Below are 242,409 nucleotides of genomic sequence, written 5' to 3'. Positions count from 1 at the left end.
CTTTTCACTAGCCTATGGCTCGGAAGCAATCGTCCTTGTAGCAATCGACCTATCTACCAATCGAGTAAGTTCATATGACGAGCAAAACAATGAGGAGCTGCTAACTCCAAACCTCAACCTCCTAGATAAAATCAGAGAATTGGCTCGGCTTCGGACAGTCGTCTATCAACAATTGGTGTCTCGGTCTTACAACGCCTGATTCAAAGTTAGGCGATTCCGAGTGTAGTCCTTCGAAGAACGTTTTAAAACACCAAAGAAAGTGAAGCAGGAACATTGGGCCCCAATTGGGAAGGCCCCTATGTAATCGCCAATGCTATCCGACCAGGTACTTATCGATTGAAAGACCTAACGGGACAACTCTTACCTCACCTGTGGAATACCAAGCATCTCAAGATATACTATCATTAGCTCAGCAAAGAAGTGATCCGTACTCAGCTTAATTAATTAAACACTTGCAAAAAAAAGAAAGAAAAATGTATAGAATGCTGAATAAGTAAAAAACATATATTCATTGATCAGTAAAGTGTTACATTGGTCAGTTCATTAATTACAATTGTGTTGGAATGATACAGTGATAGGTACTCAACATTCGGATATTAGTAAAAAGTAGCATTTGACATTGTTGACTCGCTCGACCTCGAAGCTCGGTGTGCTTGAAGTGCTTGAAGCAGATGTGGGGAGAAAAAATGAATTGTTCTCCACCACACTAACTTCAAGGCTCGGCCTCGGCTCACTTAGTGAAATTATCGGTAGCACACTTACTTCAAGTGTATGCCTCAGGGTCAACTGCTGCCTCACCACCAGACCTCGACTCGCCCTCGTTAAAGCTGGACAGATCCAGATGGGGGAAAGCGCCCATCATTTCGATACAATTGGCGTAACTCTCTCGGTAAACGAGGGTCCACTCTTCCTCAAAAGCCGAAGATGAAAGGAACTCTTCCACCGCCTCCTTTCTCGCAGTCGCGAGCTCCTAAAGCTTCTTCTGAACCACAACACGTTGTGGCCACCTGTTCAAAGGCCAACCTGGCCTCTTCCAATTGCGAGGCCATGCGATCTCTTTCCATCATGGCTAACACAAGAGCAGCCTTTGCCTCCTCAAGCTGGCCCTCCGCAAAGAGAGCCCAAGACTCGGCAAAGGATAGCCAAGACTTTGCTTCTAACCGACGAATCTCAACATCTGACAGCCTAGCCTCTGCTTCCACAGCACGACGAGCCAAAGTAGATACTTCGGCACGGACCTTCAGCATACAAGGGGCGAACTACACAAAGGAAAAAAAAGCTCTTTTAAAAAAGAGAAAATCCGAAAGAAAATAACTGCGAAGGGTAGTGACATTACCTCGAGCAATAACGTCTCGATCCTGCCGAGCGTGTTGTCCATGGAAGTCGCCTCCAGAAGGCCGAAGAACTCCCTCACGAACATCTGCCAACTCGCTCAAGGAAGGATCTCTTCAACCTTCTGACGGAAGGTTATCCTCTCTTCCTCAGTTGCTCTCATCCTCCATGACTCCCTCTCCTCAGCTCTGGGAGCAGTGGAGGCTTCAGCCGGCTCAGCCTCGGGAGCTTCCCGAGGCTCCTCAAATGGCGCCACCACCGCCTCAGCCGCCCCTGCCTCTGGGGCGACCATTTCCGTCGCTTCTGCCACCTCCATGCCTTCATCGACCTCGATAATAGTCAAGGAAGCAGGAGGGGCGGTCCTAGCCAGGCCCTTTGAGACCGCTCTATGTCTCTTCGAGGCCCTAGAACCCGAGCGAGGTGGGGCTCGAATTTGAGATGGGGGATGAAGAGAAGGCCAAGCTTCAGACATCTCTGCAGTTGAAGGAGAATGAGTGTCAGTACAATTAGATAGGCGAAAATAAAAAATAAGAAGAACTTCTCACTTGTTACTGCGGAGTCAAAGCCCCACTCGAAAAGAAGTTCTGACCAGAGAAGCCTCTTACAAGATCTCCTCTCCGGGTCAAGAGCTCGAAAACTCTGAATCCAAGTCAAAGAGTCCGAGTCAAGGTTCGGTGGGTGCTTTGGTATAGCTGAAAAAGAAAGAAGTCACACCCCTGATTCTACGAAGATGCGATAAATAAAAAATGGAGAATCGCATCGACTTTACCTGCCGCATAAAAAGCTCGAGGGACAAAGGGACGGATAGGCCCGGTCTCAGCCAACTCCCATCTGCCGAAGGCCCAAAACCACCTATCCCTCTAGTGCTTGTTCGATAAAGGAGAATCAGTTATATAGGGCCCACCGGTGTTCTGCCAGGAGCAGAAGAAGAACCAATTGGGGTGCTAAGTGTGTGCCCGCACTTGATATAAGTGAAGAAATTCATTCACACTTATTCGGGCTATCGCATCTCGGCCCAGAGTACCGCATAGCCGAACAAGTCCCTCCACCCGTTTGGCACGACCTGTACCAGGGCTATACCCAGACTACCCAGTAGTTCCCAAGCAATTTTTTGGAGTGGTAACCGAAGATCGCATTGCAGCACAACAAGAAAAATTGTAACTACCCCAAGTGGAGGTTGGTTGGGCAGTTCTCTAGGCTAAAAGAGAGTCAAAATAACCGAGTCCGGAATATGATATCTGAATCGGATCTTAGACAACTCTTCTGTGGTCATCACCGAGGGCACGGTTCCTTTAACCCATTTTTCGGTCTCAATCTCCTCCTCTCCACCTTCCTTAGGATTAGAATGACCAAAGGAGCCCTCAATAGTCATACGTTCAGGAAGCGGATCCACTGCCTCCACTGACGCCACCCGCCTCTCTGCCGAAGGGTCTACAACCCTTTGCGAATGGTGAAACAGGAGGTCCACTTCTCCAGCAACCTCCGCCAACAGTGAGGGTGATTCTAAAGCCACCCAAAAGCCGCTCGCTTCACCCTCATCGCTTTATTCTCCCTCCCTAGGGCTTGTGGGGCCTGACATTGTTAAAAAGAAAAAAAAGGGAGGAAGAAGGAGCTCACCAGGAGAAATCCAAAAATGCCGAAAGCAGGTGGTGGTGTAAAGGATTATAGGACCGGAATTCGCAAAGGGAGGGAGGAGGCGAAAGCACAGGAGAAAATTGAAAGAAGGCGCGAACTGACAAAAATTCATCTAGGGCGACCCTCTTTTATAGAGCTACTACATGGCTCCAACATTAAATGAGGAGCCAAAGCAACGCCTCCTCGGGTGCCTTAACTTTACATGTGGTGACTCCCCGTGCGCTGTCGCTGATTATGTGGCCACATGTCCGACCTTCATCCACCCTGACGCTACAACGACGACCGCTCCACTCGTGCGGTCTTGATAAACGAGTCGACGCATGGTCGAATGAAGCGACGTATCTTGAAAGTCGTGTAAACCGCCCTATACTCAATAAATGCTTCATCATTACTCGGCTCTAATACAGTCCAACTCAATTCCGAAATACTCCGCAACCGCCTTAAGGCGATGCACGGAGTAGGGGAGCTTACTGTTGGGGAAAAAATATGACAAGTCCTTGAGTCAGCCAGAAAAGTGGAAGAGTAGTAAAGCAATGGCTCGGGCTCGTTGGATGCCGAGTCCGGATAAAGTCCAAAATCCATAAGAACGCTGGATAGAGAGACGTAGCTTGGACCGTGAGGTCCCTGACCCGGCCGTAGCCTTAGCGTCCTAAGCCGTAAAGCAAAACCTCAAAAGGAGGAAGTGCACCTCAAGGCCCAATTGAAGCCTCACAGAGAAAAGCCTAAATCAACAGGTTAAGATCAGTCGGCCCTAGAGCTGCCCAACTTTAGTCCGACTCAAGGATTAAGTCAGCCAATAAAGTAGGCAGAGAATCAGCCTTAAAATTTATCTCAGCACGACAGTGTTGGAGAGATAAGCGTCGGCTGAGCTATAAAAGCTCCATATCCGGAAGTTGGCTAGTAAAACTTTGGATCTCTACCCGAGATCTTTGGAAGATAAGATAATGAACTCCGAGAATCTAGAGGTAGCAAGGATTACGAATCCTCAAAGATTGAGATCTGCTCATATGGGATTTACCTTAAAAAATAGGAAAGCCCTAAGGGGTACGAGGCCGTTATAAATACAGAGACCTTCATGGTAAAAGGTATGCATAAACCCTTACCCCAAAAACCTTTCAAAGAGAGCCAGATTCTGACTTAAGCATCAGAGGGTCCCCTGGTAAGACTAGAGCTACCTTTTCCCTTCTACCTGTGCAGGTTTCAGGGTTATTAAGGGGGCGAGCCGAAATCAGCTTCAACAATAATCATCCATGCATTTAAATAAGATGCATTAGTTGTAAATTGTGACTATTTTGATTTGTCATTTGAGTAATCTTGGAGGAATTTCTACTGAGTTGGCCACTCACGATTCGAAATCGATAGCCGTAAAGTGATGCAGGTAGTTGTGAGAGAGTTGGAGTGGAGGATGTCGCATTAGAGCCTAGCGGTAGATCGTGGCTCAAGTGTAGCAGCATTAACTCCACTAGGCTGCATGAGCTTGAGCCGTTTGATTTTCCTTTCCTTTAGGAGTATCCCTTAATAATGGATAACTTAATATTGGGCCCTTTGATTTTCCTTCCCATAGTAAGGGCCACATCGCCTAATCCACTTCCCGAGTTGTCATGATTGTGATTTTGGTTGGTAACCCATCTCATACTTTTAAGAGCTAACCGGAAGCCCCGCTGATTGATTGAACTGTCCAAGTGGCTCAATAGATGGTTCTAACATGTGGAGGCCATGGTTGGCTACTTCATACCGTTGATTTGTTAAGTCATGTTATGGTTGGACAATGATCCAAATTCTGCAATTCTTAACCATGAATATAAACATTTTTTGAACCATCTAAACCATTGGCTTGCAATCGAAGAGTTGGGAATATCCGATTGCAATTTTTTCTTTTCTTTTCTTTTAAAAAAAAACTACATGGTCAATGTAATGTAGACCCCATCAGACCAATAGTCCGGCAAAAGCAAATTGCAAATTGAGTAAACTCTGTGGAGCCCATTGTGATTTATGTATTTTATCCACTCTGCACATCCATTTTAATGGATAAATTTAGGGATTGAGCCCAAAAGTGAAGCATATCCAAAGCTCAAGTAGACCACACCACAGGAAACAGTTTGAATTGAATGTCTACCGTTGAAAAATTCTTAGGGGGCGTTTGGCACAGGATATTAGATGGGATTAGGAGGGATAGAATTGCATTTAGTCCCATACAATTCCATCCAGCACTTGGAGAGGATGGGAAACGTTAGAATTAGGTGGGATGGAATTGCGTTTAGTCCCATGGAATTGCATTTGGTCCCATGCTGGATTTCCGTAGATTTTGAAATCCATTACACATGTGGGCCCCACATTGATGCATGTGTTTATCCATGTTGTTCATCTATATACACCATTTGCACATGACATTCTGGTTATATATGTGTGCAAGTGAATGACATCCATTGTGAATTTGGTCTATTGATTACAATTCCATGGTCCACCAAACATGATTTTGCTTAATCCAGTGTTTTCTTATGGCAAAAATTGTATCCCAAACACGGATTGTATGGCTACATTACCATGGTATTTCAATAATGATGTTAATTCCATGGTCCTCATTCCTTACATTTTATAACCTTTGTCCGGCCACTCTCCCATGGGAGTGTGCATCATGAAATGTTCATGATTATCATGTAATTGGGATATTTGGAGACTCCAATCGATCAATCTAAACCATTGTAAGATTTGTAACATAATTTTTTAAGGGTAACTAGGGCTATACACGAATCGGGCTAGCCCGGTTAACTCGCTTGACTCGGCCCCTAAAAAGCTTGACTTGGCCCGACCCGGAACGGAGTTCGGTCCGGGACGGGCCATTTTCTTCAGCTCGAAACTGAGTTCGGGCCGAGTTCGAACAGGTCCCAGTTTGGCTTGACTCGATCTGAAACCCGACTTGACCTGTCTCGACTCGGCCGTTTACACACACACACACACACACACACATATATATTCCTAAATCCTTACCCTAACCATTTGAGACAGAGAAGTGAGAATGTCGTCCGACCCTAAACTCTAAAACTCTCTATCTCTCTCAATCTCTCTCTCTCTCTCATCCCTCCATCTCTCTCTCTCTCTCTCGTCCCTCTCATCTCTCTCTCTCTCTCAATCTCTCTCTTGACTTTGGGATATTCACCACTCATCTTTGAAGTGACAGTGACTCATCCACCTCACAGGTGTCATAGATTTACAGCAATCTAGGCCGTCCAAATCGTGGGTCCCTTTGTAGATAGAGCAGAGTCCAAAAATCAAGTAAATTGAAAGGTCGTAACCATTTAAGTTTGATGATTGAAACATTTTAACCATTCATTTGATAGCCGCTGACTGGATAGCCTGGATAGTTTGACATGTTTTAAGTTATGCACCGTCCACAATGAAACGTATAACTTGAATGGCCTAGATTCACCCAAATACAAAAAGGAATTATAATGTCCTGACTAGTTAGATTTTTTATGGAGTCTATAGTTCAACTATATAAACCACCATTGATCGAGGGCCATGTAATAGGACACGGATTACCTACCAAAGCCCTTCTCATGAACTTGCTGTAAGGTCCGAAACTGGCCCGAACTTGCCCGATTGTTAACCGGGCCGAGTTCGGGCTAGACATGTTGGCCTGGTGACCGGGCCGGGCTGGGTTCGGGCTAGGTTTGGCCGGTGACCGAGCCAGGCCGGGTTGAGCCCAGTTCGACTCGGTTCGGCCTGATGTACACCCCTAAGGGTAACTATTAAAATTGACACTGAGTAGATGAATGAAACATTCCATAAGTTTTATTTCTCTTATCTAGCCTTTTTTTTTTTCTTTATTTTGTTAAAGCCATCGACGGAATGGATGGGATTGCCTGATAAAAGTACTTTAAAACAGATACATGATATCAAATGGGATGGCTTAGATTTTATATTGGACTTATTTCTGTGCTAACCATTTGAAATTTTCTGATTTTTGTATTTCAGAAATAACCCAAATCCCTGGCTGATCGATTGTATTGTACAAATAACCTGACCGTTGGTTCAACATGTGGGGCCCATGGTTTGCCACTGCAGATCGTTGGATTCTTTTGATTATTCGGTTCAAAATAACTCTAGATTGAATGCTGTAATCACTTGTTTAATCTCACAGAGACTTGTGCCCAGGGAATACCCACTTTTGTGGGGCCCTCCTTGATGTATATGTTTTATCCATAACGTCCATCTGTTTTTTCATATCATTTTTGAACATGAACCCAAAAATAAAGTGATCCAAAGCTCAAGTGGACCACACCATAGAAAACAGGGGAGATTAAACGGCTATTGCTGAAAACTTCTTTAAGGGCCACAGAAGTTTTGGACCAAGCACAGATTATTGTTTTCCATCCACTTGCGTTTTTGTTACCTTAGGAGCAAATAAACAACACGGAGGACTCGGGAAGGCATCAATGGTGTGTCGAGGGATGGACCGTACTTTCAGGGGCTCTGTGGGGCCCAACATTATGTATGTATTCTATCCATGCCGTGCATCCATTTTGAAAGATCATTTTAGGGCATAAACCCAAATGGGAGGCAGATATAAGGCTCAATTGGACCACACTACAGGAACATTTTGGATTGAAAGCTTAATTACCGTTGCAAAATTCTTGGGTGCCACAGAAGCTTTGGATCGGTGATATTTATATTTTCCCTTTCCCTTTCTCCATGTCTATTTGACCTTGTGAACAAATTGAAGGGAAAATAAATATCATGGTGGGCCTTAGAAAGTTTTCAACAGTAGAGGCTTTATATGGTATAATTCAGTCGGGCTTTCGATCTCTCTTTTTTGGTAATCATGCCTGAAAATGAACTAATAAAATAAATGAATGCCACAAAGCCCCTGTCGTCTCTAGCTACGTCCTGATGCAGGGAGTACTCAATCCGTGTGGGTCCCACGGGGTGCGTCCGTGTCCTGACCCAGCTTCTTCGCAGGCAATCTGCGTCCCTCTGTAACATCATATACGCATTGGGAGCAAACCGTAATCCCTGTCGCATGGGAGTGTACTCATCGGAATCAAATTATACAGAGATTCCAATCATTCAATCTGAACCATTAACTAGGTCTGGAATATAGTTCTTTAGGGCCACTATTAAAATTGACACTAGGTAGATGGTTGAAGCACCCTATGGTTTTCCTCCTCTTATACAGCTGTTTGTTTTCTAAGCAGTAGATGTAATGGATTGGATGTCCTGATAAAAGGAGTGCTTTACAAGCTTGGATTTAGAACCCCGTGGACTTGAAATCCTCCTATTCTGTTTGGCACCTTGACTTGGGAATCAAACTTTAATCCAAAAGTAGTTATGCATGCATGGTATATTTACACTGAGTTTGAATTTAATTACTAAATCAACTTAATATCTTTAATTAATAAATGTATGTAATGTTTGACACAATGGTTGTAATAAGCCCGCTGAAATATTTATTTTACCTGATAACGATGAAATTCCAAGTCTCAGATGGGCCACAAGTATAAGATCATGTCCAAGTGACTAACCAATTATTTTAAACCATTGATTTAAATGGATAATGTTTGGTCGAAGCTGATCATCATATTAAAGGAATTATAGTGATGCAATTGATAATCTAATTATTTTGGGACATCATTAGTGGGTCATGTGACCAATAGTTTAATAGTCTAGCGACAAACAAATTACGCATGCAACCCCTGTTGGACATTAGATGTAATCCAAGCTCTTACCACTCATTTGAAACCCCTCTTTGGGGGGATTTGAAACCCCCTGTTACTTAATGGTGCCAAACAACCATGGAAATTGAAATCCCGCCAAATCCATGGTGCCAAACGAGCAATCCATGAGGGTCTACCAAATAGATGGCTCTGATTTTTGACTAAAATTATTTCTCTGCGAACAATCTAGACCGCCCATTTTATAATGTACTGATTGGATGCCTGGAACTGTCTGATCTTTCCTTTGGTATCCCATAGCATGCCTTCCAGACCTAACCCAAACGCCGGGCTGATCGATTGAATTGTACAAAGAGGCCCAACCGTTGATTCTAATTCTAACATGTGGGGCCCATTATTTGCTAACACAGAAGAGGTTGGTCTGTTGAGTCATCATCACCCAAACTATTTCATATTTTTCAAATGTAACCAACACTTCTTACCCATTGCTATGCTCCTCTTCTATTCATATCCCACCATTCTCTCCTCTCTCTCTCTCTCTCTCTCTCTCTCTGATTCATGAAAGTCCTTACCATTGCATATTTCTAAGCTATCCGGAGTTCCCTCACACATCAAATTCCTCCCTTCTTCCCAATTCCATCCATCCATCCATACCAGAAGGAGAAAGAAAGAGAGAAAAAACATGGCTTATTCACTGATTTCGACTGCAGTAGATAAGTTGAACATCATCCTCCAAGATGAGATAGCTTTGTTGATGGGTGTCACTGACGATATCAAAAAGCTTTCCCGTACGTTCACCTTTATCCAAGCTGTGCTTAAAGACGCTGAAACTCGGCGAGTGAAAGATGAAGCCGTGAAGATCTGGTTAGAGAATGTCAAAGACCTGGCCTATGATGTGGATGACATAATAGATGAGTGGATGACAGATGCTCATAGATCACAAGCACCTGATGAAAGTGATGGGTCCTGTTTCAGCAAGAAGAAGGTAATTAGCTTCCTTTTGCCTGTTACCTGCTTCAATCATGTCCTGTTACGCCACAAAATTGGGAGTCGGATAAAGGAGGTGAGGGGTAGATTAGATGATATTGAAAAAGAGAAGAGCCAATTGGGTCTTAGAGTAGATAGTGGAGAGAGGGAGAGGGTGGATAGTGAAGTAAGGCGGGCTGAGATCAGAGAGCGAGAGACTGGCTCCCTACTCGACCAACCGTCAGTTGTCGGCAGAGAAGATGACAAAAATAGAGTCGTAGACTTGTTACTAGGGGAGAGTAGCGATGGGGTAAATCAGGTGCCTTTTGTCATTTCTGTCGTTGGAATGGGGGGTGTGGGTAAGACCACCATTGCTCAGCTCACCTACAATGATGAGAGGGTCCAGAGGCATTTCCACATGAAAATGTGGGTGTGTGTTTCAGAAAATTTTGATGTGAAACAGATTACAGAATCAATTATAAAATCTGCAGACCCTGAGTTTAAGGGTGAAAACTTAAACTTGGATCAATTGCAACTTCGCCTCCGTGAAATGTTGCATGGAAAAAGATTCTTGATTGTGCTTGATGACATTTGGAGTGAAGATAGTGAGAAGTGGGACAAACTGAAACTTCCCTTCCAAGCTGGTGCATCAGGGAGTCGAATCGTCATAACTACTGGTAATGAAAAGGTTGCATTAGCGATGGGAAGGGCTCACATATGTAAACTGGCAGTCTTATCTCATGACGATTGCTGGCTAGTATTCTGGCACAGAGCGCTTGAGCATCGGAGTGCAGAAGAGCATTCGGAGTTGGAAGATATTGGAAGGGAAATCGTAAAGAAGTGTGGAGGGCTGCCTCTCGCTGCGAAGACAATAGGGAGTGCCATGTGCTCGAGAAGGACCAGAAGGGAGTGGGAGCTTGTCTTGGAAAGCGACATATGGAATTCACATGATGTCTTACAAGGCATTTTACCAGCTTTGTTACTCAGCTACCATGACTTGCCTCCTGCTTTGAAGCAATGCTTTGCTTATTTGTCCATCTTCCCGAAAGATTGGCGTATAAAGAAGGATGTGGCAGTGACGTTTTGGGTGGCACAAGGTTTCATCCGCTCTGACAGAAGTAGAGATATGGAAGAAATTGGCAGTCTATATTTTGATGATTTACTAAGACGCTCGTTGCTTCAAGATGCAGAACTGGACGATTACAGGTACATAGTCAAGTGCAAGATGCATGATTTAGTTCATGATCTTGCGCAATCTGTTGCAGGTAGTGACTGTTCACTGTTAGATATCAGAAAGCAAGCCTCGCTGAACCTAAGCAATCTCCGCCATTCTCTTTTAATTGACAGTGATAAAGATGGTGATGAAGTGGCTTCCACTGGGGCAACCTTGTATAAGGCTAACAAGTTGCGGACGTTGCTATGTGTCTCAACAATCTTCAGGGCTAGGGTGCCAAACAATTTATTTCATCATTTCAGACGCCTAAGGGCATTGGACTTGAAATGCACTGGCATTAAGAAATTGCCCCAAACAGTAGGAAAATTGAAGCTGTTGAGATATCTTAATTTATCTCACACAGGTATAGAGGAGTTGCCGGAGGGGTTGAGTAATTGTGGAAATTTACAGACCTTGATACTCAATGGGTGTGTGCAGCTAAAAAAACTGCCTAGAGGGCTGACAAAAATGATTAACCTGCGACATCTAGATTTAGAATACACTGACGAGCTGAAGTACATACCGCAGGGCATAGGGAGCCTAAGTAGCCTTCAGACGTTAACAAAGTTGATTGTGGAGGGTGGCATTGAAGGATGTAAATGGGGAGAAGTGAAACAACTGATAAATCATCTTCATCTTCATCTTCAAGGAAGACTACAAATCACTGGGTTGGAAAAATTGAGCAGGGACGAAGCAAGGGAGGCAGAAGTGTATAAGAAGCAGAAGCTTTATGCTCTATCCTATGAATACAGAGGTGATGAAGCGTTGGATGATGATGAGGTGAAGAGAATGGAGGACGTGCTTGAAATCCTTCAGCCACACACAAACCTGAAAGAGTTGACAATAAAGGTATACAGAGGTTGGAAGCTTCCCAAGTGGATAGAGGATCCAGTGTTCTCCAATCTAGTGAAGGTGGAACTCTGGTTTTGTGACAAACGTAAACAATTGCCGGGTCTTGGGAAACTACCTTCCCTTAAATACCTTCGTATTTTGGGAATGGAAGAGGTGGGAAAGGTGGGTGGTGAGTTTAGTGGGGATGATAATAATGATGGAAGTGGTGGTGTCGTGTCATTCCCAAAGCTCGAGACTCTCATCTTTGGAAACATGTCAAACTGGGAGGAGTGGGAATTGATTGGAGATGGAGAGGTTATGCCATCTCTCCTTGAATTAAAAATATATTATTGTCCAAAGCTGAAGGAGTTTCCCAGTAATCTTCAACACCTTATCATGCTTCAACATTTAATGATATGGATCTGTCCACTCTTAAAAGAGCGCTACGGAGGAGGAGGAGAAGATCGGGACAAGATTGCCCACATCCCCAATATCATAATTGTATGAAAGGCATTACGGTGATATGGGTCCAAGAAGATGAAATCGACGAACAGCTTTTCACTTGCTTGTTTCAAGGAATTTTGTTGATGTTCTGTGTAACTACTCTACTTTTTTCTTTTCTTTTTTTCCTTTTTCTTTAATGTTTTCTTTCTTTTCCTTTTTTTTTTTTCCTGTTTCTTTTCTTCTTCTTTTTTCTTTCTTTCTTTCTTGTTTTTTTTTTTTTTTTTTGTTAAATGGATTTAGTTGTAATAATATGTAAATCAAAAGACGTTTTTCCGATGTTGATTGCCTTTTTATTTCTTCCACGAAGAAGCAACTGATGCAGCGTACGTTGTGGGTGAGACCCAGACCTTGGGGCCCACCTTAATCTATATATTGTGTCATCTGTTAGGCCAAATCATTTTATAGCATGGGCCAAAGATGAGCCGTATACAAATTTCAGGTAGATCACACCACAATAAACAGTGGTGGAAGGTCATTATAAATATTTTTTTATGGGCCACAAAAGTTTCCGAACAACCTTATCAGAAAAGGTTAGATGGCAACTAGACTTTAAGAAGTTTTTAACGGTGGGAGTTTAATGACCACAGCTTCTAATGGTGTAGTCCATTTGAGATTTGTATCTACTTCATTTTTGGGTCCATAACATAAAATGATCTGGCAAAATGGATCCATATACATCCATTTATTTCGTACACATACAACAACTTACAGCTTGGTTCAAGAGGTCATATACAGATGCAGGGGTCATTGAAAGCTTGGATTACATCAAAATCCTTTCAATAGTTGCATGTGTGTCATGTGTATCACTAGGCTATTACTCTATTGGCCACATAACCCACTAATGATATCCCAAAATAATTAGATTATCAATTGCATCACTATAATTACTTTAATACGATGATCAGCGCCATCCAAACATTGTCCATGTAAATCAACGGTTAAAAATCGTTGGTTAGTTACTCGGACATGATCTTGTACTTGTCGCCCATCCGAGACTTTGAATTTCATCATTTTCAGGCAAAGAATATATTTCAGCGGGCTTATTACAACCATTGTGTCAAATATTACATAGGTTCACTAATTAGAAATATTAAAGTTGATTTAGTAATTAAATTCAAACCCCTGTAAATACACTGTGGATAACTACTTTTGGATTAAAGTTGATTTTGAATCCAGGGTGTCAAACACAACAAGAGGATTTCAAATCCAGGGTTCCAAATCCACGCCTGGCCCATTTGATGATCAGGCCTGAATTTCGTGATTAAGCCTAGACCGTAACTACAAATTGGCCTTTCCTTAAGCATTCACAGTCCTATGCTGTGGTCCACCTGAGATTTCCATCCGCCTTATTTTTTTGCTCATATCTTAAAATGAGCTGTTGTGCTCATACCTAAAATGAGCTGCCAAAATAGATGAACAACATAAACAAGACACATCATGGTGGGGCCCACAGAGCACCAGCCAGTACCGACCTCTATACTGAAAGGGTCACTACTGAATCTGAGCCCACCTGCTTATACCTGTGTGGAGCCCATCAAACCCGCACATTAAATAGATCCCACCATAATGATGGAATGCTCATGCCTATCTAATTGTTAGGTTATCCATAATAGAAAGCAATTGGCAACCATCCAAATGCCTCCAACTTCAAACGGTAGCCACCTGAAGGTTAGATCAGACTGAATTCTTCATGGTGGGCTACCCTTCTACATAGGTTGATAGCATACATACCAAAGTAGGCCCATATGCAACCCTGGTAGACTGAGTTTGTTCTACAAGCACTGTTGGACGAATAGACCTTACAAAAAAAAAAACAAAACAAAAGCCTCAATATTAAAAGATACTCGGAAGTGCGAGGGGAAGGAAGTATAGGTCTCAAAAGGATGTGGGTGGAGTTGGTAAAAAAGAATGAGGACTCCTAGTTTATCTAAAGGCAGATCCATAATGAGATGAAAATAGCAAAAGAGAATTGGTTTAGCTGACTCCACTTTTTTCTACTTTTTTTTTCCTTTTTCTTTTTAATGGATGAAGATTTAATTGAAAAACTGTGCCAAAAGAACAACAAAAAATACAAAAAGGAAAATAAAATTACAAGTCCAAGCGAGCCATCAAGACACGAGCCAAAAGCCCTTTCAATCACCCAAAACATTGCCTTGAGATGGACCCAGCCTTCCAATTCTGATTCGTTTTCGAAGCAACGCCTATTTCTATCTCCCCAATTAGTTGTGATAGTGCTTAAGATAATGGCGATGATAATTATTTAATTCATTAATTCCAGTTTTCATAATGAAGATATACAACCAATTGATTCCACAATGCACTCTCATTATAATATTCCCATGCCTCTTGGATTAACAAGGAATTAAAAATAAAATAACTATCTGTGTTTCTTTTAAAACTGGCCAAATGTGAGGAGTAGAGGATGAGATGGCCAAGCATTGTCACTACTGCAATGAGACTATCAATGAATTCAGACCAACCATCCATCCATGGTCCTGCAATGAATGGCTCACAACATAAAAACCAACTTAAATGGACCTTTTACCTTTTGACCATTATAACTTCCCTATTGCCACCATCTATTGAGAGGGCCACAAATTGGACAGTTAGGTGTCATTTGAGATGGAAAGCATAGGGAAAGAGGGAAGCATATCCAAGATTGAGGTAGCCCTAGGAGTTGTCATAAATGGAAGGCATCGCCAAGATTGAGATAGAAGGCATCAGTCCATTGACAACGTGACCTGGCAGTCTGTCATAACCTATTACAGTAGCCGATGCCAGGATTCATGGACCACTCAAGACCAATTGAGAGCAACTGAGCTGTGGGCTGTACAAAGAAATGTTGACAGTTAAGCTCCTATGTAGTAAACCATGGAACAGAAAAACAGTATTGCATTCTTTATGGAATAATGTTAGCATATACAATCCCCATTTCCTTTTCCCCAAAACTCAATATTCAATCACTTCATTCACAACAGAAGGTTACAGATAAGAAGTAAACATGGGCAGTTTCAATTTCAAACTTTCTCACCCAAGTGACGACATTCAACTACAGAAACCAAGTTTCTAAAATGATGCAATGCTGTGCTTTCATCCATGTGCATTAACTGTCTTTTACTGGCTTCTCTTTTCCCCCCTTTTCCAGCCCAAGGCAACTTTTCCCTTCACTTCTTCAGCATAAGCTCACAAGTCTTGCCTCGCCTTCACCCTCTACACTCTACACTCTCCTCATCTTCAAAAAAAAAAAAAAAAAAAAACACCTCTCCACCCGACCAATATTTGGCCATGGGTTGCACCTGATCAATGCCATCCATTGCAGGAGAAAGCAAATGAAAATCAATAGTAAAAACACTGAGATGACAGATCCATTGAGTATCCAATATAAAATAATGGAATGTAAAGAACAAAAGAGAAATGCAGTACTGATTCGTGAGGAGAGAGCTGTGAAGTGGTGAATCAAGGGGACAAATGCCAACTGGGCACACTTGTGTGAGAACTGTGCTAATCATCAAACCGTGAACATGCCCTGGCCCATAAATCAGGCCAATGAACTCATCCGATGGGAGATTAAAAAGCAAATAAAACAGCCCATACTCCACTTACACTTGGGCAACTGATGAGGGGGGATCAGAAGGCTCCTAGCAGATCCCACACTAGTGTGCCAGTTGGCAAGTGTGTCATAATTGATCCCTTCAATCTCTCCTGCAAATATCTTCAACATTTTTATTTTTTTTTAAAGAAAGGCTTAAAATCAAGTTAGCATTCTTGTCAACCATCATAATATTAAAATTGGCAAATTAAAGAATCAAGACGATAGAAGTTAACGAGAGAGGCAAGCCAGAAATACCATATATGCGTATACAAAACTTATAATGGAGTTAACCTGAGATATCTATGCAAGTAGGACAACATTTGGGTGTGATTCACATATTTAGAGATGAATCTTCACTTGAAACATAAGAATACCATTCTATTTGGGTCAAAAAGAATATACAAAGCCGCTTCCTTACCATGACTGCAAGAGGCCAGGAGCACGGCAGGAGTGGAAATAGTGGAATAATGGTATTGTACCAAAACTGACAGAGGCTAGAGCTGCAAACAGATTGGATTGAACAAATGACTGAGTAGATGGGACCTGATCCAAGTCAGAACCAGGTTTGGTCCACATTTTAGCCACCAATGGCAGGATTTTGATTCAGGCAGTTGGACTCAAAAAACGGCCATTTTAGTTTTAAGAGGGAAAAACCTTTCTTCTAAGGAAAGTTGGTGGAATGATGAGGTTCACAAGCCCATCAGTGAGAAACAATCATGTTTCAAGGACTGAAAATGACTAAGAATATAGAAATGCCAAAAAGAAAAACTAAGAGTAGAAAGTGATTAAGCTAAACTCAAGGCATATGAGGATCTTTACAAGAGAAAGTATCTTCAAGCTAGCAAAAATGAATAGGGTAGTAGGGACCTAGATAATAAGGATGATGAGATCAACAAAAGGTGGAGAAGAAATTTCCATAACTTATTAAATGATGACTCTCTTATAAAAGAGTAGAAAGGGAAGCATGTGATGCTTGATGAACTGGCACTCAAAAATTATACACAGCATTTATATTTACTCAAGCTAAACTAATTAACTTGTGGAACCACTACCAAAAAACAAGGCAACGCTGACCGCTAGCCGTCAGCGATGACCTTCGCTGATGGCTAAAAGCCGTCGGAGGGTCCATCCAAAAAGGGTGCGTCCGCCTTCGACGGCTAAAACCGTCGGCCATCGGAAGACGGTTTTGGCCATCGGTGTTTCCGACGGCCAAAACCATCGGTTTTCAATGGTTTTAGCCGTCGGCGTTTCCGACGGTCAAGTACGACAGCCATTCATTGACGGCGTTTGTCACAAATTTTAAAAAATAATAATGATAATTAATTGGTTAGTATAAAATCAAACATATATGAACTGATTATTCGATCCCAAAATACAAAAGGCGCGCACACCCCAAAGAAAGAAAGAGAAGAAAAAAGTACTAAAAAAAAAAATCAAACCATAAAGAAAGAAAACTATTGTGAAGCAGAATCCAGCCATCTCAAAAAATATAAATAAATAAAAATCCAAAAGAAACACAAATCCAATCCACAACATGAAAAACAGAGATGCATATTCAGAGGCACAGATGAGTTTGGATGGTGCATTAGAATATAAAAAAACAAGATCCACATTAATACTAAGCTGTACAGGCCATTAGACAGATAAACACAGGATTTCAAAGTAACTTTAAAGAACTTTTTTCATTGACAGGTGTAAAACTAATAGTGAAAGGCCTATATAAAGGGATAACTATATAAGACTGTAAGATGAAGCGGGGGAAAGAGATACCGCTGGAGCCATCAAATAAGGACTTCCGTTCAGCAAACGTATAACATCTTGCCTTTTAGGTTGAATGCGAACACAAATCAACATAGCAAAAAATGTCATATGAAAAAATAGAATGCTTTGGCTAGAACAATTAAGAAATTCTATGAAGCACAACTAGTTTTGAAATAATGGGGATATGCACACTGTAGCTATCGTCACATCATTTCTGCGCTTTATATTTCCCGCAAATCTGAACAAGCATATAATATATAATTTATTATTAAACCTGTGTCAAGACGATCCTAGCAAACAGTTAATGTGTGAAGGGAGCTAGAAAAAAATAAATAAATAAGCGAACCCAAGTGACCTTCAAAGTTTATGACAGAAGAAGGTTTTCATTGGAGCTTTCCATTCATACCAAAACCAAAGTTCGTTCCCAAAACAGTAAATATCTCCTTTCCATCCTTTCTTCCACTCTCAAAATCTCTAACCCTCTTCACACTGTCAAACATGATATACCAAAACCAACATAACCCAAAAGCCAATAATTACCACATGAAATTCAACATGAAAACCAACACAAACACATAAGTAAAAGTTGAATGAGAAACAATTTCAACACAACAAGAAAACCTCCCACTTAAAATTCTCATACTAGAACCACCATTTTCATGAGAAATAAAGAAAAAAAGAAAAGCTTTTCAGCTTCCACATCAACTTGTAAAAGGACCATAGTCCACAAAATAAGTGAACAGTGAATTAACTAAACAAATTTATGAATCTGTTACCATTATAAAATCATAACCGCATGATGTCAAGAACCATGAATTTCACCTGTCCAGCAAGTTTAAAACTGTGTGTCTGCACGTATTCCATTCTAATATATAAATTTGGTAAATGGCACCTGGAACAAGAAAATGTCAAGATTCAATCAGTAAAGAGACCACACTCTCAAGAGATAAGAAAATTTCAGTTGCTGATAATATGTGCCCCAATAATAGATGAATCCATGATACCACACTCTAAACATGGTGAGAAATAAAAGAACTAAGCCTTGTCTGATGATGATCACAAAGAAATAGAGGTGTCTGGAACTCACCCATTCAGTTTGGGTCGAGTCGGATCGGACCGAGTCAAACGAGTCGAGTTAGCCTAAAACGAAGCTTGTACACTAAGCTTAGCTTAACGTACAAGGCGATGTGTGTGGGACTCACCATGAGGTGTGCATGACATCTAATCAGTCCATCATGTTCTCTTGGACACTAGAAATTATGATGATAGAGAACTTGGGTGGGCCACACACAAGTAACATTGGGATGGAAATTCCACCATCAAAGAGCTTCCAGATTGCTTGTGGGGCCCAAAATATTTCACAAATGCCATCCAATGCATTCATAAAATGAATCTCGCCAGTATGAATGAACACCCCAAAGTTCATGTGGGCCACGCCGGGTGACTTTATGATTTTACATGGTTTGGGCTACATGAGGTTTTGATCAGTAGGACGAGGGTTCCGTACCCTCCAGTACCGGAGTTAGTGTTGGTCGGTGCTCAAAAATTTCTGCGGGCACACCATGATGTATGTGTTTTATCCACGCTGTCCATCCATTTTTCCAGATCATTTTAGGGCTTGAACCCAAAAATAAGACAGATCCAAATCTCAGTTAGAACACACAACATGAAATAGTGATGATTGAACGCCCACCATTTAAAACATATTGGGGCCAGTGGGCATTAGGTAGTTTTTAACGGTAGAGTAGACGTTCAATCACCCTATTTGGATGGTTCCTGAACCGCATTAAGCTCAGACAGTAATGGGCCGAGCCATGAGTTGAATGGGTCAGGTCAGTCGGCCTTCGATGGGCCTAGCTCAAAAAGCCCGGCTACGCTCACATAGACCAAAATGAGAGACGGACATGATACGGAAGGGCCATCTCTGTGCATGACATGTAGCAGGATTATGTCCAAACCAAATCTGCCAATATGCAGATCCCAAGCATGGATTTCAACGGCAATTTTATCACATGTCATGCATGATGATGGAGCCCACCTAATGAACAGCCAAATCTTGCAGGAAAGTGGGTGGATGGGCTCCAGGTCAGAGCGGATTGAGGCCTGTTTGTTTTGGCATGTCACAGGCCCGGTCTGGCGTGGACCCAGGTTTTACTGTATGGGCCAGGCTTTGAAAGACATCAGCCAGGCCCTACCCAGGCCAGTAACAGCCCTTTGGCCATGATGGGCCACCTTGTTTTGTAGATAAAACCAAGTCCATTGTGAAGTGGAGCAGCCATCATGACCATCAGTTTATTGGGCCCAGTTTGTGGCCCTGATTTCTAACGCACAACTGAACTGTCCACATTGCAGTAGCACATGTGATTAGGACCACTTATTTGGTGGGCCACTGTGGCAAGGAAGGTATGTATATGAAAAATATATCATTTTTCTCTTGATTTTGATGTTGCCTACAAGGTATTTGATGAAATACATATAAACAGCTGATGCTGTTTTACATACAGTAGGAAATTGAAAGCGCATTCCATGTATCTGTGAAAATGTTGCACATGTTCGATCTTGACTTGAACTCAGCTCGAACTGGCCCGAGCTGCTTGCCGAAGGGAGCGAAGTTGGCCAGTTAGCCTCGAGGACCGAGCTGAGTTTAAGCTGAGGTCAGCTAGTGGCCGAGCCAAGTAGCTCAACTTGGTTCGACTCATGTACACCTCTGATCATGAATGAATTAATGACTCGCCAATGATTTTTAACTGTCTATTTAAATGACTAACATTTAGATGGCTCAAATCATTTTATTAGTGTGATTTTCGTAATGTAACTGATAAATAAATTATTTTGGAATATCTCAATATGCAATATGCCATATGTACCGTGAATTAGTAGCAACGACGATACATGCTAAAATGTAACTTTTCATTTAGCATTATTAGTTCCATTGACCTTCATTTATAGTTGGGACCGCATAGAGAAAAAGGTGCATTTACATCCAATTGTCTCCGATGCTCTCGAATATAATGTGCCAAACGATACCCTTATTAGGATACGTATTTTATCTCTGTGGTGATTCAAGAGGCTGCATGAGTTGTAGCCAATTGAGGCGGCCCACACACTAGCATGAGTTGTAGCCCATTAAGCCCTACACGCTAAGTGATCTGAAGATCGGGACCGTCTGATGAACTCTATGTTATGCAAGCCATAGAATAATCAAAGCAGATTTTAAATGACTTTTGTTTAGTTCCAGATATCAACGGTTAGGATTGTTGTTGAATATGACCATGTGTGAATGACTTATTTATGATAATAAACGGTTCAGGTAATCGGACCATAGTAGCCCAAGTCGAACACAAATAGTTTCTTGGTAGTGATTGGGGGAAAATGATCTCATGATAAATAGCTAGCCAACCGCGAGTCCTTATGGCCCATTGTGATGGTTATCTGATATCCAACCGCGAGGCCTTTGGAAGGTTTCAACAGTGATCATCATTAGCACAGCAGCTTCCTGTGGTGTGGCCCACTTGAGTCTTGGATCTGCCTTATTTTTGGGCTCATATATTAAAATAGTTTGAACAAATGAATGAACGGTTTGAAGAAAACCCATATGTCATGTCAGGCCCATGGAGCCCCTGCCTGGGCCAATTTCTATTCACAAAGGGACAAAATGCAATCAGACTTTCAGGAACCCAGTTGGTTTTGATGTTAGATCCACCCAGAGCATCCTGCCTATGGCATCAAATATCAACCGTACATGTGTTTTAATTAGATCACACAATTGGAAATAGTATGCTGGGCATGCTTACCCTCTAAATTGTTTTCCTTCATGTGGCCCACTTGATTAACCAACGGGCCTGATGATTGGACCCCAAGCTTAAGTGTCTAATGGTTGGAAGACAGGCCTGTAAATAGTAATGGTTGTTGTATCTCTCCTAATTTTTCCATTGGTATGGCTCACTTGAATTACTGGTCAGTCAGATTTTATTTTATTTTTGTTTTGGGCCTAAAACAACATTACACACTAGTCTAGAACAGGTATGGGTAGGGGTGCCAACAAGCTGGGTTAGTGCCAGGCCTAGTGTTGTCCAAGCTCGGCCCAAATTGTACAGCCAAAGCACAAACCAAGCCCAAGCCCAAGCCCAAGCCCAGATGGGCCAAAATAGTCCAGCTTGAGCTCAGCCTGAAATGTTTAATATAGAGCCTGGACAAGAATGTTTATACAGAGCCCGACCCAGGCCTGAGCCCAAATGAAATTTTATAAATATACGTTTTGGTGGGCCCCCAAATATACCTCTGATACATTTCCTTTTGACATCTAATACACACATTTAGTGGGCCTCACTTTCAAGGGAGAAAGAGAGAGGGGTGAACCGGCTCCAATCATCGACAATGCTACTGGACGAAGACCTCGCTGCTGCAAGCTGATCAAGACTTGGTCAGTCGAGTTGCAGAAAGAGAGATGAGAGGAATTGGTTGAAGGTGAGAGAGAGATGGGAAAGAAAGGACCGGAGGTGAGAGGGAAATGGGAGCATTGGGCGACATGTGGGAGAAAGACCAAGATTGTTTCTTTTTCTTTTAACCAGAAACACCAACTAGTTGAGGTTGCCGGGTCATGTAGGCCTCACCATAGTTTTATGTAAAATTCACCTCGACCACTAGGTATAACACCTCATATTAGGCCCCGAGTGTAAAAAAACACCTCTGCTAGTGTTTCAAGTGGACCATACAATTGGAGACGGGGCAATGCTCACCTTCCAAACTATTTCCCTTTCCTTGGTACACGTGAATAATGGATGGGCTTGATATTTAAGTTCCGGGCCTATGTTTTGGTGTGATATCTAATGGTTGGAGTTGATTAAATAAAATCATCATAGTAGGCCTTGTAAATATCAAGTGTGGGCGTCTCTCTCCCAACTATTTTCATTTACAATCATCCATGCATTTAAATAAGATGCATTGTAAATCGTGACTATTTTGATTTGTCATTTGAGTAATCTTGGAGGAATTTCTACTCATTTGGCCACTCACGATTCGAAATCTATAACCGTAAAGTAATGTAGGTAGTTGTGAGAAAGTTGGAGCATAGGATGTCACATTGGAGCCTAGTGGTAGATCGTGGCTCAAGTGTAGCAGCATTAGCTCGGCTAGGCTGCAGGAGCTTGAGCCGTTTGATCTATGTCCAGCATATCCTCATGGGACCATGCAAAAAAATTGGCAAACCATCGGAGGAGGGATACTAACTTATCCCGTAATTGTGGCGTCAGTGATGACCCAATCTGCATCGCTTTGGAGGGTTCAGACTCGTCTAGAAGGATCGGGACAACGTCTTCCATAGGTCAGCCATGTGTTTGGGGTTTCTCTCGTGGGTCCAACAACTCGATCATCATTATTTTGTGGGGAATCCTCAAAGCCGTGGCATAACACTGTCGAGCATCCCATTGGTCGCCCTTGACAATCCCACATTGTGTTCAGTAAGAAATTTCATAGCGAGGTGGTAGGTCGATACCGCCACTCGAAGAAGGTACAAATATGGTCGACCAAGGATAATGTGTAGACGGATGATCGGTCAACTACCAAGAAGTCGACCATCACGGTAGTCTGATTTTTGTCATTCCCAGCTGTAAGTTGTTGAGGGTCAAATATTGCATATCAGACCCAGTTGCTGCATAGTTTTATAAGCATGATACCGTTTAATGGCCTGATTTAATTATGTTTGTGATGCAGAGTGTATTTACAAGCATGGACTGAAAAAGGGTGGTAAATGCATGGATTTGACGCTCCAGGAGCACCAAGGCAAGGAACGGACTCTAGAAGACCAAGAGCAACGGAATTATACACCAGGGGTCCGCAGAAATCGAGGAATTGAAGCTCAAGTGGCCTGAAAAGTGTCCAGAATGCAAGATCATAGGGTTCCCACCATCCGATCAGTTCAAAACTCCATACGTGGCCTGAGGACATAAATGAACCGTACACGTAAAATTTCAGCTCCTGGATCACTGTGGAAGTGGCCCAACGGACAGATCAGCCCCTTTAATTATTATGTGGGGCCCGCCTGATATCCGGATATGCTTCAAAATTGTTATAGACTGTTTAAATGAGCTGACAAAATGGATGGACGGAGCGGATCTCTCAAAAGCATCATAATGGACCCCACTGGAGTATGCGTGTGCATAGTGCATAGGTGCACTGGCCGTGCACAGGAACGAGAAGTCGGTCAATCCGACTTTTAACCGACTCCTTCTTCCAATTCTCACCAAAACGCAACAGCGTTTTATGCCGTGCTTCGCGGTTTCGATTGTGGGCCCCACACATCATCCAAATGGATGATCAGTGCCATCCATTGTGGCCATAAGGGGGCGAAAACCCTCTCCTAGGCGTCCGTTTGTTCTCATGCAAGCTACGGGAAGATCGTAACTATAAATCGCAGGTTGGACGGCAGCGAGCAAAGTTCAGTGGACCACACCAACTACACTCCAAAACCGTCCATTCCTGACTGGTTTTTCGTCAGTAACTCAGTGGACGTGGTGGATTTTATCAAAAACATCACTGTGGGGTCCACCAATCATCGGATATTCGGACGCGGAAGCTCTGTTTCGCGTCTGTGGCTGCGGAGAAAGCTTGTGGGCCACTGACGTGACTTATCAGTCGAATCTGGACCGTTCATCAGACGCCCATGCTCCCTAAAAACAGCGCCTAGGTGGTGGAATTGCAAAGGACAGTTTTAATTGGATTTCGACCGTCCAATCGGAAGACCGACGGTAAATTAAACTAACTCGTTGTTCACCTCGAAGCGGATCCAAAACCAATCAGATTTCATTGGTTTTTCGAGGGGAAACTTATGGATGGGTCGGATTTCTCGTCCAACATCAATCCTGGGCCCACCAGTCATCACAGATGCAAGGCCGTGGTTCTTTTCGCGTTAACAGGGAGTCCGTCTCCGTTGCAAAGAGGATGCGAAGGAGAAGTCAGTGCTCGACTCAGCCACCACTGCCGGAATCTTATAAAGAGAGGGGGAGAAGTTGGCTGCTGAAGGGGTGGAGTTCTGTTTGAGCAGGGTTGCTGGACCGTGGGACTGGCAGCAAGATGAGAGAGAAAAGATAAGAAATTTTTCTTTATTTTTCTTCTCTTTTTCATTTTCTTTTTCTTTCTATTTGTTTTGGGTTTAGGCCAATCATGAGTGGCTAAACCTCTTAGCTAGGGCTAAGAGGTGAAGCTTGTAGTGAGATGGGGGATTTTATTCATTGCCTTTAATTTGATTTCAATTCATGAACTAAATTTGATTTTCGTTTAATTCAAGGAATACTTTCAGTTTTTAATGGTGTGTTGTGACTGAAATTACAATAGATCTGCAAGGGCTTTGAGTATTTCCTCCCTTTTTTTTTATGTTCATGAAGTCAGGAAGCCCTGTTGTTCACCATTGTCTCCTGAGCATGGTTGGATGATCGTACCCTTCCTAACTTTTATGTACTTTTGATTGGTTAGTAATTAGTTTAATCCTATTATTTGCTTTGTCTCATGGGCATGGTTAGATGATGAAATCCATTCTAATTCATATACCTTTCATCTCTTGAAAACCAGATCAAGTAAGTTCAGTTTGATTTCCATGATTCCTGATGCAAGCAAAAGATCTCCCTGATCTCTACAAGTGGATCCTCTGAATCCCTAATTTCCTTCCTCTGAGTTACTTAAGTTTTAGATAATCATTCCGCAATTATTTCCTAAATTCTATTTGTTTTAGATCGCATCTTCGACTAGTTCTAGTTCTACTTGGTTTCAGATAACGTACAGGTATCAGTCCCTATGGATTCGACCTCGGTCTTACCGAGTTTATTACTACATCACAACCCTGCACTTGGGGTGTGAACAAGTTTTTGGTGCACCTATGCACTATGCACACGCATACTCCAGTGGGGTCCATTATGATGCTTTTGAGAGATCCGCTCCGTCCATCCATTTTGTCAGCTCATTTAAACAGTCTATAACAATTTTGAAGCATATCCGGATATCAGGCGGGCCCCACATAATGATTAAAGGGGCTGATCTGTCCGTTGGGCCACTTCCACAGTGATCCAGGAGCTGAAATTTTACGTGTACGGTTCATTTATGGTCCTCAAGCCACGTATGGAGTTTTGAACTGATCGGATGGTGGGAACCCTATGATCTTGCATTCTGGACACTTTTCAAGCCACTTGAGCTTCAATTCCTCGATTTCCGCAGACCCCTGGGGTATAATTACGTCGCTCTTGGTCTTCTAGAGTCCGTTCCTTGCCTTGGTACTCCTGGAGCGTCAAATCCATGCATTTACCACCCTTTTTCAGTCCATGCTTGTAAATACACTCTGCATCACAAACACAATTAAATCAGGCCATTAAACGGTATCATGCTTGTAAAACTATGCAGCAACTGGGTCTGATATGCAATATTTGACCCTCAACACAACCCCCAACCAGCATTTTGCTAGTCCCGAGCAAAGTATGCGAAAAATAAGTTGAGAAATACAGGACAATTTTTATGAACTCAAGCGATTTTTTTATTTTTTATTTTTTTAAAAAAAACAGTCTAGATTTGAAAATTCTAAGATGCATGAATGTCGGATATTACTTCCTCCTGGAATCAAGTGCACAATAAATTTCATAATCAACTTTAAAGTATTTATGCATTAATTAGAACAATTCTAAACAATGAGTATCATGAGTGTATAATAAAATCTCGGCTTATCATCATTAAGAAATCCAATGGATAATTTTTATGATAACATTGACAATCAAAACAGTATTTAGGACACTCAAAACTTAAACCAGAATTTGCCTTTCAGTTCTTTTTTTTTTTTCTTTTTTTTATCGAGGGAGAGGAGAATTGAATCCACACCTATAGGGAGCAAACCTATGGTAAAAATTATTTGCCTAACCTTTTCCAAAGGTATCTCTTTCTCCTTTTTTTTTTTTTTTTTTTTTTTAATGAATCATTTTTCTTCATGACGGGCAATTTTCCAAGCTGGTTCCTTACATGCTTAGTGATTACCCAGTTAACCCTTTAATATCAAACTGAAATCTTAATGTGAAAGCGAGATGTGACATGTGAACTCATAACTCAATCAATGTTTAAAACTTCCAATTATAGATTAATACTTTAAACTTAAGTGTGAAATCTAATATAATAGATAACTGAATCTAAGAGTCATAAATTACCAACTTCACTTATCTTGTAATTTTAAATCCAAGATGGTTATCAAAATCACTTTAAATTCAACAAAATGTCAGAAAATTTTTAAAATTTTCACAACTTTTGTACAAGACCAAGAAAATGCTGATTAGGTGACCTAATCTCCCACCCCAACCTAAAATCTACATTGTCCTCAATGTAAAAGAAATAAGCATGCGATGCACATGGGACAAAAAGTAAATGAGAAGTGATGGAAAGATAATACCTGGATGAAAGAATCAGGAGGCTTTTCAAAGATTTCTACGTAAGAGCGGTCAGCACAAGAGAGAAACCAACAGAAGTAAAATCAAATAACAAAAATACAATCCTACCTATACCACTTTCGTAGGTGCTCTCGATTGCATTTAGCGTATGCAACAAGCCTTTAAACCCCTAGGTTTCCCCTAGTGGACGAGTTGTAGTCTCGTGAGGGTTTGCAGTAATGTTACCCACAAACATTGAACTGACTATACCTCCATCAGACTAGGAGATTAATCCTGGTAAACAGGATCAATCAAATTTCTCGACAAATGGTTTCAATCGATGTCCATTGACTTTAAACTCCTTGCCATTGTCGGGATCTCTTATCTCAACGGCCCCATGAGGAAAAACAGTAACAACAATGTAAGGGCCGGTCCAACGAGATCGAAGCTTACCCAGGAAGAGATGTAATCGGGAATTGTACAAAAGGACCTTCTGACCAGGCGTAAATGATTTTCGTAAAATGTGTTGGTCATGAAATGCTTTCATCTTGTCCTTGTAAATTCTCGAATTATCGTACGCATCATTCCGGATTTCTTCAAGTTCATTCAATTGAAGTTTGCGTAGCGAGCCAGCGTTGTCCAGATTGAAATTAAGATTTTTGATCACCCAGTACGCTTTATGTTCCAGCTCCACAGGCAAGTGACAAGCTTTCCCATAGACAAGTCTAAAGGGAGACATTCCAATAGGGGTTTTAAAGGCAGTACGGTATGCCCATAAGGCATCGGTCAATCGAATTGACCAATCCTTAAGATCTGGGTTAACCGTTTTCTCCAAAATGTGTTTGATCTCCCTATTCGAAATCTCAGCTTGTCCACTTGTTTGTGGATGGTATGGGCTGCTCACCTTATGAGAGATACCGTATTTCTTCATTAAGCTTTCGAATGGTCTATTACAAAAGTGTGAGCCCCCATCACTAATGATGGCTCGAGGCGTTCCGAATCGAGAAAGGATATTTTCTTTTAGAAATTTAATGACCGTGCGATGGTCATTCTTTCGACACGGAATCGCTTCGACCCATTTAGTGACATAATCCACGGCGAGCAAAATATACAAATTTCCAAACGATTGGGGGAATGGTCCCATGAAATCGATGCCCCAGCAATCAAATGCTTCAATGATAAGGATGGGATTCAAAGGCATCATATTTCGACGGGACAATGCTCCCAATTTCTGACAACGCTCACAAGCTTTGCAAAACTCATGAGTGTCCCTAAACATAGTGGGCCAGTAAAAGCCACACTGCAGAATCTTGGCCGTGGTCTTTTAGCGTAAAAGTGACCACCACAGCCTCGAGTGACAAGGAGATGACGCCCGATGCTCATCGTCCTGGTACACATCTCCTTAAGATTTGGTCCGGACAATATTTAAATAAATAAGGATCATCCTAAAAAGTTGCGCACCTCGGTGAAGAATTTCTTCTTATCTTACGCAATCCAATGTCCGGTATAGCACCCGTAGCAAGATAATTAGCAATATCAACCAAGGTGAATGGGAAACTCGGAAAAGTTGTTAATAAGGGAACATGTCGTTGATATGAGTCGCCTCAAGGGAATCAGAGGTATTAAGGCGAGACAGGTGATCGGCCACGACGTTCTCTACTCCCTTTTTATCTTTAATTTCCAAATCAAATTCTTGGAGTAGAAGGATCCATCGTATCAAACGGGGCTTAGAATCATTCTTAGAAAGAAGATACTTAAGTGCTGCATGATCGGTGTAGATAATAATCTTGGATCCGATCAAGTAGGACCTAAATTTGTCCAAGGCGAACACTACGGCTAAGAGTTCCTTTTCCGTAGTCGAGTAGTTCACCCGGGCGGGATTTAAAGTTCTACTTGCGTAATGAATGACGTAGGGCCACTTATCTTTTCTCTGCCTAAGACCGCCCCAAGAGCATAATCAAACGTGCCGCACATAAGCTCAAAAGGAAGGTCCTCGGGTGGCCGCATGATAGGTGCGGTGGTTAACGTGCCTTTAAGCTTGGTGAAAGCTTCCTCGCATTGCTCACTCAGTCCACTCGTACGGAGCATCCTTTTGAAGAAGATTACATAAAGGACGAGAGAGAAGACTAAAGTCCTTTATGAATCGCCTGTAAAATCCTGCGTGTCCTAAGAAGGATCGCACGTCTCTGATGTTCTTGGGTGGAGGTAGGTTAGAGATAAGATCGATTTTTGCCTTATCTACCTCGATTCCTTTGGACGAGATGATATGCCCAAGGACAATTCCCTTCTGAACCATGAAATGACACTTCTCCCAATTAAGTACCAAGTTCTTCTCTTCACATCTTTTCAGCACACATTTAAGACTTTCCAAGCACTTGCTGAAAGATGGACCGTAAACAGAGAAATCGTCCATGAAGACCTTTAGATATTGCCCTACCATATCAGAAAATATGCTAAGCATACATCGCTGAAAGGTGGCAGGGGCATTACATAGTCCGAATGGCATCCTTAGGTAAGCAAAGGTGCCGTAGGGACATGTAAATGTGGTCTTTTCCTGGTCTTCAGGGGCTATCTCTATCTGGTTGTAGCCCGAATACCCGTCAAGAAAACTATAATAGGAATGACCAGCTAACCTTTCAAGGATCTGATCAATGAATGGTAAAGGAAAGTGGTCTTTCCTCGTGACGGTATTCAACTTCCTGTAGTCAATGCACATTCTCCAACCAGTAGTGACTCTAGTTGGCACGAGTTCATTATTAGCATTGGCTACGATGGTGATTCCAGACTTCTTAGGGACCACTTGAGTTGGACTCACCCATTGACTATCAGATATAGGGTATATAATACCCACGTCCAGTAGTTTAAGAACCTCGGCTTTAACCACTTCCTTCATGTTTGGATTTAGTCTACGTTGTGGTTGCCGAGCGGTTTTTGCATTATCCTTAAGATATATGTGGTGAGTACAAATCAAGGGATCGATTCCTTTGAGGTCCGCTATCGTCCATCCCAGGGCTCCTTTATGCTCAATGAGAGTAGATATAAGCATACTCTCCTGTTCTTTCTCCAGGTGGGCAGAGATCACCACCGGGTATGTCTCATCTTGACCCAAATATGCATATTTCAAATCAGAGGGCAAAGGTTTTAGGTCAAGCTTCGGCGGCTTGAGGTTAGACGGTAGAGGCACTACATCGGTTTGTGGCAATTCTTCAAATTATGGCCTCCACCGGTTAACTTCAAGTACCGGTGCAGTATCAAGCAAGGCGCACGTCTCCCTAATCATGTCATCATCAAAATCATGGGAGTGGGCCAGGCACGTCTCTAGATGGTCGGAGGATAAGGTCAGAGGTGTCGTATCTTCCACGAAAGAGTCAATCATGTTAATGTCGTGGAAATCGTCATCATCCTCTTACTGCCGTTATTGAAAAAAATGTTTGACTCCAATGTCAAATTTCCAAAAGACATAGTCATGATACCATTCCTGCAATTGATAATTGCATTTGACGTGGCAAGGAATGGGCGACCAAGAATGACGGGAATCTGAGTGCTCATGTTATTGATGGGTTCGGTGTCCAGGATGATAAAGTCTACAGGGTAGTAAAATCTATCAACTTGGACCAACACATCCTCAATTATCCCTCTTGGTACACGAACAGAGCGATCAGCAAGTTGTAGTGTGGTTAGGATGGGTTTTAATTCACCCAAACCTAACTGTTTGTATACCGAGTAGGGAATCAGATTGACACTCGCTCCTAAGTCAAGAAGTGCGTGATCAATTCGATGGTTCCCGATTACACATGATATAGTTGGGCTACCGGGATCCTTGAATTTCTGCGGCACGTCTTGCTTCAGGATGGCACTCACTTTCTCAGTCAAGAAGATTTTCTTTTGAATAATTTTTCGTCGCTTGGTCGTGCATAAGTCTTTTGGGAATTTGGCATATGAAGGTATCTGTTTAACGACATCAAGTAGAGGAATGTTGACTTTCACCTGTTTCAACACCTCTAGGATATCCTGAGAGTTAGAGAGAGGTTTTGGTGAAACCAACCGTTGGGGGAATGGAGCAACTGGCTTCTCTAGAAGTTCCGGTTCTACTTTTTGTGGGGCATCACTGGATCCATCATTGTTGTCCTCTTTTGGTTCTTGAGGCTTTTCGGGCCTAACCGGAAGAGTTTTATCAATGATCTTCCCACTCCTAAGAGTGGTGATGGATTTAGCATGCCCCATCTGATTTGAAGAGCTGGGATCATTATTCTCGTACTGCGGTTTAGGATTGGGGAGAGGTTGTGCAGGAAGCATCCCCTTTTCTATAACCGTCATACGAGAATCTATCTTTTGCATAAAATCTGTGATTCCTCGCATTGCCTGAGCCAGCTCTTGTATGGGATTTTGAATCGGTTCCTCTTGAGGTTTTACTTGATTTGGATTTTGATTGAAGAAACCTGGAGGAGTCGCCGTTTGTCCATTTCTCCAACTGAAGTTTGGATGATTTTTCCAGCCAGGATTGTATGTGTTGGAGTTAGGTCCAGTAAAAGGTCTTTGATAATTATTTACGGCATTGGCTTGTTCATTCAACACTCCTCGAAAGGCAGGTATTGTAGGACAGTTTTCAGTTGTGTGAATGTTGCAATCACAGATGCCGCAAACAATTTCATTGACCTTATCCTTCTTTCCTTCCATGGCCTCAACTTTCCTTATGAGCGTAGTCACTTTACACTTGAGATCATCCTCTTCTTTCAAGAGATATAATCCACCTTTCTCCTTTAATTGAGTCGGCCTAGACGTGGTGTTCGCCATTGGGTAAGTCCCATGATTGTGTTTTTTCAGCGAGACTATCGAGGTAATCCCATACCTCGTCAACATCTTTATTAATGAATTCTCCATTACACATTGTCTCGACCATTTGGCGCATGGAAGATGTCAGTCCATCATAGAAAAAATTTGTAATGCGCCACGTTTCAAATCCGTGTTGTGGGCATGAACTGACCAAGTCTTTGAACCTTTCCCAACATTGGAAGAATGTTTCATCTTCCTTTTGGGCAAAGTTTATGATTGCTTTTCTGAGAGTAATCGTTTTATGATGTGGGAAGAATTTTTTTATGAATTCTCTCTGCATGTCGTTCCATGTGCCAATGGATCTAGGACGCAGTGAATGTAACCACGTCTTAGCTTTCTCTTTTAAGGAAAAAGGAAAGAGTTTCAGCCTAATTGTATCCTCAGATACATTAGGAAAACATAATGTAGCTATAATCTCATCGAACTCTTTCAAATGTAAATATGGACTCTCTGATTCAAGTCCATGGAATTTGGGAAGGAGTTGGATAACTCCTGGCTTGATGTCCATTTGTCCTGTGTTTTCAGGAAAAATCATGCATGAGAGCATACTCACTCCCGCCGGTTGCAGATAATCTCGTAAAGTACGAGGCGGGGGTGCCTGTTGCACCTCATTCTCCTCTTGGATCTCCTCCACCCTGGGTGGAAGTGGAGGAGGTTGGTCTTCAGCCATAACTTCAGTTAACTCAGGGAATTTCGAGCGGTGTCTAGTCCTGCGATGGATAGTCAACCCCTCAACCAATCCTCCTTCAGTCAAGAGACGTCGAGTGTCGTCACGGGCCCACTTGGGCATGAAAACACTTGCAGCCCTTAATTAAAAACCTAACCCTAAGAAAGGAAAAGAAAATCTCACAAGAAAGAGAGAGTTAGAAAGAAATTACCAAATTGGAGTCCTGAGTTAAAAACCTGCAAAATAAAATAAAATAAGTTAGATTCTAAAAAGAGAAGAACAATTCTTTAAAAGAAAGATAGAAGTGAACTAGCTTCTAAAAGAAAGAATTCCTAAAAGAAAGTGAAAATTTCTAAAATAAATTAAGAGAGTCCTAAACTAGAAAGTGGATTACTAAAAGAGAATTTGAAAAATAGAAAGTAGGGAAGGAGCTTACCGAATTAGAAATTTCTATCTTAAAGGCCTACAAAATAGGAAGGTTAGTTTCTAAACAAAAATTCTAAAAATAATTTAGGAACCAAATTAGATTTTAAAAGAGTTAAAATTAGAAAGTTACTAAAAAACAGAAAGTTAATTTCTAAAAAAAAGGAAAAAAAATAACCTAATTCCTAAAAATAAACTATTTCCTACAGAAGGGAGGATACTAGAATTAGAAAATTTCTAAAATCTAAACCTTAATTCTAAAAAAAAAATAGGAAAAAGTAGAGAGATTAGGAAGGAATTACCAATTGAGAAACTTATGTCAAGATCCTATGAAACAGGAAAACAGGTTAGTATCTAAAAATAAAATAATAGTTTCTAAAAATAAAATAAAATAAAAACATTTAATCTAAAGTTAGTAAAATCCTCATCCTAACCTAATTCTAAAACTAATTAATTTCAGAAAAACGTAACCGTCAGTCCCCGGCAACGGCGCCAAAAACTTGTTCACACCCCAAGTGCAGGGTTGTGATGTAGTAATAAACTCGGTAAGACCGAGGTCGAATCCATAGGGACTGATACTTGTACGTTATCTGAAACCAAGTAGAACTAGAACTAGTCGAAGATGCGATCTAAAACAAATAGAATTTAGAAAATAATTGCGGAATGATTATCTAAAACTTAAGTAACTCAGAGGAAGGAAACTAGGGATTTAGAGGATCCACTTGTAGAGATCAGGGAGATCTTTTGCCTACATCAGGAATCATGGAAATCAAACTGAACTTACTTGATCTGGTTTTCAAGAGATGAAAGGTATATGAATTAGAATGGATTCCATCATCTAACCATGCCCATGAGACAAAGCAAATAATAGGATTAAACTAATTACCAACCAATCAAAAGTACATAAAAGTTAGGAAGGGTACGATCATCCAACCATGCCCAGGAGACAATGGTGAACAACAGGGCTTCCTGACTTCATGAACATAAAAAAAAAAAGGGAGGAAATACTCAAAGCCATTGCAGATCTATTGTAATTTCAGTCACAACACACCATTAAAAACTGAAAGTATTCCTTGAATTAAACGAAAATCAAATTTAGTTCATGAATTGAAATCAAATTAAAGGCAATGAATAAAATCCCCCATCTCACTACAAGCTTCACCTCTTAGCCCTAGCTAAGAGGTTTAGCCACTCATGATTGGCCTAAACCCAAAACAAATAGAAAGAAAAAGAAAATGAAAAAGAGAAGAAAAATAAAGAAAAATTTCTTATCTTTTCTCTCTCATCTTGCTGCCAGTCCCACAGTCCAGCAACCCTGCTCAAACAGAACTCCACCCCTTCAGCAGCCAACTTCTCCCCCTCTCTTTATAAGATTCCGGCAGTGGTGGCTGAGTCGAGCACTGACTTCTCCTTCGCATCCTCTTTGCAACGGAGACGGACTCCCTGTTAACGCGAAAAGAACCACGGCCTTGCATCTGTGATGACTGGTGGGCCCAGGATTGATGTTGGACGAGAAATCCGACCCATCCATAAGTTTCCCCTCGAAAAACCAATGAAATCTGATTGGTTTTGGATCCGCTTCGAGGTGAACAACGAGTTAGTTTAATTTACCGTCGGTCTTCCGATTGGACGGTCGAAATCCAATTAAAACTGTCCTTTGCAATTCCACCACCTAGGCGCTGTTTTTAGGGAGCATGGGCGTCTGATGAACGGTCCAGATTCGACTGATAAGTCACGTCAGTGGCCCACAAGCTTTCTCCGCAGCCACAGACGCGAAACAGAGCTTCCGCGTCGGAATATCCGATGATTGGTGGACCCCACAGTGATGTTTTTGATAAAATCCACCACGTCCACTGAGTTACTGACGAAAAACCAGTCAGGAATGGACGGTTTTGGAGTGTAGTTGGTGTGGTCCACTGAACTTTGCTCGCTGCCGTCCAACCTGCGATTTATAGTTACGATCTTCCCATAGCTTGCATGAGAACAAACGGACGCCTAGGAGAGGGTTTTCGCCCCCTTATGGCCGCAATGGATGGCACTGATCATCCATTTGGATGATGTGTGAGGCCCACAATCGAAACCGCGAAGCACGGCATAAAACGCTGTTGCGTTTTGGTGAGAATTGGAAGAAGGAGTCGGTCAAAAGTCGGATTGACCGACTTCTTGTTCCTGTGCACGGCCAGTGCACCTATGCACTATGCACACGCATACTCCAGTGGGGTCCATTATGATGCTTTTGAGAGATCCGCTCTGTCCATCCGTTTTGTCAGCTCATTTAAACAGTCTATAACAATTTTAAAGCATATCCGGATATCAGGCGGGCCCCACATAATGATTAAAGGGGCTGATCTGTCCGTTGGGCCACTTCCACAGTGATCCAGGAGCTGAAATTTTACATGTACGGTTCATTTATGGTCCTCAGGCCACGTATGGAGTTTTGAACTGATCGGATGGTGGGAACCCTATGATCTTGCATTCTGGACACTTTTCAGGCCACTTGAGCTTCAATTCCTCGATTTCCGCGGACCCCTGGTGTATAATTCCGTCGCTCTTGGTCTTCTAGAGTCCGTTCCTTGCCTTGGTGCTCCTGGAGCCTCAAATCCATGCATTTACCACCCTTTTTCAGTCCATGCTTGTAAATACACTCTGCATCACAAACACAATTAAATCAGGCCATTAAACGGTATCATGCTTGTAAAACTATGCAACAACTGGGTCTGATATGCAATATTTGACCCTCAACATAAGTGAAAGCTAAATAGCCCCTTCAGGCATGACCTGACCTCCAGAGAATCCGATTAGGGGAGTTTTCACAGCTCGAAGTGAAGCTCGTCCAATACCCATCTTATTGAAGGCCTGTAGAAAAAGTACGTTCGTCGATGACCTTATGTCAATGAGGATTCGGAAGACCTTCCAATTACCTATAGTAACGATGATCACCAATGCATCGTTGTAAGGGTGGTGAACGCCTCGTGCATCTTCATCGATGAAAGTCACACTGTACCTTTCCAATTTTCTCTCTTTTAATGGTCGGGCAAGGACCATGACTTCTGCTTCTGGGCATCCGATGCTCCTTCCATGGTTCTTTCAGGCGTTGTTTGAATCGCCCCCGCCCTTATGGCCTCTAAATATGGTTCGAATCTCCCCGGTCAGTTGGTTATCGATCGGTTGCTCCTCGGCGGCAGCGATTCGGCTTCCCCTTTGTTCTATGTGTTCGCTGAGATGACCTTCTCGGATAAGCCTCTCGATTTTCTGTTTGAGATGGTAACAGTCGCTCGTATTGTGTCCGTGATCCCAATGAAAATGGCAGTACTTGTTCTTTCTTCTTCAGCTGGGATTACCTCTTAGCTTATTTGGCTATTGAACGAAGCGTTCGTCTTTAATCTCCATCAGGACTTACCCCTGAGGTTTGTTTAGCGGGGTATAATTACTGAACTTGTTATCAGGCCGCTTGCTCAACCTACAGTCATCATGAGAGCGATCATCCTTTTGCTTCTTGCTTGTGTTGGTCGAGTCGGGTTCTTTTTTCGCTTTCTCCTTGGCCGCGGAGCCTTTGTTTTGGACGATATCTCGTAAGATCCGGGACTCTTCAGCATTAGCATGCTTCTGCAATTAGTTTAGGAACTCTGCCAATGTGGTTGGAGGATTCTTATCCAAAGAGGATGAACAGTTTATTTCTCAGCCTGGTCATGATGGCGTTCAACGCAGTTTCATCCAAGTGTTTCCACACTTGTAGCACTTCTAGATTGAAGCACTTGATATAATTTTTTAGTAGTTCGCCATCTTTCTGAACTATGTTGATCAGATGGGGCGGTGCTTTTAGTCTCTTCTTCCCTCCAATGAAATTAGTGATGAAGGCCTCACTAAGTTCGAAAAATGTTTTAATGGACCTTGGTTTTAACTGTTTAAACTAAAGTCTAGCAGCGTCGACTAGAGTTAATGAGAAAGCTTGGCACATGACCAAGTCGGATGCATTATGGAGTTCAATGTAGGTCTTGAAAGACTCCATATGCTCTATTGGATTGGTATTACTAGTATAGCGAGCGATTTGAGGTAGCCAAAACTAGTCCGATAACCATGCCTGCATGATGCCGACCGTGAAAGGGGATTCCATCTCCTCCGGGGCAGTCGTGTTGCCTCGATAGGTCTACTTCATATCGTCGATCTGTCGCCACAGGCTTTGCGTTTCGGTCTTCCAAGGCTCTCCGTTGTCGGCGATGGCCTTAACTGGGGCCTTGCTGTGTCTTCGTTAATCTATCTCGTGCCGCAGGTTAGAGGCAGGTAGCAGTACTGTCCCCGACATGTGAGACGAAATCGGCTCGGCAGGGGTAGGCTGAGGGTTTTATTGAGAGGCAACGTATATGACCGAGGGCTAAGGATGGTTAGTGCAAGGTCGAATGTAGCTCGAATGTCCCTCCCCTTGGTGATCGGGCTCATGGACATGATGCGGCTATATATTTTCCATCATTTGCTTTACATAGCCTAGGTTGGCTCTGATTTCTCTAACCTCTCTTTCGAGAGCATCTCGTTGTCCGCCCTTGCCATGCCTTTGCTGGTCACGTTGGCTCGATCCTGAAGTGGCCTAACGTTGTGGGGAGACATGGCGGCTCTCTCGTCGCTCAGGGCATTCGACGGGCTGCATGGCCTGGACCGGCATAGGTATGGCAGTGATCGGGATTGCTATTGGGGGGGGGGGGCTTTCTTCTTTCCTTTCGCCATTAATAAAAGTTGTACATTTGCTTGTATAACTGGAATGGCTTGACTGTATCGATTCCCACAGACAACGCCAAACTGTTGATGCGATTTCCTGACAGACCCTTTGTGGCGTTTCTTCTTGAACCTGCACAGACAAAGGTAAGAGACAAAGGAGGCCCTAGTTTGTTCAGGGGACTCTTTGATGCCTAAGTCAGGTCTTAGAAAGAGATTAATCGGGTGTTTTCTTGGTTCTTGAGAACGTACCTTAAGATGGGAGGAACCCCCTATTTATAGGGTAGAGGGGATCCCGTTATGGAGGGGGATCTTGCCATATATCTTGGAAATCTATTACAATCTAGGATCTTCCCGAGATTGCAGGTTCTCTTGATTATAGGGATTTGATTTTTATCTTCCGAAGATACTAAGAGAGATCTTCGAAGACCCTTCAGAGCTTGTAGCTTGGCTCTAGGTCGTATCTCGAAGCGAATATCGAGTTCGAAATGATAAATATTGTTCTGTTTGATAGGTCGGCATTCACCATTTTCGATCATCAGCTGAGCCAGATGGATAGTATTTCTCTCGTTCTGAAGCTGAACCTTCTCGACTTTGCTAGGAACGTTTGTTGAGTTTGCGGCGATCTATGACCGGGCTATGGCCGATCTGTGACCGTCCTTCAACTGATCTTCGATCGATCTATGCCCGATTTATAACCGAACTATGCTAAATTTGTGATCGTCCTGTGACCGATTTATAGTCGACCTATGACTGATCTATAACTGAGATATGGTCAATTTGTAATTGATCTGTGGCCGATTTATGGTCGATTCGTAATCGACATGTGGCTAGTCTGTAGGCGATCCATAACCGTCTTTTAGCCAACCTACAAATTAGGTTGGCTTTTCAACCAATTGCGTGAGCTGAGAAGCCTTTCGGGCGTCTTTGCATTTGCATTTTCCTTCTTGAAGGTCAGCCTACTTTTCGATGTAGGATCATTATCGGGCTCAGGTTTCACTGAGCTTGTATTGGTTCAGTAGAGTTGGTCCATTCCATAAGCCGACTTTCGGACTTACAAAATTTTCCCCAACATCATCCATGATTTTTTCTAACAAATGGGATGACTTAGATTGTAGATTGGACTTATTTATGTGCTAACAATATGAAATTTTCTGATTTTTGTACACCTTTCAGAACTAACCCAAACCCCCGGCTGATCAATTGTATTGTACAAGTAACCTGACCGTTGGTTCTAACTAACATGTGGGGCCATGGTTTGGTATTGCAGACTGGTGGATTCTTTTGATTACTCTGTTCAAAACAACTCTAGATTGAATGCTGTAATCACTCGTTTATAAAAGGTTATCTCATAGGACGAGCGGATTTCCTCAAGACCTGTGCCAGGGAGGACCAGTGGGGCCCGCCCTGATGTACATGTTTTATCCACAACGTCTATCTATTTTTTGGGTCATTTTAGGACATGAACCCGAAAAAAAAGGTGGATCCAAAGCTCAAGTGGACCACACCACAGACAACAGGGGAAATTAAAAGCCTATTGCCGAAAGCTTGTTAGGGGCTACCGAAGTTTTTGATCAAACATATATTACTGTTTTCATTACCTTAGGAGCAAATAAACACCACAGAGGACCCAAGGAGGTTTCAACGGTGGGTCGATTGGACGAATGGTACTTTTAGGGGCTTTGTGGGGTCCACAATTATGTCTTTAGTTTATCCATGCCGTTCATCCATTTTGAAAGATCATTTTAGAGCATGAATCCAAAAGTGATGCAGATATAAGACTAAATTGCACCACGCCACAGGAACACTTTGGATTGAAAGTTTACTGTTGCAAAATTTTTAGAGACTACATAAATTTTGGATCAATCTGATATTTATATTTCCCTTTCTCTAGGTTTATTTGACCTTATGAACAAGTTGGATGGAAAATAAACATCATGGTGGGCCCTGGAAAATTTTCATTGGTAGGAGTTTAATCCCAACTGCTTCCTACAGTGTGGTTAACTTGAGCTTCGATTTTCCTCCTCTTTGGTATCATGACGTAAAATAGATGTATGGTGTGGGTAAAATATACGCATTACAATGGGCTCCATAAAGGCCCAACAGGACCGTCCGTCTCTGGCTACGTCCTGGTGGCAAGCAGTACTCAATCAGCGTGTAGGGTCGAAGGCTGCAGGCAATCCACGTCCCGACTTAACTTCGTCGCCGTCAATCCGCGTCCCACTGCCGAGTGGGTCCCACCAGGTGCATCCACGTCCCACACCACGTGGCCTCAACCGAGTGCATCTGCGTCCCTGACCCAGCTTCTTCGCAGGCAATCTGTGTGTCAGCTCACTTTACATTAAATGCCTCCTCCGTAACATCATATACGCAGGATCCTTGCTCTTACTCCTCTGGTGGTGGTACACTCTCAGGAGTTTCAACACCCAGTCAAGGGTTCGAGTATCTATAAGTGGTGAAATCCCGTTACGGCGTGAGTGTGGGGGTGTGTGAAAAAAAAAAGGAAAAAAGAAAAAAAAAAAAAAAACATAAACGCATTGGGAGCGTACCCTGACCCGAAACGGATTGGCTACTCACCCCGCCACCAGCCAATGGCCTACCATGATGTATGTGTTTCATCTATTTTGTCTATCTATTTTTCCATATCGTTTTATCGTATGTGACCAAAAATAAGTTACATCCTAATCTCAAGTGGACCATAGTACAGGAAACAATGTTAAATGAATGTTGACCGTCAAAACTTTTTGAGGGCCATAAAAGTTTTAGATCAAGTTGATCTTTGTTTTTTTCCATTCATCTGGATTTGTATGACCTAATCAACAGATTGGATGTCAAATAAACAGTACAGTAGGCCTTAGGAGGATTTTAATGGTGGATATACAATCACTATTGTTTTCATGTGGTGTGGTCCTGAGATTTATATCCCTCTCATATTTTAGATAGAGCCCTAAAATGGTCAGTAAAAATGGATGAAACACATATATCGTGGTGGGGTCCACAGAGCACTGACCACCAGCCACCGGGCTGGTGGCAGGGGGAGTAGCCAATCCATCTCCACCGTGACCTAGCTTTGTGGGTCCCTCTCGCATGGGAGTGTACCATGATATTGTTCATGATCATCAAAATTAAAATATATGGTAATTCTAATCATTCAATTTGAACCATTAACAAGGTCTGGAATATAGTTCGTGAGGGTTACTAATAAAATTGACACCGGGTGAAGAGCCCTATAGTTTTCCCTTCTTACACAGCCATTTGTTTTCTAAGCCGTAGATGTAATGGATATGCTTTCCTCATAAAAGGATTACTTTAAAATAGTAACCAATCCACTAACAAATAGATGGCTCGGATTGTTGACTAGACTTATTTCTCTACAAACTATTTGGACCGCCCATTTTATAATGTACTAATTGGATGCCTGGAATTGTTTGATCTTTCTCTGGTATACCATACTGAGGACATGGATTGCATCTTACCCCGCTCGTCTCTAGCCACAAATGTACAAATTTGTGTGGGGCCACCATGCTTTATCTGTCTAAGCCGTCCATACCTTTTCTTTGATCATTTTAAGGAAAGACCCTAAAAATGAGGCACATCAAAGACTCACGAGGATACTAAATAGTAAGCTTGTATTACATTAAATACAAGAGTCGTGTATGGTGTGACCTACTTGAGCATTGGATCTACCTTATTTTTAGGGTCATGCTTTAAAACGATCAGAGAAAATGGATGAAAGGCGTTGCTAAATAGATACATGTGCAAATCTATTTAGAGAACTTATATATGGACTTCGTGCTCGGTTTCCTATAAATACAACACGATATGGATTCAGTATTCGTGGTGGTAGATCATTTCTTAAAGATAGTGCATTTTATTCCAACTATCAATGCAACACCCGTGGCAAACTAATTCCGAGGTTCCTAAAATCATTACTTTTGACCGTGACACAAAGTTCATTAGCCGCTTCTGGTGAACTTTGTGAAGCCGGTTCGGTACACAACTTCAATTCAGCAGTGTCTATCACTCACAGATCGATGGGCAGACCAAAGTTGTGAATCGTATATTGAGAAACCTCCTTCAATATATTTCGGGTGACAAACTGATACAGTGAGATTTAGTCTTATCTCAAGTGGAATTTGTATTCAATAACATAGTGAATCACTCGATGGGGAATTCCTTATTCCATATATATTGTTGTGGTCGAGTTTCTTGCCATACACTTAACTTGGTCCCTTTGTCCAAACTTACGGGCATGAGTATTCCAACATAACATATGGCAGATTGAATTGTGGGCATTCATGCATATGTGCAAGCCAAGTTGCATGCTTCGAACGACAGGTACATGGAGCAAGCCAACAAGCATTGGCGACAAAAGGTGTTCGAGGTGGGCAACCATATTATGGTCCACTACCTAAGGAGAGATTTCCGACCGAAACCTACAACAAGTTAAAAAATAAGAAGATTAGACTAGTACTAATGCTCCAAAAGATCAATGACAATACTTATGTTGTTAATCTTCCAGATGACATGGAGATTTCACATGCTTTCAACGTTGTAAACCTGATCGTGTATTATAAACTGAAGCAGGACAAGTTCTTTTGAAGTGGAGGGGACTGATGTAGAGCAGGTTGCGGACACTTTCATGTCCGAGATAGACCAGAGAAGGCCCGATCGGATGCAAAAGTGATCAGGACCGTCAAAACCCTAAAATAAGTGTATCTTGCTAATCAGAATGAGTTATTCGATGTACCATATATGATTTTTGAGGTAGGAAAAGCTACTTTAGCCACCTAACCCTGTTATGGCGGGTTTCCCATACGGAATTTACAAGATTCCATAAGATCAACCGTCGAAAGTTGACTTTAATTTCATTTTTAGTATTTATAGTAAGTTTTAGTTCGATCATTACTCTTGACCGAAATCTCAACTGACCCATACTTATAAGAAATAGTGTTGATCAAACTCCTATCATTAAAAGAAAAAAAAAAATGGGGGCATGATGAAGTTTTGAAGCAGGCTGATATTTGTGTTTTCCGATCATCCAGATCAATCTAATCAATAGATTAGATGGCAAATAAATTAACATTAATAAAGGTCCTAAGAAGTTTTTAATGGTGGGTCACTCCTTGTTTCCCATGGTGTTGTTAACCTGAGATTTGGATATACTGCCCTAAAATGAGCTGAAAAATGAATGGCCGCCCTGAATAAAACAAGTACATCATGGCCACGGAGCTTTTCTAATACTGACCCGGGGCATTGGAGGGGTCACTACCGAAGTCAGATTCCCGTTTGGACGGACGGGGATTGCGTACTACCCCAGGCAGGGGCTCTAAGGGGCCACTGTGATGTAGATATTTTATCCACACCGTCCATCCATTTTTAATGTCATTTTAGGTTATGATGCAAAAATTAAAAAAATAAAAAATGGCAGATGTGGACCACACAGTGGGTATTAAATTCTTACCGTTGAAAACTTCATGGGGCATAGAAGTTTTAGATCAGGCTGATATTGGTGTTTTCCCTTCATACAGTTCTCATTTTTGAGCTCATGACCTAAAATCTTATGAAAAAATGGATTAACGGTGTGGATAGAATTTGATCATGTAAAAACATTTAAAAAACAATTAGATCTATGGGCAAGGTATCTCTTTTTCTTGGTGAACGAGTCATGGGTGTTCTTATAATATTAAGATGTTGGATTAAATTATTGTGTGTTGAATTAACAATTGTTACTTCTCGCATATGTTTGGAAGAGATTGAAATAGCACGTTACTTACCCCTCCAGCTCCAAAATCCTAATTAAAATAGACCGGATTGTGTCCCATTCAATTTTATTTTTTTTAAGGTCTGACGGTGATGTATTTATCTTATCTACACTGTCCATCTATTTTATGTATCTGATCTACACCGTCCATTCATTTTACTAGCTCAATTAAGGGTATAATCCTAAAAATACAACCGATTCTAAGCTCCACTTGACCACACCATATATCATGGGGGGGCCCACAGAACACCGACCATCAGCCACCGGGCTGGTGGCAGGGGGAATAGCCAATCTGTTTCCCTCGGGAATACGCACAAAATGTAATGCTAGCATGATTCATGGCATGTTGGGTGGATCTGATCTCATATAAACATTTAAAAAACAATTAGGTCGATGAGCAACGTATCTTTTTTTCTTGGTGAACGAGTCATGGGTCTTCTTATAATATTAACATGTTTGGATTAGATTATTGTGTGTTGAATTAACAACTGTTACTGCTCACATGCGTTCGGAAGGGACTGAAATAGCACGTTACTTACCCCTCTAACTCCAAAAACCTAATTAAAATAGACGGGATTGTGTACCATTCAATTTTTTGGGTCTGAAATGATGTACGTATCTGATCTATACCGTCCATCTGTTTTACTAGATCAATTAAGATCATGACCCTAAAAAAGAAGCTGACTATAAGCTTCACTTGACCACACCACGAAAAAGAAGGTAAACAATAATATTCACCGTTGGGAGCTAAAACAAGGCTTCCAGCTCATTGGGAATCTTAGTGCTGTCAACAGGCCGGGCCCGGGGTAGGTGATCTGGCTCAGATTTGTTAAATTTGCAGGCAGAGCTGTCTGGTTGCCACTACTCAAAATTCTAACTTTCGGGTCCGAACTCAACCCGTTGACACCCCAAATTGGGAAGTGTATTTGTCATCTAACTTCTTCAAAAAGCCTTATGGACACAAATACCAGCTTCAACCAAAACTTACCTGCCTTTGATGAGTTTTCAACACTGTGTTCAATTACTCCTGTTTTTTGTGGTGTGGTCCACTTACACTCTTGATCTACCGTTGTTTTTTTGTTTTCGTTTTTGTTTTTTTTTTTTTTTTGTTTTTTTTTTTTTTTTTTTTTTCTTTTTTTTAACCAAAGCCATGTATGTTCTTAGAATATTAGCCTGTTTGGATTAGATTATTATGTGTTAAATTAACAATTATTATTTGTCACATGCGTTTAGAAGAGATTGAAACAGCACCATACTTACCCCTCCACCTCCAAAAACCTAACTAAAATAAACAGGATTGTGACCCATTCAATTTTTTGGGTCCGAACGTGATGTATGTATCTGATCTATACTGTCCATCCATTTTATGTATCTGATCTACACAGTCCATCCATTTTACTAGCTCAATTAAGGACATGATTCTAAAAAAGAAGCAAGTATAAGCTCTACTTGACCACACCACTAAAAACAAGGTAAATAATAATAGTCACCGTTGAAAGCTAAAACTAGGCTTCCATCTCATGGTAATCTTAGGGCTATCAACGGGCCGGGCTCGGATCATAACGCATTTGGGTATATTCAAATTTAATATAACTTTGACAAGCCTGACACATATACTCACAAACCCACAATTACAATCAGGTCATTCACTACATACGTTCATGTGTTTGAACAAAAGCACAACAACCTAATTACCATGACTTCATGGTGCTCTTATCTTAATGGGAGGCATCTTGTGAAGGGGATGGATAAGCACATAGTCACCGGGAAGCGCCCATACACAATATGACGTCTTCTATAAAGGAGACGTAGGGCATCTAAGTTCTTTTTTGCCCTTATCTTGGGGTTGGAAGCCAATCACTGAGTAGGTGTGGATAGAATGGGCTTCCGATACATATCATGGGTGGGCCCAACATGGCCATCCACGTTGAAGTTGGGTGTAATTGGAGGTGAAACCTGATTTGATTTGATAACATGAGTCACTAACAACTCAGGCTAAACAAGTCGATGTAAGTCATCGAGTATTTTAACGATTTGTGGACATTCATCTATCCATTTTAGTTCCAAGCGACTGTTTTCAGGGTTTGGTGGGCCAACCTGATCACTCATCAGGTGTAAACCCTCTATACAGAGCACATCTAGGTGGGCCACTAGCGTGAATGCATCAAGTTGAATTTTTAAATGTTCCATGAGTCACGAGATTCCATTTGTCCGGTATCTTTTTTAAAAATAATAATAAATAAATAGCCGCCCATGTTTCATGGATACCATCTTTATATGCTCATCTTTCTCCTGTGGTGTGTCGTTTGCATTTTATCACCTTTACTGGCGGTTCTCCCATGAGGATGTACCGTGATATGTTTATGATTGTCAGATTCGGGAAATTGGGACATTCCAATCGATTAATCTAAACGGTTCACAAGATCTGGAACATATTCTTTAAGGGAAATAGCAGAATAATGGTATTGTACCAAAACTGACAGAGGCTAGAGTTGCAAACAGATTGGATTGACCGAATGACCGAGTAGATGGGACCTGATCCAAGTCAGAACCAGGTTTGGTCCACATTTCAGGATCTTGATCATTCAGGTACTGCGACTCAAAAAACAGCCATTTTTAGTTTTAAGAGGCAAAAACCATTCTTATAAGGAAAGTTGCATTGGTGGAATGATGAGGTCCACAAGGCCATTAGTGAGAAACAATCATGTTTCAAGGATTGGAAGAGACTAAGAATATAAAAATGCCAAAAAGAAAAACTAAGAAGGAAAGTTGCATTGGTGGAATGATGAGGTCCACAAGGCCATCAGTGAGAAACAATCATGTTTCAAGGATTGGAAGAGACTAAGAATATAAAAATGCCAAAAAGAAAAACTAAGAAAGTAGAAGTGAAGCTAAACTCAAGGCGAAAAACTACGAAAGTAGAAAGTGAAGCTAAACTCAAGGCATATGGGGATATCCCCTAATCAAGGTGGGCGCTGCACCTTTTGGATGGTTTGGATACCATGAGCATACCATGTGGTCCTATTACATGAATTTGGTATTAGAAAGACGTTGTACATTCTATCTCTGATGACCTAAGGTTAGGGTTGTCTTTCAAATTAGTGACCTAAATATAAAGCACTCTGCTTTTATGATAAGAAAATAAGAATTATAAACTTAGGAACCACTTGCATTTATTGACATCAAATATGATTTTATTTAGAACAAACTTTGAAGTAACAACTCAAATCTGGACCCTAATGAATTTTTAAGAAGTTTTAGCCTAGCAGAAAACACTTAACTTTCAAAAATCACAACTAATTAATTACAATTCCATGTAATGCGATTCAAAATCCTAGTCATAGATTAACAAGTGCAGTTTTAACACAAAAAAAAAATAAAAATAAAATTTAAAATTTAAAAAAAATCAAAAATATAAATCTAGGTTTGTCCTATACCAATTTTAAGTTATGTGTATACTAGTCGGAAATCGTTTGTTTCTGGGCAGAACTAATTATCCAAAATTTAGGATTTTCTCTAGACTTTGTATTAGGCTGAAATTTTATAAAATTATAGTAGACTCATATATGTATTCTCGAAAAAAGTGTTAGATCAATCTGACACCTGTAAGCACCAGAGACATTAGCGGGAATAATATCCTCATAATCTGACTATTCTACACTACAACCTTGATACATATCACTATTGAAATTCTCTTGACCTTCATGTGTAAGTCTTTTAAACCATCTAATCTTTCTTGCAATCTAATAAATTTTTCGTGCTCTTAGAGACCTTAAATAGCATGTACTCCCTTAATGATATTTAGAATTCGATTTTAGTTACTACAATCTACCTGGGTTGTCACACACTAAAGCTTACATGTTTAATCAATCGTATATTATGACAGATCACAATATTGATGTTGGAGCCTCATCAGGAGCTCTTGGTCTCGATGCCACCGAAAACGGGTCACTTATAGGTGAAATTATTAGAGTCATATGAGATCTTACGGCTTTTATGGGCTATCAGATAAAACAAACTCAAGCGCAAGGTCAAATATAACACCCCGGTTTTCAGAACCCGAGTACATGACTCAAATTCCAAGAACCCAGGAGTTAGCTAAAGGTAATGGTAAATCAACGAGTAAATTAAAGTGTAGATAATGGGAAAAGGAACATAATATATATCTGAATCAACATACGAATAATATTTTGGTCCACTCAGTTGGGGGCCAATTACAAAACTTCAAGTTTCTATAACTCCAAATGTACTAAAATAAAGAAAAGGGTTGATCAACTGATTTAGCCCAAAATAGGCGACCACCTCTTGTTGCGGCTCCTCATCATAAAGTTCCTCCTCGAGCACCACATCTTCCAAGCCTACCAAATACTCGTCAGTTCCTGTACCTACGTCCTTTGTCGGTTGAATATTGATGAATAAGTGGCAAGTTTAGTATGATCTCCCCTCAATATTACACACCGCCGCCCAAAACAAGGAATATTATGAAAACATATACATATTCCAAAACACAGTAGATGCAGTCTTGTTAAATGCGGAAATGTATGAATGTAATTATCGTCCCGGGTAAAACATCCAGACGGACATTGGGGTCGTCACCCATGCAATCATTAACCCGAGTAAAACATCCAGATGGTCTATGCCGCAAGTAAAACATCCAAACAGGCAACATATACGATAACATTAGATGATGGTTTGTGCTCCGGGCAAAACATTTAGTCGGGCAAATTTGTGTGTTACGTACGACAGCAATAGATGTTGGTTTGTGCTATGCATGCATGATTTGACAACCCATTATTGGTCCAATTGCATCCAACCAATTTAGATAAGCTTACGGTCACTATGGGGAGCAGATGGCCCAGCGTAAGCCGACGACTCGGGCATAGTGTCCCATGACCACTATCCCTTGCCCATGAGGTTACCATCTTAAGGTGTGTATAGTACCCAACAACATGGGGTCAATCAACTTAACACCAAAACTTACATATCAGGGGCCTACTCTCATTACAACTAGTCTGATTTCACCCTAAGCATGGACTCCCTTTTGCTAAGACTTCCCATGGAGAGATTCAGCGGAATGTGTGTTATAGCAACATAGACTATAATATGAAAAAAGAATGAGGAACAATACTTATGTTTAATCAATACACACTAATTGAAATAACGTAGGGTGCGTAACATGAATGACTTAGATTATTTACTTAGACAGTCCAGAGAAATCAATAATCTATATAATAGCAAGCATGATCATCATCATTAATGCAGTCTGCTTCACACAATTTACCATTAGTCTAACTAGTCATTTATGCTGATAAAACTACTATTTCTGGTCTAGTTAGGGATGGAAAGCTTAAGGGGAAGGAAATCATCATCAGACAAGACGTAGAATGCTCTTAAAGGCAAGTTTCCTTGAGAAGATGGTGTATTTACACCACTTACGTAACTCCTTGTACAAAATTTATTTACATTAGTCAATGTGCCACGAGTTTAAATGCATGAGGGTTGGAAGGCCCAAGTTGTTTGGGCTACAACCAAGGGCGATTAAGCCCATCAACCACGTGTCCCCATCTTACTATAAACTAGGCTCAATCAAAGTCCACACCTACTACGCCTAATCATACCAAAACTGGGCATGGTGAGCTTTGTTTGGTCTGAGCATGTCAGCCCATGTTGTATACACGGATCATAGGGGCTAGTGTGGTGCCTGCTATGCATCAGCCCACTAGGAAATGAGGCCCACAGTGATGTGGTGTCTACCCTTTGGAATGGGTGCAGCCATGAGATCTGCTGATGTTGCATGTGGTATAACCCACATGACTTTGAATATGGTGCAGTCCACAGAGGATTTCCTCAAGTGCGGCCCACCAGCATGTGTATGGTGGGCCCACCCGAGTTTGGACAGGGCCTACCAACCTGTTTTACATGGTGCGACCCGCCAACTATTTTCAGACAGAGTGCGGTCTGCTGTACGTAATGGGAGGACCACAGCTACGTGTGACGTGATCCACCAGTGCACAGAGTCCCCAGATGTGAGACCCCACAGCAATGTTCCGCTGTGAGGGACCCACCTGACGCTGAAGTGGAGCCCACAACAGGGTCGCGGACAGTTACATGGCCAAGATGGATCAGAAGAGGCCCGATCGACGACAGAAGTGATCCAGACCATCGAACCTTAAATCGGGTGTATCTTGCAATCCGGAATGAGTTACCTGACGTAAAATATATGATTTTGGGGTAGAACGAGCTACTGAAGCCAACCAACCCCGCTACGCCAGGTTATGCAACCTGGAATTACAAAAAACCACTGGATCGACGGTCGTTTCCCTATTTTAATTTCGTTTTTACTATAAATAGTAAGTTTTAGTTTGATTATAACTCTTCATCCGTCGGGCTTTAGGAGTTGCGCCCAACATGAAAAGAGCTTAGAATAATTAGGAGAATGGTTTGGTGAAACCAAATAGGACACTTACTATTTTTGGCCGAAAACCTCGCGCACTAGTAGACATCACGACCGTCTATAAATAGTAAGTTTACTATTTATAGTAAGTCGCAGATTCTAGGAGTTTGAGTTGTAGTTTGATTCTGATTTCTTTCCCATTGCTTGGTACCCCTATTTAAAGGGTTGTGAACTCGTTTTTATTCATCAATTAATCAATTTCAAATTTATTAGAATTTATTTCTATTTTCTGCTTTCTTTCCTCGTGGATTCGAGAAGTCTCTGTGAGGAGTCCAGAGAAGCTCCGTGGATTCGGAGTAGTTATCCTCATCACGTTCATCCCTGCGTCAATTAGTATCAAAGCGAGGATTCCCCTCGGGCTGATGGCAAACAACGAAGGTATGAATCAAAATCCTGTGGACAGTAATCCACGGATTCGTTATCTTTCAGAAAGAATGGAAGCTTTCCACCGGGAGAGTCAGTTGACCATGCAAGGGCTGCAGGCAACTCTCGACCGTCTTACGGATGCGCTACTTCCGCCCCGAGCCCTAGGCGGTACTCCACCACCCATGGTTGCTGTATGACACAATCCCGATTTTCGTAGAGCACTACCAGTGGCAAACCGTAGGGCTACACTAGATGATTCAAGTTCTAGCGACGAGGAGCTTAATGAGGGTTTTGCTCGATGACCAATCCATGGAGGTGATCATCTAGATCGTGTTGAAAGAGACTATCGAGGTAAGGCTGAACTTCCTAGTTTTAACAGTTTATTACGTATAGAAGATTTTCTCAATTGGCTAGCCAAAGTAGAGAGATATTTTGATTACATGGACGTGCCAGATCATAAAAGGATAAAATTGGTAGCATTTAAATTAAAATCTGGTGCTTCTACATGGTGGGAACAATTACAACTCTGACGAGCCCGCCAGAACAAGGCGCCCATCTCATCATGGTTACGGATGAGATGTCTTCTTCGATCTTGATTTCTCCTCAGTGATTATGAGCAGATATTATTCCAGCAATATCAAAATTGCAGATAAGGAAATCGAACAGTCACAGATTACACTGAAGAATTTCAAAGGCTGGCTACACGAAACGATCTGTCTGAATCTGAGTCACAGAAAGTGGCACGATTTATAGGTGGGTTGCGACCGATAATTCAGGACCGAGTTCAGATGTACCCAGTCGGGACTGTGGATGAAGCAGTTCAATTGGCGGGCAGGGCAGAAACACAACTTGCAAGAGCTCCTGCTCGTCCATATCCTTCAACTCGACCCCCCATGATAGGTCCCACGCAGGATCCAGTGCTGCCACGAGGAAAAGACCCAGTACCTCAACTTCCTACAACCGTAAACCGTGATAAGGGGAGCGGCTCATCCAGACCTCAACGTGCAGCACCCATAACAACGGGTCTGAGTAGGATTCCAAATCCTTATGCCCGGCCAAGGTCGAACAATTGTTATCGCTGTGGCCAACCAGGCCACTTATCAAATACTTGTCCTCAACGTCCCACAGCACACTTGACTATAAACGAAGGGGGCACTGAAGATGAGGCCGTAGAAGAAGACCATCGCTTTGATGAACATGAACAAATCACTGAAGAAATAGCAGGTGGCGATGAAATGATGGGCGAAGATCGTTGCGAATTTCTAGTTGTGAGGCGATTACTGTATGCCCCACGAAAGGAATTACATCCACAACGACACAATATATTTCGTACTCGGTGCACCGTCAACAGAAAGATCTGTGATGTGATCATAGACGGTGGTAGTAGCGAGAATATCGTCTCGAGAGTGATAGTGGACAAGTTACGGCTACCAACGATGAAACATCCTTCTCCGTACTCAATCGGCTGGATAAAAAAGGTGAATGAGACCAAGGTAACTGAACAATACACTATCTCTTTTCAATTGGCAAAAATTATAAGGATCAAATACTTTGTGACGTGGTCGATATAGAAGCTTGTCATATGTTACTCGGTCGACCCTGGCAGTCGAACCGTGATGCGACCCATAGGGGACGAGATAATGTTTACGTATTCGTCAAGGATAGTCGAAAAATAATCCTTTCCCCTATGGCACCAGAGAACCACCCTGAAGCCTCTAAAGTGGAGGGGAGTTCCCTCTTGACCGTTCAGGATTTTATGGAGGAATCCAAGGAAACCGGCGAGGTATACGCCGTATTAGTGAAGGGCGAGGAAGAGGAACCCTTAAACATACCTCCAAGTTTAAGACTATGGCTAAACAAATTCAAAGAAGTCTGGTCTGAGGATTTACTTGATGGATTGCCCCCCATGAGGGACATCCAACATCACATAGACCTCGTCCCTGGGGCTAGCCTGCCCAATCGCCCTCATTATCGGATGAGTCCGAAAGAGTGTGAGATACTTCAGGGGCAAGTGGAGGAATTGATCCGTAAGGGTCTCTTGAGAGAGAGCATAGCCTATGTGCCGTACCAGCATTATTAACGTCAAAAAAAGATGGAAGCTGGCGCATGTGTGTCGACAGCCGAGCAATCAACAAAATTACTATCAAATATCGGTTCCCAATACCACGGTTGGATGACATGCTCGATATGTTAGAAGGGGCCAAGGTGTTCTCTAAACTAGATCTAAGGAGCGAGTACCATCAGATTCGTATTCGACCCGGTGATGAGTGGAAGACGGCATTCAAGACCAAGGAAGGGTTGTATGAGTGGTTAGTCATGCCCTTCGGCCTATCAAACGCACCAAGTACTTTTATGCGTTTGATGAATCAAGTTCTAAAACCGTTCACTGGCCGATTTGTGGTAGTATATTTTGATGACATATTGATATATAGCCAGGATGAGGCAAAGCACAAGAAACATCTCAGGCAGGTGCTACAGGTCCTACGAATTAACAAGTTGTATCTCAACTTGAAGAAGTGTAGTTTTTTAACTGACAACCTTTTGTTTCTAAGATTTGTTGTAACGTCCACAGGCATTCGTGTGGACGATGAAAAGGTACGAGTTATTAGGGAATGGCCGATCCCAACAAACATTAATGAGGTGAGAAGTTTTCATGGGTTAGTGACTTTCTATCGTCGATTTGTGTGAGATTTTAGCACCATAGTCGCGCCTATAACTGATTGCATGAAAAAAGGACCGTTTCAGTGGACCGATAAAGCTGATAAGAGCTTTCATGAGATCAAGCATCGTTTGTTTACAACACCGGTCTTGGTGCTTCCTAATTTCGACAAATTGTTTGAGGTTGAGTGTGACACTTCATACGTCGGAATTGGAGGAGTATTATCACAGGAAGGCAGGCCGGTAGCCTTCTACAGCGAGAAGCTGAGCGAAGTCCGAAAGAAGTGGTCGACTTATGAGCTTGAGTTGTACGCAGTTGTTTAGGCGCTGCGACATTGGCGTCATTATCTGATTCAAAGAGGGTTTGTTTTGTATACTAACCATCAAGCATTAAAGTTTCTTAATAGTAAGACTAACGTGAATCATGTGCATACTAGATGGGTTGCGTTTTTACAGGATTTCACGTTCGTTCTAAAGCACAAGTCAGGGTAGCAAAACAAGGTGGCTGATGCACTTAGCCGTCGTGCATCACTACTAGTTACAATGAGCAACGAGGTAGTCGACTTCGACTATCTCAAGGAGCTATATGCCGAGGATGAGGACTTCAAAGATTCTTGGATGAAGTGTCAAGAAGGTCACCCTAGTGACCTTCATATACAGGATGATTTTCTCTTTAAAGGGAATCGATTGTGCATCCCTCAAAGTTATCTGAGGGAGTAGATTATTCAGGAGCTACATAGAGGTGGCCTTGGTGGACACCTGGGGCGAGACAAGACGCGAGCTCTTGTGGAAGAGCGGTATCACTGGCCACAGTTAGTACGCGATATGGGAAAAGCCATACAACGTTGTCATGTTTGTCAGATCTCCAAGGGGCAATCTCAGAATACGGGCCTCTACACCCCGTTACCTGTTCCTGACGGTCCTTGGGAGGATTTATCAATGGACTTTGTGCTTGGTCTCCCACGAACACAACGTGGCATGGATTCGGTGTTCGTGGTGGTAGATTGTTTCTCCAAGATGGCGCACTTTATCCCATGCAAGAAGACCCTTGATGCAACACACGTGGCGAATTTATTTTTCAGGGAAGTCATACGGCTACACGGGGTCCCCAAGACCATTACTTCTGATTGTGACACGAAGTTCATTAGCCACTTTTGGCGGACTTTATGGAATCGATTCGATACACGACTTCAATTCAGCAATGCTTACCACCCACAGACTGATGGGCAGACCGAAGTTGTGAATCGCACATTGGGAAACCTCCTTCACTGTATTTTAGGAGAAAAATCGAAGCAATGAGATTTGGCCTTATCTCAAGTAGAGTTTACATTCAACAACATGGTGAACCGCTCGGCAGGGAGATCACCATTCCAGATTATCTATGGACGAGTGCCTCGCCACACACTTGACTTAGTCCCTCTGCCCAAGCACATAGGTATGAGCATTACAGCAGAACATATGGCAGCCAAGATCATGGGCATCTATGCAGAAGTGCAGACCAAGCTACATGCCTCAAACGAGAAGTACAAGGAATAAGCGGAGAAGCATCGGCGACAGCAAAGGAAGATTTCCAACCGGGATGTACAAAAAGTTGAAAAATAAGAAGATTGGACCAGTACCAATCATCTGAAAAATCAATAACAACGCTTATGTTGTTGATCTTCCAGATGACATGGCAATCTCACGGACTTTCAATGTCGCGGACCTGACCGAGTATCATGAACCAAAGCATGACGAGAACTCGAGGACGAGTTCTTTTGAAGTGGAGGACACTAATGTAGAGCGGGTCGCGGACAGTTACATGGCCACTTTAGACTGAAGTGGAGGAGACTGATGTAGAGCGCGTTATGGTCTGGATCACTTCTGTCGTCGACCGGGCCTTTTCTGATCCATCTTGGCCATGTAACTGTCCGCAACCAAATCTACATCAGTCTCCTCCACTTCAAAAAAACTCATCCTCGAGTTCTCGTCATGCTTTGGTTCATGATACTCGATCAAGTCCGCGACATTGAAAGTCCGTGAGATTGCCATGTTATCTGGAAGATCAACAACATAAGCGTTGTTATTGATCTTTCGAATGATTGGTACCGGTCCAATCTTCTTATTTTTCAACTTATTATACGTCCTGGTCGAAAATCTCTCTTTACACACATGGACCATAACGCGGTCGCCCACCTCGAACGCTTTTTGTCACCGATGTTTGTCCGCTTGTTCCTTGTACTTCTCATTCGAGGCATGTACCTTGGTCTACACTTCTGTATGGATGCCCATGATTTTGTCTGTCATATGTTCTGCTGCAATGCTCGTGCCTGGGTGCTTGGGCAGAGGGACCAAGTCAAGTGTGTGGCGAGTCACTCGTCCGTATATAATATGGAACGGTGATCTCCCTGTTGAGCGATTCACCATGTTGTTGAATGTAAACTCTGCTTGAGACAAGACCAAATCTCACTGCTTCGATTTTTCTCCTGAAATACAGCGAAGAAGGTTTCTCAACGTGCGATTCATAACTTCAGTTTGCCCATCAATCTGTGGGTGGTAAGCACTACTAAATTGAAGTCGTGTATCGAATCGATTCCATAAAGTCCGCCAAAAGTGGCTAATGAACTTCGTGTCATGATCGGAAGTAATGGTTTTGGGGACCCCGTGTAGCCATATGACCTCCCTGAAAAATAGATTCGCCACGTGTGTTACAACGAGGGTCTTCTTACATGGGATAAAGTGCGTCATCTTGGAGAAATGATCTACTACCACGAACACCGAATCCATGCCGCGTTGTGTTTGTGGGAGACCAAGCACGAAGTCCATTAAGAAATCCTCCCAAGGACCGTTAGGCACAGGTAACAGGGTGTAGAGGCCCGTATTCTGATTTTGCCCCTTGGAGGTCTGATAAACATGGCAACGTTGTACGGCTTTTCCCACACGGCGTACTAATTGTGGCCAGTAATATCGCTCTTCCACAAGAGCTCGCGTCTTGTCTCGCCCCAGGTGTCCACCGAGGCCACCTCCATGTAGCTCCTGAATAATCTACTCCCTCAAAGAACTTTGGGGGATGCACAATCGATTTCCTTTAAAGAGAAAATCGTCATGCATATGAAGGTCACTGGGGTGACCTTCTTAGCACTTCATCCAAGAATCTTTGAAGTCTTCATCCTCGGCATACAACTCCTTGAGACAATCGAAGCCGACCACCTCGTTGCTCATCGTAACAAGTGGTGATGCATGACGGATAAGTGCATCTGCCACCTTGTTCTACCACATTGTTCTGCCACCCTGACTTATGCTTCAAAACGAATGTGAATTTCTGTAAAAATGCAATCCATCTAATATGCACACGATTCACGTTAGTCTGACTATTAATAAACATTAATGCTTGATAGTCAGTGCACAGAACAAACTCTCTTTGAATCACATAATTTCTCCAATGTTACAACGCTTGAACAATTGTGTACAACTCAAGCTCATAAGTCGACCACTTCTTTCGGGCTTCGCTGAGCTTCTCGCTGTAGAAGGCTATCGGCCTGCCTTTCTGTGATAATACTTCTCCAATTTCGACGTATGAAGCATCACACTCAACCTCAAATAATTTGTCAAAATTACGAAGCACCAATACTAGTTTTGTAGATAAACAATACTTAATCTCATGAAAGCTCTTGTCAGCTTTATCGGTCCATTGGAACGGTCCCTTTTTTATCCAATTTATTATAGGAGCGACTATGGTGCTAAAATCTCGCACAAATCAATGATAAAAAGTCCTCAACTCTTAAAAATTCTTCACCTCATAAATGTTTGTTGGGATCGGTCATTCCCTAATGGCTCGCAACTTTTCATCGTCTACATGAATGCCTGTGGACATTACAACAAATTCTAGAAATAGCAGGCTATCAGTTAAAAAACTACACTTCTTCAAGTTGAGGTACAACTTGTTAATTTATAGGACCTGCAGCACCTGCCTGAGATGTTTTCTGTGCTCCGTCTCATCTTGACTATATATCAATATGTTATCAAAATATACTACCACAAATCGGCCAGTGAATGGTTTTAGAACTTGACTCATTAAATGCATAAAAGTACTTGGTACGTTTGATAGGACAAAGGGCATGACCAGCCACTCATACAACCCTTCCTTGCTTTTGAATGCCGTTTTCTACTCATCACTGGGTCGGATATGAATCTGATGGTACCCGCTTATTAGATCTAGTTTAGAGAATACTTTGGCCCCTTCTAACATATCGAGCATGTCGTCTAACTGTGGTATTGGAAACCGATATTTGATGGTAATTTTGTTGATTGCTCGACTATTGACACACATGCGCCAACTTTCATCTTTTTTTGGCATTAATAATGCTGGTACGGCACATGGGCTCATGTTCTCTCTCAAGAGACCCTTACGGATCAATTCCTCCACTTGTCCCTGAAGTATCTCACACTCCTTCGGACTCATCCGATAATGAGGTTGGTTGGGTAGGCTAGCCCTAGGAACGAGGTCTATGTGATATTGGATGTCCCTCATTGGGAAAAATCCATCAGGTAAATCCTCAGGCCAGACTTCTTTGAATTCGTTTAGCAACAGTCTTAAACTTAGAGGGATGTTTGAGGGTTCCTCCTCCTCACCCTTCACCACTACAGCGTATACCTCGCCGGTTTCCTTAGATTCCTCCATAAAATCTCAAATGGTCAAGAGGGAACTCCCCTCCACTTTAGAGGCTTCAAGGTGGTTCTCTGGTGCCATAGGGGCAAGTATTATTTTTCGACTATCCTTGACGAATACGTAAACATTATCTCGTTCCCGATAGGTCGCATCACGGTCCGAATGCCAGGGTCGACCGAGTAACATATGACAGGCTTCCATATCGACCACGTCACAAAGTATTTGATCCTTATAATTTTTGCCAATTGAAAACGAGATAGTGCATTGTTCAGTTACCTTGGTCTCACCCCTCAAAAAGGTTGAAAGGAGTAGAGTGCTTGTGAGCCCTTGTATGATGCATTCAAACTTCAAAATGCATGAGTGGTGATATAGGTCTTGTTTGGCACTTTGGATTGTTGAAATCCAAGCACTAGAAAAACTGTACTCTTTATTGGCTAACCCTAAATTAGACGGTCTTAACTATGGAAACGTTGTCATAGGTCTGTAGTCTAAAATTAGATTTGCTTAATAATCTTAGACTCTTATTATGGACACTTAGTTTGCTGAATTAGGGCTATTGCCTATCACAGAATTGATGATATCGATTTAGACCATCAAATCATTGTTTGTTTGATTATTTGAGTTACTTATAATGCCATATGTGTGATTTCTTGGTGAATGTGTATTAACTATACTATAAAATGCCATAGTATCAATGTTTTTGTCTCAAGGGTTTTGTGGGATTGGGTCTTGGGATTTATTATAGAATAAGATTCTATTAAAGATAGTGTCTTCATTTAGACATGTTGGCATTTGAATGGCACATCCGGACCATCCATCAAGTACAGTCCACTCTCCTTTATATTCTGCCTCGGAGAAGCAATACAGATGGGTTGATCGAAACCATCCAATCAGTAGCATAATCGTTAGTAGAAGATAAATCATGGATGTTTGGGATCATTGGATTTCTGTCATTCCTGCAGGAGTGCTGAAGTGGACTAAGACGGTCCAGACACGTAAGGTGAATTAATGCCAATGAGTTCTGATGCAACTGTGGATGGCACTCGCAGTTTGAATGGTCTAGATAGCCCTACTTGAGTGTCTGATGGGGAACGCTCCCCTGGTGATTAGCGGCTGTTGTGGGCCCCACTTGGTGTTTGGTTGTATGCAACCTGCATCATAACGGCAGCCCATTAAAATCAGTCTGATCCAACCATCACGTGGGCCACACCATAGAAAAAAAAAATGAAAAAGAGCTCATAAACTTCCAAGTGGTTGGGTCCTCTTGACGATTTGATTGGCCCAATTTTTTGGGATATCCCATCATCAAGGTGGGCTGCACCTTTTGGACGGTTTGGATACCATAAGCATACCATGTGGTCACATTAGGTGAATTTGGGATTTGTTTGCTGTTGTACATTATTTTTAGTGTCGTGGTCGACCTGATTATTGGATTAGCCTGATTTTTCTACTAGGCAGACAATAAGATGGGTCGAACCTTTTATGCAGGTTGGATGTCATCCACACACCACGTGAGGTCTGTAGCAGGCCGTTACTACTTGAGCACTCCGCACCTGAAAAGATATTCAAAATTAGGATTGTGGGCAGGCCTGGGGTTGGTCTCAGCCCGGATTTTGAACTGTTTTTGCTGTGCCTTTCAAAATTCTGATTGTTTTCAGGTCCTAGCCCAGTCCCATTAACAACTCAGGGAGTATTTCCCCAATCAGATGGGAATGTCCACATCAATCACAACCTACCACAGATTATTATCCAGCAACCGCAAACAACATGCAACATCTGAGCCGTTAAAAATGGTAGACCCCACAGAATCCATACTGTTGCATTCATCACTACCTCAACTATACCCACCTGGCTAGTGGATATGATTTCATTGAGCTCCTGGCTCACCAAAGTTGGGCCCCACGGCCTTGATGTCTGTAAGAAATCCACCTCAACCAACAGTTTTGCCCAGATCAGTTTGGGGTATGGGCCCGGGCATTTTCAAATTTAGGTGGGTCCACTGCAGGTGTGGCAGTGAAGATGATGCCACTGCTGAAATATTGTTAGGGCCCTTTGTATTGTTTAGGGCGTGTTTGGGCGGTGGGATTAGAAGGGATTAGGTGGGATGGGATTCATTCCACTCCATGTTTGGGAAGAATGGAAAAGCTTGGAATTAGATGAGATGGAATTGCATTGGGTCCTGTGCCAATTTCACTCAATGTTACCAAGTTGTGTAGGTCCCACCATGATGTGTGGGCTATATCCACACCGTCCACCCATTTTTCGAGATTATTTTAAAGCATGGCCAAAAAATCAAGAAAATCTAAAGCTCAAAGTGGACCCTACCATAGAAAGCAATGGGGATTGAATACTTACCATTAAAAACTTCTTTAAAGCCACATAAATTTTGGATCTACCTCATTTTTAGGCCCATGCCATAAAATGAGGTTTCAAAACCAAACAAATGAAAGGTTTAGATATAACACGTGTTATTCTAAATAATTTCAAATGATGGTAGGTATATCCATTCAATGTACCAATATATTACCAACAAAGCATGGCATTAATCTTATCGCATGGCAACAGGGAGAATCCCTGCCACGGGTAATAATTACGTTTTTTGAATCCCATCCCACCCATTCTCTTCTAGTCCCACTGCCCAAACACGCCCTTAGTTTCCACCCAACGTAATGCAGGGCTTGCTGTGATGTTTATATGCCATCCACACCGTTCATCAGGCCATTTCTAGTGGGGGATCTGAAACGACAAATATCAGCTCGATCCAATACTTTTCTCTGGCCAACACATACTCAATTAAAATTGAACCATTCACTATATATGTGTGTGTGTGTCTACGTGTTCAAATTGAAGCCCAACAACTTGATCAACATTATGTAATGGGTGATAGGATGCACCTTGTGAAAGGGTTGGATGAGCAGATAGTTACCACGGTGCTCCCAGGGGATAACTACTCTGAATGTACAGAGTTTATCTGGATTTGCCAAGGAGATACCTCAAATTCATGTGGAAAAATAAGAAAATAAAAAATCCATTTGGGAAAATAAGAAAATAAAAATAAATTCTAGAAATGTAAAATTTTAACATACTTTGAATAGTGATATCAAACCTTGGAAGAAGTTTTAGAATCAAACTCTAACTAAAACTCTCTAATATTCAGGACTTACTAAAAATTGTAAACTTAAAACTCTCTAATACTCAGGACTTGCTATAAATTGTAAACTTAACTATTTTTAGACTGTCATGATTCCTATTAGATTTTATTGTTTTTGGCTAAAATTTCCTAACTATAAATGTACACTCCAATCACTTGTAATAATTATACGTAGTTTTTCTTAATTTAAAAATAAAATCTATTTTTTATATCATTTTTTATGAAAAAATAATAATTTTTTAAAAAAAAGCCACCAACCCCAGCAATTGCTTATGCAATTATGCAATGGCATAAGTGGTTAGCCCAAGCTAATGGCTTGTGCAATTTAACTATCTAAAGTAACACATACAACAATCTAGTGGATCGACCATCCATCTTAGTTGGAAGCATCCGTTTTCAGGCTTTGGTGGCCAAACTGATCCCTCATCAGGTATAAACTCTCTTGACCGTCTACATCTACCTGGGGCCCACTAGCTTGACTGGATGAAGTTGATTTTTGAGTGCTAGGTGCGTCACGAGATTCCATGTGTCTGATATCTTTGGAAAAAAAAGAGCATTGGATGCCCATTCTATCACATCATATGGGAATCTTTCTCCTCTGGTGGGTCTTGTTATAATTTATTACCTTTACCAGCTGCGCTCTTATGAGAGTGTCCCACGGTATGTTTAGGATCCCCAGAATTGGGATATCTAGAGATTCCAATCGATTAATCTGAACCATTCCCAAGATCCAGAACAGTTTTTTAAGGGCCACTCTTGAAATTGACATTGGACGCTACGGTTATACTCACACCTTTTATCCATCTCCCAGCCCACTCGTGGGGCAAATCCTTAGCTCATGTGAGCCCCACCACAGATACCAGTAGAGATTAAATACTTACAGTTAAAACCTTTCTAGGGTCCACCCTCAGCAAAAATAGTGAGAATGGAACATCTACCATTGAAAGCTTCCTAGGCCCACTTTGATGTATGTGTTTCATACCCACACCATCCACCATTGCCAAGCATGTACCCGAGGTTGTGACGGATCCAAATCCCAGCTTCAAAATATAGAGCATGGTTAATTAATCACTTTTATCTTATAGTCCAAGCCATACATTCCACTGGTTAGGATCCTGGCCGAACCGTTTTTAAGGGCCGGACATAACATGGGTACCATCTCACATGAGCCACCCGCTTCACACAAGGAGGACCACCTCATACGGGCCACTTGCTCTAGCCTGATCCACAATGATGTTAGTAAGAAATTCACCCCATTCATCCATTATGGCCAAATCAATTTTAGGACATGGGCCCAAAAATGAGAGATTCAAATTTATGTGGGTCAACTGCAGGTGTGGCAGTGAAGATGATGCCAAGCTTGGAACTTTGTTATGCCCTTTGTAATATTTATTTTTTGCCCAACTTACTGCAAGGCCTGTTATGATGTTTATATGCCATCCACACCATTCATCGGGTCATTCTTTTTCTTTTTCTTTTTTCTTTTTTTTAACACACGCACACACACTCCACACACTCGCACCGTAGTGGGATTTCACCACCTATGGGCAGTGGGGATCCCAACCAATAAATATCAACTCAATTCAATACTTTTGTGGCCGATACATACATATTTGTACACATAATTAAAATAGAGTCATTTACTATATGTGTGTCCGTGTGCCCCATCTTATGCTCAACAACCTGATTAGCATGATTTTATGGGTGCCCTCGTGTTAATAAAATGCATCTTGTGAAGGGGATGTGATGTAGGTATGCACGTGATAAGGTTGATCACCATCTTCCTCTTCCTCGAGGGAAAATAAGAAAAATAGAAATAAATTCTAAAAATTTGAAATTTGAAATTTGATTCATAATAAACAATGAATTAACAATCCTATGAAGAAATTTCATAATCACACTCCCGCTCAAACTCCCTAAAATTTATGACTTACTATAAATAGTAAAGTTATTATTTATAGGTGGTCATGATTTCACTAGACTTAAAAATAGTGTCCTATTTAAGCTAACCACATTGATTTCCACTTGAGTTCAAGCTCAAAGGATGAGGAGTTATGACCAAACTAAAATTGACTATAAACAATAAAAATGAAAATAAAATTGATTTTCAACCATTTATTTGATGGAATCTCATAAATTTGGCGTGGGCAACACAACTTAGTGGGGTTGGGTGGCTGAAGTAGCTTCTCCTACCTAAAATTATACATGGTACGGCAAATAACTCATTCTAATTGAATATGCCTATTTTAATGTCCCCACGATCTTGATCACTTTCACCTTCAACTGGGCTTTTTCTGATCCATCCCAGACATGTAAGTATCCGCGACCTGATCTGCATCAGGTTGTATGAGCACATAGTCCCCAAGGTATGAACTCTCTTGACAGTGCACATCTACATGGGGCCCACTAGTGTTACAACCCCGTCACTTTGTCTAGTGAACGCCGTCACTTTGTGCTGCAACCCCGTCGCTTTGTCTACTGAACCCCTTCACTTTGTACTGCAACCCCATTACTTTGTCTACTGAACTCCGTCACTTTGTACTGCAACATCATCACTTTGTCTACTGTACCCCGTCACTTTGTACGCAACATCGTCACTTTGTCTACTGTACTCCGTCACTTTGTGCTACAACCTCATCACTTTGTCTACTGCTCCCCGTCACTTTGTGCTGTAACCTCGTCACTTTGTCCAGTGAACCTCATCACTTTATACTGCAACCCCGCTACTTTGTCTACTGAACCCCGTCACTTTGTACTGCAACCCCGTCACTTTGTCTACTGCACCTAGGGGTGTACACAAGTCGATCCGAGTCGAACTGGGCTCAACTCGGCCCTGCCCGGTCACCAGTCACACCCAGCCCGAACCTGGCCCGGCCTGGTCACCGGGCCAACATGTCCGGTTAGCAATCGGGCGAGTTCAGGCCAGTTTCGGGATGAGTCGGGCCAAGTCGGAAAAACCTACAAAATCGAAAATAGCTGAAAACCTACAACAATAACATAAGAGTAAGAAAAAAATTTTAATCCCTCTTTAAAACGTCCACAATTTAAAGCTAAAAATGGGATTGTACATCCAAGATCGGATCCAACGCCATCACCAATCAGTTTGAAAATCAGAAAAAACAGCTTAAGATGTCATCCATGGCTAGATCTGATTCAGAAGTAGCAAAAAGAAATAACCAAAACCCCTTAAAATAGTAGGTCCGCTCGAACCACAAAAATAACTGAAAATCAGATCGTAAAGTCAGAATCAGCAGATTGCATATCTCTACACAGATCTAACCTCAACAAAAACTGCTTGAAATTCAATCGTAGATACAAGATTCAATACAATAACATGAAAAAAACCACAAACTTCGCTGTAAGTCCAATCATAGATTCAAATCAAATACAATAAAATAAAACCTTGTCGTAGATTAAAGATCCACAACAATAACATAAGAAAAACAACAAAATTCACAATAAATAAATAAACAACTCAAAAGACTACATATAACAGCTGAAATCCCGATCGTAAGTTCAAGATCATATTCAATAACGCCACCACATAACATGAAAATCAGAAACAGATAACGGAAATCTCATCCACAGTAAGATCTACACCGTAAATAAAAGATAAAAATACCTAAAATCCCCTTAAAATAGTAGATCTATTGATGTAACAACATCTATCTAGATCTAGGCCGTGAAAAGAAAATGAAGAAAAATAAAATTTCTAAATCTGAAATTACAGAAAGGAAAGAAAGAAAACGGACATACCTTGAGAGAGAAGGGTTTCAGAAGCTTTTTCTTTTTCTTTTTCCTTAAAACAAGGTATATATACCCTAAAGGGCTAGTCGGGACAAGTCGAGTCGGGTTTCGGGCTGAGTCGGGCCGAACTGGGACCCATCTAAGCTCGACCCGAACTCAGTTTCGGGCCGAAGAAAATGGCCCGTCCCAACCCGAACTCAGTTCCGGGTCGAGCCGAGTCGAGTGAGTTAACCGTGCTAGCCCGGTTCGTGTACACCTCTAATTGTACCCCGTCACTTTGTACTGCAACCCCGTTACTTTGTCTACTATATCCCGTCACTTTGTACTGCAACCCCGTCACTTTGTACTGCAACCCCGTCACTTTGTCTATTGTACGCCGTCACTTTGTACCGCAACCCTGTTACTTTGTCTATTGAACCCCGTCACTTTGTACTGCAACCCTATCACTTTGTACTACAACCCCGTCACTTTGTCTACTGAATCCCGTCACTTTGTACTGCAAAAGAGAGGGCGAAGAACCTGCCATGACTAAAGAAAGTGAGGAGGAACTTGAAAATGGTTCTACTGTCGAAGAAGCATGTGAGAGCATTGCAGCAAAGATACTGCTAAGTTTTGCACCGTGCAGATCGCAGTGCGATGCAAAGTGGCAGTGCTTTGAGACTCAGATAGAGATGGAGTCAAGCCAATCTAGTAGAGAGTGCACAGGCCGCAGCAACAAACAGAACCGACGTGTGAGAAGGGGCCTGAATTACAGCAATGGGGTTGGGGTACAGTAGACAAAATAACAATGTTGCAGTACAAAGTAATAGAGTTCAGTAGACAAAGTAACGGGGTTGCAGTACAAAGTGACGGGGTTCAGTAGACAAAGTGACGGGGTTCACTAGACAAAGTAATGAGGTTACAACACTAAGTGATATGGTTCAGTAGATAAAGTGATGGGGTTACAGTATAAAGTGATCGGGGTTCAGTAGACAAAGTGACGAGGTTTGGATTGGATTTAGTCGTAATAAATGGTGGGCGTGACTAGATCTCTCTACTATTTTCTGTGGTGGGGTCCACTTGAGTTTTGGATCTGATTCATTCTTTGGCTCATGCCCTAAAATGATCTCTCCAAATGGATGGACGGAATGGATACAAAACATACATCATAGTGGGACCCATATAAATAGGTAACATCACTTCAGTAGCGAGTCTCACTAGTCAATGTTTCACTGAATCCCAAATGGAAACGAAAGCAGATTGGCTACTCCCCCCACCACCAGCCCGATGGTGGTGGTGGTCGGTACTCTGTGGGCCCCACCATGATGTATATGTTTCATCTATTCCGTTAATCTATTTTTACATATAATTTTAGGGGTTAACCCAAAAATGAGATGGATATAAATCTCATATGGACCACACCACAGGAAAACAATGGTGATTGGATATCCATCATTAAAGTCCTCTTAGGGCCCACCATACTGTTTATTTGACATCCAATCTGTTGGTTTGGTCATAAAGACCCAGATGAAGGGAAAAGCTTGATCCAAAACTTTTATGGCCCCCAAAAAGTTGTTAATGGTCAACGTTCATTCCACATTATTTCATGTAATGTGGTCCACTTGAGATTGGGTTATACCTCATTTTTGGTCTTAGACCATAAAATGATCTAGAAAAATAAATGGACGGCATGGATGAAACACATACATCATGGTGGGCTCACATAGTACCGAGTGGCAGGGGAGTAGCTAGTCCATTTCCAATGGAAACCGTGGACGCGAATTCACCGGAAAAAGCCTCTTGCATGAAGTTCCAGCACCGAGATGTATAGTGGGGTCCACCATGATGTTTGTAAGAATTTCAATCCATTTATCCATTTTTAGAGCTCATTTTAAGACATGTAACCAAAAAATAGGATGATCAAAAACTCAACTACGCCAAACAAGATGAAACAGTGGAGAAAGAAATTCCTACAATTGAAACCTTCTTAGGCGTCTTGATGTTTATATGCCATCCAGACTGTTTATAAGGACATTTTTACTAAGATGAAGTGAAAATACCAAAATATTAGACTGATGCAAAACTTTTGTGGCCATATAAATATTTCAATAGTGGACATTAAATCCCCATTGTTTCCTCTTATGTGGCCCATTTGAGTTTTGTATACACCTTAGTTTTGGTATTATGTCCTAAAATGATATCTAAAAATGGATGAACGGATTGGATTTATCACGAACATCACAGTGGGCCCATCCGGAATCCTTGCGCAGGATCTTACTGCAAAAGGCTTTGGCTGGAAATCCGCATCCCCCCGTTAAACACGTGAAATTGGATTGCGTACGAGTCTTATCGCATTGGGTAAACTCTATTGGGCCCACTATGAATTCAGTGGTTTATCCACGCCGTCCAAACGTTTTTTCAAATCGTTCTAGGGGTTGAGCCCAAAACTGAAGTATATCAAAAGCTCAAGTAGACCATACCAAAGGAAACAGTGGAAGTATTGATTTTCACCATTGAAATGTTTCTAAGTCCCCAGTGATATTTATTTTTCATCTAAACTGTTCGTGAGATCACAAAGACATGGATGAATGGAAAAAAACAAATATCATCATGATATAAAACTTCTGTGGGCCCCAACAACTTTTCAATGGTAGAATTCAATTCACACTGTTTCAGGTGGTGTGGTCCACTTGATCTTTGGATATGATTAATTTTTGTTGTAAAACCCTAAAATTAGATGATAAAAGAGATGGATGAAGTTGATGCAATGCACAAATGACGACGGTGGGCTCCACAAACTTTACTCAGCACGCTTACCCTGCTGAGTTACTCAGCACGCAAACCGCTTCCGTTTAATCGTCCGTTATACTTCTTATTAAATGTATTTTTTTAATATATTTAAAAAATTTGATGACGTGGCACTTATAGTGACGTTGACCAATGAAAACGCTGGAGGCAGGGAGTTGCTGCCTCCGGAAGGCAGAGGATCCGCACTCTACATCATACCTCATCTTTCGCATCATACGCGCATCTTTCTTCTATGGTGGGTCTTTATGTTTTATCAGCTTTATTGGCAGCTATCCCATGGGAATCAACTGTCATATGTTCATGATTGTCAGTATTGAGATATTTGGAGATTTCAATCCATTAATCTGAACCGTTCACAAGATCTAGAACATAGTTTTTAAGAACTACTATTAAAATTGACACTAAGTGGATGATTGAAGCATTCCATAAGTTTTTCTTCTCTTACATAACCGTTTGTTTTTTTTTAAACTCGTGCATATAATCGATAGGATTTAATGATAAAAGGAGTCCTCCAAACAATAAGCGATCCATGATGGTCTCTAACAAATGGATGACTTAGATTATTGATTGGATTTATTTCCCTGCGAAAAATCCTGACCACCCTTTTTCGAGGTACTGGTTTCATGCGTAGCGGATTAGGTGAAACCCTGGACTCACCCATAATGGTGTGGCCCGTACTGTGGGGTCCACCTTGTGTATTTATTCTCTATCCATACAGTCCATCCATTGTTTTAGATTATTTTAATGCTAATCCAAAAAATGAAGCAGACCCAAAATTTCAAGTGGACCATACCATAGGAAAGGTGGTGATTGACCATTAATAGGCTACCAAAGTTTTTGAAACAAGCTGATATTTGTTTCTTCCCTTCATTCAGGTTTATCAACGGATTAGATGGCATATAAAGGCTACAACACATTAAGTTACGTTTTAAAAAGTTTTTAATGGTACGACATTAAATAACCACTGTTTCTTATGATATTGTCCACCTGACATTTTTAGGATAATGTCTTAAAATGACCTGAAAAAAATGGATGGTTGGTGTGGATAGAAAATAACTATATCAAGATGGACCCCACGGTAAGAGCCACAGCATCTCGAGTGAGGCTGGGGTCTCACTTAATCCGCTCCACGAATTGTCACGTATGTGATTTTTGGTTGGTATCCTATGGCATGGGAGCTAACAGGAAGCCTGGCTGATCCATTGAACCGTCCAAGTGGCTCAATAGATGGTTCTAACATGTGAGGCTCATGGTTGGCTACTTCATACCGTTGGTTTGTTGAGTCATGTTATGATAGGACCATGATCCAAAATCTGCCATTCTTAACCATCCATATATACATTTTCTTAACCATCTGAACCATTGGCTAGTAATCGATGTTTGAGAATATTCAATTGGAGTTTTTTTTTTTTCTTTTTTTACATGGTCAATGTTATGCGGACCCATCAGACCAATAGTCCGACGGAAGCTGACTGTGTACTGAGTAACTCCGTAAGATTAGTGTACTGAGGAAACTCTGTGGAGTCCACTGTGATTTATGTATTTTATCCAATCGGCACATCCATTTTAACATATAATTTTAAGTCTTTAGCCTAAAAATGAAGCATATTCAAAGCTCAAGTGGACCACACCACATGAAACAGTCTCAATTGAATTTCTACCGTTGAAAACTTCTTGGGAGCTACAGAAGTTTTGGATCAATCCTATATTTTTGGTTTCCCTTCATCCAACTCTGTGTGATCTTATGAACAGGTTGGAGGACAAATTAACATCAATGTGGACCCTACAAAGGTTTCAACGGTATAAATCATTAGTCTCACTGTTTCCTGTAGTGTGGCATATATACTTAGCTTTGGATATGATTCCATTTTGGGCTCAACCCCTAAAATGAGGTGGAGAAATGGATGGACGGTGTGGATAAACCACACACATTCAGGTGGGCCAACAGCGTTTACTCAGTACAATAAAAAGCGTAGCTGAGTAACTGAGTAGGCAATTCGATTTCTAGTCCGTCTTCTACTCAGATTAGATGATCCGAGTCACCCAATCATTATACTTATTTTGTAAGGACCATTTCCATTTTTCTTTTACCATCTCATGCCTTCCAAAACCAGAGGTTCGGAAAATCTCTCTCTCTCTCTCTCTCTCTGTCTCTCTCTTCCATATCTTCAAACTCCTTCCCATTTCCTATTTCTAAACCAATTTGAGTTCAAATTCCTCCCTTCTCTCTCTGTTCCATATCTTATTTCTAAACCAATTTGAATTCAAATTCCTCCCTTCTCTCTCTGTTCCATATCTTATTTCTAAACCAATTTGAATTCAATTTCCTCCCTTCTCTCTCTGTTCCATATCTTCAAACTCCTTCCCATTTCCTATATTTACACCTCTTTGAACTCAAATTCCTCTCTTCTTTCCATCACTACCAAAAACAGAAAACATGGTTGATTCACTGGTCTCGCTTGCCAAAGAAAAATTGACCAAAGTTCTTGAAGATGAGGCGGTTTTGTTGGTGGGTGTCACCAACGAAATCGAAAACCTTTCCATTACGTTCAACTTGCTCCAAGCTGTGCTTAAAGATGCTGAAACTCAGCAAGTGAAGAACGAAGCTGTGAAGAAGTGGTTGGAGAATCTCAAAGACGTGGCCTACGATGTGGATGACATACTGGATGAGTGGACGACAGATGCTCTCAGACCACAGGCTCCAGATGAAGGTGATGGCTCCTGTTTCAGCTTCCTTGTTACTTGCTACCTCTCCTGTGTTACTTTCTTCAATCATGTCGCGTTACGCCACAAAATTGGGAGTAGGATAAAGGAGGTGAAGGGTAGATTAGATGTTATCGAAAAAGCTAAGAACCAATTGGGTCTTAAAGTAGATAGTGAGAAGATGGAAAGGGTGAATGGTGAAGTGAGGCCGGCCGAGATCAGTGAGCGAGAGACAGCATCCCTACTCGACCGACCGTCAGTTTTTGGCAGAGAAGATGATAAAAATAGAGTCGTAGACTTGTTACTGGGGGAGAGTAGTGGAGAGGTGAATGAGGTGCCCTTCGTCGTCATTTCTATCGTTGGAATGGGGGGGTTGGGGAAGACCACCCTTGCTCAGCTCGCCTACAACGATGAGAAAGTCATGGGGCATTTCCAGATGAGAATGTGGGTATGTGTTTCTGAAGATTTCGATGTGAAACGAATTACGAAATCAATCATCCAGTCTGCAACGAAGACTGGTTGCGAGTCATTAGACTTGGATCAGTTGCAATGCCGCCTTCGTGAAATGTTGCATGCAAAGCGATTCTTGCTTGTGCTTGATGACATTTGGAGTGAAGAACCTGACAAGTGGGACAGACTGAAACCTCCCTTCCAAGCTGGTGCACCAGGGAGCAGAATCATTGTAACAACTCGCAGTGAAAATGTTGCATTCGCGATGGGAAGGGGTCTCATGCACAAACTGGCAGTCTTATCTGATGATGATTGCTGGTTAGTATTCTGGCACAGAGCGCTTGAGCATCGGAGTGCCGAAGAGCGTTCAAAGTTGGAAGATATTGGAAGGGAAATCGTAAACAAGTGTGGAGGGCTCCCTCTCGCTGCGAAGACAATAGGGAGTGCCATGGGGTCGAGAAGGACGATACTTGACTGGAAGCTTGTCTTGGAAAGCGACATATGGAATTCACATGATGTCTTAAAAGACGTTTTACCAGCTTTGTTACTCAGCTACCATGACTTGCCTCCTGCTTTGAAGCAATGCTTTGCTTATTTCTCCATCTTCCCGAAAGATTGGGAGATAAAGAAGGATATGACAGTGAAGTTATGGGTGGCACAAGGTTTCATCCCCTCCAACGGCAGTAGAGATATGGAAGAAACTGGGAGTAAGTATTTTGATGATTTACTAGGACGCTCGTTGCTTCAAGATGCAGAGTTGGACGATGACAAGAAAATAGTCAAGTGCAAGATGCATGATTTAGTTCATGATCTTGCAAAATCCGTTGCAGGAAGTGAATGTTCACTGGTGGATATCAGAGAACTAGCCTCGCTGAACCCAAGCAATCTCCGCCATTCTTTTTTATATGGCAGTTTTGTAGTTTGGCCCACCTTGTATAAGGCTAACAAGTTGCGGACGTTGCTATGCGACTCAAGAATCTACATGCCTAGGGTGCCGAACAATTTATTTAATCATTTCAGACACCTTAGGGCATTGGACTTGAGTCACACTAGCATTCAGAAATTGCCTGGAACAGTAGGGAAATTGAAGCAGTTGAGATATCTTGATTTATCTTGGACAGCGATAGAGGAGTTGCCTGAGGAGGTGAGTAATTGTGTAAATTTACAGACCTTGATACTCAATTGGTGTCGTGAGCTAAAAAAACTGCCAAGAGGGCTGAGAAAAATGATTAGCCTAAGACACTTAGATTTAGAAGGCACTGGGCAGCTGAAGTACTTACCGCAGGGCATAGGGAGGCTAAGTAGCCTTCGGACGATAACAAAGTTGATAGTGGAGGGTGGCATCGAAGGATGTAAATGGGGAGAAGTGAAACAACTGATCAATCATCTTCATCTTCAAGGAAGACTCCAAATTATTGGGTTGGAAAAAGTCAAGAGCAGGGACGAAGCTAGGGAGGCAGAACTGTATAAGCAGCAGGATATTTATGATATATCCTATGAATACAGAGGTTATGAAGCGTTGGATGATGATGAGGTGAAGAGAATGGAGGACGTGCTTGAAATCCTGAAGCCCCATACAAACTTGAAAGAGCTGGCAATAAGGAGTTACAAAGGTTGGAAGCTTCCCAAGTGGATAGAGGATCCAGTGTTCTCCAATCTAGTGAAGGTGATCCTCTCGTCTTGTAAACAATTGCCGGGTCTTGGTAAACTACCTTCCCTTAAATACCTTTATATTAGGGCAATGGAAGAGCTGAGAAAGGTGGGTGGTGAGTTTAGTGGGGATGATAATAATGATGGAAGTGGTGGTGTCGTGTCATTCCCAAAGCTCGAGACCCTCTCCTTCGGAAACATGTCAAACTGGGAGGAGTGGGAATTGATAGGAGATGGAGAGGTTATGCCATCACTCCTCCTATTAGAAATAAAAGATTGTCCAAAGCTGAAGGAGTTGCCCGGTAATCTTCCACCCCGCCTCCGGAAGCTGATTTTAACGATAGGTAATGATGGGTTGGAATCGGGTGGGCCCTTACCCATCCTCCCCAACCTTAAACATTTGGTGATTTGGGGAAGTGATGAGATGACATCGTTCCCTTGTGGTTGGTTGGGGCAACTCAAAGCCCTCCAAAATCTGGAGATCGTGTTTTGTTTAAATTTAAGGTCTCTACCAGAGGAGTTGCAACACCTCAGCATGCTTCAACAATTGAAGATACAGTTCTGTCCACTCTTAAAAGAGCGCTGTCGAGAAGGAGGAGAAGATCGGTACAAGATTGCCCACATCCCCAATATCATAATTACTTGAAAGGCATTACGGTGATGTGGCTCCAAGAAGATGAAATCGACGAACAGCTTTTCACTCGCTTGTTTCAAGGAATTTTGTTGATGTTCTGCCTAACTACTCTTTTTTTATTCTTTTTCTTTTATGTTTTCTTTCTTTTCCTTTTTTCTTTTTTCTGTTTCTTTTCTTTTTAAAATTTTTTTTTTATGGATTTAGTTGTAATAATATGTAAATCAAAAGTTGTTTGTCAGATGTTGATTGCCTTTTTATTTCTTCCACATATACGCTGCTGATCCAGCGTACGTTGTGGGTGAGACCCTGGACCTCGGGGCCCACCTTAATCTTTATATTGTGTCATCTGTTACGCCAAATCATTTTATAGCATGGGCCAAAGATGAACCATATACAAATTTCAGTTAGATCACACCACAATAAACAGTGGTGGAACATCATTATAAATATTTTTTTATGGGCCACAAAAGTTTCGGAACAGGCAACTAGACTTTAAGAAGTTTTTAACGGTGGGAGTTCAATGACCACTGCTTCTTATGGTGTAGTCCATTTGAGACTTGTATCTACTTCATTTTTGAGTCCATGCCATAAAATGATCTGGCAAAACGGATGGACGGAATAGATACACAACGTATACATATACATCCATTTATTTTGTACACATACAACAGCTTACAGCTTACAGATGCAGGGGTCATTGAAAGCTTGGATTACATCAAAATCCTTCCGATAGTTGCATACGTAACATGTGAGTACTATTACCCTATTGGATACATAGCCCACTAATGATGTCCCAAAATAATTAGATTATCAATTGCATCACTATAATTAATTTAATATGATCCGGCCAATATTGTCCATGTAAATCAACAGTTAAAAATCATTGGTTAGTCACTCAGATGTGATCTTGTGCTTGTGACCCATCCGATACACTTGGAATTTCATCATTTTTAAGCAAAGTATATATTTCAGTGGGCTTATTACAACCATTTTGTCAAAACATTACATATGTTCATTAATTAGACATATTAAAGTTGATTTATTAATTAAATTCAAACCCCTGTAAATTCACCATGAATAGCTACTTTTGGATTGAAGTTAGATTTTGAATCCAGGTGCCAAACACAGCAAGAGGATTTCAAACCAAGGGGGTTTCAAATACAGGGATTCCGAATCCACGCTCCCAAACAGGCCCTAAATATATTACAAGTGTGACATATTCTCCACAACGTGTGGTCTCCTGGCCCATTTGATAATCAGGCCTCAATTTCGTGATTGAGCCTAGACCGTAACTACAAATTGGCCTTTCCTTAGGCATTCACAGTCCTATGCTGTGGTCCACCTGAGATTTCCATCTGCCTTATTTTTTCGCTCATACCTTATAATGAGTTGTCGTGCTCATACCTAAAATGAGCTGCCAAAATAGATGAACAACATAAATAAGACACATCATGGTGGGGCCCACAGAGCACCAACCAGTACCGACCTCTATTCTGAAAGGGTCACTGCTGAATCTGAGCCCACCTGCTTATACCTGTGTGGAGCCCATCAAACCCACACATTAAATAGATCCCACCATAATGATGGGATGCTCATGCCTATCTAATTGTTAGGTTAGCCAAAATAGAAAGCAATTGGCAACCATCCAAATGCCTCCAACTTCATACGGTACCCACATGAATGTTGGATGAAACTGAATTTTTCATGGTGGGCAACCCTTCTACATAGGTTGATAGCATACACAAAGTAGGCCCATACGCAACCCTTGTAGACTGAGTTTGTTCTACGAGCACTTGTGGACGAATAGACCTTAAATTTTTATTTTAAAAAAAAAAAAAAAAGCCACAATTTTAAAAGATACTCAGAAATTCCATGCCAAGAAATGGAAGTGATTTAATATAATAACTTGGGTGCGAGGGGGAGGAAGTATAGGTCGGTGGAGTTAATAAAAAAGACTGAGGACTAGTAGTTTATCTAAAGATGGGGATCCATAATGAGATGAAAATGGCAAAAGAGAATTGGTGTAGCTAACCCCACTTTTTTTCTTCTTTTTTTTCTTTTTTCTTTTTAATGGGTAAAGATTTTATTGAAAAACTGTGCCAAAAGAACAACAAAAAATACAAAAGAAAAATAAAATTACAAGTCCAAGCGGGCCATCAAGACACGAGCCAAAAGCCATTTCAATCACCCAAAACACTGCCTTGCAATGGACCCAGCCTTCCCATTCTGATTCATTTTCAAAGCAACGCCTATCTCTCTCCCCAGTTAGTTGTGATAGTGCTTAAGATAATGGCGACGATAATTATTTAATTCATTAATTCCAGTTTTCATAATGAAGATACACAACCGATTGATTCCACAATGCACTCTCATTATAATATTCCCATGCCACTTGGATTAACAAGGAATTAAAAATAAAATAACTATATGTGTTTGTTTTAAAATTGGCCAAATGTGAGGAGTAGAGGATGAGACAGCCAACCATTGTCACAACTGCAATGAGACTATCAATGAATTCAGACAAACCATCCACCCATGGTCCTGCAATGAATGGCTCACAACATAAAAACCAACTTAAATGGACCTTTTTCCTTTTGACCATTATAACTTCCCTATTGCACCATCTATTGAGAGGGCCGCAAATTGGACAGTCAGGTGTCATTTGAGATGGAAAGCATAGGGAGGGAGGGAAGCATATCCAAGATTGAGATAGCCCGAGGAGTTGTCACAAATGGAAGGCATCGCCAAGATTGAGATAGCCCGGTGAGTAATCACAGATAGAAAGCATCAGTCCATTGACAACGTGATCTGGCAGTCTGTCATAACCTATTACAGTAGCCAATGCCAGGATTCATGGGCCACTCAAGACCAATTGAGAGCAAGTGAGCTGTGGGCTGTACAAAGCAATGTTGACAGTTAAGCTCCTATGTAGTAAACCATGGAACAAAAAAACAGTATTGCATTCTTCATGGAATAATGTTAGCATATACAATCCCCATTTCCTTTTCCCCAAAACTCAATATTCAATCACTTCATTCACAACGGAAGGTTACAGATAAGAAGTAAACATGGGCAGATTCAGTTTTCAAATTTTCTCACCCAAGTGACGACATTCAACTACAGAAACCAACTAAGTTTCTAAAATGATGCAACGCTGTGCTTTCATCCACGTGCAATTACTCTCTTTTACTGGCTTCTCTTTTTCCCCCCTTTTCCAGCCCAAGGCAACTTTTCCCTTCACTTCTTTAGCATAAGCTCACAAGTCTTGGCTCGTCTTCAGCCTCTACACTCTACACTCTCCTCATCTTCCAAAAAAAAAAAAAAAAACCTCTCCACTCCAACAATATTTGGCCACGGGCTGCACCTGATCAATGCCATACATTGCAGGAGAAAGCAAATGAAAATCAATAGTAAAAACACTGAGATGACAGATCCATTGAGTATCCAATACAAAATAATAGAATGTAAAGAACAAAAGAGAAATGCAGCATTGATTCGTGAGGAGAGAGCTGTGAAGTGGTGAATCATGGGGACACATGCCAACTGGGCAAACTTGTGTGAGAACTGTGCTAATCATCAAACCGTGAACATGCCCTCGCCCATAAATCAGGCCAATCAACTCATCGGATGGGAGATTAAAAAGCAAATAAACAGCCAATACTCCACCCACACTTGTGCAACTGATGAGGGGGGATCAGAAGGCTCCTAGATCCCACACTAGTGTTCAGCAAGGTCCTTATAAGTATATTTTGTAAGTGCACCAGAGATCCCTGGCACATAGCATGCCTCCATTCCCTCTCATGGCTTCCAAGGACAAAAACATGCTTTAGCAACCAAAGTTTATTTCATCTCAAGCCTTTTCGCCACTTCAACAGTGTCACTCACTAGGACCTTATGATCCACATACTAGGACAACTGACAGAATTCCTTGGATAAGTTATTTTATTAATATTAATAAAAGTAAGATCACTTAGTAAGAGGAGAAAAAGGAAAGCAATTTATCAAAGTAATGGATACATCTCTCTCCAATACCTACAAACACACACTTTGTGTCCATCTTCCACAATTTCCTCTTGCATGCAATGCAGGCAATCAGTACCCATGCACTGACATCACTTTTACTAGCTAAATGTCACTGAGATAAAATGTTGTTGAAGTTACCTGGTGACTCACAACCCACCCACCAAGGATGACTTCATTACTTTTTGGAATGGAAAGGTGGGTTATTCATTCAGAAAAGGAAGCATTGATCGATCCCCAAAAAAAAAAATTGTTTTAATCAGATGGCACCAAACTGTCTTTTCTAATCAGATTATGAAGTTGGCATGATGAATTAGTTCACCAAAATTCAAATTTGTCATTATGCATGATGGATCAGTTCACCATTATTAAATTTTTCATTCCTGATGCTTACCATTTTTCACGAATTCATATTTTGGTAATCATTTTCTAAATAATCACCAGCCACAAACGTCAGAAATAATTCATTTAGTACCCAAAAGCATTCAGGAGCTCAAGTCACCACCATTTAGCAATGGTCTTAATATTAATCCAAAGTTTTCACTGACTAGGCCAAGTCATTCGCTAAAGCAAGTCAAAAACCTAGAATTTTATATTGCAATTTCCAAGTTGTCTCTGATTGTAAATGATACAGTGAGTAAAAGGTATACTTGGATAGGAATATGTGTCCTTTCCAAGAATTGGAGAAAATTATAGACAGACGAGATTATATTTAGCATAAAATTTTGAAGAATTATCAACTACATAAATCAGTCTCCACTGCATCTCTGCATATACCTGGCATTACGAAAATGCTATTTAGTTGCATATATGAAACATACGGCAGTATCTCATGACAGAGAACTTACTCAACGTATACTGGATCTGGGTGTACTAAATTCATTTTTCAGAAGATCTCTGCTGCACAACAAGATCATCAGCAGAGTAATAGTCCGCAATGAGCCGATACATATACGATGGGTTATGCCCTCCCCTGGAAAATACAACAGATGATAGTTAAAAGAAATGTCCAATAATTTATAGAAATATCACCAAACCAAAAACTACGATAACACTTAAGAAATTTTTTTAGAGAAAAGAAACAGGAAATTGTCAAGAGATGACAAAAAAAGTAGGCAACCAACTTCTTAAGGACAGTCAAAACATCCCCATCAACTAAGATTTTTGTTTCTCTTTGGATGCTTTTTTTATTATTATTTTTTATGAAAGGAAACAAAAATTTTATTAAAGAGATTGCCAAAGGGAAGGCGAAATAAAACAACTAAAGGACTCATCACTATGGTTGAAGGCTTTAATACAATAAACCCAATCTATTAGATCTAACTTCAGCCTCTTAAGGACATCAACTACCGTCCCGCTTCTATTTCCGAAACACCAATTATTCCTCTTGTTGCAAAGAGAGCCCGAATTACAACCAACAAAACTAACGTCAGCACCACTCTTTCTTTTTTCCCCAACCCCTCCCCCATGCCAAGCAAGGAAGAGGCCGTTAAAGGATCCCAACATCACCCATGACCTTTTAAAGAAGGCAGGAAATCTCTTTGACACTTGAGCAAACACACAATGGATGTACAAATGCACTAACTCCGCGTCTGGGAATCGTCATTGACCTTTTTGCAGATTGTCAATTGTAAGCACCATATTCCTTACCACTAGCCAAGCAAAAGCCGCAACCTTGGGAGGAGCCCCATAGAACCAGACATGGGACGTATGACCACTACTCTCACCCAAAGGTAGGTTGCAAATTGGTTTGGTTCTCTATCCGATCCTGTAGAAGGATCGGACAAAGAACCAACCCGACTTAACCTTAGTCTGCACCATCGAATCCCTCTTGCCCAACCCAAAAAGCCTCTTTCTAAGAGCCAAATGAATTCCTCCACATTCTCATCCATTAAATTCCTTCGATAAGGAGGGGACCAAACAACTACATTGTCGGAGAAAGAGAAGCACCGATCTATGGAAACCTCCCTATCTGGAGCTAGCCTAGCTAATCTCGGAAACTCTAACTAGAGTGTGCTCTAACCAATCCATAAGTGCTCCCAAAACCGAATCCTCTTCCTGTCATCACAAGAAAAGTGAACCTCCTCCTAAAACTTATTCGCCAATTTGTAAACCACCTTCACATCCAAGAGACCGTATATAAAGACAAATCCTTCACTCATCAACACCCTTTTGGAATTCCATATTTACCAGCAAGCACCTCTCTCCACAGCCTCCTTCTTCTACCCCCAAACCTCTGCAGACATTTTCCTAACAACACAAGATTCATCTGCTCAAATTTCCTTATTCATACTCCCCCTTCTCGCTACAGCTTGCACACCTCTTCACATCTTAAAAGATGAAACTTTTACTTCACTTATGCTCATTGCTACAGAAAATCTCATCTCAACCTTTCCAACCTATCTAGCATGGACGACGAACGCCTGAAAAGAGACATAAAATAGAGAGTCAGGTTCGACATGGCTGCTTCAATCAACGTAAGCCTGACATCCAAAGAGGTGTCAAATCTTCCACCTAGACAATTTCCTTTCAAACCTTACAATTACCTTATCCCATTTAGTGGGCTTGTCGATGCACAAGAGGGAGCCCTAGATACGACAAAGAAAGCCATCTTGCTCAACACCCAAACACCACCACCAACCTTACTGCCACTTCTTTGGATGTGCAAATAGCCAACAATTCAAGCTTGAGAACATTAACCTTTAATCCGAACAAGAACAACACTTCGAAGTATTTCGATATTTTCCTCAAGTCGTCCACAATTTCATGTCTGCATCACAAACAAGAATTGTGTCGTCGACAAACTAAAGATGAGAGATCTAGAAATCAGTGTTCTCCACCCTAAAGCCATTGATCAACTCAGCAGATTGACCTCTATCCAACATCTTACGATTTCAACAACCACCATGAACGGGAATGGACAGAGCACGCCTTGACTAAGACCTCTAAACGCCTGGGGGAAAAAAAAAAAAAAAAAAAACCTCTTTAGGAGAACCATCGATTGGTACTAAGAACTTAGCCAATCAAACACATTCTTGGATCAACTCCATTTTTTGCTCGCAACCCAATCTCTCCAGCAGATAATAAAGAAAGTCCCATTTCACATGATCGTACGCTTTCCCAACATCCAACTTACAAATGATAACCGTTTTCCTTTTCTTGTTTTGGAGTTGAGATATTTGTGAGTAATTAGTGCACTATTCGAGATTTGCCTCCCACCAAAAACACACACACACACACACACACCCCTACGGATTCTGATATGACATTCTCTAACACCACACAAAATCTTTAAGCCAAGAGTTTTGCTAAGATCTTGTAGGATCCCCCGATCAGACTCATAGCCCCGAAGTCCCACAAGCACTCAACACCTTCAACTCTCAGATATTATAGCTATCAATGAAGCACCCAACTCCAACGACATCCAACCTCTCTCATAAAATTCAGCTAAAAAGTTTATCATATCAAGGAACAAACTTGCAAAAGAATCCTAATTTTTTTTCATGGCAACTGAGGTAAGGGGTAATTAGGAGGAAGGAGGCGACTACATCGAGGATGACATAAAAGTCAAAGGTGGCAATCAAGGCGAGAACAAGGAGGAAGATGAGAGTATCCTTGGTGATCAAGGAAGAGAGGCAAGTAGAAAAGACCTCAAGGTAGTTGGAAGGAATGATCTTGAGGTGGGCAAATCCAATCCGAGAGAGAGGTTGGGAGGCTGGACTCACATCGAAAGATGGCAACGACTACACCTATATGCAATGAAGGTCGTGTGAATGGTTTCTCACTAGAGTTAACGATGTTGTTCGTGGAAAATTTCTCTAAGGCGTGCTCAAAGGTGCAGTTCTCTAAGGTTTTTGGAAAAATAGGGATGGTGAAGGAGGTGGTGACTAAGCGGATCAGGAAGTCCCTGATCATTTGGGATCTATGTTCATTAGGATGGGTTCCATCCAGGTGAGGCAACCAAAAGTGTGTCTGCACTGAATAGCAAAAGCTTCGGGGGGGAGGACTCTCAATTTAGAGTACTCGTTATGGCGTTGCGGTGGTGTATAGCACAAATCATAGGAAAGAGGCAACAAGTAAAGACGGGGGCATAGAGCCACTAAGGTGAGGGGTTCTGAAAGTTACAGAAAGTCCAGTAGCAATGAGGTTAATGGTGAGGGAGGTTTTCGATCCTACCGGGATGTGGTGGTGGAGAGACCTTGCAAGGGATAGGGGAAGAGACACCATCAACAAAGGGTAGATGGGGATGGAAGGAGATGTTGGGTGATGGGCCAGTGGTGAAAGTTCATTCAAGAGTGGTGAAGCACGCTTGGAAGGCTCTACAATATGGTTTGGTGGTGTCCCTATGGGAAGGAAATTTGATTACAAACTTAAAGAGATTGGCTTTCTTCTTGTTGCAGATTATAGGAGGAAGATAGAATCATCATCTTTCTTAGTATGAGCAAGTAATGAATCTAATGCAAGGGCATTTTCACATCGGGCTTGAGTGGGGTAGCCTGTGGAATACGGGGACACACTCGAGGTGGGCGGCCCGTGTGAGGCAGTGGCTCATGTGAGGCGGGCCCCATCCGTGTGAAGCAAGTGGCTGGTGTGAAGCGGAACCCATGTGAAGTGGGGCCCACGAGGGGGGTTCAGCCGAGGTCATAACCCATGCAATGTGGGGCCTGGGCTATGAGATAGAGGGATTAATTCGCCATACTCTATTACTTCAAGCTTTTAGAGCAGGTGGTTAATTGTCTTGTATCAAAGTGGCATCAGAGCGAGAGGTCTCGTGTTTGAGACTCCTCACTGGGGGTGATTAATGCAGGGTCATTTTCACACCGGACTCAAGTGGGATAACCTATGAGATGCAGGGACACATTCGAGGTGGGTTGCCCGTGTGATGCATGGGCATTTTCACATCAAGCTACTTATTTTGTTCGTTCTTCTACGGGCATTAGCTATCCCATTAAAAGAAGCAGCAGAATATCTTTATATTCTTATCATTTTCCATCTTATCTCTCCCATTTATATTCTTTAATATTAATCAATTGGACGACCTCAAGGATCCTTGCTTCTAAGGTCTCCACCAACCCAAAACTTCTATTTTCCACCCTTTCATCAAACTCTTTAGTTTTTTAACTTCAGCATTAGCATAAGTTGAAACAAATCCTCTCTCTCTCTCTCTCTCTCTCTCTCTCTCTCTCTCTCTCTCTCTCTCTCTCATACAGCAACCCTCTTTGCTTCTTGGGAATTGATTGTCGCCCATTTATGGGCATCTTTAATCTCCCTGTTGCTCAGGAAATTCAAACAAATCCATAAAATCTCCTAGTGCTTCCAAATGATACAACAACCACCTTCCCCACCCTTCCTAGTGCATCACCAATCCAACCTTTCCCCCCTCTAGTGCTTGACTATTCTACATCAACCATCCAATCAAGCCATCTCTTTCCACTCAAATTCTCCTAAAGAGGAATTATTGCATGATGATATTGTTCATGGCAACATTGACATCCCTATTGCAAAGCTTGATGTCTACACCAATGTACCAAATTACCAACGCCCTTCTGTTTTTCATCCTGAATCACATGATCCAAATTATCGTACATTTAAGACCTAGATCGGTATTTTTCCTAACCCAAAACCATGGTTGAATACACTTAGTGTTTTTTTTCCAAAGGCAACGAAAAGAGAATTCATTAAATTTATACTCATAGAGATTTATACTTGCATTCATGCAATGGCATGCATAAAATGTATTACTAAGCTTGATCTATAATTATAACAGTCATCATTTCATATATAGCATGCATTATCAATGCATGAATAAAACCATACTAAATATACTTAGTGTTTGTGCCAGAGCGACCCACATGATCCTACCCCTAGTGTACCACTTTCCAACTTGCATTATCAATGCAAAGATAAAACCCATCTCGGCTTTGCTTGACGAAGTTGACCTCCTAAAGTTACAATATTGCTCCCAATGCCATCATTTGCCTCGGTAATAAGTCGATAGAAGGACATGAGTTGACTTTCTTCTACTCCAATTGCCCTACCCACCTACCCTCACTAACTCCAATTTATATATGTGTGTGTGTGTGTGTGTGTGTGTGAACCCATCATAACCCCATTGTGACTCACTCACACCACATCATCGCATCGTCATCTAACCCCTAACAAAGCGACTCTTTCCTTCATGTTGCACCCATCCAGGACTTCCCTTCCTTGTACATCATCACCTCTTACCTCCCATAGTTGCCCGACTGACCTTCTTGTTCCGCCCTTCAACACTACACTAGCTCCTCCCCTGGAATTTCCCCAAGAAGATCGTCCTCCTATCAAATTAGAGATACAAAATCTCTCCTTGCCTATTCTTAGCTCTGTTGACTCTGAAGGCAAATAAATCTCTTTCACCACAACAAAAGCCTCACAAACTCCCACCTTTTTGAGCACATTGTTTGAATTATCTCCGATATTATCGAAATATCTCTGATATTATCGTTATCTCCAACTTGGCGATACCGATAACACTGGTGGCGATGCCGATAACACTGGTAGCGATACCGATAACACCGCTAGTATTGGAAATTCCAAGCATCACCAATATATCGCTAAGTATCGCCAATGTATCGATATCGCCAATATTTTCAATTGTGTAAATTCTAGGCATCGCTTGTATTGTCAATGTATCGATATTGCCAATGTATCGCCAATATTTTTTACTGTGTAAATTCTAGGTGACACTTGTATCACAAGTGTATCGGCGATATTTCAATAATATCACCAACGTAGAGATATCACAGAAAGTTTGTTTATTTAAATTTAAAAAAAAAAAAAAAAAAATCTATTTCAATTTTTTCATGAGTACATTGTTCTATGTAGTTTTCAATTTGTAATTGCTAATATTGATAATATCTCCATATTATCGTTATCGCAACATGCGCAATATCAAGACCACAATTTTTCGTTTCCTTTCCAGTTGCTGACGATTTCTTGGCAAAATATCATGAGTTGTCGATATTTTGCAATATCAATAGATGTTTGGATGGAACCAGTGTTCAAATTATCTCCGATATTATCTTTATCTCTAGCTCAGCGATACCAATAACGCTAGTAGTATCAGAAATTCCATGTATTAGCAATGTATCACCAAGTATCGCCAACGTATTGATATCGCTAATGTAATCGCCAATATTTTCAACTATGTAAATTCTAGTTGTCGCTTGTATTGCCAATGTATCGCAAATATTTTGACTATGAAAATTCTAGGTAATGCTTGTATCATAAGTGTATTGACGGTATTTCAATAGTAAATTTTTATTTCAATTTTTTTTTCATGGGCACATGGTTGTAAGTAGTGTTCAATTTGTCATTGATAATATTGATAATATCTCGATATTATCGATATCGCAACATGCACGATATTGAGACAACAATCTTTCGTTTTCTTTCCAATTGTTTGATGATTTTTTGGTGAAATATTATGTGTTGTTGATATTTTGCAATATCAATGGATGTTTGGATGGAAGGTTAGATGGTTAAATATGTCGGATGGGATGGTTGGACTGATTTCTTACAACAGCACATGCTTTTAAGGCCCCATTAAATGGAAACTTGTTACGTATGCATTCTTTTTACAATTTTTTTATTTCTAAATATGCAAATATGTCTATTTTAACATCTCCTGAAGTTTCGCTAAAAATTCCACCGTTTTCCCCATGTTTCCCCACATTTTCGGTTATCAGCGATATTATCGGCGATATCGATATTGTTTCCGTATCCCTGGTCAGCGAAACTTGTAGCGATACCGATACTTTGAACACTGGATGGAACGTTGGATGGATAATTTGATGGTTAGATGGGATGGATGGGATGGTTAGATTGTTTCTTACGACGACACATGCGTTTAAGCCCCCATTAAATAGAAACTTATTGTGTATACATTCTTTTTGCAAATTTTTTATTCTTAAATGTGCAAATATGTGTATTTTAGCATCTCCTGAAGTTTCACTAAAAAATCTATTGTTTTCCCCATTTTTTCCCGCATTTCCGGTTATCAGGGATATTATCAACGATATCGATATTGTTTCTGTATCCCCGTCTAGCGAAACTTGTAACGACGCCAATACTTTGAACGCTGTTTGAGCATATATCTTCCATCTATAGCCAACACATACCCAAAAAAGAGCACAGCACTCATCAAAACTCTTCGCACCACACATGTAGAGGGATGTAATACATCCCCGCCCACTTTGGTCTGGAATCCAGACTAGTACCTCAAGCTATTAGAGAAGATTCTACCCCCTTGTCAGGACTTAGAAACCTCATCCATTGACCCCCTCTCGATGCATACTTCCAACTCATTTAATCTCTTAATTGAGGCACCGAGGTTATGGCCTTCCCATATACACTCCACCACATAGAGATCTCTTTGATCAAGAGCCCTTTCCCCACCTTACCAATTAGACTTTCTCCAACTTGTTGAGTTCCCAAGTTAACTGGACTTCACCACCCTCGTCAACTTTTTTCCTTCTAGGTCCTATATCCAAATGAGCATGCCGAGCCACGGAGCCCAATGACCCCTTGACTCAGGTAATCATTGTTTCTACCACCAAGTCTCTATCACTCAACATTTTTTGTGAATGATCTCCCCACCTGTTGATTCAAGTTCAATTTTTTTCCTTGTCTCTGAGCTCCACCTGTTCCCTCAAGAACCTATCATCTTTGTCCCACCATCCGAGCAATTGCCCTCCCTAGTTCCTCTACTGTGACAAATTTGAAGAATGCAAATCATCTTATCACCCTCTCTCTCTCTCTAGCAATGTGCCAATCTCTTACCACCCTCATTCTCATAAATAAGCTAAGCAGCTCCAACACAAATATTTCATCAAGAAGATTGAAGACATGGGGAGATCCACCCCTTTTTATCATAGCTGATCATACTTCCAACCAGAATCTATTCTTCTCCATTTCAAAAGAACCAAATATAGTATAAGGGTACCACTAAATGGCAACTAACCCATGGTGACCCACTGGTCACACACACAGACAACAAGATGCTAGTTGGAATTATTTACTAAATCATACTATTAAATCGATCTAACAGACCAGGCTCATTAATAGTTAAGAGGGAACCTAATGTTTCTTCTAGATACTGTCACTAAAAAACAGATTAACTTGTGCCTCAAATTACGTTATTCAAAGTAAGGGTAAATGTAAATTTTATCAAAGATTGAGGCCATTGTCAATTAAGCGAGCTTCATGATAAAAACAGAAGTACTACCTCTTTCAACTTCATTACCGCAATTTCAAATGATTTCAATTAATATTTAAATTCAAGAAAAAGCAAAAAGGCTTAGAAAGTTTGGTCAGTCACCATAACTGCATGCGACATTAGAAAGAAGAGTGAGCTTACGTGTCAGTGATGAAGAGGCTAACAAGCTTTGGTGGCACATAATCAAATGAAGGATTGACAACATGAAGAAGAGGAGCACCACTGCCACATCCAAAATCCATGCAATCCGAGAACTCCCCAAAATCCAGCAGTTCAGATGGGGATTTAAGATCATTTAGCAAAACCTCTGGATTGTGTGGATACAAGGGGCACAACTGCCATATAGACAACAGAATTAAAAACAAGGGTGCAAATGGTGTCATCATAAATCAACCAACACACTATATCATAAATTGGAATTAAGCATTAACGCTCCAGAAAAGAATATGGATGAAAATGGTACTTGTCAATGGAAAAGGACACAATAAAAAACTGAAACTAACAGTTGCATGCTGTCAACCTTGTCTTTTCAATTTTGTCCATCTAAAGTTTTACATCAGAATTCCCATTTCTTGCAGTTTTTGCGTAACTTGGATGTGAAAACTTTTTGAAAAGAAACTAGAATACAATCATTTCAAAATTTGACGGCAATTGTCGGTCCACGTCACGTCAACAAAGTGATTGCAATGTACATTAATTTTCTCTTACAGTAATTCTTGTAGTGTGCATGAATCAACACATCCTATAACAATCACACTATGAAAGTGCATCCATAAAGAGAAGTTTATAATTTTTATTTGACAGGCAAAGAAAACACATCAAAGGAAATATATAATGCATATCTAGGGGATTCGCTGGCAGCTATCTTAAAGCAAGAACAATTTCCAAATTCAAAAATCTACCTTCATTGACAAATGAATGTCATGAAATAAGACCAGTGTTGGGAAACCCATTACTCATAGGTGGAACAAAATAAAACTAAAACTGAAGAGAAAACAGCCGAGTTACAAAAAAGTATGCAGTTTCTCTACCTGACTATGTTAAAAAACTAGTCTAGGTGATAAGGTGATAATGTTTACTATTCAAATTGAAACCGTTAATGTCCAGCTACATCCAACAACTGCAATGCGCAATCATGTGGCTGCAATGACAGAGACATCCCAAATCAAACCGACATGGATATGCACAATGCAACAATTTCTGAATCCTCTTGCAAAGCAGTCTGCCACACTCAACCTCCAACCCATAAATAATGTCAACATGACTAAATCTGGGATATCATCAAAAGATCCATAAAACCAAACCGTATGTCGAAGATGGATAGGAGATAACCAAAATTCATTGAACGATCAACGAAGAGATAGGGAAAGAATTCCCAATAGATATAGCCGAACAGCTAGCCCCCTCTTTCAAGAGAAATGAAAAACTTATTAGCTTCCCTGACAATACATGTAAACAAAATGTTTGAAATTGAGGCAATGTTCTGAATCTTTTTCTTTTCTTTTCTTTTTTTGAAGGATTACTACTCAATGTTCTTTCTGAATTTCATTGAAAAAAAAGAAGGATAATTTCCAAAGAAGCAGCCCAAGCAATAACATTAGAGTAATCCCCTTCCAAAATCAAAGACCTAGAAAAATCTTTAGCAAAGAGGCACAATCTCCTCCCATCACCATCCCAAACCTCACAACTCCCACTATCATTTACCTCCTCCCATGCTTAGCTAAAACACAGACATGTTCATCCATCCCTCATCAATTTTGACTCCACAGCAGCATTGAAGCTCATGCTCATTAGCATTCCTCCACCACCATCTCCTTCGTCTATTGATTACCCACAACACTACCCCCCTTAATTTAGGCTTTAAGATCTCCTTTCTAAGAAAAAGTCAATCATGGAAAGGTACTGCTCATGCCCAACAGAACTTCTCTACAATATACTCAGTCTTTCAGCTACATCAGATAATGCATCCTGTAAAGATAGATACATAATAAATCCAAAAAATCGAATAGTTATCTTGACCACGGTCGCCCCACAATAAAGCAATATATTCCCCCTATCAAAGTATCAAGTAATAAATTGCCTCAAGCGTCTATCACTAGATCCCAATCCTGATCACCGGCACCTCCATCCTTCAGAGGTGTAATAGGTTTTTCATTAACCAAGGCCAGACCTTACAAGAACTCAACCCAGAAACATATTTTCAAGTTATGGATATTCACCCCATACTACATTTTCTATCATTTAATTATTGATTTGGCATAAGTCCAATTGCTACAGTAAAGGTAGAGAAGCATGACCAGTTGGCATTCAAGACCCTTCGCATAGAGTGTTCAATAAGCTTCCAACAATCTGAAGATGATCAAGGAAAATTACAAATGAGGACTCCTTGTATAAACCTAGGAACATTCCCAACTCCTTACATCAATGGCTAGGATGGCACCATGTAGCGATCATCCAAAGGCTAAAAATGCTCTATAAAAGAATCCTTCTAGAATACTCTACACCACTCTCTCTACAAGACTCCACTAAAGAACTCTAGAACATTGTAGATATCTCACACTATTCTACACAACTCTACATGACTCTAGAACTCTCTACAATTCTCCACTATGTACAACCACTAGTGTACAAGATAACCACAAATTGGCTAAATCCTGAATTTAGGTCCTTGTGAATGATCGGTCTATGACAACTAGCTTCTGCTTCATTCAACTTTTGTCTTCCAAAACCCCGAAGAAACACCAACTTTATCACCTCTTTTGTCATGCACAACTCCAAAAATACCAGTTGGCCCAGCTTCCATAAAGAACTGTCATTAGAATTTAGAAATCCCTCCAGTGGTTCAACTCATTTAACATTCAAGCCATGAGACAAGAAGTGATCATTAGCATGCAAAGTCCAATTTCGATTGATATGTAAAATCACAAGAAACTTTTCTAAGAAGACCCCAAGTAAAGATCCACTTTGGCTCTTTCCATCATCTTGAAAATTAAGACCAATTCATCAACAGACATCCTATTTTCCTTCCAAACCTCCCATACAAGAGTAAATGGAAGCACTCTCGAAAGAAGGTGGCCCCATCCTTCAAATATTCTTTTTTTTTCGAAAGGCCCTATCCTTCAAAATATGCCAACTGGAAAAGAGGCAATTAAGTCTCAATAAGCAGTTATAGCCTCAATGAGCTAGTAGAGACTGTCATGTGTGTGAGTGATCCAGGATTCTGTCCCTGGTAGTGTTAACTTTCGAAAAAAGAAAAAGTTAACACACCAAAATAGCAAAAACTTCCTGCTGGCATCGCAATGACCATGGTAGACTTCCCAACGTTGTAGCTCAAAATCCATCTTTCCCAGGATATGACAAGACGTCTAAAAATTTGCATCCTTAAGGTCCAACTATGGAACCACCCACTTCAGGGCCGAGCCAGCCCATCAAGCTTCAAGCCTAGTCTGTCATGGTTCATAATGGGACCCTACAAGCCTAGGGCCATCAATTCAAGTTCTAAAAAGGTAGGGCAAAATTAATAATTGGGATAACTCCGATCAAGCTCATTGGTCTTTCAAATCAGGTCAAGTAAGATTAACCATGGGTCATGAGAATGATAATAATCATTTATCCAACACATGGACGCGCTTGCACTCATCCTCCAATGGGGTAGCCTCGAAGCATTGCTCCAGTTGCCAAAGGAAATTTCCAACTCCATAGTGTCCCTCGATCAATTGAAGGTCCTAGTAATGCAGGGGCATTTTCGCACTGGGCTCGAGTGGGGTCGCCTGTGAGATGCAGGGGCACACTTGGGGTGGGTGACCCATGTGATTTGGGGCCCACGGGGGAGGTCTCGTGTTTGAGACTCCTCACCAAAGGTGATTAATGCGCATTTCACACCAGGCTCGAGTGAGGTAGCCCGTGAGATGCGGGGACACACTCAGGGTGGGCGGCTCATGTGATTTGGGGCCCACGAAGGGGGGTTCCGCCGAGGTCCTAAACCCATGAGATGTGGGGCCTGGGCTATGAGATAAAGGGATTAATTCGCCATACTCTAACAGTTCGAGCTTTTAGAGCAAGTAGTTAATTGTCCTGCATCACCTAGATTCCAGTGTTTACACCTTCATTGTTCCATAATGGCCATACCCCAATTGGACATGGCCCTTTTCCATAAGGCCCAATGCCCTCTAATCTAATCAAAATGTTGCTTTAGCATGGTGAGAGACTCCATCGCCATCACTTGGAATGCCTCCCTCTCTCAAAGCTAAGTTCCCATAGTCAAGGTCCTTAACAATGTGGCCTATCGATTCAAGCTGCTCCTGCCCGTTGCCCATGGCAAGCTCCACCTATGCACGCTATGCCTCCAACATTGCCATCACGTAATGGGACCTCTTCCTCTTTGGCCTGTCGACACCAACCCCCTCATTCTCATGCATGTGCTTGTTGTTGATCACCTCAGGTGCCATTGAAGAATGTCTATATCAGACTAGCACTCCAAAGATTACCAAGGATGGTCACAAATGAATTGAGAACCCATCCTCCATATACATACCTAGGAACTTTCTAGACTCTCTCCATTTGGCGATCATCCAACAGTCACAAACACTCTAAAAGCCTTTTAAAATACTTTCCACTAATCTTTCCAAGGGATCTTCTAGAATAACTCTAGAACACACATGTAGATATTTCTGAATGGGTTGGGCACAGACTTAACAAACTACTCATCAAGTCAGGTTCAGGCCTAAAACGTCTCACATGCAAGGTTCAAGTCAGCTCAAGCTTTAGGCCATGTATTTGTGGGTTAGGCTCAAGCTAATGCAAACCCCACCTAGATCCAACCCATAGGTGGTGAAATCCCATCAAGGCGTGAGTGTGTGGTGGTGTGTGTGCGTGCGTGTTAAAAAAAAAAAAAAAACCCATTGACACCCTTACAACCACCCTACCCAAGGCCAAAAGGACATGTTCCAAAGGTCATCAAACTAATCACCACGACCACTTCAAAAACCTTTCTTATTTTGGTAATTTTAATGTCCCCGAGTAATACATTTATATTATACTTCTAAGACACAACTCGGGTGGGTTGGACATGGATCATATTGAGGGTCAACCCGAGCCCAATCCGACCTCAAGAAGACCAACCCACAACCCGATTTGACCTGAATTCCAACCCAAACCAAACAGGTCCTCTATACTCAATCCAACCCAATCCAAATACATGTGATTATTCTTGACCCAACCTAACCGGAATATGCACAACCCAAACCCAACTCAAGGGTTCGGGTCAACCCAACCCAAGTTGCAACACTAATTACTACATAATAGATCGTACACCACCCCACCCTTCCTTTTTACATGGGCTCTTGGATATCAGCCATGGCAAAGGCTCGCATTGACAACACTAACAAGACGGCATGGCCAATTAGAACCATCACAAGGATGCCCCAAGGGGCAAGCAAGGAAGGTAGATTGAGGAGCATTTCCCAGGCTGTTGTTGAGCATGAGTGACACATGGTGCCAACATCATAGATATGTCACATTAATTGGAGGTCTTGACAATTACTAAAAAAACAAAGACCAAAAAACTTAAAAGAGGCCTTAACATCAGTTCCAAACTTATGACCCATTCGCAATTCAGATACACTATGATGCAATCCTGTGCCTTCTGCTCTCTTCTTACACGTCACTTTCACCTTATCATACCACATTTTTACCAGTTACACAAGAAAAGACTCACAAGAAATAGCACACAATCAAAAGCAACAATCTAGAAGAGGCCGCACATAGGACTCTAGAAGACATGAAACTAGTTTATTACTAACATCACATCAGCCTTCATCTCATAACTAGTAGCAGTGATGCATGAGCCAAACAGGAAATCTCATTGCAGAAGCACAAAGAATTAGCTCAGTCCCAACTGTAAAGACACCCTGCAGTATTCTCATTAGCAAACTGTGATAAACTGACACCCAGTGTCAAACAGGCCACACAATCAACCCTACTAGGCATGTGAAACAGTTGTCAGAGTATACCACCATACCTTATGACTACCAGCAACCACAACAAATGGGACAGCATGCCTTTGAGCTGCAAGCGCAACCATATTCAACCCAACAGGTGCTATCACCCCACCATTAGCCATAATTGCATGAGCTCCAACAATCACCTTTGTAAATAAAGATTTCGAGTTTTAAAAAAAGAAAAGAAAGAAGAATCGCAAAAAAGGGAAAATTGCCATTACAACTTACCATGTTTACTCGAGAAATCATCGCAAAAACTGCTGAATCAGTAATAACCGTGGTTTGTAAACCTTTTGTGACCAACTCTTTAGCAAGTACGTGCCCCTGGTACCTAATAGATAATACCAAGAGAAGATCAAAACAATCCAACCTCACGGATATCTTCTCACAGTTCTGTCTCTCCGCATGTGCATGTGAGAGTGAGAGTGAGAGAGAGAGAGAGAGAGAGAGAGAGAGAGAGCACTATGTGCAGACCTTGGAGCACCCTCAGCAACGAATACCCGAAAAGATCGTTTTTTCTCCTTTGCTGCACAAAGGAACTCCATCACTGTTCTTGAACGGCCCAATGTTAATATTACCTCACTGATAAAACACAAGGAAATGATGATGATGGTCTTGGAGGCAGTACTAATTGCAGCTGAAATGAAAAGTTAGCAGCAAAAACATCTACAATGGTATTCAAATGGTTATGCATTGGCCTAAATATCTCTCCTGAAAATATCAGAGAACCACTCCCGCATTTTCTAAACATGTTAAAAGCACTTCAAGAATGGCTAAAGCTGCATTTGGCTCATGGATATTTCAGCAGCAAAGATACATAATTTGTGATTTTGGAAATTTCTCATTTTAGTAGAATATACCAAAAATCATGAAATGGGTGTCTTTTGTGTTGTATTCAAAATAAAACTCTTCAATGTCCAGGCAAGTAGCATTACATGATTTTTGGAAATTATACAAAGCATAGAGATCTCAAGGAGTGAATTATTTCTACTCACACCCTAAGCTAAACATAGCCTGAGACAGCGTTCACCAATTAAGTTTTGCAATATGCTTTTTATGATTTTACAATAGATGGGAGCATTCTAAATTGTTAGCTACTTTAGCCACTTGAAATTACAAATACAGCATAGAAATATTTCTTACCAAAATAATAAATTCTTAAATGAATCATTTCCAAACTTCGTGTTAGAAAAGACAAAACAAGTATAGCTAAAAATTAAGGCAGGGCACATGCTACACAATAAGAACAATTTGTCCGCAAAAGATGGAATAAAGCAAAAAAGGCATGTCTCTTGAAGGTGGAATAGAGATGAGAAAGCTTACCCCTGGTTAGGAGTGCAGACACGCTATGTTCCATGCACGTGCATCCCATGTGTAGCCGTCCATGTTACACAATAAGCACAATTTGTCCCCAAAAGATGGAATAAAGCAAGGAGGCATGTCTCTTGAAGGTGGAATAGAGATGAGAAAGCTCACCCCTAGTTAGGAGTGCAGAAACGCGATGTTCCATGCACATGCATCCCATGTGTAGCTGTCCATGTTCAACCCCCCCCCCCCCCCTTTTATCAATCTTCAAGTGCCCTACATGTGCCACCATCCAGTGTTTGAATTATCTCCGATATTATCGAAATATCTCCGATATTATCTTTATCTCAAACTCAGCGATACCGATAACAATGTTAGTATCAGAAATTCCGGGTATTAGTAATGTATCGCTAAGTGATACCGATAACGCTGGTAGTATTAGAAATTCCGGGTATTAGTAATGTATAGCTAAGTATTTGCCAACTTATCAATATCACTAATGTAATCTAATTGCCAATATTTTCAACTATGTCAATTCTAAGTGTCGCTTGTATTGCCAATGCGTCAATATCGCCAATATTTTTGACTATGTAAAATCTAGGTGGCGCTTGTATCATAAGTGTATCGGATGATATTTCAATAATAAATTTTTTTTTCAAATTTTTTTCATGGGCACATGGTTGTATGTAGCGTTCAATTTGTCATTGATAATATTGATAATATCTCGATATTATCGATATTGCAACATGCGCGATACTGAGACCACAATCTTTCGTTTCCTTTCCAATTGTTGATGATTTCTTGGTGAAAGATCATGTGTTGTTGATAATTTGCAGTATCAATGGATGTTTGGATGGTTAAATAGGCCAAATGGGATGGTTGGACTGATTTCTTACAACAGCACATGCTTTTAAGGCCTCGTTAAATAGAAACTTGTTGTGTATGCATTCTTTTTGCAATTTTTTTCATTTCCAAATATGCAAATATATCTATTTTAACATCTCCCGAAGTTTTGATGAAAATTCCACCGTTTTTCCCATGTTTCCCCACATTTTCGGTTATCAGCGATATTATCGACAACATCGATATTGGTTCCATATCCCTGTCCAGCGAAACTTGTAGCGATACTGATACTTCAAATACTACCAACATCCATCTTAAGCTCCCCACAGCCCACATGTGCCACACCACATTTCTACTCCTGTTCCAAGGTGTTTGACAAATAGTTCACTAGTACAAGACAGTCTATCCAAGATAGCATGAGTCTAACAATCATCCAGAACACAACTTTGCTTGCATCTAAATGCCCCCCATCTCATTCAAATGTCACACAACACAAGTAATCAACACTTTAATTTTCCCACACTTACATTGCGATTTTAAAGAGTGGTAAAGAAATAAATTCAGATTTTCCCAATTTCTTCCATTTTCACCTTCAAAATCGATATTTTTTGGCTTGATGTCCATATAAGTGCATCAAACTCATGCATAATATGGACTGATTTTGTAGAATATCGCAATATACCACTGATGTGTACATCAATACTTGCAAAATATTGCTACTATAGAAAAACACAAGCACAAAAAAAAAAGTTCTATATCGATAAAATATGACACCAATTGTGTTGGTCGATACTATTGGGGTATTGAATACTACATGCTATCAATACTCCATTTTGGAAAGAGAAAGGGTTAATGTTGTTGTTACCCTAAAGAATCTCTCCGCCTCATCTTCCAATGGAAAATTGCACAAAATGGAGTTCCACTCTATCTTTTGAATGCTTGTTGGGATCAAAGATCACCATTCATCCCTATACTATTTCTTACAATTGGACAAAGAGACACTGTTGAGATAAGCCATCCCCAATAAACAAGCATGAAGACTACAGGTCCCCTTTAGGGTTTTATCTTCTTTGATGACAATACGAGTCCTTCCCTCAAACACTTCCCTACAGAGTTTGGGTGAAAAAACATAAAGCAACGGAACCGACTTAGGAACACTGCCTAGAGGTCCCTTCTCTCCAATTGATACTTTTGAAAATCTTGGTAGGGATTATGCCTCTAACCTTCATCCATGCAAAAATTTTTAAGATATCATATCATCCATTATATTTCTCAGAAAGAAGAAGAAGAAGAAAGAAAGGTATCATTCATCCTTGTTCCTCGAGCTAAGTGTATAGATTGTTGCGTACCTCTTTCCTTCAAGGCATCGGCCAAGAAATCCAATCCCTAGACTTGATCAACTTTAGCTAAAGTTACAATCAGCTTCCAACCAGCAACTTTCTTCCCATGAAGAATGTTGTTTGCTTTCCGGGCTTCGTTCATATATTGGAATCGCATAAAAGCAATCATCCAAAGTGCGTTGGTTACCATATTTCGGGGGAACCCCTTCATCTCACAATTTTTATTTTTGGAAATATGGAGCTCCTTTAAAGGTTGCCTCAGTCACTCACTCACTTGGTTGTTGGGGAGAAATAGATACTAACAGTGGACAATCTTCGTAAAAAAGGAATGGAGCATGCGGGATGTGGAGTCAAGGGATCATCTCTTCATCCACTACCCATGTGCTACTAGGTAGGGGTGCACACAGGTTAGTTCGGTCCGGTTCTGGGGTGAAACCGGAACCGAACCGTTCCTAATGGTTCTAGGATTTTCGGAACTGGAACCGGACCGTTAGCACCCTAGAACCGATCCGGAACCAGACTATTGTAAAATCCAGCCCAATTGGTAAAACCCACCATATAATCTACTAACACAAAACAAATGAGCACCACTGTGAAGGGTTAAGAATGATAAATATTTATTCAAAACTTTTCCACAAATGGAGTCACGCCCTGCAGTGTGTTTAAAAGTTGTTTCAGAAATATCCCCAGCTTGACCTCTTCCTGCATTTTTTAGATGATCGTCATGCTTTCCATGTCCATACATTTAGTTCCTTTTTTGCAGGAGACATTTGACATAGGGAGAAAACTATAGTTTTAAGGCTTATCTACCATACATGTGGCACGCATGAACATCAAGTCAGATTGTCTAAATTCTGGAGCCCATTATGGATCATTCTAACAGTCCAACTGTGGCCATTAAAATGATGGTTGAAAGAAATGATCAGCAGTCAAATTGAAGGTCAATATCGAATAATTAGTATATGTTGATCAGTGTAGTTTTTAGATAGGCTTCATCCCAAAAGAGGCACCACATCAAACATCCAACTCAATGTACATGTACATGTACACTGCTTTTGGGGCTTGGGCAACTACACACAGACGGCGAGAGAGAGGGAGACGGCGAGAGACGAGATTGGGTAGGGGCTAGGTAGCCGCACGCAGATAAGGTGAGAGACGACGTGAGAGAGGGAGACGGCGGGAGAGAGAGATAGGGTTTTTTGTTCTTTTTTTAATCTTAAGTTCGGATCCAAGGTTTGGATCCATGGTTCGGGTCAACGGTTTGGATCAACGGTTCGGTTCACGGTTTGGTTCAGTTCTACATGCCCCTAAACCGAAACCGAACTGTATCCAACGGTTTTTAAAATTTTGGAACCGGAACCGAAACTAGCGCAGTCTAGAACCGGACCAAACCGGACCGTTGGATCAGTTCTGGTCCGGTTCCACGGTTCTACCGGTTCGATGTGCACCCCTACTACTACGGTATGGGAGCTCTTTCTCAAAACTCTTAACATCTCTTGGGTCATGTCGGAATTAATGCCTTCCTTGCTAGCGACATGGCATGAAAGTGGAGTTGGGAAAGAAGGAAAAGTGGTTTCGCAGTTAGGGGCAATGGTGTGCCTATGGGCCATTTGGGGATAAAGGAACAGCAGGTGCTTTGAAAACAAAGCGGCTGCAGCGAAGGCAGTCTTTCGCAAGGCAACTCGCTGGGTGCTAGAATAAGCAGCGGAATTTAAGGAGCTAGATATTTGTATCCTCCTCACCCTTTTGGGGCGATAATTTGATATTGAGTGCTTAGTTTTTTTCTTTTACTGTATTCTTTTCCAGTTGTGGCAGCTTCTCAATAAAATAGTTACCTTTAAAAATATAAAAATAAAAATAAAAATAAAAAAATTTATCTCCACAATCTCTCCATATTCCTCGAAGGATGTATCCTTTGTTCTCCATGTCAGATCACATTTGCATGCAAAAACTAAAAAGGGGCCTTTGAATTTCTTTTCCTTGCACCTTTCACTCCCCTTCGCCGTCCTCTTCTTCAACCATAATGTTCACTTGAATTATAGAAACTCTTCTCTGCTTGGCCATATCTCTAGTACACTTAAACCATGTGTAAATTTCCTAATGAGGAGCCATCAACACTAAGCTTCCAAACCCCTGAAGGCAAACATTTCCATCAGGCCCTAATATATTGATTTAAAGAAGCATTACGAACCACCCCCAATTTCTAATAACATCGACAGCTGAAATTCTATTGAAATTTTTCCTTGATAATGACTATTTGACAATGGTACTTTCTAACCTCTGGATGATCTTCAACGCAGAAAAACTAACACCCGTCAATACAATTGTCCATTTCCCTACAACATCCTAGCAGAGCAAAAGGAAGCAAGTGCCTGAGGTTCACCCTCCTTTAGGGGCTCAAACACCCAACTTCATAAACTTCTTTGAGATTCTCTTGAAACACTCAGAGCTATAAAAAATGATTAGGAAAGCACCTTAGATTTCTCATGCCACTTCAAAATGAATGAAAGGGCAAGGGAAAGGCCCAAAGGGGCGTGGGTGGAGGTAGTAAGAAAAGACTTGATAAACTATGGTCTAACTGAAGGTATAGCCTTTGATAAGGTGGAATCGCGGAACAGGATTCATGTAGCCAACCCCAATTAGTTGGGTTAAGGCTGAGATGATGATGGTGACAATGATGATTATGTGACTTCAAAATTAATGAAAAGTGCTTAGTGGTCTATTTTACCTGTTCTTTAAATGATCTAGGTTGAGGATTTTGGTAGTCATAGCTGGCTAAGCAAAATCCCCCACCTTAGGAGGGATTAGAGAGCCCCAAATCAAAGCACGCAAGCAAAACACCTTTAATCATAAGGGCTTTGAAGAATAAACTAGCAAAGAAATCACCAATGGAGTTTCATCTCCCACACTAAGTGTTCTCCCCATGCGACACCACAAAGCATCCTCAAATGTTCACATAGTACCATGAAGTCTTCAATTTCAGAAAAAGTAGGCAGCTTGTTTAGCGAAGGGACTCACTTCATTGTTGGGTATGGTAACAGGGTCTAGTTCTGGGAAGGATGTTTGGATTGGAGACACCCAGTTGGCCAATTTTTCCCATCTTTATTCTCATAAGAAATTGCTAATGAGGCTAATGTTGCAGGCTATCATGACGACATGGGGGGTTCCATAATGTGAGGTGTCGTTCTTCAAAGGAATTTCAATAATGGGGAAATGAGGAGTTTATCATTCTTAATTCTTCACGATGCACTAGTTTGTCTAAGCTCTCTCTCTCTCTCTCTCTCTCTCTCTCTCTCTCTCTCTCTCTCTCTTCTTTTTTTTTAGGAAACCAATAACCGTTGCTATCCACGCACCAATATGTGGAAAGCCCCAGTTCTTCCCAAGGTTCAAGCCTTCGTGTGGATTGTGACAACTTATAAAATCCTAACTGTTGACAATCTTAAGAAGAGGAATATGGTGATGCTTAATGTGTGCTTTGTGTGGGAAAGATGAAGAAGTCAATTGATTACGTCTTCCCTCATTGTCAGTCCACGCAAATCATTTGGGACTGTTTCTTTGAGATGCTCGAAGTTCAGTTGTCTGCTTATAGGTCCTTTTTATGCTATTGTTGGCCCATCCATTTGTCCATTTTCAAAGTGTGGAAAACTTGTTTGGAACCTATTACCTTTCGCAATTCTTTAGGGAATTTGGAGAGAGGGAATTGCTAGAATATTCCATGGCAAAGACTCCTCTCTTGTATCTCTTAGGAGCTCCACTGTGTCTTTGGTTTTTGGGTGGGTTCTTGTATTACCCGGATTTTCAGGGACCTCTTTTGAACTTTAAAAATCCTACCCTACAGATGCATTATACATCCATGCATGAAAGCATACCCAGAGAAACAAATGCTCTATGGAGAGTGACAATATGATGAAGCATGGAAAGACTAACAAAAAACAATAATTAGAAAAAAAAAAATTTTAAATGCACGCTTCACTTGACATTGATGTCTCAGGTTCAAGCTAAGCTTACCTACCAAAATCAAACTACATGCACAAACGGAGATGATTGAGTGAGACTGAGACTGACACAATTTGTGGAATGATGACTATGCCAACTGGCACGTTTGACATTTACTCCAAACCAAACCAAGACATTTAGAGACTATATGCACCTCACATACAGAAAAGGAATTCAAGGGGATCGATCAATGTTATCTATGAAGTATAGGCTATAGAGGGAGAATACTTCTGATGAATGTGCTCCACTGCTTGTTCAGCAATCTGTTCATGGCAAGTATCAATGTCTTGTATCAGTTCATTGATAGCTTCAATAACATCATGCTTTAGTTTCCGGGTCCTTGAGTTCCTGTCACCCGCTGCAAAAGGAGAGGGTATCATGCAACATCAAGGTCCTGTAAACCATTTCAAGTATCTAAGGGTTGAAAGCCATGACAATTAATACGGTGGAATTTCTACAATTTCAACGTTCACATAATCACTTTAATTACCAAAAGAAAGTGAATAGTCAACACTGAAGGAACTGAATTCCTGAGGCAATAATAAGCTATCCATCTTTGGATATTCACTATGAAATTAGATTACCTCCAATAAGCCCAACAAAGAAAAGCAAGAGGTGAATGCCTGGATGGCTTTTACATTATATTTTACAAGGAATAAAATACTGGATAGCTTACATTTGCTTTTTCCTTCAGAGTCGCCACCTGAAGAAGAAGTGTGAGGATCAGCTGCCGAGTCAGGTATATCCTCAAGAAGGGTCTGCAACGATGGTGCACGCAAAGTGCTTCTGGAAGCAGCAGCTACAGCTGCTGCAGATAGCACTGGCTGGTCATCTCTATCAGCATCATCTTCATCATCACTTCCAGCAGATAAATTTAAGCCCCCAATAGCAGTTGTTGCTAAAGAAAGATCTTCCTCTCTAATTATATGCAAGACACGCCTCACAATGTTCCCAACAGCGAGTTCTGCAATCACATTACCCAAAGGCAACACAGTTATAGAATATAACCCAAGGACACAAACCCATGTATTTGGACTACAATATTGTGCATCAGTGCCAGACATGGCAACCACAAATCATGGTTTAAAATATCATCCAACACAAGTAGGTTTGGTCGAAGTCTTATCAGTTTCGGTACAGAAAAAATGGATCAGCAGATTGAAATGGGACCAAAACAAACTGATAAGGGGAGAGTCAAAACGGTTTCACTCCCCCGGTGCGTCACATGCCAAAACTGCTATTTAAATACATGCCCCATGTAAACTCAATTACAAATGCATTCATGCAACTGCAGGTTAGATTGTTAAAAAGTACCCTTTTTTAATACCACATATACAGCAGCCTACACAACGAAGTTGAAAGGTCGAGTTTTGCAGATTATGCCACATTGATCATCTTTGTGCTCATATATTAATAACAACAATAATACATCTTTTTCATTAGTTGATAGCAAAACAATATTTGCCAGTCTCTGTCAACATAATTTCATGACGAGAAATTGTCATCTATTATAAAATGATTCCTTAATTCGGTAAGGAAAAAACATACCAACAGGGTTCGCAGCAATTAGCTGCTCTCCTACTGCCTTTACAGCCTCTATCAGAGCCGAAGCCTGGTTTGTATGCGGAACTCTCTGCTGAGAGATCACCGATCGAAGCAGAACGGCCGTGTGTCTAGCTGTCGCATGTGATCCCTCGATCTTGCTGCAATTCAAAACATAAACAAGATTACATGGTGTTATATGATGTTTGATAAAAAGATGTGTTTTATTGTTCGACCCCAGGAACAGTGCAGGCAGGGTGCATCTTTAGTAAACTAAGTATGCCATTCATCCAGTGGGCCTCATCATGGGATAGCCCATGCCACAGTATCTCCCCAATCAGATTATCCTAGCCATCCAATTACTCTCTGCAAATGGTCAGTTACAGCGAATGGTCTGCATTCAATTGGAAATTATCAGAAATATTGGATAGTCCAATGTGGACGAATATTGGGGTATCTCCCATCGACAATGTGCCCCACCGTATGGACTGTTTGGATAACTAGAAGGTGAGCCACGTCTCATGCATACAGTTTCTTTGATAAGAAAATTGCTCAATCGAACAATGCATATTTCCTCTTACAGCTCTAACACAAACTCAGAAAGCGATATCTGGACCCACACTGATTGACACATAAACCCTCTATTTTCTACTTTTGGTAATGCATATGTGATGCAGGACAATTAACCACTTGCTCTAAAAGCTCAAACTGTTAGAGCATGGCGAATTAATCCCTCTATCTCATAGCCCAGGCCCCACATCTCATGGGTTAGGACCTCGCCGAACCACCCTCGTGGGCCCCAAATCACATGGGTACTGCCTCCCACAGGTGGGGCCTGCCTCACATGGGCTGCCCACCCCAAGTGTGTCCCCGCATCCCACAGGCTACCCCACTCGAGCCCGGTGTGAAAATGCCCCTGCATTAATATGTAAACTTTGTACTATTGTACAAGAAAAATTACATCGGATTGTGTATCTATCAATATGGGTGGGTGTAAATATTAACTCCCAATAAAATTTCAGGTGGAAAAAAATGATATTTACACCCCTGTTTTTGATACCTACACCCCAAACATCCATACGCATTGTAATGGTTATAAGCAAAATATTATAAGAAAATAGAGATGGGAAATCTCAGAAGAATGAGGAAACCGAGTTACCGTTTCTTGAGCTTGGCGACGAACTCATTAACGAGAGCATGCGTGTCTGGCATCGTTGAGAGACCAAATCGATGGCTGAGATTCCGCTCCGCAGAGTAGAATTAATTGTTGTGTGATCGGTTGTAAGATCAAAGGATTCTGGAAAACGTAAAACCCTAGTTTTGGGTTTGTGAGAAAGAAGAACGGGGAATTCCCAGAGAGAGAGAGAGATTTGGTTCGGCAAGCAGGGATTTTGGGGATGGGGTTTTGAGGTTAGCAAGCCCCACACGCACCTTGACGCACAGAACACGTGTCAAACAGGCAAGCGTGTGAGAAATCTGGGCACTAGGTTAGGTGGACCACACTAGTAATACGAAATCAGGTGCCTCCGACCGATTTTTAATCCCTCCCCACCATGGATGCAAGTCAGCGACTAGGCGTTTGCGAGAAATTTACGGCTGTGGACCCCACCTTTTATCCGGTGGTTTTTATGATGCAATGCAGACTTAACATACGCACTTAGACCTCCTCGTACGGTCACCGAATTTGAGGACGAAAATACCCCTGCCTTCCTCTGGCTGGCGTGCATAGACGAGCGCTGACGTACGGTCCGGCGATGGGACCTCAGGTGGGGCCCACTGTGATGTTTGTGAGAAATCCTCCCCGTCCAAGTTCATTCATAGGGTCACAAAGACCTGGATGAAGAGGAAAAACAAATTTCATAATGATCCAAAACTTCTATGGCCACTAAAAGGGTTTCAATGGTAGACATTCAATTACCCACTGCCATTTACAGTGTGGTCCACTTGATAGCTAGATCTGTCTTATTTTTCATCTCAAGCCTTAATACAAGTTCGCCAAATAGATAGACAGTTTGGATATAACACATACCTCATAATAGGACCCACAAAAATCGGTGAGGATTACAACCAAGAATAAAGAAAAAAAATAAAGAACCAGCGGATTGGGGTCGACCAGGTTGGGGCATGGTCGATTGGGTCAGAGCTGGGCCTATGGCTATGGATTATAACCGTGGCCATAATTGGAATGCTATACAATTTTTTCTCTTTTTTTAATTTTTTTTAATTTTATTTTTTACATGGAGAACTTTTTCCCCTTTACATTTTTCTCTAATACATAACTATGTAAATATGTATATATAAGTATATAAAAATATTTTTCTATCTTTTAATTCATTTCCTTGTCTATTTATTTAACAAGCATATTTCCTAAACTATAACGATTTACTTAACTTACCACATATGATTTTGAGGTAGGAGAAGCTAATTTAGCCAACCAACCTAGTTATTTTCCAATATCATATTGGATTGGAAAACCTCTTTTGACTCTTCTTTTCAACTATAAATGATAGAATTCTCCATTGCGATATATTAAAAACGATCGCTTTGAGAAAACATTGAGTGGGGCAAATTAGAAAATTGATCAAGGGAAACATGAAATTGAGCAGGGTAAACATGAAATTAGGTCTGAAAGTCGGGCGGGTTGGTTCGGGTTGGTGCTCAACCCTAACCCAACCCAAGGTTCCCATACCTAAACCTTGACCCAACCCAACCTAATCTTGGGTTGGAAATTCTCAACCCAAGCCCAATCCAAGAGGGCTCAACGGGTTAATTGGGTTGGTCGGGTGTATACGTGCTAATATTTTCGTTATTACAATAATTTATTATATTTCAATATATGACTTACTTTTTGTATGTATGATTTTATTAACTATACACGTGATCATTCATCATAATGAACTTCATCTTTGTCTTTAAAAAACCAAGCTAAAATATAGGACTACTCCCTTAAAAAGCCATGTAGCATAACACACAATCTATTTAGGAGAGAGAAATTCGGCATGTCTTGTTAGCTTGAGTCACTGGAAATGATGTGGACAAATGCGACCCGACATCACTAGTGTACCTTTTACACAAACAATCCACACTCAATTATAATTTATGAGTAACTAATATATTGATTGGGTTCGGGTTGAGTCGAGCAACATGAGACCTCAACCCAAGCCCAACCTAAGTTTTATTGGGTTGGTGTTTGTATAGCCCAAGCTTGAGATCGGACCCGATATATCCTGCCCAAGCCCAACCCAATCTCGGGTCAGTTGGGTTGAACTTGCCCAACTTTCAGCTGTACATGAAATTGAGCGGGGCAAACTAGAAATTCCACGGGACAAACATGAAATTAAGCGGGGCAAACATGAAAATCAGCTAAGCAAACATGAAATTGAGCAGGGGAAACTAGAAAATCAGCGGGGCAAACATGAAATTGAGCGGGTGAAATTAGAAAATTAGCGAGACAAACTAGGAAATCAGTGGGGTAAACTAGAAAATCAGCGGGGCAAACCAGGAAATCAGTAGGGCAGACATGAAATTGAGCGGGGGAAACTAGAAAATCAGCGGGACAAACATAAAAATCAGCGGGGCAAACATGAAAATCAACAGGGGAAACTAGAAAATCAGCGGGGCAAACTAAGAAATTAGCGGGGCAAACATGAAATTGAACGGGGCAAATATGAAATTGAGCAAGGGCAAACTAAACAATCAACTGGGCAAACTTAACAGATAATTTCATGGCTTGAGCCGATAAATCTAAACGTATCCAATGTTCAAATGGACCACACCAAATGAAATTTTGAATTGAACTTCTAATGTTGATCATTTCTTAGGGGCTACAGAAGTTTTGGATCAAGCTTATAATTGTTTTTTCTATTAATCCATGTCTGTATAATCTTATGAATAGGTTTGATAACAAACAAACATCACTGTTGGGCCCACTATGGTTTCAACGGTGGAAATCATTATGCCCACTAAATCCCGTGGTATGATCCACTTGATCTTTTGATATACTTCAATTTAGGGCCAAACTACTAAAATTAGATGGAAAAATGTATGGACGGCGTGGATATACTACATACATTCAATGTGGGGCCAACCGAGTTTACTTAGTACAATGGGAGCGTACTGACTAACTCAGTACGCAATCCGATTACGCTTGCTACACTACACAATGATGTTTTATTTGTAATACATCATGTTCAATACTCCTCCATTTTCATCAGAATATGTATACACCAAAATCCCATATGTAGGAGGAAACCTAGACATTACGCTCATTCAACACTGTTTCCTGTAATGTGGTAAACTTGAGATTTGAATATACCTCATTTTTTGTCTCATACAATAAAATGATCCAGAAAAATATATGGACAGCATGGATGAAAAGCATACATCATGGTGGGGTCCACAGACCACCGACGATCCACCGTTGGCGGGTGGCAGGCGGAGTAGTCAATCCGTTTATGTGAAAAGGAGGGGTATTTTTGTCCTCGAATTTGTCGCCCCTACGAGGAGGTTTAAGTGCATATGTTAAGTTTGTATTGCTTCAAGAATATCTAATGGATAAAGGGTGGGGTCCACAGTCGTAAATTTCTCCGGCGTTTGCATCTGAAAACTGGGCGAGGACTACCCCACCAGGTCTTGGTCTGTGGGGCCCACCATGATGTTTTTATGTTATCCACGCCGTTCATCCAATTTGAAATTTCATTGTATGGTATGAATCCCTAAAATGAGGCAGATCAAAGGACTAAGTGAACCACGCGACAGGAAGAGTGGTAACATAAGTACCCACGGTTGAAAGCTTTCCTAGGCCACGGCCATGTTTATTTGCCATCCAAACCTGTTCACAAGGTCAGACAGCCGATGAAGATAAAACATAAATATAAGCTGGATCCAAAACTTCCATGCTCCATCAGGTCATTTAAATATCAGCTGGATCCAAAACTTCCATGCTCCATCAGGTCATTTTAGAGTAGGTGATCCATCTTACTTTTTCATGCGGTGGTGTGGTGTGGTCGCACCTAGGCTTAGTTTTGGCCATGCCATAATATGATTTTGGAAAGACGGTCCGGATAAAACACATACATCAAGGACTCACATAGCTCTTCTTAGGACTGTCTGTCTCTAATTAGGTGGCAGTGGGCTAGTACCAAATTGGTTCCCTCACAATGGAAGTGAATTGCCTCTGACCAAGCATGATGCCCAAAGCTATGTGGGGCCAAAGAATGTCTTGTCAAATCCACTTCATCCATTTGATTTGAAAGACTAATATAACAAGGTTATAAAAATTGGCCATCCAAGACTCAATTGTAACATAGAATTAAATAGCGAGAACATAAGCATACGTTGTTGACACTTTCCTATACTTATATGCCATCGAACACTTAATGGAGGTTATTAACGCTTATAAACTGCATGATATAGTTGTGCGTAAATCAAGTCAACTTGATTAAGTCACCTGACTTGGTTCGATAAAGCTTGATTCGACTCAGCTCTCGAAGATGGGTTTGGACTGAGTTGAGCAAATTTTTTGGAGCTCGAAAAAATTTGAGCTAAGTACGAGTTGGATTGAACTTGACTCGACTTGGCCCGGTCTTTGGCCTGAACCCAACTTAGATCAAGTTCAATTTGTTTGATCTTATATAAATACCAGTCAATCGTCCAGAACCTTAATTTCAAAAAACAAAAACCCCTCTTAGCCATTTCTCCTCTCTGTCCAGCGCACGTCCATGACCCATCACCCTTTTCTCCTCTCTCTCTAGTGCCCATCCGACAGCTAGACCCTAACCTACCATTCCACCTATTTCTCTCTTCCTCTCAATCCAAAGCCCCGACCAAGCCCTATGATCTGGTGAGCACCAAGTCGAGCCCCTCCTCCAGTACTCTTTCACTCACTCTCCCTCCTCGTCTCTCTCTACTTGCCACTTCCCCTTGCCCCGCTGGCCACTGTCCATGATTGGCAACCCGATCTCAAAAGTCAGCTCGAAAGCATAAACTTGAACTTGACTTGAGCTGGCCCGAGCTATGGACCAAATTGAGGCAAGTTGGACAGTCAGACTCAATGACCAAGTTGAGCCAACTTCAAGCTGGGATTAGCCGTTGGTCAATTCGAGTTGAGCACTCAACTCACTCGTTTCGACTCATATACAACTCTACTACATAAGCAAATATCATCCTCATACAAAAACTTCTACCACCCCAGGGCATTTGATCCCCACAATCTAGTAGGGTATGGCCCACGTGAGTTTTGAAATTGCCTGAATTTTAAATTCCTATCTTATTATGGTATTTCATAATAGATGGATGGAGTAAGATTTGTCACGGGCATCTTTGTGACCTTGTAGAGGCCAGGCAAAGGTATATATATGAACTCGGGGTGGGGAAATCAGCACATAAGATGTGGATTTGGTACCCCTCCCACCAATAACTAGCTAGATAGAAGGTCCGCCCATTGTGATATATGTGTTTTCTCCAAGCCATGTATTCATTTTGAAAGATTATTTTAGAACATAAACCCAAATTTGTTCATTTTGAAATATTATTTTAGGGCCCTGGATGAGTGGATTGGAAGGGATTGACTGGTATAGGGTGGATGGCTAGGATTTCAAGGCAATGATGGTTTTGTCAGTGGATTGTCCTAAGATCCATGGGATTGTTATATCCCGGGATTGCTATATCAAATCTATTTGGCACGCCCCACCAATCCTGGGATTAAACCTCTTCATCCCTTCCAATCCCTCCAACCGAACACATCCCTGGCAAATTCGAACGGATTAGGGTGGATTGGATGGGATTTAAAGGGAATGATGGTGTTGTCAGTGGATTGTCTTAAGATCCATGGGATTGCTAAATCCGGGGATCAGATCGCCCGGTCTGTTTAGCACGCCTGGCCAATCCTGAGATTTAACTTCCAATCCCTTCCAATACCATCTAATCCCTTCCAGTCCGCCAGGCCAAACGGCCCCTTAGGACATAAGCCCAAAAAGGTGGATTGAAGGCTAGAGTTGACCACACCATGGGACCTCACCATTGAAACCTTCCTAAGGTTCATTATAATGTTTATTTGTCATACAACCTGCTCATAAGATCACATAAACTTAAGTGAAATCATAAATATCAACTTGACCCATAACTTCTGTTACCGAAAGATTTTAGAGAGAGGCATTTAATCGTTACTGTTTTTTTATGAACGGTTTACTTAAGCTTAATGGTGGAAGGGAAGAAAACGACAACCGTCCATGACGTGTGGCCCACTTTTGATTGCTCGACCCTCTCGAAAGTTGCGTTGATGGGATGATCCTAGCCATTCGATCAATGATTATGAAGGCAGAGAATATTTATTATATTAAAAAAAATAAATTTTGCCTCATTGATGTGGATCCTCCATCACGCGAGGACACACCTTTTACTGCTTTCATTCTAATTTGAATCTCATCCGTCCAATCAACATTTTATGAAATGGTGATATAGATTACCCGCCTTCAATTACGGATCCAACCTTTAAAAAAATAGATTTGATAAGATACTCTGAAGATCCAAACCGAAATTGGGCCAAATTTATTATACCGGAAATTGTTTGATCATAATGGCCTACGTTTTAATTGTCCATCCCTCTCAAAAATTAACTAGGCTATCCATCCCAACAATGGCTTGGAAAATGGACGGCCCTTATTAATTACGTGAAAAAACATAGTTCATTTGAACCTTGCACCCATGTGAGATCTACCTTTGATTTCCTTGACATTCCTCTCAGCCGTCACTTTGTGTGGATGATCATGACTATCGAATCAATGCTAGGAAGAAAGAAAAAAAAACAATAAAGTGCAAAGGGATGGACAGGAAGCCATTCTCCAACTTTTGGTGGAGAATCATTCCCCGCATAAAAACTAGACCGCCTACATTGAGTCAAACCATCAGATGTTCCTAATGGGGCATCTGCCTGATGAGGGGACCATCTTGATTTTTGAGTATATCCCCCTTCTTTTTTATTTTATGCGAGCGGATTAGGTGCTGTCCTGGCCTTGATGTATGTATTACATATCTATGCCGTTCAGCTGTTTTTCTAAATCATTGTAGGTTATGACCCCAAAAATGAAATAGATCCACGCCAAAGGAAACAGTGATCATTGACCATTAAAAACTTCTCGTGGGTCACAGAGATTTTGGATCAAGCTTATATTTATATTTATTTTTTATTTTTTTATTCATCCTGGTTTGTGGGACCTTATCAACAGATTGGATAGCAAATAAACACTACGGAAACATTAAGATGAGGCTTGGGAAGTTTTTAGTGGTGACACATTCAATCACCACTGTTTCCTACAAAATGATCCACTTGAGATTTGCACCTACTTCTTTTTTTTTTGGCTCATGACATAAAATGATATGGCAAAATGGATGGACAACATGGATGTAGATTACATATATCGTGGTGGCCCATGATGGGGCTATAGGTACTCCGCTCCCACCTTTTACATGAATGTTCTATGCATACTTGAGGTCACAAAGGTTTTGCATCAAGCTGATATTCATTTTTTTTCCCTTTAGATTTGTGGGACCTTATCAACAGGTTGGATGGCAAATAAACATTAATATGGGCCCTGGGAAGTTTGTCCGGCTTTAAGGACATTTTTTTAAAACTCATCGTAACATAATATATTTGTTCAGCTTTTAGTTTATATATGTGGAGTACTCCAATGTTCAATTATCCAAAATGTAAATAGAATGGGACCCATTATTAATAATTGATGCACCTAAAATCCCCATGATCAGTAAATCTTAGCTCTAAGATATGTGGTCTTTTAATTGCATAGGAACTATTAGTTTCTGTTTTTTTTTTTTTAAATTTTTAGTCAGCTACAAGTAGGGGGAATTTTTGTTGCAGAAACCTTTAGTAGTAGGGCCCATAATACCAATGGTTTGAATATCATAACAATAGCATCCACTATTATAAATAATCAAACCAGTATTATTGCAGTCTCTCCACCTAGCAATACATGGTACCTTTTTCTTTGCATCGAGTTTTCATGGCCTAGCACTCGCCCATCTCTATGTACATACACATGGTAGGAAAAGTAATCTCATTAAAGGATGTTACAAGTATAGTGTTTCAATGGATAACCACAAAATGGAAAGTCTTGCTTAATGTTCATTTTAAGTGAGAAAAAACATTTAATGTCTTTGTTTTCCTTAGATCGTTTGATCATTTAATATCATGTGTGCTCATATTTTATCCTGTCTGTAATAATACATTTGTTTGATTTTATGGTGCTAATAACTTAAGCAATGGTTTTGAAAATAGATGGTTCCTATTTATGTTTTTTGAAAATGGCCATCATTTAGACCCTATATCATGTAGTGTTACGTCCCAAAATCCAGATGCATGACTAGAGTTACTCAAAACCCGAATCTAAAGTCCATAAGTTTACTTAATTAGTACTCGTTAGGTTTCATGTAATTCCAACAATTTCAATTGATATTTAGAGTCATATAAAAGAAAGTACTACAAAAATAATTCTCATTGATGTAACATTCACCAATTCCGTTCTCAATTATTAATTACCCTCTTTGTTACATTGAATTTCATATATAAACTAGGCTTAATGGACAAAAATGAAAACTAGTAATAGAGTCCAGCTTACTTGTAATATTCCAACTGGGCATTTGAAAACTTATTAAATTAAAGTAAGCATAGCATCCCAATAAGATCACATCATACCCATTGGATTAAATATGGGTCAATGAGATAACATAATATTACAAATCTTCAATATAATTAACCATATGAAAGACTAAATGGTGGTAGAATATAATAACTAGTGACTCCTTGAAACCCTAGTTCTCTCTTGTGTCATAGAGGAAGAAAAGCCTAGATAGAAAAACATAAGCTTGGACGTTCTCACCCTTGGTATCACTTATATAAAGAGAGATCATATTCTCATCTCTACTTCCTCCACACATCACACGTTTCAGGTGTGGAAGCTCCATTGCGGGGACAACTCATGCGTCTCACTAGCCATATTCTAGAGGTTGACACTGGGCACTCATTCTCTCTTATACATAAGATGGATAGAGAAGAGACTTCATAGTTGAAGACACATCATAGACAAAAGGCAATTTCTCAATGCCACCGATAAGGTAAATACTAATTATGTGATTGTGGTTTTGCTTTGCTAAAAACTCAATAATATATTAATATGAATTCTTAAGTCTATAAAACTAAAATATTGATATTACCTTTCGCAATGTTTCAAAAATCTTAATAAAGCTAAAGAGTTCCAAATCTAGTCCAATGATGGGTTGAGCTTGTCGGGTGGGTCAAATGGCCCATTGTCTTCCTTAAATACATTTGCATATACAATATAACCACTTCCAACTTTGAAGAATGTGGTTCGTAATAGGATGATTTGAACCATTGTTCTTATGTCCACAACTTTGGATAGTTCATAAAAATCACCTTTATTAGGTCAGTGTCAACCTCGTAATTTTGATCTACAAGGCAATGATCCTGATACGGATGAAGTGGTCTATGAAGTGACGGAGAGCACAAATTTTATTTATTTATTTTTTAAAAAAAGAACTAGTAGAGAGATACATGTTATTTTGGATTAAAGGTAAAGTAGTGGAATGCAAGGACAAGTAAAAAAAATAACAATAGTGCAAAGTAAATAGACTTCTATGTTAGGAAATGTAAACCCTTTTGTACTTATTTATTTTAGTAAAGCATCAACCAAAAAAGTAATCTTGTTTCTCCATTTGACTTTTGGAAAAAATAGTATACACCTTCCATAACGGAGGAGGTAAGCAAAATGCAAACACTTTGCCATAGCATCCATTGCTTTGTAAACACGTATAAACATCCTATGTTGCATTCCCATTGCGCATTGTATATAAACAATTATAATTGAAAATATAGAGAAGAGATGGTTTTTGCTGATTAGCACAACCATTAACATTTAAGTCATCCACATTGGGAAAAAGCCAGCCAAACAGTCTCCATTGGCACATTACTTTGCAATGTGTAATAAAGGGTTGTTTGGCACCATGAAAAACAATGTTAATTGGCGACAATAGGTCGTAAAAGCAAAAGGCAAGTGCAATAGACTTACGATGGTGGTAAACGGAATCTCATTATCACTGCTTTGCATGTTTTCCTATTACATGTATTACATTATCATGACTTCAACAATTGGCAGTTATCACTGGGATGTTTAAAGTGAAATCCACGCCAAAGGAAACAATTGGGAAAAGGATGTCCACCCTTATTTTTAGGGCTCACTGTGATGGTTATATAAAATCTCCCTTAACCATTAGATGTAAAGTTAAAAGGTAGGTCTTAGGACAAAAGGTCAAGCCCGTCATTGATTAAGGTGGGGAGCACGAAATGAAACAATTCGAAGCATGCACATTACTATTTCCCTTTGTATGGCCCACCTGAATCATAGATCCATCGAAATGATTTTTGAGCCCTATAGCTAAAGTAGGTGATGCACCTTATAATTTGGCATGTATTTTATATAAACATCACAGTGAGCCATGCTTGCGAAATTTTCAAGCTTGTTCTGGTTTACATCCAAGACTTGCATGAAATGCCTAAATTAAACTTTGTGAATTAGTGGGTCCCATTGTGATGTTCAAATGAAATCTACTTCAATCACCTAGTGTGTCGACCCATCTTAGCCGTAGGGCTCAAAAATCAAATCAGTTTGTGACACAGGTGGAACATACAAAGGGAAACAATCGAGAGAGAAGGATGTCCCATATACTGTTTTCAATTGAATGGTCCACCTAAACCACAAACCAAGTTGATTTTTTATTTCTAAGTCCTTTGTCTAAAATAGAGCAACGCACCTAGTGATCGGAGTGGATTTCAATTTAAACATTATAGTGGGCCACACTTATGAATTGCTGGAATTGGAGTGATGCATCCCACAGGGTATCGTGAGAAGGTTTTGGATTCAATGCCAGACAAGACTTACGATTTTCATTCACATAAATTTCATGTTGATTAATATAATACGTGAGTTAGATGATCTCTCCATGGCAAGTTGTCCTTGTGATGAATGTCTGATGAATCTATACCTTTTGCTTGCCACAATTACAGAAATCTTAGTGGAGACGTTACAAGTTTTACTGCATTGAATGCAACATGACGATGTAGCCAGTTAAATTGCAACAGGTTGGATTTTCGTGGCAAGTAGGCGATCCAGATTTCCCCTTTTATATTTTTTACCCATTTTTCTTTAGCTAAATGGCAAATGGGCCGCAATGTCAGTGGGCCATCGGTGAAAAACCTCCTCTCGGCAACGATCCTAACCCCATGAGTAGCATCTCACAAATAGACAGTCCGGAAGAAAGACAAGAGCGATCCACGTCAAACTTAAAAATACGCCAAGGATCCGATGAGTATATTCTTCCAAAACCGAAAACACCTAGAACAACCATCATCCAGTGTGGGGCCTATCAAATCAACGGTCTTGATCTCTGAACCGTGGCCCCTCTTACATAAAACTAATACCGAAGTGCCATGCAAATCGTCCGGCCAAGATATTCGTAATAATTCCGTTGGCATTTCGTAAGCAAGAGTCACATGGTACTCAGCTATCAAACGACGCTTGATACGCAGGTACTCAGATATGTTAAACGTTGCATATATTACCAAAATAAAACCGTCTAAATTGTGGAAGCCATTGTTTATAACCTAAATCACCAAAATCAGATAGGTTGAAGAATTCTGAACTCTGATTCGTGGACACTTGTATCTTGAAATAGGACCGTTGGATTTATTTCATCCTTAGCCGTTCAAACAATGTCCACCTATCAGACAATCAGCTAACAACTAATACAAGCTTTTAGTTCACGATAAACCTACACTAAGAACCATAATCTGAACCGTTTAACTTGACGTAAGTAATGCATGAGTGCCTGCATATCATCTATCACACTCGGCCAGAGTATATTAAAAAGCCAGCAAAGCAGCTACCCATGAAAACCGTGACTCACAGCCAGCCAGAGCGCGTGTAATTAACACCTGACAGCATTTCCGGTCTTCTGTCAGTCGCACTCTTCCGTTGGCTTGGCGCCTCCCCCTTCAATTTTTCTTTAGAAATACCGATTCCACTCGCTCGTGTGCATCTTGAAAGTTCACTTGCTTCAAATATTTAAACTAAGAAAACATTCGAAGGATCTGATCTGTTCATAAGTCCATACATGATTATTTAATTATATAACATGAAATTCAGAAAGATATAATTCTTATTTGATCGAATGTTTAGAAAAATAAATAACGGTTTATATTAATTGATTAATGGTCCAAAATCATTGTAATTTTTCTCTATATATGAGAATTATATCAGCCTGATATTTTTTATATGAAATATCAATGTAAGGGACAATCTGAAACAAGGATACGATTTTCCACACGTACTTTTTATTTACACGTGTGATGCGAAGGATTTAATATTTTCTCGAATTTCTCTCATTTTCGTCACGACCGTACGTTTTCAGTCCCTCGATTTGAAACTTCAAGGAATCGGCGGGAGAACCTCTTTCGTCTTTTCCCGAGGCCACGCTCCCCTCTCTTCACTGTCTCTTTCTTTCTACTCTCTCAATTCTCAGACAAACCAACAGCCCATAACCGTACACGTGGCAAGGTATGAGTAGATCAAGACCGTACATATAATAAAATGTACCATGGTGGTCTATGTTTGAAACAAACAAAAAAGCATTCTCGATGATCCGGGCACATTGGTGGCCTGAAAATGAACGGTGACAAGGATTTTAATGGTTCACATTACGTGAGTTTTTCCTTGTATTTCCCTAGTTTTCCTTCAATCCAAACAGTTCCTTGGGCCATCATCTCCAGATCTAACTATTTAGACGGTTCTGATCTATATTTTTCATGCCACGTGTACGGGGATGGGGAGTGAGTTTTTCTCCGTCATGTCCCTTTGGGCATGACTTCTCTGATAGTTTAAATGGTGCTGACTCTTTCATCGTGTACCCATCCGGACCGTCCAAATATCTGACCCAACTGTGGACAAAGCACCACCTAAATTACACCGTTGAGATTAAAATAAACTTTTGATTTTGCCCTTTAAATTCGGACCATTCACTATTTTACTGTTAACCGTCCATATATTAACCATCAATCGGATTGTTTTAACCGATTGATCTGTCTGATTTTAAAGATATACTCCATCTACAATGCGTCCAGAAATCCGGGTGGTCCGGATACCCTTACACGAGTGCAACATGTGAGGAGCATGAATCATCTCCGTTTCCATGGGAGGTCGGATCTATCACAGGGCTTGGTAGATTAAACTTAACAAACAACTCGATGTGTGAGCCCAACCGTGATCTGTGGATGACATCCAATCCGTCCATCATGTGGACCAACTCATGTTATACATGATGTCCCAATGTCAGGCCGATCCAAAACTCTCACGTGACACACCCATTAAGGACGCGATTGCGTGGTGACTCCACACCCCATAGATGGGTGGTATCAGGACTCTGTGGGTGCTCACCGTGATGTGTGTATTCTATCCACTCCGTCCATCCGTTTTTCCAGCTCATCTCAGTATATGAAACCGAAACTGAAGCACAAACAAAGCTCCAATGCATCACAACACAGGAAAAAGAGGGGATTGAATGCCAACCATTGAAAAACTTCATGGGTTCCACAGAAGGTTTAGATCAAGCTAACATTTTTGTTTTCCTTCTTTCAGGTCCATGCGACCTTAGGTACAGGTTGGATGACAATTAAAAGTCACTGTGGGCCCCAGGAAGACGTCATCGTGATTTGAGTGGATGGGATATACAAAACACTGTTGATACACACGCAATCCGAGAGGTTTTTACTGGTGGATGTCCTCGTCCCGACCGTTACCTGTAATGGCCTACCAGAGGGTTGGACATACCTGATTTTCGTATAACAAAGAAAAAATAAAGGAGCAAAAAAGATGGACGGTTTGGATTTCCTTCAAACATTACGTTCGGGCGTGTATAGAGGACGCAGATTCGGTGGATCTCTGAATGTGGGGCCCACCTTGATGTATGTGTCGTATATCCACACCCTCCATCATTATATCCGGATCATGTTAGGTTAATATCATAAAAATAACATAGATCTAAATCTCAAGTGGACCACATCACGAGAAGAACGCCTACCATTAAAACATTCTCAGGCGCCAAAAGAATGTTTATTTACCATCCAACCTGTTGATAAGGTAAAAAAGACGTGTATGAAAGGATCAAACGAATATCAGATTGATCTAAAACTTTTATGGGCCTCGGGAAGTTTTTAATCGTCAATTACCACGGTTTCCTGTGGTGTGGTCCACCTGAGATTTGGGTCTTATTATGTTTTTTGAGAATACCCTAAAATGATATGGGGAAACTGATTTACGGCGTGGATATAAGACAAAAACAGCAAGGTGGCCCACACAAACGGTGATCTGCCGACCTCGTATCCACCGAAATCGCGTATACGGACAGTAACTTCAAAATGGTGGTGAACTAGCACACAAATCAACGCCACCTTTAATTCGAATTCCACCTCCCTCTCTCTCCGTCTCTCTGCTTCTCCCTCAGTCAGCTGTTACTGCATATATATAAGCAGACGGTTGCAGAATCTCTTCTCAGGTCTTTTTGGAATTTTTTCTTCTTGATGCTCTCCATCAAAGGTACTTTTTTTTATTAAAAAAAATACAAAAAAATAATAATAATTTCAGATTCATGTAAAAATCCATTTTGATCTGTTTCTATTTCTGTCATCTTCTTGATTTTTTTAGATGTTCGAATCTCCGTTTTAGGGTTTGGTTTTTGATATTCTGAGAGCTGTTTTCCTTTCTTGTATGCATGAAGAAACAAGATTGGCTTCTCACGTGCCAACGTGATGCGCGTGTGGAATCCTGGCTGTCCATCTGGTTGGCCCCAGCACGTATGCTCCATAGCCCAAAAGTTGGGATTGTTCGTTCATCATGTGGCTCTGTGAAGAGAATTGACTGATGGTTTGCATTTGATGCCTGCCTGTGGTCCCAGATGATGAACGGATGAGCCTGATCTTCGGGCTCTAGCACACAAATGGTCAGGCGCACCTGATGAATGGTCTGGATTTACTCTTCCTACACATAAAGAAGTGGTCTTTACTCTAATTATCTTTATTAATCTTTCTTTCCATTTTTCCTGTTATTTGTTAATTTCTTTTTATTTTTTAATTAGCTGATGATGATTTGGAACTACTGTTTGAACTTCCATCCCAGTTAGGAGCGAAGCTGTTGTGTTAATTTTGCTGTTTTTAATGGAAATGGGTAATGCAAGCCACCAAGGTCATATGTATGCGGCTATTCGCCTCTTATCTTGCTGATAGCTGTATTCTCATCCTCGATCATCTATCTGCTGGCCACCAGTTGAAGGATCAGGTTATCCTTATCTTGAGGATTTTTGGTTCATGGGCCACCATCCATATAGTGATGTCGTTTGTATCATTGAACCAAGGGCCCCACTCAACAACCTGAAAAACTAAGCAAATTGTATTTCTCTTGGGATAAGGTGTGGCTTGACCAAACTTGCCAAGTGTCAGATTGGTTTTATGTTTGCATTGTGCTGCTGATTCATGTTGAGGTCCAGTTTAGTACACTACCAAGTACCTTGCTTGGTAATGTGTGAGTTCCCATTCGAGGAGATGGTGAGTTCCCAGCTGTGCCATTGTATTTTCAGGAGTATCTATAACAGCTTTTGATTGGCATCTTCAATTTTCCACAAGCAACATTCATAACGAAACAATAATCAAGGGTAGTCAGCGTGATGGTGGATTGTTGTGTTCAAAAGGACAGTCATTAGGTTTTGAAATGTCTTTATTGAGAACTGCCATGGTGTATATGGAGTATCAGTGTATCACAATGAAGAGGATTCTTGTTCATCGATAAACACATAGTTTGCTTAATGCTAACCCACAGGATTCTATAAATTTGGATTCATATTCTTCAGTCATCTAAACTAATGATCAAATAGGGCTCCTTATGGATAAAGGATGTCTTTGACATCTCCTAGATTGGAAGAACTCAATCATTTGATACGGTTGCTATAAATGGACGGTTCAAGATAAAATGCCGCAACGGTCCACATTCATGGAAAAAAATCCATATATCTGTGGAGGATCAAATCCAGGGATTTCAGTAGCATCCATTGAATTGATGGTTTGTATTGTTTTTCCATAGGCATGACATGTACAAAACATTGTGTTTTGGCAAAGTATGCATTCATTGATGAACAGAACCTTGTAATTCCCCCTAAACAAAGCTAATCAATGTGAAATGAACTCCAAAAAGTTTTTCTAGCATCGTGTGGTGTAGGAAGTTACAGAACTTTGTGTTCATTTGTGGCGATGTATTTAAATTTGAAATGGGCATATTGTGTTGAGGTAATTGCTAGTATTTTCATCTTCAGATAGAGACGTGACGTTGATGAAATTGCCAACCCTAAATGATTGATACCAGACTATGATGATTGATACTGTGGGAGATGTAGTCAACCCAAAAGAGCTGAGAGCATGCTGTGATTATGATGGTGAAAGACACATGATACTGTTACTCAAGAATATTGTAGACTATCGAATTGTGATGTGGCAGAAACTATTGCGAGCAATTTTATTATGCTTGCAATCCTTCTTGAGGATTCACATGCTCATGCGGCACACATGCAGGGTCCATATTGACCACCAGGTTTACCCATTGAGTATGTGCCTTGGCCGAAAAGTAAGGACAATCTGCTCATCAGGTTGCCTTCAAGTGTAAAAAGATGGGTTGCTCAAGAAATAACTAGCATTTCACATTTAATGTATACATGGTCCATTTGATGGGTGGATGACTAGCTTGATTTTGGGGCAAGGGCACAGGCTCAGCCGACTGCCAAATGAGTGATCCTGATCTTGCTCACAGGTATAGCTTTGGCACACATGGATGGGAAGTTGGGTCAATTGGAGGATGGTAGAAAAGATGGGGCTATGTGGGTTTTTGTGCAAAGAGATGGAACTGATGGAGGGCTGGTAGGGCCCTGATGGATTAATAGTAATGTATGTTTGAGTAGATTACATAGGAAAAATTAAGTTGCATAATTACTTATTAGGAGATTTCAAGAAAAATAATGTTCTTAGCTTGCATGATTGTTTTATGTTGAAGGAGAACTATTGGAGTTATTTTACTATTTTAAATGTATGGGTGCATAAATTTTCCGGGTAATTTGAATTATTTAAAAATTCTATAAATCCATGTTTTTTTAATAGTTTTGCATTTTAACCTTCTCTCTCTCTCTCTCTCTCTCTCTCAAATATTGATTCACATGGTAACATTGACCCTTTGGTTTTGTTTCCTTATGTTTCAAGTTATCAATTTAATAGTACAAGAAGTTTCAGTCAAATAACCTATTCAAAAGCCACCTTTTTGTTTTGTTTCCTGATGTTTCAAGTTATCAATTTAATAGTACTAGAAGTTTCAGTCAAATAGGCTATTCAAACGGCATTATGAGAAATTTCAAAGTGGAATATTCTTTAAGCCCCTTTTCTTGGTAACTACCATATATAAAGTGGAATATGTTGGACTCAGTACCATGGTTTTGAATATCGTTCGGTACGACTTGGTATCAGCCAATCGACTAAGTTTCAGTTCTAGTTGGACCACTTATACGTTAAAATCAGGTGATTCAGTCTGGGACCAGTATGCTGCGAGAAACAAAAGTCTAAATCCTCTTTGCACTGCTGTCTATGCATTTCTCAATTGTGTGTGTGTGTGTGTGTGTGTATTTGTTATTTCTCCCTTTTCTTATCTTTCAACCGCATTTAAAATCATGGCTTACACACTTATCATGCATCAGCATTGATTTGTTCCTTCTTTTTATTAGTCTTCTTTTATACTTAAAAAAGCATATCATTTCTGAATGATGAATGAATTGTTGCAGAAAATTCTTGTAAATTTTGTTTCCTTTTCATTGTCTCTGTGTTCCTAAATTTTTAAAAGAATATCTTCTTTTCCAAAATGTTTTATCATCTGCCAACCGTTGGGACTGTGACACGTGTGCAAAGGTGCGCACGTGCGTAGCGTGCATAGGTGAGCATGCCTAATATATATATATATATATATATGTGTAATTTCATGTCGTCTAGGCGACTCATCTTGCATCTGATGAGTCATATTGGTATCGGCAACATGACTTGGTCCTATACCAAGATGAGTGCACACTGAAACCGGGTATTTAAACCTTGCTTGGTATTTTGAAAATTTGAACTTACTATTATTTGTTTATTAATTTAGTTTTTTGGTTCTAAGATAAATATAATTAAAAAAAAAAAAACCTTTTATGAAGACTTCACAAATTGGATGCAAGGGTTTGAGTGAATGATGACACAAGAAGAAACAATCATTTTGCATTGACACAGCAAAGGAGCTATATGTTGTAGTTGCGATTATGATTTAAAGATTATTTCTTTCATTGTTTGCTTCCTCGGAAGTTCTTGTTTACCATTTACGTTCTTTGCCCAATTACTAAAAGACCCTTTTTCTTGTTAAAAATTCCATTTGTGGTTTATGGGAAATGCTATAGAACGTGCATGCACCATTAAAAGAAAAAAGAAACCATAGAATATGGAATGTGAGCTGACTTTGTTTTATTTTATTTATTTATTTAATTTAGTTTAATTTAATTTTTTTTTGGTGTTTTGGATAATCAGTGTGAGCAGGTGGCTCCACTATCTTGTAATGGCTTCTGGAAATACTTATTTTGATGACATGCGGTGCAACCTTGAAGTTATTGATCCTCCGCAAAATGTAGACTTGGTGGAAGTCGGTGAACATGTCGACGATACATCTCAACCTGCAGCTAAATCTAATGCAGTTGCTAGTAGTGTTCGTGAATTATTGGAGTGTCCCGTATGCTTAAATGCTATGTACCCTCCTATCCATCAGGTCTGCTTATTATTTTCCTTAAAAGTACATATGACCATCTGCAACTGAATATGGACACATTTATTCTATATGTTCTCACATTTTCTTATCTTTTCTCGTCCTCCTCTTCTTGTTCTTCTTTGGGTGGAATCATGTTCTGTAAATGTCTGATTGTCACTTGGAGTCTCATTTCAAAATTGATCTTGTTCATATGCTATAAAACTTGTTAGTAGTCAGTGTAGCATGCCTTTGAGGTTTGTTGATTTTGTACTTGAAGAGTTGAAGCAGGTGTATTTTATTTGTTATTTAAGTTCAATTGTTTATATCATGCTACTGAATTACTCAATGATTTTATATAGTTTTATCTTTGTGTTTTTCATATGGGCCATGAATTTTACTCCAGGGTGGATGAGGAAGAACAGAACAGGAGAAAAGTGGATTTTTGCACACACTACAATCCTGAAAATTGATCTTTTGGGGTCAATATCCTGTGGTCACGATGTATCTCCTAATGTGCTTGAGGCTTTTAGAAGCATGTATGGTCAGCTTGCAAGGTGTTTTCTATTGGCCTTTGCTTTTAGTCACTTTCCAAAACTAGGTGTCTTCCATTAGCCATTTTGTTTTCGGCCATTCTCTGATTATATGGATAGGATAATTTGATCTATGTAGATCGTTAATTATCTTCCACCCATGTTCATCGGGGCCCACTACATGGAAGGTCCTGATTGATACACCCAACCTGCAAGGTGTACTGGCTACACCATATTCCGGTGCAGCATTAGTGTTTCAATTTGGGAGGAGGTAATCACTAACTTTTGATGAGGACAGTGCACTTGATTCATGTGTTTGGGGCACCTGCATCTCACACATGTGAGAAATCCAAGATGAGGAACCAACTCAAATATGATCCAACCAAGGTGAGGATCCTATGAGCCGATGGGTACTTGATAGGTACACAGACTAGATTGGATTCGGGTCTTGTGCCCTGAAAGCAGTACCTGGACCTAAAACCTGCACCCTTAGGCAGGTTTGGGGGTGTGAGCACACTGGGCCCTGATAGACTTAAATTTATGTAGAACTTACCTAAGTATTAATCCTCATGGAAACAAAGTGAAGCAATCTCCCTTTTTTCCCCCATTGTGAAGCTCTGAGCATGACCAAGAAACTAGTCAATTAAAGGAGTCTTTAACTAAGCTAGTTTGCTAATCAAGCTGACTTAAACCAACTTCGATTATTCTTGAAATACTCCAGATTCAGAAACTTGTAGAACTTTTTGGGGACTTCATGCCAAAATCTACATGTGGAAATCTTTCTAGAACCACATGACTTGCACAATTGGGCTCCATGATGGATCCATGTGATGAGATTGCCAACATAATACTTGATTTTGGACTAACCCTTGCCTAATTAGTAATCTGATCCTAATTTGCTGAATGCTTGCTTGAATTATGTAACCATGTCCTTGTTGGAAAGTTAACTTGACAGGCTAAAACTGTTTTTTTTTTTTTTTTTTTTTTTGGGTCGCTTGAGTGATCTTTAACATTTGAGCTAGAGCCATACTCTTTGTTTACAAAAATGGACAGCCACCTTGATTACTGTCACTAACATGCGCGCCTTTTGAGGCAAATATCTATAGAATGATAAGACCATGAAGTCATCAACTTGGGTTCCGTTGTTGACCCCTGACATTGTTTTATTGGAACCCTTGACATCAAAGTCACTTAAAATATGCTTCTAGGAGCAGATTCACATAGAGAAAGCTCCATTAAGTTGGTTTTATAGGTTTTAGGTTTTGCAGAAGAGGAAGAAATTTGTCTCTACTCCTATGTTATTTCCATTGTAACAAACGGCATGTTCTTTGCCAATCTGTTGCAATCAATTAAGAACCACTTTATCATTTTTATCATTATGTGAATTGTGGGTATATTTTCAGTTTTATGCGTGTCAATGAAAAAAGGAGTTCTTTAATGCTATTCTTTGAAATCATGTGTTTGTCTGTCTGATGGCCTCTACAGCTTGGTATTAATGTCTGGATATTATCTCTGATTCTAATGCACCAACTGATCTCCTCTGTTAATTGTTCTTCTCTGTTTTTCATGTCGTCATGCCTTATCCACCATACATGTGGCATATATTTACAAAAGTCTAATTGTGGGCCCCATTTTGGTTGGACCATACCTGGAATTCACACTGATTGAACTATCTTAATCATCTAATTTCAATTGTTGAATGTGGACTGCAGACTAGTTTTTTTCTTACTGTTATACCTGCCAGTTCGCTGGTTTGGATCATCTAATCTGTGTCGTTTGGGCACATTCCATCCACGATGGCCCTACCATTTGGACAGTCTGGATTAACATGAATTAACATGAATTCATGTCATGTGTACAATAGATGAGATACTATAACTTAAAAGCAGCAATACCATAATGGCAGCATACCACAACTTAGCAGCATAGTATAGCTCTTGACCTTTTGATGAAACCTGTTTTCAGGCTGCATACCTGGCATCTCCCCTTTCAATCTTTACATGCTGATGAGAAATAGCCTCTTTTTAATAATTCTTGACCTATGAAAGTTCCCTTGGATTTAGTTTCAAGTTCCTTTTGATATTTTACTGATGTGGTCCATAGACCTATGTAGTCCAATTTCTGTTCTGTCCATTGCAAATGATCCTCTAGTGATCCTTTACCTGCATGAAAGAGTAATTCTTTTTCATGGTTGCAGTGTTCAAATGGCCACACATTGTGCTCTGGATGCAAGCCGAGAGTGCACAACCGGTGTCCCACTTGCAGGCATGAGCTTGGCAATATAAGATGTCTTGCCCTGGAGAAGGTGGCAGCTTCTCTTGAGCTGCCATGCAAATATCAAAGTTTTGGGTGTGTGGGTATCTATCCTTACTACAGCAAGCTGAAACATGAGTCCCAATGCGTGTTCAGACCCTACAACTGTCCCTATGCTGGTTCTGAGTGCACTGTAGTTGGTGATATTCCTTATCTAGTGGCCCACCTCAAAGATGATCACAAAGTCGACATGCACAATGGCAGCACGTTCAACCATCGTTATGTGAAGTCAAATCCACATGAGGTTGAGAATGCGACATGGATGTTAACGGTACTGTGTTTGTACTAACTGGTTTGTTTATTTGAATTGTTGTTATAGGTTCTGATTGCCTTCTCATATAATTTCTCATCCTTTCCTCATCCTTCGCTTAATGCTGTTATTTTGTTGGTCATCTACATGGGTTCTATTCCTACTGCTAGAATGCTTTAGCATGTTCTTATCTGAAATATGTCATGTAATATGTTGGAAAAATTTAGATTCTTTGGCTTATTTTATTTTTGGGCAAGATCCATTGCTAAATACTTGTATTCTCACACTCTAGACATGTGGCATACTTGCACACTCAGTTGGACCTTTCATTTTTGGTTGGCCCTACCATAAAAGAGCTGTCCGTACTTTGAAATTACGACTTTTGGGCAATGCATAACCCAAAACTCAAATTGCTGCTGATTGAAGGATGTTTTCTTGTTAAAGTTGGTCCATTGGTTGGACGTTTTTAACCATCTGTTTGTAATTGCTGAAAGTCTTCCAGTGGCTAGGTTCACATAACGCTGTGGTTTTCCAAGGTATGGCTAGGAGAATGGTCCAGATCTCATGAATGGCATCACATGTTTGGAGAACTATTGCTTGACGATGCAAGTGTCAAAATTGGATCCTTTCTCAACTTGTTCAATGTTTCTATTTTCAAATTATTAGTGCTTTTATGACTTCAATGCAAAAGGTTGCTTAAAAAACTGGTTGTCTCTGGAGAAAATCTTTGCTTGTAGTTTCTGTGTATACTTTCTTTGGGCACTACTCTTTGTACCACATCTTAGCCTAAGTTTCCGATAACAGTTTCATTTTATGGTTTCTGTTTTTAAAGTTGACACAAAAAGTGGATGTGCTAAATTGGCTTCTAGCAAAATTTTCATATTATTTAAGATTCTTGCAACATTATATATATGTATGTATGTTTGCATACTGATTCTGTATATTCTTTCCTTTCATAATCTACTTTCTCAGTCTTTTCGGGTTGTTGTTATTACTTATTTAATTTGTGGCAATTCGTTTGTTGCGAACTTGTGGTGACAACCTCAACTGTCGTAGTCATTGGTCCTATTGTGGGCAGAGCATAGTTGAAAATCATACTGTCTATACGATTTGAATTGTCTGATTTCCACTCAACTATTGAATTTGGGACAGACCACTTTCTCTTCAACTTTCTGTTTGATGATCACCAATGGGATGGTGAGGATCGTCTGGCCAGTCAGACTTTTGGGTTATGAAATGGCCACACAATGTGGATGGCTTGATTTGCATGCATGTATGCAATGTTTTGGGTTGCCATAATGTTGCAAGTTGGGGGGAAAGCATATTGTAGAACTATTTTGTTCTATTTATGTACATTATGATCACTTGAGTTTTCAGTTTGTACAACTGGGCCTGTTGTTCAATGTTCCAAACCATCAAAATGATGGGCCATGCCCCATCTTGGTTGCCCATATACCAATAGCCATTCAGTTTGGAAGAGCCTAGCCATGGATTCTTGGCCTTCGTTTGTTTGTGGAACACTGCTGTATTAGAACCGGAAGTTCAAGAAAATGAAAATTAGACAAAGGCCTTGTCCCAGTTTTAATTCTTTTGATTGTCCTGTCTATATGCTGGCCACCAGTTGAAGGGTCAGAACTTCCTGATCTGGTCTGGGAGACTTTGAATGCATGGGCCATGCATAGGCACTTGTAGAAATGGTTTGGATCCCTGAACCGTGGGTCATTCACAAGCGAACTGTATAGTTACTCTCGGGTCAGGCATTGTATCCTACCTGTTTTGGTTATGCTTTTCCGGGGGATCCTGTGCTCTATTTTTTGATTTTGTTTGTTTCTTGAAATGACTATGTTTTGCTGCATTCATCATTAATACTGTCACACCATCTTCTCCTTTCATACCTTCTGCTTTGGTTTATGTAGCAGATTGTAAGAATCCTTATGCTGTCTCTAGGTTTTCAGTTGCTTTGGACAGTATTTCTGTCTGCATTTTGAAGCCTTTCAGATTGGAATGGCCCCTGTCTACATTGCATTCCTGCGCTTCATGGGTGATGACAGCGAAGCTAAGAACTACAGCTACAGCCTTGAGGTGGGCGGAAATGGACGGAAGATGGTTTGGCAAGGGGTGCCCCGCAGCATAAGGGACAGCCATCGGAAGGTCAGGGACAGCTATGATGGTCTCATCATCCAGCGGAACATGGCCCTCTTCTTCTCGGGGGGCGACAGGAAGGAGTTGAAGCTGAGGGTGACTGGGAGGATTTGGAAAGAACAGTGAGGTCTGTGCTCTTTCCCTCCCACTCTGTTGGTTGTTCTTTTCGTGGTGTTTGTGTCTCTCCTGGTCATGTATTTTTGGATTGTGGAAGGCAAACTCTCTTTGCTTGTAATGCATTAATACATGAATGGAAAGACATGGTTACATATAGAATGTCTTGGCTATGATATTAGTTCATTCTCAGTTCATGGTGTGGCTGTGTGCATGAATGCATGGGTCATGGCTCGTGGACATGCATGTGGAGGAAGATAGATGCGTAGTTTTTATTTTTTCCTTAACAACTTGATCACTGGGAATGAAAGAGAGTTTGTTTTGTAGGCATTGCGGTCCCATTCATCTGCATTTTTCATGCGGATATACCTTTTGTCATGCATATCTGTTTGCATGTTTACACATGCATACCAGCACATGCTTTCAGTAGTTCTTATTTTGATGATTTTACAGGGTTTAAGATACGATGTGTATGTCCAACCATTTAGTAGGTGGCATGAACTGTACCAACCATTGATTGGTGCGTGATGATTGATTTGAACTGTCCAATCAGTGGCCACCTCTTGGAGGAGTCAGTGGTCACCGTCCACTGCCAATCTTGGGCCGTCAAGAGAAAAGTTTAGAGCAGCAGTAGATAGAATGGTTGAAGGGGAAAAGATGACATTGTAATCTGTTCAGCTCTGGAAACTGAAATTACCTGTTTTTCAAACGATGATAAAATATTATTAAGAAAAAAGGCCAAAGCCAGACAAAACAAACAAAAGAAAAGAATACAACAACCCAGACGCCCCTACAGGACTGACTAGCTTTCTGGGAAACGGACCACAGCATTCAAGGCCACTCCTTTTCGCTACCTGAAAGACTTCCTCTACTTGTCCCAAATGATTCCTGAAACATCTATTGTTCCTCTCCTTCCAAAGGAACCTAAGGCCAGCCAACATTGCAAGCCGCCAAGCAATTTGACCTGCCTTCGTGTGCATTTCTTCGTGCCACAAGAGAAAATTGGCCGATGGAGCTTGGTGAGACACACAACACCAAGAAGGTTGAAGAACTCATTCCCAACTATGTTGCAAACGCACAATGGATGAAAAGGTGATCTACCATCTCCTCATCTTAAAAGCCATCTTGTATCTCAACAAGTCTTGGATGGCAAGAAATGTTTAGAGCAATTTTCCAGGAAGAAGATTACAGATTGATTGGCTGAGCAACAATTTGCTGCAATTTTGAAGTGGCCCATCCGTGAGATGCCCCATCAGTATCAGTCAATCTGTTCAGATTGATTCAAATATTTTCCAATCTTCTGTGTTCTTAAGATTATACTATTTACAAAGGTCCATGGTTCATTCCCCCTTCTTAAAAATAAACAGGCAGCCCTAGAACTAGTGTACCATGTGCGTGTGCTGTGTGTGGACGTGGATTGCTTAGTACTGATTTACTCAGTATGTTATAGTGTACTGAGTGAACTCTATTGGGGCCACTGTGATGTATGTCTTATCCATGACATTCATCCATTTTACCAGCTCATTTTAGGTCATGAGCCCAAAATCGAAGCATATCGAATGCTCAACTGGGCCACATCACAGAAAGGAAACAATGGTAATTGAGTGCCTGGGGTCGGATAAGTTTTGAATCAAGCTGGTATGTATGCATTTTCTCTTCATCCATGCCTGTGTGATCTTAGGGCCCGTTTGGCCGGGTGGATTGGAAGGGATTGAATGGTACTAGGGTGGTTGGCATGGATTTCTAGGTAATGACGGTGTTGTCAGTGGATTGTCTTGAGATCCATGGGATTGCTCTATCCCTGGATTGCCATATCTAGTCTGTTTGGCACTCCTGGCCAATCTGGGGATTAAACCTTCCCATCCCTTCCAATCCCTCGAACCAAACACATCCCAGGCAAATTTGAACGGATTCGGGTGGATTGGATGGGATTTAAAGGTAATGATGGTGTTGTCAGTGGATTGTCTTAAGATCCATGGGATTGGGATCAAATCATCGACTCTGTTGGGCACGCCTGGCCAATCCTGGGATTTAACTTCCAATCCCTTCCAATCCGACCGGCCAAACTCGCCCTTAAGAACAGGTTGGATGACAAATAAACATTATTGTGGCCTCAGGAAGGTTTCAGTGATGGATGCTATTAACCCCATTGTCCTGTTGTGTGGCCCACTTGGTCGTTGGATCTGCTTCGATTTTGGTCTCATGCCCTAAAACGAGCTGGTAAAATGGATGGATGTTGTGGATAAGACATACATCATGGTGGGCCCCACAAAGTACACAATCTGCATTGGCTGTGTGTATATAACTTACCCTTTGTGCCCATGTGGACCCCAAGTGGTTTTAGTGACGGCTATCATGTCCCCAGTGTTTCTTGTGTTGCGTCTTATGTGCGTCTCTAATCTGCTATATTTTTGGACTAACCTCTTAACATGAGCTGATACAATAGATGTACAAAATAAATGTCATATACCATTATGGTCACCTACATAGCCTTTTATTACATGAGATCCATAATAATTCTCCTTGACGTGGGTTAATTCAAAGAGAATACTTAGTCGGGTGAGAATCTTAAGATGATAAAACTAGGTAGCAGAGGCATTTCATTTTCCTTCCAAAATTGAAAGTTTACACCCATTCTCATTACCGTTTAAAAATGCGGCATTATATATAGTAGAGAACATATTATTATTGATTGGTAAGTTTCGCACATTTGTAAATAGACACCAATTACACTCAATTTCATGTGCCAACGTGGCAAATATGTTAAAGATCCAAGCCACTCCTTCGGTGGGTTCCTTTGTGTAAATGCCCTATTCTACACATAAAAAGCAAACCATCAGTGAAAAGGCTACCTCAAATGGTCAATGGAGGGGCCGGAATTTGGGAACAGGGTAGCTTACTTGATTCACATGTTACGTAGAAAGGCCTCACTGTTGTTTTTATGCCTCACCTGAACCACACCAATACCATATTGTCAAATGGGTTGTGTGTGGGAAGTGGATTGCGTGGGGATCCCAACACCATCAATATCCTTGGTGATTGGATTCTGTGGGGCCCACCATGATGTATGTGTCTTATCCATGCTGTCGGCTTGTTTTGAGACCTCATTTTAGGGCATGAGCTCAAAATTGAGCTATATCCAAAGCTCGCAAGCAGACCACACCACAGGAAATAGTGGCGATTGTATGCTACCTACCATTGAAAACTTCTTTGGGACCACAAAAGTTCTGGGTGGAGCTGATGTTTTCCCTTCATCCAGTCACCTTATGAGCAAGTTAGATTGTAAATAAACATCATGGCAGGCCTTAAGAAGATTTCATTTGTGGATGTCATTATTCTCCTGGTTTCTTGTTGTGTGGTCCACTTGATAACCTTCAATTTTGATTACATGCCCTAAAATGAGGCGGCAAAACAGATGGATGCATGGGATAAGACACATCATGGCGGGCTCCATAAAGTCCTGTCACTAGGGTCATTATCTTTTGTTTCGTGTAGCGTGGTCCACCTGAACTTTGGATATGCTTCAATTTTCGGATCATGCCTTGAAATGAGGTAGCATAATGGATGGACGGTGTGGATATAAAATGCATACATTACAGTGGGCCTAACAGAGTCCAGTCACCAGAGTTATCATCCCTACTGTTTCCTGGTGCAGTCCACTTGAGCTTTGGATCTGCTTGACAGCGTGGATAAAAGTCTAGCAGCGTGGTAAAATGCATACATCACAGTGGGCCCCACAGAGTCTGGCAGCGTGGATAAAACTCCCACATCACAGTGAGCAGCACGGAGTCTGGCAGCTTGGATAATACACATACATCAAGGTGGTCCCCATGATAGTAACACACACACATAAAGTTGGGCCATGACAGCATCAATAAAACACACCAGTACAAAAACATAGTACAGAAAAAATAAAAAAATATGACCATGAGAGCTAAAAGCTACAGAAAAAATAACAAAAATAAAAAATAGGATCATGACAGCTAAAATAACAAAAAATAAAAAATAGAATCATGACAGCTAAAATAACAAAAAATAAAAAATAGGATCATGGCAGCTAAAATAACAAAAAATAAAAAAATAGGATCATGACAGCTAAAATAACAAAAAATAAAAAATAGGATCATGACAGCTAAAATAACAAAAAATTAAAAAATAGGATCATGACAGCTAAAATAACAAAAAATAAAAAAATAGGATCATGACAAAAAACAACAACGCCCACCGTGGGGCTCGAACCCACGACCACAAGGTTAAGAGCCTTGCGCTCTACCAACTGAGCTAGACGGGCTTTGTTTATAACGATTTGTATGTATATAATATATTTTATCTAAAAATCTTGGTATTTTTTAATTAATTCACATGCAAGTGAACGGCATTAAAAAGGAATTAACGATTTAAGAACATTAAAAACTTTTCGTAGGCCATATTTTATTATTATTATTTAAATCAAGATGATATTTGTATGTTTTTTTGACATTATCAACAGGTTGGATGAAAAATAACCATCACGGTGGCCTCAGAAAGGTTTCAACGGTGGATGTTATGATATCCACTGTTTCTTATAGTGTGTTCCACATGATATTTGAATATGCTTCATTTTTGGGCTTACTACCTTAAATTATCTGGGAAAACAGATGGACGGCATGGATATGCAACAGATACATCAAGGTGGGCCTACGGTCACGACCGGACAGAACTTACTTTGGTCCCGACCTTACTGAGTCCGCGTCCTGATTTCTGAGTTGGGTCTGATTTCTTAACATGAAATGGACATCATGGGGCTCCCAACAAACGGCTTGGATCTTGCACAAGTGTGCCAAGCTTTACACACGTGTCAACCTAAAACTTGCGCGAGTGAAGGTGTTCGGAATAAGGTTTATTCACGTGTGAAATTATAGTATTAAATACCAACAACCAACAATGATGAGAGTTATTTTATATACTCTGGCAGAGTAGGATGCTTGTTACACAGGCACTAAGAAATTGTATACGTGGAATAAAATAACTTAAAATAAACCACCTAAATTACGGAGCCCATTGTTTCCAACCCTCTGGTCCAAAAATCAGATATGTTTAACAATCCTATCCTCTGATTAGTGGACACTTGTTTGTCACAATATCACCATTGGATACTTTTCATTTTAACCGTCCAATAAATTTCAACCAATCCGATAGTCAGGTGATGAAATAATCCTATTATTTGGTTCACGATAAATCCATAGTGTGGAAATTTTAATTTAAAATAAAGGTATTACTGGTATTCAATTTCCGCCTGCGTATCATTCGCAACACTGTTTCTGAGTATCAAAGTTTTTTCGCCCGACAAAAACGAAAACTATTCATTCGAGCGGATTAGGTGCGGCCCCAGCCTCACCCAGCGCAATGCGGCCCTAACCATGGGGCCCACCTTGATCTATTTTTAGTATATCCTCACCGTCCATTTTTTTACATATACAGAAAATAAGACTGAAAATAAAGAAGATCACAATCTCAGGTGGACCACACTGCAGGAAATAGCGTGATTTACCATTAAATTTTTTTAATGGGACACAACTTTTGAATCAAGATGATATTTTATTTTTTCCCTTCATGCACGTATTTTTAACCTTATCAAAAGGTTGGATGGAAAGTGAAAATTATGGTGGGCCCTATAAATTTTTTAATGGTGAAAGTTCAAGCACTACTTTTTCCTGTAGAATGGTCCACTTAAGATTTTTTATCTAATTAAAATTTGGAATTATATACTTAAAGGATCTGGAAAAATGGATGGATGGAGTGGATTTACTAGAAATACATCAAGATAGGGCCCAGAGTCAGGGACGCACCGTGTTCGTGTACGGCCGAGGCTGCACCTAATCCTCTTCCATTCCGAGTCTCTGGCATTGACTTTGCCACCTCAATCGACATTCTCTCTCTTTCCAGAGTCCAAGAAAAAACAAAAACAAAAAAACAAAAAAACAAAAAAAAAAAAAAAAAAAAAACAGAGAGAGAAAGAGATGCCAAAATCATCTTGAGAGAGAGATTTCTAATTCAAAAATTAAGAAGATTTAAAAAGAAGAATCTGTCATAGGCTGCAAATCAATGCATTTTCAACCCATTTCAAGGTAATTCCTATTCCACATTCTTTCTTTTCATTTTTTTTTTTTTTTTGAATTTCAGATTTTGCTGACATATTCCTCGGTTCTTTCATTTTTCTATCATGGCAGTTAGCTGTTAAATTCTTTCACTGTCATTTTTTTTTTCTCTCTCTCGTTGCCTTTGGATAATATTGAAAATTTCTGAATTCAATGACAAACAAGAGAACTCACTTTAAGAAAGAAAAGGAAAAGGAGAACAGATATTTACACCCATCCTCTTTGATTTGCAGACACCCATTTTCCATTTTTGGGAATTGGGTTGTGTTATTTGAATACTCCCATAATGAAAATTTGGGTGTATACATTCAAACAAACGAACAAAAAAACCCAAATTTTTTGTAGTGGAATTGATATTACCACCATCCTCTTTGGTTTGCATACACCCAGTTTGCATTTCTGGAATTGGGTTTTTATTTAAATTCTCAAAATGGAAAATTGGGTGCATACATTCAAACAAACAGACAAAAACAACCCAACCTTATTAGGAATTGATACTTGCATCCATCCTCTTTGGTTTGTAGAAACCAGCATTTGCAGTTTGCACATTGAATTTTATTGTTTGGATTCTCACAATGGAAAATGGTATGCATTGAAACAAGTAAACAAGCAAAAGACGCCTTATCTTTGCTGGGGAATTGACATTTACACCCTGCTCTTGGTTTGGAGACAATAGTTTTTAAATTTGGGAATTAAATTGAGGATTCCCAAAATGGAAAACGGGTATATGCATTCAACCAAGCAAACAGACAAAACAACCCGAATTTTTTACGTTGGGAAATTGATATTTGCATCCACCCTCTTTGGTTTGTAGACATACATTTTCCATTTCAGGAACTAGTTGAATTTGCAGAACGGAAAATAGGGGTTTGCATTTGAACAAACGAACAAATCAGAATGATTTTTTTATTTGGAGAATTGATGTTTAAGCCCTCATTGATTTGCACATATGCATGTTTCATTTTGGGAATTGAACCAGAACATGTGGGCATGCAGACCAATTTATGTTTAATCACATTAAATAGTTGCTGTGCTTTTAATTAATTATTCTACTACTTGATGCAGAGAAGAGGTGCATAAAATGCTTATTTTCAGATGGTGATGTGATTTTTGATGATTTGAGTGTGAAAATTTGGGCACTTTAAATGACTACCAGGCAACAAAATACTGATTCCAGTGGCGCCCCTTCACAGCCGGGTATTTCTCCCTTTCATTTTTTTATTGCTAATTACATATATCTTTGATTTTTAGAGAAGTTCATGTTAGAGTGTTTTTGTGGGTGTTGGGCCGATAATATACCACACCAGATATATTATTCATTATAATTTTTAATCACTGTCCTTTCACATTGACAGTTTGCGAAGCCCAACCAGAAAATAGTGATTCCAACACCACCTCTTCACCGGGTATCTCTCTCTCTCTCTCTCTCTCTCTCTCTCTCTCTCTCTCTCTCTCTCTCGTTACATACCTACATGCATATGTACATACAGTGGGGGTAAACAATGACTTCATGTCTAATCTTTCGAGTTCTTTTGGACGCCCACTTGTCTTGTATGTTGTGGCCCGCAAAATGAGAGGACTGGTCTGATTCTTGTGCAAGTGAAAGTACATAGTGGTTCCACCACTATGCCTTTTTTTTTACACGCACTCACACCCCACACACAGCCATGCACTCACACCACAGTGGGATTTCACCACAATGGGTACTCGAACTGATGCAGGACAATTAACCACTTGCTCTAAAAGCTTGAACTGTTAGAGTATGGCAAATTAATTCCTTTATCTCATAGCCTAGGCTCCATATCTCATGGTTTAGGACTTCGGCCGAACCCCCTTCGTGTGCCCTAAATCACATGGGCCGCCCACCCCAAGTGTGTCCCCGCATCCCACGGGCTACTCCACTCGAGCCCGGTGTAAAATGTGCATTAATCACCCCTGGTGAGGAGTCTCAAACATGAGACCTCCCCCGTGGGCCTCAAATCACATGGGTCACCCACCCCGAGTATGCCCCTGCATCCCACAGGCGACCCCACAAGAGCCCAGTGTGAAAATGTCCCTACCTTAATCACCTCCGGTGATAAGTCTTGAACACGAGACCTCCCGCTCTGATACCAATTTGATGCAAGATAATTAACCACTTGCTCTAAAAGCTCGAACTGTTAAAGTATGGCAAATTAATCCTTTTATCTCATAGCATAGGCCCCACATCTCATAGGTTTAGGACCTCGGCTGAACCCGCTTCGTGGGCCCCAAATCGCATAGGCCGCCCACCCCAAGTGTGTCCCCGTATCCCACGGGCTACCCCACTCGAGCCTGGTATGAAATGCGTATTAATCATCCCTGTGAGGAGTCTCGAACACGAGACCTCCCTTGTGGGCCCCAAATCACATGGGTCACCCACCCCGAGTGTGCCCCTACATCCCACAAGCGACCCCATTCGAGCCTAGTGTGAAAATGCCCCTGCATTATGAACCCATGACCTTGTGTTGAAACTCTTGTGAGTCTACCACTGAGACATGAGTATGGACCCAAAAGGGTTCATATTCAATGAGGAATTCCACCACTATGCCTTGTTTCCATATGTGGAGGAAGTATGGAGTGTGGGCTATACATGTGTATGGGAATGGAAAATCTCTCTCCATGTGTATGGTGCATAGGGAGTCACTAGTTACACCCACCGTTTCGATAGATACACATTTTTCCGACATTAATACAACAGTACATAATCGTAACATTGTATTACCAAAAGTTGAAAAGAGGCATATTTTTCAATGTGGGTGGGTGTAAATATCAAACACAATGTTCCCTTGACATGTTCAAAAATCTGGAAAGCTGTCTTAGGTTGGGTCTCTCATGGAGACTGCATAAACATCAGTTACAAGTCCAATTGCAAAGGTAATTTCTGGTCTAGTTTGTGCAAGATACAAAAAACTCACAACCAAAATGTTAGAAAATCCACATGGCTTTTTGGCCGTGAAAAGATAGGGTTAGGAGTTGTAAGGTCATAAGAATGACTGTCTTATGTTTGATCTGGTTTGGATGCAACAGCTTCTCAGATGGAGCTTTGTCTTCAATGCCAGCCGTTGCCTCTCATTCTTGCATTGTTCTTAATGAGAGGATGTCCCGTTGTGTTGTTCATTTCATTGTTTGTTTTGGTTAAACAATGTGCCTTATTAGAATTTTTGTTGGATTATTTCCTAAGGGAAAAGCTAAGTGCGCCTAGGGTGGACTGACACTCGAGTTTGCCTACATGCTTTGGATTGTCAAGTCATCAATCTGGACTGTCCATTGCGTTCGCGCCACCTTTAATGGCCCACCATCAAACACTCATATTGATCAGAGGAGGCCAACATTTCAAACACAGACTACTCTTTTTATATAACCTTCAGATTCTAAAGCCACTGATGGTATGGTTATGGACATTTCATTGAAATGGTTTCTTGGAAATATATGTTATCCAAAGTGGACTCTATCTTGTTAACTATTCATGTTAATTATTAGGCCTTTGATACAAAAAGTCCATTTTTGTATGGTATTAATCAGATGGGGAAGTACCTCTAATCAGTGTGAATTTTTCATTGATGATGTGACCGACAACATGACCGTTCCTAGGGTCTACTAAACCTGGCCTCATTTCTTAATTATTAGTTACTGCCATTTTCAAGAGGCAATGAACAATGCTTGGCCCAAGTTAGTGGTGTTTCTGTTTGGATCAGGAATCTAGAGATCACACATTTCAATGGTATGTACAAGTAAGCTATCACACACACCACCACACATTGCAGCTTTCATACAGGTGAAACATCAAAGCCATCCATCAAGTGGACCCGACCATGAAGATGTTACTGCCCAGAGATAAAGGTGGTCCATTCAATAAGTGTGCATGATATTAGAAATAAGTTGATGGGTAATGGGTTAGAAATTCATTGGCTGATTTTTATTTTTTTTTCAAAACTGTACATTTGTTCAGCTAATTGTGGCCCACTTGACTGGTACCGATTCTTGGGATGGGGAAGCTACATGGCGGTAGCCTTCTGATGAATGGTTTGGATATTGCATCTTTCCCTCACGCAGGCATATGTGGTGGCATGTGCATTAGCTGAGTTGTACATGCTTAAGAAAGCTCCCTATATGATATGGAAGTTGGCAACCCTTTTTTTTTTTGCCATCATTGGTCAATGATAGATGTGATTTCTAGGTAGGATTTTGGAATCTAATCTCCCCATGTGTGTGAGATCTGGGCTGTTCATCTGGTGGACCTATACAATGGCCTGATAATCAGGCTCGTTCAATCATCGAGTGGGCTGCACATGCATGAAAAAATGGATGGTTAAAATGGACCAGCACCCATATTACATATACATGTGGCCCACCTCATTACTGGACCTGCCTATTTTTGGGGCATAACACACACACAGAGGTCCCACCTGATGACTGCAAGGATCTCAATGTGCATGCAACATGGGTACAAGTGGTTGCAGTCACTTTCTAGTGAGGGTTGCATTCAATCTTCAATGACATCAGTGGTAGATGATTATTTTTCCGTATGTGATCATATCATTTGGTCTTCTCAATTTTGGCATACAGATGTTTTCTTCAAAAATAAAAAAATAAAAGCATATAGATTTCTAAAGTTAGTTCAGAGTTCCCACACAAATTTGCTTCTATTCTCATGAACAAAGCTTGGATATCTTCATCTGCTGACACAAATGTAATGGTTATATTTTTGTTAGCCGTATATTTCTGTTGTAACTGAAATGTATGATTTTCTCAAAACCTTGGTTAGTTCTTGTCTACTATGCAGGAGTGAGGCCTTTAACTACTTTCTTTTTTATCGGAATCCACATAAGCTTTCTAAAAGTATAGAAGTGCAGGCCCCAAGCACAGATTCCTGATTTTCTGAATATACTATTTATTATTACTAAGGTATAAATAAGTGGGCTATCCCTACTTGTCAAATCTCAGCCAAAAGTATGTGTAGCTGAGCTGGGATGAACTGTCGAGCCTCTTGGAAGACTCAAGCTTAAGATCAGCCAATTAGTTATTGGGTGTGAATCTCAGGCCCGGGCTCAATCCATGGGCCTCTAAGCTCAGTCTATACCCTGTCCAAAGCAGTCTGGACTCATCCTGACCCAGCCCAACCTAGTTTCAATGCAATTCAACAGGATCAAGTAGGAGCTAATTCAACATAATGCCAGATGAATTTGTTTTTGTATCAGAAATCCTCTTTTGCAGATTATCAAATCTGTTTCTTTCTCTTTCTCATTTTCTTTTATTACAACTTTCATTGATGAATGACCTTCAAAAAAAAAAAAAAAAACTTTCATTCATTAGCTACAATCTCTCACTTCCTGTCATGGTTACCCAGAGTATATCGAATATCCATCTATTTTTATCATATGTATTCAACTCATATTGACAAGAAGTGGGGTTTAAGTTAGCTACTGGACATGTTTTTTATTTTTTGAAAGGTACGAATATTATTGAGGAAAGCTACTGGACATGTCTATTTCATATGTAACAAAACGTATAATTATGTGCTTCCTGCCTGCATGGTAACTTCAATTTTTCTATTTAACAGGTCCAGTGAAAAGGCTGGAAGGTCTGTTATCTAGACCAGGTAATAGGTTCTGTGCGGATTGCAACTCTCCAGATCCGAAATGGGTGTATGTATCTCCAAATATCTCTATATGGCTTCTCAACTTGCTTCAATTGCAGTACCTCTTCTTCCTAATTAACCAGTCACTGTTGCAAGTCGATCTTTTGGTAATTTTGAGAGATAGAAGTAATCACTAGAGTTTCTCATGCTTCTAGGATTCTACATCAACAATGTGGTCACACCACTAGGCTCAATTGGATTATAAGTTGTACAAAGCTTAATGATCTATTTGTTTTATTTTATGTAATTTGATGGTATTTGGTCCTCTTGTTTAATTTATCATTATAAAAACTTTCTGAATCCTAGGTAAATTTGGGATTGTCCAAAATACTCCTATGAATGAAGAAAAGATCCCCAAGTTTCCAATAGATGGGAGAATTTTTATATGCCCCCAATGTGTTGTACATTGACACAGTTTGTAATGCAGGGGCATTTTTATACCGGGCTCGAGTGGGGTCGCCTGTGGGATGCAGGGGCACACTCGGGGTGGGCGGGGCCCACGGGGGAGGTCTCGTGTTCGAGACTCCTCACGGGGGGTGATTAATGCGCATTTCACACTGGACTCAAGTGGGGTAGCTTGTGGGATGCGGGGACACACTCGGGGTGGGCAGCCCGTGTGAGGCGGTACCCATGTGATTCGGGGCTCACGAGGGGGGGTTCGGCCGAGGTCCTAACCCATGAGATGTAGGGCCTGGGCTATGAAATAAAGGGATTAATTTGCTATACTCTAACAGTTTGAGCTTTTAGAGCAAGTGGTTAATTGTCCTGCATCGGTTTGACTTATCAAAGCAGATCACATACACGAAGAGAACAAGGATATAGGCAGTATATCTAAGCGAACACCACACAACTTACTAATAAAGAACCAAAAATAAAAGAGATGTAACAAAGGCGGAGTAACACCCCACCATCTTTGTTTTTGTCAAGACTTAGAAAAGATCTAGGGTTGTGAACTAAGGTTAAATTGGTTTTAGTTACAACAGTTGCTAGAGAATCAATTCAGAACTTGAATTGGATCCTCGATACCCAAATTCATTACCACCTCAACACTTCAAATATACTTCCAACTCCCAAGGCAACCCTTTATATCCAAGGAGGTCTCACATGCTAGTAGTTGGACCACTAAGTTACAGTCCAAGTAGCGCACAATTGCCATTGCATCATGTTTGTATGACACCAAATGCATCCTTCAAAAGATAATCCCCACCATGGAGGTTACCTGGCTCAAAAAATGAATCTGATATATTGTTGCACAAAGTGTGAAGTTGAAGCGGCAACAAATTCAGTGCGGGGTGGGAAGCGTCTGTTTCAAAATATTAGCAAGTAAACAGCCAGGAAGGAGCGGGAGTGCGAGTCTGAAGCAAAACTCAAAGCAGGAAGGGCACTTGGTTAGAATTATCTGTTGGTCCATGCATCTATTTTGGATTGGATCCACCCCTGTCCATGGTTTTCTACAGTGTGGCCCACATGAATAAGTGATCAGCCTGATTTTGTATCCCCTATTTTTTTATGGTGGCGCCAACCTTCCAGATGGGTTGGATGTTGTACAAAGATGACTGGGGTGCTTTTTCTCTAGTTGGTAAGCTATTGTCCAACTAGTTGCATGTGTATGTGTCTGTTCAGATATCTATGTAGACACGCATGCTTGCGGAGTTGTTCTGTCTCCCTGTTGACAATTGGAGTTGTTTGTCAATTACAGGTTGCTTCGGGATGCCGAAAGGGAGATAATGTTGAATGAAACGAGTGAATTGGCTGCCATTAGCTTCATTTAGAGGAACTGCTTCTACTCATTTGGTGAAATCTTCTGCTTATCAAGATCCTCATGTCCTTTGGAGGGAGTATTATATGGCCAAGTCAAACTTCCAAGAAACAAACTATTCAGAGCTGGTCTAAAGCTATAATGCCTTTTCAACATGACTAGTGAGAACCTTAAGTTAGAAAGGTAGCAGCACAAGCAACTCCTTAGGATGTGGTTGTGCTAGGACTGAAATTGTCTGAGATACAGATTAAATCAAATCTCTAATTTTCTCCCTTGAGGCTGAAGTTGGATTTTGGTATGGACTCCATATGTGTATGGGTTGGAATTCAGTTTTCCCTGTCCTTCAGTATTTGATTTTGTTAAGGTGGGAGCAAGTTTTGGGCTATCAACGGGCAAAGCACAGGCCTGATTTAGGAACGCCCAAGCCCCATCTCATTTATTTTTTAAGCTTTAAGTTAGGCCCAGACTTATCTGTAAGGGGGAGCGGGGTTTCGGATGTTTTTGTCTTGATTATTATTATTTTTATTTTTGGCTGGATGTTTTGAGTTACAAATAGGATGTCAGAGATTTTCTGGTATTAATTTGTTTCCCCCATTCCGGGTTTAGCCCCATGGGCTCGTAGAATCCTTGCTTCAAACCCACATGGTTGTGTAGTCCTTAGCTAACTCTTAAGTGAACTTGGATGCAAGAGCTATGCAATGAAGTGTAACAGGGAATCAAACATTTCATTACAACTCAAAGCAATATTCCAATCAGACATTTCAGTACTCTATGACCTTCTAGGGAAGTGTACACCCTTACACGCTCTTCTAGACTTCTCTACATTCTTCTACACCTCTCTAGGTCTATCCAGATTCTTCTACTGTTCATGCTCTTCTCAGTTTTTTAGAATTCTCCTACACTTCTCTAGGTCCATACAGATTCTTCTACTGTTTATGTTCTTCTCAGATTTTTAGAATTCTCCTACACTACTCTAACATCTTATATACTTTTCTACATCATACGATATTTCTAGATTGTTTGGAAAACATTATTATATGAATATAGAGTGGAATTCCAAGTCCATGACCATGACATTGGGTCATATATGCGATGATAGATTTATCCAAGAGAACAAGGGATCCTTGTCTCATAAGGTTGGACTAACAAACCATAAAAAATTTCTTGCGCATTAAGCTATATATCGATTATCTTGCACAGAAGTGAAAGATTACCGAGTAATGGAATTAGAATGGGACATATGTAGAATACCATGCTCAAAATACCTCTAAATTCTTTGGATCTGCAAGTCTATGGTGTTAATTTACTGGCTATAGTTGAACCACTAGTCGTTTCACATCATTTTCAATGATGTAATACTTTCTTCTTCTTCTTTTTTCTAAGGGCCTGTTTGGTTTTCCAATTTCCTATGAAATGCAAAGTAAATGAGCCATCATTATCATTTCCAGGTGTTTGTTTAAATAGGAATTATGGCTCGTAAATCAAGAGTTTAATATACTAGTAAAGAAAATAAGTAAAATAAATTGTAATCATTACATTTTCACATTATAAAACTACTACTTATACAATGATTTCTCGGTGAAACAAACAATGTAGCAAAATCATCACTACAGGCAAATGTAAGTGATATCACCATACAATTATAAGAGAAAATAATTGTTACCTATTTACAGCCATTTACCATTGTAATTGGAAAACCAAACAGGCACTAATGGATCATGCAATTTTCTTTTTGTATATTAAAAGAAGCAATATTGTCACTCTCTTGTGTCTTGCTGTGAGATTTAGGTCCGTATGAATTATGTAGCCATGAAAACTCTTTTTCTTCCTTACAAACCAGTTTTTGCACAAAAAAAAGGAAGTCTGAATCATGATCTGTGGAGATTGGTTTGCATGCATTCTTTGTAATACTTCTAGGTACTCTTATAATTAATTGTTGCGAACATGCTTCCTAACAAATCAATTGATGGAGATCAGGGCATTAAGCCATGGAGTATTTATTTGTATCAAGTGTTCTGGAGTTCACAGAAGCCTTGGAGTTCATATATCAAAGGTAACTAATCTCAACCAATTTCACTATGATTCAATTTTCTCAAAAATTTGTTGATATGCTTTAAGTCACTTCTTGGCATATGAATGCAAAAGTCACTCACACGTTGGTAGCTGAATTAGGTTCTTATGTCTAAAAAGATAAACCTTAGCTATAAGAAACTGGTTGAGCATTCAAGGTTGAAAAATGATTCAAGATACTTCAAAAGAATAAAAGGAATATTTCTTGCTCCTACTCCTTCCTCATTACCAGTGTTTTAAATATTGACGATATCAACCGACATATCCTACGATATATCTTGTTTCCCACCTGTGCGATATGAAACGCACAAGTAGTAGGATATATCTTGCATGAAAAATCATGGATTCGGAGCTTCAGTTTTGAGATTTGGAGGAGAATGATTGAGTTGCAAAAAATTGAAAAAATAAAATAAAATCAAACATGTACATAACCTAATCTAGTGATTCTTCTTTTGTTTTTGAATGTATTGCTTGTGTTTCCACATGTCTTCTTACATTTATAAATTATATAAATAGGCTTTGAATATACTTGCATCAATTTAGTTAGACCTCATACATAGATTAGGACCCCATACAAAGAAAACCTATTATGTGCACTTGTTTTTTGTAATGTTTTGATTTGTGTGTATTAATGTCTTTTTTAACAATCACTGAAATTTCATTGAAAAATTCGACCAATTTCCAATATTTCTGGCAACAGCGATACAACCGATATATCCCATGCGACAATCGATACATATCCATATCCCAAGGGTGCGATACGTAACGCGATACCGATATTTCGAACATTGCTCATTACTCATTAGACAGTTCACATCTAGTGTTGTGGTTCACTAACATTTCCCCACAAGCTAATGAATGAAGATTGATCATTCCCAACTTGTAAGAAAGAAACTCAAACATGTCCTCTCCAACTGCCTTGGTTAAAATACCTGCAATTTGGCATTCATTTTTCTTGAGGGGATCCTGATAGTTCTTCTGGACATTGTTTTCGATACAAATTGGTTGTCTTCCTCAATGCATTTTGTCCTTGTCAAAAACAGGATTGAATGCAATGCATGTGGAGCTTTGATCGTAATAACACATTTTCAAAGCTCATTACAAAGACCAATTTCTTCTATAAGATAGTTTCAACATACAAGTTTTCTTGTTTTAGAAGCCACAGCTGTGTATGCCTACCCTTGAGCAGACGGTTATTTCCCATAACGCATGCCTTGTAACCATGACTTGCTGGCTAACCTGCTCAATTGGCATGAGTATTCAACAATATCAAGAGACAAGCTACTTTTGTAGTCTTTTTTAAAGATTTTTGTGCACACACTCCTCTCATGCTTCCATGTGTGTGGGTGGGAAGGAGTGACACATTTATAGGACAGTGATTGCCAATAAGATCTCATCATGGATAATTTGAAGCAGCAAAAACATTGAATGCTAAGTTTGTGGTTCATGTGCAAGAGGTGGAAGAATTAGTGGTGCACCTCCATCCATTTGTGGCATGGTGAAGAAGAGGGATTTGTCGCTACTTTCCAACTCTCTTCACTGAATGGTGGGCTTCCCCAGAAACTTCTGCTAAGATGTTCGTAAGCTGTATGGGTCCATTTAAGGTGAGAGAGGAAGAATCCTTTAGAAGTTGGCTCCTTATGTGGTTTTATATTGAATATGGAAGGAAAGGAACAGCAGATTTTAGCATGGCCAAAGTTCCCGTTGAAGTGCTCATGTAGAAAGTAAAGTTTTCCATGATTAAGTGGACATCTGTTAATGAGTTTCATGGGGCATTGGTGGTGAAATTATGGATGGGTGAGGGTGTGTGGTCATCGGTAGTGGATCCTATTCAAGGAAAAGGAAGGGTGACATGGGACTTGGTAGTGTCTTTTGCTCGGGTGTTGGAAACTTGACTCTGATGGATCTTCATTTGCTAATCTGGGGAGTGCTCCTGTTGCTTATGCATTCCCTTCTAAGAACCAACAATGAGCTTTGGGAGCGTCAATGAGTCTCCCTCTTCTGCAAACTTGTCCAACTAGTTCTCTCAATTCCTCCATTATCTCTACCAAACCGAGGATCAAGGTTACCTGGACAATGGGTCCTGGTACAGGATTTGGTATGCAGCACGCCACTTCATTAAGTACATAGTATGGTTGGGATAAGATCATGCAGGTTGCTCCAATATATATTGCCAAGTATATATCATTGGTATTGTAATTTATATGTGAAATGATGAATGATACCATTATAAATCCGGCATTCCTAGCATTATATTATGTATGCCTGATATTACATAAACCAAAGAATAAGTCACTATATAAATGTAAATTAAAACTTAATCAGCGATAAGAATGTAAACCATAATTTCAGGTCAGTAAAAATATTGATCTGGGTCATAGATGATCCATAATCTGATCGCTGGATTGGAATCAAAAGCATTTTGGGGTTGGCAATTTGGATAACATTGCTGAGGATTATTGGTCTGGAAGAATAATATCGAAAACCCTCTGCCTCTTCTTCCTTCAATTGCTTTCCAGTTCTCCTAGATATAGGCCAGTCTTCCAAGGTTTCCCGGACATGACTGCTGGAAAACCACCATCAGAAGATGGTAGAGGCAAAATGCTACAGTCTATCATCCTCAACTGGAATATGCTACATCGGCCTGACATGCAATTCAATGAATATTTGATGCTGAGGTGATTGGGTACTTTGATGTTCGCCAGTGGAGAGGAAATGAGCAGTATTCAACTGACATTTTCTGAATGTACTTGACAGATTATTTAAACCATATTTGATGCCGAGGTAATTGGGTATCATTATTGTTCACTGGAAAAGAGGAAATTTGCAAGAGAAGCTTTTGAGGCTGCTTTGAGGGACACTAACGTGTCTTGGGTGACTTTAAGATAGGTAGTTAAGGTGAATTTGGGTGCTAATGGGACTGAACTACTATTATCTAATCAAACTTAGAGAAAGTTATCAGAAAGGCCAACCCCATTTGCAATTCCATGCATTTCAAATTGAACCAGGAATCTGGATTGCTATTCGGGGGTCAGTCCTGCATTATGAATTGAGTAGGGCTCAGTCATTTTAGGAAACTTCTACTTTATTATGGAATTATTGCAATCCAATTTAATTGAGCATCCAAGCATAGCTTTAATAACACATTATCTTTCATATTAGAAAATGAGTCTGTATAACCATTTTGAGTATGTCGCAGGTTCTATCAATGAAGCTGGACGAATGGACAGAGGACCAAGTTGATTATTTAGAAGACATGGGTGGAAATACAGCAGTAAATATGAGATATGAAGCCTTTGTTCCAGAAAATTACAAGAAGCCAAGACCAGAATCCTCTATAGAGGACCGGTCTGATTTCATCAGGTACAATTCAATCATATGATTGTCCTAATTGTGTGCAAGAAGTCTATAACATTCTGAAGCAAAACATCACTTCTTGACTACTCAGGAGAAAATATGAGATGGAACAATTTTTGAACTCTAATGTACAGAATGTCGCCTCCCCATCATCTGCTTCGAGCTCTCCCGCCAGCAACTCGTCTGAAAAGAAACATTATGAGAAGCAGCACACCAGCAGCCGCCTTCACGGACTTGGTCAGGCATTTCGCAACAGCTGGAGAAGAAAGGATTCTGAGCAGAAAGCCGCAAAAAAGAACCTAACGGTATGTCTGTACATGGTAAATCCATTATGTTTTTTAAGTATGATTCGGTTCAGTGTGCTTAGTTTTTGCTGCTTATATTTCATCATTTAGATTTGCAGTCTTGATTTGAGGATAAGATTAGCATCCTTGGCTCCTCAAGTTTGTGCATTTGAGGCTCGTGGTTCTGTGATCCAGACCATTGATCTGATGGACCACAACATTGATTGGGAATTCCCCAAAACCCTCCATGGTGGGACAATCCTCACCCTTGGATCGATGGCTTGCAAGTAGACAGTTAAAAACATGAAAGTGTCAAATGACTTGGATCTTCCAATCTGGATTTTTTTTCCAGTGGGACCCATCAGATCACTGGGCCATTGGCCCCACCTATATGATCTGAGGACCAGATAACACTTCATATCCTAGGGTGGGGATTGTATAATTCCTCTTTGGGTTTTCACTCTTTCATGGATAATGGAATCTTAATAAACTACCTTTTGTAGATGGGCATGGTCGAATTTGTTGGATTGATAAAGGTCAATGTTGTCAAAGGCACCAACCTTGCAGTTCGGGATGTGTTAACTAGTGATCCTTATGTCATCCTCACATTGGGACACCAAGTAAGCCTTTTTTTCTGAATCAATTCTGTCTTCATCAAGCTGAATTAGAATTAGAACAGTCATGTTTGTATATTCAAGTTCTTCATGAACTGTTGCAGACAATGAAAACGCGCGTAATAAGGAGCAATTTAAATCCAATCTGGAATGAAAGGCTAATGCTATCGATTCCGGACCCTATCCCGCCTCTCAAGGTGGTAAGTTGGTTTCTTACTTTGTTGAGCCATGGAATTTCTGGAATGTGGTATTACCAACATACTTCTATGAACCACCAACAAAGACTCCTTCAAAATTACTAGCATGTGATTTCCACAAATTAAGAGAGTTTCTTTCAAGAATGCTTCTCTCGTGAAATATTAAACTTGAAGAGTTCCTTTCTGACAAGAGTGCCAGACCAGTACTTTTATTCTTCTGAAAATTTGACCAGTTACATTTTTTTGGTGTTTTTATGCATATATGCTAAGAACAGAACATTCTGTAAGCTGTTTATGTATGCATACATGCATGTATGAATACGTGTATGTATGTACATGTTTGTGCACATACATACATATGCGTGCATGCATTCATATATGTAGCACATGTGTGTACGTGTTAATGCGTGTGCCATCTGCCATTTATTTGTTGTCCACCACCACCATCATCATACAAGCCTCATCCCAACTAATTGGGGTCAGCCTCATGAATCCTGTTCTGCCATTCCTCAGTAAACTGCTTAATCATCTAATAGTTTTGCTGTGTAATTTAGAATTCCTTCCGTTTGCAAATGAATAATGCAATGTCAATCATCACAAAGCTGCCAACCAAGTATGTAGAAACACATGATTCCCACATAGCCAACTTTAGTTTCTCTCTTTCTTTCTTTCTTTCTTTCCTTTTTTTTTTTTTTTTTTTTTTTTTTTTTTGGCAGATCTTGGTAATGAAGTTACCATTCTCAAAAAAGAAGAAGAGGAAAATCTCAGTTGTGCTAGCTTTAGTTCTATTTTTGGTTGAGTGTTACAACTAAGTGAGGATATAACCTGTCAGCCAACAACAGCACTTGCTCAAACTTACAACCCCATCACAGTGGAGTGTAGCTCAGTCCAATTCTGATGATAATCATTGATGGCCTTTCCGGGCAAAAACAGAAGTTTCGAAAGTAGAAAATCTTGTGTTTAAAGATAACCTTGTAGCTGTAGCGACATTATCCAGACTTTCAAGAACTTTTGTTCTCCTATTACAATTTTTTAAGAATATAATCATTTTTTATTTTAATTGGACAGGAAATTATCCTAAATAGTAAGAGTTATCCAACTGTCAAAGTGTAGCAAAATTTACTAGGATGACATGCCCAAGACTGTGGAAGAACAATGAAGGCCCACACCAATTTGCAAGAATAATACACATGAGAGAAATCAAGAAGAGGGATTTTATTCACTTGCAACAACAATCTACACAACTCAAGCTTACGAGAACGATTTCTCTCACACACAATGCAAACAACACACTTCACCTATATAAAGACCATAGGGCACTTTCTAAGCACATTCTAGAGCATCTACTAATTACAATGGATATTTCTAGCCATATTCCTGGTCACACGACATTTCTTCTCTAGACCATTCCAAATATCAGAAAGTGACAAATTTACCCCTTCTTAGAGACTTGTACCAAATTTTAAAAAATGTCCTTGTAGCAAAAGACTAAAATGCCCATGCATAAAGTAGGAATTTAAAAAATGCCACTCAATGTTGGCCCAAAATTTTAACCTTGCTCATATCATCAATCATGGCTGGAAGCAAGCCATTTACACTAGGTTTGATCAATTAGGACCATATCCTTCATCAGCCAAACCAGAACCAAATGTCAGCCAATAATACAAGAGCAATGTGATGGGTTACAGGTGCCGGGAGGTTCTTACCATTTGGTAAAAAGTTCTGGTAAATATCAAACAGGGTCGATGGCCAATTTAATCAAATTAGCTGTTATTTGGATAGGCTCTTGTAAGAAGGTAAATAAAATAACAGGATTGGAGTTTCTTTGTTTAAAATCAGTCTTCATTTGGGAAAAAAGATCGTCATTCTTCTTTCAAGAACTGAATCAGGTTACCCAATTGCTTCTTCTTCTTCTTCTTTTAATTACTTGTTTGAGATGGATATAGGAATCAGGAGAGATTTCATGGTTTCCATTCCTTAAAGTAGTAGGAGAACATTGGAATGTTGGTTGCTCAACAGTCCTGCTTTAGAAGGGCAGTGCAAGTGCATGACATTTTTTTCATTGCTCGACTGCCCAAATATAAGTGAAGTGAATCAGAAAACTGGAGGGTTGATCAGGGGAATCGGCATTTTAAGTTTTCAAATGCATGAGTGACAAAAAAATCAGAAGAAATATAGTAGAGAAATGAATAAACAACTAAAATGAGAGGGATTACCTCTACAATTGGAACAGCTTTAAAGCTTGCGACACCTGCAATTCCAGCAAAAAGATCTCCCATCTCTTAATATAATAATGTTTTTAATATACAAATTGATAACATTTTCTACAAATCAAAATTTATATACTTAGGGCATGTTTGGATACGTGGAATAAAAGGGAAAATAAAGGAAAAGATAATAATTATGCAATGATGATTTCCATGAGAACCATGGAAACATGGAATCCAATTTTGAGTTCTTGTTTGCACAGCAAGTGGAAAACTCATATTGCTCTCTCAATAGTCACCTAATATATTTTTTAATTTTTTTAAAATCCAAAATATTCGTAAGTGTAGTGATTGTTTGGTGGAATCCACTGTTTTCTTTGCTATCCAAATAATACAAATCGTCACATCAAAGGAAAACCCTTTTCTTGTTCCATTGTTTAGTATGGAATCCATGGTTTCCAAACATGGCCTTGAGGTAGTCAGTCGATGAACTTTTGGCAAGCCAAAATAGTCAGGCTTTAATGATGATGATGATGATATTCATACAGACTTGCCAACGAATATGACTTGTAAAAGACATTGTGCCTGACACCCCTCTGAAGTTCAATATATCCATCATATGGAGCCATTCCTTCTATTTTATGAGAATTTTTATTATCAGCCTTGTCAGCTATCCTGATAAATGCCCTGCTTCACTTACGAAGTGCTGTAGTGTGTGAAGTTAGATATCCTTGATTGCTATATCAAATTTTCGAGAGTTCAATTGGCATCCTAGTTCCACTATAATGGCTTTTCTGACTCGTACTCAGCTTTTATTTTTTTATTAATTTTTTATTTTTTTGCAGCAAGTTTATGACAAGGACACATTTTCCACAGACGATCGCATGGGAGATGCAGAAATCGACATACAGCCCTTGGTCACAGCTGCCAAAGCATATGAGAACTCTAGCATCAATGAGTCCATGCAGCTTGGGAAATGGCTAGCTAGTGATGACAATACCCTAGTTAAAGACAGTATAATCACCCTTGTAGATGGAAAGGTAAAGCAAGAGATCAATCTACGGCTGCAAAATGTTGAGCGTGGACAGTTAGAGATTGAACTTGAATGTGTTCCACTCAGTCAATAACATGTTGGGATAGAGAAAAATGGATCGGCAATCAGCCTGTTTTGCCTTCTGTGATGCTAATTTTACATTTGGCCTTACATGTTCAACGGGGGATTAGCCCCATTTATTTGGTTATTTTGATTGCATTCAGCAGTACTCATTGTGTAGCTCTAATTAGTTGTAGAAAGGAAATTTTACATTTGAAATAGAGAAGATTAAAAAAAAACACGTATCACTTTTTGATGAGTAGCAATTCACTATCTAGTTACCATCTGATTCGACATTCACCTACAGCCCACGAGAGAACAGGTATCCATACACTATCAGATTGAATTGCAAGAATCAGTCCAGCAGAAATAACCAAATTGCAATTACCACCCCTAGCATGCATAGAGGAACTGCTCTCCAAATTGCAGTTATACTTTGTGCAATTTGGGGTTTACTTTCTCATTATGAATGAAAAACTGTTAATTCTTATCATTGCAGCTGTGTTTGGATGCAAAAGTGAGCCCCGCATCTCATGGGTTAGGACCTTGCCCGAACACCCCTCGTGGGTCCCACTTCACATGGGTTCCGCTTCACACGAGCTACCCGCTTCATACGATGGGGCCTGTCTCACATGAGCCACCTGCCTTACACGGGCCGCCCACCCCGAGTGTGACCCTACATCCCACAGGCCACCCCACTCGAGCCCGGTATGAAAATGCCCCTACATTATTAAGTCAACCCCATAGTCTGTGGAGTCGAATCAAGTAACTTGGGCAAATTTTTCTAAGTCTTGAACACCAATGTTCTGCAATATTTAATTTTAGAATTTATATATGTAGTGTCTTGGTGAGTGGATTTGATAAATAAATATTTTTTTCAAGTTTTGTTGAGTCGCGTTGGAGGCAGTCTAGGGATCGTTTGGCACCTTGGATTTAAAGGTAAGTGAGGTGTATTTTAAATCTAAGTAGCTACTTTTTGTGTTTGGCGGCCCTGAATTTAGTGGTGAATGGAATCAGAGGTATTTCTTCTTTTATGTTTTGAAATCTCCATGCAATCCAAATAGAATTCTCTTTTTGGCTCATTTTAAAGGCAAAAGAGTCACACATGTAATAAAGGTGCCTAATGTAGGGGCATTTTCATACTGGGCTTGAGTGGGGTGGCCTGTGGGATGCAGGGGCATACTCGGGGTGGGCGGCCCCCACCCGTGTGAGGCTGGTGGTTTGTGTGAAGCAAAACCCATGTGAAGTGGGTCGCACGAGGGGGGTTTGGCCGAGGTCTTAACCCATGCGATGTGGGGTCAGGGCTATTGGTTAAAGGGATTGATTCACCATGCTCTATTAGTTCGAGCTTTTAGAGTAAGTGGTTAATTATCCTGCATTAAATTGGTGTCAAAGCGGGAGGTTTCATGTTTGAGGCTCCTTACCGAGGGCTGATTGTCCTACATCAGTATCGCTAGGCTACTAATCTACTGTACACATGACACACTAATGATACCCAAAGCAATCCCATTATTCACATCAATGGAATGATCCATGTTGGATATCTAAATGGATGGTTAGAAAATGTCAATGCACTTGTTTGTGATGCTTGCATTTTTAGCCCACCAAAGGCTCATTTTTTGCTAAAATATATATTCCAATGTGCTTATTACAATCATTCTATCAAATATATCTCTCACACACACACATACTAATCTGGGATATAAAAGCTGATTTAGTTAATCAAATCCAAACCTTGAAGAATTCCAATGCATTCCAAATACAAGAACTCATGCGGAAGATTTGGATTCCAGTGCATTTCAACCAAACACAGCTAAAGATTCAGAATCACCTCGATTCCAATGTAATTGTGATTTGGTTTCCAATGCATTCTAAATCCAATTTCCCAAACGGGCCACTAGTATTGATTGAATCGTGATCAAATCAAGTTTTTCTTGAATCTGGATGAAATCTAGTCTGATTGTGTCAAGTCAGCCTAGTCAATTTTTTGGGATTTTGTAAATGGCTTGGTAAGCAGTGTAATTGATGTTTGGAGGCTTGTTCCAATTGAATTTGATAGTGTATCTGTACACACCCCTGCTCTTCAAACTGAATGTTTGCAGTTCAATCCACTTACGCAGATGTAAATAAGTACATTATCCATGTAGCTGTGAAAATGATTGCTTACAGAGAAACAACTGCAGCGTTGTTGAACGCCGAAAAGGTTGGAGATTGAAATTGCAACGTGAGATTTGAGGGTTAGATGTGGCATAACCTTGTGAGATCCATGTCATTCACCAAGCACTAGCTATCTGGACATGAGCTGGCCCAAGAATCAGTGTTGTGCTCATCATGTGGGCTTTGCATGAATGAGAAAATTGTGACCAATGGTCCATATTCAATGTACAAAAATGGCCCACCATATGAGTGAAACGGTGTCACTTTTCTTCTGGAGCAGTGAATGTGCACCATGGGTGCAGCCTAAACTGTCCACATGGTCATGCATGCACCAACTTTAAAGTTGCATGCCCTTAAAATCACCCAAACCTCAAGGACTGCATTATGGGAATGATCTTAAAATCAGCACTGCATTATGGGAATGAATCCTGAATCTCCTGACCCTTTTGGGTTCAGCCAAGAGGCACTAGCCACTGCACTCGTTGGACGTAGGCCAGTGGGGCCCACTGGTGAGCAATCACTAGTGGGTGGGTCCCATATGTTTAGGCTTCTTCCGGTCTTTTCCTTTTTGTTCTCATTCCATCTCTTTCCTTTCCTATAAAAAGGGATGGGCTTTTCTCTCGTAAAGAGTGGATCAATCATATAAAATAACGAGAGTATATGGAGAGATATAGTGTGCACAGTAATCTGTCCATTCTGACTTGTCCTTGGGACGATCTAATCCATAGATTGTGATCCGGGGTTATTTATACCGTAAGGTTAGAGGTATGAATAGATACATCTGCTCCAGCAGTAGATAGGAGGGCCATTGGAGCATTAATCTTCTGCTTTGTGAGGGTTCCAAAACTCGGGTAGACTATCAGATCTTGAGGGCTCACACTTCCGCACTTCCCATCTGTGGTATCAAAGTATTCAACGGCTAATCTCCAATTATTTTTATCTAAAAAGGCAAGTACCCTTTTTTTTTTCTAGGTGGTGCGTGCGTGCTTCGTTTTCTTAAATTCTAACGTGGCACGTGTATGGAATCCTGTCAAACATGACTAAACAACCGGAATGCGTACAACCGAGTCTCGAGTGGGCTGAGACAAAGTTGTCCATCCATATGCACCCCATGAAGATTTCAATGGTGCAGGATCAATCCCAATTGTTTACTGTGGCATGCACCACTTGATCTTTGGATCTACTTATTTTAAGTTCATGTCCTAACATGGGAAAGTGATGGACGGTCCAGATGTCAAATTAACATCAAGGTGTGCCCCACAATCATGATCTAGTATACGGATGAACGGCATGGATAAAAATCACCTACATCACGTTGGGCCTATATTCAAGGGGAATATCAACTACGTCCCGTGAAGGGGAATCCCGAACTGCCGTAGTTAAAGCCGGTGGCTGTGCATATGCATTTCCACCTGGTTAAAACTCAGAGAATGGAAACGATATTGGAGTTTTACATTACAGGCAGAATTTGGCCATACCAACTGATTTTGTCAAAAACAGGGAGTGATTTTTGGCAATACCAACTGATGTGTGTCCATATGACCCAATGCAACTAGAAGCATTATAATATTAAGCTTTTTGAGAGCATTGGAGTATTTCTCATTGATGCAACCTCTATTGTATCTATGTTGTGGAAATCGGATGGTTACGAGAGTATAATGCCAAGTTTGGATAGATTGGATCACTGGATCAGTGTACTTTTTGCATGAAATTCATTGATCGTGATATAGACCTAATGGTCGGTCCAGATCTATCACCAATGGTCTGGATTACCGAATGATGAGACCCACCTTGTCAGAATTAATAACCCACGTGGGAAGAGGATTACAAATCTCAACAATTAATATAGCTGTTGTATTGACGTACACAACTAAAAGACTGTTGGATTGACGTACGCAACTATAAAGCTATTTTAATCCCGTTTGCATTCTCACACCAGCTATATACCTGTTGTATTCACGTCAGCAACATGTGGGTCTATCACGAGGTATGTGTTATATCCAAACCGTCCATCCATCTGGCAAGCTCGGATTTAGGCTTAGAAGATAAATAAGACAAATATAATTATCAAATGGACCAGACCGTGATATGTAGTGGGGATTGAACGTCTACCATGGAAACCTCTATAATGAGGATCCCCTTGAAGTCTGTGTTATAAATCCATGGTGTCCATCCATTTTTTCAGAATTGTAAGCGGCTTGCAGAGGTCAGAGAGAGGGAATGGCTTCATGGGTTGTGTCACCTCTCTCTCTAATCTCAGCCATTGATACTTTCTCTCTCCAATCTCAACCGTTGATACTTCCATAGATAAGAGAGAGGGAATGAATTTATGACTTCTCGTGGGACAGATCCAGACCGTCTATCAAGATGCGAACAAATCAGGGTAGTCACCTCATATGGTGGGCCATGAGTACACAAAAGATCTTTGATCCGATGGTTAGGATCTCGTGAAACAAGTATGCCAAATTTTGGGCTAAAGCACATCAATTGAATGGCCCATTACTTGAAAAACTGAGTGAATTTCACTTGTATATCACGTGGGCTCATATAACTTAGGCAAGTACGGACAAGTGAAGTCCTGTGTGCAGTGGATGCATGTATGCTTGTGTTATATATGGGCCCTGAGATTGGCATACTGCTCAAGTTTTCAGTTTTATACAAGTGGCCCATTTTTCAATGATCTAGACCGTTGAGATTGTTAGTCTCACTATCAATCGCCCCTGAAATAAATATATCCTAGATTGAATAATCCTATCATCTAATAAAATGAAGGGATTAGATTCTTACATCAACTGGATTATTAACATATGGGATGTACAAAGTGGGGCCCATAATATCAACTGTTGGATCAATAAACTATGGTCCAGTTGCCCACTTGGAGTAACAAAAAACCCTACAGCTTTCTTGTAAGTAATATGTATGTATGTATGTATATGTATGTATGTATGTATGTATGTATGTATGTATATATATATATATATATATATATATATATATATATATATATATATATATGCATGTGAATGTGATTTCCTTTATATCATTCTATTCACTAGTGATGTAGAGATCATTAGTGATCGAAACGATAATCAACCATGATGATCAATGTTGATGAAAGGATCCACCATCAACAATGATCATTAACGGTGATGATGAGATCTATCGCTAATGGACATGATCATTAGTGATGATAGAACTCTCCACATATCTCAGCATTTTTTTTTCTGATGATAATGTTTATATGTGTGATATAATTAGGCTTAATGTGATTAGATCTAAGCCCTCTTCATTTTTTATTGGAAAATATAAAACTTAGTGCTAGAATGCTCCCTAAATAAAAAGGTTGTGCATAACTTGAGTGGGAGTTAATTCTCCTCCACCGAATGATGCATGCAACCAAATAATAGAAGGTTGCACGTTATACAAATTTATTCTTATAAAAGCATTAAACTCATCTTAAAAAGAGAACTTAATTGTTCTACACCGCCCATTCGAGTATGTGGACTTTCAGATCTCGTTAAGATGTGTTGACTACTTTTATACTTTGAAATTTTGAATAACACGGAGAAATGCTGATGATTAGTATCAATACCTTAGATCATAGCTAAATAATGATACTTGATGCAATGTAGAAATGGCCGCAAAAGCGTTAATCGTTGAACAGCTAAAAGGACAACATTTCGACAGTAATAACTACGAAGACTGGTCCCGCGCGGTGCGAAGCCTTCTGGACAAGGATGACATATTGCACACACTCTATGGGGTTCAACAGGAACCCATATTAGCTGAAAATGGAAATTTACAAGAACATAGGGTTGCTATGACTCGCTACAATAAGTGGCAAAAATAGAATCGTTCAGCTCGTAATGTCCTTATTAGTATTATGCACAAAGAACTCATACCTACGTATGAAGTGCATGACACTGCTAAGGGAATATGGGAAGCACTGACAAATGCTTATGCGCAAAAGTCAAATGCGAGAGTTTGGGCAATGGAATTAGAATTCCACGAGTATAGGATGTCAGTCGGCTGCCCCATCAAAGATCATATCCGTAAGATGGAGCAAATGATAGGTGCCCTTAGGAATGTTGGGTGTAAATTGACTGAAAATCAAAAGATAATAACAATGCACCGTTCCTTACCTGAATCTTGGACCCAAATCAAAAGAATTCTGAACCATACTGATTCTATCAATACGTTCAGAGACTTTTGTGGCCACTTGGTACGAGATGTTGAAATGAATGCAATTTAGCCAGGTTCGACCAAGGCGCAGAGACCCATAATCGGAAAGCTAATAAAAAACGGTTCAAAGCTCGCAAGAAGGTAAAAAAGAATAACCAAGAATAGAAGTCCACAGCACATCTTCCAAATCTCAAGAAGGGGAATGGAAAGAAGAAGCAGAAAAAGACAAATATAGTCTGCTTTGTCTGCGAAAATTTCAGCCATTATGCTCAACTATGTGCCCATAAAAAGACGATAATTTCTAAGTCACTAGATATTTTGTATGTAGGCGTTTGTTCTGAAATCCTTTCTGTTGATACTATATCTAACGAGTGAATTTTGGATTCAGGCGCAACAAAGTACGTAACATGGAGTCGTCGAGGACTCGAGGAATTCTAGCTTGTAGCTCAAGGGAGTTACAAGGTGTATATGGGAAATAATGTTGTTGAAGACGTACTAGGGATTGGCGTGTCTCATCTCCGTACGCGCGTAGGGCAAACAATAATACTCCGTGATACTCTTTATGTACCGGGATACGTCGGAATTTAATTTCTGTTTCTAGATTATTATTTGATGGTTTTGATATTCGATTTTTCGATATAAGAGTTTTCTTGAGACTAAATAACCTCATCTTTGCATGAAAATATTTAATTTCAGATTTATTTATTCTGGACGTAGATATTGATAATACACCTCTTGCTTTATCTGCTATGTCGAATGAAACTGTAGTATCTGAATCTCAAAATGGCACGCGAGGTTAGGTCACATTGGAAAGGATTGTATGACAAAACTAGTACGTTCTGGTCTGTAGACTCCTTATCCAAAGTTGATTTGTCATTTTGTGAATATTGTGTATTCGGGAAGACTTCGAAGAAACCATTTCCTAAAGCGGCTAGGTTCAAGGGCACACTAGAGATAATCCATTCAGATATCTGTGGACCCTTTAATGTACATGCAAGAAATGGATGTCAATACTTTGTCACTTTCATTGACTATTACTCACGCTATGAATATGTGTATCTCATCTCACACGAATCTGATGCTTTTGATTATTTTCTTACATATAAAGTTGAGGTGAAAAATCAGCTTGAGAAAAATATTAAAATCCTTTGGTCTGATAAATGTGGCGAGTATACATCTGAAACTTTAAATCATATTGTGAAAATGTTGGAACTATTCGACAGTACACAATGGCTTACACTCCATAATAAAATGGTGTTGCAGAGAGAAGGAATAAGATACTATTGGACATGATTAGATCGATGATGGCACAAGCCGATCTCTCTACCACATTCTAAGGAGACGCACTGTTAACAGCCGTCTATGTCCTTAATAGATTCTCATCCAAATTCATTCCTAAGACCCCATATGAGATGTGGTCTGGGAGGATTCCTTCTCTAGCCAACCTACGCCCTCAGGGATCTTTGAGAAATGTTTTGCTACCTACTCCGCATAGAGGTAAACTTGATAGTAAAACCATTGAATGCGTGTTCATAGGGTACCCTATGCATTTAAAGGGATACGTTCTAGTTTATGAGGACCATGGACGATGGATTGAGATAGAATCTCAGGACACGACCTTTGTTGAAGATAGATACCCCAACTGGATGTAGCAAAAGGTTCCAATAGAACTTTTTTAAATATCTGATGTATCTCAGGAGAGTGGGAGTTCTGCTTCTTAAGATGATAATGCTCATATAGTTCGTCAAGATAGTGGGAGGACATCTCAGCAGACTCCTGAGTTACGTCGAAGCGAAAAAGGATTGATTCCCCAAAGATACTTCGATATTGAGAGGCAAACATTCTCTTGCATCGCGGTTGATGATGATGAACCTAATTCGTATCATGATGCATTATTATCTTCTAACTCGGTCGATTGGGTAAATGTTATAGACGAAAAGATCGCTTCCATGGAAAAGAATAAAGTTTAGGAACTTGTTGATCTGTCTTGCAATCGCAAAGCGATAGGTAATAAATGGGTATTAAAGATCAAAAGAAAGGCAGATGGTACATTGGACAAGTATAAAACACGATTAATTGTTAAAACTTTTAAACAAAAAGAAGACATTGATTACGAAGAGACCTTTTCACCTGTTGCAAAGTTCTCCTCAATCCGTATGATTTTGTCCATTGTCGCAAGTTTAAACATAGAGTTATATCAGATGGATATAAAGACCGCATTCTTAAATGGTGATTTAGATGAAGAGATATATATACAACAACCCATGGGTTATGTAGACAAAACATATCCAAAGAAAGTCTGCAAATTATTGAAATCTATATATGGGCTGAAGCAATCTTTAAGACAATGGTACATGAGGTACCACTTAGCCATCACCACTTTTGGATTCACAATGAGTAAAGAAGATCATTGTATATACATGAAACGGTATGGAAAATCTTTTCTAATGCTATCTCTATATGTAGATGATATACTGCTAGCTGGTAATGACACGCAATTGTTAATATTGACTAAAGATTGACTATTCTCAAACTTTGAGATGAAAGACCTCGGTGAAGCCAACTTTATTCTTGGGGTAAAAATCATCAAGGATTGCCTTAAGAAATTTTTGGGCTTGTCCCAAGTCACCTATATACAAAAGATCTTAAAACGGTTTAGGATGGAAAATTCAAAAGCTGTTGAAACCCTTATGGATAAAACTACCAAGTTAGACAGAAAATCGTGCCCCCATACTGAAGTCGAGAAATTGGCTATGTCCTCAGTACCTTACGCAAGCACAGTAGGGAGTTTAATGTATGTTATGCTTTGCACTGGACTGGATATCAGCTATGCAGTTGACATAGTCAACCGTTATTAGAGTAACCCGGGACAGTCTCATTGGCAAACTGTCAAATGTATATTCCGCTATCTCAGAGGAACAAAAGATCTAATGTTGTGTTATGAAGGCACAAGCCTCGAGTTCAAAAGATATTCTGATGCTACTTGGGGAATGACGCTGACGAGGGAAAGTCTACTTCAGGACATGTATTCTTACTTGGAAGAGGAACTATCTCATGGTCGAGTAAGAAACAGACATCCATAGTTCTTTCATCTATGGAGGCCGAGTACATTGCATGTTGTACTGTAGTTCAGGAGTGTGTATGAGTTTGCGGATTTCTATTGAGTCTGGGTGTTGTATCGAGTGTTCGTTAGCCTATATCGCTGAAGATAGACAATACTTCTGCCATTGACTTGGCAAAGGACCCTAAACACCACCGGAAGTCTAAGCACATTGAGATCAAGTATCATTACATCCGTGATCAAGTGAGAGATAAGAACGTCGTCCTCACTTACATTCCTACTAAGGAGATGATGGCCGATTCCATGACGAAACCTATAGCTAGAGATCTATTTCAGGTTCATATCAGGCAAATAGGATTAAGGAAATCTTGAGTGATGCACTTGTTTTATAGTACCTTTGATCTTTCATTAATGAATAACACATTTCATTTATTCATTATTGAATACTAATATAAACTAGGTAAGTAGATCATCACCATTTATCTAGAGATCATATAGGATTTTTATTTTGTTAGCAGGCCGGTCACCCACTCGCACGAGTTGACTAACCTTGAATGTACAAGTGAGGTACATTTGGGGCCATGTTCATGCATTGAGGTATGAACTTCTTTTTATTATAAATAATAAAGGATGAAGATACGAGTGAGTCGTATCTGCCTACAATATTTTAAGATTAAAGATGAGACTAATAAAGTCGATAACATAATCGCACCATTCATTTTTTTATGCGATCAATGTTATGACCTGAATTTATAGTCTCAGGTTATGAAGTTATGAGATGAATCATACCTCATGAAGAATGACCTGCATATTGTAGACCCGACATTCACCCAATATTGTCTACTTTACGACGTGGATAGTAGTCATGTGCTGGGACCTTTTACTTACAAATTGCTTTGATTCGATCTAATCATTACAACGTGGGAGTAGCCAGTCCCGTAGGTGACTCTTTGTGTCCTTAGCTACCCTCCTCTTGTGTATATGAGGATAAGATTGAGTGTCGCTACTTTAGTGTATTATGACGAAAGGTTCTTGATTGGCCAGACTCAGTTACGCTAGGAAAACGGCTTGATTAATTTCAAATTACACATCTACGTGGGGAAGATCCCGTAACAACTATACCAAGTTTCTAGAATTATAAATGTGCACTTGAAGACTTATCCACCGGCAGTATCGAGTTGTTTTTAATAGACTTTTACAAACAATATTTTTTCTTAAAAGCATATATATAAGTATTGCTTTAAATCGATTTTAATCGAAGTTCGTGAAAAATCAAGTTTTTAGAATAACTCGATAAGTTAAATAAGTACGTATGTTGGCGAAGTACTCCAGATCGGGAGTTAACTCCATCCGGTGTGGTCATGCGAACTAGGATAAGCATTGCAAAGCTTGGTTTATTGAGTACTAATTAGGTGGTCACTTAGTCCTTAAGCACCTGTGAGAAGATTACGGTGATCCAACTGGTCTCACTCCTTTGATCTTTTGATTGCGATGTTTGGTCTTTGATTGTTATTAGGCAAGTTAGATGGATGAATTTTTGTGCCTATCTCACAATGTGATTGAGTGGAAATGTTGGACGTAGGCTAGTGGGGCCCACTAGTGAGCAATTACTAATGGGTGGGTCCCATATGTTTAAGCTTTTTCCTGCCCTTTCCTTTCTGTTGAGATTTTAAATTCATTTTTTAATTTAATTTTGGATAGGAGATAGGGAGAAGACCGGAGAATCTAGTCTCATCTCATCTCATTCCTTTCCTAAAAAAAGGGATGAGCTTTTCTCTCGTAAAGAGTGCATCAACCATATGAAATAACGAGAGTATACAGAGAGATATAGTGTGCACAGTAATCTGTCCATTTTAACTTGTCCTTTGGACGATCTAATCCATAGATCGTGATCCAGGGCCATCTATACCGTAGGATCAGAGATGTGAATAGATCCATCTGCTCCAGTAGTAGATAGGCGGGCCGTTGGAGCATTAATCTTTTGCTTTGCGAGGGTTCCAAAACTCGTGTAGACCATCAGATCTTGAGGACTCACACACTTCCGCGCTTTTCATAAGTACTCACATTTTCAATTTATTTACTTGCATTTCTTGCTACTTGCTTCAGCTCAAAGAGATGAAAATTTCCCCCTATTGGCTTTTTTTTCCTTTTTTTTTTTTTTTTTTGGTGAGCCAGTTTCTGTCATGAGACGTTGCAAAATATACATTATAGGCTTTGGATTTGGATTCTGAAAAGCGGGGCCCGTTGCTCATGGCCCGTTGATGAACCCTTCCCAAAAGTATCCCTTAACAGGACAACCTTAACCTTTTGATTTGGGGCCTGCAAAGAGACAGATGAGAGGACCCAAGATAAGACATGGGAGATTGCCAGGAAATGGTCCATCCATGTTTGGTATGCTGGTCAGAAATGAAAAATCTACACATACTGCCCAAGGGCTTTCATCTCTCAGAATCCCCTTCCCATCCACAGATCATGTAGTCTTTGTTCACAAAGAATATCTTACACTTTCATGTCAACAAATGATTTCAGGAAACTCAATCCATCCTGTCCATCAGGCTCCTTACTCCATTTTTGGCATTGATCCGAAAAATATGGAAGACCCAAAACTGAGGTGGGGCACCCCATAGGGATTAGTGTAAAATCATGCGTTCAAGCCCTAAATTCACCTGTTATGGACCGCATGAGTTTGAAATATTGCAACATTTGGTGTGTTCCTTCATCTTGATAAAGCACATCAAATTAATGGATTGGATGGCATATAAGCACCACAGTGTACTAATGGTGGCGTCCCATCACGAGCTTTCCGTATGGGGTGGGCTACCTAAGTTTCGGACCATCCTGAATTTTGGGTTCCATAGTGACTATCAGGCAGCCGACATGATGGATGGGGGGGATCTCATGCTTCCCACCCACCACCCACATAATGCTCCGTTAGCTGCAGGTGCGTACCCAGTATTCTTCGGCAAGTTGCACTAGCTCGGTTCCAAAAAAAAAAAATATCCTCTTGAGAGCATTTCACATCTGAGGTTTGGAGCTGTACACCAGCCGAACTGAGTCGAGCTTGGCTCAGCCAGCAGGTTACCCAACTTGAACTCAGCTCAACTTGGTCCTCAAGCCTGACTGGCCAGCTTGCCTCAGTCAGCAGCTCGAGCCAGCTTGAGCCAAGTTTGAGCTCCTTATGAGTTGAGTTTGAGCTTACTAGGTGAGTTCAAATTTAAAATTTAGGATTTTTAATGTATATAATATATATAATATATTATTATATAATTTATTTAAATATGAATATCTACAAAATATTTATATCAAGTGAACCCCATCCAAATCGAATCAATTCAAACTGAGTCAAGTTATGAGACGATTCAAGCTCGGACTCGGCTCGAAATTTTTTCGAGCTAAAAAAATTAGCTCGACTAGGCTTGAACCCAGTTTTGAGCCAAGTAGAATTGAGCTTTTCCGAGTTGAGTCGAGCAAGTTAACTGAGTTAACTCGGTTTGTGTACAGCTCTACTCAGGTTTCAGGGACAATAAACAGATTTCGAGATCAAGATTGCTCTCTCTCTCGAGATATATATATATATATATATAGAGAGAGAGAGAGAGAGAGAGAGAGAGAGAGAGAGAGAGAGAGAGAGAGAGAGAGCAAAACATGGACATGTAAAACAAACATGGAATCCTTGAGAAATGGAACATTACGGGCACCAACAATAATTATGTTGCCGGATTTAGAGCATAATTTTCCATAGAACTACTAAAAGGTCAACAATCAAATAGTGAGAGTTGTCTCTTGTAACCTCATATATCTGCATTTAACAAGTTTTTTTTTAAAGAAATCGATATCCACATTTTTAAGGAAAAAGGTGGAAATAGAAACAAATTTCATAGCCACTTTTCTCTCCCCTACTTTTTCTTTTCTTTTCTTTTCCAAAGTTCAAAGTTTTTACAATTTTTGTTAAGAAACCTTTAAACTACATTATCTTTACAGCATTGCTTGATTTAGCAAAACACTTATCACTTACAAAAGAGTTATTGGCAAATCTTCTTTCATCACCAATCACCATCACCATATCATATAGTTTTGTCCCAGCTATTTGGAGACAGGCTAGACAAATCCTGCTTCATCAACCTAGTAAAGCTTCTTTATGAAACTTTATTAAAAGATGATAGCAATAGAAAAAAGACGTCAATGTAATTAATTGCAGCACCTAGCTAGCTATGTTGTCTCTCTAAAAGTTATGATATAAGATTACATTGTCCACTATCTGGGGAAGGATGTAAATGGAAATTGCACCTTATTCATATGCGCCAACTTGATTCAAAGAGTATGTACTATGGAAAGTTTGTAGACCCCACTCTTCATTAAGTGGAATACAGAAAGTAAATAGTAACTTCCAAATGCACCCTTAAAGAAGAAACATGATTCAAAATTTTCTATTAATAAAATATTTCCCAAATAAGATCCCACATATTTCCATTTGTTGATCACAAAATTTAAAAAATCAATGTACATTTCCATGAAGAAGAATGGAGAACAATCTCAGCTCCCCATGATTCAAAAAGCTTCACAAACAGTGAAAGTTGCATCATTTGCAAGCAATACTGTTGATGATGAAGAAAAAATACCCAAGAACCATTTACACGGAAAAAGGCATGCATGCAAATACAACACAAAAAACAAAAAACAAAAAACAAAAAACAAAAAAAAACAAGGTTGCCAGAAAATATCAGCAGCAAAATCAAACAGTCATCAATCCCTCTTTGGCAAGACTATCTCCCTCTTCAGCAAAGGTAAGGCCCATCTCACTTGCAGACCTTGGACATATGAACTCCTCCTGGCAGCAATCGTGTCAGATGGTCCCAGCCCATGTAATGGTGTGATGTCAAGTGGGCAGCCGGACATCAAGCCTCCTCCAAGAAATCATGAGAATATATTTTTCATGTTTGGCAGAACAAGATTTGCAAATCCGACCCTAAATAGATGGGATTAGGCTATAATGATGATGATGATCAATAAATTGGAGAACGATGCAGGGGAACCAGATATGACTCCAGAATTCAAATCTAAGATATGGACATGGATACAGGTAAGCATCAATAACATTTATTTATCTTTATTTTCATACTTCAGGGAAGCTTTTTGCATTTTCCAAAATCTAAGAAACAGCCATGCATACAGGTAATCCATCAATAACATGTTACTACTCCTGCTGCTGCTATATTTTTGGAAAGGTGGTAGGCAAGCATTCATTTTTTTACAATACCTCGGAATTTAGGGACTCCACGGAAAAATACTACTCCAACATTTGTGGTTTTAAAGAAAAATATATGGAATCCATTTTTGTTTTCGAAAATTTTCCACAGACACATGAAGATATCAATGACTCAAAAAGATTTTGATAGATCAATTTTCCAACTGCTTAAAGGGAAAACTGCACTGCAAGCCAAACACAGATTTCCTTATGGAACACTAAGTTTTCCATTTCCTACAGATTCCATGTCTGTTTTCCATATCCACAGAATGGTTCCAACAAAAAGAAAGACCCTAATATTTATCTTTTGTCTTCTTAAGTTTTCCGTATCTCCCAATATGGCAATATCTAAGAGAGAGGAATGGATACAGATAACCCATAAACATGTTATTATCATTTATTTTTGCAACATCAGTAGATGTTCTAGACCATAATCATAAATTTTAGTTTTATTGAAGTCAGTGAAGATGTAATCCCACACAAGCGAGCAACAAAAAGGTGCCCATAAGCTTTTTGATTGGTTCTCATGGGCAGTAGGACCCACACCCCAATCAGAGCGCCTTTTTCTACTTGTTATGCATGCAGTCAAGGAACAACATTTTCATTGGAAGGGCGTGGCGGAAATGAAGATGTTGAGATGGATGAGCGGCAAGACAAGGATAGAATTTGAAATGAATGCACACGGGGGAACTTAGGAGTAGAACCAATAGGCTATGGGGTGTGGGAAAGTAGACTTAGATGGGTTTGGCCATGTCAATGGAGACCAAGAACTGAACCCAGTTGGGAATGAGTTGGCTCAAGTTGAAGGCTGTAAAGGGTAAGACGAAGGCCCAAAAGGACAAGGGTGGAGGTAGTAAGGAAGGGGTAGATGACCCATGGATTAATTGATTATATGGTCCTCGATAGAGTGGAATGGCATAACGTGATTCATATAGCTGACCCCAATTAGTTGGGATAAGGCTTAGATGATGATGATCACAGCGACACACGCATGAGACATCAGCAGGGCTCAATTTTTATTTTTTATTTTTTAACTATTAATATTTACAGATATTTACAATAAGCATCTTTGTGAATTTCTTTTATATTCTCGAGGACAGAAATTTTAAAAACAATAATAATAATAGTAATTACAGTTATTCAAAGTTAAGAAAATAATTATTTTAGTAGCGTTATCCTACAAATACCACCTATCCAGAACCAATACTGTATCGTATTAGTACTAGTAAGTTAAGTACATACAACAGATTGGGTATCTGAGGTTTGGAAGCGCCACACATAGCATAGGCCATCCATATGCCGGCATATATATGAGATCCAACCCATTTATACGGTGGGCCTGATAGTATTTAGATGGACTGGCCTGAAAGCAAGTCGGTTGACTCATAAGGTAGGCCAATGCATGGTAAACAAAAGAATGGGTAAAAAAAAAGTTTCTTGTGGTCCTCCATTTGTTTTGCACACTGTGGCCCGGCTGATGACTGAACCGCCCTGATTGAGGCCATGGTAAATAGTGGGGCCAACCTGATGGATGGCCCTTGTGTTTTCCACAAGAGCAAGCAGGGCACACGTTCTGGGATGAGAAAGAGCTCGGAATGTACATAAGTGGGATTATCTAGACAAGATTATCTACTCGTATTCATTTGATAATTACTCATCCACATTCCAAATTCTATCAATTTTTTCAATACTCTCCAAACAATGTACATTTTCATGAAGACAAATGAAGAACAATCTCATTTCTCCAACATCCAAAAAGCCTCACAAACAGTGGAAACTTGCATCGTTTGCAACCAATGCTGTTAAAGGAATAACCCGAAAACCAGGGAAAAAATGTCAATTCCTTATTCCTGTTCAGAATTGATGATGAACAAAAGAGGCATTATATCAACATCAACCATCAATATGCACAATATACTCGTTTTTCGGTTTCTACAAGTGAGATCCAAACCGTTAGTCTATTGGGATGGTCTCTACTATCAATAGACCATGCCCAAAAAAAACCCCAAAATGGAAGATCTTAACCACCAATTTTGTCTTCAGCCTTTAAACAATTGGACGTCGACCATTGCCAAATTCTCTGCTGAACAGTCTGCTTTTTTAGGCTACTACTAGGAATTTAATGATTTTCGTATTAATAGGATTTTTGGTGGTTGGTCCATCCACAGTGGGACCTAACAGATCAATGGTTCAGATATTGAACCATGGGCTCCACAAGTACAAAGTAAAAATTCTGAGTATATTATGCTTATCTGGGATCTGAGGATAATATGATTCCTCTGATTAAAAATAGCAAATAGCCAATTTATACATGAAAGAAGAAGAATTCAGTAAAAAAAAAAAAAATCCCCAAAAGCCTGAAAGCCATCAGTAGAGTCATCAGTGATTCTCACCAGCGAAATCCGACAGCTGAAAATCCACAATTTAGCAGCAGCAATGCGGGCACCGCACCAACCCGTTCTCATTGCACTCTGGGCACCGTCGCAGCTGCCCTTCATCCTCCACAAATAACTTCCGACTCCCACTGCAATTCACACACGGGACGAACCGGGCGCCTCCGCAGGCATCACACACAACCCCCGGGTCTTGCATTGGGAACCCATCAAGAATCCTCGCCAATTCACCCGCCTCATGGAGCTGCTTGATCTCTTCGGCCCCGCCAATGTGCTTCCCTCTGACGAACACCTGTGGCAAAGACACTGTCTTCTGCCCAATCGCATTCTGTAATTCCCTCCTATATGCAGAGTCCATTGAGATATCCCGCTCGTCGACCGGGACCCGGAACCCGTTAAGTATCGATCGGACGGTGCAGCAGTCCTCGTACGTCCGACGGATCCCACGGAGAGAGGTGAAGTAGAGAACGATCCGGTCGGCGCAGCCCGGGAGCTGAATTGGGTCTTCTTGGGGCGGGGGACGGTTTTCCTTCAACGGTTTGGATGTGACCGAGACAATGGTGGTTGCTCGGCGGAAGGCTGCGATGACGGAAGGGTCCATGTCTGCGAGCAGGGTCTCCTCAGAGAGGTGTTTCCAGAGGGGCTTCGACAGTGGCGTGGGCTGCTGCTTGTTAGGAGAGGAGGAGGAGAAGGGTGGTGTGGTGGAGCCCACCAAGGAGTTGAAAGAACGGTAGACAGGTGGTTGTAGGTGTTTCTTGGGGGAGGAATCATCATCAAGGTCGGCCATGAGTTCCCAAGCATTAATAATGGTGGGTTTGTGATGATCTGGGGATTTGGGAGTGGATGGTGTTGTTGTTGGGGAGGATGAATCTAGGCCGTTGGATTTGGAAGGGGGAAGATGAAGAGAGCCGTAGGTGGTGGAAGTGAGAGAGACGAGATGGTGAGTGTCTCCTTTGTGTAGAGGTGGATGGTGAATGAGAGGTGTTGGGAGAGAGACAGAGCGAGGAACTACCGAAGAAGACGGGTGCTGGTCACGGGAACTGGTGCACCCCATTTGCTGTTATGGTACTCCTTCTCCTTCCTTTCTTCTTTAGAAAGAAAGGAAGCTTTTGCTAATCCTACCAATGTCTGTTGAGAGATAAGATTGCAGGTGTGTGTGAGAGAGAGAGAAAGAGAGAGAGGCGTAGATGGAAAGGAAAGAAAAAAAAGGCAGACAGGAAGAGAGAGGAGTGATTATTCAGAGGAATGCTGGTCGCTTGCTTACACGTGTGATGCATCGTGTCCATTTATCTTGCATGGACTGTTGTGAGAATGCTCTGGAAAAATTACATAGCTGGATACACACTTTCTAAGAAGATCTTAATGAGCTGATGATGATATCAAATCTACACGTGTGGCGCACTTGATATGCTGACCCACTTGAATTTTTTTTGTTTTTGTGGTTAATATAGTACTGTGTAAATGATGAATGGTCTGGATCTGTTTTATTGGTTACGTGTATGCACACGTGATGCGATGTTTCTATGCGTAGCTCACGCGAGCGTGTAACTTAACTTTATTATGGTCGTTTTATGCGCTGGCAGATCATGACTATCCGTACTCATGACAGTAAAAAACAGAAATGCATAGAAGGAAATACCGTTGATCTGGATCGTTAAAATAGTGTTACTTGTTTTGGATAGTCATTACTCCAAAATCTAAAATATTTGTTTGATGAATATGATTTTGAATTTCAACCGTTGAATACTTCCTTTCCTTCAGGCTTCAATTAATGGAAATCTATTGAATATTCATGATTATTAGTTGGTGTATTTTGGGTTGTGGCCCTTGTGGATCATTTTTAGGTGGACCGTCTATGTTAACGGTCTGGATTTTGGATGCATGCGTATGGATGGCCACATTCTACCGCGTATTAATGTTTTTCTCCGAAGGAAAGCGCGTTGGCGGGGCTTTATTAGGAAAAATCCGTTGATTGTCTGGCAATCGTCAATGGTGCTACAATCCATACGGATGCACACAACTATTGTGTGCACATGACCATAAATCGATCGAAACCGTCCAATAGTGGGGAAAAAATTAACCGCATAATCACAATAGAAGAAGATCTTGGATGGTTCTAACTCCTAGAATTACCTGATCTGCCAATCTGTTTTTGAACTTGAACCGTTAAATAATCTCCACTGAGACCGTCCATTTTTCTTGATTCCAATAGACAATTTTCAGCCATAAATTCAGTAAATTTTGTTCAATATATAATGGGACCTACTATTTTTGCGGTTTGGATTGAGGAATCAGATGTATCATTTTGTACGGGTATCTGCATGCGCATGAATATTCATACACTGCAACCGCATCAAAGTAAATCGTCTGCATTAGGCGCCGACGGAAGAAGTCGCGTTGTTTGACGTTGGATTTTGAGCTTTTCCGTTATGTCGCTGCATTTTAACTGGGAAATCTTTATACTCTGGCAGCCTATAATGATTGATACTCAGGCACTCTTGATGTACACGTGGCATACAATGTAATTGTGTCACAATCAATAAATCACATTCATTTAACAATCCTCAACCAAGAATCGTGCTCGCTTGTTTGTTGAAAGAGGCCCGTTGGTTACTTTTAATTTCAACCGTCTAATAAATGTCCACCAAACAACTAGTTTGATTACCAAAGAAGCTTTATTTTTCTTATTTATCACAGATCTAGAAAGGGAATATAATTAGTAAAGTTCAATCGAATTAATTGTATGACACGTGTGCAACTTACCGTGCCTGCGTATCATCCAGGGAAGTGGATTGCCTGTGACCACGGGCAAAGAGATATTCCTGCGTGTAAGGCTGTGGGGCCCACGGAGATGCCCGTGACAAAATCTATCCGTCCATCTGTTTTGAAAGATTACAGGGCAAGATTTAAAAATTAGGCAAATCCAAAACTTATGTGGGCCCTCCAGCTGACAAAAGTTTTGTATCAGAGGATGATATTTGTGATTACAGCTCATCTGATAAGTTCTAGAAAAGTTTCGACCGTAGATCTTTTCGTTCCTACTGTTTCATTGAAGTGGCAGACTTGCATTTTAAATCTGCCTGATTTTAAGATTCTTATCTCGACATGATCTTTCAAAACAAATGGATGGAATGGATTTGTCACTGACATCTTTGTGGCCTCACACAGCCATATATCTCCGTGTCCTTGTCACACAGTCCACTGTCATTATCCGCTGCCTGAGAATCAAAGTTTTCCTGAAAGTGAATTGCGTGTTGTGCCAAGCACCACCGTCCACCTCAGTGGTGGGTTGATGTCATCAAGTTTTGTGGCCCGAACATGATGTATATGTTAAATCCAAACCTTCCCTTCATTTAAATAGATCATTTTAAGGTATCATTCGAAAAATTAGACATTTACAAACCTCAAGTGGACCACAATATAGAGCGCAGTTGGGATTGAATGCTTGCCATTGAAATTGCATAAGGGCTCTGGAAAGTTTTAGATTAAGCTGATATTTATTTATTTTTCTCTTAATACAAGTCTTTATGATCTTATGAATGGCAAATACATGTCATAGTGAGCTCTAGGAAGGTTTCAACCGTGGATGCCATGGTCTCTATTGCTCTTGTGGTGTGGTCCACTTGAAATTTAGATCTGTTTCATTTTTTGTGCTCACGCATATGATCTTGGAAAATGGATGGACCGTTTGGATATAACACAAACATCATGATAAACCCATAAAACTTGATAACGTAGACACATCACATAGCACACCAGACAATCTGCTTCCCACACCTTTACTCCGGTGGTAGACTCTCAGGATTTTCAACACCGGTTGAGGGTTCGAGTGAAAGATACTGGTTTCAACACTTGAGGTCTTGGTATCGATCCCTTAGTGGGGGTGGCTAATACTGAAGTGTCAAAGACATACTGCCGATACGGTAAATGTGAAAATGTATACGGATCTACCGATTGGATGATTTGATCTTAGCCGTCCGATTGCAATGAAGTTCGTACGTTGAATGTGGACCGTTGTTTTTTATTTTCATGTGTTAATGCTCCTTTCCTCGACTATTTCAAAACCGTCCAAGTGGGGCCTCCGGGTACGACCGTCTTGATTGAAGTATGTGGATCCATGTGTGTGGTTGATGATTACAACCATCTAATAGAGGGTGACAGCACAACATAATCAGGCCCACCTTTTTTATAAGAAATGATGAGTGCGCCTTTTAAATACACTTTCCGTCTCGTTTGGGATCTGGAGATATATTCACATCACAAGGTCAGGACAGAACAGGGCTGAAAACCAATGAGGTGTGATCTAAGGCAGCCCTGCCCAGTTTATTTAAAAATTGGGTTAGAATATTGGATCCTATTTATTAAATTCAATTGAGTCCAAATAAATTCCAAATTAAATAGAGCTAATAAATAAATTTATTGGTAGAATTTGAGTAGACAGCAATTTTAGGGTAGCTCATTTATTGGATGAGATGAGCATGAGTTAGGTATGAATCAGACCTAACACATTTATCACATCGGTCAGGGTTCCAATCAAGTTGTTATATAAATGATGTTGTAGATTATTTAATTAGTGGTGGATGTCATTGTAATGACAGAGAATAAAATGACTAATATTTCAATTAGCATAATTAGGCAGTAATGATCATAAATTAGTATGATTTTTAGTTTTTTTTTCTTCTTATTAGCAATAGATAGTGATTTGTGTGATTTGAATGGTCACAAGTAATGAAATTTGTACTTTTTAGCATGAGTATGTTTAGCAGACATATTGCCTACCTACCAGTAGTAGGGTGGTTTTTGGACAATGCACTATAGACCTTTCTTGATGTATGTGTTTTATTCATGTCGTTTACTTATTTTTTTCAAGACCATTTTAGTGCATAAGCCAAAATTAAGATATATTTAAATTTTAAGTGGACCACATTATAAGAAAATTGTAGTGACTAAACGTCCACAATTAAAAACTTCCTAAGGATCACCGTAATGTTTATCTACCATCCAACCTTTTAATTAGACCACACAACCCTATATGAAAGAGACACAAAATCAACTTCATCCTATCTTTTTGTGGCTCCTAAGAGGTTTTAATGATGTGTGTTCAATCAAGACGTCTCCTAAAATTTGGTCCACATGAGATATCGATTTGCTTTATTTTTGTGATTATGTCATAAAATGATCTTTAAAAAAAAAAAAGATGAAGGCATGGATAAAATACATATATCATAGTAAGGCCAACAAAGTACTGTCCAATAGCTACTGGCCAGGTATCATAAGTTTAGGTCTGGTCCATTTTAACCTGACTCAAATTGGACCCATTTAAAGAGTGGGTCCAGGTCGGATGGACCCAGTTGATTTGAGAGGTTCCACGCATGGCCCATTTAAAAATACACGTGAGATTTTTGGACCCAAATTCAGTAATTATAGGGTCTAGGCCAAATAACAAATCAGACCCATTTGCAACCCCAGGCAGAGACCATGTGAATTTACTCCGAATCAAACCATGACCGTCTCCTTATCCCATCTTATGAGCCAAAAATGACGTTGAATGCATACCATTGGTGAGTTTTCCTTAACCATCCATTTATTTGTACATGTGGGGTCCACTTGATGAACAATAGGCCTGATTTTTGGGTCTATACTGTGGGGCTCGCCTGATGAACGGCTTGGATATCCCGTATCTCTGCCACGTTGGCACTAGCAAGGGACGAATACAAAAAAAAAAATGGACTCGCGGGATGGAACTTATAAAAGAGTGGACTTAGAGGGTTCAATTATTAAAGAAGGTCAGGCACGCCTGAATCCTTTTTGAGACGCTTTCCCTATTAACCACGTGGATACGTACAGTCAGGTGATCCAGAGCACTGATATGGTGGGCCCGGTGGTAGATGGGCCACGATCCAAATATACACCGGTTGGACAGCCAGGTTGATCAATGGCTTTCAAATGGAAGGCTGAAAGCGAAATGGCTGACAGTCATCAGTTCCAGTCCATTGATAGGACACTGAGAACAATAGGATCCACGTGACCTTCACATCGTCGTTCGTCCATAGTAGTGGGGCCCACCTGGATGATCAAAGCCTGCAGTCACGTGTACAGAGATTATGGTCGCGTCCCCTATCTTGGTCGGATTAGGTGGCTAGATATGACCAACTTATCAAATATCTCGAGACCACCATTTCCAGCTGAGATTGAGGACCGAAGTTCGTGGACGAGGATTGTGTGGGGCCCACCATGCCTACTGTCCATTTTTGCCTACTCATTAATGAAACATATTTAAATCTCAAGTGAACCACAGCATACGAAACAGTTGGGATTTACTCCTTACCACTGATAACCTCTTGAACCACAAGTTTTTGGATCAAGATGTGATGTAGAGCGGGTCGCGAACAGTTTCATGATGATATTTATGTTTTCTCTTTAGCTAGCGGAATGGATGGATATCATAGATAAAATATATTATGGTGGGCCCCATGGAGTCTAGTCACCATCCAGTGGACACCAATTCTCTATAAAAGCCTTTCTCTTAGAAGTTATTACCCGAAGATGCTAGGAGGGCCCCACCTTGATGTTTATGAGAAATACACTTGGTGCATCCGTTTTGTGAGCTCATTTTAGGAGCTATGACAAAAAATGAAGTGGATCCAAAACTTAAGTGGGCCATGCGAGAGGAAACAATGGTTGAATGAAATTTGTATGGTCACAAAAGTTTGGTAAAGTATTTTACGTTTTCATATTATCTTGAAATAAATGGCCTTATAAATAATTTGGATGGCATATAAACATTAAGGTGAACGTAAAAAAGTTTCAACAATAGGTATTTCCTTTCTCAATTTTTGCTCTCGTGTGGTCCATTTGAGTTTTGAATCTTTTTTTTTTTTTTTGTCCTGAAATGAGTTCACAAAACATATGGAGAATATAGATTTCTCACAAATCTCACAATGGCCCCGTTGATCATTGGAGTGTAGGAGCTTGGTACAAAAGGCTTCCACAGAAAATTAATCCTCTTCCATTCTAGAAGGCTTGGTTTCAAGTTGGATTGGGTACTACCTCCACTATGACTTAGCTATAGATGGATGACCCCCTTGCAGCTCCACGAGACTCACTTTAATGTATATGTTTTATCCACGTTGTCCATCCATTTTTACATATTAATTTAAGGCATGAGCTCCAAGGAGGGGATCAAAGCCTCAAGTGGGCCACACTACCGGAAGCAGTGGAGATTGACTTCCTACCATTGAAAACTTCCTAAGGTGCAATATCATGTTTATTTGTCATCCAACTTCATAAGGTCACATAAACCTAGACAAAGGGAAATCATAAATCTCAGCTTTATCCAAAACTTCTATAGCCCCTTGGATGTTTTGGACTGTAAGCTTTCAATCGCCATTGCTTCTTGTAGTGTGGTAAACTTATGCAAGCTTTTGATCTACCTCATTTTTAAACCTAAGCTCTAAAACATACATATCAAGCTGGGCCCCTGTCTGTTAGCAAGGTCCTAGTGGTCTAGTACCCAATCTGGGTCCAATGTTGGGAGCACACGGATTGGTGAGTCTGGAATAATAGCTTTATCAGGTGAATGTTGACCACGGGCCCACCAAACGAGGGAGGAGGAATTTTTTTCATGATATAATAATATGTATAGTACCTATATATAAGTGCCTCTAACATGGTTGTTGCATATTTTATTAATGAATGATAGCGACGGGGCAGCTTTTTACTGAATAAAATTAAAAGTATCATTTGAGAAAATATCATGTGATCTTATTCGTTTTTGAGCAAAAAAAGGAGTTTAACCATAAAATGCCTCTTTGATTAGTATTTTAACATATAGTGTCCCGTAGTATACTTCCAAGCAGTGCTTTTTCAAAAGAGAATATATTACTGCTTTAAAATAAATAAATAAATAAATCTTTTCTTTTTCTCTTTATATAGAAGAGAATCTAGAATTTTTGGGTCCATGTAAGTCCAATAGGTGCACACCAGCGTGATTATTAGGCAAACTAAAAATATTGGTAATCTAATCTTAAGGTGGACAAGTCCATAAAAAATATACACCACTTAAAACATTCACATTTGTGTGTGGCCCATCTTATGATTTGACTAGTTTGTTATTCAGTTCATTCGATCACCATGGTTGGGCATATATGTTGGATGGCTCGGATGTTATACAAACCACACGGCTCCACATAGGGCTGTACACGAAGCGAGTTTGCTCGGTTAGATTGCTCAACTCGACTTGAAAAAGCTCAATTCAACTCGGTTTGAAACTGAGTTTGAGCTAAGTCGAGTAGATATTTTGAGCTCGAAAAAAATCTCAAACTAAGTTCGAGCTTGCCCAAGCTCGACTCGGCTCGGATCTAACCCAACTCAAATCGAATTCCGATCGAACCAGTTTAGTGACTCGATTACTTTGATATTGATGTTGCTCACCAAGTGTTTGATGAAATGACTTAATAAAGTGTGGCTAGTGGCAAGGAAGGTGTGTATATGAAATAAATACATTTTTTTCTTTATTTTTATGTTATTTACCAGGTGTTTGATAAAATATCTGTAAAACCACTGCTGCTATTTTATATACAGTGAAATTTTGAAGGTACAATCCATATGTCTGTCTAAATGCTCCACAGGCAAACTCAGCTGGATCTTGGCTTGAATTGGCCCGAGCCGCTGACTGAAGCGAGCCGAGCTGGCCAATCAAGCTCAAGGACCGATCTGAGCAGAGTTCAAGCTGGTGTATCTTGTTGGCCTAGTTGAGCCGAGCCAAGCTGGGCAAAGCTCGATTCAAATCGACTCGTGTACACCTCTAGCTCCACATGCCTTGACTTTCACTGAGTTTATAAAAAAAAAAGAAGAAGAAGAAGAACAAAAAGAGCATTTTTGTCATTTCCTTCTTCAAAAGGCATTCTCTTGTAAGTTTTAATTGTCGATACATTTTCGGTAAAATGTTAATTCCTGTGGAATTTTGCAGTAAAAATTCGTAAAAAGAAGGCATTTAATGCTGGAAATTAAATGCGCAAAATCAAACTTCTGGGATCATGTACTCGACACGTGATTTTCACGTGTGCTCCATCTATACTGTCCTCATGGGGGGTATGCATGCATTCCACGTGGACGGTGAATGAGTTACTGCGTTCCAAGTCTACCTGCTTCTGACGGATGTCGCTTGGACATGTGTCAACTGAAAGTGGCCATTTATCAAAAGTATCAAAAGGTGTTATTTATCTAATTCTAACTGGTTAAGGAGTCTAACCGTCCAGATTTCTCAGGTGTGGCCCACTTGTTAAGCACCGGTGGAAATCGTGTAAATGGACCGAGCCTATCTGAGATGGGCTAAGGATCATCCCAGTCTTTCAGTGCCTTGGCCCAACTCAGCTTAACCCGCAAGATGAGCCGAGTCTGAGCTACCCATAGGTGTGGCCCACTTGTTAAGCACCGGTGGAAATCGTGTAAATGGACCGAGCCTATCTGAGATGGGCTAAGGATCATCCCAGTCTTTCAGTGCCTTGGCCCAACTCAGCTTAACCCGCAAGATGAGCCGAGTCTGAGCTACCCATTCCAGCAGCATGAAATAGATAGGACCAAGCTCGGCTGCCATGTTGGACCATCAGGCATTCCCGAGCCCAATCAAGGCCCAGTTAGTTACCCTTGGGGTCCTGTTTGGGAGTGTGGATTCTGAACCCCTGTGGATTCAAAACCGCCTGGATTTGTCTATTCAGAATTCCCTATAATTCAAAAGTAATTGTATATAGTGTATTTACATGGGTTTGAATTTAATTATAAAAGTAACTTTAATATCTTTAATTAGTGTAAGTATGTAATGTTTGACATAATGGTTGTAATAAGCCGTTGAAATATATGCTTTGCCCGAAAATGATGAAATTCCAAGTTTCGGATGGGCCACAAGCACAAGATCACATTTGAGTGAATAACCAACAATTTTTAACCATTGATTTACATGGACAATGTTTGGACGTTGCAGATCATTGTATTAAAGTAATTATTGTGATGCAATTGATAATCTAATTATTTTGAGATACCATCAGTAGGTCATGTGTCCAATAGATTAATAGCCCAGTGACGCACATGTTACACACGCAACTCCTTGAATGATTTTAAAACCTTTATGTGCCCCACCCCCCTCCAAATAATAATAATAATAATAATAATAATCCATGGTGCCAAATGACCCCTTACCATGGGGCCCACCTTGTATGTATTCTATATCTATGTCGTCCATCATTTTTCTAGATCATTTAAAAGCAAGAGTCCGAAAATGAAACATATTCAAATGTCAGATGGACCTTACCATAGAAAGTAATGTGGGACAAGTTTTGGATTTAAGCCTGACCTCAACAATTTGGATGGCAAATAAACGTTACAATGGGCCCTATAAAGTTTTAAATGGTGAGGCGTTCAATCACCACTAATTCCTATAGCAGGTCCACTTGAGATTTAGATCTATTTCATTTTTTTGGCTCATGCCATAAAATGATGGCAAAACAAATGGATGGCTTGGATGTAGTGGTAAGGGGCACACTGTCTTACGTGAGGCCAGGGCGCACCTAATCCGCTTCTTGTAATAGCACCATGGTCTTCTCAAGTCTAGGTCTCATTTTTGAAGATTTGAACTCTAATGTGATTGGTTGGGTGCAACACATGCATCAAAGGGTGGGGCCAGTCACCAAATGCAAAAGGGCCTACCGTCCCAGCCGTGTGGATAAAACCCATGCATCACGTGTGGTCCACACGTGGACCTTTACACCTCATGAGACCCCTGACGGTGGGTCCCACCAGGTAGATGGACGACGTGGTTTACTCCCACATGCAGTACATACATTGGGTGGGTTCCACGTAGCAGTGGCCCACCCATATAATATCACTAATATTATATATTATATATACTGCACGGTGGCAACATGCTGGATCCTCACCGTCCAGACCTCTAGATGGTGAGGATTCATATCAAAGGTGGGTCCCATGTAGGAGTGCCCAATTGTAACACACACACGTGTATGTGTGTATGTGTGTGTGTGTGTGTATAATATATGGACCACAAATGCTGATGTCAAGGGCCCCAACTGCTCCATCTAGGAGGGTGGGTCACACGTGTGGCCCTCCTCTCTCTCTCTCTCTCTCACACACACACATATATATATTTAAACCAGATAGTCCAGCGTGCTAGACGAATTTCCATCGAGAAATCCCACCATCCCTGATGGATGGTGGGGATAAAACGCATACCTCAAATATAGTGGGGCCCACATGGCAACGGCCACTAGTTAATCCATTATCAAATGGGTCCCACGTGTGGAACCCACCAGCTCAAGAAGAGCAGATATTTGTGTTTTTCTATCCAACGGATCCATTAGGTGGGTCCCACAAGGTAGATGGCATGGATAAAATATATACTTCGTGGTGGGACACACACGAACACACCATCATCCATACAAGAGAGAGAGAGAGATGAGAGAGAGAAACGATGAGATAGAGGGACCCCGCCACTATGGGCCCCTCTCTACAATGCATACATCAATATGGGTCCCATAACAAGTGGGCCCTAAAATTTGAAATCAACGGTGGATCACCCACCTATATCACTCTTTCTTTAGCTCCTTGGACTTGTATACTCATTGCCTTCACTTTTGATGGAGGTTGATGGTGATTGGAAGGTTGAAATGGGAGATGAGAAGGTGGGCCACACTTAGCATTTGGGAGAGAGGAGCTTGGACGTTGGAGCTCTCATGGGAGGTTTGGAAAATGAGAGAGAGAGAGAGAGAGAGAGAGAGAGAGAGAGAAGTGATGGGATGATATGGGATGGATGGAGTTGTAAGGAAAGGAGATGGATAGGTAAGGTTTGGTTTGAAATTTTGTAAAAGAGGGATGGGTGGGGGAGAGAGAGAGTTGACTTAGGAAAAAGAGGGATGGATTGCTTGTACTTGAGGTATGGAGTGTACTTGACTTAATTGATTGATTGATTGATAGGACATGTTGTAGAGATTCCCTCGAAATTCACAACGTGCGACGTTTTCCTCGAAATGAATGTGGGCCTACATCTTCTAACCCGGGTATCAGATCAGTGTGCGAGTCGCGGTGATGGAACCACGGCGACGGCGCGGTAACTAGGGTACAAGTTTCGAGTTAAGCCAACTTCGGTATACAGGTCTCGGCTTAGGATCGCGTACAAACGTCAGATACAGATCAAGGGTTGCCGAAATTCGACTGGGAGGACCGCGGAAGCCTACAGAACGGTATGGACTAGGATATGGGTCTTATAGTTTTTGAGACACACAATGACTCATTTACACACTAGGTCAGTTTGACTTGACTTGACTTGACTCGTCTCCACTTAGTCCAAAAACTCAAGTCTAATTCACAATCAGCTATCCATACCAAATGCACTGATAAGTATAACCTAAAAGATATCCCAAAATTGAGTCAAGTTATATCATAAATCTGATTTACGACGTATTTACGATGGACTAAATCCGTCGCAAATTTTGATTTTGCGACGAATATAATTAGTCGCAAATTCCCGCCCAAAATATCAAATGACGACGCTTTTTAGTTGGCTTTGTGACGGATCATGGTCTGTCGTAAAAGGACTTTTGCCTCAAAACATTATTTTTTTTTTCATTTTTCTAAGAATATGGTGGAAAATTAAGTTTTTTTTAGTCTAATAATTGTTTTTTAATAAAATTTTGGTGGTTTAATTGTACATATTTGTATCTAAGATTATTTTTTAACAATTGATTGAATGCAATATATATATATATATATATATATATATATATATATATATATATATATATATATATATATATATATATTCTGTTTTTATATCAAATGAGTGGAAATTATTATTTTTAAAAAATTTAAAACTAATATTTAAATGATTTGTAATATGACATGAAAAAGAATATTGAGAAGTTAAAAAAAATTAACAATGTGAAAAAAATGAGATTTTGAAAAAATAAAAATCGTGATTTAATAAAAATCTATTTTGTGGGGGAAAAAAAAAAGAATTTGGAATAAAGTTATAATTTTGAAAAAAAGAATTTGATTTCGAGAAAAAAATAATATCCTGAAAAAGAAAATTAAAAAGATTTTTAAAAAATGTGAAAATTTTGACAATGTTGAAAAATGAAAATATTTTGAAAAAGAAAATGAGAGTTTGTATTTTGAAAAATAAAATAAAATTGAGAAGTTCAATAAAAATTGACAAGTTCGAAAAAAATGCTTTAAAAAATGATGAAGTTAGAAAGAATTGAAAATTTTAAAATTAAACGATATTAAAGAATCAATATTTTAACAAAAAACAAACATTGTGAAATGAAAAATAAAGAAGTTGAAAAAAATTGTGATTTTAAAAAATAATTGAAAATGTTAAAATTTTGAAATTTTGAAAAAAGTTATTTATAAAAACATTGAGATTTTGAATATATATATATATATATATATATATATATATATATATATATATATATATATATATATATATATATATATATATATATATATATATCATTTAAAAAATAAAATTGAAAAGTTGAAAACAAAATGATGCTTTTGAAGAAAAAAATCGGCATTTTGGGAATTTTGGGAAATAAATTAAAATTTGAGAAAATTTTTGAGATTTTGAAAAAAAAAAATCGAATTTATATTTTAATTTTTTTGAAATATTTTATAATAAAAATGATATTTTATTAAAAGCTTTCAAAGAAAAATTAAGCGTAAAAAATATTGTTTTTTTTAAATGAAAATTGAAATTTATATGTGAAAAAAATATAGCCTGATCGCGGTGAGTAACTAATCAAATTGAGGGTATCGATTAGTAAAATAGAGTGAATGGACCGGACATGTAAAATGGGCCAAATATTCTGGTCAGAATTGTGACCAAACTTATTGACCTTGTGAGAACCTAAGAATTGATGTTAGTAAGTTTTTGGGGCCCATCATGATGCGTGTCGAACATCAACACCATGCATTTGATGTGTCCCCTTTAGGTTATGAGATATCTCAAAAATCATCCGTATACGAAACTTAGGTGGGTCATACCATCTAAAACTATGTGAAGACATCTAAAAAAATATAAAAGCACTTGGTGGGGCCCACATGAGTTTTGAAAGCAGCTGAAACTGGGTTCGACCCCTCATCCAAGTGGGACACACATAATGAGTGGGTTAGATATGTGAATCACATTCAGGCAGGCCCAATGTATGATTATGAAAGTTTTAAGGAAACCCCTCTCCACTCCACTTAGGTGAATTAATCAATGTACGACACATATCCCATCACACCCATTGTCACACCCCAAACTCAGAAAACGGGCTCACAAAATTTTTAATCGCCAAATCCGGCACCTACAGTCTCCATAGTGCCCCATTCTCGACTCCCGGCGCTTATACGCCAAATTCCAATCCTGGGATCCTACAAGGAGGATTTTCAGTATGAATTTTTTTGTAATGGAGCATGACCAAGTCACAAAACAACATCACCACATATCCACTAAATCAAAGACTTTAAGTACAATGCGTATGAAAGGGAAATACAATATAGTAAAAGAAACTCCAGAAGCTCGGCTGCACGCTCCAAGCTCAACGCTGCTGCAACCTAACGCCACCTGCACGCATCTATCGTGCATAAGCTTATAGAAAGCTTAGAGGGTGGTGAAAGTGTGTGTAATGCGAGTGCCAAGTGTATAATATCAGAGTAATGCGGAAATATGCGGTAAGTCCATGAATGCTATCAGCTATAACAAAGCTATGTGATGCAAGGCATGAATGTTATCGGCCATACCAAGGCCATGCGATGCGAGGCCTAAGTAGCCAAATGTCATATGCGAGATGCAAAGCAAGCGTGCTAGGTATACATATTAATACAGTTCCTCTCTGGATATCACCGGGTCTAATACACCTCACACCGACTGCCTCCTCCCGTACAGCTCAGCAAGTGGAAGAGACCACACTATCCGCCCGACCAGTCTGCCAATACCTACCGGCTCGTCGATAGCGGACTCATTTGCGAGTGGTCAAACTCACTAGCTTATAGCTCCCTCACTCGGTGGATAAGGCCACACCCCCTTCCAACTGACCACGACATAGTGGGAGACATGGCCTACTGGTATTCGACACTCAGGTGCTCGTGTATCCACTCGGTCTAGACGTTGGAGCATCTCCTGGTATCAAAAGGTTCTGAGATTTTTACCCAAGGACATCCTAAGTGCCCACAGTGCTAGAACCAAGTATTTTCGATATTTGATACGGCCATCCACGATGTGTCTGTGGAGCCACGGCCCTGATGTCGCTAGGGCGTGCAGTGATCAAGTCACGCATATGCGAGATGCATGAGTCACACCGTACAATCATGCAGCAATCCCGCGCGTACCACGCGATCATGTGGGGCACTCCGTCTTATAAGGAGTCCCGTAAATGTCTCAGCCCAACGGCTTATGCTATGATCAAACATTCCTCATCTCAAGCATACATATGATGCATATGGGCATGAATCATGAAAGTGCACTAAGCATGTTATGAACTATCAACAAGTATGGGCCTATCAATGGGCCTTAAGGAGAGTTACAATGCGGACATTTAACCAACATTGTACTTATAATGTGGACATCAAACCAACATTGCTCCCAAGGCATGGCCCACCATAAAATATTTACACAAACCATAGGGAATCACACATTGCAATGGACCCTAAGGACATCCCGTTGGGCCTCGACCCATGGGCCTTAGATACATCAAATGGGCCATATCACATGGGCCTTACATTCATCAAATGGGCCGCATTAATGGGCCCCCACCAACGAGCCTTATGTACATTGCAATGGGCCATATCCCATGGGCCTTTGAATACATCACAGTGGGCCTCGCATATATTAGGATGGGCCTCAACAACAGGCCACAAATACATCAAGGTGGGCCTCCTCAAATGGGCCTTATAAATATCAAGGTGGGCCTCCTCAAATGGGCCTTAAATATGACAGGTGGGCCACATCGCATGGGCCATATGCATATCCAATGGGCCACACTCAAATACAAGTAGTGGTAATGATTTCCACACTAAATTTCTAAGGCCCACCCTAATATTTATTCATCATCCAATCTAATTATAAGGCCTCACATACCTGAATTAAAAGGAAAAACCAATATCATATATGGTCCCAAACTTAGTAGACCAAGGTTCTTAATGGTGGGCCTTCAAACCCACTACTTTCTATAATGTGGTCCACCTATTCCTAGATCTGTCTCTTTTTCTTTTTTTTTTTTTCGAACTCAGGCTTTAAAATGAGCTTTCAAGTGGTTGGGTGACTTGGATGCAACACATGCATCATGGACCATGGATCTGATTCATTCTTTAGCTCATGCTCAAAAATGAGCTTGCAAAATGGATTGACGGTTTGGATGCAACACATGCATCATGGTGGGTCCCACCGTCCAGGTGTGGACGGTGTGGATAAACACATAAATCATGGTGCGGCTCACTGGCCGTCCAGTCACTGGACGACCTTGGTAAAACACATATATCTGGGTGGAATCCACCGTCCACAGCAGTGGACGGTGGGCCTAGAACACATACATCACTGTGGGTCCCATGTGGGGCCCACCATAATGCTTATATGGCATCCAATCCGTCCATAAGGTCACTCAGACCTAGATGAAGAGTAAAAACAAATTTCATCTTGATCCAAAACTTCTGTGAACCCAGAAACGGGTTTCAATGGCAGACGTTCATCCACACTGTTTCATATGATGTGGGCCACCTGAGCCATGTATAGGTCTGATTTTTGGGTGGCCTACTGTCCCACAGGGGACACAACAGATGCACGGTGTGGATGTGCAAAACATATCACGGTGGGGCCCACGTATGGGACCCACTTCTCTGCCTTCAGCGTCAAATGCAGGACGCCGTGCGTCCTGGCGTCAGCAGCAGCAGCAGTGCTGCTGCCTATTTAATGTATTTTATTTTTTTTTTGAAATCTCTTTTTTTTAAAGGTTTTTCATATATAGGGCCCATATCAAGTGAATCCATTCCATTCATTGCATTCCATGGCTCAGGACAAGCCAAACAAGTCCAACATCGAATATATTTCGGCGCGCAGAAAAAATTAAAGAGAATTTAAACGGTGAGATCACTATTTTGAAAGGAATGGCCCGCCAGAAGCTTGGATCAGTTTCATCTTTTGGCTCAACGCCTAAAATGATCTCGAAAATAGAATGAACGGCATGAATTGAACACTTACATCAAGGTGGGGCCTACATGAATGGCACACCCAATAAGCTTTGGAAAAGCTAATATTTGTGTTTTCAAGTAACGTCCAGGGACGTCCCTGGACGTCTGGACATAACACGTGAATTGGGGTGGGCCATGCTTAGGCGGGCCATCACATGGTGGGGTGGTGTGGATCACATACACATGCAAGATGGCCTCACCCACAAATGGATTTGGGTCCAAACCATGCTTCATGGTGGGGTCCATTCAGGTGGACCATATGGCCATTCCATCACACACCAAGATAAATAAATAAAAAGAGAGGGAGAGAGAGAAAAAGGAGAGTGGGACACGCGTGATGGAGGGACCCCGGCACTATGGGCCCTCCATTTCAAGCATCCAATCGTACATCAAGTGGGTCCCATTGCATATGGGTCCACCAAATTGAAAATCAACGGTGGAGATCCTTTCTCCACCAAAATAGAAGGTCTAGATGACCCTATTCATGCAAGAAAATAAACATCATGATGGGGTCCATGGAGAATGGCCCCATCATGGAATGATCATGAGCATCAAGGTGGGCCATTGGCCACACCTAATGGTCCAAAGTGAGATCCATGCCATTGATTCGGTAGGCCTCACTTTGCCCATCATAAAACATGAAAAATCTAGTCTAATAAGCACCCACCGGTCGATCTTCTCGGTCCGTTGGAATGCCGGCCTCCTTGTGCTTCACTTTGATGGTGGGAGATGAAGATTCAAGGGCTAAGATGGAAGATTTGGGATGGAAAGTGGGCCACACTACTCACTTCTCTTTTTCTCTCCTTGGAAAAATGTGGACGTGTGAGGCTTATGGGTTGCTTGTAATTGGTGTGAGAAAAGAGAAAGAGAGAGAGAGAGAGAGATAAGGAGAGGTGATGGGTGTGATGGGTGAGTGATGTGAGGTGAGGGATGGGTGAAGTGAGAGGTAGTTTGACTTTGGTGAGAAAAAGCATGGGTTGCTTTACTTATGGAGAAAGGTGATGTGTACTTGACATGAGGGGCGTTTTCTTCGAAATAAACGCCGGCTCACATCTTCCTGCCAGGGTATCAGATCGGTACAAGAGACGCGGCGTTAGAACCGCGACGACGGTGCGGTCGCAAAGGTACAAGTCTCGAATTAAACCGATTCAAATCTACAACATACGACTTAGGGTCGATCGCAACGTCGATTATACGTCACAAGTTGCCGAAATTCGACAGGAAGGATCGCGGGATTCGACGGAACAGAACGGACTAGGATACGGGTCTTACAGATATGGCTCCCAAGGAATTTTCAGCGGTAACGGTCTGTGTACGGGCATGCCAAACATACTGGGTGATCTAATCCCAGGATATAGCAATCCCATGGATCTTAAGACAATCCACTGACAACACCATCATTACCTTTAAATCCTATACAATCCACCCTAATCCATTCCAATTTGCCTGGGATGTGTTTGGTTCGAGGGATTGGCAGAGATGGGAAGGTTTAATGCCAGGATTGGCCGGGCATGCCAATCAAACTCGATATAGCAATCCCGGGATATAGCAATCCCACGGATCTTAAGACAATCCACTGACAACACCATCATTACCTTGAAATCCATGCCATCCACCCTAATACCATTCAATCCCTTCCAATCCACCCCGCCAAACGGGCCCTTAGAGAAAGGGTCTTTATCCCTCCGTGGTAGGCTTATAAGAGTTTCAACACCAAGTCATGAGCTCGAGAATCCGTTGCAGCAGTGAAATTCCAGGGTGTGGTGTGCGTGGGTGTGAGTGCACGCGTAAATAATAAAAATTCCTACACTATTTTCAATGCCCACATTTTGAATGCTAAAATTAGATAGTGCTAAGAATTTCATGTAGAGCCCACTTTGATGTATGTGGCTTATCCATGCCAACTTCAATGGTAGGTATTCAATCCCCGTTGCTTTCTGGTGGGGTCCACTTGAGCATTAAATTTACCTGATTTTTTGGTCCATGCTCTAAAATTATCTCAAAAAATTAGTGGATGGTGTGGATATAGCCCACACATCATGGTAAGACCTACACAACTTGCTAACATTGAGTGAAATTGGCACGCGACCCATTGCAATTTCATCTAATCTAATTCCAAGCTTTTCCATTCTTCCCAAACGTGGAGTGGAATTGGCATAGGACCAAATCCAATTCCCTCCCACCTAATCCCATCTAATACCATGCGCCAAACGCCCCCTAAGTTGTTCAACTATTGGGCCAATCATATTTATTGATTTTATCCACTCCGTTCATCCATGTTAACAGGTAATTTGAGGTCTAAAGAACAAAAAGGAAGCATATCCAAAGCTCAAGTGGACCACACCATAGGAAATAATGTGATTGAACCTCTACCATTGAAAAATTCTTGGAGGCCATAGAAGTTTTGGATCAGGTCGATCTTTGTGTTTTCTTTTCATTCATATCTTTTTGATATTATGAACAGGTTGGATGACAAATAAACATTACTGTGGGCCCAAGGAAGGTATCAACGGTGGAAATCATTATTCCACACTGTTTCGTGTGGCATGGTCCACTTGAGTTTTGGATTTACCAAAAATTTGCGATCAACCCACACCGTTCATCCATTTTTCGAGATCATTTTAGGGAATTATCCCCAAAATGAATCATATCTAAAGATTAAATGGACCACACCACAAATAAGGGGAACGGATTGGCTACGTCCCCTTACACCAACCATTGGCTAGTGGTTGGTGCTCTGTGGGCCCCACCATGATTTATGTGTTTAACCTAATGAGTGGGTTGGATATGTGAATCACATTTAGGCAAGCCCAATATATGATTATGAATGTTTTAAAAACATTTTGGAATGAGCGTCAACCGTTAAAAACATTTTAGGGGCCATCAAAGTTTTTGATCGAGATGATTTTTGTTTTTCCCCTTCATCTAGGCCTGTATGACCTAATAATAAGAGTAGATGTCAAATAAACAGTACGGTGAGCCTCAAGAGGATTTTAATGATGGATATCTAATCACTATTATTTTCACGTGGTGTGGTCCACCTGAGATTTACATACATCTCATTTTTGTAATAAATCCTTAAAAATGATCTTTAAAAATGGAAGAACATAATGGATGAAATACATACATCATGGTGGGGCCCATGGAGCACCGACCACCAGCCAGCTGGTGGTGTCGGAGTAGCAGACTAGCATCAAGTGATGTCAAGAAATTCCATAGGCCCCACCATGATGTATGGTTTATATCCACACCTTCCATTCATTTGGAGAGATCCTTTTAGGGCAATATCTAAAGAATGAGTTAAATCCAAAGCTCCAATGGACCCAACATAGAAAACAAAGTGGGGATTGAAGCGCCACCATTAAAAACTTCTAAAGGCCACAAAAGTTTTAGATCGTGATATTTGTATTTTCCCTTATTTCATGTATTTTTAAACTTTTGAACAGGTTGTATTTCAAATAAACATTACGGTGGGCCTTAGGATAGTTTTAACGGTGGGAATTACTCTCCCCACTGCTTTATGTGGTGGGCTCCACTACATATTTTTATCCATCTCATTCTTTAGCTCATGACTTAAAATGATATCTCAAAATGGATGAACGGTGTAGATATAACAAATACATCATAGTGGGGCCCACGTAACTTAGTGACCTATCGTGCCCCGTTCGCGCATGGTATTAGATGGGATTAGGTAATTGCATTTGGTCCGTGCCAATTCCACTGGGAAGAATAGAAAAGCTTGGAATTAGATGAGATGGAATTGCATTGGGTCTCGTGCCAATTTCATTCACTATTAGCAAGTTGTGTAGGTCCCACCATGATGTGTGGGCTATATCCACATCATCCATCCATTTTTGAGATCATTTTAGAGGATGGGCCAAAAATCCGATATCTAAAGGTTAAATGGACCCCACCATAGAAAGCAGCGGGGATTGAATACCTACTCTTGAAAACTTCTTTGAGGCCATATAAGTTTTGGATCTGCTGCCTTTTTAGGCCCATGCCATAAAATGAGGTTACAAAAGAGAAAAACAATTTGGATATAACACACGTGTATTATTCTCAATAGTTTCAAATGATAATGGGTATATCCATTCAAAGTACCACCATATAGCATGTAATTAAGCTTATCCCGTGGTAACAGGGAACAGTCCCTGCCATACGTAATAATTACGTTTTTTTAATCCCATCCCATGGGCCAAACACCCAGTAACACACTAAGCTTAGCTAACTGAGTAGACTCTGTGGGGTCCACCGTGATTTATGTATTTTATCCACTCCGTCCATCCATTTTACCGGATATTTTTAGGGCTTGAACCTAAAAATGAAGTACATCCAAACCTTAATTGGACCACAACGCAGGAAACAGTACGAATTGAACATCTACCATTGAAAATTTCGTGGGGGCCACAGAGGTTTTGAATCAAGCTTGTATTTGTGTTTTCCCTTCATCCATGTTTTTGTGATCTTATGAACAGGTTGGATGAGAAATAAACATTACTGTGGGCCCTATAAAGTTTTCAACGGTGGAAATCATTATTCCAACTGTTTCCTATGGTATGGTCCACTTGATCTTTGGGTATGCTTAAATTTTTGTCTCAACTCCTAAAATAAGATGAAAAAACGGATGGACGGCGTGGATAGACAAGATACATTCACGGTGGGCCTAACAAAGTTTACTCGGTACGATAAGAGCCTACTGAGTAACTCAGTATGCAATCCGATTTCCCCATCCGCGCCCCTCTTTCACTTTCCCTCTCCATTCTCACCCCCATCCATGCGGTCCGATCCGAGTCTTTCACGCACGCAAGGCTCTTCCCCTCAAATCTCTCTTTCACGCTCTCCTCTCTGGTCTCTCCACCGTACCGTTGCCGAACGCCCTACCCACGCACGCCCTCTCTCTCTCTGAAGCTCGGTTGAAGGCTAGCTCATTCACGACCGCGAGGTATCTCTCAATCTCTCTCAATCTCAATACCGATTTGGGGATTTGGGGATTCAGCAATTTGTGGATTCCTGATTCGATGTGGACCCTCATTTAGGGATTTGGGATTTTAGGGCGCATTACTTCACATTGTTGAGGGTGGTGCATCCAAACAGCCCCAAATCAAGGATTTCTGTAGCGGAAGCTACGTGAGCCCACTGGGATTTCCGGCTGACATACACAGGGTCCATCAGTTTCTGTAGAGGAAGCTACATGGGGCTCACTGTAATTTCCGGGTGACATCCACACGGTCCATCGGTTTCTCCATCTCACGCTGGGATGCAAGCCCAGAAAGGAGGCAGATTTATGACTCGAGTTGGCCACATGAAAGGAAAGTGGGGATGGAAATGTCCATATTTGATACCTTCCTGAGGCTAATGAATATTTGGATCAGGCTTCTTCTTCTTCTTCTTCTTCTTCTTTTTTCAAGTTCATCTCAGTGGGAATAGCCCTATGAACGGTTTGGATGGCATATAAAGGTGGAACCCAGGAAGCCTTCAATGGTTGGCGTTTCCATCCCCCATTGTTTCCTGTGTGGCTCACAAGAGTTACGAATCTGCTTCATTTTTGGGCTCATGCCCTAAATGGAGCTGGAGAAACTGATGGGTGGTGTGGATGTCACAAAGACATTGTTGAGGGTGGTGCATCCAAACAGCCCCAAATGCATGGTAGAAATCTCATGGTATAACCATAGGCAGTAAATAATCTCTGTAAAATTGCTTTTCAGAACAATATCACACATTTTCTGATATGTGTATTTCAACAAAATCTTATGTAATTTGAATAGTCAAAGAGGTTTTACTTAATTTCATCTTTTTGTGTTTTTCTTTAGTCCCATCGATGGGATAGAAGATGTTGAAGGGTTTATAAATATTTGCTCAATATAAACTCTTGTGAAATGCATTGAATTATGCCAAGCCTATACATGCGCACAGAAGTGTAGCCGGTGAGAAACCTAATCCGGAATCTGAGTCTTTTAAAAAGGGGATTAGGGTTAGGGTTGAACATATTCTAAAAACAAAAAACAAAAAACTCTTTTATCATCCTGCATTGGAATAAAATGCATTTTCCCAACATATTATATTCATATGGAAATTGCAAAAGGATTGCTAAAAGTTCCTGCAAAGTCAGCCCCTAAGTAATAGTAAGGTATTTTGTAGAAATGTCATCTGAAAATGACATAAAAGTATCAACTACCTTTGATGGACACATTCTATGTCATCAGTACTGAGTTCATATTTGTTTTATGGACTTCAGTGATTCCTATGGAGAATGAATGTGTTCTGTATGGATAATAGGTGGTGCTGGTATCTGGTGAGACTGGTTGCAGGAAAACAACTCAGGTTACCAGTTCTTTACTTTATCTATAATGAATTTTGTAGAGTTCCATTTAGAAATGTGTTGTTATCAACATATGCTTCTACATGGTTAATTGCTTTGATTCTACATTTAGAAATGAGTTGTATTTTGAATTATGTTCATTTAGATTACAAATTTTGATGTGATTGTATATAGATTAAGACAATCAGTTACCCATCTGAGGGTTTTTATGTGGCCAAGCATAGATACAATGTGCTCCTTGGTGCATAAAAATCCTTAAATTGTCCCTGTTTGGACAGTTCAAGACCGGATAGAATGTAATGCTTTCATTTTAGCAATTCAAATGCACTTGCATTTTCTATGCATCATCTCTCTTTTTCTCTCTGGATATGTTTCTTATATTTATTTCCATGGTCAAATATCCTCACTTTGTGTCGATACCTGACGTGGGAATCAAATACAAAATCAATATATCTGGAGAGACATGGAGAGATGCTGCCGGAATTTCGGTATAGGCATTTAAATTTGAAAATGAAAGTGTTACAATCTATCCGGTCTTGGATGGGTGACTGATTTAGTCAGTTAGATAGACATACTCATTTGTAATCCAACTTAAACACATAATGTACGTGTTACCAGAGATGGCTTCCATGACACCATGCAAGAATTGGATGAGGGCAGGAAGGTTAACTGTTGAATACATGGAAGGTGTTGCAACATTTATAGAGTACGTGAAACAAAATTCAAATGGGGATGCCAAGTGTTGTAATATACGTGGGAAGATGACATTAGAAACCATTTCCGAACACTTGATTTGTAATGGCATAGATCAAACGTACACGACATGGTTTCTCCATGGGGAACGTCTTGAAACAGGTGTGAGTACATCTGTCGATAATCGTAATGAAGATGTGTTGCCCAGAATGGTCGATTTGGTGAATGATGCTTTCGGTCGTTTTCAACCCGATGAGTTAGATGCATGTATGGATGATGTTAATAATGAAGATGATATTGAACCTCATGATGACTTAGGCGATGAGGCTCGGTATAGGAAGTTAATGGAGGATGCAAAACATCCCCTATATTCATCTTGTAAACCCGAGCATACAAAGTTGTCTGTGACAGTGGAGTTGTAGTTGCACTAACTCCATCAAATCCTTTAGCCTGAGGATATCTAGATGGAGAGATCATGATTAATGCTGCTTTGGCTCGGTTTATGAGGCTGTCGTGTGGCCACTAATGGTAGGCGTGGCTGGGTGGTTTCATCAGAGTGTCAAAGTCCACATGATTCAACACGGATTTACTTAGTCCAATGTCATTGTCTTGCCATGAGAGGCGATGGCATCAAATAGTTGTGTAGCTAGCAAGGCATCAAATAACTGATGTTCGCAGATCCTTAGTGAAGCATTAGGCTCTGATGTCAAAATGTTTAAATTCCAAGAGCTAGGATTTATGACACATGCATGATATGCACCCACATTATGCCATACCAAGAGGCTTTCCTTGATATTTAGAAATAGATTACATTCTGGGTTGTGGTCTGGCACAAGCCCTTAATCACGTCCCTTAGGGAAAGCCATTGATTAAAAGGTGGAAACTAGAGAAGGCGATACATTTGGCAAGATAACATTATTGATCCTAATTTATGGTCTATCCTCAGAGTGTCCATGCTCTTGATTAGGAAAGTAGTGTGCACAAAGAAGTGCTGGTCCAACAAAGTGTAGATTCTCATATGCTGGATATGAATGGAGAGAAATTGGATTGCCGCTCTTATCGTACTGAGTAAACTCAGTTGGGCCCACTCTGAATGTATGTACTCTATCCATGCCGTCCATCCGTTTTTCCAGATAATTTAAGGGGTTGAGCCCAAAATTGAAGCATATCGAAAGATCAAGAGGATCATACCACAGGAAACAGTGGGAATAATGATTTCTACCGTTGAAGCCTTCCTATGCCCCACAGTGATGTTTATTTATCATCCAACCTATTAATAAGATCATATAGATATGGATGATGGGAAAACATAAAAATAAGCTTGATCCAAGACTTTTGTGGCCTCCAAGAGTTTTCCAACAGTAGATGTTCAACGCATACTTTTTCCTGTGGTGTTATCCATTTGAGAATTGGATATGCTTAATTTTTGGGCTCAAGCCCTAAAATTATAAGATAAAATGGATGGAGTGGATAAAATACATAAATCATGGTGAACCTCATAGAGTTTACTCAGTAAGCGTACTGAGTTACTCAATACTCAATCCGCTTCCAAATGGAGAGACCAACCCTCTGGCACCTGCCTGCCCGAAGCCAGACCCCCTCTGGGCAATGTTCAAGTGCTGCAATGGGCCTGCGGACTGGTGCAGGGCATCAAGCTGTGAGAAAGGTTGTTCTCAAATTAAGTGTGCCCGAGGCCCTTAGATGAGGGTCAAGGGTAGGAGCCCATGTCTTGACTGGTCTGTGCCATTGCATGGGACTCTCCCTTCTAGGTGGTCTCTACTCAATTATTTTTTTCTGTGCCACTTGAGAAAGAACACTTGGGATGGAAGTGGGGGTATTTCGCAGGCAACTTCTATCAGTATGATTGAATGTAGAACAATTCTCAAACACAAAAGCCTGCCAGACATGCTCAGTTCTTTGCCTGATTTTCATGTCCTCACACATGATGTGATATGGGAGTTAAGAATATACCCTCACTTCCACACAAATATAAGCAAACGCTGGACAGGATCCAGTGGCCGTAGGCCTGTCCATAAAGAGTAGCTTTCCAATGGCGCTTGCAATCGTGTTCGGAATTGATTTGCATCTACGGCTAAAATTTAAATTCGAAAGCTTAATCCACATCAGGGCAGAGTCTAGTTCATTTTGAAGGGTGGGCATATGGGTTCATCTCTAAGGACATGCAGCTGGCCACTAACGAATCAAGGTCCCCTTTCTAGGATCTCCTGGCTTTCTTCAAAATTTCCATACAAAAAAAGAAATTAAAAAAAAAAAAACCCCATCCTCGAGAGAATGGAATTCTTAAGGGCAGCCTTCATCATCATAAAATAGGGCTTTTCCCCCACAAAATAGCCAACAAGCGAATCACCCCATTGCTTTTCAGCATCCACCATTTCTTCCTTGTTGAAAGCAATGGTGGAGGATAGTGGGACATTGTCTAGAGAAAGGATAAAGTGAATCTGGACCTTGAATAGTCTAACACAACCATCGAATTTGGATTTGTAGGAGAGGTGGTCGCACGGGCAGAATCATTCTCGACCACTAGATTGACCCTGATTCGAGCTTAAAAGGTTAGTTTTGGATCTGATTTGATGGGGTTTGGCTATCCTTCGAGAAGCCCACGGCAACATGATTTGAAAAAGAGGCAAAGAACACGAATTCTAGGCTTTCAAAAAGAGAACAATAAGAGAATCATACCAGAAGTCGGCTGATGAAAGAGCTTGTGGATAAATCCACACAGCTGCCTCGAGTCTGTAGAATGCCAGCTGAAAGCAAACCCTAGAAATTGCTTTATATTTATATGGTGATTGACTGAGAGCGGAGTCGGTGAAGTCGGTGTAACACGAGAATGGTGAGGCCGTGACCGTGTGGCCATCTTACGTGTTCTATATCCACGCTGTCCATCTGTTTTCGGCATGTGTCAAAAATAAAGCACATCCAAATCTCAGGTGGACCACACTCCATGAAGCAGTGGTGACTGACACCCACCATTAAAAACTTACAAAGGCCCACCGCAGTATTTATTTGCCATCTAATCTTTTGATAAGGTCACACCGGACAGGACAAGGGAAAACACAACTATTACTTCAATCAAAAAAAGGCCTACAAGAAGTTTTTAATGGTCAATCACCACAGTTTCTTGTGATGGGTTCACTTAGGATTTTGACATGCTTCATTTTTTGGGCCCATGCCATCAAATGGGCTGGCAAAATAGAAGGATGGTGTTGATGTACAAGTGGTAGACTGAGTGAAGATACCCTCGTTTGAACGCTGAGGTCTTGTTATCGATTCCCCAGTGGGGTGGCTAACAAGGGAGTATGTACTGACATTGGGGTGGGTACTAACAAGCTAATCAAAAAAAGAAAAAAAGGCAGGCCCTACATTCACTGCCTGACCGTTCCACTCATAAATTGATTGACCAAATTACACCCAAAGTAAAAAAAAAAAACATTAGGTGAAGGTAATTTTGTATTTTTATGTATTCAGGGTCTTTTGGATGCCTCAAGCTACTTTATTAGAAAGTGAGGTACTTATAGCTCATTTAGGTGGTGTTTATGTGTGAAATTTTATTTGTAAGTGAATTACAACCTGCAATTCATGGTCAGATATTAATTGCAATGTATATGGGGTGAGGTAGAATTTTAATTACCCCTAACACTCTAACAGTTGAATTTTTTGATATTACTACTACAAGGGAAGGCATAAAATGATTGGATTCCCCGAAATATCGGTTTTGATCATGTATCTCAAGGTGCCCAAGGACAAAAAACACCCAAGTATAAACATGCTCTACACATTAACTAGGCCAATGCATCTATGATGAATCCATGCCTAAAATAGGTCAAGGTGCAAATAAACATTGGTTTTCCAGGGAACAACCCCAACAGGAGGGTCACACCATAGATAATAATATACACTTCCTCAAAACATTGAAATGCACGTAAGCCCATTTCAATTGGGTAGATCACTTGTTCAAGTTGCATCAAGGTTGGTTGCATGTGCTGGATGAGTTGGATGCTGTACACGTACCGCATGGTCCCAACAATTCTCAGCTGCATCACTTTTTAAAGAAGAAAAATATATGGGGTAATTTAGTAATTCTATTTCCTGCGAATCACTGCCCAGTAAATTCAGTTTGTGGAGGTGGCATTATTTGGTAAAGTCTGAATTTATTTTGCAGTAAAAATGTGTAAAAAAAAGAAGATGATGCTTTTGGGAGCTATTATCCGGTTGGAACTGAAGCTAGTAACAAGAACACCACCAACGGATATTGTTTTCCTTTTTAACTCTTCCTTGCTCATGTTGTGTTTTCTTGATAGGCAGAAGGGGAAGGGAGAGGAACAACGGTTAGTGATTGATACTAAAACCCAAAAGATAAACAAATAAAGCAATCAACCAATCAGAAACTGAGAGAGATCCAATGGCATCGTCATGGTGCCTCTCTACACCCCTCGTGAGTGGTGGCACAGTGGCGGCATCAGCATCAGCAGCAACCTCCTCTCGCCCTCGCCTGCAGAGAAGCAGGGGAAGTGCTTCGATGTCCCTGATGCTGCAGGGGATGCGTTATCCTTCTCAGCGGAGGCAGGTCCTATGCATGGCTCCTGAAGAAGAGAAGATGACTCGCCGTTCCCCTCTTGATTTCCCCATTGTAAGTTCCTTTCTTTTATTCTTTCTTTCTTTCTCTCAAATCTCAATTCAAATCACGCATGCTTTTCGATTTGATGATTCTAAAGTAGTAAATCTTTGCTTGAAAATGCCTGCTTCTTTCCTAAACAATCAACGTCTTCTTGCCCTTTTGCCCCACCCATCCTTTTACATTTAACGTCTTCTTGCCCTTTTGCCCCACCCATCCTTCTACATTTACTGTATATGTGAAAAGTCCTCACTTATCAGGGAATGCTCGGCTGATTTAGAAACAACTTTTCCACAAAATAGCAAATGGGAGGAGGACACAAGGGCACCAAGTTTTTCCATGAAATAGAAAATGGGAAGAGGGCTAATTTTATTATTAAGTTGCCACCTGCAGTTGATTTCTCTCTGGGAGATGTTTGGGCTCTGTTTCAGTCTTTCGCTTATTTTTTATTGACCATCTTCTTGTAAAGGATCAGTGGTGGTGAAGGATTGTCGTGAGTTTCTTGTGAGTGCCATTATTGTGTGATATTAAGTTTTTGGTGAAACTTGAAAGATGAGGAGTTTTGTGGGTTTTATGCTTTGTTGAATTTTTGAAAAAAAATATCTTTGTTGATGGCTCATTGCCTGACATGAAAAATTTAGAAATGGACTCCAAATGGGAGGATCTCTTTAAGATCCTTTTGTCAAGCACTTCTTTCGTGCTGTTGTAGGTTGCTGCCGTGTGCCAAACTCCAGAAAAACTATCTGCCTGGAGGGTGGAAGCCTTGCTTTGAGGGCAATGAGAAATAAAGTTTGCAATTGACAATCTGTGGAAATGGCACATAGCCTCTCTCTACCATTTGCTTTCTTTGTTGGGAAGGTAAGGAGAATAGTAGATACTTGATCATAATGGGGCTGTAGTCCAAGATTTGTGGAATCACTTGTTTAACCTGTTTGGCTTCCGTGGGTGTGCATAATTTTGTTTTGGTGGGAGATTTGATGAACAGCTTGTCAATTGAACCTTTTCATCCATGGTGGAATGTATACTGGGAAAAACCATTAGTTGTTGTTATTTCATGCTTGCTGATCAAACTGAGATTTATCTATCTATATTTGCACATTCAAATGCAACCTACATGCTTCAGATCCCAGAGTGATTAGATTTCCATGGCAATTACCTTATATTTGTATTATTATATATGTGGCAGGAGTGGGAAAGACCTAAGCCTGGGCGGAGGCCTGATATTTTCCCCCAGTTCAGCCCAATGAAGACGCCATTGCCCCCACCATTACCTGCGGATCCGGATCCTGAAGAAGACGAGGAAGATGAAGAAAAGAAAGAGGAAGAAGAGGAGGATCCTGATAAGGAGGAAAACCCAGATCAGCCTGAGAAGTAGTAGAGAGGTTATATGCAATACCCAGGCGTAGTGTTCCCGAACCCTCTGCTGTCATGTGTCAATTGTGGTCTGGGCTGGTCAATAGGACCCGCTTCGAATAGCATGCATGCGAATATTATTTTAGCATATTGATCATGAACAGACCAAATGTACCTCAAGCCTTGTGTGCGAGCCTGATGACTTCACATCCAGTCCTATCAAATTGCACTATTTTCATGGAATCGGATTGCACACTAGGACCTCCTGTGGTAGGATTCGATTGGGTCACATGCTGCTTTCAGAGATAGGGGCGCTTGAGTATGTACTTCATGGAACAACCTTCAAACGTATTCTCATTGTTCTATTTCTGATGCTGTCATGTGGCCCAATCGGGCCACTTGAGTAGATTTTACCGTTCCCACCCTTTGATGGATAGCTAAGAACACAACGGTTATTGCCAAGCAGGAAAAGGAATGAATAGAAAGCTTCCCTTTAACAAGACGTTTTCAACTAGATGTAATGGATATACTGGCATTTATTTGGCACGAGAAACAAGGTGAGAGTTGTAAGATTTAAATAACAAAAATTTAAATGAAATCCATTTTTTCATATTTTGAAATGCACTTTTAAGTCAACCAGCCATTTTTAATGGTGAGAGACATCCGCACCTGGACGTGCTCGTGTTGGATTTGTGCTTATTTATCTTTTCATGTTTGCGATTCCCTTGTGATGGTTGTGTTCAGAATCCTGAGGGAGGGCCCTATGGTTCAGTACACATCCCACAGTAGCATGGACAGTGGATTAAAATATCTTTGATTGGACAATCTTAACCTTTTTACTAATGGGATATGGAACAATGGTAAAAAGCTCTTATATTGGTGATTGGGATATTCTGATCTGGAAGACCTTTCAGGCATTCTTCATCCACGGTTGGACTCAGCGAGCTAATGGTCAAACCATACTCGGCTTAAAACTGCCAGAACTAAAAACACATGTACGCTGGGGGTGCAAGTAGGTCATTTGATCCAACCCAAATTAAGTTGGTCTGGATCTAAAATCTTGACTTTTGAGTCACTAAATTAACCCGAGTTGGACCTGGTTTTTAAGTGAGTCCGATTTTGGCTGCATTAAAATGGACCCTACCTATACCAGGCTCAACCCAAACGAAGTAAAGCAGTAATTAGATGGGGTTAAGTGGGATGGAATTGACAATTCCACCTATTAAATCCCACACCATGTATTGAGGAGGATTACCAAGAATTCATTTGAAACATGGATTTGTACAGGAGCCTTTCTAATCCAATTGAAATTTGAAATGCATGGCCCTTTCAAATCCATTTGAATTTTCCGTTTGAAATTTGAAATGTTGTAGGCCAACCCGCCCATGCATTGTGCTGATCCAACTAACGACTATGCTGATGTCAGCATGCTTCGTGGGTTCCACCATGACATGTGGACTACTGTTGAAAAGTTCTTGCAGGCCACAGAAGTTCTGTATCAAGCTTATATTTGTGTTTTCCCTTTGTTCATCCAAGTCTATCCAATCTTATGAACAAGTTTGATAGGCAAAAATACGTCTCAGTGGGCCTTGAGAAGGTTTCAATTGTTGATGTCATTATCTCTACTGCTTTCTAGTGGTCCATGTAAGCTTTTGATCTTCTTCATTTCTTTGGCCCATGCCATAAAACGATCACGGAAAATGGATGGACGGTGTGGATATAACACACATCACAATGGGGTCCAAATAACTTGTTGAAATCAACAAAGTAAAAAGCCCGCTACAATCCAAACATAATTTCAAATAAATCATGTGATCTAACTTTTCAATATTTACCATCCAAACATAACATATAATATCTACAAAACTATGGGATATGCAGACAAACTATGGCACCATGACATTATTGCAAAATATCAATTTCATCTCATTTAATACCATTTAATTCCACACACTAAACACCCCCAAAAGCTTGGGATTGGCTTGCATCCAAAGATAGCATTGTATCAGTGGATGCTGATTTCCTGCAAAAGCCTGATTTTGGGTGGGGCCCCTGTTCATCCATTTTTCGAGCTCATTTTAAGGCATTTGACCAGGGACTTAAACCGTGGGGTCCACCGTAATTTATTTATTTTATCCACTCCGTCCATTCACATTAACATTTAATTTTAAGTATTGAGAACAAAAACGAAGCATATACAAGTCTAAAGTGCGCCACACCAAAGGAAAAATTCTGAATTGAATGTCTACCGGTGCAAAATTCCAGGGGCCACAAAAGTTTGGGATCAAGCTGATATTTGTGTTTTCACGTCATCCATTTCTGTATGATCTTATGAAAAGGTTTGATGACAAATAAAAATCAATGTGGGGCGTAGAAAGGTTTTAACGGTGGAAATCATTATTCCAACTATTTCCTATGGTGTGGTATACTTTATCTTTGTATTTGTTTCTATTTTTGGATCAAGTCATAAAATGAGCTGTAAAAACTTATGGACGGAGTGGATAACTCACCTACATCCAATGTTGGCCCCACAGAGTTTACTCAGTATGATAAAATCATAATGAGTAACTAAGTACGCAATCCGATTTCATTTCCCGCCTCTTTACATTTCGAAAACAAAAGCATTAAAAAAAAACCCTCCCTATTTCCCATCTCTCTCTCTCTCTCTCTCTCTCTCTCTACGTTTTCAGAGCTCTCTCTCTCCCTATCGATCGATGGCCCACCCGTTCATCTTCCCATCTAACCTCCAAGACCTCGAATCTGAGGGATGCGACGACATCATCCACCTCTCTGTAGAATCCCCAATTTCCATCTCCTCCTTCTCCCCTTCCCAGCTAGATGAATTCATCAAAGGTCGTTTATCTCTCTCTCTCTCTCTATTGCTCTTCCCACTCTAATTTCATTGACCTCTCTCTCTTATTTTTTTAATTTCTTAAAAAAGGCGTAGTCTTCGATCTCTCCGACAAGGACCTATTCTGCATCGAGGAGCAAGACATCTTCGATCGCATCTATTCTCTCGTCAAGGATTTCTCACATCTCAGCCCTAATTTCAAGTTCAATCTCGTCGAGAGCCTCCGATCCAACCTCAGTGTTCTCCTCCCCAATGTCGATTCACTCTCGCGGGCCACTTCTCCGGCCCATTCTGATGGAGATTTGTTCCTGGACCGGGTTGCGTCCTACCGCAATGCATTCAAGATCTACACGTTCTTTCTGCTCACGATCGTGATATCGGAGGAGCCGAATCAGCATGGCAACAACAATCAGAAGGTGGTTCTTTTGTTTTCGAGGAAATGCCTGAACTAGTGTGCAGATGGGGTCTGTGTTTTGTTGACCATACTATTGGTATGGTGGACTCACAGGGTTGATGCTACCAAAGGAACTCCCTCATGAGACAATCGTAGCCACTGATTATTGGCCTGCATATAGATAGAAAAAAAACCCAACAATGTCCCATATGCCATGGGAAAACTCCATCAATTAGATGACTGGCAATGCTGCATTGCAGAGTTTTTCTTTTAAGCTGCAATGCACACCATAGTGGGGTCCACATGATAAATAGTTTGGATCACCTGTGGGCAGGCGATGGGCCCCACTTAGATACGAGGCTGCTCCACATGCATATTGGGATTAATGGGCACCCACACATAATTCATACATATATTTTTCTTATGTTGGTTTAGGCAACGTCACAGATTCGCAAGAAACACTCCTCAAATTCATGGAATTTGGAATCACAGAGGAGTCGGATTCTCAATTTGATTGCTAATTCTCTAGAGATCAACCTCGCGTTGCTTTTCGGATCATCGGCTCCGGATGAGAATTATCTATCATTTGTTGTCAAGTACGCCATCAAAAAATCATTAGCCTTCTTGCCCCTTTTTCTTCGATTGTTTTTTCTATGATTTTGATGTCAATTTGTGATTTTGTAGACATGCTTTCTCTATGTTTGAGAATCAAGCCTTGTTGAAGGATGCTGACACGAAAGATGCTCTATGTCGCATAATTGGCACATGTGCTACCAAATACCACTACACAGCACAGACTTGTGCCTCGATCTTGCACCTAATCCACAAATTTGATTTTGTTTCAACTCATGTTGCTGACATTATGGCGTGGGCGGAGAAGAAGTATGCAGATGGCAGCTTGGCAGTCTCTCTCATCAGAGAGATTGGTCGGACAAATCCAAAAGATTATGTGAGGGACAATGTTGGGGCTGAGAATGTTGGGAGGTTTCTCGTCGAGCTTGCTGATCGTTTGCCGAAGCTGGTGTCAACAAATGTTGGGATCTTGGTGCCTCATTTTGGTGGAGAGTCCTATAAGATAAGGAATGCACTTCTTGGGGTTTTGGGGAAGTTGGTTTCAAAGGCATTTAAGGATGTAGATGGTGATTCGAGTGCCAAGTCCATCCGATTGCGCAGCAAGCTGGCTATGCTGGACATCTTGCTCGAGCGGTGTCGGGATGTTTCAGCCTATTCAAGGAGTAAGGTTCTTCAGGTGTGGGCAGAACTATGTGAAGAACATGCTGTTTCAATTGGTTTGTGGAATGAGGTTGCTTCAGTTGCTTCTGGGAGATTGGAGGATAAGAGTGCTTTTGTGAGGAAATCGGCATTGAATCTACTCATCACGATGTTGCAGCATAACCCGTTTGGTCCACAACTTCGCATTGCATCATTTGAAGCGACCTTGGAGAAGTACAAGGAGAAACTGAAAGAGATGGAGCCTAATGTACCTTCTGAGAGCGTTTTGGATGGGATACCTTCAGACAATGAGACATGTGATGAAGCAGATGGGAAGGTTTATCAGGCTGAAGTCAAGCCAGAGCAGCAAGACAGTGTTACTGATAGTTGTTTGCCTAGTGTGGAAGATGGGGTCAACAAGGATTCTTCCATGCTGGATTTTGGGAACTTGGAGCAGACCAGGGCCTTGGTTGCATCACTTGAGACAGGTTTGAGGTTCTCAAAGTGCATATCCTCCACAATGCCGACTCTGGTCCAACTGCTGGCTTCATCTTCTGCCACCGATGTTGAGAACACGATTCTTTTGCTGATGAGGTGCAGACAGTTCCAAATTGATGGTTCTGAGGCCTGTCTTCGGAAAATGTTGCCGCTTGTAAGCATCCTCTTTGATCTATGTTACAATTCTTCTAGACTTCTAAAGGAATCTTGTCAAGCATTTAAGGGGTGTGTTTGTATTGGATTTCTGTAGGTATTTTCCCAGGACAAATCTATCTATGCAGCTGTTGAGGATGCATTCATCACAATTTATTTGACAAGAAACCCTACAGAAACTGCTGCAAATCTATTGAACCTTGCTATAGAATCTAGTATCGGCGATCTAGCAGCTCTAGAATTTATAGTGGGTTCCTTGGTATCCAAGGGGGATATTTCTACAAGCACGGTATGTTTATTCGATTGTCATAATTTCAGCTGCTGCTTCCATCAATATGATTCACTCACTTTGCCATAGAAGTTATGCATTGGTGTTATTTTGGCTTTCTTTGACATACATAGTTCGACACTTAGACTAAGAACTAAGAATGCTGATTTCTGCACACTTAAGGCCCTTTAAAAAAATAAAATAAAAATGTTTTGCTACCAATTACCATGGTAATGTAAAGAAAATGTGCAACAATTACAAAATGCTTTACCTGCCTCCTGACAACATCTGCAGTTGATCGTTGATTGCTGTGTTTGGTTTATAGGTGGTAAATTGTAATGATGGCATTTTTACATTAACTGAATGTCAAATCATCACCAAAATACACTGATGTTGCTGTTTGGATTCAAATTTTTTATGGTAATTACATGAAAGGTTCACTGGTTACAAATTACATTCCTTGTCTCCTAAATACATTTGCGTTCGGCTGATGATTCCTGTGTGGTTTGGTAGTGGTAAAATCGTAATGATGATAATTTTGATTACATTACTGGGGAAGTTGGCAAAACATACAGGTCCTAAGAATTATATTCATGCTTGTGACAAATTTGAAAGTTTTTGAATGTCTTATATTATTTCAACTGAGAGAAGTATGCCTATATTGCATTGAGAAGTGTGATAATTATTTGATTCTCTTTGGAAATTTATGTGATAGTCACCCTGGAACTCCGATTGGATCTCTAAACCCACTATTTCAAAATATGTACCAATCCCCAATTCCTATAGGGTTGCAGGTAACCTTTTTGAACTAAAGAACTTGTCTTATAACTTCTGCAGCCTACTATAGATTGACTTAAAACTCTGTTCTTGTAGCTTATAAAGCTTGTAAAGTTATATTATTAGGTACAAACATGAGCATATAGGCATTCCGGCTTTTAAAAAACAATTCCAAACTTTGTTTTTTAGAATTTACCTTTGTATTTAACAACCCTTTTTATATTTATACAAATTGTGCCAGCAGAAATTGCTAAATGCTAACTGGTAAATACCTTTGATCATATTATTTGATAAATTCTAACAGGATGCAATCTTATAAATTAATGCAATGAAGTGCAACCAACATATTATCTGGCAGAGTAAGCTTATTCATGTGACCAAGAAGAAGACATGGACTCACCCTTCGGTTGGTTAGGCTGGGAAACAGAACATTTTTTTTAAATTTTTTTTCTGAAAAATTCAGGATAATGATTGCTTTTCCATGGATTAGCTTCTTGTTATTTGTGATTTTTAAATGGGTATTTTTATGTGAAAGAATAGCATGCTTGTTCTTCAACTATTGTCTATTGAATCGCCTAAGGCCACTAAATGGGCAGTTTTGAAAATTTGAGCAGGAGTTCTTTCTTCTTGTTGAGCTTTGATCAGCCAAACTGCTTCATTGGTTCATATAGCATTTCCATGCTTTCTTTTGCAGATAACAGCCTTATGGGATTTCTTTAGCTTTAATGCCAGTGGGGTGACAGCAGAGCAAAGCCGAGGTGCTTTGTCCATCCTTTGCATGGCAGCAAAATCATCTACAGGCATTATTGGTTCCCACTTGCAAGACATTATTGATATTGGCTTTGGGCGTTGGGCCAAAGAGGAACCTTTGCTTGCAAGAACGGCATGTGTTGCCCTTCAAAGATTGTCAGAGGAAGAGAAGGGAAAGCTTATGTCTAGTGGCAGCAGTAGGGTATTTGGTATTCTGCAGAGCTTAATTACTGGTTTTTGGCTTCCAGAAAATATTTGGTATGCTGCTGCAGATAAAGCCATAAGTGCAATATATTCCATTCATCCAACACCTGAAGCCTTAGCTGCTGATGTGGCGAAAAGGTCCCTCAGTTCTGTATTTGATTGCAGCGGAGCAAATGAACTACAGAATGATCTGGATAATCCAAGTACCAATTTCCTTTCCACAGTGGAAGTGGCAAAACTCAGTAGATTTTTATTTGTTGTAAGTCATGTGGCACTAAATCAATTGGTTTACATTGAATCTTGTGTCCGGAAGATTCAGAAACAGAAAACCAAGAAAGAGAAGTTGAACTCTGACTTGCAAAGTGCATCTGCTGAAGAACCTGTGAAGGTGAGTGGTTATGGATATGAAATCATTGCTATAATTATGAAATCATGGCTATAGTTGCTGGGATTTGTTGAAGAAATTTCTGTTGTGAGGAATTCTATCTTCACTGCACATTGTTTTCTCGTAGCTTTCTAAAGTTCACCTACACCGCTCGACATGTACTTCTAAATGTGGTTACATGTACTAACCAGGCGTGTAACAACTAAGTGATATGTCAGGTGGACCCACTATAGTTGATCCGGCTCAAAAACAAATTGTAAACTCATTGGACAGCTTCCATATATACGAAAACAATGATGTCTCAAAAGAAGTTGCCAACCACTCATGCTTGATGTACATGATTGCTGGCCTTATCAGTAGACCAGACTAATTTACAGGCCAGGTAATCTACACTATAGGGCCCACCTGATGCATGGCTTGGGCATCCCACATGCACGTCTAGTTGGCACATGTGGCCATGAGTGGGCTTAGGGTAGCTATAATGTGAATTATTGCATCTTTCATTACTTGTTGCAGTAAGCTCTAATTCTAAAGTTTTCTTCCTTTGGAGGGGATGTACAGGAAAATGGAATAAATGCTGAATTGGGTCTCGCAGCTTCTGAAGATGCAATACTTGATGCACTCTCTGAAAGAGCAGAGAAAGAAATTGTATCAGGCAGTTCTGTTGACAAGAGCTTAATTGGATGCTGCGCACCTTTCCTATCAAAACTATGTAGAAATTTTTGTTTGATGCAAAAGGTGATTGGGTTTAGTTTTTTTTTTTTCTTTTTTCATGGGTTGCTTATTATCAGTAAAATTCTTTGACTGGTGACTTGGTATTTATATAAATCTTTTGTGCTTGATTTCTCTAACCAAAGGGGTCAATGGGCCGGGGCTGGACCAGCGTATTTCCAAGGCAGCTTGAATTTTAAATGGGCAGATGAGCCCAAGCCTATCCTGTGCAAAAACCATAAGAGATTAAGCCTGGTCCAATCAGGAAATGAGCTTAATTTTCAGGCTTAAGATGGCCCTTGGGCTTGATAGCAGAGCCAATGTTGTCAAAATCATTATCGTATAGCAAATCATAATAGGGGTTGAATCGTATTGAATAGCAAATTGTATCATAAATCGCAAGATTTTTTCTGATTTACAAAAAATATATATAAAAGACATTTGAAAAGATATAAGCAAATCATAAAAGATTAAAAACTCATCAATTGTCCATTTATGATCAACATGTACCAAAAAAGTAATACATATCATGATATTATTAATTGAGGAAATGTATATGATACATATCATGATAGTATAGGATTCTTGTCTTTTTTCCTTTGTTTTCTTTTGTTGGCTTTCAAAAAATTTACCTTAAAAAACATACACGAGTCCTTAAAATTTTTCTTTTCTACCTTTCTTGAGTGGAGAATCATGTTGGAAAAAATGGCATTTGATTCCATTTTGATTCAAAAGATATTTCGATTTCTTTGTCTTGAGTTTTTGAATATCGAAGTCCCCAAATCTCCCCTTTCTCCCTCCCTCTCTCTCTCCCTCTCTCTCTCTCTCTCCCGAAAGAAAAAAATAGGACATTTTTAATAGGGGAGAGCCTTTTTCATATTTTATGAGCAAAAGGGTACAAAGAAAAGGGAAAATTTGAATAAAAAAATAATAAATTGATTTTTTAAGTATTGTTTTGCCCATGTACTCAGTCTACAATTATCTTATGATTCAATACGATCATTGTACAATTCAATACGATTCATACAATAATTTAGGATTTACGATTTGGGTGTACGATTCAAATCGTACACCCACATGATACGATATGAATCGTACGATTCATATAGTGAATTGTACAATTTTGATAATATCGGGCGGAGCCCATGCCCATCCTATAGTAGGTCAGGCCCGAAAGCTCATTGGGCCAGCCCTATCCTACAGAAACTCAAACTTGAAAACTGACATATCTTTTGTGTTGTCTTGTAGTTTCCAGAACTACAAGCTTCTGGAATGCTTGCTCTATGTCGACTAATGATTATCGATGCAAATTTTTGGTAAGTCAATCATTCATCATTCAGAGTTAATCAACTCCTAGCAACATATGCATTCTAACTGAATGAATTCTCAGTGAAGCAAATCTTCAACTTCTCTTCACGGTTGTGGAGAGTGCACCAAATGAAACTGTTCGTTCTAACTGCACGATAGCACTTGGAGACTTGGCTGTTCGTTATCCTAACCTCTTAGAACCTTGGACTGAGAATGTTTATGCTCGATTACGCGATCCTTCAATTTCTGTTCGGAAAAATGCTGTTCTTGTGCTTTCTCATCTCATATTGAACGATATGATGAAGGTGTGGGAGCTTGCTAATCATTCATTGTTCCTTATCTTTTAACAATGTTGATTTGGAGTCTAAATTTCAGAGATTGTATGATCAGGTGAAAGGTTACATCAATGAAATGGCTATCCGGTTAGAAGACGAGGATGAGAGAATTTCAAGTCTCGCTAAGCTCTTCTTTCTTGAGTTGTCAAAGAAAGGTGGTTTGTGGATTCCGTCAGTTTTACTTTGGTGACTGTACCATGCTACTTTCTGAACTCTCAAATGAATGTTGGGCCATTGTGCTTGCAGGAAGCAATCCTATTTACAATTTGCTTCCAGATATTCTTGGTAGATTGTCGAACCAAAATCTGAAGGAAGAAGCTTTTTGCAACATTATGCAGTTCTTAATAGGTTCCATCAAGAAGGTATGGATGGCTTAACCAGGTTCAAGAGGCATGTGTTTTTTGTTACAAATTTACATTCTAATCTTTGATCCATGTCTAGGACAAACAAATGGAAGCTCTTGTTGAGAAGCTTTGCAATAGGTTTAGTGGAGTTGCAGGTTTTGTATACCTACCTCGTTCTGGGCTTTTCTTATATATTTCTGCACTTATCTATTTTCCTGATGATCTAGACTACTTTGCACTGTAACTGTATGCATTCTGATGTTGTATGGCGATAGTAAGCAACACAAAGTGGTATACTTATTTGAACTTCGTTAGAATTTATAGGCAGGTCTAGTCTAGTTCCTACACATCTCCAGTATTAAATGGCTTATAAGATGCAAAATATTGTTTAGAAGACCTCATTTCTTTTATCACCTTTCAAGGTTTATCATGGATGATCAGAAAGATGCTTTCAAATTGGTGCTTATTGCATCTGAAGTAATCTCTCATTGTAGTGATGTTAAATTATTTTTATACTTGAAATAGCTCCTAAAAATGAATATATAAAACTTGAAAAACAGGGAAGTAACTATAAAACTTCTTGGTTCATAGGTAAAAACCCCACAGAAATGAACACGGAGGTTTGGCATTGTTAACAACAAATTCCCATCCAGTATTCCATGAAAAGACTATACCATAGGTAAAAACTGCCTGGCTGACTTGGAATAACATACACAACTCAGTTCTGGACCTAATTAGGTTGGCCTGAATGAATAACTTGTTCATCTTGTGCATGCCAATGAAAAACTTGGCATGCTTGACTAGCACTGTACCTTTAGGCAAGTCTTGGGTGAAATAATATCCTTGTAAAATCAGGAAGAGAAGTGATAGCAGATTTGAACATTCAATGATATTGACCTCAATACGACTATGAAATAAATCATAGGCATTATCATCATAGCCTTGTTGTGATTTGTGAAGAAGCTAGACATGCAATGAAGCATGTTCAGTTCAAGAATTCTGAAGAGATAAAGGAGTATCTGGTTGTGGAAGGGAAGACTAAAGCATATTAAGCTGAGCATGCTCAGTTTGAGATGTACTTTGAGTCCATGTTGATACTAGTGAAAATAACTAAGGGCCATTTTGGAAGTCAAAAATCTTGTGGATTGGATGTGACCCAAATTGGGGCAAGTAAAGTGAAGAAATGGGAACCAACCTAATGTGGTTCCCATTTCCTAAGCTTCCCCAAATGGATAGTGGATTGGTTTTACTGAAGAAGTGGAACCAATCCTGATTTGCAGGCATATCAAAATGGGCCATTAGCAACCAAAATCAGTTGGATTAGTTGAACTCTTCTGGTTGTTGGGTCATTGTCCTTTCCTGTTATTGATCAAGAAGATTATTTATCTAATTGGACTATGCTCGTTTGTGACAGATTGCAAACAATGGGAATATATTGCTTATTGTCTTTCTCAACTATCGTTCACTGAAAAGGGAGTGAAAAAGCTTATGGAGTCTTTCAAAACCTATGAGCATGTCCTTTCTGAGGATTCTGTCATGGACCACTTCAGAAACATTATCAACAAGGTAGTGAAGTACTTTACTATTGTTACTTGTTTTAAGTGTGTTTACATGTAGTCAATGTAACTTTGTATTTAACATTTACATCATCAGGCTAAGAAGTTTGCAAAGCCAGAGCTTAAATCCATCATTGAGGAATTTGAGGAGAAGCTTAGCAAGTTCCACATGGAGAGGAAGGAGCAAGAACAGACTGCTAGAAATGCCCAGGCCCACCAGCAGAAAGTTGGCTGCATTGAAGGCTACATGGCTGTTAAGGAGGGCTCTGTGGCAGAAGATGCAGATGCAGATATTGCTGAAGGTAGGTGTAGAAATTCTGATGCCATCCTAGGACTACTCTAATTAATACTAGCTTGACTTTGCCATAGCCTGCCTGCGGATCTCCCTGGTTGCTATCCAATGGAAGTTTATTGGTTATTTTAAACAAACTGTGAGGTTTCAATTCAATTACATCCATATATGGTAAATAAGTGAGGTAACTGATACACAAGGCTCATGGTTGGATCATCCAGACTGCTCATCTCACCGACCTAACAGTGGAAGGACTGTGGCCTACAAGTTGATGTGCCAGATGTGGAATGCAGCGGTGGTCCACATTTGACTGATAAAAGGCCAAAAGTTCAAGGGAAAGGAGCTTTTACTACAGGATATTTTTGGGGGATGCTTCATCCATGGCCGGGCCCATCAGATCAGCAGAATTTATCACTGAATCAGAGATCTTGTACATAAAACCTGATTAAACTATGCATATACTTGGGTTGAGGATTACACAAGTCATCATGGTGAAAATCTTAATGATCTGTCTTTTACGGAATCTGGTACAACTTCAAAATCTTTTTATGTTTTATATTTTGTACCACCAGGTAGACAATATACAAAAAGGAATTGTATGGTTTTGCTGTGTATCTGCAAGCATACAATACACTGATGCACAGGATTTTGAACATGTGGGACCATGGTCTGGTGATCCGAACGGATGATATGATGGAATCGATTGTGGACAGGATGGCCTGAAATCTCCCAGATTGAAACATCCTGCTTCTTTGATCATTAGACCATTCTCTGTTACATGTGGACTGTTGCTGCATGTCTCCTTAACCCTCTAGTTGTAGGATCCTCCAATCATCATTGTCATTGTCATCTTCATCAAAACCTTATACCAATTAATTGGGGTCACCTACATGAATCCTGTTCCACCATTCCACCCTATTAAGGGCTATACCTTCAGTTAGACCATTGATTATCAACTCTTTTCTTACTGCCTCCATCCACGTTTTTTGGGCCCTCCCTTGACCTTTTAGAGCCTTCAACTTGTACTGACTCAACCGGGATGGTTCCTGGTCTCTATTGCACATGACCAAACCATTGAAGTCTACTTTCCCTTATCTTATTACCTATTGGTGCTACTCCTTTGTTACCTTGAATGCATTCATTTCTAATTCTATCCTTCCTCATCCTACCACTTGTCCATATACATGTCCTCATTTCAGCTACATTCATCCTATTAGCATGTTGTCCTTAACTACCCAACACCCATGTCCCATAAAGCATGGCTAGGCTTATTGCTATCCTATAAAATTTCCCTTTCAGTTTGAGTGGTATATGATGATCACATAAAACTCTAGATGCATATCTCCATATCTTCCACCTAGCTTGAATACTATGGGCAACATCCTTTTGAATCTGTCTATTCCCATGAATTATTGACCCAAGGTATCGAAAGTGATCATTTGGGAAACTTCTTGGTTAGCAATCTTAACTAATCTCTTCTTTTCACTCCCGTTTTTACTAAAAACTTGATATACTTTGTTTTAGTTCGACTAATTTTAAATCCTTCAGATTCAAGACTATTATTCATAAATCTAGCTTTGTATTTATGCCCTCCCTTGTCTTATCAATCAAAACCATGTCATTTACAAACAACATACACCATGGGATCTCTTCCAACAAATGCCTCATTAACTAGTCCATAACCAATGTAAAAAGGTATGGACTCAATGTCAACCTGTAGTGCAAGCCTGCAGTAATTGGAAACTCACAAGTCACTCCACTAGTCCTCACATTTGTTACCTCTCCCTCATACATATCCCTAATCATATCAATATTTCCTCTTGAAACTCCTTTGTTTCCCAACACCCACCAGATTAACTCTATAAGGACCCTATTGTATGCCATAACTTTTTTCATGAACCTGAACAATATGTATGATCCTCCAATCTGTTAAAATTTTGAGGCATTCACCAGATCCGCTGTGGGGCTCGATGGTTTCAATCACCTAACAATGTTCTTGCATATGGCATTTGGCAATCCTTTGTGTCATCAAACTGTCCATTTGCTGATGAGCAGGGCCTATAATTCATCACACACAAACCCACATTAAGGAACTATGTAGCGGAATACCACAACTCAACCAGAAATTTGAACCGGTTCTTATTCTAGTGAGCATCCATTTTATGATATCCTAAAAGAGCCTTGATTTTCTTTTATGTGCTATTGCTTCTGCCCTGCTTCTCACCAGTGGTTACCTTTCCATTCTTTTCTTGTCCTAATTCCTGACCTTTGGTTTACTTGCAGAAGGAGCTAGTGATGTAATACATCCCTCTATAGAGGAGATAATAGACGAAACTCAGGACGCTGAGCCAGAAGCAAATGCTGTAGAGTCAGAAGAAAGTTTGTGTGTGTCTAGTATTGTGACAGAACCAGAAGCGGATGAGATGGAGTTCCAATCGTCAAAGAGTGCTCGTAGAGGTGATTCATATTCTCATATTGTTGATCTTAAAGCTATGCTTCCAATGGGCTTATGGTTAGTCTTTCATGCTTGCAGGTGTCAAGTCCAAAGCCAACAGAAGCATTGGGATGGCCATGAAAGATCAAAAGGATGCTACATCCATTAGGCGGCAAACTAGGTCGAGCAAAAGGTCAGTTTATCTTATTTTGGCTTCTCTTTTTGTTCTGCTTGGTGATACTTGTGGACCATGCATATTACAACCCAAAGCATCAGTGAACATATAACGCCTCTGACTTAGATATGGATATATTCTACAGACTCTGTGGCACTTTATTGATGTATTTAATGGTAACGTCCATGCCCAGTTTGGCCCAGTCTAGCATTTGCATGGATGTTGGTCTTGCTCTTTCCATAATATACTAGCCATTCAACTGATGAGCCCCCATTACGTAATAGGTCAATTCCTCAATATCTCCCATATCAGAAGATCTTAGTGAAGACAATTACATCCAGTGTTTCAAACTTTTGCAAGGGTCCAGTTGGATGAGATTTTCGGGCTTTCTGTCACCATATGAACAGTTTTGGATCACTTAGAAGCTGGGACCCAAAGTACAGTGTGGATTGAAGCAAAATTGTTTCATGGAACATTATACATTTCTCTCCTCAAATATCCCACGTGCGGAATGGGTGTGTATCCATATACCCATCATCTAGAGATACCCAAGTTGCATTGACATCTGACATTTTCCTGTCCCCATATGGATATCTTGGCCACAGGTTCTTATTAACACCAGGAAAAAACTCAGACGATATTTTAGTGGACATCTTTGCCTCTAAATGCTTGTCATATCTTGTCTGTTATGTTGTGATTTTTTTTTTCATGGAGCAAAGATGTCATACTACCATGAAGTAAATGCATAAACAAAGGTGTGACAATTCTCTTTTAACACCCTGATCCATAGCTCAAGTGGTAGAGTGAGTGAAAGATACCTCGTTTCAACACTGAGGTCTTGGTATCGATTCCCTAGTGGGGGTGGCTAACACTGAAGTGTGAACTGACAGTGGGGTGTACTAACAAGCTAACATAAAAATAAAAAAATAAAAATTTTAAGTTCTCTTTCTTTTCTTTTCTTTTCAGGATGGTTTCTTTGTTTATCTGATCATTCCACTGTTGCTGACTAGTGTTCTGTGTTTGGATGCAAGTGAATTAAATTGTATATTAATTTCAGTGTAGATGAAACAAAAAAAAAGAGGATTTTTCTAAGCATTCGTAATGAGGAAGTAGCACCTGGAATCTGGATTGTAGTTACACTTCTTTGAAGTCCACTCCATACATGAAAGTGGTCTGATTGTGATTTGGAGTGCAGATCCTCAATATGAAGGAATACGTTTAAAAAAACACAATTTTTGTTATTCCCCCTTCTAGATGTATAATTGCAATTCAATTTGACACTACATCTAAACGTGCACGCATCTAATACTGTTGTTTGTGATTGTGCAGATAGCAGATGGCACAATTGCTGGTATCCTTCCGGTGGGTAGGGAGGAAGCCCATTCATGCATTATCCCATGTCATGAGGCTCTCAGTCATGGGAGAATTTTTCTTGCTGATTAATGGTTGACGGCATTATAGGTATTTCGAGTATCTTTGAAGCCATAGGAATGAGTTGGGTACATGAATGGGAATGTAAGTTCTGTAATGTTTAATGTAATGATTTTGGTGTTTGTATTATTGATAAATGGAAAAAAAAGGTCTGAATCCCTTTGGAGTGGGTGCTTAAATTTATTTTCTCATCTATTTGATGTGAAGGGCTTCACTTGGATGGGATGGAGTGGAGCTTTTAAGAAATCCATGTATTTGGTCTAAACCTGTTTGGTTCCCATATGGGTATTTTTTGTGTTTCATCCTCTACTCGGATAGGAAAGCCCACAAAATATTCCTCATCGAATAACCTAGTTGATGATTTTGCTTGATGTATGGAAGGATCTTGGCCACGTTTGTTATGAATCCCATGTTTTTTTTTTTTTCCTTTCTTTTCGAGGCATGTTAAGAGTGTTACTCTTCGTGGGCAAATGTGCAATGTGGTACAAGTTTACCGAATCAAACCCGTTTGTTCCCTGAAAAATCAAGCTCAGGTATTCCTCTGGTGAAAAGAATCTCACCCAAAGTATTCATCTATTTTCATATATTTTTTGGCCACCTGATGAGTGGACCAGCTTGCCAGAGCATCAGTGAGGTGGGTTGCAACTGCTGGATGGGTTGCATCTTTCGCAAATGTGCATAGTTGCTCGTGTTTTGGAGAGAGTTGTTATAAAACCATTCTATTTGAAATTGGCAGCCAAGCATACAACTATTGATCTCCGATGAGCAGATTATTGAAAATGTGCAGAAACTACCAAAAAAAAAAAAACAAACATTGGATGATGATCCTGAAATGATTTTCTTAGACAAATTATGGAGAAAAATGATCATTTTGAAAATCAGCTCCTAAAAATTGGTTTCTCTAAAATGATGTTGGGGTGACATGGACTATTTTTTTTTTCTTAAAGCGCAGTTTGGATGTCATTGTCTGCAAAAAAGAAAAAAAAGAGACAAGAATGCAGTATAATGTGATTATTAAACCCTATTGCACCTATTTAATCCTGTAATTAATCACTTCATTGCCATCTGCCTTCAAATGTAAATATGCTCTATTCCTGGGTTAGGATATGTACAAAGAAAATATGTGGGCAAAAATCCATGAGTGTATTGGTGCGTCTATGGCTGATTTGGGAGGAAAGGAATCGAAGATGTTTTAGGAATGTGAGTCATGCAGTGGGTTGGGTCAAGATGTGGGCAAGTGGCCTAGTCATTGACCGGGCTTCAAGCTTGAATGGGGATGTTGATTGTAATTGCTTGTAGTTTTGTAGCTGTTTTGGTTGGGTCTATTTTGTTTGTATGTTCGGGGGGCTGGTTTCAGTCTCCTTTTGTATGGTTTATGCTATATTGTCTTTTGTCTATAAATTTTTTGTTACCTCAAAAAAAAAACAAAAAAAACAAACAAACATAACATGAGCTTCTTCTTCTTCTTTTTAATTTTTTATTTTTAATGGTAAAAAATTTATATGAATGTTTCACTTTCCAGATTTTTCTTAACTTTTGATTTGCTAGTTTCATCCCTATCCGAATGATATTTGAACCGTAGCACATCCAATTTCCTGTTCTGCATTGTTAAGTGTACAATTCCTAAGTGCCTGTGTACCTCGAATAACTCCATTGATAAGGCTGTCAACATGTATTCAATAGACATAGCCCTACTTACTCAGCCCCCTTTAGAAATCAGGTCGGGTTTGAGTTAGGTCCACCATTTTGAGACTCGGTCGGTCCAATTAATTTTATTAATATCTAGTATATATATACATATTAATTATTCTGATAAGGGAATGAAGATTTACTTATCTAGGAGCATGTAAGAGAACGTTTGTACAATGTATGTGTCAAATTAGCACATGCGTGTGATGTAATCCATCCGTTTAGGTGGGTTTTACCATATAAATGTCCTCATTTGACATGAAACTGACACAAGGATCCAAAGACCTGATGGGTACCTGAATTCTATCGGATCCGGGCCACTGAGACCTAGCCCCCGAAAGGACCCTGAACCGGCAAGACCCAAACCCATTAAGCGACCCGACCAGAAACCGATCCATTGATAGCCCTGCTGCTGTTAAATTACAATAAAATTCACTTATGAGGGCCCACCGTGATGTATTGCTTTATCCACACCGTCTATCTATTTTTCAATATCATTTTAGTGAGAAAGCCATAAAAATGAGGCAGATCCAAGGTTCAAATGGACCACACCACAAGAAGCAGCGGTGATAATGACACCTACGGTGATGTTTATTTTGCATCCAAACTGTTCATAAGGTCACATATAACTGGATGAAGGGACACCACAAATATCATCTTGATCCAAAACTTCTGTAGTCCCCAAGAAGTTTTCAATGGCAGCATTTAATCCTCACTGTGTGGTCCACTTGAGCCATGGATCTGCCTTTTTGTGAGATTATACCCTAAAATAATATAGAAAAATGGATGGACGGTGTGAATAAAACTCAGACATCACGGTGGGCCCCTCAGAGCCCCAGCCCATGCCGAGCTCGGGGCTGGCTACCAAACCGCGTCCTCTCCGGTGGCTCCCGTCAATGGCATTTCCGCAGTTTCATGAGCAATATGGGGGCGTTTTTAATAATATATAACTATATATACTCTGCCAGAGCATGTGATGCCGTACTCATGCATGCTCCCCAATGAAAGCGGCTCCGGTGGATCCCTGACTGTGGGGCTTACCCAGATGTATTTCTATCATATCCACGCCGTCCATCCGTTTCTCCCTATCATTTTAGTCTATGAGCCCAGAGTTAAAGCCGGACCACATTACAGGAAACAGTGGTCATTGAATGTTCACCATTAAAACTTCTTAGGGGCTACGAATGTTTATTTTCCATTCAAGATAATGTCGCAAAACCTATATGAAGGGACCACACAAATATCAGCTTGATCCGAAAATTTTATAAACCCCACTGAACACGTGGCATTCGTCTACCGCGTGGATGACACAGAAACATCAGGGTAGGCCCACCACATACGTCAACGTACGGGATCATCCGGCAGATATACATTGATTAACTCAAAGAAAATCCAAAACCCAATTGAAACTGCAATTGTCAGAGTCTCAGGTAACAGAAGAGAATATCTCTCTCACTCTCTCTCTCTTAATCATTCTGATTTTGGTTTGGATTATTTAGACATGAAAAGTACAGAAACAGCTGCTCTTTTTAGTACATGGCTTTTGCTTTCTTTTTTACATATGATTGCAAATGGGTGTCTTCTTTCTTTCGTGTCTTCTCATTTCTCTCAAAATTCAATCATCTCAGCCTTCGTTCACCATTTCTCTGAATTGGGTTTCATTTGATTCTATATTCCACTGATTTTTTCTCCTTTTTTTTTTGTTGGTTTTTAATCTATTTCTGTTCTTCTTCTTCTTCTTTTTGCCCATGTGGAACTTCAACTTCCTTTGTTCTTTCTTTGATTCTCATCTTATGTTTTTTTTTTTTTTTTTTTTCCTTTTTTAATGTAAATTAATTTTATAAAAAATCAGCCACCACCCAAATAATCATACACAGATTGATTGCCTGCAAGTAAATTAATCTAGACCATTTAAATTGTGGGTCCTATTGTAGATGTAGCATGACCCAAGAATCAATCCTCCCGGTTTGATTCCGCCATCAAACTTGGATTCTTGACCACTTCTCTTTTCAATCATTCAATTGATGGATCGAAATTTGACGGTGATGACTGTTCAATCAGTTTGATTGTTTGATTGGCCTGTCATATGTTTGAGCGATGTGCTATAATATTCCAGATTGACATACGTTTGTGCAGAGTATGCTCGTAATTACTTGTTTCTTCCTTCTCAATTGATTAATTCGCCCTCTATCGATCCTTGATTTTTCAGAAGAAAAGTTGAGGCCATGGCAATGCCATGGAGCTTGGCTCTTTACATGGTGAACATGGTCTGGATGTTTATGAGTGGGTGGATCTCATCATGCTTGACGATCGCCAACGAGATTGCTCGGTCTGTTAGAACTGGTGATATTGGTCCCTTCCATGTCGGATAATCAATCAAGGTTGTGCTGCAGGTTACCTGATTATGAGTCTGTCATTGATAAAAATGGACTGTTTCTCCACTTCTCCTTGATGTTGCTGTTCAAACTCTTGCTTAAATCTTGTTCTTCTTTGATAATTAGAATGGGTTTTGTTGAAAATGGATGTGCTGGGCCACTGATTCATACTTCAATACGCTGAACCCCACCCACAAACAAAGGAAAATGATTCAGTACAACTCCGTTTCTTTTATTTCCTCATTTTGAAATGCTTCTTTTATTTTCTTTTGGAAGTTCCTCATGCTAGACCGTAAATCCTCCTTTCAGTAGAATCAGATTACTTTCTCTATTCTTCTTGGTGTCTTGTTACATCAATTTTGGCAGTTTACACACAACTCAATGCGATCAATGATATTGTTTTCCTTCATTTGTTTTGGTCACGAAATGAGCACATTGCTTGCTTAGTGATTATATTTAGGTACCCCGTAAATGTAAAGTACCATTTTCAAATCCATGTCAATTACTTGTTTTATGTAAGCAAGCTTAACCTGCCGCGCATTCTATCTTCTGACTGGATTCTGTGTTCCTTACTAAATGTTAGATGACATGCAACAAAAGGAAGTAAACAAAAACACTTGTAAGTGAAAGGAACAAATTAGTGTTTGATGATTATAAGACATAAAAATGGATGTACTGAAGAAGGATGTCACAATAAGATAGTTTGCAAGATAACCATTGGGACTACAGAGTGTGGGCCACTCATGGTCAATTTTGGAAGTTAGAGGACCTTGTTATAGCCCCTGAAAGATTTTTCTGGGACCATTACCAAAATATGGCCATGGATTCAGGAGTGCCCCACTGTTCAACTCTCATATGGTGCATCACTCACAGTTCAGAAACATACGAAGTGAAAGCAAGAGTCATGAGCTGAAATATAGAGAAGCTAGATGCAAGAGAAGGGCAAAAGAAACACATGGGAAACTCAAAGATGGCCACTGTCTGGAAGCATGCCTCTGAACATCGACTAGTAATGAGTTGACTCAGTATCAGTGGAGAATGGAATGAGTCGCTCCGAGAAACATGCTCCAATGCTGATCGACTTGGGTTGGAACTAGTTTGCAGGACTTGTTCCCCGGGCAAGTAACACTTGAATATCAATATTTTGAACCATCATTGGAAGCTAGATCCTTTTCTTTTGGAAAATCTGAGGATTTGCTACTGCTTATTTCTTGCAACCTATCCATAAAATTGTGAGACCCAACTTTTTTTTCCCCTATTGATTTCTTGTTATTAAGCACCGTTTACATTACTAAGTTATTAACTCTATGAAGAAGTGCAGATATGCTGGGCTTTGCTGACATTGTCTTACTCGTAGATTACTTAGGAGCTAGAACTACAGCATTTTCTAGCCATCCTTAAAAGAGATCCCCTATCATCATGATTAAACTATCCTTCAATATGTCATATGCCATCTGATATTTATTGGTTTTACAGACTGCCGATTGGGAAAAACCAAATATACTAGCATGTGTTCTTTTCATGTAGTAGCACCCTGATGTGTACCTGTATTGCTAGGTTGACAATTCAAGTATTGCTAGGTTAACAATTCAGGTTTGATTCACAATTCATAATTTGTAGGGTCCCCATCGTATTCAAATTTTCTCACTTTGATTTTCTATCGTTTTGTCGAGTTCATGGAATCACTTTGATTTCGTACCATTGTTTTATGTTTCTGGGAAAGCCTCTTTAATTCTTACTCTAGGTCCACTATTCGAATTCCTCGTGCAAAATTATTATTATTTTTTTTTATCATGTCTAGCAAACTATAAATTTAGAAGAATTTTGGAGTCGTAATGATTCACTTTGGATATGAATAGGAAGTATGAGAAATAAAGAAACAAATTTGAGCAGAATTGGGGTCGGTCTTCATGAATCAATGGAATCTCTATCTGCAATCAATTCTAAATGAAACTCATGTAACTACGTTGATCAAAATCTTGAAATCTTTGTTATAAATCTAATCTTCATACAATCACCACAATGTGCATCCTGGAGTGGGAGCGTAAATTGCACTTCCTTTTGACTTTCGTCTTCAAATTTAAGTTTTAATTACTACTGAGACCTGAGTCCATTGGATGCGTTTTGACTTCCCAATAAAGGTCGCTAAGGGGTGTTTGGATCGTAAGTTACTTTAGATAAGCTACGTATGCCATAAGTAGCTTATCTTGGTCTCTACTTGATCAGCAGGTAAGTATGTTTGTCAAACAACATGTTTATCATCTAAAAAGTACAAATGCATATTTGGTTTCCAACATCACAAGTAATTATCCCGAAAGTCTATTTGGTCCCCCTCACACCCACTGTCCATAATGTGGGGCCAACCTTTAATGTGGATCGTTCATTGTGTGGGCCCCACATTTTATGTGGGCCGTCCATCATGTTGGGCCCACCTTGGTTATAGGCCATTCATCTATTGAGGCCAATCTTTGATGTACATAGTACATTAGGTAGGGCCCACCTTTGATGTTGGTCATCCTTCATGTGGGGCCCATCATCAATGTTATTGTCCATCATGTGGGGTCCATCTTCAATATCCACTGCCCATCATGTGGAGCCCACCTTTGATGTGGACCATCCATCATGTGGGCCCACCTCCAATGTGAGTTGTCTATCATGTGGCACCTGCCTTGGATGTGGGCTACTCATCATTAGGCCAACCTTTGATGTGGACTATCCATCATATTGGGCCCACCTTGATGTGGATCATCCACATGTGGGGTTCACCATTATTAATTGCCCATCATGTGGAGGCCACCTTTGATGTGGGTTACCCATCATGTGGGCCCCACCTTCAATGTGGGTTGCCCATCATGCGGGGCTCGCCTTGCATTTGGGCCATTCATCATTAGGGGTGGACCTTCGATGTGAATCATCCATCATGTGGGGCCACCTCGATATGGGCCGCACTAGATCATCTGCCCATTCATTGGATGATTTTCCAATCTCATTAAGTTAGAAGGGGTTCATGGTCACGGAGAGCATATTCCCTTAAATAATTTCCATAGTTGTTGTGTCACTGACAAAAATGAAGGAAATAAGTTACTTTTGAAAGTTGAAAAGCAATATAAAAAAGAAAATAACTTGTAAAAATAAGTAGCTTTTAGATTTCAAAAGAGTAACTTATTAACTTACATAAGTTTAAAAAAAAAAAAAAACTACTTATTTGGTAGTATCCAAACGGGTCCTAATTGTGAAACAAGTAACAATTTGATTCCAATATTTTTACTTTGAAAAATTTCCATCTCTTGTTTTCCAAACTCCTGAAAACAATTTGCAATCATCCAACCCATTTTAGTATTGGTTGTTAATGTTTCTGTATGAACCGCGAAAGTTGCTAGTGAGACTTTAGTCCATAGGATGTGTTTTGGCTTCCCCAAGCTCTGGGATTCTTCTATAAAAGACTAGCAAAAGTTTTCATGAGAAGAAATACTAGCTGCTAGTTTTTTTGAGAAGAAAACCCAAAACTCTTGCTTTGACGAGAAGATAGAGGGAACCATGAAAGACGGTGGAGGATGGATTCACTTTCATAACCAGAAGAAGATCTCAAACCTAGAAGAGAGATGGAGGAACATCATAGCAAATGTATTTTACTGAAGAGTGGAGATAAGTAGATCTACTATAGGTATTTGTGCAATATGGTCGGGTTCTGAAGGTTATCATCCGCAATCGCAGACAATCAATGGAGATTGAAGGATTCACATTCATCTGGTTCGGCTCTAAAGAGTATACAAAGGATGCTGTTGAAGGTATGGGTGGGAAGTGGCTGGCTAGAAACCGTTTGAAAGTGAACTTTTCCAAGTACAGTCCAGTATTAAAGCAAAAGCCCATAGCAATCACCCAGATTCACTTGACATACTATAAGCGAATCTTCGCTAGCGACTGGATTCAGTCATCATCGAGTTGAGGTTGTAATCAAATATAAGGTTTGATTTATGTGTTGAATATCAGATATGTCTTTCTTTATGTTACTTAAGTTTCAAGACCCAACTTGAATTGACATCCAGAAGATTTCGGTCCACACGCATGCACACACACACACACACGCATGAGAAAGTTGTCATTCACAATCACATTCTAAACTAGCTAACACAAAAATGTCCTATGCACAAAAAATTTCAACAATATACCCTTTTTTCCCCATTTAAATCAGTTATTGATGATGATGCAAAGTGAAAACTAAAAATGATTTGATTGAAATTTAACAGTGAGACAACTCGATTGAATTTTGAGTTGACTAGATGAGTTTTAGAACCACACTCATTAGACTTCTGTGAGAAATGTTAGTTCTGTTGGTAGTGTTTGGGTGAACCAAAATTAGAGGTGTTATTGATTGAGATTAGGAAACGAATCATGTTGAATCCTAGTTGTTGTCCTTATTCTGTCATTCAGTGGACCTTATAGGCAATAACTTCTTTTGTAATACTATATTTTCTATGGTTCTAGTAAAAATAAATAAATCATAAAACTGAATTTGTTGAATAAAATTGAGGAATATACATGGGATCCATTAAGTCTATATATTAAGACTCCAATAAAGACTTTGATGATGGACACCTCCACTAACCCATTGGCTATTTAATTGGCCACTCAATATATTAGATTAAAATCCCCATTAATTATTTAAGAAAATCTCCATGGCTTCTTTTTCCTACCTCTTCTCAAGAAATCACTAACCCGTTTCATGCCAAAGTATTCCGTAAACCGTTATGATATGGGTTGTAATGGCCATAACGACTGTTACAGTCTCATTTTTTTATTGAAAAAAAACCTGAAAAACATGTATCTGTCCCAAACTGTTACGAGGGATGACCCGGCCTATATGAGGGCTTTAATGGTGGTTATGGGTCATTTTTTTCTATAATGGCCGTCATGGCTGTTGCGACCTTGTAATGTGTAATGGTTGCTACTGTTACCTTTACATAATGGCATTTACATCCTGGTAACGGCCATTACGGCCTACCATGTTCTGTGCAAATGCTTACCTAATTTTCTTTCGTGAAGATACAGTACACACAACAAGAATACCTCTTTTCTAATTTATTATCGGTGTGTATGCAATTCATTCTAACTAACCTATGTGTTTTTTTTTTGGAAAGGCCATTCTGACCTATGTTACCCAAGTATAGTATGGATATCAAGTAGGAGAAGATTGTGCAGGGCGAGTCGTTGGAGCTCTTTAACTTGTCTGAATGTGGGTATTGCTTGATTGATTAGTGTTGAGATGTTTACCTAATAACATTCCAAGTTGGGTTTTGTAGGCAAGTTCTTATGATTCTCTGAAAATTAGGGGCTGTTTGGGTTTGTGGAAAGTGTGAGAAAGGAATGACCATTTCACAAGAAACTCTGTTTCCAGGTAGTATTGTTTATTACCAACGTTTTCTCATATTGGGTAGTGACCCCCTATACTACCCAAGTCAACTGTGGAAAAGCCCTGTGGACACCACCATGATGTATGTGTTTTTTAATCCATACCGTCCACTCATTTTGTGAGTTCATTTTAGGGCATGAGCTCAAAAATTAAGCGATTCAAAGCTCAAGTGGACCACACCATAGGAAACAATGGTGATTGAATGGCCACCATTAAAAATTTCTTAGGGCCAAAAAATTTTTGGATCAAGCTGATATTTGTGTTTTCCCGTCATCTAGGTCTGTGTGACCTTATCAACAGGTTGAATGGCTAATAAACATTACGTGGGACCTAATGAAGGTTTCAACTGTATGTGTCATTTTCCTCGCTGCTTCCTGTGTTGTGGTCCACTTGAACTTCAGATCTGCTTCATTTTTGGGGCTCATGCCCTAAAATGAGTTGGAAAAACAGATGGACAGCTGGATATAAAACACATACATCACAGTGGGCCCCACAATGCCCAACATCACCTAGCTGGGTGGTGTTGAGTCACTATCCAATCCGCTTCCAATCAATCTCAGCCGGCAATAATGGTCTGGAGATCTTTGATCAGATCGTATCTATCCGCCCGGCACCTGACCAAGATAGGGGACACGACCATAATCTCTGAATACGTGACTGGAGGCTTTGATCATCCAGGTGGGCCCTACCACTATGGATCATGATGTGAAAGTCACGTGGATCCAACTTTTCTGAGTGTCCTATCAATGGACTGGGAACTGTTGACTGTCAGCCATTCGTTTAAAAGCAATCGATCAATCTGGCTGTCCATCCGGTGTATTATTGGATCGTAGCCCATCTACCGTTGGGCTCACCGTATCAGTGGTCTGGATTGCCTGACTGTACATATCCTCGAAAGAGGATTCAGGCGTGCCTGACCTTATATCCACCTCCTTTAACAATTGAACCCTGCTAAGTCCAATCCCGCGAGTCCACTTTTTTTGGTACTCGCCCCTTGTAAGTGCGAATGTGGCACAGATGCGAGATATATCCAAGCCGTTCATCGGATGGACCCAACACCAATGATACGTATAGACCCAAAAATCAGGCCTATTGCTAATCAGGTGGACCCAACACCAATGATACGTATTCAACGTCATGTGTGGTGCATCGGATGAGATGAGGGAATGGGCATGGATTGATCTTATAATTAGTGAGTTTGGGTCCAAAAGTCTGACCTATTTTTAAATGGGTTGAGCCTGTATCCTCTCAAAGTAAACCTGGCTTTGATAGGAACTGGACCCACTTGTTTAATATGAGTCCATTTAAATGACCTAAACTTACTTAAGACCCAAGAAGAAAAGAAAAAGTAGTTAATCCTATCCACTAATGAAGCAAGCCACACGTGTATAATATAAACACATGAAATGATTGCATTCAAGGTCGACGTGTTGCCCAATCCAAGTTAGAATGCTACTTGTATGATATTGGACGAAGTGGGCCAGGTTGGTCTAAAAAAACTTGGGCCGTAGCCCAAACTGACTGGACGATGTAAGGCCCAAGCCATGCTAGTAGGTCCAAAGTTTAAAGAGTTGGGCTCGCTGGGCCATGCAGGCCATTTCCACTCTTTACCCACAGCCACACACTCAACTAATGCTATTGATGCTCCAATGCCATCTAAATAAAACTCTATTAAGAATTTAAGAGAAATGAGCGAGAAAAATCAAGAACAAAAACTCCTGTAAATGGGCTTGGTATTCACCATTGGATCTCCTCCCAGAGAGTTCCTAATTACCATTTACCTTAAAATAGTATTTTATTTATTAATCAAACTTTTAGGCTTTTATATGCTCATTAATCACTGCTTTCCTCAGTTTGGGTTGAGAGCATGACCCAAATCAGATTCATTTAAAAACAGGGTCCTAACTCTGCTTAATTTTTGAGGGATTTCAGGCCCGACCCAAATCAGATTCATTTAAAAACAGGGTCAACTTGCTTAATTTTTTATTTCAGGCCCAACTAATTTACTGCCTCAAGTAAAGCTTTTAGACCCAGACCCACTTAAATGTTGGCTTGGATCAAATGACCCATCGGCTCGATGGATCTGACCCACCTGCACCCCCATTTGGCAGTTGATCAGTATGGTTTTGCTAATTCAGACCATCAACCGCAAAGACCGAACATCCCAACGACCAATATCAAGGTCTTTTTTAGATGAAAGTAGACTGCTGTTGTATTTCACTTGGCCATCTATCCGTGTATTCCACGAATAGATAATGTAACGATTGCCCAATCAAAGAGATTTTCAGGCCATGGTCCTTGGTACTGTGGGAGGGATTTACTGAACCATGGGGCCCCACTTCACATGGGAATTGCAAATATGATAGATAATAGTACAACAACACAATAGTCTCCCACCATTAAATAATGGCTGGACAGGAGAACATTTCGAAATCTGAAAAATTCATAAATCCTATTTCCAAAGACAAGTTCAGATTCTTACACCATTTTTTGGATGGTGGAAGATGGGTGCACCGACTTTCAGTGTACATACACTGCACAAAATATTTGCCCTAAAAAAACAAAAGAACAAAACCATGCAGAAATTCAAGCCAGCATTTGAATGCTTTAAGCAAATTCCCCAAAAGGGGAGCATCAAACAACATCACAGCCAAGAATAAAAGAACATCAGCCACATGAAACAATACCATTACGAGAACAAATGGCAAAATTTTAAAATAACCCCAAAAACATGCATGAACACCCAAAACTCATCAAAGAGAAACCTAGAACAGTTGGTTCTCCCCATTCACATAGGAGACGGATGCATTACATAAAAGGCAAACAGAAGAAATCTCTCCGTTGTAATCCCTTAAACAAGGCCTGTTCATAATGGCCAAAGGCCAGCAATGAGAATATCTTGTATTTTGAAAGTAGCCATCCTTTCCACACATGGATCTTTCTTCCACCCGTGAAGTGAGTGATTGGAAGCAACAAGACTCAATAAGATTTTCCACAATGTATTAAGCTGCCGGCTCCAAGAAAAAGACCGAAAATTGCAGCACTGCCGAGTGTGGTTTGTCCGATGTACCTAATCTTCAACAGTCCTGGAACCTGCATCATTTTTGTTGTCGAGGTTTAAAGCAACCAGCATTCAATAAATTCAAAGCTATGGTCACTTGCAAAGCATCAATCAACCACCCAAAGCTCCAAAACCAAGTTAAATGTTGGAACTAAACAAGGGTTTAGTATTTGCCACCAGTGCTGTCAAAATCCTACAATTTACAATTTAGGATATACAATTGTAGTCGATCTTAAGCAAAACGATTTAAATCCCAACCTTGAATCCCTTTTTATACGAATCCTACAATTCCATGATTTGAATCCTACGATTTACGATTCAAATTATACTTCTTGTCTTCTATTTTAAGCTTTACTTGGCTTTCATTTTATGTTTTTAAATGGGTGGGGGCTTTAATAATCACTTAGAAAAGGTAAATTATTTTATTTGTTCTTTGTAAGAGATTAAATGATATATATTCTCTTCAACGTTAAATCATGTACTTCTTTTTTTGTGATTTCTTACTTCTTAATTGGTCGAAACACCAAATTGATGTATGACTTTGCTGTAATGTTTCAATGGATGGTTATCATTTTTTTCCTTTTCTTTTTGAAAGATCACATAAATTTTATTAGAAGCTCACAAAAAGCGAGAAAAGAATACCAAAAAACCCACAGAAAACGACGACTAAAGCTGCCTAGACAACTGTGGTGGAGGCAACCCAACTAGAAATAAAACATTTATTCTTTGAGATGGTAGTAACTGCCTCATCCCTCTTGTTTCGAAAACAACACTCATTCCTTGAAATCCAAATAGTCAAAAGCACTGCCATAAAAGTCAATCTTCACCTAGATTTATCGATTCAGTCCCCTCCACCCCCATTCCAAGACCACAGAGCGTCATCCAAGGATTTCGGCATAAACCATTGAGTTTGAAGCTTAAGAAGAAAGTGATGCCAAATTTTCGATCATGCTGACTTAAATGTATTATGAATGATATTTCCAAATCCAAATATCTTTTTCTGTCGGTCTCCAGTATCAAAGGCTGCTTTTCCATTGTGATTCTACATTCAAGAAAGGTAACAAGAATATAAATGATTAAAGGACCCTCGTATGTTTTTTTAAGGGAAATTTCTTGAAAGACCCAAAAAAAAAAAAAGAAAAAAGAAAAAAAAGAATCCTTCAACACTATCATGACATGGTATTACCTGGTGTACATTGATGGGCACGTTGATGGCAAAAGGAAGATTAACGAGTTTTGAATAATTTTCTGATTTATTTATATTTTTCAAAATTTAAAGAAAATTATATATGATTTGTGATTCGATACAATTCAACCCCTACTACGATTTGCGATACGATAACAATTTTGACAGCATTGCTTGCCACTTGCATTTTTTACATCTCAAATGGTACCCTACTAAGTGGTTTTGGCTGACCTGAATCGCCTGGGGCAGAAGGGTTGACAGGGCTTCTGCCTGATTAGTCTCCATGCCACCCGGTACAATATATTAGCTGAAGTTCTTGCTGACAGATTGAGATTTGTTTTGGGGGTAGTTATGTCTCATTCTCAGTGGGAGTTCTTTCATGGGAGGCAAATCTTGTTGGGGGGGGGGGGGGGGGGCTTTAATTGCTGAAGAATGCATTGACTCAAAGTATAGGGAGGGCTCTCCTGGAATCATTTGCTAGGAGTTGGAGAAGTCACATGACTTTGTTTGTTGACTGGGATTTCTTGCAATGTCTACTATGAAGAGTGGGTTTTGGAATTAGATAGAGGCAGTGGATGTCTGAATTTGTGGTGTCATCACCATACTCCATTTTTTATTTTTATTTTTTTAATGTGTTTCGTCCGGGGATCACCTAACCCCGCATCTCTTTGTGGTGGACGCCTTGAGCACAACGGTTAGTAAGGCTGTTGAAAGAGGTATTTTCAGTGGTTTCAAGGTTGGTCAAGAGTTGCATTGGCTTATCTTTAGCATGTAGAAGCCACTCTTTTTTGTTTTGCAATGCTAAGATTACCAACTCAATAAGGGTGCTACTGCTATCCTGTTTATAAGTAGTTTCTAGTAAAGAGTGTTAACCTCTTAAAGAGTAAGATGATTGGGGGTCTGGCTTAGCGCGCGCCGGGGGGGGGGGGGGGTTGTGTTTGGGTTTGAAGATTTAAGGCTTTAGCTGATATTTATGGTTGTAGCACTGGGAAGTTACCTCCATCGTATCAAAGTCTGCTGTTGTGTTTGGGGAAGACAGCAAAATACTTTGGGGTAGAAATATTGTTTCCAATGAAACTCAATTCCCATTGTTTGTCAAGCCTTTCTTTGTGGGAAACACAGTTTCCCCCTTTCTCCATTTGTTGGAAAATAAACAAATTTATTTTCCCACCTCCACCCCTAAGAAAGGCATTTTCCTACAATGGAAGGAAAATGGATTTCTCAAGGTTAAGCTCAAAAGTGCAACCATCCATCTTCAGTCCGCCTCAAATGAGGCACATGTGTCAATATGCCAAATGAGCCATTGTCCATTTTCGGTTGTCCCTTGCATGTGCCACTATGCCACATATGTCACCATCCATCCTCCCTTGCATCCCACATGTGTTAATCCATCCTCCCTTGCATCCCACATGTGTTAATGTACCACAAGTGACACCATCCATCTTCTCTTGTGCCCCACATGTGCTATTGTGCCACATGTACTGCCATTCTTCTCTTATACCCCATCCATCTTCAATCCGCCTCACATGAGGCACATGTGTCAATATGCCAAATGAGCCATTGTCCATTTTCGGTTGTGCCTTGCACGTGCCACTATGCCACAAATGTCACCATCCATCCTCCCTTGCATCCCACATGTGTTAATACACCACATGTGACACCATCCATCTTCTCTTGTGCCCCACATGTGCTATTGTGCCACATGTACCACCATTCTTCTCTTGCACCCCACATGTGCCATCATCTATCTTCAATCACTTTAAATATGCCACATGTGCCAATAGTGCCAATGTGCACAAGTAGAGGTGTACACGAGTCGATCCGAGTTGAGCTTGGCACAACTCGACTCGGCTCGGCCACTAGCTGACCTCAACTCGAACTCGGCTCGGCTCGGTCCTCGAGCCTGACTGGCCAACTCGGCTTAGTTCGGTCAGCAGCTCCGGCTAGTTTGAGCCGAGTTCAAGCCAAGATCGAGCTGAGTTTGCTTGTGTAGCATTTTCACAAACACATGAGCTGCAACTTCAAATTCTCACTGTATGTAAAACACCAACATCGGTTTTACAGGTATTTCATCAAACACCTTGTAGGCAACATCAAAATCAAGAAAAAAGGGTACTTGTTTGATGAAACATACCTTCCTTGCCACTAGCCGACACTTTGTTGAGTCATTTCATCAAATGCTCGGTCAGCAACATCAATATCAAAGTAACTGAGTCACCGAACTGGTTCGATCTGAGTTCAATTCGAGTTGGGTTCGATCCGAGTTGAGTCGAGCTCGGGCAAGCTCGAACTTGGTTCGAAATTTTTTCGAGCTAAAAAAATTAGCTCGACTCGGCTTGAACTCAGTTTCGAACCAAGTTGAATCGAGCTTTTTTGAGTCCAGTCGAGCGAGCAAACTGAGCTAACTTGGTTCGTGTACAGCCCTACGCACAAGTGTTGTCATCTGGCTTCCAGTGCCCATGTGCCGGATCTGCCAATGTGCGTCTTGTGAGTTGTGCCACATGCTACATCACAACTACAAACAACTCACATGTACCACGTGCCACAATTCAACTTCAACCACCCACATATGCCACGAATGCCACATGCGCCACTTACATTTTCAAGAATACCATGTGTGCTACATATGTTAATCTGTGACATGCTAGCAACTACCTAGAAAATTTTTTCCCCCCCAGAAAATTTCTTGTTTTGCCAAACAATAAATTTGAAAATAGATCCTAGATTTCTAGGGAAATTTTATTGAAAAGCAAACAAGGGAAACAATGTTTCCTTTCCCACAGTTTCCTGGAAATTAGGTTTCCCAAGAAACACTATTTCCTTTCCTATGTTCTCCATTAATCCAAACAGGCCCTTAGGATTCTTGGATAAATAAAATCTGTCAATTAATGTATTTGGAAGTTTATTAAATTGGCATCTTCATGAAAATGGATGTTACTGACTCAGCAGATTTGTTGTTTGGGTTCCTTGTTAAATTCATGATTTCCCTTTTTTTTGTTTTTTTTGTTTTTTTGTTTTTTTTTTTGTGTGTGTGTGTGTGGGGGGGGGGGGGGGGTTCCCTTATTAAACTCATGATTTTCCTGTTTTGTGTGGGTACCTCCAACAATGATTTCCATGAAAACTATTGAAACATGAATTCCAGTTCTGAGTTCGTCTAGGAACAAGTGTAAATCTCATGTTCCTCTCACAATGCTCGCCTAGATTTCTATGCCAAGAATCCCTATTTATGGAGAAGTGTAATGATTATGTGGCGGAACCCACTCGTTTCTTGGTTATCCAAACAACACAATCGTCACATGAAAGGAAAACCCTTTACCTTTCCCTCCATTTGGCATGGAATCCATAATTTCCAAACTTGGCCTTATTATATTCATATTTTAGGAGAGAGGTCAAGTTCTTTTGAAACACGAGATTGGATGATCCAAACCACCTAAGCAATGGTCATCAAAATTCATGGTCCAGTCATGGATCTGAGTTGTCCATCATGTGTCCCACCTTCAATTGCACATCTCTTTCAAAGGCGATTCTGATTGGATAATCCAAACATCTGATTCAATGGCTCAGAAAATGGATGATCCACATTGATATAATAGGGTTAGATAATTGATATTGACAGTCCATGTGGACCCACTTTTGCTTGCCCGCACCCCTCAAGAGTCACTCGATCTAATGATCCAAGCCAACCGAGCAATGGCTATAAAAATGGACTGCTCTCATTAATTCCTAGAAAATATCTCATGATTGATTTGGATTTCCCATGATGTGGGTCCCACCTAATTGGCCATCCCTCCAAAAAACCACTCTGATTTATGATCCTAATCATCCAATTAATGTATAGGAGATGGATGATACTTATCATCTAGAAGAGGTCCTATTAGTTATCTGAGATGTCCTTCATGTGAGATCCACCTTTCATTATTGAGACCTACCAAAAATCACTTTGATGTAATGATCTTAACTATCTGTACAGGAAAATGTCTGACTAGAGATTTGGACCACCCATCACATGTAACTCAACTTTTAATATCATTCCCTCCCAAAAAATCAAATTGATCAAATGGTCCATCTGATCAATGGTTAAGAAAATAGATGATCCATGCTGATTATAACCCAGAAGTTTTGATCACTGACTTGGACGGCCCATCATGAGGGCCCCACCTTTGATTTTTCATTCCTCTTAACAGGCACTTTGTTTGGATTATCCTAATTCTCCAATTAACAACTAGGAAAATGGACTGTCCATATTGGTTATAATTGAGAAGTTCCAATCATTGACCTCGACTAGCCATCTTGTGGGACCAACGATTGATTGCTCATTCCTCTTAAAAGTCACTTTGATAAGATGGTTCTAATCATCAAATCAATGGCTAGGAAATGCATGGGTCCATATTCATATAATAGAAAAGGTCCGGTCATTTGATCAAACCATCCATGATGTGGGTCCCACTTTTTGCCTATCCCTCCAAAAATCACTTTGATATAGTGATATTAATCATCTGTAGAGGTGTACACGAGTTGAGTTAGCTCGCTCGGATCGACTCGGAAAAGCTCGACTCGCCTCAAATCGAAACCGTGTTTGAGCCACTTGTATTGAGCTCGAAACTTTTTGAATCGAGTCCGAGCTGGACGTAGCTCGACTTGACTTGACTCGGATCAATTTTTGAGTAAATATATATAAAAAAATTAGACGTCCAAAATAGGTTTTTTTTTTTATAAAAAACCCTAACCCCCCGCGCCCTCTCGTCTTGGCCGTTCGCCCAACCCTAAAAACCCTAACCCCAGCTCGAACTCGACTCTCTTTAGCGCCCAAACGGTGACCTGTACCACTCTCCTCTCCTCTATTTCTTGCCGTTCTTCAGCGCCCAACAATAATGTTGCTCACCAAGTGTTTGATGAAATGACTCAACGAAGTGTGGCTAGTGGTAAGGAAGGTATGTATATGAAACAAATAACCTTTTTTTCTTGATTTTTATGTTGCTTAGAAGGTGTTTGATGAAAGACCTGTAAATCCACTGATGTTGTTTTACATACAGTGAGATTTTGAAGGTGCAGTCCATGTGTTTGTGAAAATGCTGCATAGGCGAACTTGGCTCGAACTCGGCTCGAACTGGCCCAAGTTGCTAACCAAGCCGAGTCGTGTTCGAGCTGGGGTCAGCAAGTGGCCGAGCCGAGTCGAGCCGTGCCCAGCTCGACTTGTGTACACCTCTAATCATTTGATCAATGGATGTGGGTGGTCCTTTTTTTTAAGATAAGGGCAAAATTTTATAAATAGAAAGCGCCAAAAGGCGCAAAATTCTCAAATGGTACCAGAGGGTTTTGCAGTTAGTATGGAAATTCCATTCTTGCTGCGATTAGTATCTTCCTTAGAAGGAAAAAAAAAGTGCAAAACCTCATAATTTATGAACTATTAATTAAATATTTCCCTTTTTCCAGGACAAATTATTAGATTTAAATCATGTGTCACATATACAACAGGGGGTCGAGGGGGAGAGCACAAGACCTAATCAATAACTAAGCCCCTTGCTCACATCGTCACCCACCCCAAGGAGTGACTCCAATTCCTAAATCATCTCCAATTTCTTTCTTCCCAAAGACCCATCAATAAGCACAATTGCAAAATAACTTTCATATCTTTTCCACGCTCCATCCCGTCCCAACGCCAATAGAGCGTGGAGAGGCCCAAGGACTCCAGATTAGCCATGCACATCTAACAAACATTTGGGAGCACCATCCCCATTTCTGGAAGATTATCTACAGTAAACACCCTTTCCCTTCCAATAAGCCAAGCGAAAGTTGCAACTTTCAGCGGAGCACCATAAGACCAAAAATACTTGGTAGTTTTGATCTCCACATCCGTTCTGTGGCTTTACAACAGGATAAAGAAAGAACGCACAGAGAAGCATCCATATTTACCACTACACCAAACCATCGAATCTTTTTCCCCAATGACCGGGCAACAATCGTTAATGAGATTAACCATCGAGACTAATTCCTCGACGACATATTGACTATGGGAGTATGGAACGGTGGGTCATTTCTATCCACAAAAAGACGAGCAATTCTAAAAAAATAGTGATTGCAAGGATTCCTCCCTAACCTACACATCTTTACAAAATCTAATATTCTCCCCATCACTAGGTAGATACCCTGCCCCTTTACTAAAATAGGATTTTACAGAAATAAAGCCTTTCCAAATTTTCGAGGCCCTATATGATGAAGAATCCTTAATGCACCATCCCACCTTCACTACACCCATACTTGCTAGATACCATGTTCCTCCAAAAAGCACATTCCTACATCCCAAAATGCTAAAGCCACTTACCCAACAATGCCCTATTCATTGTTGGGCACATCTTGGAATCACCAACTCCCAAAAAACAACACGCTATCGAGACCAAGGTATTCCGTAATAGTAACGGTGGCCATAACGGCCACCACTATTACCTTTACGATACATAGTGTAATGGCCATTATGGGGGCCGTAAAAGCCGTTACGGTCTTTGTTAAATAAAAAATAAAAAAACATATCTGCCCCATAATAGACCGTTATGAGGTGTTACAACTAGAGGTGTACACAAGTCGAATCAAGTCGAGCTGGACACGTCTCGACTCGGCTCAGCCACTTTCTGACCCCAGCTCGAACTCAACTCAGCTCGGTCCTCGAGGCTGGGCTCGGCTTGGTTCGGTCAGCAGCTTGGACCAGTTCGAGCCAAGACCGAGCTAAGTTCGCATGTGCAACATTTTCACAAACACATAGACTGCAACTTTGAAATCTCACTGTATGTAAAACAACAGTAGTGGTTTTACATGTATTTCATCAAACATCTTCTAAGCAATATAAATATCAAGAAAAAAATGGTATTTGTTTCATATACATACCTTCCTTACCACCAGCCACACTTCGTTGAGTCATTTCATCAAACACTTGGTGAGCAACATTATTGTAGGGTGTTGGAGAACGGTGAGAAAGAGAGGAGAGGAGAGTTGTACTGGTCGCTGGTCGGGCGTTGAAGAGAGTCAAGTTCGAGGGTTAGGGTTTTTAGGGTTGGGCGAACGGCCAAGACGAGAGGGCGCTGGGGGTTAGGTTTTTTTTTTTAAAAAAAACCTATTTTGGGCGTCCAAGTTTTTTTATATATACTTACTTAAAAATCAATCCGAGCCGAACCAAGTTGAGTCAAGCTAGGTCCAGCTCGGACTCGACTCGAAAAGTTTCAAGCTCAATAAAACTGGCTTGACTCGGCTCGAACACAGTTTCGATTCGAGCGAGCTAATGAACTAACTCGACTCATGTACACCTCTAGTTACAACCTTTATGGGGGGCATCATGGGCCATTCCGGGTCTGTAATAGCCTTTATAGGTCATTTTTTCCGTAATAGCCGTTACAGCCTTTACGACCTCGTAACATGTAATGGTTACCACTGTTACCCTTATGCAACGGCCTTTACGACACACCATGATCAAGACATTTCTATCCACAGATAGACAAGCAATTGTTGAAAATAACAATTGCAAGGATTCCTACCCAACCCACATGTCTTCACAAAATCAGATATTCTCCCCATAACTAGGCATATATCCAACCCTTTACTAAAATAGGATTTTACATAAATAAAGCCTTTCCAATTTGTCGAGGCCCTATACAATGAAGAATCCTTAATGCACCATCTAAACTTCGCTACACCCATACTTGCTAGATACAATGTTCCTCCAAAAAGCAACTTCTTCCATCCCAAAATGCCAAAGCCACTTACCCAACAATGCCCCATTCATCGCTCCCAATCATACCATTTACAAACCCCCTCCCAACTTAGCAAGTGAAACTTATTTGAGCCCCCCTAGAGAACCACTTTGATATGATGATCCAAACTATTCGATAATTACGGAATTGGTGAACCATATATATTATAGCATAAAAATTTCTTATCACTGATCATCATGCGATGCCTACATTTAATTGCATATCCCTCTCAAAGTTATTTTAACCAGATGTAAACCATTCGAGCAATGGTTTCAAAACTTGACTATCCATTTAACTATATTGGAAAGGGAATTGATTTGGACCTTTTATGATGTGAATTTTTTATTGTTCATCCTGGTCAAAAATCACTTTAGTTGTATGAGCATTGCCACTCATCAATGTCTAGAATTTTTTTTTTGACATTTTTCCAATATTAGGGTGATTGCATAGCTTTACCATTGTCAACACATGACTTCCTATTTTCATGAATTCATAAAATTGAAGTTTTACTTTTTAATTGACAACTTCATGATTTATGCCCCTTCTGTTAATTGGGGAATTAGTACATTCCGCAAATTGCAATTGCGGCTTACCAAACACAATAACTACCTAATTCATGACTTGGCAATTAAAAAAATGAAAAATTTCATGAACTTAGTGCTCATCTGAACATCCCCATGGTGTGCAATAACGGTCGTTACAGGACCGTAAAGGCCGTTGTATAAAGGTAACGGTGGCAACCGTCATACGTTACGAGGTCGAAATGGCCGTAACGGTCCATCACAAGGCTGGTACAGGTTTTTCAGATTTTTTTTTTTCAATAAAAGAAAAAAGAAGTCGTAACGACCATTACAAGGGTTGTATCATAAAGCTAACGGTGGTGGCTATTATGGCCACCGTTATTGTTACGAAATACCTTGAACACCACCCTATGGGATTCAATAGTGGAATGGGTGGAACATAAGCTTTTAGCTTGGAAAAGCAAAATATCTCTACAATCTCCTTATATATTTCATGTCTCTGTTCAAATGCCTACTTGGCCAATCAATCTTATTGAGAAGCTCCTCATCAAGGTATTTCGTAATGGCAACAGTAGCCATAACGGCTACCACTGTTACCTTTATGATACAGGTCGTAATGACTGTTACAACCCTTGTAACGGCTGTTACGGTCCCTTTTTTCATTGAAAGAAAAAATCCCAAAAAACCTACTTCTGCCTTGTAATGTTTTAAAAAAAATATATGAAAAACTTGCATTTACCCTGTAACAAACTATTGTGGGGCTATTACGGCCTTTACAGGGGGCGTAATGGGCCGTTAACGATGGTTATTGGTCATTTTTCCCATAACGGATGTTACGATCGTTACGACCCCGTAATATGTAACAGTTGCCACCATTACCTTGACATAATGGCCTTTACAGTACACCACGCTCCTTATACCAATGGAGCTATGATCTGTCAATTCTTTAGCTTGATGGGAAGTGGGCTGGTCTGATCCCATCACTTTCTTAGGGATTTGAGGGTTGAAGAGATGATGGAACTTTCTGCTTTGGCTTGCTGCATTGGAAAGTTCGCTCTCAACCCTATGGGACAAGACACATGATGGTGGAAGATTACTTTGTTGGTTTTTTTCATCTCAATATCAAAGAGGTTTCAGATGAACAATGAAGTCACTTCTCCAAGCCTTCTAGGTTAGGCCCTTCCACTGTCTCCTTGCCTTGACATCCTAATTTAAGCTTTGTACTTTGATTGTCAATCACTCATGATTGAATTTAACTGTGTTGTAGGTGTATTATTTGTCAAATAGTGTCAGTCTTGACAGCCTTGTCAATTGTCTATTGCCAGTTGTGAGTCACCCATTCAATATGAAATCAAATTCAAGAAGTTTTCTAGGGCAGGGCCCCTTCCCCTTCTGCTTTGCCTCATTAACTATTGCTAGCCTCCTTACTCTTCCTCAACATCCTGTTTAATCTATGTTTCGATCATCAATCACCCATTATTCGATTCTAGTTGCATTGGATGTATACCACAAGTCATTAGATGTCAATCCCGAGGCTTATCTCTCAATGGCGGCAACTTGTCCATTCATAGTTCTCTAATGCTTGTCATTGGTCATTGGTTATCAGCAATAGTTGGTTTTGAGCAGCAAGTCCAGGGTAGAACAATCATGAAAAATTCTTTATATTTAGGTCAAGCATATTGAAATCACTTTACTTGTATGTTTATGTGATCATATATGCACAAGGCATGATCCAACATGGCACACATAAGGAACCACTTAAATTGATCTTACTATTATCATTTATTATCATTAAGAAAAAGTATCATGATTGCCATAGTCTTGTCCTAGCTATTTGTGTCCAACTTCATGAATCATGACTGCTTGGCAAAAGTTCGGTGACCTAACATAAACCCATCACCTTTACTCGGGCTGGTGCTGGTGCTATCAAGGAGAAGTATATAAATATTGAAAGCAATGGCTAGGATCCTAGCGTATTATAGTTAGATATTTGGTACCAGTTTTTGTTTGTGACAAATGTCAACTAGGATACTGTGAGTTATCAGTGTGCATCGCTCAAAGTCTGATCACCATCTCAAAATAAAGTTAATTAGCTCGCTATGACCCTCAATTGCAAAATCAAATTATTTATAAAACATAGCAAGAAAAATAGAAACAGTGCTTATTGGAGTTGCGTATCACCCAAATAAATCCAAATTGATCTTACTATTATCATTTATTATCATTAAGAAAAAAGTATCATGATTGCCATAGTCTTGTCCTAGCTATTTGTGGTCAACTTCATGAATCATGACTGCTTGGCAAAAGTTCAGTGACTTAACATAAACCCTTAACCTTTACTTGGGATAGGGCTGGCACTATCATGGAAAAGTATATAAATATTGAAAGCAATGGGTAGGATCGTAGTGTGTTACAGTTAGATATTTGGTATCAGTTTTTGTTAGTGACAAATTTCAACTAGCATATTGTGAGTTATCAGCGTGCATTGCTCAAAGTATGATCACCAACTCAAAATAAAGTTAATTAGCTTACTATGACCCTCAATTGCAAAATCAAATTAGTTATAAAACATAGCAAGAAAAATAGAAACAGTGCTGATTGGAGTTGGGTATCACCCAAAATAATCCAAATGATTTTCCGATAAAATTTAGTACAAAGAACACAAGGTTTAGCAACTGCACCTTGTACCTGATAGCCTCATAAGTCCCATAGACAGCACCTGCATGAAATCATACGTATCAATTCCCCTCATCCAATTGAATCCATGCAAAAGCTTCAACCATTGTGGGAACATATAATTGTAGGAACTATGAAACAAAAAAACACACTCAAAAAATCGTGTGCAAGAGCAAGGAGCACCTGTCTCAAAATGTTTGCAAGTAAAAATAGCAAGGGGGCAGGAGCACAAGTCCAAAGTGCAATTTCGAGTAGAAGCGGGAGCATCAAGTAGTTAGGACTATGCACCTAAAGGGGAACTAGAGCACTCCACCCCAAGGCAAAAGGAGGACCAACATCCTCAATCAAGAGAAAAAAGAAGGATCTAGAACAAAAATAACCGCCCAAATTCCATTTCCGAAAGCTTCCTATCCTCCCTTTGCAAGGAATGAATGGACATCACATAACATTCTCACCATTCCCCAACTCTTCGTCCTTTAAATTTCTTCGAAATGATAATCCAAACACGTTCACAAGCCAATTTCATAACAATCCTTGATGAAAGAATCCTTCTTTTTCCTCCCCTATAAACCTTTGGAATTTGTCCAAAACCCAAACTTATCACACATCATTACACTGAATCCAGTTCTTATTTTAGGATCATTCAAATTCTCTTTTGAATACTCCCCACTCATGTGCACGTTCTTCCAAACTCCAGAGCCTTCTTTTCCCTGCCACAATGCCTGGGAACGTTGGCCCTTTTGTCAATTGATCTTGCAGCCATATTAGAGACAATTGCAGTACGGAGGGATTTATTATTATTATTATTATTATTATTTTAAAGTTTGGGTAAACTTTGGTTTGTGTTGTAGCCTTGAGGGGCTTGAAAGGAGAACAAGGAAATACATGTAAGGGCTTGATGGAGATGGTGATGAGGGATGTGGAAGCTTGTTCATTCACTAAGGGCCTTGGATAAGAATGATTGGCAAAGTAAGATTGGTAAAACCAACCCAAAATATATAGGGCGAGACTAGTATTATTATTTTAGTGATAATAAAAATGGATTAGAGGAAACCCATTTCGATCTTTAAGAGTTAGTAGGGTTTAAGATGGGCACTTCACTCTCCTTCTCCCTTCACAAAGGGATCTTATTTTTTTGATACTTCTCAACTTTTCTAACACATTAATATTTTTGAAGGTTTTTCAAATTACAGGGGTTTCCTAACGATATAGTCAGGATAATCTCATTTACATAGAAATAACCTTTTTTAAAAAGGCCGAAAAGTAAAAAAGCAACAAACACTCAATGATAAGAAAAATCAAAGAGTTTCAACACAGAGGTCATGGGTTCGAGAACCCATTGTGGTGTGTGTTGGTGCGAGTGGGTGTGGGTGTGAGTGTGAGTGTGAGTGTGCGCATGTTTTAAAAAAAAAAAAAGGTTTCTTAGGTCCTGTTTGGATACCACAAAATAAGTTACTTTTTGACAATAATGGTCCAAATTCAGCAAAGCAATGTCTATAAATAAGATATTGAGACTGTCTAATCAATCCAATGCACTGTTTGTTAGGATTCGACGCAGAGATAAAGGAATAAGGTATTGAGATAGTGTAATCAATCCAAAGCACTGTTTGTTTGGATTCGACGCAGAGATAAAGGAATAAGATATCGAGATTGTCTAATCAATCCAATGCACTGTTTGTTTGGATTCAACGCAGAGATAAAGGTGGGCAGCAAAGAGGCTCGATCATAACGAAAGGTACGTGATCATTCCCCTTTGATCTGAATTGAACTAATAAAATATTGAGATTGGATTCGCCGGTAGTGATTAAATGGGGGAAGGAAATGAAAGAAGGGGTTAGGGTTGAAAGGAAAGAGAGGGGATTAGGGTTTTACCAACAGCACCACCAACGGCACCGCCCACTGCAACGCCTGTAGTGACGCGAGCAAGGCAGCTATCTCTCGCCATCTTTCTTCTTCCTCTCTCTCTCTCTCTATCTCTATGTTTGTCTTCTTCTTCTTCCCCGCTCCGATGGATTTTCTCCGTTCTTTTTATGCTCCCAGAGATTTTATAGGTACAGGAATTATGCGGCACTTGGCCCGCGTGTTTATCCACATCTATACGCGAGCTTTTTTTATTTAGGGTTACTACTGCATCATTCACGGCTCGTTTCGATACCACCGAATAAGTTACGTTTTTCTTACTTACAACCGTAGATAATTGACTTATTTCATATTAGTATGTTTGGTTTGTGTTAGTTGTAAGTAACTTTTTTTACTCAAAAGTACCTAATCACTATAGTTTATTTTTTATTTTTTACCTTTTTTACTTTTTCATAACTTACTTAGAGAATCATCAAAAGAAATGAAAGAGAGATGTTATTTAGCAAACATACTTATCTTCACAATAAGTAGAAATTAAGAAAAGCTACTTGCGGCTAAACTGTTTTCTATGTTCACACTCACTGCTTGCTTTTTGGACATTAAAACAGAAGAATATGTGAATTTCATGTGCGGCTACTATCATATATGTTGTTTATCTATGCTGTCCATCCATTTTGCGGATTGATTTTAGGACATAATTCTAAAATTGAGTCAAATCCAAAGCTCAAGTGGAGCATACCGGATGAAAGAGTGGGTCGAATGCCTATCATTAAAAACCTTTTATGACCGGAATTTCCTATATGTGGGCCACTCAAACTTTGGATGTCTGATTTTTGAGCTAGTGCCCTAAAATGTTTACAATGGATGGATGGCATGGATATGTCAGAAGCTCCATGATAGGGCCTATAAATTTACGACGATGCTGTTAAAAATGGTTTCATCATGGAGGTAATTATCACCACACCAAACATGGGTAAATGGTAATTCTTACTCATTTGCATGTATTAACACTAGGGAATTGAAGAACGAACGCTCCCTAAAGACCTGGGTCACTAATTCTCCTCCCATCCAGACCATCCAAATTGTAGACACCCAAATCTCTAAAATCAAACTCAATAATCAATGCTGCCCATCCAATTAATGGATGATTAATAAAGTAAATATTGATCGCCCAGATTCTAAGCGCACATTTAGATTATAAATTACTTTAAAAGCGCATTTGGTTAGAAAACATCCAATCCTATAATGTTGTGATAATAGACCTACCTTAATGTTTGTGCATGTTATATATCTATTCCATCCATCCATTCTGCCAGCTCATTTTAAAGCGTTGGTCCAAAAATAGGCAAGTTCCAAATCTCATGTAGAAAACACCACAGGAAATAGTAGTCATTGAACACCATAATTAAAAACTTCCTCAGCCCACCATAATGTTTATTTGTCATCCAACTTGTTGATAGCGTTACATAGACTGGATGAAGGAAAAACACAATTATTAGCTTGATCGACAACTTTCATAGCCCCAGGTAAGTTTTTAATTGCAGGTGGTGTGGTTCACTTGAGATTCGGATTTCCTTCATTTTTTGGCTTATGCCCTAAAATGAGCTGGCAAAATGAATGGATACATGGATATACAACACATGCATCAAAATGGATGCACCATCATGACTTGACTAAAAATGTTGTTACATGACTTTGATGGATGTAATTGCTGGATGAACCCAACTTTGCATGCTTAGAGTCTACCATGATGTTTCTTAGAAATCCACCCAATCCATCCATTTTATCCAGTCATGTTAGGAGGTAGGCCCAAAATTGAGGGAGATCTAAAGCTTAAGTGGGCCATATTGAAGGAAACAATAGAGATTGAATGACCATTATTGAAGTCTTTCCAAGGCCCACTATGATGATTATATGCCATCCAAACCGGTCATAAGGCCATTCCTATGTCATAAGATCATATGAAGAACAAGGTGAGTGAGTGAATATTTCAAAAAAAAAGCAAGAAAGTGAGAGTCATTACTATTTCAACAATGGAGGTTCAATACCACCATTTCAAGTAGTGTGGCTCATTTTAATTGGCGTATTCATGTTGGGCCACACAACAATGGGTGCAGTTTCAACAATGGCAATTCAATATCATTATTGTAAGATGCGTGGCCCACTTGAGTGTTGGATCTACCTCATACTTAGGCCCACTCCCTAAAATGATACGAATGAAATAGTAGGATAGTTTTCTCAAAAACATTACCGAAAATATTTCCCAACATGGCACATCCAATCATTAAGCCCCAGGCAAGCATACTGCTCACGATAACCCAATATAAGTTACTTTTGATAAATTGAAAAGTAAAATAAAGAGACTCATCAAAATAAGTTACTTTTTGATTAACCAAACTAACTAAATTAAAAAAAAGTAGCTTATTGACTTACTTAAGTTTAAAAAACAACTTATTTGGCGGTATCCAAACGAGCCCTGAAGTTTGCGAATCAATATGCAGCGAAGGTGATTGTTGCCTTTAGGAGTGTATTTGAAGGGAATTAGGTTCCAATTAGAATCGATTCACATCAAATACATCCAAAAGCTATTATTATTATTATTATTATTCAAAATAACAATAAAGTTGTGTGACATCAAATACATTAAAAGATACTTTTTTAAAATCGTAGCAAAATCATGTGATTTCATTTTTATGGATATCAGTTACTATCAATTTAAAAGTCACAGTCAAAATTTTAAATAGCACCTAATTATTTCAAAATCTAGGCTAAAGCTAACCTGAGCTTAGCCCGTTGACAACCCTAGTCATTTGTCTTATATACTCTTCTAAATAATAGCTGCCAAACACATGTTGGTGATTCAGGTTACCATGATTACGGATAACGGTGGATTTCAATTACAGGATGTACACTAGTAATTCCTAGTTATATGGATTTCATGGTAATTGCTAATGTATATAAATACACACCAAATACAAAGCTACCAAAACGACCATTTATGCTCCAGGAATGTGGGTTCGCCATACAACTCTGCAA

At 40.2% G+C, this 242,409-nt stretch overlaps 10 protein-coding genes, 1 long non-coding RNA gene and 2 other non-coding genes across 27 annotated transcripts; 8 read left to right on the top strand and 5 right to left on the bottom strand.

Annotated features, from left to right (window-relative positions):
* Positions 1–9,170: 9,170 nt before the first annotated feature.
* LOC131250747 (putative disease resistance protein RGA3) lies at positions 9,171–12,302 on the top strand. Its single transcript, XM_058251034.1, has one exon. It carries the CDS (start codon positions 9,322–9,324, stop codon positions 12,154–12,156), a length of 2,835 nt encoding a protein of 944 aa, XP_058107017.1. The 5' UTR covers positions 9,171–9,321; the 3' UTR covers positions 12,157–12,302.
* Positions 12,303–15,092: 2,790 nt separating this feature from the next.
* On the bottom strand, positions 15,093–102,395 carry LOC131250749 (uncharacterized). 5 transcript variants are annotated; one of them, XM_058251038.1, is made up of 10 exons: positions 102,001–102,392; positions 100,848–101,002; positions 99,976–100,263; positions 99,528–99,657; positions 92,290–92,397; positions 92,044–92,146; positions 91,836–91,961; positions 85,958–86,151; positions 77,409–77,533; positions 15,093–15,449 (listed from the first exon to the last, which is right to left on the bottom strand). In XM_058251038.1, exons 1-9 carry the CDS (start codon positions 102,051–102,053, stop codon positions 77,440–77,442), a joined length of 1,251 nt encoding a protein of 416 aa, XP_058107021.1. In that variant the 5' UTR covers positions 102,054–102,392; the 3' UTR covers positions 15,093–15,449; positions 77,409–77,439. The 5 variants fall into 5 exon arrangements, with proteins under 5 accessions (XP_058107021.1, XP_058107019.1, XP_058107022.1 ...); XM_058251036.1 differs by lacking the exon at positions 15,093–15,449 and adding an exon at positions 75,480–75,904 and having other exon boundaries at positions 102,001–102,391; XM_058251037.1 differs by lacking the exon at positions 15,093–15,449 and adding an exon at positions 77,126–77,337.
* LOC131252208 (small nucleolar RNA R71) lies at positions 31,857–31,963 on the top strand. Its single transcript, XR_009174240.1, has one exon. It is a non-coding gene; the product is annotated as a small nucleolar RNA R71 (small nucleolar RNA).
* LOC131251852 (putative disease resistance protein RGA3) lies at positions 69,409–72,552 on the top strand. The gene has a single exon (XM_058252846.1). It carries the CDS (start codon positions 69,541–69,543, stop codon positions 72,550–72,552), a length of 3,012 nt encoding a protein of 1,003 aa, XP_058108829.1. The 5' UTR covers positions 69,409–69,540.
* A 14,001-nt stretch (positions 102,396–116,396) lies between the features above and the next one.
* LOC131250745 (E3 ubiquitin-protein ligase DIS1-like) lies at positions 116,397–126,313 on the top strand. The gene is made up of 4 exons (XM_058251031.1): positions 116,397–116,518; positions 120,559–120,793; positions 123,500–123,886; positions 125,813–126,313. The coding sequence occupies exons 2-4, from the start codon at positions 120,587–120,589 to the stop codon at positions 126,131–126,133; spliced, it is 915 nt and encodes a 304-aa protein (XP_058107014.1). The 5' UTR covers positions 116,397–116,518; positions 120,559–120,586; the 3' UTR covers positions 126,134–126,313.
* A 4,026-nt stretch (positions 126,314–130,339) lies between these two features.
* TRNAK-CUU (transfer RNA lysine (anticodon CUU)) lies at positions 130,340–130,412 on the bottom strand. Its single transcript has one exon. It is a non-coding gene; the product is annotated as a tRNA-Lys (tRNA).
* Positions 130,413–131,779: 1,367 nt separating this feature from the next.
* On the top strand, positions 131,780–149,780 carry LOC131250743 (probable ADP-ribosylation factor GTPase-activating protein AGD11). Of its 6 annotated transcripts, none has more exons than XM_058251029.1 (10): positions 131,780–132,228; positions 133,324–133,455; positions 133,614–133,664; positions 137,840–137,924; positions 141,654–141,729; positions 144,946–145,109; positions 145,195–145,408; positions 145,891–146,007; positions 146,106–146,201; positions 149,282–149,530. In XM_058251029.1, exons 2-10 carry the CDS (start codon positions 133,404–133,406, stop codon positions 149,387–149,389), a joined length of 963 nt encoding a protein of 320 aa, XP_058107012.1. In that variant the 5' UTR covers positions 131,780–132,228; positions 133,324–133,403; the 3' UTR covers positions 149,390–149,530. The 6 variants fall into 6 exon arrangements, with proteins under 6 accessions (XP_058107012.1, XP_058107009.1, XP_058107008.1 ...); XM_058251026.1 differs by having other exon boundaries at positions 131,782–132,228; positions 146,106–146,198; positions 149,251–149,780; XM_058251025.1 differs by having other exon boundaries at positions 131,792–132,228; positions 133,354–133,455; positions 149,251–149,780.
* Positions 149,781–163,297: 13,517 nt separating this feature from the next.
* On the bottom strand, positions 163,298–167,749 carry LOC131250742 (uncharacterized protein At3g28850). 4 transcript variants are annotated; one of them, XM_058251021.1, is made up of 2 exons: positions 166,537–167,749; positions 163,298–165,942 (listed from the first exon to the last, which is right to left on the bottom strand). In XM_058251021.1, the coding sequence occupies exon 1, from the start codon at positions 167,588–167,590 to the stop codon at positions 166,568–166,570; it is 1,023 nt and encodes a 340-aa protein (XP_058107004.1). In that variant the 5' UTR covers positions 167,591–167,749; the 3' UTR covers positions 163,298–165,942; positions 166,537–166,567. The 4 variants fall into 4 exon arrangements, with proteins under 4 accessions (XP_058107004.1, XP_058107006.1, XP_058107003.1 ...); XM_058251023.1 differs by having other exon boundaries at positions 163,298–163,883; XM_058251020.1 differs by having other exon boundaries at positions 163,298–163,864; positions 166,537–167,748.
* A 20,858-nt stretch (positions 167,750–188,607) lies between these two features.
* LOC131250740 (uncharacterized) lies at positions 188,608–197,388 on the top strand. Of its 2 annotated transcripts, none has more exons than XM_058251018.1 (3): positions 188,608–188,722; positions 195,112–195,440; positions 196,612–197,388. In XM_058251018.1, exons 2-3 carry the CDS (start codon positions 195,213–195,215, stop codon positions 196,798–196,800), a joined length of 417 nt encoding a protein of 138 aa, XP_058107001.1. In that variant the 5' UTR covers positions 188,608–188,722; positions 195,112–195,212; the 3' UTR covers positions 196,801–197,388. The 2 variants fall into 2 exon arrangements, with proteins under 2 accessions (XP_058107001.1, XP_058107002.1); XM_058251019.1 differs by having other exon boundaries at positions 188,621–188,722; positions 195,116–195,440.
* Positions 193,064–193,628, bottom strand: LOC131250741 (uncharacterized). Its single transcript, XR_009173428.1, has 2 exons — positions 193,490–193,628; positions 193,064–193,344 (listed from the first exon to the last, which is right to left on the bottom strand). It is a non-coding gene; the product is annotated as an uncharacterized LOC131250741 (long non-coding RNA).
* Positions 197,389–199,437: 2,049 nt separating the features above from the next.
* Positions 199,438–213,035, top strand: LOC131250739 (condensin-1 complex subunit CAP-D2). The gene is made up of 17 exons (XM_058251017.1): positions 199,438–199,631; positions 199,720–200,045; positions 200,459–200,619; positions 200,708–201,887; positions 201,984–202,175; positions 203,626–204,273; positions 204,832–205,008; positions 206,230–206,297; positions 206,372–206,594; positions 206,680–206,779; positions 206,871–206,986; positions 207,066–207,123; positions 208,383–208,534; positions 208,622–208,826; positions 211,100–211,273; positions 211,350–211,443; positions 212,755–213,035. Exons 1-17 carry the CDS (start codon positions 199,493–199,495, stop codon positions 212,756–212,758), a joined length of 4,017 nt encoding a protein of 1,338 aa, XP_058107000.1. The 5' UTR covers positions 199,438–199,492; the 3' UTR covers positions 212,759–213,035.
* A 2,786-nt stretch (positions 213,036–215,821) lies between these two features.
* Positions 215,822–222,219, top strand: LOC131250738 (uncharacterized). 2 transcript variants are annotated; one of them, XM_058251015.1, is made up of 3 exons: positions 215,822–215,975; positions 216,755–216,926; positions 222,059–222,219. In XM_058251015.1, exon 2 carries the CDS (start codon positions 216,771–216,773, stop codon positions 216,915–216,917), a length of 147 nt encoding a protein of 48 aa, XP_058106998.1. In that variant the 5' UTR covers positions 215,822–215,975; positions 216,755–216,770; the 3' UTR covers positions 216,918–216,926; positions 222,059–222,219. The 2 variants fall into 2 exon arrangements, with proteins under 2 accessions (XP_058106998.1, XP_058106999.1); XM_058251016.1 differs by lacking the exon at positions 222,059–222,219 and adding an exon at positions 220,416–221,044.
* A 2,787-nt stretch (positions 222,220–225,006) lies between these two features.
* LOC131250737 (uncharacterized) lies at positions 225,007–239,591 on the bottom strand. Its single transcript, XM_058251014.1, has 3 exons — positions 239,386–239,591; positions 237,519–237,556; positions 225,007–225,423 (listed from the first exon to the last, which is right to left on the bottom strand). The coding sequence occupies exons 1-3, from the start codon at positions 239,456–239,458 to the stop codon at positions 225,310–225,312; spliced, it is 225 nt and encodes a 74-aa protein (XP_058106997.1). The 5' UTR covers positions 239,459–239,591; the 3' UTR covers positions 225,007–225,309.
* Between the last annotated feature and the right edge of the window lie 2,818 nt (positions 239,592–242,409).

This window comes from Magnolia sinica, chromosome 7 (genome assembly GCF_029962835.1).
Source record: "Magnolia sinica isolate HGM2019 chromosome 7, MsV1, whole genome shotgun sequence".
NCBI classification, from domain to species: domain Eukaryota; kingdom Viridiplantae; phylum Streptophyta; class Magnoliopsida; order Magnoliales; family Magnoliaceae; genus Magnolia; species Magnolia sinica.
Note: the sequence above shows the minus strand (reverse complement) of the source record. Positions and strands in the feature narration are given on the sequence as shown.

Coding starts and splice junctions, on each gene's coding strand:
- LOC131250747 (XM_058251034.1), top strand. CDS start 9,322: ATGGCTTATTCACTGATTTCGACTGCAGTAGATAAGTTGAACATCATC.
- LOC131251852 (XM_058252846.1), top strand. CDS start 69,541: ATGGTTGATTCACTGGTCTCGCTTGCCAAAGAAAAATTGACCAAAGTT.
- LOC131250749 (XM_058251038.1), bottom strand. CDS start 102,053: ATGCCAGACACGCATGCTCTCGTTAATGAGTTCGTCGCCAAGCTCAAG. Junction 92,147..92,289: donor GTTGCTGAGGGTGCTCCAAG/GTCTGCACATAG, acceptor ATTATCTATTAG/GTACCAGGGGCACGTACTTG. Junction 77,534..85,957: donor AGCCTCTTCATCACTGACAC/GTAAGCTCACTC, acceptor TGTATTTTCCAG/GGGAGGGCATAACCCATCGT.
- LOC131250745 (XM_058251031.1), top strand. CDS start 120,587: ATGGCTTCTGGAAATACTTATTTTGATGACATGCGGTGCAACCTTGAA. Junction 120,794..123,499: donor TGTACCCTCCTATCCATCAG/GTCTGCTTATTA, acceptor TCATGGTTGCAG/TGTTCAAATGGCCACACATT. Junction 123,887..125,812: donor ATGCGACATGGATGTTAACG/GTACTGTGTTTG, acceptor TGCTGTCTCTAG/GTTTTCAGTTGCTTTGGACA.
- LOC131250743 (XM_058251025.1), top strand. CDS start 133,404: ATGACTACCAGGCAACAAAATACTGATTCCAGTGGCGCCCCTTCACAG. Junction 133,456..133,613: donor TGGCGCCCCTTCACAGCCGG/GTATTTCTCCCT, acceptor TCACATTGACAG/TTTGCGAAGCCCAACCAGAA. Junction 145,110..145,194: donor GACCGGTCTGATTTCATCAG/GTACAATTCAAT, acceptor TTGACTACTCAG/GAGAAAATATGAGATGGAAC.
- LOC131250742 (XM_058251021.1), bottom strand. CDS start 167,590: ATGGGGTGCACCAGTTCCCGTGACCAGCACCCGTCTTCTTCGGTAGTT.
- LOC131250740 (XM_058251018.1), top strand. CDS start 195,213: ATGGCATCGTCATGGTGCCTCTCTACACCCCTCGTGAGTGGTGGCACA. Junction 195,441..196,611: donor CCCCTCTTGATTTCCCCATT/GTAAGTTCCTTT, acceptor TATATGTGGCAG/GAGTGGGAAAGACCTAAGCC.
- LOC131250739 (XM_058251017.1), top strand. CDS start 199,493: ATGGCCCACCCGTTCATCTTCCCATCTAACCTCCAAGACCTCGAATCT. Junction 206,780..206,870: donor TCTTGAGTTGTCAAAGAAAG/GTGGTTTGTGGA, acceptor TTGTGCTTGCAG/GAAGCAATCCTATTTACAAT. Junction 208,535..208,621: donor TCAGAAACATTATCAACAAG/GTAGTGAAGTAC, acceptor TTACATCATCAG/GCTAAGAAGTTTGCAAAGCC.
- LOC131250738 (XM_058251015.1), top strand. CDS start 216,771: ATGGCAATGCCATGGAGCTTGGCTCTTTACATGGTGAACATGGTCTGG.
- LOC131250737 (XM_058251014.1), bottom strand. CDS start 239,458: ATGGCGAGAGATAGCTGCCTTGCTCGCGTCACTACAGGCGTTGCAGTG. Junction 237,557..239,385: donor TGCCGTTGGTGGTGCTGTTG/GTAAAACCCTAA, acceptor GATTTCATGCAG/GTGCTGTCTATGGGACTTAT. Junction 225,424..237,518: donor ATGAGGCTATCAGGTACAAG/GTGCAGTTGCTA, acceptor AAAATGATGCAG/GTTCCAGGACTGTTGAAGAT.